The sequence below is a fragment of the Mytilus edulis genome, chromosome 2 (genome assembly GCF_963676685.1).
Source record: "Mytilus edulis chromosome 2, xbMytEdul2.2, whole genome shotgun sequence".
Taxonomy (NCBI): Eukaryota; Metazoa; Mollusca; class Bivalvia; order Mytilida; family Mytilidae; genus Mytilus; species Mytilus edulis.
In genome coordinates this window covers 26,810,647-27,073,603 of record NC_092345.1, presented here as the reverse complement: position 1 = coordinate 27,073,603, position 262,957 = coordinate 26,810,647, and the positions used below count along the sequence as shown (strand labels likewise).

Sequence of the window (262,957 nt, the reverse complement as noted above, 5' to 3'; positions counted from 1 at the left end):
CTTTAATTTATCGCTTGTTGCTTGTAGAGATAGCAGCAAAAGAAATTATTTATTTTACAAAGAGAAATGAGAGAAAAAAAAGTTTTAACACTATAACAAATCTAAAAAATTGCAAAACATGTTAATATACGATATTTTTAAAAAGAATAAAAAATGATTGAAGAAAAAATTGCGAAAATTCAACATATATGCGTTAGGCTTAACTTTAACCTGATAATTTGACACAAACAGTTATTCATTGACCCATAAAAATATATCATCAAAGAGACATTGTATTTATGCATTACACAACATTTTAAAACTAACGTTAAAATTTGATTCATTACCTGTCGAACAGATTAAGAGCGTTGAACTGTATTAATAAATTGGTATACTTCAGAATCTACATTTAATCAAATGATTGTTTTCATTATTAAGTTTTCGTTTTAGTTTACAATGAATTTGTCAATTTATCTTCGGCTGATGCTGCATAATATTCTTTTTGAAAACTGAAAACAAATGTCTTCACTAAGAACTCCAGAGCTGACACCTTCACTCTTCAGGTCAGCAGGGACAATACTCTGTTTCTATTTTTTTTCTTCATTTTTTGCGCATGTAATCTTAACAGACACGGTCAGTTGTTCAAAGTTTCGCTTGTCAAACACATGTCTAATAATTTAGCGAATGCTGAATTTGAATAGGGACTGCTAGATTCATTTTCGGTAATTTTGCAATTTTTGGACATAGAAAATACCCTTTTCTATTTAAAAAAGATATTTTACATTATAAGGTGTCGACGTTAATAAGCAACGAAGCAGTAAATTTTACTAATTAAAGAAACTTGATTCTCATTTTATCCAGTTTTCGTTTGATATATAGTATTTTTTTTATTTTATTCAAATTTAAGAAACCAAATCGTTTTAAAAGAAAATTGAAAAAAGGGTAGACAAGTGCACAGTTATTTCAAACATATTCTTTTATAGCTCGGATGCTGTCTCGTTGAGGGAATCTGACATATATCTGGTTTGCCGTCAAACCGAGCACATGGTTTTTAGTTATTTCTGTCATTATAGGTTGCTATCTGATTGACGTTTATCCCATATTTTCATATTGAAGCATAATGCACACGTAACAAGAAGTTAAGGTTTTACAGAAAGCATAAAGTGGGAAAAAGCAAAAAAAGAGACTCAAAGAACAAAACATAAAAAGACGAAATGATCTGATTTTCAAAAATGAACTGTTTGGTCGCTCGTAATCTGTTATTTTTTACCAGTATATACAAATATAGTTCCAGTCAAATGTTATAAATGTAAAATTTGATAACTGTGGTTTTTTTCATATAAAAATCAATGGCGACAATTATAAGTTATGTTATTTCTTTTATAGGAACTTTAAGATATGTTTTATTATGCTTTAGAACATAAGGGCAATGTTGGACTATGTGTTCAATGTATATGACGGGCAACTCTGTCTATAAAAGCCATGACTGTTCGCAGTTGTCGTGGGACATCATATCCTGTTTTAGCAGTTCCGAATAAGAAAATTCTTGAGTATGTGCCAAGACGAGCATCAAATTTTCAACATTTGTTTCATTTTGTAGACTGAGTACCTTAAATTTATAACTTATAAAAAACCGTTTTCAATGGTTAATTTTTACGCACGGGATCGTTTAAAACACTGTCAGTGGTTCAAAGTATTGCTTGGCAAAGACATGTCTACTAAGTTAACGAATGACTGATCGATTCATTCTCGGAAATTTTGCAATCTTTGGACATAAAAAAACATCCTTTTCTATTGAAAATAGATATTCTTTATTATAAGGTATCAACTGTTTTTACATTGATAATTTAACATGTTAAAAAGGTTTGTGAAATTACTGATATATTATTTGTGTGTTTTAATTGGTTAAAACGTTTTTTTGATTCTTAAATTTGTTCATTGGCCGATTTGTCTGCCATTTTCACTTGTTAATTTCTATCTTCCCTTTAAGGAAGTTCGCTCCTCATTTTTTTTGAATTTTTGCCAGATATTTGCAATCCTATATATATAGCTATGGTTTTATCAGTGTAGTGCCATAAAGAAAAATTGACCGTCTACCCCTAATTTCAATTCGATTATTTGATTAAACATAATTTAAAATGTCATCTTTGAAAATCTTATATCATCGTTCTTCAAAGAAACAGGTGTGAATGTTAAAAATATAAAAAGTCTAGAGAAAATTATTTCCCGCCAAATTTTCAATGACTTATTATCTCGAAAACAAGCAGACGGACCCTTAATTTTTGTTGTTGCTTTTTTAGGTTCTTTATGTATATACTATCAATATATAATAGTCTTTTTAAAAGCTTGTTATTTTGAAATAGAGTAGCGAACATCGTTACGACACTTTATTACGTACTTATCAATAAAAAACCTATCGAACGACAAGAAAGGGAGATTTCAAAGTACAATATTCACGTTGTTCGGTCTATTGTCGATAATTGCAATGAAAATTATTTGTATAACGTCTTCCTTTTTTAGCAATATTGGCTAATTGCGTGTCTCGGTAATTTGCGCATTTATTGTATTTTTTGTATGTTTTTCTTATGGTTTTGGTTGGATAATCTGTTATGTCTGATCGTTTGTAGTCCAAATAGTTATAAAATTGCCTTTTCATAAAACCGTTAGCATTCATTGTATTCCATACCAAAGTCTGAGTAGGATTCTGCGAATCTTTTGTCCACAAAATGTTTCAAACGAGAACCTTCTTATCAGAGGTAAAAAACAAGATATAACCACAACTATAGTGAGAAGACGTTGGCGGTGGCTTGGACATGTCCTACTGAAAAAACCAGCAGGATCTCACAAAGACAAAACTTCATTGGACCCCAGAAGGTAAAAGAAAGAGAAGAAGACCCAAATTCACACGGAGAAGAACTGTAGAGGCAGAGGCTAGTAAACCCCGACAGACATGGAGCACACTTCACAAACCGCCAACGACCGACAAAAGTAGGAAATCGTCGTTACTGCCCTACACGCCAATAGCGACCAAGGGCAGTAAGTAATGAAAATTGTTTGAACGATTATAGTGAAAATAATTATAAAAGGTGCGCGATTGCTGTTAGTTACGTAAGCGTATCACTGTTTATGATGTAATGTGGTGTTTGTCGTTGATGAAATATGTTCGTTTTTGTTCTGCGGTTTCCATGTTGTGTCGACTTTTATATTATTTTAATATGCGTTTTTCTATTATGAATGTTCTTGCGTGGTTTGTTTTGCTGTATTTCTGTCACGTTTTGGTGTCATTTAAGCGTATTCAAATTGTCATAACGCCAGAGCTTTGGCTAGTCATTAAACCAGGTTCAACACACTTTTGTTTTCTAAAACATGTCCGGTACCAAGGCATGAATATGGCAGTTGTTATCAACTATTGAGTTTCCATGTTGTTGTTGTTTTTTTATATTGCACTTCGGTGTTTCTGATTTCCTTTGTTTTCCTCTTATAGTTGACGTGTTTCCCTGGGTTGTGAATTGTAACCCGGATTTGTTCTCTCTCAATCGATCTATGACTTTTGAACACCGGTATGATACTGTTGCATTTATTCATATTTGAATTAAGGTACATGAAATTAAAGCCAAATCAAAATATGAAGGATTTATCAGGGGGTAACAGGGACGGTGCTGATGTACATTTTCGCGTTTTGGGGCAACAAAGTATACGAAAATTAAATGTCGGTGGTTTTTATTTGCGGATTCTACCCTTTTGCTCTTATACCTGCTCATATGAGCGCCAAACGAATAATTATCTCATGTTTACAGATCTAGAGCGTCTTATGATTTATAAAAGTGATACTAAAGGGGAAGTTTATATTTAAAAATGTAAAGACATTTAAACAAAATATACATATCAAAACTAAGCATTATAGACGAGAAAAACTGACAAGTCCGAATTTCTCTTTTATATAATATTTTCAACGAAATTGATCCAAAAACCCAATTCAAGACAGTTTACTAAATTGCTTTACATTCCGCTGTCTTTCATATATGTCAATGTTTTGGTACTTCGACTACTCTTGAAACCATTCGTATTGTTGGTACTTTTGTTATGACCTTCTTCATTCGGACAACAGGTTGTTTTTTCATCGTTACCACAGCGACCTTTCGTTTCTCTAATACAGTTTTATATCCTATTATCTTTCTTCCTTTCGTATCATGGCCTGAAGGTCGATGACTGTTAGGTCCATTTAACATAGAAGGGTTAAATTCCGCTCCTAAGAACTGCATTGCCTTGTATGGTTGTTGTCCACGTACCATCACAGGACCAATATTGGGCTGATAATTGTTATGTTGACCCATTTGCATCATAGAGTTGCCAAATCCTACATTGGATTGTCCCATCGTTGGTTTAAGATTTCCCAGTGATTGGTAAGGTGTGATATAAGATCCAGCGTTAGATTTAGATTCTGACGTATGTTGTCCAACGACTATTGAATCGACCAAAAAGAAACATACCAGCCATATTTGGAAACCCATGACTAAGGTTCTACACATCACTGCAAAATAAAAAATAGAAAAAAACAGTGAATAATTTATTCTTGGAAACAACTAATAAAGACAGATTTTTCGTGTTTAGCTACAATGGTAATGATAGTATTGCATACAATTAAACCAATATTTTTCTCATCTCAAAGAAAGCATTTTTTGATTTCATTTCATATGCACTTTCGACGATTTTTTTAATCTATATTTGCCAGAATTCTCCTGTATCGTTGTATGATAATAGGGTAGAGTGCTCAATTTCTTTCCAGCTTTAGCATGCATTCAACATGAACGTATGACAGATAATAAGAGTTAATGCTGTAATACAAAGCTTTTTGTATTTATAATCTAAAACCTACACCACGCTGTGGTCTTATCGCAAATGATTTTACTATCTGTCAGAGACTAAATAACATAGAACAAAGCAATAAAGTTTGCCCTTCGTCAATATACAAGTCCAATCCCGCATTATAGGCTACAATAAAATAAGTGTTTAACAGTATTTCAAAGAGAGGACGTAATGCCTGATTTCTGCACAAAACAATACATGAAAAACAATATGACAAAAAACCACTGAATAACCTTTATAATGCGGCAGTTATAAAACAACATCGAGTTCTAAACACTAAAACAACCTTGGACAGTGTTGTAAAAACATGTCAAAGATGCCGAGCTTATTATTTGTTTCGTCAGATAAGCTTTATATAAATTAGTAAAGCTCGAATGGAAATAGTAGCATGACCAATCAAATATGAAGTTGTAGTGTTTAAGGGGACGGAGCAGATCATAGGAACAAAGTTGAGTTTGAATCATCAAACAAAAGCGCGTCTTATGTATAGATTGCAATCCTCGTTTCTATGATGAGTTTATTCACTGTAACATAAAATGTCACAATAGACACGACTTATCGTGTAATGTTAATCATGATCCTTTACACATATGTAAAATATAACCAAAAGAACGATTGTAGATCATTATTATTTATAATAATAAGGATTACAAAGTACAGACATTGACATTTTATATTTCAAAACAATTCTCATCGTTATGAAGTTGGATATTCGACGTGAAAATCTATGAAAACTAAATCGAGCAAACATCAAGTGTAAATTATAGATTCATAATCCTTTACATTCTATTCTGAAAATTATGTTTGTGGGAATACAATGTTTTTATGTGTATTGAATTTTGAAACATATCAAGAGAAGTAACTGTATTCTATTGCTTTTTACGTGTTAAAAGGGTTAAGGTCACAATATTATGCTCTACTTTATACATTATGTGACCATGTATAAGGTTTTTTCATGGGATAAATTGATAGAAAAGTATAAAACAAATCAAAAATCCAGAATACGCACAAATATTATAATTACAATTCGCGTTTTTTTATTGACCTTTATATAAAAAAAGGGGATGAAGGATGTACAAGATCTATAGATGCGAAAAATAAAGGCAACAGTAGTATACCGCTGTTCAAACTCATAAATCCATGGACAAAAAACAAAATCGGGGTAACAAACTAAAACTGAGGGAAACGCATTAAATATAAGAGGAGAACAACGACACAACACTACAATGTAACACACACAGAAACGGACCAAGCATCAGCCAAAATCCCACGAGAATAACAAATATAACAAATATAACGTCAAAACCAAATACATGAATTTGGGATAGAAAAGTACCGTGACACGTCTTATCGCAATGTGAATTTACACTAAAAAATAAGAGAAAACAAACGACGCAACGTTAAAATATAACACACTCAGAAACGAACTATAATATAACAATGGCCATATTCCTGACTTGGTACAGGACATTTTTAAAGGAAAATGGTGGGTTGAACCTGGTTTTGTGGCATGCCAAACCTCCCTCTTGTATAGCCATGTGAAATATAACATTAAAATGACAACTCAACACCACAGGACTACTACAATATAAATAAATTGGAGAACACCATTGACAAAGAAACACACGAACAACAGCCAACAAAAGGCAACAAGTTCAAAATTTGAATACGCCAGAAGCGAAAACCTTTATGACCAAAAAGGGACCAAATTAATAATCAAATTAATAGTGAAGGTTAACATTACCTTAAATTACTAACTTAAGGGCATACGTTACAGTAACAGGGCAGGTAAAGAGGTGCTAACGTAAAATGTTATTTTTGCGACTGTGATATATCGGGAAAAGCTGTATTTTTCGACTGATTTTTATCCTTCAAATTGATTTAACTTTAAAACGAGTTCAAGGACCCCTCTTTTTTTAAATGACATTTGGTTTGATTACGTATGAAGATAATTTGGACCAAACTTCATGAAAAAATCAATGATGCAATTTTTTTTAAATTTGATAAATATACAGCATAAAATAACGTTTTTATTTACATTCATGAACCTTTAATACATTTTAGTTATTTCTAAACAAAATATTTCATAAATTTATACGATACTTATATAAAAGTGAACTTATAAATAATTTAACAAAAGACAGCTTGTGTTTATCTTTTGAAACAAGAGTTATGTTTTTCTAGGGAAAATACGTCCACAAATCCGAATTCTGAGCAAATATCTGAAATTTCAACCTCATTTTACTCAAAAAGTAGCACATGATATTTGAATTAAGCAGTTTAAAAATAGCCTATATATCTGAAATGGAAAAATTCTGACCGTCAGAAATAAACTGTTGGATATGCCCTTCAAACAATGTTTTACATGTTAGCAATTTATGTATTCTATAGGTTAATAAATATGATAATAACGTTAGATAATTCAAATAAAAGAATGTAATTTGTTATAGCTCTTTAATGTTATAGATATGTCAACATAGGCATTCATTAATACAGATTTATCTTACATCCTATGCAATGATACATTTCTAGGGATATCATTGGTTAAAAACGACCGCGTCGAGACCATGTATATTTCATATGAGGTTAGTATGTGTTGTCTAATTAAATACACGGTTAATAGTGGTATTATGGCGTTCAGTTAAAGTCTAAAATTTTTCGCTTGGATAACTGATGGAGAAATTGATGACAAACGATTAAAATAAATGTTGAAAACAGATTCAAAGCAAACAATTTTAATTATAAATCTATTCTATAGGTTGATGATTATCTTGATATCGTTAAGTACATTGTATTCTAAGAGAAAAAAAATATTTTATCTTTAAAAAGTTATAAATATGTCAAAAGTGTACATGCTATCAAGTGACCATTAAAAAATCATAAATTTTGTAAGTCTCTGCCACTAAGCGAAGGGACATTAAGTGTTATTCTTTTCCATGCGTACTTCCCAAAATTGGTTTCCGTTCTCCAACTTTTATTTGCCTCTAAATGTAATGAAACTAATCACAATGGGTATAACCATGAAACGTAGATCAAATGCTGCTAGTTTGATTATATTTAATTTAAAGTGCAACTCAAACATAAAGAAGGGTTTTTATAATTACATTCAGTTTAGCAGCTTATTTTGACAACAAACAGGCAACGTAAATAAAAATATTCGCAATCATATGTTTTTCTATTACTATTTACTGGTATTTCTTTTGAATTGTATATGTAAAAAAAATATGTATTTAAAACATGTCTACTATATATCTTTTAAAACTTTAAATTCCTTAATCAGCTAACAGTTGTCAATTTAAGATATTTCATGTTTCCAAAAGCGTGCTTGGATAGTGGGTTTTTCAATCACCAAATGACTTCGTTCGTGTTCGGAAGATTGTAGTTACTTATGGTTGTGTTCTCCTATACATTTTCGTATCACAATTTGTTAGCAAGGTCAAAGTGTTATGAGGCACTTTAAGTAAAGAGATAAACTAATCGTATGCTCATTCTCGAAGGGACCCGCAATATTAAGTAATCCACTAAAATGGACATTACATCGGACAAAGCGCTCAATACGATAGGACTTAACTTATAAGCGATATTGATTTTTTCCAAGATTTGTTACCTTAGTCAAATTTGCTTGGTTCCAATGTTACCACGATTGCAATACAAGAACAAGATTCCAAATAAGTGATTGAACCAAACTACAGTGAGAAGGAATATTTATTTGTCAGATATTGAAAGTTATCTAATTTTATACAAGTTACAACTTCACTTATGCTGTTATCTATTTTCATCTATTTATTATCCAGTTATGCTATTACCAATTTGCATCCATTTATTGACCATCAAACGGCGAAGTAGGTCATTGGCTTCGGGAATCTGTTAGCTAGTAGTTAGTGCGGTCAGATTCTTGTTATTACACAATATTACAATCAGAGTTATCTGTTATATCGACTCTCAATGTAGGGTACTGGTTGGCGGTAACAAGTTCCAAAACATTCTTTATGAAATGAATGTTTTTGAATTTGTTTAGTGGCGGACTTTATAGGCTGCACCAGTACCGATGAACTTGATTTATCACTGTATTATTATTTAATTTAGAACATTAATCCATGTAATCTTCATTTCAACCTCAAACGTAGTTTCTCATGTTGATTTTGGACATCTGTTGCCAGGGTTCAAGTCAGCACCCCATTATTTCAAAATTTTATTTCATTTTAGTTTTTATTTGAATTTTGAATTTTATTTATCTATTTTATTTGCATCTAATTTACGGTTGCCCAAAGACCCTTTGTTTGTGGGTTGGTAACCGACAGAAGCCATGATCTTACTTCGCCAATAAAATATATTTTGATTTTAATAACGTCTTCTCTCTTATAATCAGCTAACAGTATGTCTAGTGTCATGATCAATTTAAAAAAAAAAAGATGTTTCCAGTGCAAAGCGGCATAACTCAAGCCTACTATTCATTCAATTGAAGCTGGAAGAAGTTATTTATATGAACATAAAAAATCATAACTTTGTATGATTAAGTATTTTTTTAAACTTATTTATTTCCATTTCCATATATATAGATGTAGACTGTCATATTTAAAGTAAGTTTTGTTCATTTCCTAAACACTGAAATACTTTGTTAAATTGCTATCTTTGTTCGCACAATTGATCCGTCTATTTAGCCTCCATGTATAGTTTCTTTGCTCGAAACTTTTTAAAGGTAGTTTTAATCATGTTAATGTTCATCCAAAATTGAAAAAAATCTACTTGACTAAGCACACTTTTTTCTGCTACATGTAATATGAAAATCAAGAGAACTTTGTCAACATGTTTGAAATTAACAGAATGAGATATCAAAAACAAATTCAGGCAACAGTAGTATACCGATGTTCGAACCTAGTAAATCGATTAGAAATTGACAAATCAAGACAACGACCAGAAAGAGGGGCGAAAGATACAAGAGGGACAGTCAACTGAAACTGTGAGAATTTCTGGAACTTCAAATGGTTCTAAACCTGGCGCGTAGACATGGTATATATGCATCACTCTTCACTCGAATTCACATTCTGTAATAATGTCGTAATCGGGAATAGAACATAACCGTTAACATTAAAGATGATACCACTATGCTGGCGTCTAAATCTCCACCCAAAAACAACAAAAGAACAGGTATTTAGTAAATTAAAACACAGTCACACCGTATCCATCAACCAATTCGTTATGAATACCATACAACTTATGTAGTGTATGAGATTTACAAAGTGACTTTTTTTAACATATTGTTCTTGCCAACTACACGTACTTAGACTTATCTTTGTCCATTGAACTCTATTGGATAGAGGTCAGCACTCCAAATGAAGTCCGTATATTGTGAACATGCATGCATGAGCGTAACGTTTCAACTGAGATATGTAAAGGCCATCGATCGCGACGGATTTCTGAACATGTTATTGTTCAGAAATAGAAAGGTGACAATTGAAAAGTTGGATTAATCAAGTTTGTCATACTTTTTGGTGTCAAGTCGTACATCTGTGTCAATATCGAGGAAAAGATCAAGATATGAAAATAAAATCGGTCCCACATAATAATAAGATGAAATGTATGATTTCAATAATTGAAGCTACAGCACAACAAAATATGAATTGTTACCAACTTATAAGACAGACATAAACTAAATGAATAGCATGATCTTCAAATGGAGCGAAAACTGGCTCGTCGACACGATGATCGTCACCCGCTATGCATGCAACAACTGCATAATCGTAAAAATTCCTATGCATCTGTTGCAATGAAAACTTTAATTGACCATGATAGTGCTTTTTGGCACCCATGATGTACATTGTATAACTGTAATAAATTCATCACAAATATCAACAATAATAAACACCAGAATCTTTTGTTTTTGTTGATCATAGCAATGCATCTGAGAAATGTTTAGTAGTTTATGTTTACATTTAAAAAATTAATAAACTGACAATTAAACTTCCTTAGGTAATGTGTATCTTTGGTGAAATAGTTTAATGATTTGGCTGTAAAGGCACCAGTTGTATACCAGTGTTATAATACATCGATTAGGGAAAAGAAATCTTGGATACAAACCAAAACGGAGGAAAACACAACTATGAGAGGGAAATAAAAAACAACAGGAACACCAAAGTGCAACAAAATAAAATACCAGCACACATAGAATTGAACTATTTGATAGCAACTGCCATATACCTGACTTGGTACAGAACATGGTAAGAAAATGGTGGGTTGAACCTAGATTAATGGCTAGTCAAACCTCCCGCTTTATGACAATGATGAAAACATAACTACGTGACAGAAATACAGCACAAATACGTGCAAGAACATTTATAATAGAGAAACTCACAAACAAATAATATAATAGTCAACACAACACGCAAACCGCAGAACAACAACGAACATATTCCATCAACGACAAACACCACAGGACATTTAAGAAAGGGACACGCATACGTAGCTTACATACAGTTTAATACAATTATTTTCAAAATATTAATCGTCAAAACAATTCTCATGACAAGGATGGTATGGAAAGCCAATCCTGCATGGAGTAGAACAACAAACGACAAGACATAAAATATTTTCAAACCGAAACCGGAAAACAGAAAAACCAGAAAACCAGAAACACCAAAAACAAATAAATGAATTTTGGATACATAATACACGCTCATTATAACAGTCATATTCTGGAATATGACAATAATGGTATTGGAAGTCAGTTTTATAATTATTTGGACAAACACTTCTCCCTAATGAATATATAAATAAAAAAAACAAGAGGCGGAGAAAGGATGACAATTATCGTCTATTGATATGTCATGCTTGAGAAGCAAGAACGTAAATTTCATGAATTATCTTATTTTTATGACACAATCAATATGTGTGTTTATTCTTCAATAGATCTGTGTATTACTAATCAATAATAAAGTCACAAACATACAGGTTCGATTTGCAGAAAAGAAAAGAAATATCCTAGTTTTGATCTGAACTGTATCGACAAGAATAGAAATACACCGATGATGATTGAATGTTTCTAACTACAGACTACTTTAACATCTATCAATATACAGATATATTAGTGTGATTATGTAGAAAACAATGTAAATTGTACAATAAAATGTTATGTTCAAACATACAACTGAAAACTTGGTCAGAAGGAAAAGATTTATAACATAGTATAAACCGCCAAAAATATCAAGCTAAAAGCAAAATAAAATATATTTAGATGGAGCTTGTGCACACTTTAGTTGATAGACAGTCTTGAGCTCAATAGTTTAATTAATTGATGATCTCAATTTGTGTTTTGATAAATTTGGTCTTGCCGGGGTCAGCTTTCCGACAGTGACATATTTTTTAAGCTGATCTATTCTATTTGATTGTGTACTTAATGACAGTTACTTTCATTGTAATTATATAAAAATAAACTGGGCACATAGGATATTCTTTCCTGTCCGATGGTGTGATTGCCATATAATGACAATTATTAAGTAATATACTCTAGAACTATGTAATAAACAATTGTTTTTTGGTCCACCATAAAGTAAAAATGAAAAAAATCATCAATCTGCAAAGGATAATGGTTATAAAACAGATAAAAAAGTATTAGTCTTTATTATCACCATTACAGAAATGATCTATTGTTGTTGTTATGCAATATTGCAATTTATAATAATTTATAATAATCGGAATTATTCAATCAAAAATATGTATGAATATGGATGAATGAATGGTTATCAAACGTAATAAGTCGAAAGTAATCGTTAAATGCATTTTCAGGACGAAAACAATTAATGTGATATGCACCCTACTTTATACTAGACCAACACGTTGTATCGGTTATTTAAAAGAGGGACGAAAGATAGCAAAGGGACAGTCAAACTCATAAATCGAAAATATACTGACAACGCCATGGCTAAAAATGAAGAAGTCAAACAGACAAACGATAGTACACATGACACAACATAGAAAATTAAAGAATAAACAACACGAACCCCACCAAAAACTAGGGGTGATCTCATGTGCTCCGGAAGGGTAAGCAGATCCTGTTCCAAATGTGGCACCTGTCGTGTTGCTTATGTGATAACAAATCCAGTAAATAGTCTTATTCGGTAGGTCACATTCATGAAAGGGAAGAGGATTGTAGTTACGACGTAACGAACATATCCGATATCATTTGTGAATTGGGTTATTCCATAACGTGCTAATACATAAGTTTACCGTCAGTAAGAAGACAGACATATTACTCTGAGATCTTTGCTCTAACTCCTTAATATAGCGTTGTAGTAGATACTATTGTGAAGTCTTTGGTCTAACTCCTTAATATAGCGTTGTAGTAGATACTATTGTGAAGTCTTTGGTCTAACTCCTTAATATAGCGTTGTAGTAGATACTATTGTGAAGTCTTTGGTCTAACTCCTTAATATAGCGTTGTAGTAGATACTATTGTGAAGTCTTTGGTCTAACTCCTTAATATAGCGTTGTAGTAGATACTATTGTGAAGTCTTTGGTCTAACTCCTTAATATAGCGTTGTAGTAGATACTATTGTGAAGTCTTTGGTTTGACCCTTGATTGAATCAATGACATTCTGAGCTCGAGATTCACGAGACCACCAAATAGTTCCCGATGAAACTTTTGATTTTTCAATAATCTGGAACTTGTCTATATATCCTCCACTTCATTTTTTTTTAATATAAAATCAATTTCCTCCAAATCATTGATTATCGAAGAGACTACAAGGAATGATGCACATACCGAGACACAATATCGGATTCCGAGACCACCGAGGCGATGACAATTTGAAGAATCGATCCAGATAGTGTCTGTCACAATTTGAAAACTAAACCATTACAGGGTATGACGAATGTTACATTTATTTCGTCCGATGAGATTTATGAAATTAAACATATAAGTTAACCAGTGTATACAGTACGGTGACAAAAAGGGTGTATAATAAAAAAAAATGAAGGACCGACATATCTCATGCCTGATTTTGGTCTTATTATGAAGATAAAAATAATTGTCTTTGATGATGCTTGTCGTAGAGTGCTAAATCGGTGCAGATTTGGGAAAGTTGTAAACTTAGGTAACAAAGGGACTATAAAAAATCGCATTTTTCACATTTTTGGAAATTTTAGGGGGAGATTAAACGTGACAACATTATTGGTTGAATAAGAGTTCAATGAAATCATGATCTTGTAATGTTGTTGAAATCCAGCTTGTTATATTTACATCTAATAGCCAGAGATTGGTGACTTATACCTTGCGTCAAATATGTGAGAAAATCATAAAAAGTATCTTCATCCAAGAACACTGACATATATTTTTTTTAATCTTGAAATAAGATATTTATGTAGGAAACATATCCATATATATAGACATAAAAATTTGGTCAATATTCAATGAAAAACAAGTAGAGAAAGGGTACAGTAATAATACTCAATTGAAGGTTGAGTGAGGAAAAACATTGAGTCTCGTTATGATTGGTTATTTAATTAAACCCAAAGTGAAATTGAAACCTAAGGAATAATCTTGATGCGTACATGTACAAGTAAATATTGCATAGTTGCTATTACGTTCGTTCGTTAACTCAAGACATAACACAAATTAAGTTGAGTGTCAACAACTGTACAAATCATGAGTCGGGATTAATAGATGGAAACACAGTATGAATTGTTCATATAGAAAATAAAACATGTAAAGGGGCATTGGTTGTCAAATTCATGGACATCTATTTGAATCACATTCTTATATTTAATTAATAACATACTAAAACGTATATCATATCAAATTATAAAAAGTCGAAAATACAAGGCACGGACTCGATAATATGTATCATCATTTTGTGATTATTATAGTTTCATTTAAAATCGAATTGTCCTCCGAAGACAGGTATATTAGCAATATAAACCTTCGTATAGATATAAATAGATATCAAACTCGTGCAATTGGATTTTATAGGTCTGTCTAATTTCGATTTACCTTTGTTTCACTTTTAATATTGAAATTCTTTTCCTGTTGATAATCGAACACGCATAATTCATACGTAATTAATCTCTAGCTAAGGGGTTAAATTGAAGATCGCATAAATACGACTTCAATGTTATCGCATTATTCACCAACAAGTGAACAATTCATCAGCGATGTTTCTAAGCTTATTTTGAAAAAATTGAACTATAATGGCCACATAAATTTATGACATACAATTTCCTACCTGCCTTAACAAAACACTAAGGTATACAGAAAAAATATTCTAAGACAAGTGCCAGTGATAATGGCTGCTAAAAGCGAATTATCATTTTGCTATTTTACTTCCATCAATGATAAAACAAATAACATCATATTTGGATTTTTAAAATAAATTGTAAGTAGTGCCCCTTTAATGATTAAGGCACGTAAATGATAAACCTTTACCGCTTTGGAATTTTAAAGGATTGGTTGTTCTGTTATTTCATTTTTACTAAGAATGCAGAATGATAGAAATTTAAGACGCGTGAAATTGAAAAAAAAGCGACATGCATTCTAAACCGATTAATCCAATCGTTATATTCTAAAGACTTCGAACACTTAGTCTACATTAACTGCTTGAGGACACGTGCACTGGCCGATGAGCGCTGTAACTGTTAGAGTAAAATGCATTCGAAATTAGTCCAATTGATTTGATATGTACTATTATATGATTTCAAGTTTAATGTGAAATAATAGCCGACACAAAGTCTATCATTTTATAGCAAAATACTGTTAAAATCATTATTAGGGTATTACTTATAACTGGTTCAGTATCATAGAATGAAAAACAAAAACATCGGGCGGCACAATTGGTGGTGAATTTACAAAAATCTGCTCCATAGGAATATATCATACAATAGTATAATGTCTACTCCATCCTTAAGTTAATTTTTCTCCATGGGTCTATAGTCGGTCCATTGAACTCATAAAACAAGCGACTCAACGTATAGAACTTATTTTCAGTTGTTATACTAATTGTTCGCCTCTTTGAAACGATTAACAATCTTAATTTCAAAAATAATTATATCATAAGCATTCTAGTAACATTCAGCTTGTGATTTTCTCACTTTCTTTATAAAACAGTACTCAATTGTTTTTTGTGGTTCTCTCTTTAATTTTCAGTGTCTTTCTTGTTTGACTTTATGTGTTGGCTGTTATCTGTTTTAAAATGACCGTGGCTGCGCGGGACGTTTGCGCTTTTTCATAGGACATTTGTACTTCAATTCATGGGATATTTGCGCTTTTACAAGCGACTGATGTTCAATGGTACTTGTCTCTATAACTTTATACTCCTATTGTTAAGACTGTGTCAATATGAGCTAGTTTACGACAAATACAATACGCAAATATCTGGTCAACTTACTACACGTGTATCAAAATAAAAAACGCAAATGTCCATAGTGTTTGGAGCTCAAATGTCCTATATTGTTACAGTTAAAAGAATTGTAAACGTCCTGTGCCCGACCGTGGCGTTGTCAATATTTCCTTATACAAACACTTTTTAATTGCCTCTAAGTACTACCTCCCCCTTTTTGTTACTGTTTATATTCATTACTTATTGCAATAGTGAGGACCATTGTATAACAGTTCACTGAAGATGGTGGTCAGCTTTTAACCTCACTTTGACATCTTATTGACCACTATTAGAACGTTGAACGACCTTTCTGACAACCTCGCATTATACAACTACTAAATCAAGTCAGAAAGATGAAATAAATATATATAAATTACTTTTTGATATAGGGTTCATGTAATGACCGTCTGTGATTGCTAACTAAGTTCAAAATGACGTCTATTCATTTTACTTAAATTATAAACTGAGATTCAAATTGCGGATGATGCATATATAGGAAGAAACGCATACCATGTCGATACAACAGGTTTCGGGCACAGATATAGTACCAATAATCAGAAAATAACCAATTTCGCTACTGGATTTGCTGGTTCAAATACAAAGATTGTCCTCAGAAAACTAAATAAAGTTCCATATCCGAGACCCCCTAGGATGGCTACACCTGTAGTTAATGCCATTTACTTTAAGTTATATTTTTCTAGGTTTTTATTATTATCATATATACTTTCAAATCCTGAATATCAGGGCATTACCGTTACAATTCTTCATTTATAGGAATCAAATTGTATGTTTAATAATATGTTGGTCAAGGTTTTTATTGGCTATAGAACTGCCTTTATTGTTTTATTTATGCAATATGGATTTCAATATATTTCTCTGAAATGAATATTCCATAGAGCAAAATATAGTTATTTCAAAGAAAATTAGCAATTTTCCGATCTTAAACTTCATGGTGCTTATAGTCCTTATCACTTCAAAACAGAAATGTTATAGGTCTCTTCTTTTTATCAAACAGTCAATTAAATAAAAATTCTGTAAACTTGATATTTTTGATCAGTTATATCTCATTATTTTGTTTATTGAAATATTTCAGCAACAATCAAAAAGTTAAGATAATATTAAGTAAATTTACGTTTAGATAATAAGAATAATAGTTGTTTCACAATTCATTCTTCACTTCTTCACGAAATAAATTATCGGAAAAAAACTATAAACATAAGATAATAAAACTAGCATCAAAATTCGTTTTATAATGTTAAACACTGTTTGACATATTAACGATATTAATTATCAAATCTTACCGAAGTATGATAACCTTCGTATATCCCAGAAAGTGATGTCATGTGCTATACTATTTAGAGAGGGCAATGAAATTAACATATATGTTTACATGGCTATAAATATAAATGTTTAGTTTTTTGTCTGTTGCGTACATACTTAATTATGTGGACATCCGTCATAGTTTTATTAAAGGTTGTATGGGAAGTAGGGCACATGGTGTTGTCGAATCAGTTCATGATTATTCAGATTGACCTTATATATCATATTATTGACCAATGAAAAAAATACAGTATAAATTGTCCATTTATTACAATACATGCATGTTTCTGGTAACTGCAGATTGAAATAAACAATTAATTTCCCCATAGGCGACAATGGTAGCCTTTTTCGAGATATAGACTTTAGAAAGTTGATTTTCTTAACGAAACCTTGCTAGAATCAAAGAAAAGTTATTAGGACAGTATTTTTTGGTCTAAAAAATATAGGGTCGCGTTGCTTTTCTTAGCGTATTTTGTACTTATCTCCCATGCCTATCAATTTTGCCCTTAAAAATACGGGTCTTGTCCTAGCGTTGAAAAGTCATCTCAGTGCTTTTAGGGCTACGGAATAATTTTTATTTTGCCTTTTGTATAAAGCAGAGTGCACGAAGTCTCTAAAAATAAAAAATAACGGGAGCACATATCGACCAATCAGGATTCGCCATACTCTTAATTCTGAATACCATGTTATGCTCATAAAATGGCTGCGCCCATAAAATCTAATGGTGTATTGTAACCTATACGGTATTTAATACTTTCTTGTATCGTGCAATTCATAGTGCGTTAGATGCACAAATATATATGCCACAAATAAATTATCTTCAAACCGTTCTGGCTTTACTTTCTGAATTTTCAGAATTTTTTATCGGAGGTGACCCCAGTCGAAAAATGTGAAGAAAAAAAATCAGTTTTTTTGAGTAAATGCGGTTCTGTTAAAAAGGGACTGAAGATAATGCCCACTTTCTCCAATGATTCTTTATATATCATCAAGTACTGATTATATTGATAACAAAACCAATCCAATATATAACTACTACGGTGAATTTTGAACAACAGTTTTAAATGAAACCGTTTTCGTAAAAAAGTACATTTTTGAAACAGACTATAGCATTTCAAAATATGGAATATGTGTTAATATTTGTGTTTTGACATCGATAACTGTTTGTTAACTACAAAATGGCATGCTTATTTTATTCTTTTAGTTTGATATTCGTGTGAACATTTCAATGTTCGAAGGAGATCATTTCCGTACATTTTCGCTGAATTTGGTAATTTCGATAACAGCACTTGGGTCGAGATTGTTATGTTTAAAAATCGATTTATATTCACAAACTCTATACGTGTACTTGCTCTATTCAAACAAATCAGCAGAACTTCAGAAAATGACATATTCGTTCCACAGTAAGTCAAAAGTCGAGCCCACCCTTGTTTCTAAGGTAAAATGCAATACCAATATGAAACAGACTATAGCTTAAAAACTAGATAATCAATATTTCATTTGTCACCAAAAAATACCGTTTCACATCAAATGTCAAGTAAAATTACTGTTTTTGACACTTTTTGAGTACTATTATAAAGAAATGTCGATGCTGTATACGGTATTTAATACTTTCTTGTATCGTGCAATTCATAGTGCGTTAGATGCACAAATATATATGCCACAAATAAATTATCTTCAAACCGTTCTGGCTTTACTTTCTGAATTTTCAGAATTTTTTATCGGAGGTGACCCCAGTCGAAAAATGTGAAGAAAAAAAATCAGTTTTTTTGAGTAAATGCGGTTCTGTTAAAAAGGGACTGAAGATAATGCCCACTTTCTCCAATGATTCTTTATATATCATCAAGTACTGATTATATTGATAACAAAACCAATCCAATATATAACTACTACGGTGAATTTTGAACAACAGTTTTAAATGAAACCGTTTTCGTAAAAAAGTACATTTTTGAAACAGACTATAGCATTTCAAAATATGGAATATGTGTTAATATTTGTGTTTTGACATCGATAACTGTTTGTTAACTACAAAATGGCATGCTTATTTTATTCTTTTAGTTTGATATTCGTGTGAACATTTCAATGTTCGAAGGAGATCATTTCCGTACATTTTCGCTGAATTTGGTAATTTCGATAACAGCACTTGGGTCGAGATTGTTATGTTTAAAAATCGATTTATATTCACAAACTCTATACGTGTACTTGCTCTATTCAAACAAATCAGCAGAACTTCAGAAAATGACATATTCGTTCCACAGTAAGTCAAAAGTCGAGCCCACCCTTGTTTCTAAGGTAAAATGCAATACCAATATGAAACAGACTATAGCTTAAAAACTAGATAATCAATATTTCATTTGTCACCAAAAAATACCGTTTCACATCAAATGTCAAGTAAAATTACTGTTTTTGACACTTTTTGAGTACTATTATAAAGAAATGTCGATGCTGTATACGGTATTTAATACTTTCTTGTATCGTGCAATTCATAGTGCGTTAGATGCACAAATATATATGCCACAAATAAATTATCTTCAAACCGTTCTGGCTTTACTTTCTGAATTTTCAGAATTTTTTATCGGAGGTGACCCCAGTCGAAAAATGTGAAGAAAAAAAATCAGTTTTTTTGAGTAAATGCGGTTCTGTTAAAAAGGGACTGAAGATAATGCCCACTTTCTCCAATGATTCTTTATATATCATCAAGTACTGATTATATTGATAACAAAACCAATCCAATATATAACTACTACGGTGAATTTTGAACAACAGTTTTAAATGAAACCGTTTTCGTAAAAAAGTACATTTTTGAAACAGACTATAGCATTTCAAAATATGGAATATGTGTTAATATTTGTGTTTTGACATCGATAACTGTTTGTTAACTACAAAATGGCATGCTTATTTTATTCTTTTAGTTTGATATTCGTGTGAACATTTCAATGTTCGAAGGAGATCATTTCCGTACATTTTCGCTGAATTTGGTAATTTCGATAACAGCACTTGGGTCGAGATTGTTATGTTTAAAAATCGATTTATATTCACAAACTCTATACGTGTACTTGCTCTATTCAAACAAATCAGCAGAACTTCAGAAAATGACATATTCGTTCCACAGTAAGTCAAAAGTCGAGCCCACCCTTGTTTCTAAGGTAAAATGCAATACCAATATGAAACAGACTATAGCTTAAAAACTAGATAATCAATATTTCATTTGTCACCAAAAAATACCGTTTCACATCAAATGTCAAGTAAAATTACTGTTTTTGACACTTTTTGAGTACTATTATAAAGAAATGTCGATGCTGTATAGATTGAAATAAACAATTAATTTCCCCATAGGCGACAATGGTAGCCTTTTTCGAGATATAGACTTTAGAAAGTTGATTTTCTTAACGAAACCTTGCTAGAATCAAAGAAAAGTTATTAGGACAGTATTTTTTGGTCTAAAAAATATAGGGTCGCGTTGCTTTTCTTAGCGTATTTTGTACTTATCTCCCATGCCTATCAATTTTGCCCTTAAAAATACGGGTCTTGTCCTAGCGTTGAAAAGTCATCTCAGTGCTTTTAGGGCTACGGAATAATTTTTATTTTGCCTTTTGTATAAAGCAGAGTGCACGAAGTCTCTAAAAATAAAAAATAACGGGAGCACATATCGACCAATCAGGATTCGCCATACTCTTAATTCTGAATACCATGTTATGCTCATAAAATGGCTGCGCCCATAAAATCTAATGGTGTATTGTAACCTATACGGTATTTAATACTTTCTTGTATCGTGCAATTCATAGTGCGTTAGATGCACAAATATATATGCCACAAATAAATTATCTTCAAACCGTTCTGGCTTTACTTTCTGAATTTTCAGAATTTTTTATCGGAGGTGACCCCAGTCGAAAAATGTGAAGAAAAAAAATCAGTTTTTTTGAGTAAATGCGGTTCTGTTAAAAAGGGACTGAAGATAATGCCCACTTTCTCCAATGATTCTTTATATATCATCAAGTACTGATTATATTGATAACAAAACCAATCCAATATATAACTACTACGGTGAATTTTGAACAACAGTTTTAAATGAAACCGTTTTCGTAAAAAAGTACATTTTTGAAACAGACTATAGCATTTCAAAATATGGAATATGTGTTAATATTTGTGTTTTGACATCGATAACTGTTTGTTAACTACAAAATGGCATGCTTATTTTATTCTTTTAGTTTGATATTCGTGTGAACATTTCAATGTTCGAAGGAGATCATTTCCGTACATTTTCGCTGAATTTGGTAATTTCGATAACAGCACTTGGGTCGAGATTGTTATGTTTCAAAATCGATTTATATTCACAAACTCTATACGTGTACTTGCTCTATTCAAACAAATCAGCAGAACTTCAGAAAATGACATATTCGTTCCACAGTAAGTCAAAAGTCGAGCCCACCCTTGTTTCTAAGGTAAAATGCAATACCAATATGAAACAGACTATAGCTTAAAAACTAGATAATCAATATTTCATTTGTCACGAAAAAATACCGTTTCACATCAAATGTCAAGTAAAATTACTGTTTTTGACACTTTTTGAGTACTATTATAAAGAAATGTCGATGCTGTATACGGTATTTAATACTTTCTTGTATCGTGCAATTCATAGTGCGTTAGATGCACAAATATATATGCCACAAATAAATTATCTTCAAACCGTTCTGGCTTTACTTTCTGAATTTTCAGAATTTTTTATCGGAGGTGACCCCAGTCGAAAAATGTGAAGAAAAAAAATCAGTTTTTTTGAGTAAATGCGGTTCTGTTAAAAAGGGACTGAAGATAATGCCCACTTTCTCCAATGATTCTTTATATATCATCAAGTACTGATTATATTGATAACAAAACCAATCCAATATATAACTACTACGGTGAATTTTGAACAACAGTTTTAAATGAAACCGTTTTCGTAAAAAAGTACATTTTTGAAACAGACTATAGCATTTCAAAATATGGAATATGTGTTAATATTTGTGTTTTGACATCGATAACTGTTTGTTAACTACAAAATGGCATGCTTATTTTATTCTTTTAGTTTGATATTCGTGTGAACATTTCAATGTTCGAAGGAGATCATTTCCGTACATTTTCGCTGAATTTGGTAATTTCGATAACAGCACTTGGGTCGAGATTGTTATGTTTAAAAATCGATTTATATTCACAAACTCTATACGTGTACTTGCTCTATTCAAACAAATCAGCAGAACTTCAGAAAATGACATATTCGTTCCACAGTAAGTCAAAAGTCGAGCCCACCCTTGTTTCTAAGGTAAAATGCAATACCAATATGAAACAGACTATAGCTTAAAAACTAGATAATCAATATTTCATTTGTCACGAAAAAATACCGTTTCACATCAAATGTCAAGTAAAATTACTGTTTTTGACACTTTTTGAGTACTATTATAAAGAAATGTCGATGCTGTATACGGTATTTAATACTTTCTTGTATCGTGCAATTCATAGTGCGTTAGATGCACAAATATATATGCCACAAATAAATTATCTTCAAACCGTTCTGGCTTTACTTTCTGAATTTTCAGAATTTTTTATCGGAGGTGACCCCAGTCGAAAAATGTGAAGAAAAAAAATCAGTTTTTTTGAGTAAATGCGGTTCTGTTAAAAAGGGACTGAAGATAATGCCCACTTTCTCCAATGATTCTTTATATATCATCAAGTACTGATTATATTGATAACAAAACCAATCCAATATATAACTACTACGGTGAATTTTGAACAACAGTTTTAAATGAAACCGTTTTCGTAAAAAAGTACATTTTTGAAACAGACTATAGCATTTCAAAATATGGAATATGTGTTAATATTTGTGTTTTGACATCGATAACTGTTTGTTAACTACAAAATGGCATGCTTATTTTATTCTTTTAGTTTGATATTCGTGTGAACATTTCAATGTTCGAAGGAGATCATTTCCGTACATTTTCGCTGAATTTGGTAATTTCGATAACAGCACTTGGGTCGAGATTGTTATGTTTAAAAATCGATTTATATTCACAAACTCTATACGTGTACTTGCTCTATTCAAACAAATCAGCAGAACTTCAGAAAATGACATATTCGTTCCACAGTAAGTCAAAAGTCGAGCCCACCCTTGTTTCTAAGGTAAAATGCAATACCAATATGAAACAGACTATAGCTTAAAAACTAGATAATCAATATTTCATTTGTCACCAAAAAATACCGTTTCACATCAAATGTCAAGTAAAATTACTGTTTTTGACACTTTTTGAGTACTATTATAAAGAAATGTCGATGCTGTATACGGTATTTAATACTTTCTTGTATCGTGCAATTCATAGTGCGTTAGATGCACAAATATATATGCCACAAATAAATTATCTTCAAACCGTTCTGGCTTTACTTTCTGAATTTTCAGAATTTTTTATCGGAGGTGACCCCAGTCGAAAAATGTGAAGAAAAAAAATCAGTTTTTTTGAGTAAATGCGGTTCTGTTAAAAAGGGACTGAAGATAATGCCCACTTTCTCCAATGATTCTTTATATATCATCAAGTACTGATTATATTGATAACAAAACCAATCCAATATATAACTACTACGGTGAATTTTGAACAACAGTTTTAAATGAAACCCGTTTCGTAAAAAAGTACATTTTTGAAACAGACTATAGCATTTCAAAATATGGAATATGTGTTAATATTTGTGTTTTGACATCGATAACTGTTTGTTAACTACAAAATGGCATGCTTATTTTATTCTTTTAGTTTGATATTCGTGTGAACATTTCAATGTTCGAAGGAGATCATTTCCGTACATTTTCGCTGAATTTGGTAATTTCGATAACAGCACTTGGGTCGAGATTGTTATGTTTAAAAATCGATTTATATTCACAAACTCTATACGTGTACTTGCTCTATTCAAACAAATCAGCAGAACTTCAGAAAATGACATATTCGTTCCACAGTAAGTCAAAAGTCGAGCCCACCCTTGTTTCTAAGGTAAAATGCAATACCAATATGAAACAGACTATAGCTTAAAAACTAGATAATCAATATTTCATTTGTCACCAAAAAATACCGTTTCACATCAAATGTCAAGTAAAATTACTGTTTTTGACACTTTTTGAGTACTATTATAAAGAAATGTCGATGCTGTATACGGTATTTAATACTTTCTTGTATCGTGCAATTCATAGTGCGTTAGATGCACAAATATATATGCCACAAATAAATTATCTTCAAACCGTTCTGGCTTTACTTTCTGAATTTTCAGAATTTTTTATCGGAGGTGACCCCAGTCGAAAAATGTGAAGAAAAAAAATCAGTTTTTTTGAGTAAATGCGGTTCTGTTAAAAAGGGACTGAAGATAATGCCCACTTTCTCCAATGATTCTTTATATATCATCAAGTACTGATTATATTGATAACAAAACCAATCCAATATATAACTACTACGGTGAATTTTGAACAACAGTTTTAAATGAAACCGTTTTCGTAAAAAAGTACATTTTTGAAACAGACTATAGCATTTCAAAATATGGAATATGTGTTAATATTTGTGTTTTGACATCGATAACTGTTTGTTAACTACAAAATGGCATGCTTATTTTATTCTTTTAGTTTGATATTCGTGTGAACATTTCAATGTTCGAAGGAGATCATTTCCGTACATTTTCGCTGAATTTGGTAATTTCGATAACAGCACTTGGGTCGAGATTGTTATGTTTAAAAATCGATTTATATTCACAAACTCTATACGTGTACTTGCTCTATTCAAACAAATCAGCAGAACTTCAGAAAATGACATATTCGTTCCACAGTAAGTCAAAAGTCGAGCCCACCCTTGTTTCTAAGGTAAAATGCAATACCAATATGAAACAGACTATAGCTTAAAAACTAGATAATCAATATTTCATTTGTCACCAAAAAATACCGTTTCACATCAAATGTCAAGTAAAATTACTGTTTTTGACACTTTTTGAGTACTATTATAAAGAAATGTCGATGCTGTATACGGTATTTAATACTTTCTTGTATCGTGCAATTCATAGTGCGTTAGATGCACAAATATATATGCCACAAATAAATTATCTTCAAACCGTTCTGGCTTTACTTTCTGAATTTTCAGAATTTTTTATCGGAGGTGACCCCAGTCGAAAAATGTGAAGAAAAAAAATCAGTTTTTTTGAGTAAATGCGGTTCTGTTAAAAAGGGACTGAAGATAATGCCCACTTTCTCCAATGATTCTTTATATATCATCAAGTACTGATTATATTGATAACAAAACCAATCCAATATATAACTACTACGGTGAATTTTGAACAACAGTTTTAAATGAAACCGTTTTCGTAAAAAAGTACATTTTTGAAACAGACTATAGCATTTCAAAATATGGAATATGTGTTAATATTTGTGTTTTGACATCGATAACTGTTTGTTAACTACAAAATGGCATGCTTATTTTATTCTTTTAGTTTGATATTCGTGTGAACATTTCAATGTTCGAAGGAGATCATTTCCGTACATTTTCGCTGAATTTGGTAATTTCGATAACAGCACTTGGGTCGAGATTGTTATGTTTAAAAATCGATTTATATTCACAAACTCTATACGTGTACTTGCTCTATTCAAACAAATCAGCAGAACTTCAGAAAATGACATATTCGTTCCACAGTAAGTCAAAAGTCGAGCCCACCCTTGTTTCTAAGGTAAAATGCAATACCAATATGAAACAGACTATAGCTTAAAAACTAGATAATCAATATTTCATTTGTCACCAAAAAATACCGTTTCACATCAAATGTCAAGTAAAATTACTGTTTTTGACACTTTTTGAGTACTATTATAAAGAAATGTCGATGCTGTATAGATTGAAATAAACAATTAATTTCCCCATAGGCGACAATGGTAGCCTTTTTCGAGATATAGACTTTAGAAAGTTGATTTTCTTAACGAAACCTTGCTAGAATCAAAGAAAAGTTATTAGGACAGTATTTTTTGGTCTAAAAAATATAGGGTCGCGTTGCTTTTCTTAGCGTATTTTGTACTTATCTCCCATGCCTATCAATTTTGCCCTTAAAAATACGGGTCTTGTCCTAGCGTTGAAAAGTCATCTCAGTGCTTTTAGGGCTACGGAATAATTTTTATTTTGCCTTTTGTATAAAGCAGAGTGCACGAAGTCTCTAAAAATAAAAAATAACGGGAGCACATATCGACCAATCAGGATTCGCCATACTCTTAATTCTGAATACCATGTTATGCTCATAAAATGGCTGCGCCCATAAAATCTAATGGTGTATTGTAACCTATACGGTATTTAATACTTTCTTGTATCGTGCAATTCATAGTGCGTTAGATGCACAAATATATATGCCACAAATAAATTATCTTCAAACCGTTCTGGCTTTACTTTCTGAATTTTCAGAATTTTTTATCGGAGGTGACCCCAGTCGAAAAATGTGAAGAAAAAAAATCAGTTTTTTTGAGTAAATGCGGTTCTGTTAAAAAGGGACTGAAGATAATGCCCACTTTCTCCAATGATTCTTTATATATCATCAAGTACTGATTATATTGATAACAAAACCAATCCAATATATAACTACTACGGTGAATTTTGAACAACAGTTTTAAATGAAACCGTTTTCGTAAAAAAGTACATTTTTGAAACAGACTATAGCATTTCAAAATATGGAATATGTGTTAATATTTGTGTTTTGACATCGATAACTGTTTGTTAACTACAAAATGGCATGCTTATTTTATTCTTTTAGTTTGATATTCGTGTGAACATTTCAATGTTCGAAGGAGATCATTTCCGTACATTTTCGCTGAATTTGGTAATTTCGATAACAGCACTTGGGTCGAGATTGTTATGTTTAAAAATCGATTTATATTCACAAACTCTATACGTGTACTTGCTCTATTCAAACAAATCAGCAGAACTTCAGAAAATGACATATTCGTTCCACAGTAAGTCAAAAGTCGAGCCCACCCTTGTTTCTAAGGTAAAATGCAATACCAATATGAAACAGACTATAGCTTAAAAACTAGATAATCAATATTTCATTTGTCACCAAAAAATACCGTTTCACATCAAATGTCAAGTAAAATTACTGTTTTTGACACTTTTTGAGTACTATTATAAAGAAATGTCGATGCTGTATACGGTATTTAATACTTTCTTGTATCGTGCAATTCATAGTGCGTTAGATGCACAAATATATATGCCACAAATAAATTATCTTCAAACCGTTCTGGCTTTACTTTCTGAATTTTCAGAATTTTTTATCGGAGGTGACCCCAGTCGAAAAATGTGAAGAAAAAAAATCAGTTTTTTTGAGTAAATGCGGTTCTGTTAAAAAGGGACTGAAGATAATGCCCACTTTCTCCAATGATTCTTTATATATCATCAAGTACTGATTATATTGATAACAAAACCAATCCAATATATAACTACTACGGTGAATTTTGAACAACAGTTTTAAATGAAACCGTTTTCGTAAAAAAGTACATTTTTGAAACAGACTATAGCATTTCAAAATATGGAATATGTGTTAATATTTGTGTTTTGACATCGATAACTGTTTGTTAACTACAAAATGGCATGCTTATTTTATTCTTTTAGTTTGATATTCGTGTGAACATTTCAATGTTCGAAGGAGATCATTTCCGTACATTTTCGCTGAATTTGGTAATTTCGATAACAGCACTTGGGTCGAGATTGTTATGTTTAAAAATCGATTTATATTCACAAACTCTATACGTGTACTTGCTCTATTCAAACAAATCAGCAGAACTTCAGAAAATGACATATTCGTTCCACAGTAAGTCAAAAGTCGAGCCCACCCTTGTTTCTAAGGTAAAATGCAATACCAATATGAAACAGACTATAGCTTAAAAACTAGATAATCAATATTTCATTTGTCACCAAAAAATACCGTTTCACATCAAATGTCAAGTAAAATTACTGTTTTTGACACTTTTTGAGTACTATTATAAAGAAATGTCGATGCTGTATAGATTGAAATAAACAATTAATTTCCCCATAGGCGACAATGGTAGCCTTTTTCGAGATATAGACTTTAGAAAGTTGATTTTCTTAACGAAACCTTGCTAGAATCAAAGAAAAGTTATTAGGACAGTATTTTTTGGTCTAAAAAATATAGGGTCGCGTTGCTTTTCTTAGCGTATTTTGTACTTATCTCCCATGCCTATCAATTTTGCCCTTAAAAATACGGGTCTTGTCCTAGCGTTGAAAAGTCATCTCAGTGCTTTTAGGGCTACGGAATAATTTTTATTTTGCCTTTTGTATAAAGCAGAGTGCACGAAGTCTCTAAAAATAAAAAATAACGGGAGCACATATCGACCAATCAGGATTCGCCATACTCTTAATTCTGAATACCATGTTATGCTCATAAAATGGCTGCGCCCATAAAATCTAATGGTGTATTGTAACCTATACGGTATTTAATACTTTCTTGTATCGTGCAATTCATAGTGCGTTAGATGCACAAATATATATGCCACAAATAAATTATCTTCAAACCGTTCTGGCTTTACTTTCTGAATTTTCAGAATTTTTTATCGGAGGTGACCCCAGTCGAAAAATGTGAAGAAAAAAAATCAGTTTTTTTGAGTAAATGCGGTTCTGTTAAAAAGGGACTGAAGATAATGCCCACTTTCTCCAATGATTCTTTATATATCATCAAGTACTGATTATATTGATAACAAAACCAATCCAATATATAACTACTACGGTGAATTTTGAACAACAGTTTTAAATGAAACCGTTTTCGTAAAAAAGTACATTTTTGAAACAGACTATAGCATTTCAAAATATGGAATATGTGTTAATATTTGTGTTTTGACATCGATAACTGTTTGTTAACTACAAAATGGCATGCTTATTTTATTCTTTTAGTTTGATATTCGTGTGAACATTTCAATGTTCGAAGGAGATCATTTCCGTACATTTTCGCTGAATTTGGTAATTTCGATAACAGCACTTGGGTCGAGATTGTTATGTTTAAAAATCGATTTATATTCACAAACTCTATACGTGTACTTGCTCTATTCAAACAAATCAGCAGAACTTCAGAAAATGACATATTCGTTCCACAGTAAGTCAAAAGTCGAGCCCACCCTTGTTTCTAAGGTAAAATGCAATACCAATATGAAACAGACTATAGCTTAAAAACTAGATAATCAATATTTCATTTGTCACCAAAAAATACCGTTTCACATCAAATGTCAAGTAAAATTACTGTTTTTGACACTTTTTGAGTACTATTATAAAGAAATGTCGATGCTGTATACGGTATTTAATACTTTCTTGTATCGTGCAATTCATAGTGCGTTAGATGCACAAATATATATGCCACAAATAAATTATCTTCAAACCGTTCTGGCTTTACTTTCTGAATTTTCAGAATTTTTTATCGGAGGTGACCCCAGTCGAAAAATGTGAAGAAAAAAAATCAGTTTTTTTGAGTAAATGCGGTTCTGTTAAAAAGGGACTGAAGATAATGCCCACTTTCTCCAATGATTCTTTATATATCATCAAGTACTGATTATATTGATAACAAAACCAATCCAATATATAACTACTACGGTGAATTTTGAACAACAGTTTTAAATGAAACCGTTTTCGTAAAAAAGTACATTTTTGAAACAGACTATAGCATTTCAAAATATGGAATATGTGTTAATATTTGTGTTTTGACATCGATAACTGTTTGTTAACTACAAAATGGCATGCTTATTTTATTCTTTTAGTTTGATATTCGTGTGAACATTTCAATGTTCGAAGGAGATCATTTCCGTACATTTTCGCTGAATTTGGTAATTTCGATAACAGCACTTGGGTCGAGATTGTTATGTTTAAAAATCGATTTATATTCACAAACTCTATACGTGTACTTGCTCTATTCAAACAAATCAGCAGAACTTCAGAAAATGACATATTCGTTCCACAGTAAGTCAAAAGTCGAGCCCACCCTTGTTTCTAAGGTAAAATGCAATACCAATATGAAACAGACTATAGCTTAAAAACTAGATAATCAATATTTCATTTGTCACGAAAAAATACCGTTTCACATCAAATGTCAAGTAAAATTACTGTTTTTGACACTTTTTGAGTACTATTATAAAGAAATGTCGATGCTGTATACGGTATTTAATACTTTCTTGTATCGTGCAATTCATAGTGCGTTAGATGCACAAATATATATGCCACAAATAAATTATCTTCAAACCGTTCTGGCTTTACTTTCTGAATTTTCAGAATTTTTTATCGGAGGTGACCCCAGTCGAAAAATGTGAAGAAAAAAAATCAGTTTTTTTGAGTAAATGCGGTTCTGTTAAAAAGGGACTGAAGATAATGCCCACTTTCTCCAATGATTCTTTATATATCATCAAGTACTGATTATATTGATAACAAAACCAATCCAATATATAACTACTACGGTGAATTTTGAACAACAGTTTTAAATGAAACCGTTTTCGTAAAAAAGTACATTTTTGAAACAGACTATAGCATTTCAAAATATGGAATATGTGTTAATATTTGTGTTTTGACATCGATAACTGTTTGTTAACTACAAAATGGCATGCTTATTTTATTCTTTTAGTTTGATATTCGTGTGAACATTTCAATGTTCGAAGGAGATCATTTCCGTACATTTTCGCTGAATTTGGTAATTTCGATAACAGCACTTGGGTCGAGATTGTTATGTTTAAAAATCGATTTATATTCACAAACTCTATACGTGTACTTGCTCTATTCAAACAAATCAGCAGAACTTCAGAAAATGACATATTCGTTCCACAGTAAGTCAAAAGTCGAGCCCACCCTTGTTTCTAAGGTAAAATGCAATACCAATATGAAACAGACTATAGCTTAAAAACTAGATAATCAATATTTCATTTGTCACCAAAAAATACCGTTTCACATCAAATGTCAAGTAAAATTACTGTTTTTGACACTTTTTGAGTACTATTATAAAGAAATGTCGATGCTGTATACGGTATTTAATACTTTCTTGTATCGTGCAATTCATAGTGCGTTAGATGCACAAATATATATGCCACAAATAAATTATCTTCAAACCGTTCTGGCTTTACTTTCTGAATTTTCAGAATTTTTTATCGGAGGTGACCCCAGTCGAAAAATGTGAAGAAAAAAAATCAGTTTTTTTGAGTAAATGCGGTTCTGTTAAAAAGGGACTGAAGATAATGCCCACTTTCTCCAATGATTCTTTATATATCATCAAGTACTGATTATATTGATAACAAAACCAATCCAATATATAACTACTACGGTGAATTTTGAACAACAGTTTTAAATGAAACCGTTTTCGTAAAAAAGTACATTTTTGAAACAGACTATAGCATTTCAAAATATGGAATATGTGTTAATATTTGTGTTTTGACATCGATAACTGTTTGTTAACTACAAAATGGCATGCTTATTTTATTCTTTTAGTTTGATATTCGTGTGAACATTTCAATGTTCGAAGGAGATCATTTCCGTACATTTTCGCTGAATTTGGTAATTTCGATAACAGCACTTGGGTCGAGATTGTTATGTTTAAAAATCGATTTATATTCACAAACTCTATACGTGTACTTGCTCTATTCAAACAAATCAGCAGAACTTCAGAAAATGACATATTCGTTCCACAGTAAGTCAAAAGTCGAGCCCACCCTTGTTTCTAAGGTAAAATGCAATACCAATATGAAACAGACTATAGCTTAAAAACTAGATAATCAATATTTCATTTGTCACCAAAAAATACCGTTTCACATCAAATGTCAAGTAAAATTACTGTTTTTGACACTTTTTGAGTACTATTATAAAGAAATGTCGATGCTGTATAGATTGAAATAAACAATTAATTTCCCCATAGGCGACAATGGTAGCCTTTTTCGAGATATAGACTTTAGAAAGTTGATTTTCTTAACGAAACCTTGCTAGAATCAAAGAAAAGTTATTAGGACAGTATTTTTTGGTCTAAAAAATATAGGGTCGCGTTGCTTTTCTTAGCGTATTTTGTACTTATCTCCCATGCCTATCAATTTTGCCCTTAAAAATACGGGTCTTGTCCTAGCGTTGAAAAGTCATCTCAGTGCTTTTAGGGCTACGGAATAATTTTTATTTTGCCTTTTGTATAAAGCAGAGTGCACGAAGTCTCTAAAAATAAAAAATAACGGGAGCACATATCGACCAATCAGGATTCGCCATACTCTTAATTCTGAATACCATGTTATGCTCATAAAATGGCTGCGCCCATAAAATCTAATGGTGTATTGTAACCTATACGGTATTTAATACTTTCTTGTATCGTGCAATTCATAGTGCGTTAGATGCACAAATATATATGCCACAAATAAATTATCTTCAAACCGTTCTGGCTTTACTTTCTGAATTTTCAGAATTTTTTATCGGAGGTGACCCCAGTCGAAAAATGTGAAGAAAAAAAATCAGTTTTTTTGAGTAAATGCGGTTCTGTTAAAAAGGGACTGAAGATAATGCCCACTTTCTCCAATGATTCTTTATATATCATCAAGTACTGATTATATTGATAACAAAACCAATCCAATATATAACTACTACGGTGAATTTTGAACAACAGTTTTAAATGAAACCGTTTTCGTAAAAAAGTACATTTTTGAAACAGACTATAGCATTTCAAAATATGGAATATGTGTTAATATTTGTGTTTTGACATCGATAACTGTTTGTTAACTACAAAATGGCATGCTTATTTTATTCTTTTAGTTTGATATTCGTGTGAACATTTCAATGTTCGAAGGAGATCATTTCCGTACATTTTCGCTGAATTTGGTAATTTCGATAACAGCACTTGGGTCGAGATTGTTATGTTTAAAAATCGATTTATATTCACAAACTCTATACGTGTACTTGCTCTATTCAAACAAATCAGCAGAACTTCAGAAAATGACATATTCGTTCCACAGTAAGTCAAAAGTCGAGCCCACCCTTGTTTCTAAGGTAAAATGCAATACCAATATGAAACAGACTATAGCTTAAAAACTAGATAATCAATATTTCATTTGTCACCAAAAAATACCGTTTCACATCAAATGTCAAGTAAAATTACTGTTTTTGACACTTTTTGAGTACTATTATAAAGAAATGTCGATGCTGTATACGGTATTTAATACTTTCTTGTATCGTGCAATTCATAGTGCGTTAGATGAACAAATATATATGCCACAAATAAATTATCTTCAAACCGTTCTGGCTTTACTTTCTGAATTTTCAGAATTTTTTATCGGAGGTGACCCCAGTCGAAAAATGTGAAGAAAAAAAATCAGTTTTTTTGAGTAAATGCGGTTCTGTTAAAAAGGGACTGAAGATAATGCCCACTTTCTCCAATGATTCTTTATATATCATCAAGTACTGATTATATTGATAACAAAACCAATCCAATATATAACTACTACGGTGAATTTTGAACAACAGTTTTAAATGAAACCGTTTTCGTAAAAAAGTACATTTTTGAAACAGACTATAGCATTTCAAAATATGGAATATGTGTTAATATTTGTGTTTTGACATCGATAACTGTTTGTTAACTACAAAATGGCATGCTTATTTTATTCTTTTAGTTTGATATTCGTGTGAACATTTCAATGTTCGAAGGAGATCATTTCCGTACATTTTCGCTGAATTTGGTAATTTCGATAACAGCACTTGGGTCGAGATTGTTATGTTTAAAAATCGATTTATATTCACAAACTCTATACGTGTACTTGCTCTATTCAAACAAATCAGCAGAACTTCAGAAAATGACATATTCGTTCCACAGTAAGTCAAAAGTCGAGCCCACCCTTGTTTCTAAGGTAAAATGCAATACCAATATGAAACAGACTATAGCTTAAAAACTAGATAATCAATATTTCATTTGTCACGAAAAAATACCGTTTCACATCAAATGTCAAGTAAAATTACTGTTTTTGACACTTTTTGAGTACTATTATAAAGAAATGTCGATGCTGTATAGATTGAAATAAACAATTAATTTCCCCATAGGCGACAATGGTAGCCTTTTTCGAGATATAGACTTTAGAAAGTTGATTTTCTTAACGAAACCTTGCTAGAATCAAAGAAAAGTTATTAGGACAGTATTTTTTGGTCTAAAAAATATAGGGTCGCGTTGCTTTTCTTAGCGTATTTTGTACTTATCTCCCATGCCTATCAATTTTGCCCTTAAAAATACGGGTCTTGTCCTAGCGTTGAAAAGTCATCTCAGTGCTTTTAGGGCTACGGAATAATTTTTATTTTGCCTTTTGTATAAAGCAGAGTGCACGAAGTCTCTAAAAATAAAAAATAACGGGAGCACATATCGACCAATCAGGATTCGCCATACTCTTAATTCTGAATACCATGTTATGCTCATAAAATGGCTGCGCCCATAAAATCTAATGGTGTATTGTAACCTATACGGTATTTAATACTTTCTTGTATCGTGCAATTCATAGTGCGTTAGATGCACAAATATATATGCCACAAATAAATTATCTTCAAACCGTTCTGGCTTTACTTTCTGAATTTTCAGAATTTTTTATCGGAGGTGACCCCAGTCGAAAAATGTGAAGAAAAAAAATCAGTTTTTTTGAGTAAATGCGGTTCTGTTAAAAAGGGACTGAAGATAATGCCCACTTTCTCCAATGATTCTTTATATATCATCAAGTACTGATTATATTGATAACAAAACCAATCCAATATATAACTACTACGGTGAATTTTGAACAACAGTTTTAAATGAAACCGTTTTCGTAAAAAAGTACATTTTTGAAACAGACTATAGCATTTCAAAATATGGAATATGTGTTAATATTTGTGTTTTGACATCGATAACTGTTTGTTAACTACAAAATGGCATGCTTATTTTATTCTTTTAGTTTGATATTCGTGTGAACATTTCAATGTTCGAAGGAGATCATTTCCGTACATTTTCGCTGAATTTGGTAATTTCGATAACAGCACTTGGGTCGAGATTGTTATGTTTAAAAATCGATTTATATTCACAAACTCTATACGTGTACTTGCTCTATTCAAACAAATCAGCAGAACTTCAGAAAATGACATATTCGTTCCACAGTAAGTCAAAAGTCGAGCCCACCCTTGTTTCTAAGGTAAAATGCAATACCAATATGAAACAGACTATAGCTTAAAAACTAGATAATCAATATTTCATTTGTCACCAAAAAATACCGTTTCACATCAAATGTCAAGTAAAATTACTGTTTTTGACACTTTTTGAGTACTATTATAAAGAAATGTCGATGCTGTATACGGTATTTAATACTTTCTTGTATCGTGCAATTCATAGTGCGTTAGATGCACAAATATATATGCCACAAATAAATTATCTTCAAACCGTTCTGGCTTTACTTTCTGAATTTTCAGAATTTTTTATCGGAGGTGACCCCAGTCGAAAAATGTGAAGAAAAAAAATCAGTTTTTTTGAGTAAATGCGGTTCTGTTAAAAAGGGACTGAAGATAATGCCCACTTTCTCCAATGATTCTTTATATATCATCAAGTACTGATTATATTGATAACAAAACCAATCCAATATATAACTACTACGGTGAATTTTGAACAACAGTTTTAAATGAAACCGTTTTCGTAAAAAAGTACATTTTTGAAACAGACTATAGCATTTCAAAATATGGAATATGTGTTAATATTTGTGTTTTGACATCGATAACTGTTTGTTAACTACAAAATGGCATGCTTATTTTATTCTTTTAGTTTGATATTCGTGTGAACATTTCAATGTTCGAAGGAGATCATTTCCGTACATTTTCGCTGAATTTGGTAATTTCGATAACAGCACTTGGGTCGAGATTGTTATGTTTAAAAATCGATTTATATTCACAAACTCTATACGTGTACTTGCTCTATTCAAACAAATCAGCAGAACTTCAGAAAATGACATATTCGTTCCACAGTAAGTCAAAAGTCGAGCCCACCCTTGTTTCTAAGGTAAAATGCAATACCAATATGAAACAGACTATAGCTTAAAAACTAGATAATCAATATTTCATTTGTCACGAAAAAATACCGTTTCACATCAAATGTCAAGTAAAATTACTGTTTTTGACACTTTTTGAGTACTATTATAAAGAAATGTCGATGCTGTATACGGTATTTAATACTTTCTTGTATCGTGCAATTCATAGTGCGTTAGATGCACAAATATATATGCCACAAATAAATTATCTTCAAACCGTTCTGGCTTTACTTTCTGAATTTTCAGAATTTTTTATCGGAGGTGACCCCAGTCGAAAAATGTGAAGAAAAAAAATCAGTTTTTTTGAGTAAATGCGGTTCTGTTAAAAAGGGACTGAAGATAATGCCCACTTTCTCCAATGATTCTTTATATATCATCAAGTACTGATTATATTGATAACAAAACCAATCCAATATATAACTACTACGGTGAATTTTGAACAACAGTTTTAAATGAAACCGTTTTCGTAAAAAAGTACATTTTTGAAACAGACTATAGCATTTCAAAATATGGAATATGTGTTAATATTTGTGTTTTGACATCGATAACTGTTTGTTAACTACAAAATGGCATGCTTATTTTATTCTTTTAGTTTGATATTCGTGTGAACATTTCAATGTTCGAAGGAGATCATTTCCGTACATTTTCGCTGAATTTGGTAATTTCGATAACAGCACTTGGGTCGAGATTGTTATGTTTAAAAATCGATTTATATTCACAAACTCTATACGTGTACTTGCTCTATTCAAACAAATCAGCAGAACTTCAGAAAATGACATATTCGTTCCACAGTAAGTCAAAAGTCGAGCCCACCCTTGTTTCTAAGGTAAAATGCAATACCAATATGAAACAGACTATAGCTTAAAAACTAGATAATCAATATTTCATTTGTCACCAAAAAATACCGTTTCACATCAAATGTCAAGTAAAATTACTGTTTTTGACACTTTTTGAGTACTATTATAAAGAAATGTCGATGCTGTATACGGTATTTAATACTTTCTTGTATCGTGCAATTCATAGTGCGTTAGATGCACAAATATATATGCCACAAATAAATTATCTTCAAACCGTTCTGGCTTTACTTTCTGAATTTTCAGAATTTTTTATCGGAGGTGACCCCAGTCGAAAAATGTGAAGAAAAAAAATCAGTTTTTTTGAGTAAATGCGGTTCTGTTAAAAAGGGACTGAAGATAATGCCCACTTTCTCCAATGATTCTTTATATATCATCAAGTACTGATTATATTGATAACAAAACCAATCCAATATATAACTACTACGGTGAATTTTGAACAACAGTTTTAAATGAAACCGTTTTCGTAAAAAAGTACATTTTTGAAACAGACTATAGCATTTCAAAATATGGAATATGTGTTAATATTTGTGTTTTGACATCGATAACTGTTTGTTAACTACAAAATGGCATGCTTATTTTATTCTTTTAGTTTGATATTCGTGTGAACATTTCAATGTTCGAAGGAGATCATTTCCGTACATTTTCGCTGAATTTGGTAATTTCGATAACAGCACTTGGGTCGAGATTGTTATGTTTAAAAATCGATTTATATTCACAAACTCTATACGTGTACTTGCTCTATTCAAACAAATCAGCAGAACTTCAGAAAATGACATATTCGTTCCACAGTAAGTCAAAAGTCGAGCCCACCCTTGTTTCTAAGGTAAAATGCAATACCAATATGAAACAGACTATAGCTTAAAAACTAGATAATCAATATTTCATTTGTCACCAAAAAATACCGTTTCACATCAAATGTCAAGTAAAATTACTGTTTTTGACACTTTTTGAGTACTATTATAAAGAAATGTCGATGCTGTATAGATTGAAATAAACAATTAATTTCCCCATAGGCGACAATGGTAGCCTTTTTCGAGATATAGACTTTAGAAAGTTGATTTTCTTAACGAAACCTTGCTAGAATCAAAGAAAAGTTATTAGGACAGTATTTTTTGGTCTAAAAAATATAGGGTCGCGTTGCTTTTCTTAGCGTATTTTGTACTTATCTCCCATGCCTATCAATTTTGCCCTTAAAAATACGGGTCTTGTCCTAGCGTTGAAAAGTCATCTCAGTGCTTTTAGGGCTACGGAATAATTTTTATTTTGCCTTTTGTATAAAGCAGAGTGCACGAAGTCTCTAAAAATAAAAAATAACGGGAGCACATATCGACCAATCAGGATTCGCCATACTCTTAATTCTGAATACCATGTTATGCTCATAAAATGGCTGCGCCCATAAAATCTAATGGTGTATTGTAACCTATACGGTATTTAATACTTTCTTGTATCGTGCAATTCATAGTGCGTTAGATGCACAAATATATATGCCACAAATAAATTATCTTCAAACCGTTCTGGCTTTACTTTCTGAATTTTCAGAATTTTTTATCGGAGGTGACCCCAGTCGAAAAATGTGAAGAAAAAAAATCAGTTTTTTTGAGTAAATGCGGTTCTGTTAAAAAGGGACTGAAGATAATGCCCACTTTCTCCAATGATTCTTTATATATCATCAAGTACTGATTATATTGATAACAAAACCAATCCAATATATAACTACTACGGTGAATTTTGAACAACAGTTTTAAATGAAACCGTTTTCGTAAAAAAGTACATTTTTGAAACAGACTATAGCATTTCAAAATATGGAATATGTGTTAATATTTGTGTTTTGACATCGATAACTGTTTGTTAACTACAAAATGGCATGCTTATTTTATTCTTTTAGTTTGATATTCGTGTGAACATTTCAATGTTCGAAGGAGATCATTTCCGTACATTTTCGCTGAATTTGGTAATTTCGATAACAGCACTTGGGTCGAGATTGTTATGTTTAAAAATCGATTTATATTCACAAACTCTATACGTGTACTTGCTCTATTCAAACAAATCAGCAGAACTTCAGAAAATGACATATTCGTTCCACAGTAAGTCAAAAGTCGAGCCCACCCTTGTTTCTAAGGTAAAATGCAATACCAATATGAAACAGACTATAGCTTAAAAACTAGATAATCAATATTTCATTTGTCACCAAAAAATACCGTTTCACATCAAATGTCAAGTAAAATTACTGTTTTTGACACTTTTTGAGTACTATTATAAAGAAATGTCGATGCTGTATATATACGGTATTTAATACTTTCTTGTATCGTGCAATTCATAGTGCGTTAGATGCACAAATATATATGCCACAAATAAATTATCTTCAAACCGTTCTGGCTTTACTTTCTGAATTTTCAGAATTTTTTATCGGAGGTGACCCCAGTCGAAAAATGTGAAGAAAAAAAATCAGTTTTTTTGAGTAAATGCGGTTCTGTTAAAAAGGGACTGAAGATAATGCCCACTTTCTCCAATGATTCTTTATATATCATCAAGTACTGATTATATTGATAACAAAACCAATCCAATATATAACTACTACGGTGAATTTTGAACAACAGTTTTAAATGAAACCGTTTTCGTAAAAAAGTACATTTTTGAAACAGACTATAGCATTTCAAAATATGGAATATGTGTTAATATTTGTGTTTTGACATCGATAACTGTTTGTTAACTACAAAATGGCATGCTTATTTTATTCTTTTAGTTTGATATTCGTGTGAACATTTCAATGTTCGAAGGAGATCATTTCCGTACATTTTCGCTGAATTTGGTAATTTCGATAACAGCACTTGGGTCGAGATTGTTATGTTTAAAAATCGATTTATATTCACAAACTCTATACGTGTACTTGCTCTATTCAAACAAATCAGCAGAACTTCAGAAAATGACATATTCGTTCCACAGTAAGTCAAAAGTCGAGCCCACCCTTGTTTCTAAGGTAAAATGCAATACCAATATGAAACAGACTATAGCTTAAAAACTAGATAATCAATATTTCATTTGTCACCAAAAAATACCGTTTCACATCAAATGTCAAGTAAAATTACTGTTTTTGACACTTTTTGAGTACTATTATAAAGAAATGTCGATGCTGTATACGGTATTTAATACTTTCTTGTATCGTGCAATTCATAGTGCGTTAGATGCACAAATATATATGCCACAAATAAATTATCTTCAAACCGTTCTGGCTTTACTTTCTGAATTTTCAGAATTTTTTATCGGAGGTGACCCCAGTCGAAAAATGTGAAGAAAAAAAATCAGTTTTTTTGAGTAAATGCGGTTCTGTTAAAAAGGGACTGAAGATAATGCCCACTTTCTCCAATGATTCTTTATATATCATCAAGTACTGATTATATTGATAACAAAACCAATCCAATATATAACTACTACGGTGAATTTTGAACAACAGTTTTAAATGAAACCGTTTTCGTAAAAAAGTACATTTTTGAAACAGACTATAGCATTTCAAAATATGGAATATGTGTTAATATTTGTGTTTTGACATCGATAACTGTTTGTTAACTACAAAATGGCATGCTTATTTTATTCTTTTAGTTTGATATTCGTGTGAACATTTCAATGTTCGAAGGAGATCATTTCCGTACATTTTCGCTGAATTTGGTAATTTCGATAACAGCACTTGGGTCGAGATTGTTATGTTTAAAAATCGATTTATATTCACAAACTCTATACGTGTACTTGCTCTATTCAAACAAATCAGCAGAACTTCAGAAAATGACATATTCGTTCCACAGTAAGTCAAAAGTCGAGCCCACCCTTGTTTCTAAGGTAAAATGCAATACCAATATGAAACAGACTATAGCTTAAAAACTAGATAATCAATATTTCATTTGTCACGAAAAAATACCGTTTCACATCAAATGTCAAGTAAAATTACTGTTTTTGACACTTTTTGAGTACTATTATAAAGAAATGTCGATGCTGTATACGGTATTTAATACTTTCTTGTATCGTGCAATTCATAGTGCGTTAGATGCACAAATATATATGCCACAAATAAATTATCTTCAAACCGTTCTGGCTTTACTTTCTGAATTTTCAGAATTTTTTATCGGAGGTGACCCCAGTCGAAAAATGTGAAGAAAAAAAATCAGTTTTTTTGAGTAAATGCGGTTCTGTTAAAAAGGGACTGAAGATAATGCCCACTTTCTCCAATGATTCTTTATATATCATCAAGTACTGATTATATTGATAACAAAACCAATCCAATATATAACTACTACGGTGAATTTTGAACAACAGTTTTAAATGAAACCGTTTTCGTAAAAAAGTACATTTTTGAAACAGACTATAGCATTTCAAAATATGGAATATGTGTTAATATTTGTGTTTTGACATCGATAACTGTTTGTTAACTACAAAATGGCATGCTTATTTTATTCTTTTAGTTTGATATTCGTGTGAACATTTCAATGTTCGAAGGAGATCATTTCCGTACATTTTCGCTGAATTTGGTAATTTCGATAACAGCACTTGGGTCGAGATTGTTATGTTTAAAAATCGATTTATATTCACAAACTCTATACGTGTACTTGCTCTATTCAAACAAATCAGCAGAACTTCAGAAAATGACATATTCGTTCCACAGTAAGTCAAAAGTCGAGCCCACCCTTGTTTCTAAGGTAAAATGCAATACCAATATGAAACAGACTATAGCTTAAAAACTAGATAATCAATATTTCATTTGTCACCAAAAAATACCGTTTCACATCAAATGTCAAGTAAAATTACTGTTTTTGACACTTTTTGAGTACTATTATAAAGAAATGTCGATGCTGTATAGATTGAAATAAACAATTAATTTCCCCATAGGCGACAATGGTAGCCTTTTTCGAGATATAGACTTTAGAAAGTTGATTTTCTTAACGAAACCTTGCTAGAATCAAAGAAAAGTTATTAGGACAGTATTTTTTGGTCTAAAAAATATAGGGTCGCGTTGCTTTTCTTAGCGTATTTTGTACTTATCTCCCATGCCTATCAATTTTGCCCTTAAAAATACGGGTCTTGTCCTAGCGTTGAAAAGTCATCTCAGTGCTTTTAGGGCTACGGAATAATTTTTATTTTGCCTTTTGTATAAAGCAGAGTGCACGAAGTCTCTAAAAATAAAAAATAACGGGAGCACATATCGACCAATCAGGATTCGCCATACTCTTAATTCTGAATACCATGTTATGCTCATAAAATGGCTGCGCCCATAAAATCTAATGGTGTATTGTAACCTATACGGTATTTAATACTTTCTTGTATCGTGCAATTCATAGTGCGTTAGATGCACAAATATATATGCCACAAATAAATTATCTTCAAACCGTTCTGGCTTTACTTTCTGAATTTTCAGAATTTTTTATCGGAGGTGACCCCAGTCGAAAAATGTGAAGAAAAAAAATCAGTTTTTTTGAGTAAATGCGGTTCTGTTAAAAAGGGACTGAAGATAATGCCCACTTTCTCCAATGATTCTTTATATATCATCAAGTACTGATTATATTGATAACAAAACCAATCCAATATATAACTACTACGGTGAATTTTGAACAACAGTTTTAAATGAAACCGTTTTCGTAAAAAAGTACATTTTTGAAACAGACTATAGCATTTCAAAATATGGAATATGTGTTAATATTTGTGTTTTGACATCGATAACTGTTTGTTAACTACAAAATGGCATGCTTATTTTATTCTTTTAGTTTGATATTCGTGTGAACATTTCAATGTTCGAAGGAGATCATTTCCGTACATTTTCGCTGAATTTGGTAATTTCGATAACAGCACTTGGGTCGAGATTGTTATGTTTAAAAATCGATTTATATTCACAAACTCTATACGTGTACTTGCTCTATTCAAACAAATCAGCAGAACTTCAGAAAATGACATATTCGTTCCACAGTAAGTCAAAAGTCGAGCCCACCCTTGTTTCTAAGGTAAAATGCAATACCAATATGAAACAGACTATAGCTTAAAAACTAGATAATCAATATTTCATTTGTCACCAAAAAATACCGTTTCACATCAAATGTCAAGTAAAATTACTGTTTTTGACACTTTTTGAGTACTATTATAAAGAAATGTCGATGCTGTATACGGTATTTAATACTTTCTTGTATCGTGCAATTCATAGTGCGTTAGATGCACAAATATATATGCCACAAATAAATTATCTTCAAACCGTTCTGGCTTTACTTTCTGAATTTTCAGAATTTTTTATCGGAGGTGACCCCAGTCGAAAAATGTGAAGAAAAAAAATCAGTTTTTTTGAGTAAATGCGGTTCTGTTAAAAAGGGACTGAAGATAATGCCCACTTTCTCCAATGATTCTTTATATATCATCAAGTACTGATTATATTGATAACAAAACCAATCCAATATATAACTACTACGGTGAATTTTGAACAACAGTTTTAAATGAAACCGTTTTCGTAAAAAAGTACATTTTTGAAACAGACTATAGCATTTCAAAATATGGAATATGTGTTAATATTTGTGTTTTGACATCGATAACTGTTTGTTAACTACAAAATGGCATGCTTATTTTATTCTTTTAGTTTGATATTCGTGTGAACATTTCAATGTTCGAAGGAGATCATTTCCGTACATTTTCGCTGAATTTGGTAATTTCGATAACAGCACTTGGGTCGAGATTGTTATGTTTAAAAATCGATTTATATTCACAAACTCTATACGTGTACTTGCTCTATTCAAACAAATCAGCAGAACTTCAGAAAATGACATATTCGTTCCACAGTAAGTCAAAAGTCGAGCCCACCCTTGTTTCTAAGGTAAAATGCAATACCAATATGAAACAGACTATAGCTTAAAAACTAGATAAACAATATTTCATTTGTCACCAAAAAATACCGTTTCACATCAAATGTCAAGTAAAATTACTGTTTTTGACACTTTTTGAGTACTATTATAAAGAAATGTCGATGCTGTATACGGTATTTAATACTTTCTTGTATCGTGCAATTCATAGTGCGTTAGATGCACAAATATATATGCCACAAATAAATTATCTTCAAACCGTTCTGGCTTTACTTTCTGAATTTTCAGAATTTTTTATCGGAGGTGACCCCAGTCGAAAAATGTGAAGAAAAAAAATCAGTTTTTTTGAGTAAATGCGGTTCTGTTAAAAAGGGACTGAAGATAATGCCCACTTTCTCCAATGATTCTTTATATATCATCAAGTACTGATTATATTGATAACAAAACCAATCCAATATATAACTACTACGGTGAATTTTGAACAACAGTTTTAAATGAAACCGTTTTCGTAAAAAAGTACATTTTTGAAACAGACTATAGCATTTCAAAATATGGAATATGTGTTAATATTTGTGTTTTGACATCGATAACTGTTTGTTAACTACAAAATGGCATGCTTATTTTATTCTTTTAGTTTGATATTCGTGTGAACATTTCAATGTTCGAAGGAGATCATTTCCGTACATTTTCGCTGAATTTGGTAATTTCGATAACAGCACTTGGGTCGAGATTGTTATGTTTAAAAATCGATTTATATTCACAAACTCTATACGTGTACTTGCTCTATTCAAACAAATCAGCAGAACTTCAGAAAATGACATATTCGTTCCACAGTAAGTCAAAAGTCGAGCCCACCCTTGTTTCTAAGGTAAAATGCAATACCAATATGAAACAGACTATAGCTTAAAAACTAGATAATCAATATTTCATTTGTCACCAAAAAATACCGTTTCACATCAAATGTCAAGTAAAATTACTGTTTTTGACACTTTTTGAGTACTATTATAAAGAAATGTCGATGCTGTATACGGTATTTAATACTTTCTTGTATCGTGCAATTCATAGTGCGTTAGATGCACAAATATATATGCCACAAATAAATTATCTTCAAACCGTTCTGGCTTTACTTTCTGAATTTTCAGAATTTTTTATCGGAGGTGACCCCAGTCGAAAAATGTGAAGAAAAAAAATCAGTTTTTTTGAGTAAATGCGGTTCTGTTAAAAAGGGACTGAAGATAATGCCCACTTTCTCCAATGATTCTTTATATATCATCAAGTACTGATTATATTGATAACAAAACCAATCCAATATATAACTACTACGGTGAATTTTGAACAACAGTTTTAAATGAAACCGTTTTCGTAAAAAAGTACATTTTTGAAACAGACTATAGCATTTCAAAATATGGAATATGTGTTAATATTTGTGTTTTGACATCGATAACTGTTTGTTAACTACAAAATGGCATGCTTATTTTATTCTTTTAGTTTGATATTCGTGTGAACATTTCAATGTTCGAAGGAGATCATTTCCGTACATTTTCGCTGAATTTGGTAATTTCGATAACAGCACTTGGGTCGAGATTGTTATGTTTAAAAATCGATTTATATTCACAAACTCTATACGTGTACTTGCTCTATTCAAACAAATCAGCAGAACTTCAGAAAATGACATATTCGTTCCACAGTAAGTCAAAAGTCGAGCCCACCCTTGTTTCTAAGGTAAAATGCAATACCAATATGAAACAGACTATAGCTTAAAAACTAGATAATCAATATTTCATTTGTCACCAAAAAATACCGTTTCACATCAAATGTCAAGTAAAATTACTGTTTTTGACACTTTTTGAGTACTATTATAAAGAAATGTCGATGCTGTATAGATTGAAATAAACAATTAATTTCCCCATAGGCGACAATGGTAGCCTTTTTCGAGATATAGACTTTAGAAAGTTGATTTTCTTAACGAAACCTTGCTAGAATCAAAGAAAAGTTATTAGGACAGTATTTTTTGGTCTAAAAAATATAGGGTCGCGTTGCTTTTCTTAGCGTATTTTGTACTTATCTCCCATGCCTATCAATTTTGCCCTTAAAAATACGGGTCTTGTCCTAGCGTTGAAAAGTCATCTCAGTGCTTTTAGGGCTACGGAATAATTTTTATTTTGCCTTTTGTATAAAGCAGAGTGCACGAAGTCTCTAAAAATAAAAAATAACGGGAGCACATATCGACCAATCAGGATTCGCCATACTCTTAATTCTGAATACCATGTTATGCTCATAAAATGGCTGCGCCCATAAAATCTAATGGTGTATTGTAACCTATACGGTATTTAATACTTTCTTGTATCGTGCAATTCATAGTGCGTTAGATGCACAAATATATATGCCACAAATAAATTATCTTCAAACCGTTCTGGCTTTACTTTCTGAATTTTCAGAATTTTTTATCGGAGGTGACCCCAGTCGAAAAATGTGAAGAAAAAAAATCAGTTTTTTTGAGTAAATGCGGTTCTGTTAAAAAGGGACTGAAGATAATGCCCACTTTCTCCAATGATTCTTTATATATCATCAAGTACTGATTATATTGATAACAAAACCAATCCAATATATAACTACTACGGTGAATTTTGAACAACAGTTTTAAATGAAACCGTTTTCGTAAAAAAGTACATTTTTGAAACAGACTATAGCATTTCAAAATATGGAATATGTGTTAATATTTGTGTTTTGACATCGATAACTGTTTGTTAACTACAAAATGGCATGCTTATTTTATTCTTTTAGTTTGATATTCGTGTGAACATTTCAATGTTCGAAGGAGATCATTTCCGTACATTTTCGCTGAATTTGGTAATTTCGATAACAGCACTTGGGTCGAGATTGTTATGTTTAAAAATCGATTTATATTCACAAACTCTATACGTGTACTTGCTCTATTCAAACAAATCAGCAGAACTTCAGAAAATGACATATTCGTTCCACAGTAAGTCAAAAGTCGAGCCCACCCTTGTTTCTAAGGTAAAATGCAATACCAATATGAAACAGACTATAGCTTAAAAACTAGATAATCAATATTTCATTTGTCACCAAAAAATACCGTTTCACATCAAATGTCAAGTAAAATTACTGTTTTTGACACTTTTTGAGTACTATTATAAAGAAATGTCGATGCTGTATACGGTATTTAATACTTTCTTGTATCGTGCAATTCATAGTGCGTTAGATGCACAAATATATATGCCACAAATAAATTATCTTCAAACCGTTCTGGCTTTACTTTCTGAATTTTCAGAATTTTTTATCGGAGGTGACCCCAGTCGAAAAATGTGAAGAAAAAAAATCAGTTTTTTTGAGTAAATGCGGTTCTGTTAAAAAGGGACTGAAGATAATGCCCACTTTCTCCAATGATTCTTTATATATCATCAAGTACTGATTATATTGATAACAAAACCAATCCAATATATAACTACTACGGTGAATTTTGAACAACAGTTTTAAATGAAACCGTTTTCGTAAAAAAGTACATTTTTGAAACAGACTATAGCATTTCAAAATATGGAATATGTGTTAATATTTGTGTTTTGACATCGATAACTGTTTGTTAACTACAAAATGGCATGCTTATTTTATTCTTTTAGTTTGATATTCGTGTGAACATTTCAATGTTCGAAGGAGATCATTTCCGTACATTTTCGCTGAATTTGGTAATTTCGATAACAGCACTTGGGTCGAGATTGTTATGTTTAAAAATCGATTTATATTCACAAACTCTATACGTGTACTTGCTCTATTCAAACAAATCAGCAGAACTTCAGAAAATGACATATTCGTTCCACAGTAAGTCAAAAGTCGAGCCCACCCTTGTTTCTAAGGTAAAATGCAATACCAATATGAAACAGACTATAGCTTAAAAACTAGATAATCAATATTTCATTTGTCACCAAAAAATACCGTTTCACATCAAATGTCAAGTAAAATTACTGTTTTTGACACTTTTTGAGTACTATTATAAAGAAATGTCGATGCTGTATACGGTATTTAATACTTTCTTGTATCGTGCAATTCATAGTGCGTTAGATGCACAAATATATATGCCACAAATAAATTATCTTCAAACCGTTCTGGCTTTACTTTCTGAATTTTCAGAATTTTTTATCGGAGGTGACCCCAGTCGAAAAATGTGAAGAAAAAAAATCAGTTTTTTTGAGTAAATGCGGTTCTGTTAAAAAGGGACTGAAGATAATGCCCACTTTCTCCAATGATTCTTTATATATCATCAAGTACTGATTATATTGATAACAAAACCAATCCAATATATAACTACTACGGTGAATTTTGAACAACAGTTTTAAATGAAACCGTTTTCGTAAAAAAGTACATTTTTGAAACAGACTATAGCATTTCAAAATATGGAATATGTGTTAATATTTGTGTTTTGACATCGATAACTGTTTGTTAACTACAAAATGGCATGCTTATTTTATTCTTTTAGTTTGATATTCGTGTGAACATTTCAATGTTCGAAGGAGATCATTTCCGTACATTTTCGCTGAATTTGGTAATTTCGATAACAGCACTTGGGTCGAGATTGTTATGTTTAAAAATCGATTTATATTCACAAACTCTATACGTGTACTTGCTCTATTCAAACAAATCAGCAGAACTTCAGAAAATGACATATTCGTTCCACAGTAAGTCAAAAGTCGAGCCCACCCTTGTTTCTAAGGTAAAATGCAATACCAATATGAAACAGACTATAGCTTAAAAACTAGATAATCAATATTTCATTTGTCACCAAAAAATACCGTTTCACATCAAATGTCAAGTAAAATTACTGTTTTTGACACTTTTTGAGTACTATTATAAAGAAATGTCGATGCTGTATAGATTGAAATAAACAATTAATTTCCCCATAGGCGACAATGGTAGCCTTTTTCGAGATATAGACTTTAGAAAGTTGATTTTCTTAACGAAACCTTGCTAGAATCAAAGAAAAGTTATTAGGACAGTATTTTTTGGTCTAAAAAATATAGGGTCGCGTTGCTTTTCTTAGCGTATTTTGTACTTATCTCCCATGCCTATCAATTTTGCCCTTAAAAATACGGGTCTTGTCCTAGCGTTGAAAAGTCATCTCAGTGCTTTTAGGGCTACGGAATAATTTTTATTTTGCCTTTTGTATAAAGCAGAGTGCACGAAGTCTCTAAAAATAAAAAATAACGGGAGCACATATCGACCAATCAGGATTCGCCATACTCTTAATTCTGAATACCATGTTATGCTCATAAAATGGCTGCGCCCATAAAATCTAATGGTGTATTGTAACCTATACGGTATTTAATACTTTCTTGTATCGTGCAATTCATAGTGCGTTAGATGCACAAATATATATGCCACAAATAAATTATCTTCAAACCGTTCTGGCTTTACTTTCTGAATTTTCAGAATTTTTTATCGGAGGTGACCCCAGTCGAAAAATGTGAAGAAAAAAAATCAGTTTTTTTGAGTAAATGCGGTTCTGTTAAAAAGGGACTGAAGATAATGCCCACTTTCTCCAATGATTCTTTATATATCATCAAGTACTGATTATATTGATAACAAAACCAATCCAATATATAACTACTACGGTGAATTTTGAACAACAGTTTTAAATGAAACCGTTTTCGTAAAAAAGTACATTTTTGAAACAGACTATAGCATTTCAAAATATGGAATATGTGTTAATATTTGTGTTTTGACATCGATAACTGTTTGTTAACTACAAAATGGCATGCTTATTTTATTCTTTTAGTTTGATATTCGTGTGAACATTTCAATGTTCGAAGGAGATCATTTCCGTACATTTTCGCTGAATTTGGTAATTTCGATAACAGCACTTGGGTCGAGATTGTTATGTTTAAAAATCGATTTATATTCACAAACTCTATACGTGTACTTGCTCTATTCAAACAAATCAGCAGAACTTCAGAAAATGACATATTCGTTCCACAGTAAGTCAAAAGTCGAGCCCACCCTTGTTTCTAAGGTAAAATGCAATACCAATATGAAACAGACTATAGCTTAAAAACTAGATAATCAATATTTCATTTGTCACCAAAAAATACCGTTTCACATCAAATGTCAAGTAAAATTACTGTTTTTGACACTTTTTGAGTACTATTATAAAGAAATGTCGATGCTGTATACGGTATTTAATACTTTCTTGTATCGTGCAATTCATAGTGCGTTAGATGCACAAATATATATGCCACAAATAAATTATCTTCAAACCGTTCTGGCTTTACTTTCTGAATTTTCAGAATTTTTTATCGGAGGTGACCCCAGTCGAAAAATGTGAAGAAAAAAAATCAGTTTTTTTGAGTAAATGCGGTTCTGTTAAAAAGGGACTGAAGATAATGCCCACTTTCTCCAATGATTCTTTATATATCATCAAGTACTGATTATATTGATAACAAAACCAATCCAATATATAACTACTACGGTGAATTTTGAACAACAGTTTTAAATGAAACCGTTTTCGTAAAAAAGTACATTTTTGAAACAGACTATAGCATTTCAAAATATGGAATATGTGTTAATATTTGTGTTTTGACATCGATAACTGTTTGTTAACTACAAAATGGCATGCTTATTTTATTCTTTTAGTTTGATATTCGTGTGAACATTTCAATGTTCGAAGGAGATCATTTCCGTACATTTTCGCTGAATTTGGTAATTTCGATAACAGCACTTGGGTCGAGATTGTTATGTTTAAAAATCGATTTATATTCACAAACTCTATACGTGTACTTGCTCTATTCAAACAAATCAGCAGAACTTCAGAAAATGACATATTCGTTCCACAGTAAGTCAAAAGTCGAGCCCACCCTTGTTTCTAAGGTAAAATGCAATACCAATATGAAACAGACTATAGCTTAAAAACTAGATAATCAATATTTCATTTGTCACCAAAAAATACCGTTTCACATCAAATGTCAAGTAAAATTACTGTTTTTGACACTTTTTGAGTACTATTATAAAGAAATGTCGATGCTGTATAGATTGAAATAAACAATTAATTTCCCCATAGGCGACAATGGTAGCCTTTTTCGAGATATAGACTTTAGAAAGTTGATTTTCTTAACGAAACCTTGCTAGAATCAAAGAAAAGTTATTAGGACAGTATTTTTTGGTCTAAAAAATATAGGGTCGCGTTGCTTTTCTTAGCGTATTTTGTACTTATCTCCCATGCCTATCAATTTTGCCCTTAAAAATACGGGTCTTGTCCTAGCGTTGAAAAGTCATCTCAGTGCTTTTAGGGCTACGGAATAATTTTTATTTTGCCTTTTGTATAAAGCAGAGTGCACGAAGTCTCTAAAAATAAAAAATAACGGGAGCACATATCGACCAATCAGGATTCGCCATACTCTTAATTCTGAATACCATGTTATGCTCATAAAATGGCTGCGCCCATAAAATCTAATGGTGTATTGTAACCTATACGGTATTTAATACTTTCTTGTATCGTGCAATTCATAGTGCGTTAGATGCACAAATATATATGCCACAAATAAATTATCTTCAAACCGTTCTGGCTTTACTTTCTGAATTTTCAGAATTTTTTATCGGAGGTGACCCCAGTCGAAAAATGTGAAGAAAAAAAATCAGTTTTTTTGAGTAAATGCGGTTCTGTTAAAAAGGGACTGAAGATAATGCCCACTTTCTCCAATGATTCTTTATATATCATCAAGTACTGATTATATTGATAACAAAACCAATCCAATATATAACTACTACGGTGAATTTTGAACAACAGTTTTAAATGAAACCGTTTTCGTAAAAAAGTACATTTTTGAAACAGACTATAGCATTTCAAAATATGGAATATGTGTTAATATTTGTGTTTTGACATCGATAACTGTTTGTTAACTACAAAATGGCATGCTTATTTTATTCTTTTAGTTTGATATTCGTGTGAACATTTCAATGTTCGAAGGAGATCATTTCCGTACATTTTCGCTGAATTTGGTAATTTCGATAACAGCACTTGGGTCGAGATTGTTATGTTTAAAAATCGATTTATATTCACAAACTCTATACGTGTACTTGCTCTATTCAAACAAATCAGCAGAACTTCAGAAAATGACATATTCGTTCCACAGTAAGTCAAAAGTCGAGCCCACCCTTGTTTCTAAGGTAAAATGCAATACCAATATGAAACAGACTATAGCTTAAAAACTAGATAATCAATATTTCATTTGTCACCAAAAAATACCGTTTCACATCAAATGTCAAGTAAAATTACTGTTTTTGACACTTTTTGAGTACTATTATAAAGAAATGTCGATGCTGTATACGGTATTTAATACTTTCTTGTATCGTGCAATTCATAGTGCGTTAGATGCACAAATATATATGCCACAAATAAATTATCTTCAAACCGTTCTGGCTTTACTTTCTGAATTTTCAGAATTTTTTATCGGAGGTGACCCCAGTCGAAAAATGTGAAGAAAAAAAATCAGTTTTTTTGAGTAAATGCGGTTCTGTTAAAAAGGGACTGAAGATAATGCCCACTTTCTCCAATGATTCTTTATATATCATCAAGTACTGATTATATTGATAACAAAACCAATCCAATATATAACTACTACGGTGAATTTTGAACAACAGTTTTAAATGAAACCGTTTTCGTAAAAAAGTACATTTTTGAAACAGACTATAGCATTTCAAAATATGGAATATGTGTTAATATTTGTGTTTTGACATCGATAACTGTTTGTTAACTACAAAATGGCATGCTTATTTTATTCTTTTAGTTTGATATTCGTGTGAACATTTCAATGTTCGAAGGAGATCATTTCCGTACATTTTCGCTGAATTTGGTAATTTCGATAACAGCACTTGGGTCGAGATTGTTATGTTTAAAAATCGATTTATATTCACAAACTCTATACGTGTACTTGCTCTATTCAAACAAATCAGCAGAACTTCAGAAAATGACATATTCGTTCCACAGTAAGTCAAAAGTCGAGCCCACCCTTGTTTCTAAGGTAAAATGCAATACCAATATGAAACAGACTATAGCTTAAAAACTAGATAATCAATATTTCATTTGTCACCAAAAAATACCGTTTCACATCAAATGTCAAGTAAAATTACTGTTTTTGACACTTTTTGAGTACTATTATAAAGAAATGTCGATGCTGTATAGATTGAAATAAACAATTAATTTCCCCATAGGCGACAATGGTAGCCTTTTTCGAGATATAGACTTTAGAAAGTTGATTTTCTTAACGAAACCTTGCTAGAATCAAAGAAAAGTTATTAGGACAGTATTTTTTGGTCTAAAAAATATAGGGTCGCGTTGCTTTTCTTAGCGTATTTTGTACTTATCTCCCATGCCTATCAATTTTGCCCTTAAAAATACGGGTCTTGTCCTAGCGTTGAAAAGTCATCTCAGTGCTTTTAGGGCTACGGAATAATTTTTATTTTGCCTTTTGTATAAAGCAGAGTGCACGAAGTCTCTAAAAATAAAAAATAACGGGAGCACATATCGACCAATCAGGATTCGCCATACTCTTAATTCTGAATACCATGTTATGCTCATAAAATGGCTGCGCCCATAAAATCTAATGGTGTATTGTAACCTATACGGTATTTAATACTTTCTTGTATCGTGCAATTCATAGTGCGTTAGATGCACAAATATATATGCCACAAATAAATTATCTTCAAACCGTTCTGGCTTTACTTTCTGAATTTTCAGAATTTTTTATCGGAGGTGACCCCAGTCGAAAAATGTGAAGAAAAAAAATCAGTTTTTTTGAGTAAATGCGGTTCTGTTAAAAAGGGACTGAAGATAATGCCCACTTTCTCCAATGATTCTTTATATATCATCAAGTACTGATTATATTGATAACAAAACCAATCCAATATATAACTACTACGGTGAATTTTGAACAACAGTTTTAAATGAAACCGTTTTCGTAAAAAAGTACATTTTTGAAACAGACTATAGCATTTCAAAATATGGAATATGTGTTAATATTTGTGTTTTGACATCGATAACTGTTTGTTAACTACAAAATGGCATGCTTATTTTATTCTTTTAGTTTGATATTCGTGTGAACATTTCAATGTTCGAAGGAGATCATTTCCGTACATTTTCGCTGAATTTGGTAATTTCGATAACAGCACTTGGGTCGAGATTGTTATGTTTAAAAATCGATTTATATTCACAAACTCTATACGTGTACTTGCTCTATTCAAACAAATCAGCAGAACTTCAGAAAATGACATATTCGTTCCACAGTAAGTCAAAAGTCGAGCCCACCCTTGTTTCTAAGGTAAAATGCAATACCAATATGAAACAGACTATAGCTTAAAAACTAGATAATCAATATTTCATTTGTCACCAAAAAATACCGTTTCACATCAAATGTCAAGTAAAATTACTGTTTTTGACACTTTTTGAGTACTATTATAAAGAAATGTCGATGCTGTATACGGTATTTAATACTTTCTTGTATCGTGCAATTCATAGTGCGTTAGATGCACAAATATATATGCCACAAATAAATTATCTTCAAACCGTTCTGGCTTTACTTTCTGAATTTTCAGAATTTTTTATCGGAGGTGACCCCAGTCGAAAAATGTGAAGAAAAAAAATCAGTTTTTTTGAGTAAATGCGGTTCTGTTAAAAAGGGACTGAAGATAATGCCCACTTTCTCCAATGATTCTTTATATATCATCAAGTACTGATTATATTGATAACAAAACCAATCCAATATATAACTACTACGGTGAATTTTGAACAACAGTTTTAAATGAAACCGTTTTCGTAAAAAAGTACATTTTTGAAACAGACTATAGCATTTCAAAATATGGAATATGTGTTAATATTTGTGTTTTGACATCGATAACTGTTTGTTAACTACAAAATGGCATGCTTATTTTATTCTTTTAGTTTGATATTCGTGTGAACATTTCAATGTTCGAAGGAGATCATTTCCGTACATTTTCGCTGAATTTGGTAATTTCGATAACAGCACTTGGGTCGAGATTGTTATGTTTAAAAATCGATTTATATTCACAAACTCTATACGTGTACTTGCTCTATTCAAACAAATCAGCAGAACTTCAGAAAATGACATATTCGTTCCACAGTAAGTCAAAAGTCGAGCCCACCCTTGTTTCTAAGGTAAAATGCAATACCAATATGAAACAGACTATAGCTTAAAAACTAGATAATCAATATTTCATTTGTCACCAAAAAATACCGTTTCACATCAAATGTCAAGTAAAATTACTGTTTTTGACACTTTTTGAGTACTATTATAAAGAAATGTCGATGCTGTATACGGTATTTAATACTTTCTTGTATCGTGCAATTCATAGTGCGTTAGATGCACAAATATATATGCCACAAATAAATTATCTTCAAACCGTTCTGGCTTTACTTTCTGAATTTTCAGAATTTTTTATCGGAGGTGACCCCAGTCGAAAAATGTGAAGAAAAAAAATCAGTTTTTTTGAGTAAATGCGGTTCTGTTAAAAAGGGACTGAAGATAATGCCCACTTTCTCCAATGATTCTTTATATATCATCAAGTACTGATTATATTGATAACAAAACCAATCCAATATATAACTACTACGGTGAATTTTGAACAACAGTTTTAAATGAAACCGTTTTCGTAAAAAAGTACATTTTTGAAACAGACTATAGCATTTCAAAATATGGAATATGTGTTAATATTTGTGTTTTGACATCGATAACTGTTTGTTAACTACAAAATGGCATGCTTATTTTATTCTTTTAGTTTGATATTCGTGTGAACATTTCAATGTTCGAAGGAGATCATTTCCGTACATTTTCGCTGAATTTGGTAATTTCGATAACAGCACTTGGGTCGAGATTGTTATGTTTAAAAATCGATTTATATTCACAAACTCTATACGTGTACTTGCTCTATTCAAACAAATCAGCAGAACTTCAGAAAATGACATATTCGTTCCACAGTAAGTCAAAAGTCGAGCCCACCCTTGTTTCTAAGGTAAAATGCAATACCAATATGAAACAGACTATAGCTTAAAAACTAGATAATCAATATTTCATTTGTCACCAAAAAATACCGTTTCACATCAAATGTCAAGTAAAATTACTGTTTTTGACACTTTTTGAGTACTATTATAAAGAAATGTCGATGCTGTATACGGTATTTAATACTTTCTTGTATCGTGCAATTCATAGTGCGTTAGATGCACAAATATATATGCCACAAATAAATTATCTTCAAACCGTTCTGGCTTTACTTTCTGAATTTTCAGAATTTTTTATCGGAGGTGACCCCAGTCGAAAAATGTGAAGAAAAAAAATCAGTTTTTTTGAGTAAATGCGGTTCTGTTAAAAAGGGACTGAAGATAATGCCCACTTTCTCCAATGATTCTTTATATATCATCAAGTACTGATTATATTGATAACAAAACCAATCCAATATATAACTACTACGGTGAATTTTGAACAACAGTTTTAAATGAAACCGTTTTCGTAAAAAAGTACATTTTTGAAACAGACTATAGCATTTCAAAATATGGAATATGTGTTAATATTTGTGTTTTGACATCGATAACTGTTTGTTAACTACAAAATGGCATGCTTATTTTATTCTTTTAGTTTGATATTCGTGTGAACATTTCAATGTTCGAAGGAGATCATTTCCGTACATTTTCGCTGAATTTGGTAATTTCGATAACAGCACTTGGGTCGAGATTGTTATGTTTAAAAATCGATTTATATTCACAAACTCTATACGTGTACTTGCTCTATTCAAACAAATCAGCAGAACTTCAGAAAATGACATATTCGTTCCACAGTAAGTCAAAAGTCGAGCCCACCCTTGTTTCTAAGGTAAAATGCAATACCAATATGAAACAGACTATAGCTTAAAAACTAGATAATCAATATTTCATTTGTCACCAAAAAATACCGTTTCACATCAAATGTCAAGTAAAATTACTGTTTTTGACACTTTTTGAGTACTATTATAAAGAAATGTCGATGCTGTATACGGTATTTAATACTTTCTTGTATCGTGCAATTCATAGTGCGTTAGATGCACAAATATATATGCCACAAATAAATTATCTTCAAACCGTTCTGGCTTTACTTTCTGAATTTTCAGAATTTTTTATCGGAGGTGACCCCAGTCGAAAAATGTGAAGAAAAAAAATCAGTTTTTTTGAGTAAATGCGGTTCTGTTAAAAAGGGACTGAAGATAATGCCCACTTTCTCCAATGATTCTTTATATATCATCAAGTACTGATTATATTGATAACAAAACCAATCCAATATATAACTACTACGGTGAATTTTGAACAACAGTTTTAAATGAAACCGTTTTCGTAAAAAAGTACATTTTTGAAACAGACTATAGCATTTCAAAATATGGAATATGTGTTAATATTTGTGTTTTGACATCGATAACTGTTTGTTAACTACAAAATGGCATGCTTATTTTATTCTTTTAGTTTGATATTCGTGTGAACATTTCAATGTTCGAAGGAGATCATTTCCGTACATTTTCGCTGAATTTGGTAATTTCGATAACAGCACTTGGGTCGAGATTGTTATGTTTAAAAATCGATTTATATTCACAAACTCTATACGTGTACTTGCTCTATTCAAACAAATCAGCAGAACTTCAGAAAATGACATATTCGTTCCACAGTAAGTCAAAAGTCGAGCCCACCCTTGTTTCTAAGGTAAAATGCAATACCAATATGAAACAGACTATAGCTTAAAAACTAGATAATCAATATTTCATTTGTCACCAAAAAATACCGTTTCACATCAAATGTCAAGTAAAATTACTGTTTTTGACACTTTTTGAGTACTATTATAAAGAAATGTCGATGCTGTATAGATTGAAATAAACAATTAATTTCCCCATAGGCGACAATGGTAGCCTTTTTCGAGATATAGACTTTAGAAAGTTGATTTTCTTAACGAAACCTTGCTAGAATCAAAGAAAAGTTATTAGGACAGTATTTTTTGGTCTAAAAAATATAGGGTCGCGTTGCTTTTCTTAGCGTATTTTGTACTTATCTCCCATGCCTATCAATTTTGCCCTTAAAAATACGGGTCTTGTCCTAGCGTTGAAAAGTCATCTCAGTGCTTTTAGGGCTACGGAATAATTTTTATTTTGCCTTTTGTATAAAGCAGAGTGCACGAAGTCTCTAAAAATAAAAAATAACGGGAGCACATATCGACCAATCAGGATTCGCCATACTCTTAATTCTGAATACCATGTTATGCTCATAAAATGGCTGCGCCCATAAAATCTAATGGTGTATTGTAACCTATACGGTATTTAATACTTTCTTGTATCGTGCAATTCATAGTGCGTTAGATGCACAAATATATATGCCACAAATAAATTATCTTCAAACCGTTCTGGCTTTACTTTCTGAATTTTCAGAATTTTTTATCGGAGGTGACCCCAGTCGAAAAATGTGAAGAAAAAAAATCAGTTTTTTTGAGTAAATGCGGTTCTGTTAAAAAGGGACTGAAGATAATGCCCACTTTCTCCAATGATTCTTTATATATCATCAAGTACTGATTATATTGATAACAAAACCAATCCAATATATAACTACTACGGTGAATTTTGAACAACAGTTTTAAATGAAACCGTTTTCGTAAAAAAGTACATTTTTGAAACAGACTATAGCATTTCAAAATATGGAATATGTGTTAATATTTGTGTTTTGACATCGATAACTGTTTGTTAACTACAAAATGGCATGCTTATTTTATTCTTTTAGTTTGATATTCGTGTGAACATTTCAATGTTCGAAGGAGATCATTTCCGTACATTTTCGCTGAATTTGGTAATTTCGATAACAGCACTTGGGTCGAGATTGTTATGTTTAAAAATCGATTTATATTCACAAACTCTATACGTGTACTTGCTCTATTCAAACAAATCAGCAGAACTTCAGAAAATGACATATTCGTTCCACAGTAAGTCAAAAGTCGAGCCCACCCTTGTTTCTAAGGTAAAATGCAATACCAATATGAAACAGACTATAGCTTAAAAACTAGATAATCAATATTTCATTTGTCACCAAAAAATACCGTTTCACATCAAATGTCAAGTAAAATTACTGTTTTTGACACTTTTTGAGTACTATTATAAAGAAATGTCGATGCTGTATAGATTGAAATAAACAATTAATTTCCCCATAGGCGACAATGGTAGCCTTTTTCGAGATATAGACTTTAGAAAGTTGATTTTCTTAACGAAACCTTGCTAGAATCAAAGAAAAGTTATTAGGACAGTATTTTTTGGTCTAAAAAATATAGGGTCGCGTTGCTTTTCTTAGCGTATTTTGTACTTATCTCCCATGCCTATCAATTTTGCCCTTAAAAATACGGGTCTTGTCCTAGCGTTGAAAAGTCATCTCAGTGCTTTTAGGGCTACGGAATAATTTTTATTTTGCCTTTTGTATAAAGCAGAGTGCACGAAGTCTCTAAAAATAAAAAATAACGGGAGCACATATCGACCAATCAGGATTCGCCATACTCTTAATTCTGAATACCATGTTATGCTCATAAAATGGCTGCGCCCATAAAATCTAATGGTGTATTGTAACCTATACGGTATTTAATACTTTCTTGTATCGTGCAATTCATAGTGCGTTAGATGCACAAATATATATGCCACAAATAAATTATCTTCAAACCGTTCTGGCTTTACTTTCTGAATTTTCAGAATTTTTTATCGGAGGTGACCCCAGTCGAAAAATGTGAAGAAAAAAAATCAGTTTTTTTGAGTAAATGCGGTTCTGTTAAAAAGGGACTGAAGATAATGCCCACTTTCTCCAATGATTCTTTATATATCATCAAGTACTGATTATATTGATAACAAAACCAATCCAATATATAACTACTACGGTGAATTTTGAACAACAGTTTTAAATGAAACCGTTTTCGTAAAAAAGTACATTTTTGAAACAGACTATAGCATTTCAAAATATGGAATATGTGTTAATATTTGTGTTTTGACATCGATAACTGTTTGTTAACTACAAAATGGCATGCTTATTTTATTCTTTTAGTTTGATATTCGTGTGAACATTTCAATGTTCGAAGGAGATCATTTCCGTACATTTTCGCTGAATTTGGTAATTTCGATAACAGCACTTGGGTCGAGATTGTTATGTTTAAAAATCGATTTATATTCACAAACTCTATACGTGTACTTGCTCTATTCAAACAAATCAGCAGAACTTCAGAAAATGACATATTCGTTCCACAGTAAGTCAAAAGTCGAGCCCACCCTTGTTTCTAAGGTAAAATGCAATACCAATATGAAACAGACTATAGCTTAAAAACTAGATAATCAATATTTCATTTGTCACCAAAAAATACCGTTTCACATCAAATGTCAAGTAAAATTACTGTTTTTGACACTTTTTGAGTACTATTATAAAGAAATGTCGATGCTGTATACGGTATTTAATACTTTCTTGTATCGTGCAATTCATAGTGCGTTAGATGCACAAATATATATGCCACAAATAAATTATCTTCAAACCGTTCTGGCTTTACTTTCTGAATTTTCAGAATTTTTTATCGGAGGTGACCCCAGTCGAAAAATGTGAAGAAAAAAAATCAGTTTTTTTGAGTAAATGCGGTTCTGTTAAAAAGGGACTGAAGATAATGCCCACTTTCTCCAATGATTCTTTATATATCATCAAGTACTGATTATATTGATAACAAAACCAATCCAATATATAACTACTACGGTGAATTTTGAACAACAGTTTTAAATGAAACCGTTTTCGTAAAAAAGTACATTTTTGAAACAGACTATAGCATTTCAAAATATGGAATATGTGTTAATATTTGTGTTTTGACATCGATAACTGTTTGTTAACTACAAAATGGCATGCTTATTTTATTCTTTTAGTTTGATATTCGTGTGAACATTTCAATGTTCGAAGGAGATCATTTCCGTACATTTTCGCTGAATTTGGTAATTTCGATAACAGCACTTGGGTCGAGATTGTTATGTTTAAAAATCGATTTATATTCACAAACTCTATACGTGTACTTGCTCTATTCAAACAAATCAGCAGAACTTCAGAAAATGACATATTCGTTCCACAGTAAGTCAAAAGTCGAGCCCACCCTTGTTTCTAAGGTAAAATGCAATACCAATATGAAACAGACTATAGCTTAAAAACTAGATAATCAATATTTCATTTGTCACCAAAAAATACCGTTTCACATCAAATGTCAAGTAAAATTACTGTTTTTGACACTTTTTGAGTACTATTATAAAGAAATGTCGATGCTGTATAGATTGAAATAAACAATTAATTTCCCCATAGGCGACAATGGTAGCCTTTTTCGAGATATAGACTTTAGAAAGTTGATTTTCTTAACGAAACCTTGCTAGAATCAAAGAAAAGTTATTAGGACAGTATTTTTTGGTCTAAAAAATATAGGGTCGCGTTGCTTTTCTTAGCGTATTTTGTACTTATCTCCCATGCCTATCAATTTTGCCCTTAAAAATACGGGTCTTGTCCTAGCGTTGAAAAGTCATCTCAGTGCTTTTAGGGCTACGGAATAATTTTTATTTTGCCTTTTGTATAAAGCAGAGTGCACGAAGTCTCTAAAAATAAAAAATAACGGGAGCACATATCGACCAATCAGGATTCGCCATACTCTTAATTCTGAATACCATGTTATGCTCATAAAATGGCTGCGCCCATAAAATCTAATGGTGTATTGTAACCTATACGGTATTTAATACTTTCTTGTATCGTGCAATTCATAGTGCGTTAGATGCACAAATATATATGCCACAAATAAATTATCTTCAAACCGTTCTGGCTTTACTTTCTGAATTTTCAGAATTTTTTATCGGAGGTGACCCCAGTCGAAAAATGTGAAGAAAAAAAATCAGTTTTTTTGAGTAAATGCGGTTCTGTTAAAAAGGGACTGAAGATAATGCCCACTTTCTCCAATGATTCTTTATATATCATCAAGTACTGATTATATTGATAACAAAACCAATCCAATATATAACTACTACGGTGAATTTTGAACAACAGTTTTAAATGAAACCGTTTTCGTAAAAAAGTACATTTTTGAAACAGACTATAGCATTTCAAAATATGGAATATGTGTTAATATTTGTGTTTTGACATCGATAACTGTTTGTTAACTACAAAATGGCATGCTTATTTTATTCTTTTAGTTTGATATTCGTGTGAACATTTCAATGTTCGAAGGAGATCATTTCCGTACATTTTCGCTGAATTTGGTAATTTCGATAACAGCACTTGGGTCGAGATTGTTATGTTTAAAAATCGATTTATATTCACAAACTCTATACGTGTACTTGCTCTATTCAAACAAATCAGCAGAACTTCAGAAAATGACATATTCGTTCCACAGTAAGTCAAAAGTCGAGCCCACCCTTGTTTCTAAGGTAAAATGCAATACCAATATGAAACAGACTATAGCTTAAAAACTAGATAATCAATATTTCATTTGTCACCAAAAAATACCGTTTCACATCAAATGTCAAGTAAAATTACTGTTTTTGACACTTTTTGAGTACTATTATAAAGAAATGTCGATGCTGTATAGATTGAAATAAACAATTAATTTCCCCATAGGCGACAATGGTAGCCTTTTTCGAGATATAGACTTTAGAAAGTTGATTTTCTTAACGAAACCTTGCTAGAATCAAAGAAAAGTTATTAGGACAGTATTTTTTGGTCTAAAAAATATAGGGTCGCGTTGCTTTTCTTAGCGTATTTTGTACTTATCTCCCATGCCTATCAATTTTGCCCTTAAAAATACGGGTCTTGTCCTAGCGTTGAAAAGTCATCTCAGTGCTTTTAGGGCTACGGAATAATTTTTATTTTGCCTTTTGTATAAAGCAGAGTGCACGAAGTCTCTAAAAATAAAAAATAACGGGAGCACATATCGACCAATCAGGATTCGCCATACTCTTAATTCTGAATACCATGTTATGCTCATAAAATGGCTGCGCCCATAAAATCTAATGGTGTATTGTAACCTATACGGTATTTAATACTTTCTTGTATCGTGCAATTCATAGTGCGTTAGATGCACAAATATATATGCCACAAATAAATTATCTTCAAACCGTTCTGGCTTTACTTTCTGAATTTTCAGAATTTTTTATCGGAGGTGACCCCAGTCGAAAAATGTGAAGAAAAAAAATCAGTTTTTTTGAGTAAATGCGGTTCTGTTAAAAAGGGACTGAAGATAATGCCCACTTTCTCCAATGATTCTTTATATATCATCAAGTACTGATTATATTGATAACAAAACCAATCCAATATATAACTACTACGGTGAATTTTGAACAACAGTTTTAAATGAAACCGTTTTCGTAAAAAAGTACATTTTTGAAACAGACTATAGCATTTCAAAATATGGAATATGTGTTAATATTTGTGTTTTGACATCGATAACTGTTTGTTAACTACAAAATGGCATGCTTATTTTATTCTTTTAGTTTGATATTCGTGTGAACATTTCAATGTTCGAAGGAGATCATTTCCGTACATTTTCGCTGAATTTGGTAATTTCGATAACAGCACTTGGGTCGAGATTGTTATGTTTAAAAATCGATTTATATTCACAAACTCTATACGTGTACTTGCTCTATTCAAACAAATCAGCAGAACTTCAGAAAATGACATATTCGTTCCACAGTAAGTCAAAAGTCGAGCCCACCCTTGTTTCTAAGGTAAAATGCAATACCAATATGAAACAGACTATAGCTTAAAAACTAGATAATCAATATTTCATTTGTCACCAAAAAATACCGTTTCACATCAAATGTCAAGTAAAATTACTGTTTTTGACACTTTTTGAGTACTATTATAAAGAAATGTCGATGCTGTATAGATTGAAATAAACAATTAATTTCCCCATAGGCGACAATGGTAGCCTTTTTCGAGATATAGACTTTAGAAAGTTGATTTTCTTAACGAAACCTTGCTAGAATCAAAGAAAAGTTATTAGGACAGTATTTTTTGGTCTAAAAAATATAGGGTCGCGTTGCTTTTCTTAGCGTATTTTGTACTTATCTCCCATGCCTATCAATTTTGCCCTTAAAAATACGGGTCTTGTCCTAGCGTTGAAAAGTCATCTCAGTGCTTTTAGGGCTACGGAATAATTTTTATTTTGCCTTTTGTATAAAGCAGAGTGCACGAAGTCTCTAAAAATAAAAAATAACGGGAGCACATATCGACCAATCAGGATTCGCCATACTCTTAATTCTGAATACCATGTTATGCTCATAAAATGGCTGCGCCCATAAAATCTAATGGTGTATTGTAACCTATACGGTATTTAATACTTTCTTGTATCGTGCAATTCATAGTGCGTTAGATGCACAAATATATATGCCACAAATAAATTATCTTCAAACCGTTCTGGCTTTACTTTCTGAATTTTCAGAATTTTTTATCGGAGGTGACCCCAGTCGAAAAATGTGAAGAAAAAAAATCAGTTTTTTTGAGTAAATGCGGTTCTGTTAAAAAGGGACTGAAGATAATGCCCACTTTCTCCAATGATTCTTTATATATCATCAAGTACTGATTATATTGATAACAAAACCAATCCAATATATAACTACTACGGTGAATTTTGAACAACAGTTTTAAATGAAACCGTTTTTGTAAAAAAGTACATTTTTGAAACAGACTATAGCATTTCAAAATATGGAATATGTGTTAATATTTGTGTTTTGACATCGATAACTGTTTGTTAACTACAAAATGGCATGCTTATTTTATTCTTTTAGTTTGATATTCGTGTGAACATTTCAATGTTCGAAGGAGATCATTTCCGTACATTTTCGCTGAATTTGGTAATTTCGATAACAGCACTTGGGTCGAGATTGTTATGTTTAAAAATCGATTTATATTCACAAACTCTATACGTGTACTTGCTCTATTCAAACAAATCAGCAGAACTTCAGAAAATGACATATTCGTTCCACAGTAAGTCAAAAGTCGAGCCCACCCTTGTTTCTAAGGTAAAATGCAATACCAATATGAAACAGACTATAGCTTAAAAACTAGATAATCAATATTTCATTTGTCACCAAAAAATACCGTTTCACATCAAATGTCAAGTAAAATTACTGTTTTTGACACTTTTTGAGTACTATTATAAAGAAATGTCGATGCTGTATACGGTATTTAATACTTTCTTGTATCGTGCAATTCATAGTGCGTTAGATGCACAAATATATATGCCACAAATAAATTATCTTCAAACCGTTCTGGCTTTACTTTCTGAATTTTCAGAATTTTTTATCGGAGGTGACCCCAGTCGAAAAATGTGAAGAAAAAAAATCAGTTTTTTTGAGTAAATGCGGTTCTGTTAAAAAGGGACTGAAGATAATGCCCACTTTCTCCAATGATTCTTTATATATCATCAAGTACTGATTATATTGATAACAAAACCAATCCAATATATAACTACTACGGTGAATTTTGAACAACAGTTTTAAATGAAACCGTTTTCGTAAAAAAGTACATTTTTGAAACAGACTATAGCATTTCAAAATATGGAATATGTGTTAATATTTGTGTTTTGACATCGATAACTGTTTGTTAACTACAAAATGGCATGCTTATTTTATTCTTTTAGTTTGATATTCGTGTGAACATTTCAATGTTCGAAGGAGATCATTTCCGTACATTTTCGCTGAATTTGGTAATTTCGATAACAGCACTTGGGTCGAGATTGTTATGTTTAAAAATCGATTTATATTCACAAACTCTATACGTGTACTTGCTCTATTCAAACAAATCAGCAGAACTTCAGAAAATGACATATTCGTTCCACAGTAAGTCAAAAGTCGAGCCCACCCTTGTTTCTAAGGTAAAATGCAATACCAATATGAAACAGACTATAGCTTAAAAACTAGATAATCAATATTTCATTTGTCACCAAAAAATACCGTTTCACATCAAATGTCAAGTAAAATTACTGTTTTTGACACTTTTTGAGTACTATTATAAAGAAATGTCGATGCTGTATACGGTATTTAATACTTTCTTGTATCGTGCAATTCATAGTGCGTTAGATGCACAAATATATATGCCACAAATAAATTATCTTCAAACCGTTCTGGCTTTACTTTCTGAATTTTCAGAATTTTTTATCGGAGGTGACCCCAGTCGAAAAATGTGAAGAAAAAAAATCAGTTTTTTTGAGTAAATGCGGTTCTGTTAAAAAGGGACTGAAGATAATGCCCACTTTCTCCAATGATTCTTTATATATCATCAAGTACTGATTATATTGATAACAAAACCAATCCAATATATAACTACTACGGTGAATTTTGAACAACAGTTTTAAATGAAACCGTTTTCGTAAAAAAGTACATTTTTGAAACAGACTATAGCATTTCAAAATATGGAATATGTGTTAATATTTGTGTTTTGACATCGATAACTGTTTGTTAACTACAAAATGGCATGCTTATTTTATTCTTTTAGTTTGATATTCGTGTGAACATTTCAATGTTCGAAGGAGATCATTTCCGTACATTTTCGCTGAATTTGGTAATTTCGATAACAGCACTTGGGTCGAGATTGTTATGTTTAAAAATCGATTTATATTCACAAACTCTATACGTGTACTTGCTCTATTCAAACAAATCAGCAGAACTTCAGAAAATGACATATTCGTTCCACAGTAAGTCAAAAGTCGAGCCCACCCTTGTTTCTAAGGTAAAATGCAATACCAATATGAAACAGACTATAGCTTAAAAACTAGATAATCAATATTTCATTTGTCACCAAAAAATACCGTTTCACATCAAATGTCAAGTAAAATTACTGTTTTTGACACTTTTTGAGTACTATTATAAAGAAATGTCGATGCTGTATAGATTGAAATAAACAATTAATTTCCCCATAGGCGACAATGGTAGCCTTTTTCGAGATATAGACTTTAGAAAGTTGATTTTCTTAACGAAACCTTGCTAGAATCAAAGAAAAGTTATTAGGACAGTATTTTTTGGTCTAAAAAATATAGGGTCGCGTTGCTTTTCTTAGCGTATTTTGTACTTATCTCCCATGCCTATCAATTTTGCCCTTAAAAATACGGGTCTTGTCCTAGCGTTGAAAAGTCATCTCAGTGCTTTTAGGGCTACGGAATAATTTTTATTTTGCCTTTTGTATAAAGCAGAGTGCACGAAGTCTCTAAAAATAAAAAATAACGGGAGCACATATCGACCAATCAGGATTCGCCATACTCTTAATTCTGAATACCATGTTATGCTCATAAAATGGCTGCGCCCATAAAATCTAATGGTGTATTGTAACCTATACGGTATTTAATACTTTCTTGTATCGTGCAATTCATAGTGCGTTAGATGCACAAATATATATGCCACAAATAAATTATCTTCAAACCGTTCTGGCTTTACTTTCTGAATTTTCAGAATTTTTTATCGGAGGTGACCCCAGTCGAAAAATGTGAAGAAAAAAAATCAGTTTTTTTGAGTAAATGCGGTTCTGTTAAAAAGGGACTGAAGATAATGCCCACTTTCTCCAATGATTCTTTATATATCATCAAGTACTGATTATATTGATAACAAAACCAATCCAATATATAACTACTACGGTGAATTTTGAACAACAGTTTTAAATGAAACCGTTTTCGTAAAAAAGTACATTTTTGAAACAGACTATAGCATTTCAAAATATGGAATATGTGTTAATATTTGTGTTTTGACATCGATAACTGTTTGTTAACTACAAAATGGCATGCTTATTTTATTCTTTTAGTTTGATATTCGTGTGAACATTTCAATGTTCGAAGGAGATCATTTCCGTACATTTTCGCTGAATTTGGTAATTTCGATAACAGCACTTGGGTCGAGATTGTTATGTTTAAAAATCGATTTATATTCACAAACTCTATACGTGTACTTGCTCTATTCAAACAAATCAGCAGAACTTCAGAAAATGACATATTCGTTCCACAGTAAGTCAAAAGTCGAGCCCACCCTTGTTTCTAAGGTAAAATGCAATACCAATATGAAACAGACTATAGCTTAAAAACTAGATAATCAATATTTCATTTGTCACCAAAAAATACCGTTTCACATCAAATGTCAAGTAAAATTACTGTTTTTGACACTTTTTGAGTACTATTATAAAGAAATGTCGATGCTGTATACGGTATTTAATACTTTCTTGTATCGTGCAATTCATAGTGCGTTAGATGCACAAATATATATGCCACAAATAAATTATCTTCAAACCGTTCTGGCTTTACTTTCTGAATTTTCAGAATTTTTTATCGGAGGTGACCCCAGTCGAAAAATGTGAAGAAAAAAAATCAGTTTTTTTGAGTAAATGCGGTTCTGTTAAAAAGGGACTGAAGATAATGCCCACTTTCTCCAATGATTCTTTATATATCATCAAGTACTGATTATATTGATAACAAAACCAATCCAATATATAACTACTACGGTGAATTTTGAACAACAGTTTTAAATGAAACCGTTTTCGTAAAAAAGTACATTTTTGAAACAGACTATAGCATTTCAAAATATGGAATATGTGTTAATATTTGTGTTTTGACATCGATAACTGTTTGTTAACTACAAAATGGCATGCTTATTTTATTCTTTTAGTTTGATATTCGTGTGAACATTTCAATGTTCGAAGGAGATCATTTCCGTACATTTTCGCTGAATTTGGTAATTTCGATAACAGCACTTGGGTCGAGATTGTTATGTTTAAAAATCGATTTATATTCACAAACTCTATACGTGTACTTGCTCTATTCAAACAAATCAGCAGAACTTCAGAAAATGACATATTCGTTCCACAGTAAGTCAAAAGTCGAGCCCACCCTTGTTTCTAAGGTAAAATGCAATACCAATATGAAACAGACTATAGCTTAAAAACTAGATAATCAATATTTCATTTGTCACCAAAAAATACCGTTTCACATCAAATGTCAAGTAAAATTACTGTTTTTGACACTTTTTGAGTACTATTATAAAGAAATGTCGATGCTGTATAGATTGAAATAAACAATTAATTTCCCCATAGGCGACAATGGTAGCCTTTTTCGAGATATAGACTTTAGAAAGTTGATTTTCTTAACGAAACCTTGCTAGAATCAAAGAAAAGTTATTAGGACAGTATTTTTTGGTCTAAAAAATATAGGGTCGCGTTGCTTTTCTTAGCGTATTTTGTACTTATCTCCCATGCCTATCAATTTTGCCCTTAAAAATACGGGTCTTGTCCTAGCGTTGAAAAGTCATCTCAGTGCTTTTAGGGCTACGGAATAATTTTTATTTTGCCTTTTGTATAAAGCAGAGTGCACGAAGTCTCTAAAAATAAAAAATAACGGGAGCACATATCGACCAATCAGGATTCGCCATACTCTTAATTCTGAATACCATGTTATGCTCATAAAATGGCTGCGCCCATAAAATCTAATGGTGTATTGTAACCTATACGGTATTTAATACTTTCTTGTATCGTGCAATTCATAGTGCGTTAGATGCACAAATATATATGCCACAAATAAATTATCTTCAAACCGTTCTGGCTTTACTTTCTGAATTTTCAGAATTTTTTATCGGAGGTGACCCCAGTCGAAAAATGTGAAGAAAAAAAATCAGTTTTTTTGAGTAAATGCGGTTCTGTTAAAAAGGGACTGAAGATAATGCCCACTTTCTCCAATGATTCTTTATATATCATCAAGTACTGATTATATTGATAACAAAACCAATCCAATATATAACTACTACGGTGAATTTTGAACAACAGTTTTAAATGAAACCGTTTTCGTAAAAAAGTACATTTTTGAAACAGACTATAGCATTTCAAAATATGGAATATGTGTTAATATTTGTGTTTTGACATCGATAACTGTTTGTTAACTACAAAATGGCATGCTTATTTTATTCTTTTAGTTTGATATTCGTGTGAATAATACATTAAACCATTGAAAATGTACAGAAATAAAATTCAAAAAGAATTCCGCGAAATTTCATGAATAATTTAGCGAATTTCATCAGTGCAAAAAACGACGTCATACTAATGAAAACTTGAAAGCCAAAGATTATTTCGTTAATGGTACGCTTCAAATGAGAATAATGTCTCATTAAAATGAAGTGTTTGGGATAGGTGCTATTTTATTTTAGATGCTGTTGCATGTATCGAACATTTATGGATTTCAGAAAGTCAATATAGCGGCCAACTCCTTAGTTTCGAAATTTCAATTGAGCAATTGATGGTTAATATAGTAGCCATTAAACATAAAAACGGTTAATTAAAAATCGCAAATATTTGGCTAAAGAATTATAAGGATTAAACACATTTTTCTAGAGGTTATTGATGTGTAAACCGGTGCTCTTACTCACAAACTTAACATAAAAGTCCGAATTCAGTTTGTGAGTTAATCAGCCCGGTTAACACATCTATAATCTCTAGAAAAAAAGTAGTTTAATCCTTTAATGCTGATTAATAAAACAAAACACGTACTAACATTGTTGGAAAATTTCAGTGTCTACTCAGAATATTCAGTGTCCATTCTTTTTTAAATAAATTTCAAATTTCAATACACAAGAATTGTATTTGCTATCACCAAATTGTTATGGTATTATTTAGAAAAGAAGGAACAAGAAGTTTTTTAATGAATTTAACAAATATCAGATTTTCAAGTATTAATCCGAAGGACCATAATGTTTTCTTGCAGGATATTTGTCAGGCATATGATGGAGGTTATTTGGCTGAGTTAGAGACAAAAGATGAGTCAGACTACCTAGAAACCTTGGCAAAACAGACGGGTAAAGGTATGTACCTGTATTTATGTTGTCAATATGTACTTTGCAACCAAAAGATGCCTAATAGTTCATAAGTAAAATAATTATGTTTTCTTTAAAACCCCTATAATCAAATGAGTAAAAGAAAGCAAATTATAAGAAAAAAAGGTATTAACTTTTTACCATTTTGCTTCTTCTCCGATCTTTTACTAAATTACGACCATTATGCAATTCACGCTCAAAGAAAAAACATCGATCTACCGGTATATACTAAACTTGATTGACTTTGTTGAAGGTCAATTGATGATTTTGCTTGCTAATAATACATGTGATGGGATACAAAGATAAGGACGAACTGAGGTGACAATTTTATTATAGTAACTTTGTTGCAGAAGATTATCATGTTCTGAGACAAATTAGAAGGATTAGAAAAAAGGTTTATTTTTACTAATTGCATTTATAGGCAAAAGATTCAACTCCTATTGGTACAGGGAAAAATATCGGGTGGGCAATTTTTTTAAGTATTTTTTTTATTTTTTTTATTTTTTTTTTTTCATTTTCGACAGATTTCTGGTTAGGTGGCAAAGATGAAGTTGAAGGACATTGGAAATGGGTAACCAGTGGCAAGAACTTTACCTTCACAGACTGGCATCCGGGTGAACCAAACGATTCACACCATGACGAAGACTGTTTACATTTGTATGGTCCACATGGTTATCACTGGAATGATGGTTCATGTAATCGTCTGCAAAACTACATTTGTGAAGCAGGGTAATTTATATAGATCTGAGAATGATCAAAACTCGAACAAAGACCTACAACAAATATACGTTATGTGTGATGTTGAAAGAAAGCCAAAATAAGAACCCTATTTTTTATACTTTCGGATATTTCAACATTTTTTACACATAGTATATTAAAAAAACACTTTACTTTTTTTTTATTTAAACTGACCATTTAAGGTCGGGAAATCTAATATACTGGAACTTGTCATGCGACATGATGTCTGCTTTTGAAATGTAACGCGAACATAATGTTTTTTTTCTTTCTTTCGCAGGACTGAGATTTAAAAATATGTGTTCTGCATATAAGAAAAGAATTGACAAAAAAAAGGAATAAGAACTATTTATTTTTTTTATTTTCAGGTTTAAAATTGCAGGACCATTGATCCCAGATATTGGTTCAGCTGGAAAAAAATAATTAAAAGATCGTGTTTATAATTAAACTATTATGCGTACGGTTTATTGCCTTTCCTGGTATTAGATTTTGAATCCAAAATAGAAATTGAAATTATCATGTAAAAGATATTTGTGTTGGAAAGCTTGTTTTGTAATGCCTTTCAATAATGAATGATTTCAGCATGTTTAGTACTTTGAGGTTGCATTTGGTAACGTCGGCCATTTTTAATACGGTCACTCTACGTATAATTTATTATGACTTGAATTACTTTTTTTATAATGAATTTTCTTTATTGTTTGTAACAAACAGACTAGCACAACATCTATGAACAAAGATATACAGAATGGCATATTCACACAAAGGAAGTATTAAATAATAAAACAATAGTTGAATATATAATGGTGCAACGATGTGTTTAAAATGAATAATAATCTACTGGTAATAACAATGGAATCTAATTTGTTCCTGCAATGTATATTTGTGGGGTTTCAATCAATATTCGACATTTATTATTTATTCTATAATAAGGGCCAGGTACTCGTAAATGTTATATTCCTCTACAGAGAGGTTTTTAAATAAAATGTAATTTTCGAATTCAAGTGTTTTTGTAAATAGTTTTTTATTAAAGCCTTTAAATTAACAAAACTTCTTGTAATTTTGTAAGGTAAATATAGTATTTTGTAAGCAGAATAATCTTATTTTTAACAAAATTCAATTTAAAATTTTCGTAGATACCAAATAGAATAATCTTAATATTCAAAGGCAGTTCAACATTTTTCATTTCAAAAATCAAGTTGTTTAGTGCATGCCAGAGGCTGGCGACCATCGGACTTGAATTACTTTAACAGTCAACATGGAGTCTTCGTTAATAAAGAGGTTCGTATTCAATAAACTCTTAATTGACCCGAGTCTAAGAAAGTTGCGATCAAATTAAACAGAACATACAAGTATATGAAATATCTACAATGAACCTTTTATTTTTCACAAAAAAATAAACACGCATTCATACAACACCCTTGAAAATAAATAGAAATGTTCGTAATATGAATATATTGATCTGTTAAAACATTTTATCAACTAAATCCTCCATCTTTTTAATCTCGTCAACTGTTGTAACAACGGATACGTAAATGAATGAACCATAAAATTAGTTTGCGGACCTAATAAATAAAGGCACCAGTAATATACCGCTGTTTAATATTCATCATTTGATTAATCGAAATAAAATGCGGGTTTCAAACTAAAACCGAAGGAAGCACGTCAACCATAAGAGGATAATAAATTGTTCACGATGACCCTCGTTAAGAGATAGGCTTCACTGTCTTTGTGGTATCCTTTGTTTGATTCGATGGGATAGATACATTCAGCATAGCATTTACATGATCTCGCCCTGTCAATGCACGAAAACTGTGTTGCTTACAGTTGAACAACCATGTATCTACCCATCGATACCAATGGTGGTATTCAAATTAAATCGTCGTTGATGGAAGATGTACGTTGTTTTCTGTGTTGACTATTATATCATTTATGCGTTTCTCTGTGGTGAGTGTTCTTGCGTGTGTTTCTGTTGTATTCTATCACGTAGTATTATCATATTAGCATATGTTATAACATTTTCATATAAGCGGAAGTTTTGGATCGCCGTAAAACCAGGTTCAACCCACAATGTTTTTCCTAAAATGTCCTGCACCAAGTCAGGAATATGGCAGTAGTTATGAAATAGTTCGTTTCTATGTATGTTGGCGTTTGTTTTTGTTGCACTTCAATGTTCCTGTTGCTCCTTTGTTTTCCTCTTATATATAGTTGATGTGTTTCCATCGGTTTTACTTTGTAAACTGGATTTGTTTTATCTCAATCAATTTATAACGTGTGAACATCGGTATACTTCTGTTGCCATTATTTATCATCTTATCACAAATATTTTCCCCGCTGTTAATAAATATTGAACTAGAATGTATTATCCTCACACTAATTTTTATGTTTTCCGGTCATGAAAGGAATCATTTATAAATCTGTACTGTATGTTGATGTGAGCGTTGAAAGAAAAACAACGTCAGATGGTTTCAATTATTTTTTTAGACTACATGCCTAAGTTCATAATTAATTAACACAAAGTGAGTTATTTCGTTAATTGCAGATACGCATTTAAAGTAATATGTTACATATTACATGAGCTGATGTTAATAAAGAATAATAAAATGCACCAGCATCCTTATATATGAAGATAGCTCAATTTAAGAAATAATCATATAAAATTTTCTACATTAGTCTTTTTATCTTAGTGGTTATCAATTTGTAGCAATGCCAATTTGGAAAATGTTTATAACGTGGATAGCCAAATATTGTAAAACAAATTGAAAACAACACGTTTAATAATTCTATGCGTCCGAAGCGCTTTTCTGGATTTACCTTCATCAGGAACGCTCAAAGGCAAACATTTGAAATCCGAGGATGTATGAATACCGAAAACCATTGAAGAGCAATATGACAAAAATACTTAAAATAAATAGCCAAATCCATCTAAAGTCAACTTTGCCTGAGGGAGTTGAAACCTTGGGTTCTTAATAATTTCTAAATTTCTAAACGGACAATTTTAGTAAAGTTTGTTACATCATGTCAGCACCGAAGTACTGACTACTGAGCTGATGATACCCTCGGGGACTAATAGTCCACCAGCAGAGGTATCGACCCAGTGATGTAAAAAATTGAAAACAACACGTTTAATAATTCTATGCGTCCGAAGCACATTTCTGGATTTACCTTCATCTGGGAACGCTCAAAGCCAAACATTTGAAATCCGAGTAATTAGAACAAAAGAGAAACTGGTGAACACATATCAACGGCATATATAAATGACAAAACCATCCACCTATGTCCTTTTTAGTATACGTTATGTTTTACAAAACTTTGAATTTTTCGAAAAACTAAGGATTTTCTTATCCCAGGCATAGATTTGGCACAACTTTTTTGAATTTTGGATCCTCAATGCTCTTCAACTTCGTACTTGTTTGGCTTTATAAATATTTTGATATGAGCGTCACTGATGAGTCTTGTGTAGACGAAACGCGCGTCTGGCGTACTAAATTATAATCCTGGTACCTTTGATAACTATTATGGACATTAAGAAAAGCAAAATAAAACACAACAAAAACACATACAACATTAAATACAGAAAAACATAAACCACACACAAGGTAAATGAAAAATAGATGTACAAATATGCACGTGATGTAAATAAATGACTATGTTTTTTTCAGTATTAGGACAAATCAGAAAGTTCTCACATGTTTAAATTTCAGGAATTTTAATAATAAAGAGTGTACGTATTATACTTAAACAATAATCAAACAATTTTTCAAGTGCTATTTAGCGCTACATATTCCTGTTGTATACATTATTGAAAAAATGACATGTGTTCGAGAATGTTTGCATTGAATGATTTAGTTGGAAAACTCTGTGTAAAACAATTTTACATACAATAAAGGTTTAATTTGGTTCAAATTTTTTTTGAATTTTTTTTTTTTTGGTACTCAAAGAATGCAAAAAGTTATCAAAATTGAAGTTTTTAATCATCTCCATGCTTGTCTGGTTTATTCATATATTCACAAGTACATCAGAATGGTTTATACCTAAGTAAAAAATATATTAATATAAACATTGTAACATTGTAACACTATAAACTGTATTGAAGACTGAAGGACATTTTGAAAATGGAACAGCTGTACAAATAGTCCTATAATATATTCGTTTTTAAGAAAGTAAGAAAATTTAAGGTAAGAACTAAAATTAGAACAATAAGACAGTGACCAAACGAATTTTTAAAAGTAGGGCAATTTTTCAAAGATAAAGCATGAACGTTGACATTAAAGTATCGGAATTATCTTCAGAAACAGTCTTATTCGATATGATGTATTTAACAATTATTATAGGACTTCTCGCTATTGGTAAGAATAAATTCATGCGAATGTTTACAATGTTTCAGTAAATGAAATTTTAAAAAATGACATACATTTATTTCATTTAAAGATTGCTTTTGTTGAGCTTTTCAATCTTAAAATGAATTTAAAATGCGGTCACGAAACACGTAATACTTTTCGATTTGCTTTCAATGGATCGATTGGTTGTGTTTGATGTTTGTTGCAGAACACGTTCATTTATTTTCTCAACGAATATTTCTGTATCTAAATTTTCTAAATTATGATATCATATCTAACGTTATCTACTAGCTATTTTGACTCAATCTTTTAAAAGATAGATTTTATTGATAATGAAAGTCTGTCTCTTGACTCTCTGCAAAATGTGCTGCCTGATGATTATAGTGAAGATTGTACTATTCTCAGAAATACACGAGATAACATTTTTAATACTCAAGGTCAAGGTCTCATAGACCTCTGCATTGCTTCCCAGCTCCGTGTGTTAAATGGTCGCTTTGTAGGTGATATTTTGGGGAATTTTACTTGCCATAAGTCATATGGATCAAGTGTTGTTGATTATGCTTTGGCGGACATGGACCTCTTAACTTCTATTAATTTTTTTCAAGTTGATAGTGCCACATATTTATCAGATCACTCACAGATTTCTGTTCATATATATTGTAATATTACTCCTGATTTTGAGGAAGATTCTCCTAATTTTATACCTTTACAGTGTACATACAAATGGGAAGCTATTTCTAAAAACAAATTAATCGACACTATTAGTGATTGTGATGTATTACATAAGATAGTCTCTTTTGAAAATAATATTTTTGATGAAAACAGCAATGGCATCAATAAAGCCTCAGAACAACTAACAAATATTTTTGATAATTTGGCAAAAACGTCCTGTAAAATAATAAGACACAAAAAAGTAAAAATAAAAAAGAAGAAATCATGGTCAGACAATGAAGTTAACGATTTGAAAAAAACAGTGGTTGATTTAGGCAATAAAATGCGTTCTAAACCATTTGATTTGCAGCTACGTCATAATTTTTTTTATCAATGTAAGAATCTTAAAAAGATGATAAAAAGGAAGAAATATCTATTTAAGAAAAATATTTATGATAAACTTTTAAATTGGAAAGAAACTGATCCAAAACAGTACTGGCAGCATTTAAATTCACTTAAAAATGATGATAGTAGTTCTTCAAACTTAAGTAAACTTATTAATATGGGAAATTTAAGTCAACATTTTCAGTCCCAGGGGAAACCTGAACATATAAATGTACCTTTATGGATAAAATAGATGCATATGTTAAAGATTATAAAAATATTTTAAAGGAAAATGTATTGACAGATGCACCTTTCACTATAACAGAAGTTAAAAAGTGTATAAACAAATTAAAAATGGGGAAAAGTGCAGGACCAGATAGAATTGCAAATGAAGTCATTAAATATAGCAGTTATGTTACATGTAAATCCATAACTAAACTTTTTAATCTAATTTTAGAAACAGGTAAATATCCGATTCAATGGAGAAAGTCATACACAATATTAATTTTTAAATCTGCACTGTGTCTAAACCACACCGGCAAAATTTGTTCGGACTCGATGGTATCTAACATCCGGCACAATGACGGAACATTAATAGACAGAAGAAAGCTAGGTTTCTCCTTATTTTTTTATTTTTTTTATGATATTGAAGAATATATATACATATACAACTATTTTCTATTGTGAGATGCAATATTTTCTACAACCGTTCTATATTAACGGAGAAATAAGTCAAAATGCATGTCAAAATGACGAATTGAGTGAACCTTGCCTCGAAATTGTTTAATTTCTCGTTAAATTGTTCACATTGTACGGAAAGAAAGGTACGGGAAGATAGATATTGACACGGAGATTGCAAATTTAGTTATTATGAGCATCTCCATAATTGTATCTTTGTGTATGGAACGAAAGAAATGGGTCATGTCAAAATGGAACTGGCCGGTTTCGTCATTGTATACAACCCGGTTTCGTCATAGATTTCAAAATGCATAACCCGGTTTGGTCAAATAAAAAAAATCATAATCGCATTACATTATAATTGATTATTTAACTTCAGCGTTCAAAAGGAGTTTTGTGGGTCGTTGGAAAACAAGTTCGTTCACCGGACAACGTCTTATTATTTATATGAGTCTCAGATTCAAATAAATAATAAGCAAAAACTTGAATTTCCTACTCTTATAGAACACAAATATTTTAATTTACTTTGCATTCCGAAATTTTTTAACAGCATATTGAGATTAAAGCTCTCTAAATATGCGTTTTCTATATGAGTTATGGGAAAATATGTTGAACATGTTTAAACTTGAAATTATAAAGTTTACGGTCTTAAAAATCGAAACACACAATTGATATGTGATTTTCTCGCACAAAAGGATGGACACCTTTATAAGTAATCTAATCATTCTATGTATGTAATCTTTTCTACAATCGTTAAAAATAAATCTTCTTAAGGATAAACGTTGATAATAAGACAACTGTATATGCATGCATAATCGACATAGAAAATGAATGTAGGATTACAACTACCATGCATTAAAATATTTTTTTTTATCCCTTATTGTAACTATACTGCTATGTCCAAATTAGTATAATAGTCTCAGGTCATCGACAAAATTCAATAATAATTATTTTGTTAACATTACTAAAAAAAAAAACGAGTCTGTACTGTCGCCGTTGTGTTATGATGATCGTACACTGACGTTGGTCAACATATTTTGACAATATATACGGACAGACGGATTCAGTTTATTTCAAAGTGGACGTAATTCGAACAACTTTTACATACCGCCGAGCGTAGCGAGTCGAACACTATTATTTTTTGCTTTACAAAATCGTTAAATACAGGAATCAATATAGTTTTGGCAACCAAAGGTGGGGTCGGGGCGTGCAACCTATACGTCATCTGGATTCGCCACTTATCTTATAAAGTGTATACCGAATTAAAATATTGTAAGAAATGAGAAAACAGGGACACCCGGGAAATCGGATTATGTGAGTTGGATTATGTTTATTATAATAAATGCCGAATATCAAGTTCTTTTTATCGATTTCTATACATTTTTTTTCAAATATATATAAAAGTTATATAGCAAAAATGATAAGGCAGACAAATATACAAATAAATCGACTTGACCGATATCCTAATAAAACTTATTGACCTTTAATTACGAGTTTTTTTTTCATTTCTTTGCGTTTTTACACGCCCGTCCCAATTTTGACAGGACGTATTATTGTATACACCCGTCTGTCCGTCCGTCCGTCCTTCCATCCGTCCGTTCCTCCATCTATCAGTCATTCGGTCCGTCCGTCTGTCCGTCTATCTATCCGTCTGTCCAGCATAAACATGTCGCACCGTAACTTCAGGACAGCTTATCTTAATAAAAAAACAACAGATTATTTAAAAATGTCTATCAACATGAAAAGTTCATACAAATTCCAAGCGACAACAACCCGACCATAGAGCAGAAAACAGCCGAAGGCCACAATGGGTCTTCAATGAAGCGAGAAACTCTCGCATTCGGTGGCGTCCTTTAGCTGGCCCCTTAATAAATATTTATACTAGTTCAGTGATAGTGGACTTCATAGTAAACTGCGAATACATCTATATTTATTATATTTAAGGGATAATTTTAACTATGATACAAGTTTTGGCACACATCGCGCATTTACAGTACTATACAGGCTCTGTCATCGGACGAGTTAAGGTTTTTTCATCATTTTTTATTATTTGTACTTTTGTTGTACTGTTTGTGTCAGCGACAACACTTTGACTCAGTCCATTCCCGAATCACACGCTTGTAATACCATGGTTGTCTTTGGTTGCTTTATACCATACGCGTTTTGAACATAAAATAGGCAGGTTGTTTTCTTGTTTGAATTGTTTTACATTTATGATTTAGGGCCCTGTTATAGCCTGCTTTCATGCAGTTTGTGTGTTTTTCTCATTGTTTAAGGCATACGCTGACCTAAACTTGATTAATTCAACATAATTTTTGTGTCTAAAAGAAAGTTGTCTCATTGTCAATGTCTATGGGATAAGTGGTTACCGTCACTTCTTCTTAATAAGACCTAGATATAAATGACGGTCGTGTTTTGCAAACCAACTTTTATTCACATTGAAAATACAAAACTGTCAGATATTGTTTTCGAAAGTTATCTTGAAGTTTCAATTGAATTTGAACTGTACAAAAAATGAATTTGAACTGTAAAAATAATGTGAAAAACATGCCTACCAGAAACGGGGAGAAAGTTACAAATCTCACTGCTATGTTATGGATGCTTAAGTGTGAAAACTCTCTTTAGTGCGCAAGTAACACAGTATATATAGTACCAGAAAATCTGGCAGGACTGAATGCATGATTAATTTGTGCAGAACAGTATAGACTATAGTCGGTTTGGGACTGTTCGTCAATGATTGAATGCATAAATGTATTAATAATTGATAGTAAATATTGTAAACTAAGTGTATTTAATATAGTATAGTAAATTAAAATTATGGCACAATCAAAACACATCCTTTTATTTTTCATCTTTACATACTAATATTATAAACAAAGAAAATATAATAATGTTACAAAATAGTTAGTTACCAGTGTTTGCTATTCAGTATTTATATTCCATTTAAAATTAGTTTGAAGTTAAGTGAAATAAGGGATACGCCTTTCATTAGGAAAATGTGTATTATCATAATTAACTATGTCCAAAAGTGCCCGTTTAAAATAAATTTTAACACGCCAAGTTTACTTTACAATAAATATATATTTAAATTCTCGAAAGACAATGTTCAGATCTGTGCCAAAGTTTCTTTTCATAAATTGTTTGTTAAAAAAAAAAAAAAAAAAAAAAACGGGTGATATATATAGACGAAACCGGGTGACTGTGTAGTAACAACATTGACGAAACCGGTTTATTTTAATTTGACATGACCCATTTCTTTCGTTCCATACACAGAAATACAATTATTGAGATGCTCATAATAACTAAATTTGCAATCTCCGTATCAATATCTATCTTCCCGTACCTTTCTTTCCGTACAATGTGAACAATTTAACGAGAAATTAAACAATTTCGAGGCAAGGTTCACTCAATTCGTCATTTTGACATGCATTTTGACTTATTTCTTCGTTAATATAGAACGGTTGAAGAAAATATTGCATATCACAATAGAAAATAGTTGTATATGTATATATATTCTTCGATATCATAAAACAAATAAGAAAATAAGGAGAAACCTAGCTTTCTTCTGTCTATTAATGTTCCGTCATTGTGCCGGATGTTAGATACCATCGAGTCCGAACAAATTTTGCCGGTGTGGTTTAGACACAGTGATCTGGAGACTGTACTGATCTTAATAATTATAGGGGTATATCTCTCCAAAATTGTATTGCAAAACTCTTTAGCTCTGCATTGAATAATAGACTAACATTACATTATGAAAACATTTTTGCAAATCAACAGTTTGGATTTAGAGTCAATCATAGAACCACAGATAGTTTGTTTATATTAAAATCTTTAATTTCAAAATATGTTAATAAAAAGAAAGAAAAGATATTTGCCTGCTTTGTTGATTTACGCAGAGCATTTGACACTTTGTGGCATAATGGGTTACGATACAAACTCATAAAAAATGGGCTAGGGAAAAAATTTTATGAGGTAATTAGTGATATGTATAACTTAACAGAATCTTCTATTAAAATTGATAATAAAATTTCTAAATCCTTCATATTGGAAAGAGGTGTTAAGCAAGGGGATAGTTTAAGCCCTACTATTTTTAATTGTTTTATTAATGATATACATCAGATTTTTGACAATACTTGTAAACCTTTAGTCCTTCAAAAATCTGAATTGTCCAGCTTGAGTTTTGCAGACGATTTGGTAATAATGTCAAGTTCACATATAGGACTGCAGAATGCAATAAATAAACTAGAGAAGTACTGCTATGACTGGCAATTAACAGTTAATACTAAAAAAACTAAAGTTATGACGTTTCAGAATAAATTTTCTCCCACCCCTGTGGTATGCTATAAAAACAACCAATTAAATGAGACTAAAGAATACAATTTTTTAGGAAACATTATTAACTATAAGGGTAATTTTAAAAATGCTATCCAAGAGTTATCAAAAAAGGGATTGAAGGTCCTATTTGCTTTAAAAAGTAGATTTTCTAACTTTCAATCCATCCCTGTTAATTTATCATGCAAACTTTTTGATGTCTTAATAAGACCTGTTTTATTATATAATAGTGAGGTATGGTTTATGGAAGATTATTTATCCATGTTTAAATCTTTGAAACGTTCAGAACAACATGGTTCTGTTTGTGATACTTTGTCGTTAGAAGATAAATTTTGCTATGAAATGATTCATAATAAATACTGTAAATCTGTCCTAGGACTTAGAAAAACTGCATGTAATATTTCAGCCAAAACAGAACTGGGCAGATTTTCTATGGCTTCATTTATTAAACCACAAGTTATGCTATATTTCTGTAGATTTCATACCAATGATATTAATCCTCTGTTAAAAGAAGCCTATGAATTAAATAAGTCCCTGCATAATGATGGTTTTCATAGTTGGTATACATTTGCTCTAAATATTTTTAAAGAGACTGGATTAAATGCTAAAGATTTTGAAACTTGTGATAAACCATACAATAAAATTAAATATTCCTTAAAGATGAAGTTTAAACAGGTATCACATGAATTTTATACAAAAAAAGTCTTGAATAAACTTTCTTCTATAACAGACAGTTCGAAATTATTTCTATATGGTCAAATAAAAACTGAGATAAAAATTGAAAATTATTTATTAAAAGAATCAAATTTTAAAACCAGACAATTAATTTCTAAATTAAGGGTAAGTGACCATAACCTAGAAGTTGAAATGGGAAGATATAAAAATGTACCCAGAGATCAAAGGTTATGTAAACTTTTACAAATTATCAACCACTTTTAAAGCTAAAACAACTTTTAAATCCTAAATCTGAGCTTTTGACAGAAATTGGTGACTTTATAAAGCAATCATTAGAATTGCGAAAATGAGGTCCATGTTCATCAAAGGCTACATTAATTACCATTTATTACTATGTTTTTTTTTTTATGTTTATATTTGTAATTCTTCACTGTCTGTATTAAATGTTGTATTTGTGTTTGCTTGACCCATAGGGGTGTATTTTTGCAAATAAAATTATTACTATAATATACATTATTAACCTTTACTGTACATGTATGCAAAAACCTTTTTCATCTCGTTATTATTGGCTTAAACGTGTAACATCAATTTCTTCGTTATAGGTGGATCACTTGCTGCTTGTCCAGCAAAATGGCTTCATCATGGATCTTCGTGTTATTTTATCAGTACCGATGAACTCGACTGGTCAACAGCTAGAGTATGTCTAAATGATGTGCAGTTACTGTAGTTTAGTGTGATATTTATAACAGTGTTAATTCTTAACAACCTTAAAAAAGTTAACACTAGATAATGTCGACAGTTCATTTGGTTTTTATTATTTTACTATCGATTTTTGTTTGCAACTGTGCCGGATGCAGATATTTAAAGACGACTACGGAAATCATTTCATTGGGTTATTTTTTTTATAAACAGTCTTGAAAAATGCATTGCTTGTTTTTAAATGGAATGAAAAAGTAGTTCTACTAAAATAGATTTTTAATTCATATAAAGTGTCCCGATATGACGTTCATAATACGGTTGTCGGCCAATTTAAGAAGGTGGGACAAACGGTCATTGATATCCAATGTCCAAAGTGTTGAACAGGGTGATGCTCAAACACATCGAATGACATTGTCATAAATAAATGACATGTTGTATATACGTGTACAGCAAAAGGGGCTCTATAATCACTCAGATCGGTTAATCCTACTTCAAAATAAAGTTGAAATTGACAATTAGCTTTGTAATCACTGTCATGATGTAAGATGTATAATCATTACATATAGATTTTGGGAGATGTGTGTGTATGTCAAAGATATAGCAATTCAACAACAAAAAATGCAAAAACAAATATACAGGAGGCGCTTTCCCTGTCGAAGTACACAACAAGTCTCGCTCCTTTTGGAGTTTATGCCATTCACCGGTTTTTGTTTTTTATCTTCATTTGTCTTCTTTTTTTATCGATTTTTGAAATGTAAACTTCGTTTAAGTTAAATTCGTAAAACTTCTGTCGACTTCATTCAATATTTGACAGGTTCAAAACATATTTTACTTTCTATGAGTAAAAGAGGAGTGAAAGATACCAGAGGGACAGTCAAACTCATAAATCAAAAATAAACTGACAACGCCTCGGCTAAAAATGAAAAAAGACAAACAGACAAACAATAGTACACATGACACAACATAGAAAACTGAAGTATAAGCAACACGAACCCCACCAAAACTGGGGGTGATGTCAGGAAACTGTTTCTACAGTCGAAAATGAATAGAATTTTTAGAGTTAAACTTACGTCATATCTTTATGGAAAACAGGACACTATTTATCATTATACAGAAAAAAAAGTCAATTATTAAAAATAATCTTTTTCAGAGAACATTTTTATTTCGAATATACATTTTTACATTATAGAGAAAATACTCGGCTAATTTTCGTTAAAATGCCAATTCAAGTATCCTTTTTCAAATCCTAATTTTAAAAGTGAAGCACGTGAAAAATTTCAATTTCCAAAGGTCCTTAGTAAGTCAAACTAAGATAAACTCTATAAATTATGATTGTTTATGTTATGAATATATGGTAGAATTGAAAATTGTAAATAACCCATGCAAGGCTTTTGTTTCGGAACTTTTACCCATTAAAATCCTTCACCAATGGATATAACATTTTGTTTGCCCATGATTTATTTCTGCCAAACATCAGGGATATTTTGTTTGTTTTCAGGATATTTGCCAAGAGTTTGAAGGTGGTTACTTATGTGAAATAGAGACTAAAGACGAATCCGATTATTTAGAAACTGTTACCCTACCAACGCATAAAGGTTGTATATTTCGTTAAAATTTATAACTTATCACTTTACTACGAAATTTTGCTTTGATCTTATTGACTGATAATTACCTTTCTAAGTAAAGTAGAGTGATATGAAAAATTATCGCTGGAAACTAAGGGCGCATGTGCCCGTTGTCAATGAAATTAACAACGTCGTCATAGGTAAAACAGCGATAAACATATTATCATTGGTCATCTCAACTCGATTGCTTTTCTCACTTTCGCCTTACCGGCTCAAGCGAGAAAATCAAGATCAACGATAATCTATAAATAGTAAACATTTTATAAATTGAAAACTCTTAGTAATTAGCGAGAGAAATAAATGAACTTATTGCATGCAATTGGAATCAATTATCTCACGATTTGTATTTGGTATCTGTGAGTCTTTATTGTTTTTATACCAAGATTGCATGCTACTTAAAGTCACTCATTTCATCAGTTGCTATTTCTAATGACAGTGTACTTAAAATAAAACCAAATTTGTTATTGTTTACAGCTATTCTCAAATAATCAAAGTCTAATTCGGATTGTTGATTGTTGACTTCTTGTGGCAACTTATTGACAAGAAAAGACATGATAACATATAGCAATTATTAATCAGTAAATTATGTAACGTGGTAGACCGAGATAAAATATCGAAAATGTGTACTGCCACTGAAACTTTGTTGAATATTGGCAGACATTATGCGTGGCAATATGTTACTTACGGGCCCTTGAAACAATTATCCAAGGCATCTTTCCGCGCACAGTGAGCGTGCACCCTCCGAACATTCAAATTCAAAATGTCGTGTTTGGTTATTCATACATCCTGGCAGACGATCTAAACAGACGACCTCTCAACACAGCTACTCTTAAATAATCAAATATTGATCGATTTCCGTTGGCTAAACGACTAACGGTTAGTACTCGACAAGAAAACATATAATTATGATCATTCGTGGGCGACCGGAATCAAAGATGAGTTATGTTATGATGGCTGCCAATGGAAAAAAAAGGGATTGTTGTGAATGGCCAAACATTTTACCGAGCGAAACAGTGTTTATGTTCTGTTCAAAGATATACAGGAGGTCTCTTTTTAAGTGCAGAGAACGTGTACCTTCCGGACTTTTTGTATCGAACCAAACGTCACAGGACGTGGTTCCGTATTCAAAACGTCTGAAAAGACACTTCTTCGGGCATTTACTGATGAAAACATTTTAAATAGTTGCATAATCATTTAGATCAAAATGGTCAAACAATCATAAAAACATACCAGATTCAAGCTGGCAGCCACTTGTAGCAGCCAATCAAGATAGGCACTTTTTTTCAGCAGCCATGAAGCCGTGAAAATGTCGAATTCCGCCGTCTAATTAGATTCTATTTTTTTGTACTAAGGTTTAGATATTTTTGGAACGTTTATGATTGGCTGCTGAAAGTGGCTTCCAGCTAGAGTCTTGTTAAAAACATATAATAGGGCACACAGACGGACAGACTCTTTTGGAATCGTTGGGTTGCTATTGTATTGACGTACTGCAAAATCTGTTAATCTACAAACTTTTTAAGGTTTTAATGGTTTTATTTTATTCATTTGTCTAAATCTCGAAAATTAATTCACATGAACATGTTAATACACTACGAAATTGGAGAACCTATTTTAATTTTTATTTTGAACAGGTTTTTGGTTGGGAGGTAAAGATGAGGTGGAAGGACATTGGAAATGGATGACCAGTGGCAAGGATTTTACTTATACTGACTGGAGTCCTAATGAACCAAATGATTTAAACCATAATGAGGATTGTTTACATTTATTCCAAGTACGAAGTCAACATTGGAATGACATAGATTGTGCGCTCAAACAAAACTATATTTGTGAAACAAGGTAAAATTATTTCTTTCGTTCCAATGTCGAAATTTCATCGTGGTGAAGTTTTAAAATGGTATAAGAACATTATATACACTGACCGGAATTCTAGTAAACCAATGACTTAAACCATAATGGGTATTATATACATTTTGTCTCCTGTAAGTCATCATTGGAAGGGCAAACATAAAAAAGAAAGATGTAATATGATTGCCAATGAGACAACTCTCCACAAGAGACCAAAATAACACAGAAATTAACAACTATAGGTCACCGTACGGACTTGAACAATGAACAAAGCCCATAAAAAGATTGTTTGGTCAACAAAAATATGTTTTTGAAGCAAGATAGATCTGTCACAGGGGAATCTTGGTGACTTGTAGGGTTTTAAACAAGAGCCTGACTGAACGGCCTCTTGTTACTGAAACTCGAATGAATGCTCTGAATACCTGGGTCTGACACTCTGGTGAAAACTAACTCTTAAAACTCTGGAACTAGCGATGAATATTTCAAAAATTCGGCATGGTATACTTTTATTACAGATGGGCAGTGTTCAATGTAATGTCCTAGGTCCAAATCTTTAAAGCAATTCATAACTTTACTATAACAAATATATTTGTTTTGAAGTTCACATCATTGTGGAATTTTAAAATGGTAACAACAGTCAGACGATTTTAAAACACAAAACAAATCTGGTACACGTTTATTAAATCAAAACTATTCACATTTATTTAAAAGTCAAGTTATTTTTAATTACAGGCGATGGAATTTTTCTTTTTTGAAGAGACAACTTCCATCTTTTGTAATAATAACATAATGAAAAACAAATGTCTAACAAAACAATAAATAAGAAGAATCTTTGTTTTCTCTCTTTTCAGATTTAACAATGCAGGACCATTACCAGATTCAGCTAGCAAAAAATTATAAATGTTCTTGCTTATATTTAGATTAAAGTATGTATAAAAAAAGAAGATGTGGTATGATTGTTTATTGACTTGCTTGGTGTTTATTATTATATCACCCCAGATTTTGGTGGTGTTCGTGTAGACTGAAGATGTGGTATGATGTTTATTGACTTGCTTGGTGTTTATTATTATATCACCCAAGTTTTTTGGTGGAGCTCCTGTTGCTCAGTCTATTTGTTTGGTGGTGTTCGTGTTGCTCAGTCTATGGTTTTCTTTGATGTTTTATATTGGTATACTGTTGATTGTCTTTTGATCGTTTTTCGTTTTTTGCCATAACATTGTTAGTTTGTTTTTACTAATGAGTTTGATGTGTATCGTTCCTTCTTCATATACAATGTTCTTATATATATAAGATGATGTGGTATGCGTGTCAATGAGAAAACTCTCGATCCAAGTCACAATTTTTAAAACTAAACCATGATAGGTCAAAGTGAAACCGTACTTAAACTTAATAAAATTGAGAATGGGTATTGGGAATGTGTCAGAGAGACAACAACCCGACCAAAGAGCAGATAACAACCGTAGGCCAGCAATTGGTCTTCAACGCAGCGAGAAAAGCCCGCACCTGGAGGTGGGCCTCAACTAGCCCCTAATTAAAAATGTGTTCTAGTTCGCTGCATGAAAATGGACGTCACACTAAACTCCAAAACATATAAATAAACTAAAATAAAAAAAACCATACAAGACTAACAAAGACCAGAGGCAGGGTTAAACATGTGTTGTAAGATCTCAACCCTCCCCCCATACATCTAGCCAATGTAGAATGAAGAAACACACAGCAAAACGTACAGCAAAACTCAGTATAAAAGAAGTCCGAGACCGATTTCAGAATAGGTAACAAAGGTAACTGAACAAAATGACAATGATACAAAAATTAATAATAATATGAGCAACACGACGGGTGCCGCATATGGAGCACGATGTGCTCACCCTTCCGGAAAACCTGAATTCACACTCAGTTTTTGGCAGGGTTCGTGTTTTCTATGTTGTGTCTTGTGTACTATTATTCGTCTATTTGTCTTTTTCTGTTTTAACCATGGCATTGTCCGTTTGTTTTAAATCTACGAGTTTGAATGTCCCTCTGGTATCTTTCGCCCCTCTTTTAATAAAGGACTAGCTAGCAGTTACTGCCATGCCAGCTCCAGACCTCTGATTGAAAGATTATGTCTTCATCATAAAACGATTACTGATATGGAACCATGTATAATTGTTTGCCTTGCTCTTATTTCTAGTATTAAATGATGTGCTTTGACCTTGCCTTTAGTAAATGATGAAAATTTGACAAGGTCTGAACTGACCGGAGACTGAGACAGTTTTGACCAAATTAACCATAGCTTATGAATTTATGAAATGTCCCCATGAACAATTATTAATATAACAAAATACCAAAAACATTTACTGGTGAGGTTCGTGACTTGAGACAGACCCAAAGATATGTGGCGAAATTAACTTGCTTGGTATATTTCTAATTTTATATTTCAATCCTACATCTTTTCAGTCATGATCACTGGGCTAATGAAGGGATCACAAATCAAAACACAATGAAATTCATTCGACGAGTGAAAGCTAAAAACTGAGAACAAACAACATTAATTCCATACCCAAAAAATGCCCAAAGCTGATTTTAAATCACGTCTTCCTACATTAAGAGATATTTTTTTCCATAGAAACTGGCTGGCTATTTATACGTTTTCACACAGTATTGACATGTGTGAACTGTATGGCCATGTTTCCCCGCAATGGTTTTTTTTCGGTTCGTATATTGCTATGATGTCGTTATCGTCTGCGTCGTCCGAAGACCCATTTGGTATCCGGACAACTTTAATTTAAGTAAATGGATCTATATAGTTTTTAAAGAAGGTTCAATACCACAAAATGAAAGTTGGGATAATGTTGGGGATGATGGTTCCAACCGTTTACGAAAAAGGGGCGTAAAAAAGCATGTTTTTAGTTTAAGGATAATTACTTGTGTATAAGAATTTTGATTGTTCTGAAATTGTACCGCAGTGTTCAATACCACAAGTAGAATGTTAGGATTCATTTTGGGGTAATGGTACTAACAGTTTAGGAATGAAGGAACAAAAAGGGACAAAAAACTATTATGTTTGTAGTTTCCGGATAATTACTATTGTGTACGTTTTTGGACCTTTTTCGCATTGTACAACAAGGAACAATGTCACAAAGGGAAGACTGGGGTTTGGTTCGGGGATAATTGCCCCAAACATGCAGAAATTAGGGGCAAAAGAAATGACAAAACAAACATTTTTCTAGTTTCCAGATAATATTTTGTGTTCAAGTGTATGGACCTCTCTAAAATTGTACTACAAGGTTCATTACCAGAAAGGAAAGACTGGGATTTGGTTTGATGGTTATTTATCCTAGAAGGAAAACAAAATGTTATGGGCGAGAATAAACCTTCAGTTGCACAGTATTGCGCATACGATTTAAGATCTTCGACCACATTTACCTTGTGTCAGAAACCTATATAACGTCATAAATTTGATCACAATCCAAATTCAGATAGTATTAAGCTTTAATATCGTATTCAAATTTGCCCCAACTGTTCAGGGTTCAATCTCTGCGGTCAGCGAAGCATTTTTAATGTTTTACTATAAAACGAGCAAATGTGATTATAGTTCCTGTTGCTTTCTTCATATGGTAAGCTATGCCAGCATAGGCGTATCCAGGGGGGGGGGCTTAGAAAAATTTGGTTGATTATATAGGGAATCACTGAAGCGTGAATTGAGCCCCCCTTTTAGGTCAACCATCGGGCCCGCCTTATAAAAAGTTCTGGATCCGCCACTGCCCAGTTCTGCTTTTGAAGTGTTTGGAACAATGAGTACAAATCAGGCTTTCTCCATGCTATCAGTTGTTATGCTTATTGAGAAGTCTTAAAATTTTAATTCACACTGGTCACATTTGTTTAACCCATTAGTGTGGATCTTCTTATGCCTGGGAAAACTAGATACCCATTTTGTCTTGAAAGGACAATACGTGCATTGGTATGAAGACCCTCCTTAACTTTAGTTCTTTTTTTCTGTGATTCATCTTCACTTGCCTCCCCTATTGTTGAGCCCCCAAATGCTTCAATATCCATATTCTGAAGGAAAGATGGTTTTTAGCTCGATTTTTGCTTCCATGTTCTTTACTGTATAAAATGAAACGTCAATGTGACATATAATTATCCAAAGTCATTAAAGCGTGAAATGCAAGTCAAATTGTGTAGGGCAAACTTTATCTGTCAAATACGTATACTGATAAAGTTGCATTGGAACATGATGTACGTGTTGTAGAGCACCCTTATTACTACCACAGAGGTCGAACCCTGAACAGTTTGGGGTAAGTATGTACACAACATTCAAGCTAGACTTAATTTTGATGAAATAAAACAAATGTTAAATTTCGGACCCTTTGGGCCTCAATGTGGACAATTTCAATAACTTGGCCCAAAATACCAAAATCCCAAATTTAATAACACGGTAAGATTCAGCATTCCAAAGTACCCCAAATATTCAACTGTTGTTGAAATCCAAAAGAATTTATTTTTTGACAGTTTGGACCCCACAAACTTGTTAAATGGGCCAAAAATAAAAATAATAATAATAAACACAATCATGTATGGATTCAGCCTACCAAAGAACCTCAAATTTTATTTTTGACCCTGTGGGCCAATTTAAAACCGAACCCAAAATCAAAAATATAACTTCAAAACCTCATTGAAATTGGTGATGAAATCAGTGATGAAGTTTCAATGCATTGGATAAAGATAACTACACTTTAAATAAAGATTCTGATGAATTATAAAAAATTCTATGACATGCTTCTTCTGATTGGTAAATAGACCCATACTCAAAATTCAATGATAACATTTGTTTGCACATGCGTATAATGACTACTGCAGAAACATGAATTTTATCAAATTGGCATGCATTTGAAAATATTTTGCATTAATCTAAAAACACTTTCAACTCTGAAATGATCCACATATTGTTATATATTAGTCAACAAAAGAAACGATACAAGACTTTTTTTCAAATTTAAGATAAAGTTTTCCATTTATAGGACCAATATAGAAGGTAGTAATACTTATCATTATGGAAATATAAATCCGTTTAAGGTGGTACCCAACACTTTCACTAAAATTAATTTGGCTCGTTTAATTTTCATAACATTTTGTCGAAGTATTTACTTTGACCCTTTAACAAAAATATTATGGGGACGGTAGAAAAATCAAGAAAAAAAAAAAAAAAAAAAAAAAAAATCGGGAAAATTTCCCGAATTTTTCATGCTACTAATGAACTCAAAATCGTTAACTTTTTTTTCAGATCTACTTCCTGTTCCGATTTTCTCCGCTTTTGCGCAGATATCTGTCTTGTTTGCATGAGACTTTGAAAACATTTATATTTATCAGTCTAGTAAAATATAAGATTGGATCTCAATACAAATTCAATTTTAATAATTGTTTGATATGAAAAAACGTTACCTGATGAAAGCGTTTCTTTTGTTTACATCGAATATGACGTCATAACTTAAAGAACGTCACAGCTAATTCCCTAACAACAGAATCAAAATCGGGAACGTTATCTACGGTATTTCGGTTTCTTTTATCAACGTGATTGAATTAAAAAAAATAATACATACAGACTTCGTCCCCATTCACAGGTTATGCCTGCCTCATATTAAAATATAAAAAATTTTGAACCAACCGTTTTGTCAGAAAAATTACACTGGTTATATAGCAATTTGAAAACACCAATTTTGATCATTGAGAAGCTTAATATTCCCTTTACAACACAACGTAATTAAAACGTTTAGCTGACTTTACAGAGTTATCTCCCTGTAGTGTAAGGTACCACCTTAAAAAAAATATTTGGTTGCCTTCGTGATGTTTTTTGAGGATTTTTTTTTGTTTTTTTACAAAATTTACATAAAACGACAATTTGAAAAACAGAAGTTTCAACTAATGATGCCAACCTCTCATTTAATGAGTCACAATGGAAACAAAACGACTCATTAGAAAAAGAGATAGACTTTATAAAAAATCAAAAAAATCTGGGAATGCATCACTTGCTAAAAAATACAAAGAGGTTAAACACCAGGTGCAGAAAAATATACGAAAATCATACTGGGAATACATTGAAAGCATCATATTGCCACCACAAGATGAAACAAATTTTGGCACTATGAAAAATTTTGGAACTACATTAAACATAAAAAAACTGATTACAGTGGAATGACTGAAATCAAACAAGATGGCAAACTTCTAACTGATCCACTGCAAAAAGTTGGGGCACTAAACGCACAATTCCAGTCTGTATTCACACCAGCATTTAATATTTCTCGTACAGAATTTGTCAAACAGTGTAACATGCCACAGAATACTCCTTTTCCACCCATATCAAAATTAATGATAAAAACAGAAGGTATACAAAAACTTTTACATAACTTAAATCCGAACAAAGCAGCAGGACCAGATGAAATTAAACCAAGATTTTTAAAAGAACTTTCACATGAAATTGCACCCATTCTCACTATTATCTTTGAGAAGTCAATCAAAACAGGCGTTGTTCCAGATGACTGGAAAACTGCCCATGTCTCTCCTGTATACAAAAAAGGCCAAAAGCATAACCCTGAAAACTACCGTCCAATATCACTTACATGTATTTGTTGCAAACTTTTAGAACACATCGTAGTTAAACACATCATGAAACATGCAGATAATCACAACATTTTATATCTCCTACAGCATGGATTTCGCAGAGGTCGATCCTGCGAAACACAACTACTAGAATTTATAGACGATGTCTCATTAAACATGGAAAACGGTAAACAAACAGATATTTTGGTCATGGATTTTTCTAAAGCATTCGATAAAGTTTCACATTCTTTTTTTAACTAATAAGCTTCATCATTACGGGATACAGGGGGAATTAAATTACTGGATACAAAATTTTCTTAGCAATCGCAAACAGGCAGTTGAGTCAGGGGTTCCACAGGGGTCAGTTCTTGGACCAAGTCTCTTCTTGTACTATATTAATGACATTCCAACTGGTCTAACATCTACAGTACGTTTATTTGCAGACGACACAATAGTTTATTTGGCAATAAAATCAAACTCCGATGCATTAACACTACAAAAAGATCTCGACAAACTGGCATCATGGGAAACTACCTGGAAAATGGCATTCCACCCAGATAAGTGTAATGTAATTTCAGTCACCAGAAATAAAAAAACCAATCACATTTAACTACACATTACACAATCATTCTTTAGAACATGTAACAACAGCAAAATATCTGGGGGTCACCATCAGTTCCAACCTCAAATGGGATGTGCATATTAACAACATATGCAAGAAAGCAAATAGCACACTAGGCTTTCTAAGGAGGAACCTGAACATAAGTTCAACATCCATTAAAGAGCAAGCATATAAGTTCCTAGCCTAGTAAGACCATCACTAGAGTATGCTTGCTCTGTTTGGGATCCATATTTACAACAAGACATAGATAGCATTGAAAAAGTTCAAAGGAGGGATGCACGTTTTGTTACCAACAAATACAGAAACACCTCAAGCGTTGGTAACATGTTACAACATCTTGAATGGCGCAGTCTCTCTGACAGAAGAAAAGACTCCAGATTGGTAATGCTTTACAAAATTGAACACGAAAAGGTTGCAATTCCTAAAAATAACAAATTAATTCCACAAAAAAAGACAAACAAGACATTCTAATTCGAACAGTTTCCAAATTCACACTGCAAAACACAGTACAGAAAAGAATCATATTTTCCAAGAACTATTATGGCAAGCCGTTCTCGTCAAAACTATGTTTAAACCATTTTTTTCGAAAAATGTACACACTGAGAATTACAACAAAGCACACTGAGATTTAAAAACTTCAAAACGCACACTGAGAATTGAAAATTACACACTGAGAATTGAAAATTACACACTGAGATTTCATAAAGACGCACTGAGATTACAAAAATGAAAAACGCACACTGAGAATTGAAAATTACACACTGAGAATTGACAATTACACACTGAGATTTCAAAAAGACACACTGAGAATAAATAAACTGAAAACACACACTGAGAATTTGAAATTACACACTGAGAATTTAAAATTACACACTGAGAATTTAAAATTACACACTGAGATTTGTGCGCACTTTTTATGCGCACATATCTAATTAGCATACTTAATCTGAATCTATTACAAGCTTAAAACAACAAGGGTACATAACTCGTTAGTCCTTCGATTTGGTTCCAAATTATTAATAAAAAAAACTTTAGAAATACAAGAACAAGAAAAATACCCACTTACTCTTATTACAAAATATAACCAAATGGTGAAAAACTTTATTAAAATTATAAGAAAACATTGGAACAATCTGCCAAAGAATGCAGCGAAATTTTTACTCTCTCCTCTCGTCCAAGGAAAGTGTCTATTATAGCATATAAACGTAACAAAAATATACAAGATTAACTAGCGAAATCAGGAAAACAGTTGGAAGACTTTTGAAAAGGGACCCATGTTTAACTACTGGTAGTAATGATCTGAATTATAGGCAACAAACTAACTTATGAATATAAGCGATGTTAAGTCTTGAAATTTATTACGAATGTTGGTTGAAGGAATCGCATTTCATTATTATAATGACAAGAGTTATTGAGATCAAGATATTAATCTGTGAATTATTCATCTCATGAATATTCATTAGTAATTTGCATATTAATCTCAGTGTGTATTTTTGAAATCTCAGTGTGTAAAATAACAATTCTCAGTGTGTGTTTTTCAATTTATTTCATCTCTGTGTGTCTTTTTAAAATCTCAGTGTGTAATTTTGAATTCTCAGTGTGTGTTTTTTATTTTTTTAAATCTCAGTGTGTTATTTTAGGTTTTTAAATCTCAGTGTGTATTTTTTTTCGAAAAAAGGGTTTAAACATAGTTTTGACGAGAACGGCTTGCCATAAACTATTACCGACTGGAACAAACTACGTGTAAATTGCTCTTCAGTAGACTCTTTCAAATCTTCAATTTCAAAGCATCAATATTAACTCAATTACAACATCTTACTTTATTATACAAAACCATTTATATTTTTAGTATTTTTAAAAAATTGTACATTTTTTCAATCTATGTCTTGTTGTAAGTTTCCTCCTGTGACATAATCTTCAATCTGTTGAAGGCGGTCACTATATGGTAGAATAGAATAGAATAGAATAAAGGTAAAGACAATGTTTGCCATCAATTTGTTTTTAAAAATCATACAATTTCTTCGTTTATTTGTTTACCAAAGTTCGGCCCCACGAGAAATCGTTAAAATGTATACATTATCAACTGATTTACCATAGACAGTATGTGTAAAGTGATATTCAAAAAGCGGTCACAATCTTAAAACTAATCCGAAATGTTCAAAATTTACTGTGTGTTGTTTTCATATCCAAAGCATTGATTTGAGACAAAAATAAAAAATAAATTTTTTTGCATTTTTTGAGATTTCAAAAAAACACTTTTTTTCCCAAAAATTTGAAAAACAATATTTCAACCCATTAGTTACAACATGAAACACAACTTGATTAGCATATTGAATATTTTAAAACAAAGTTGAAATTTTATTTAGTACTTAGAAAATTACGTGTCGATTTTTTATTCAACTTTCCGCAAAACTTATTTGCACCCTATAGTCGTTTACAGGAAATTTAGATACTTTCCGACAAGTTTTGATTTTCATTATCACATGTGCATACATTGCAAATGAAAGCTTATTAAAATAGTGTATTTCATTTTGTTTTATATTTAATACTTTTTGATGAATTTTATTTCAAAGTCGTGTATCGTTTCTTTTGTTGACTAGTATATTATGACAACGATGTGTTTTATTTGAAATAAATATTAATTCTATTGAATTTATTGGAGTGTTCAATCAAACTTTTCATCTCAAAGTCAGCACTATCAAATCCTTTTCTTACTTTAATTATTGTTTAAGCAAATCGGCTGAATTTGGAATTTAATGCATAAAAATTAATAAAATTCATACAGTGAAAATGCACCGCATATACAATACTAATGAATCGCTCTACAGTGAAAATGAAAGTAAAGTATCATTATTCAACAGTAAACATGACTCGCATAAAGATAGAATCATCGTGGAATTCAATACAATATGGACAAACTGAATAACAAAAGCTATTCTACATCATACAACATTAATAATTGTGTTGTAATGAATATGTTTTTGCAACTACATCTTTCCTGCTAGTTTTAATCACTTGCACGATTTGTTCGTAAAACGTCCTAAATATTCATCTATTTCGGTATATATTTCACGTATGGATGGCTCTCGGCGCGATAAAAACCCGTTCCCATCTCTTACTTTGTATAACTTGTATTATGTATTACTGAACATAATACATGTGAACAAATTTCTTTATTTTATTCAAAAATCATAATTTTTTCGTCTGTTTATTTACCATTCTACATCAGAAATGCATGACATATACAGTGAAAATGGTATTTTAGGATCCGCACTTTACATACACTGAATAATGGTCAGCCATATCATGATATTCGAATGGATAACCTCACCTTGACTGCGTTTGGAAGACCGCCTTCAGATGGCTCGATCTTAAACACGATATTTTTGTCTTAATCGTATCTGACGAAGCAAGGAAAGTCTAGTTCGAATTCCAGTATCCGTATCTTACCATCATAAATTCATTTTGTTGGACGTTATTCTACGATATAATTGCAGAAATTGCCGATGCCAACGATAGAAAACTCAGACTAAGCCCCTTACCTGAGAATACTCGCTTTAGTACAATCAGCACTTAACGGATTAACAAAAGAATTTAACAAAAATCTGTTGCTTGTATTTTTATATTATGAATAGGCGCTAATTCTATAGACTTAAGGGTTAATTATTCATTACGTAAGAAAACTTCAGAACTATGTAAAGCTGTGGCTTTGTCTACTAATACCAAAAGCAAATTTTCGACTTTGTGGAAATATACCGACACTTATAGATACTACAAAAAACATAAAGCTTTATAAAAAAAATGTACATCTCAATAAAATTACTTAGACAAGACCAATATTACAAATTAAATGATTTCGATATTATAATAATAAGTTTAACTTCAATTTAAATTCAAATATTTATTGTCATAGTAACTCTGAAAATATGCAAGTTTGTGACAACTTGATATGAATTCATACATACGCAAGACATTTCAAACAATAAAATGACAATTTATGACCGACCAGTGAAAGACTTTAAGTAAAATATAAGAAGAGGCACAGACTGCTGGACCCAATCTCTGAAAATAATGTGTGATATCTTTTCTTGTTGTATAATTATTATAGATTGGTGAAGTAGCTCGTTAGACAATTTGGTTCAGCGTTGAAAATAATACCGCAGGAGGGTCTATATTGACATTGACATGGAAAAATTACATGTTACAAGTTCCGAATGGAAGGAACATTCTGTAACATTTTGTAATAGACGTCGAATTGATGGGTACGGAACCCCGCCGTTAATATCAATACCTTAACAATGGTTACCCATCTATAGGTCTATAGAACATAATTGCAATGACGGAACAGAAACGATGACAAACAATAACTTTCAGAGTGGAATTTTTTTTCACTTTCAAATAACAGAAGGCTTCAGTTTAAAAGGCTGGTTCTGACTGAAGACTGAACTTCATTCAACAATACTTATTTAGAACCCGCAATCGTAAAGACTTGGTATTAGCTTACACTAATAATTACTAGTACATGTATTTTAAAAAGCTGTTATTTAGACAAATAAGTGTGATTTTGTTCCTAAGAAAATTTCTCACATTTCAGTTAAAAGAACACGATATAACCTTCAGCTATGTAACATGGTTTAATAACCTTATATCGATTTTAAACATTCTTTGTTAAAACGTGGTTACGCCTGACTTATTTTAAAATCTCTGAAGTAAATGGTACACATTTAAAGTTTAAAAACAGTGTCGTTCACACAGAAAATCGTGATGAAATATAAGAATACATAAACAAAGGCGAAAAATGACAAATTTTAACATGATGCGTCTTATTTGGAACTGTTACTTAATAGCAATTTTGTCCGTTGGACCATCAATTCAATATCCGAAAGGTATGAATTAATTATTTATTTTGATATTAATTGCACTCTAATCTGCTTTAAAATTTATAAAATGAAGAAATATTCTTCTAAATAAGTACACCATGTACATGTATATAAACTCTCATATTTGAACGAATCAACAACACTTTTGTCATCAACAACCATATGCATGTATGTAGTAATTAAATATTTCGTCATTTGTGTGAATATTTAATGCCCAAGATGTAACCCGGATGTTTATAATTCATACCACATCTTCTTATTTTTAATTAAGAACACTTTTGTATAGCTGATGCGTTTGAATATATTTTTTATACACTGGGGTGTAGGAACGTAATCAGTTTCCATTGCTTGAGATGTATGAGTGTGATTGTGTATAAACTGCTATAGCTTCAGGACAGTTCAAATAAGATTAAAATGTGAATAAATGTTTCGACCTGATGCATTCAGATGGTAAAATTTAACTTAGTTAAATTTTTTACCATCTGAATGCATCAGGTCGAAATAGTTTATTTATTAACTATTCCAAACAAATTTTTTAAAACAATATCTCAATTTGTTAAAACTCTCTAGTAGCATAGTTGGAAATATCTCGATGGAGAAGCCCAATTCGACAAAGGGTCTGGATGCCACTCAGATCCCCAAGTGGGTCCACGGGACAAAGCCCATTGCAGGGGACCAGTTTCTTTCCCGGAGACTCCTGTAATGTATGGTGTTGTTTTATTTAAAAAAAATATTAACTCAGTAGGATAACTGTTTAGGGAACATTTCACGTTGTAGATAGGCAGTTGAAACCTTATGCGTGGTTATAAATTATTAAAAGAGTCAACCTCTCACCAGTGACTTAAAACAAAATTCAAAGCCACCTGTCCTGTTGGTTGCAAAACAGCCAATTACTTTATCAATGTCAATGGGCGTCTCTTTGTATGTGTGAAGGATACACAGACTCGAAAGTAGTTCTGTTGTCATCTAAGAAAGCAGACATGTTTTAATTCGGCGCATGACACTGACACTGAGTTAAGCGTTGACAGTGGTCGCTTGCATTGTCAATGGTATTAACAAACAAGTGTAAATGTTTGGATACAGATCAAATTGGTCAAATCCAAACTTTCTGCAAGAGTACCAGAAATGTGTCCCGCTGCTATAGCCCATCGTGCTTCCCACCTTTCTACCTCGATGTTAAAAGTATTATTACCAGATAGAAGATAACCCAAAACCGGACTTGGTCATGTTTTCTCTGACTGTTTATGAAGTCTTTACACTAAATTCAAATGGATGTTTGATGTTTACTGAATGATAGTTTAGTTTTAGATGTATAATTTTCTTTAAAAGTTGTAATTGGCTTTCAACTAACTGTCAGTAGTGCGAGTGTACTCTCAGACCTGTACTTAGTGTCATTTTCTTGTTGTGATGTGAAAGTACCTGGCTACGTTTACACTGTTTTTCGTTAGATGTATTTCTATTTGTATCCATCTGGTAAGCCTTTCTCAACGGATTTTTATAGTTCGTTCAAATGTTATACTGTAACACCACTGTTCAAGGTTAGGGGAGGGTTGGTATCCCGATAACATGTTTAAACCCGCCACATTCTGTATGCAAGTGCCTGTTTAAAGGAGCTTGTAATTCAGTGGTTGTCGTTTGTTGTTTTGTTACTGTATTGCATACTATGTTTTCGTTCATATATTTATACATAAACTAGGCCGTTAGTTTTCTCGTTTAAATTGTTTTACATTTGTAATTTCTGGTCTTTTTATATATGACTACGCGGTATGTGCTTGGCTCATTGTTGAATGATGTTCGGTGATACAGTTGTCAATTTCTGTGTCATTTGGTCTTCTGTGAAGAGTTGTCTTCTTGGCAATCATACCACATCTTCTGTTTTATAATTGATACTTATAATGATTTACGGTTAATGATTCAAATAGCATTTCCAGGTGGTTTAATAATTTGATCTTTATATAAATACAAAAACACGGAATTTGATTTTTTTTGTTTTGGGAAATTAATACCGCAGCTCAGAGACAATAATAATCCTCATCCCCTTCAAAACTAAACAAAACAAAACAAAACAAAACAAAACAACAAAACAAAACAAAACAAAACAAAACAAAACAAAACAAAACAAAACAGGAAAAGGTAAAAGAAACAAAAACAAACACATTAAAAAAAAAACTTTAATTATGTATAATCACCGAATAGGAGATTTGTCTCGATTTATCACAATCTGTTGGTGCTTACAAACTCCAAAATTCAAAGATTGGTGATAAAACTGTAAAAAGAGAAAAGAAATATCATTTAATGACATTTATAATTTTACATAAAACAAAAAGGTTTTCTGGTGTCACGAAATTACGGTTTAGGTTAATAACATATATATAATGGATATTAACAGCTGTATGTTTTTGATTCTTTTTAGCGGACTGCTTAATAGATGTTGTATTTCTATTTGACGAATCGAGTGCAGTTCCTGATGCAATGTTCAACAAAACTTTGAGGACAGTAGACGCAACATTAAATATTCTCGATGTCAAAGAGATGGGTGTTAATGTTGGTGTCAGCTGTTATGCCGACACTGTCCGACAAATATTCCAGATGGACTACTTTTACAGTAAAACAACTATAAAGAGTAAAATAAACAGTATGAAAAGACAAACAAATGTGGGGTTAGTAAATATCCAAAACGCACTGAACCGAACATGCAGGGTAATGTTTTCCTCTCGTGCAGGCGGTCGTGCAAAAGCTGTTAACTATCTTGTCGTTATATCATCAATGACCTCTGTAAAAGACGCTGAACTTGATGCTGTTGTTGCATATTGTAAATCACGCTCTGTAAGAATTATTAGTATTACAGAAGGGTCTAGTTCTGTGATATCTAATACCATAGCCTACGATTCCACTTACCAATTTGAATTGAAAGACGAAAACACAGTTGCCAAGAGCCTCAGTACACTCATACGGGACAATGCCGGCTGTAAAGAAGGTGCGTATTGCTATAAATGTCATTTCATTTTGCTTCTCTATATATACGTTTATTATCTCCTTGTACTCTTATTTTGTTGCGATCGAAAATTTGTGTTCAATATATTTTTCACAGTTCAATTTATGGTTCTCATTATGGTCATGTCGATTTTATTCAAAAACAAATTGAACGATTAGGATGGAGAGAAAACCAGCAATATTCGTACAGTGTCGGACAAAATAAAATCTGTTTGTATTCCCTACGAAAGAGGAGAAAAATTCGGCAAGCCTCGCTTTACTCTCTGTTTCTATTATAGACCAAACGCAAGAATATTTTATAAACGACAGAGGAGAAAACGATTTTTGTATGTATTACAGTAATACGCCGAGACATGTACTATAATGAATTCCACTACCGTATGTTTATAGTCCAGGAAATAAAAAAAAACATGCCCCACTGACATGACACTTGTATAGTTATAAGGTTATTTTCAGCCCCCCCCCCTTTCGTGAAGCTTAGCTGGAGCGCCCCCCCCCCTTATTAAAAGTTCTGGATCCGCCACTGGCTATTTTAATCTATCCTACACCAACCTCGTACCAGATCACAACCTCAAACTTATGTTCATGTGTTAATTATAAAAAAAAAACAGTATGATTATTTGCATTATTATATTTTTTAACATTGTAGTTATTGACAGACTTGCTAAATGGCTAGAAACAATTATATTTGGTTCTATAGCTCTGATTACCTTTATAATGTGCCTACTCTGCTTTCTACAAAACAGGTTAGTACCTAGTACCTAGTTACTAGCATTATTATAAACTTATTGTGTTATAAGATTGCTGTGTGGCTTGGTGAACCGGCGCATGATTGCTTAGCATTATTTGCGTGGCACAAATCTACTCGCTTTCGCCAAACAACGATTTCTTAAACTGCGCTTCCCATATTTCAAACATATAAGAATAAGAAAATATAGTATGATTACCAATGAGACAACTCTTCACACAAGACCAATTGCAAAGACAAAGAAAATAGCACTCTATAGATCACCGTACACCTTCCACAATGAGTAAAACTCATACCTAATTTTTTAGCTATTATATAGGTCTTCGAATTGACAAATGTAAAACAATTCAAACGAAAACATTAACGGCTAGATCTATGTACAAAATAATGAACGAAAAAAAATGTGATATACAGCAATAAACGACAACCACTGAATTACAAGTTTCTTTTTGTCATGGTTCCGAATACAAAGTCTGACATGCAGTCATTGAAAAACTGCAAAACACATGTACAATACAATAATCCTTATATATAGTTTGTACATAATTATGATAAAAATACAACACATAAAGCTGTTTAGAGTTGTGAAAAGTAAAATAACAAAAATACCGAACTCCAAGCAAAATGCAAATCGAAATGTCCCTTATCAAATGGCAATATCAAAAACTAGAACACATCAAACGAACGGAAAACAAATGTCATATAACTGTCTTGGTACATGCATTTTCTAAAGTAGTAAAAGGTGGATTAAATCTGGTTTTATAGCTAGCTAAACCTCTCACTTGTATAACAGTTGCATAGAATTCCTTTATATTGACATCAATGTGTGAACAAAACAAACAGGTAAAAATGTCAAAATTAGGATTACAACAGTCAACATTGTATGAAATCGACAAGACAGATACAATAAAACATACGATGCATACAAGTACATTCGTGCACGGTGCATTAAAACACACAGCACGTGTAGTTCAATAATATAATCTTAGTAAGCACGAGCAGCAGCTTTGGTCTGAATAAGCACGAACAGCAGCTTTGGTCTAAGTAAGCACGAGCAGCAGCTTTGGTCTAAGTAAGCACGAGCAGCAGCTTTGGTCTAAGTAAGCACGAGCAGCAGCTTTGGTCTAAGTAAGCACGAGCAGCAGCTTTGGTCTAAGTAAGCACGAGCAGCAGCTTTCGTCTAAGTAAGCACGAACAGCAGCTTTGGTCTAAGTAAGCACGAGCAGCAGCTTTGGTAAACAGACCTCCTTACTACATTACTTCACATGCAACACTGCATTTAAAGTTAAGGCAGTAACATAAAATTGATAATTTCATTTTCACATCAAGCTTTGAAACGGCAATTCCTTGAAATTATTAAACTTTTAAGTGGTCAAAAAGACGTAGTCATAAATTAATTTACATAAGGTAAATGCAAAATACAGAGTAATCACAATTTCTTTCAGCAACATCGTATTATACATAATGGTCTTGGGATCTGATACTTTATGTTTAGTAGACAGTGTAATTTATTTCAGAAACGCCAGTCGTCCAGTTCAAACCTCCTCGATAGATGTGTGACATTCTTTGTTTCGAGCTTTACTGATAGGTATTTTGTAGACGAAACGCGCGTCTGGCGTAAATATAAATTTTCAATCCTGGTATCTATGATGAGTTTATTTGCTTTCAACCATCAAGGGGGGAGAGAATACAAAAATAATCAATACCTCAGTCTTCATCTATGTTAATAAAATTGATTTCTTTTATGAAGAGCAACTGGGTTTTTTTCCTGACTGTATATAATCATAGTGGAACATTGTGTATGCTACCTGATTATAAACCTTTTTTATTTATTTTTTTCATTTTTAGATATGTAAACAGAATGAAGGCTGCTCAAGAAAAGTACAATGTACCAGAGAAAAAGACCTAATCTAATTGCTGATTTGAGTTACCATATTACCGTATTCAATGCAAATAATCAGCCAATAAAGTCTTATTTGTTCACTTTGATTTTTAATAGGGAATATTATTACAAGCCCATTAACACCTACAAAGCTTCTGTGTCTTGCACTTTCATCTCAGTAAGCCTTTGATTCTGTTTTCGATTCATTGCGTGTACATAGATATCAGGAGATGTGGCATGAGTGTCAATGAAACCACTCTCCGTCGCAGTCGCAACGTGTAACAAGCAAACAATTAAAGGTCAAAGTACGTCCTTTAACACGGAGCCTTGGCTCGTTCATACTGAACAGCAAACTGTAAAGGGCCCAAAAATGACTAATGTAAAACAATTCAAACAGGAAAACCAATGGTCAAATCTATTATGTATAAAACGAGAAACGAAAAACACATTTGAATCACATCAACAAACGACAACCTCTGAACAATAGGTTCCTGACTTCGGACAGGTGCGAACTAATGCAACGGGTTTGAACATTTTAACAGGGGGAAAAACTTCGCCCTAACCAGAAACAGTAGTGTAACATTACAACACAGAAAGACGAACTGTAAAATATCAATTGAAATGGCATAACTCGATCAAAAAGACAAATAGACAAAAACAAGAAAACATACACTGAACGAATACATCTATGACACAAAATGAGTACAATAATAAAAAAAAAAGAGTTGATGTTAAATATCTCAAAAAGACAACTATAACCTGGGACAAAAATACGTTAAGTAAATTAACGTAAACAGATAAATTTGAACATTTAAATATAATAATTTTGTTGTTATGAGTACGGAAATATTTTTTCACAAAATAAATAAAATATGCTGTTCATAGTACGAGAGCAGAAGTGAAAATTTACCATCATATATACTGAATAAATGTGGTACATGTTAAATAGGTGAGACGAGATATAAAACAAAATAAGTAAACGTTGAATAGCAATAGTACATTAAAAATTGTCAAAATGTCAAGTTAACACGAATGGACATGTACATTTATGTGTATTTCACAATTCCACCCTTATTACTCAAACATGGAGTAAAGAACCCCGATTCTGATCATTATCCTTACTTCGGTGACGGTTTCAGGCGTATGTCATCAAGCTGTAATCAAGCACATGTGCCAGATACAGAAACACAAGTTGAAAATTAAGTTTTCTTCAATTTTGAAAGCAAAAAGAAAATAAATCGCAATGTTTAATGGTTAAATGAACTTAATGTACCCTCCTGAATATAAAAAAAAGAAGATGTGGTATTGTCAATGAGACAACTCACCACAAGAGACCAAATGACACAGAAATTAACAACTATAGGTCACCGTACGGCCTTCCTTCAACAATTAGTAAAGCCCATACCGCATAGTTAGCTATAAAAGACCCCGAAAATACAATGTAAAACAATTCAAACGAGAAAACTAACAGCCTAATTTATGTACAAAAAATGAACGATAAACAAATATGGAATACATACACAAACGACAACCACTGAATAACGGGCACAGGCACATACATAAAGAATGAAACGGGGTTAAACATGTTAGCGGGATCCCAACCCTCCCCCTACCCTGGACAGTGGTATAACAGTACAATATTAGAAAAAACTATGAAAATCAGTTGAAAAGGCGTAACAAATACTACAAATACAAGTGGAATTGGCCGGGTACTTGTACATCCCTCTGTACAGATCTGAGAGTACTCGCAGTGAAGTTTATCTGTGCTGTTATACCTGCGTGTAGATTTCGTGTTTATGTTAAGTTTATTCAGATTGGTCCACTTCATCTATATTGAAAATATGAATAAAGTTTAATTGTGAAATTGTCATAATGGCCCAACAGTGGGTATAAATTGATAAAAATGTTAAACTCATCAGAATTGGGTACTTTCAAGTGGCTGTAGAAAAAAAAGTACACCACCATATGATTTTTGTCATCACCAATTATCTTTTTTAAAGTCTTATAAACGAACAGAAACAGGTTAAGAATAGAAGTTCAATTCTAGCATTGTTTGGCTCCTCAGAGGTGTACATCCTTAATAATATAACAAAGATGTTCTTCTTTCTTGGACCGGAAGTTTACACTGGCGGGTTTGAATCAATTGTAAGTCTGCAAACAAAACCAAAAAAAAATATTTAAAGCCAGACAACGTAGGTGAAATTTATTACTCTTGGCACTAAATTAAAACATGCACACTAAAGAACACACAATTTTCACAGTTCCTGTATTGCTGTTCTTCACACTAGCACCAGTTTGAGTGGAAATCGCTGCAAAATGAGTATGACTAATTGTTGCTGATGTTGCATTAGTCCTGTTCAATTTAATTAAGGAATAAACTAAAGCGGCTTGAAATTGCATGTAACAGTCCCAAGGTACAAACATAGATGAATGCAATGACTAAAAAGGTTGTGAAATGTCTCTTGTACATTATTCATGTTATTGTGCGTTGGTTTATGGATTTACAGACGATACGCATAGTGGGAACAAAACAATTTCATTTCAATTATGGATAGTATATAACCAGCTAAAGAAAGACTTATCTAAGATCTACTGATGAAACCACTTTCTAACATCACTGCCACTTTTCTTGTACTCTTTTGAAAGTCATCCTACGCCATACGCCGGACTCTAGATGAAAATTACAGGCTTGAAAAGTCTTTCACGACTACATTCTTATTTTTTTTTTAACTTGTAAAATTCATTCTGAGATTATGATTTCGACAAAACTCATGAAAAAAAGACAAATAAATGCGGTAAGTCTCCTAGCTTTACAGCATTTCCATTCACAAACTCGTGTGTTGTAAAAATGTTCAAAATCTTATTATGGCCAGCACTTGAAAGGATATTAAATATATTTGTGCGTCTAAATAAGAAGATGAAAGTAAGCTAGTAGTCTGTTGTTATTTATGTATTATTGTCATTTTGTTTATTTTCCTTTGGTTATATCTTCCGACATCAGAATCGGACTTCTCTTAAACTGAATTTTAATGTGCGTATTGTAATGCGTTTACTTTTCTACATTGGCTAGAGGTATAGGAGAGGGTTGAGATGTCATAAACATGTTTAACCCCGCCGCATGTTTGCGCCTGTCCCAAGTCAGGAGCCTCTGGCCTTTGTTAGTCTTGTATTATTTTTAATTTTAATTTCTTGTGTACAATTTGCAGTTTAGTATCGCGTTCGTTATCACTGAACTAGTATATATATTTGTGATGGGGCCAGCTGAGGGATGCATCCGGGTGCGGGAATTTCTCGCTGCATTGAAGACCTGTTGGTTATCTTCTGCTGTTGTCTGTTCTATGGTCGGGTTGTTGTTTCTTTGACACATTCCCCATTCCCATTCTAAATTTTAAGCTTCACAACCACGAATCATTGGAAATTTGGCTTACAGGAATTCCATATGTTTGCAATGTTGATACTTTTGAAAAATAATTGCCGATATTATACAGCTTGAAACTAGCAATTGGCGCAAAAGGGCAGTGCTTATGATTAATTCAGCTGTGGAGAAGCGTCTTTAAAAATTGAAACTGGTCGTTACGAAAGATTAGATTATATAAGATAAAATATTGTGCTTCAATTGATATGATATAGAAGACGAAAAACATGTATTGTTAACATGTCCATAAAATGAAGATTTAAGACAATCTTTATTTATTAATATTCATCAACATATTAATATGTTTTTTTTAACTTTTCAGATGATGTTTGTAGCTCATTTGCAATAATTTGCCCTTATGGCTAATATTTTATTACTACGAAATAATAATCTATATCGTTGAAATTTAAAGACGATATTTTTATGTATATGTATTATTTTTATCCTTGAACGTGCATGGTGATATTGCACTTTTATGTTTTATGTAAATAGCAAAATTATGTTTTATTCTGATGTTTTAAAATTGTATATAGCAGTCTCTCCTAGTTCTTTCAAGAATTACGCATGCATCAAATATTTTATATGGTGTATTAGGTGTCATACTGTGTTAATACTTGTACAGGCATGTATGTCGTGAAACTCTAAATCTAATCTAATAAAATTGAGAATGGAAATTGGAAATATGTCAAAGAGACAACAACCCGACCAATGACTATTTACTTAACCTTGTAATGTTTTTTGCTTATAAAAATGAGTTTCATAACAGTTCATAATAAAGTAAACTCAATTATGCCTTTACTTTTAAATCTTTCATATATCATAATTAACTAAATTGTAATTAACACCTGAAAAAGGTGACAATTTGAGCATTACTAATTAGTTTTGTCATTTGATTGAGTAGTACTTCGACTCAGATTGAAAGGGTTTATAAATACGGGGTGAAACTGTCAAGTAATAGCAAACGACGATTGAAAACCCTGCAAGATGGTCAAGAACATGCAAACATTATGTTTTATTATTTTAGCTGCACTAGCCTGTGATGTTTCAAGTACAACTATGGGAGAAGACAACTGTAAGTGCAGCAATTTATTTAGGATACGGTTGCGACTAATTTTGGTATTCAGGTACATTTAATTTTTCAAATGTACAAATTTAAATTCAAAATGGTGTTAACAGAAAGTTACATGTATTTTATACAAAAAAAAACACAACAAATACTACTGAACAACATATTTTTAAAAAGCTTCCAATACATTTTTTTTGTATCATTACAAATGTAAAACTTTCACTTTTCGTTTTTTTAATCGGAGATGGTGGCGAATATATAGTTTTAACTTTTTGTGACTTGAGTTATGCCGCTTTGTCCAAACTAACGAATTTGGAATAGCACACATTTTTTTTTTTTTAGATTTTCGTCACCTCAATCCGCCTAAACATACAAATATGCCAAACTTAAAAAGATCAATTGTCACACATATGTGTTCGATACATGTAAACAAAACATACTGTTATTGAGTCCAAGATAGAATTATGAAAACTGTCATAAGTCACAAACATTTTAACAATGTAAAATAAAATCTGAACGGAAAAAAGAACGAAACTTGTTTTTTAGATTATTACTTTAAGTACGACAAAAACATATACATGAAGCTTACATCTTTTACTGCCATGGCGGAAACAAACAAACAAAACATTCGAATTTCTCTAACTGTTAAAAATACCAAATAATTAGAGTTGTTAATGGCAGTTGTGGTAGGGGGCCCTTCATACGAATAATAGACGTAAAAAACTGACCTCAAATATAAATAGCATGTTTATTATACATTTGTACTTAATTTTAATTTTTTTTTACAGACAGTCCAAAATTTAGCGATGGACTGCCAGAGTCTGTTGAAATCAGTGGTCATCTTGGAAAACATGTCAAACTTCGGTGTAAAATAGATTCTAATCCGGGTTCTTTTATCATCTGGTATAAAGAAGAAGACGAAATTAAATCATCAAAACGGTAAGAACGTATCAAAACACTTAGTCCAAATATTAACGACACCAACTAACAAACATTCTATATTAAACACAGTCTAGAATAAAACACAATATGTCGTACTTCTACCTTCTCGACATGTCCCCGCTCGCCTAGTTCTTAAACCTTATCAACTTTAGATAGCATCGTACAAAGCCTTGGAATTTCAACAGTTTTGATTAACTGTTCAACAGTTCAAAGATTTGACTTTCGACAAGATTTTGTGCAAATATAATGCGTTTTGTTAAGTAAACGTAATGCGCTTGTTGTGTAAACGTAATTATACATTTTTTTTTGCGCAAACGCAACGTAACAATTAACTCTCTCTTCATCATTATGAAACTTTTTTTGTGATTTCAAGATTATACATTTATTTATCATATATTTCATATATTTAGTAGTAAATATAGTAGTTTTAAATATTTGATAAATAGCCTTGCTGTTTAATCCATATAACGCAACTTTGATGCGCACCCTTTATCATACCCTTTATCACACCCCTACTCAGTTTTTTTTCTTCATTTTTACATAAAGTCTGTTTTAATTTTTGCAAGCTTCTTCAGAATTTTTTTTCCTCAAAATGGGTCCTAAATGAACGGTCATTCGGGAGTGACGCAATTTATTGAATCATGGACGCCATTGTTTGTAATGTGAAATCACAAACGTCCAGTTTTCTGACATATGAACTATAAAATAGAACTTGAAGTGAAATACAATACAAAACGGACAAACAAACAAACAAAAAATAAATAAATAAATAAAATATTTCTAAAAAAAACAACACGCAAATTGTAAGGTAGCCCATGTGCTTCGGATGAGTAATTGAGCAGTTCTTTTAAAGCTTATAAAACAAATCAAAAGAAGAAATGAAGGTAACCCATGTGCTTGGGATCAAAAAGCAGTTCATATATATACTCTCCTGTTAAAATATATGATAAAGCGTATAAAACATGGCAAAATCCGTATCACATTTGCGTATCGCCCTCAACCAATATCATCCCTCGGGACTATAAAAGGCCCTCTGACTGATATTGGTTTCTCGGGATGATACGGCATATGATACGGATTTTGCCATGTATTACTCTCTAGTATGTAATATTTGAAATCTGTCATACTTTACAGACTGTTTGAAGTTTTTTAAAAGTGAAGTTTTGTTTTTCTTACAGGATCCGCATCTATAAAAACTTTTTGTTAATAAAGAACTTCAGAGCCGAGGATGCCAAAGAATATTTCTGCAAAGGCACAAATCCTTTCGGTTCCATTGTCCGAAGATTTTTTGTTTCAATGTCAGAAACTGAACAAGAACATGGTAAGAACTTTTAAGCTGTTAGTTTATTGTAGAACACATACGCTCATATCTATTGTTCTATATATGAATTCATGAATTAATACGATATTTATAGTATGCTTAGCCAAGCAAGCATAATAACCTTTCATTTCAATAGAGTTTTTTATTCGGCGATGTCCCATCACTTATGGTTCATTGACTTTACAGGCGAGACATATCTCTGTGTCAACAGTTTATGTTTTCATCTAGCTGTTGAATCTGTGTTTTACCAGAAGCCATGTGTCAATAACCGGTGTGTGAATAACAGTTTTTTCGAAATACAGTTGAAAAGGAATAACTGCGGAGTCTGTCAAAAATAATGTTTAAGGGGGAGCGAAGAAAAATCAGAAATTTATTACTGAGAAACTAAATTGTATAAAAAAAATCTAGCTGCTCTCAAACCCATCATTCTGAGAATAGTATAACATATTATGTGTTATAGAAGTCTCCGCCTAAATCAACCCCTAAAGCTAAAAATTTAGAAATTTATCTAATGTGTTACTTTTTTAATCTGTTGGTATAATGAAACACGATGATGTTTAATTTCAGACACAACAGAAGAATTGGGTTTAATGAAGAACCAACTATCAACATTAACAAGAAAGTTTGAAGACCTATCTAATAACAATGTACACATACATATAAACAAAGACAACGACGACCAGTCAACCACAATGAAAGGACAACATATTTTTCTAAATCTAATGTTGAACGAGAAACAATCACATCAAGATAAAGCTATAATTGATGAAGGCAAGTATTTTTATTTTATTTATTTATTCTTAAATGTTGAGTTTTAAAGCATAATATAAATTAATCTGTTTTTGTTTTAGTCAACTTCAGAAGTTTTCCTGACTTGTTGTCTTGTATACTTTTAACCGAATATATATAATTGTCTATGTCTTAAATGCCCTTACTTTTTTCAATGAAAACTAATTCAAACTTTAAATTTGTTTAAAAATCAGTCAACATCTGCTTCAGAAACTAAAATCTTTCAATTAATTTTTAAATAGATCAGTATACTTCTGTTACAGGAACTATACATACATATCTTGAATAAAAAGCTGTCGCTGTTTCATTGTCTTATACTGGTTTATTGCATGCATTTACACGTATATATATTTAAATTCCAGAGATCCATGCGAACTGTGAAATGGTAACCAATAGTAACTTTGAAGAATTTGGACAAATCAAGGGGAATGTATACTTAGTACAAAAGGTATGACTTAAACAAATTACGTATATAATCGACAGACCTCGGGTGAAATACGTTGCACTCCTTCTTTGTTGGAGTTACGGAATCGACCGAAGTTGCAATGACTGCAGACGAATCTATGAAAAGCTGTGACGGACAAGTGGTTAAATGTTAAAATAAGTAACTAACTAGTGAAATCTTCCTTTAAAGTTATCAACTTCCTCAAACAAAATTTAAGTTCTCGAAATATGGAAGTCAGAAGGCTTTGATCACCTAAGTTTTGCAAAGGCCGACACAATTTTGATATTTTGGAATCGAAGCAATAGTAAGGTCCAGCATATTTCTTCTAAGATAAGATTTTTTTCGCCGAGAACTCTGTTAAACTGCACAACTGGTGTGTCAATATGTGGATTATGTTGTTTAGACACATGCAGTATCGGAGTTATTTTGCGAATAACTGAGGCCTTTATAATCTTATGTCGTTTGGGATAGCAACAACAAATACAGTTAGATTCATTTAAAGTGTATTATTTACCATCTATACCAGTATCGAAGAATTGCTCATCTTTGCTCGTGAAGGTTTACGACCCAGTCCCCTCCTCTCAACTGTAAGAGGAGGGGACTTTATCGTTCTCCTTGGCTGGTTAAGTTAATAATTGTTAAAATTGACAAAATTCAGTCATATAACTGCTATCCTAGCGAATTCAAAAAGGGAGGACAAAACTTGTCAAAAGGACATGAATCTAATAATTTGAAAAATGGACTTCAACTTTTCCTTAAAAAATGTCATTATATATACTTTTTTGTTAATCATTACAGGAAGGCGGTCCAGTTCATGTTGATGTACATCTGAGCGGATTTGAAATGAGAGAAGGAAAGTCTCACAAACATGGCTTTTCCCTTCACGAATACGGAGACATGAGTAGATCGTGCGATTCCCTTGGTATGGTATATAATCAAAAGAAACCCAGGTCAGTAAAACTTACCTAACCCATCAGTGAATTATAAGTTCTTCATATAATATATGCAATATCATAATTCTTATACATGGTGTTGGACCGAAAGATTACAATAACTTTACAAATGATTCTAAGGTTATATTCTACAGAATTAATATGCTTATTTTAACGCCGCTTCATGGTTTTGTAAGTGTTAGTTTTCAAATAAATAAAAAAAATAAGGTCTGTATGGGTTGATATAACAGATAATAATATGGTAAAAACAGAGATTATAGGTACCAAAATAAAAAAAAGAAGAGAAAAGTAGGCAAAAATGAAAATTGCCCTAAGAATAGAAGAATGTACAGAAATGCACAAGGACCCCTTCCCCAAAACCAGACTTCTATCAGTAATACAATGAGATTAAGAATTGAATGAAAGACTTATTAATCTTAAAGCAAATACATTAATAGCATTTTATAAAATGACAAACATCTTTATAATTTTCAGACACCGAAGCAGTCGAAATAGCATAATGTGTGACGACGAAGGAGAAGTTCACCTGAAGTACATGGATAAGTCATTATCTCTACATGGAAAACATTCTGTGATCGGCCGAAGTTTTGTGGTAAGTATAGAATTTGCTGTTAGTACTATTGTATTAAGTAAACAGCACTGTATAAATGACATTTAGCGTCCGGAACGCTTTCCAGAATTACATTCATCAGAAACTTTTAAAAAAATGAGACTGGAAACGGGAAATGTTTCAAAGAAACAACAACTCGACCAAAGTAGCAGAAAACAGCCTAGCGCCACCAATGGGTATTCATCGCACCAGAGCGGGCATGCTTCAGCTGGCCCGTCCCTTAACAAAATGTGTACTAGCTCAGAGATAATGGAAGTCCCAGGTTAGGCTAACATGTTAAACCCCGCCACATTCTGTATGTATGTGCCTGTCCCAAGTCAGGAGCCTGTACTTCAGTGGTTGTCGTTTGTTTAGTGTTGCCTATTTGTGTTTCGTTCATTTTTTGCACATAAATTAGCCTGCCGATAGTTTTCTCGTTTGAATTGTTTTACATTGTAATTTTGGGGCCACTTTATAGCTGAGTATGCGGTATGGGCTCTGCTTATTGTTGAAGGCCGTACGGTGACCGTAAGTTGTTAATTTCTGTCTCATTTAGTCACTTGTGGATAGTTGTCTTATTGGCAATCATACCACATCTTCTTTTTTGTATCATGCCATAATCGAAAACGTATAAATGAACTATAACATTAAAATCATACAAGACTAACAAAGGCCAGAGGCTCCTTCCTGACTAGGGACAGGCGCAAAAATGCGGCAGTGTTAAACTTGTTTTGTGAGATCTCAACCCTCCCCCTATACCTCTAGCCAATCTATAAAAAACAAATCCAGCAATACGCACAGAAAAAATCTGTTGAAAAGAAGTCCGAGTCTATATAATTTCAGAAAAGGCAACAAAAGAAATAGAGCAAAATGACAATGATACATAAATTAACCAAGGACTACAAGAAGGTATTCGCATGCTAGCGCCAGACCTCAATAAAACTGATTGAAAGATTGTCTTCATCATATGAATAACAAGTACAATCCCTCCTGTTATGTTATAGTATATATAATAGTAGCATACCATCAAATAATATATGAGAAGAACAAAACCCGTATCATGCCAACAACTGGTTTTAGAATAAATTTGTTTATTTACGATGCAAAGACCCTATAGAAGTGAAAAAAGACAACTTTTTAAAGCCAATGATAATATAAGATTTAAAACAGTAAACGAGGTATTATGTTTGACCAGAAAGAACAGAAACTTATTTATATCCAAATCTATCAAAGATCAAATTTCCCTTACTGATTTAAAACAATTATAAAAAATCTATGAATTTATAAACGTTGAAACCGTCTTTAACAAATAAATGTTCACACGTAGAAGTCTTTTTCTTTATACACGGAATGCCAGAAGAATGGGTGATACCATTTCACTTTTACGGCTCTTCGTTTGCGCGTGCACAAATGTTCGAGATCAGAAGCAGTGTCTTGCGGCGAATATAAAAAAGAAGATGTGGTATGAATCCGTATGATTGACTCGTATGAACCAAAAAAATAACCAATAGCTTTTATTTTCAGGTTTATGATGATATCGAAGGGAGGAGAATTGCGTGTTGTGTTATTGGAAGAGCTGAAATTCATGACCACGATGAAATGGACATGGAAAAGATTCATTTTAGTGAAGAACTTATAGAGCATCATGATACACCCACGGGGGAACCAATCCCATTCAGACCTGACCCCATGTTTCCAGGCAGGTATACTACGGACAAACCAATTCCATTCAGACCTGACCCCATTTTTCCAGGCAGGCAGACAACGGATAGACCAATTCCATACAGACCTAACCCCAGGTTTCCAGACAGGGATATCACGGAATAACCAATTCCATTCAGACCTGACCCAAGATATCCAAACAGGGATATAGCACACTTTATTGACGAATAGTAACAGAGACACACAATTTATGTACAGAAATCCTTACGTTGTTTTAAGATCAACTTTTATGTTTAATTGAGAGTTGAAAAATGTGTAAAATGATACAAGTATATTAATGTCTTCAAGCAAACACTTGCTTAATGATTTATATTCAACAACAGACCATAACATTTGTGACCTTGATGTTATTTGCTAGTAAAATCTCATCCACAGTTTAAATAAGACTGATTGTCGTGATTAATCAATCTTTTTACTTTACTGTAAATACTTTTAAAAATTATTTGAGGTTAAAATTCAAGTTTTTATTCTTAGAATTGTACTTCGTTTTACAGATGGATGCCATAATTGATCATCATTAAACAAAATACAGACTTTTTATTCTTTGTAATTGTATTAATATAAATTAAAAACAAGTATTTTAATTTTTAGTGAAAAAAGCGTTTTATAGAATAATAGTTTACTTTGAATGGTCTTTTGGAAATATTTTATGACAATATTTTTATCACCCTGTATTCAGAAGAATGCGTTTTATAGTTGTTTATAATTGATTGCAATTTTGTTTATATTTTTATAATAAAAAAACTCGAAAAGATATTTAGCGTCATCTTTTTGTTTTACATCGGATTACCGTGAGGGCATTTCGGTATGTTGCTGCAGACATGTCTACCCACGTGACTTTCGTTTTTGACTGATAACGGAACGCAAAATAACTTTCGATATCGGTTGTTACAAAAGTCATATCAATTTCATCCATAAATATTCATGAAAATAATTTTCAAGATCTCGGGTGGTCCTGAAGGATAAGCAGATCCTGCTGCTCATGTGGCACCCGTCGTGTTGTTCATGTTTATAGTACGAAACCGGGACTAAGTCTCATTCGGTAGATCACATAATCGCAGTCATCTGTGAAACGGATATTCCTTAACGGTCAACCAACTCGTGATGGCGTCCACAACATTTACGAAGGGTTATTTCAACTTCACCAGTTGGAACTTTTAGTTTACGTTAATAGCTTCCTTGTTAGCAGTAAGCCGCTATCAAGTTAATTATGATAAAGAATACAAGCCGGGGAATATCGTGTTAATTGGGAGATATATTAGACCGTTAGTTTTCTCAATTGAATGTTAACAGTTTCATATTTTCCATGTCGGGGCCTTTTATAGACGACTATATGGTATGTTTTTTTTTCTCATTATTGAAGGCCGTATGGTTGCCCAGAATTGCTTACAACCACTTTACATTAATATTGGGGGATATAAACATGCAGTTGTCTTATTGGCGATAAAACATCATCTTATTTTATATATATACCTATGAATGCCTGTATATGAAAAGTAACAGCAAGAACTGTATGTACCACGATTTGTTTGATTTTTGTCGAGCCTGCAACTTTTGTTGCAGAAAGCTCGACATAGGGATAGTGATCCGGCGGCGGCTACGGCGGCGGCGGCGTTAGCTAACTTCTTAAAAGCTTTATATTTTAGAAGGTGGAAGACCTGGATGCTTCATACTTTGTATATAGATGCCTCATGATACGAAGTTTCTGTCAGTCATATGTCCAATGTCCTTGACCTCATTTTCATGGTTCAGTGACCACTTGAAAAAAAAGTTCAGAATTTTTGTAATGTTGAATTCTCTCTTATTATAAGTAATAGGATAACTATATTTGGTATGTGCGTACCTTGCAAGGTCCTCATGTCTGTCAGACAGTTTTCACTTGACCTCGACCTCATTTCATGGATCAGTGAACAAGGTTAAGTTTTGGTGGTCAAGTCCATATCTCATATACTATAAGCAATAGGGCTAGTATATTCGGTGTATGGAAGGACTGTAAGGTGTACATGTCCAACTGGCAGGTGTCATCTGACCTTGACCTCATTTTCATGGTTCAGTGGTTATAGTTAAATTTTTGTGTTTTGGTCTGTTTTTCTCATACTATATGCAATAGGTCTACTATATTTGTTGTATGGAATGATTGTAAGGTGTACATGTCTAGCGGGCAGATGTCATGTGACCTTGACCTCATTTTCATGGTTCAGTGGTCAATGTTAAGTTTTTGAGTTTTGGTCTTTTTATCTAATATAGACTTGCTACAATTCCCTTTCTAATATTTCTCTCTTACTAATTTATATGTTTACTGATAAGTGCCGGCCTACTGATTGCCCTCCTGCAGATGTCAGTATAATTGTAATCTCCTAGTTATAGCAGTAAAATTATTAAAGGGGCAAAATTGAAAAAAATAATAATAATTAGGAAGGGACATGTAGCAAGTCTATATCTAATACTATATGCTATAGGTCAACTATATTTGGTGTATGGAAATACTTTATGATCTTTATGTCAGTTGCGCAGGTTTTATTTGACTGTGACCTCATTTTCACGGTTCATTGCACAGTGTTAAGTTTTTGTGTTTTGGTCTATTTTTCTTAAACTATAAGTAATAGGTCAACTATATATGTTGTATAGAAGCATTGTTAGCTGTACATGTTTGCCTGGCATGGTTCATCTGACCTTGACCTCATTTCCAAGGTTCATTGGTCTTTGTTTAGTTATCTTGGTTAATGTTAAGTTTATGTGACAGTTGTTATAAATCTTAACTTTATACTTAGGACTATCAACATAATATCAATGATTAGTATAGAAGGCGAGACATTTCAGCGTGTGCACTCTTGTCTATTGAAAATGTGTGAGGTACAGATGTATTATGCTTTACAATAAAAGTACTAGTAGGTGAAATAGCTAAATAAAATCGTTCTAGACAATTCAAATGCATTCTCTTGTATTTGTCATACTACCATCGATTCACGTTCTCAAAACATATTGCTAAGCTTCATTTATAGAGTCTCGTACCGTGAAATACTTTCGTACCAGTCTCTAATTAACTAGTAGCATGGATCTGCAAAACTCATACATCCAATTACTAATATCAATAGGGTTAATTAACAAGTATTACAGTTAGCTTTATTATTGGACACGACTATTAAATCGATAAAATGGCGATATGTAGTTATCTTTGTTTTGACAATTCTTGAGAAGTCTTATGCGCTTTCAACAGACGCTGGGCACCAAAATGACTGTTTTTCTAAGACTCGATTTTTGTTCACTACATACCTGCCAACCCTCCCGTTTTGAGAGGAGACTCCTGGAAGGTAGGTCATATATTCGGTATCATCTGTGAAACGGATATTCCGTAACGGTCAACCAACTCGTGATGGCTATATATATACAATATCTTGATACTCATAACCATTGCGTCCATAACATTTACGAAGGGTTATATATTTTAACTTCACCATTTGGAACTCATAGTTTAATAGCTTCATTGTGAGCAGTAACCCGCTAAAGAACTTGAGGAGACTCTCGCTTAAAAGGCGAAAATCGGGAAATCTAGTGACACTACCCCTTTGCCGGCATCATTGATGGTGAATTTCTAGTCCCCTGTCTTGTCATCTGAATCAATGCATCGACACGGGCATTTTAAAGTTAAATAATTTAAGTTAATTCCTGGTAGCTGTTCTTATTAGTGAAACTTGTTTGTAGTTTTTGTTTCTTTTCACCCTGGTGGTGTGTGTCTTTCTTTTAATTGCCCCGTAATCAGTATGTCTTATTTATCTGTATATAAACTTTGAATGGGCATTTTTGTACTTTTTCAACAGAAACGGATATTCAACTCCCTAAGAAAAGCTTTACTTTCTTCAGAGCATGTTTGGTTATGATAGCGAGTCATATATCTTCCTCTTTTGCATTCTTAGCAGGACTGTTAACCAAATAAAAATTCTTGGCGCAAGGAATTAAGTATTTGTTTTCTTCATTAGAACTTGTTTTCTAGTACTAGTAGACCTTTCGTATATTGCTCATCAAGATTTTCCATAATTTTCCAATGTTTTTGGAGGGGTTCGTGTTGCTTACTTTTTAGTTTTCTATGTTGTGTCTTATGTAGTATTACTTGTTTGTTTGTCTTTTTCTTTTTAGCCATGGCATTGTTAGTTTACTTTCGATCTATGAGTTTAACTGTCCCTCTGATATGTTTCGCCCCTCTTTCATTCCCAAAACTTCACTGTCACGATCGTGTACTTTTAGAGTATATAATAGATTTGAAAGTAACATACATCTTCTTTTACAATAATTTAACTGGTAATCGACACTTTCAGCTGAATGGTTATTGATGGCAAGATAATGTAGTATATTATATTTTTTATTTAGACTTATTACATACGCTGCTATTATCGTATATAACTTCCTGATGAACTGAGTACATGGTTTGCCATTTAATTTTATGTCCCGATATTAATGATTTTAATGAACAACCAAATGGTTCTGGTGTATTGAATGTCATGTCATTCCGGTGAATTTGAAATATTCCCGCAACTTTGGCACAAACACCAGTTATAAAAACATCCTCCAACCAAAAGTATTTTGATGATTTCGTAGCATTATAAAGTTCTGATAAAACGGTATTGGAAATGACGTATGAAGTTCCTGACAAATATGGCGGATAGTAAACTTCCGGGAATGTATTTTTCGGTGTATACCATTTTGAGCTTTTATCTTGCACTGGTTTAGCTCCTGTGATTAAATTGCCCATTAGGAATTTCGTTAAAATCTGTTTCCTAAGTGCTCGAAACAAATTTGGAATGTTTATATACATATCATCGTCTGTTTTCAACAAAAAATTAGCATGGCTGCAATAGGTCTTTACCCAATGCAACATGTATATAGATTTCAAAGTTAAATTTTGATACGAATCGATAAAATCACCTTGTACTATATCTCTATACGTTGAAATTTCTTTTGAAAAGATATTATTTATTTTCGAAAACCGACTCTGTAACCATGTTCCTACTAAAAATACTAATTTGAAACTTTCATTTTTTGCACTTTTTCCCCACGTCTCTCGAATTGCTTTTCTTTGTTTGAAATGATCGAGACTTGAGCAAACAACGATGATTAGCTCCACATTTCGTTGATTACACTTAAATGGTTCGTTAACAATGTATCTTTCATGTTCCTCGCCATCCTCTGTTTCTTTTACGTTTAGTTTAGTCTGTATCCGCCCATCAGAGTGATGTTTTATCTTTATATATTCCGCCCGCAGATTGGTAAAGGCTATGTAGAGCAATAAATTTCCTAAACATACGCATGTTAATATTGTTATGCATACATTATTTTTCTTTCGATGTATTCGCCACATTCTGAAAAGGAAATTTTGAAATAAGTTGCAAGTCAATTTATAAATAAACAATGCTAAATCTGTATCTAAAGATAAAATATATTAACCAGGTGCTCCGCAGGGCGCAGCTTTATACGACCGCAGAGGTCGAACCCTGAACAGTTGGGGCAAGTATGGACAAAACATTCAAGCATGATACAGCTCTGAATTTGGATTGTGATCAAATTTTTGACATTACATGGTTTTTTTTTACACAAAACAAATGCCAAGATTTTACAAATCAATTAAAGATTTCTTCTTCAAACTTTTTAAATCTAAAATTAAATAGTTGACACAGCATAGGTTTCTGACACAGAATGAATGTGGTCTAATGAACTTAAAAGGTTTTTTTTGCCTTTGAGCAAATCACTATGCTGTTGAATATTAATCCTCTCAAAAAAATGTTTGAAGAAATTTTTTTTTATTTATGAAATCTGAAATGAGAAAAATTTAACCCCCCCCCCCTTTTTTTTCACATCCCCGTTTCCCTTTTTCAAAACTGATATCAATTCAAATTTCTAATGGAGTTTGCAACAATAACTACTCATTTAAATACATCATAAAATATTAAGATGTAAAAAAACTGCTTGTTATCACTGAATGGTAAAGATTATTTAAATTTATCAGTTGGTAGTAAAAAGTGTATATACATTGTATATTGTATATAACAAAGATTTAAGTTGATTCTGGACAAAGAAAGATAACTCCAATTAAAAAAAATTCTTGCTATTGCACAAATAGGATATTTCTTGCTTACTATTCTGGACAAAGAAAGATAACTCTAATTAAAAAAAAATTTGCTATTTCACAATATTGTGCAATTAGATATTTCTTGCCATTGCACAATACTGTGCAATTGAAAAGACTTGCTATTGCACAATACTTAATATAATAATTTTAGATCCTGATTTGGACCAACTTGAAAACTGGGCCCATAATCAAAAATCTAAGTACATGTTTAGATTCAGCATATCAAAGAGGCCCAAGAATTCAATTTTTGTTAAAATCAAACTTAGTTTAATTTTGGACCCTTTGGACTTTAATGTAGAATTTGAAATTTGAAAACAGGACCAAAAATGAAGAATCTACATACACAGTTAGATTTGGCATATCAAAGAACCCCAAGGATTCAATTTTTTATGAAATCAAACAAAGTTTAATTTTGGACCCTTTGGACCTTAATGTAGACCAATTTGAAAACTGGACCAAAAAAACTTCAATAATCAAGAATCTAAGTACATTTTTAGATTCAACATATCAAAGAACCCAACCGATTCATTTTTTGTCAAAATCAAACTAAGTTTAATTTTGGACCCTTTGGACCTTAATGTAGACCAATTTGAAAACGGGACCAAAAGTTGAGAATCTACATATACAGTTAGATTCGGCATATCAAAGAACCCCAATTATTCAATTTTGATGAAATCAAACAAAGTTTAATTTTGGACCCTTTGGGCCCCTTTTTCCTAAACTGTTGGGACCAAAACTCCCAAAATCAATACCAACCTTCCTTTTATGGTCATAAGCCTTGTGTTTAAATTTCATAGATTTGTATTTACTTATACTAACATTATAGTGCGAAAACCAAGAAAAATGCTTATTTGGGTCCCTTTTTGGCCCCTAATTCCTAATCTGTTGGGTCCTAAACTCCCAAAATAAATACCAACCTTCCTTTTGTGGTCATAAACATTGTGTTTAAATTTCATAGATTTCCATTTACTTAACCTAAGGTTATTGTGCAAAAACCAAGAAAAATGCTTATTTGGGCCCTTTATTGGCCCCTTATTCCTAAACTATTGAAACCAAAACTCCCAAAATCAATCCCAATCTTTCTTTTGTGGTCATAAACCTTGTGTCAAAATTTCATAGATTTCTATTAACTTAAACTAAAGTTATGGTGCGAAAACCAAGAAAATGCTTATTTGGGCCCTTTTTGGCCCCTTATTCCTAAAATGTTGGGACCAAAACTCCCAAAATCAATACCAACCTTCCTTTTATGGTCATAAACCTTGTGTTAAAATTTCATAGATTTCTATTCACTTTTACTAAAGTTAGAGTGCGAAAACTAAAAGTATTCGGACGCCGGACGACGACGACGACGACGACGACGACGACGACGACGACGCAGACGCCAACGTGATAGCAATATACGACGAAAATTTTTTCAAAATTTGCGGTCGTATAAAAATGATATGATGATAATAAGAGAATATTTTCCCAAAACAAATAAAATTAAAAGGCCTTTGTTAAAATGCCAATTTATAAAAAGGCTAATATTTTTATACTTGAGAAAACTAACGAAACAACTTTAGCCAGGTGATCAAAAAGTTGAAGTAACAAACCCAGTAGTTGCTTGGTTATTATTTTGTCAATATTCAATATACGTACACACTTCCAGAAATATAAAATCTATTTGCAAAAGCTTCTGAAACTATATGATGGGATTGCATTCCGGACATTGTTTTTGGTGTACGTGAAATCTTTGTTGTGTTCCGATATAGAAAGTATCATTTTATTATCTGGTAATCGACCAATTATTATTAATCAAATATTCTAATAGTTTTTGCTTTAATAGTTCGGTATAAACAAACAAAGCCTTCTGCTATCCTGCTTCTGTAATGAAAAGTAACTGCGTATATGTTACAAATCCTTTTGGGTCCTCTTTAAGGTCCGCGTTAAGCGAAGCATTTTAAAATAATAATTATAGATTTTTTTTTGTGCATCAAGGACGCTCATAATGATGTTCAATATCCTCTTCCCATTGAAATGTTTATCAGTTCATTAGTTGATACTTCGTTTCTGACATGATTTGCAACATAATTTTCTTTATTTTGCTCGTTTCTCAATTGATAAATTATTTTGAAACTAAGATTCCAAGTCCTCATGCAAAGTGGACATTTGTCTTATTGGCAATTATACGGATTTTTTTTTTATATTTTGATACTTGGAGATAATATGGCTATTATATTTTTGTGTTTTTTGTCAAATACCTTCTCAACTGTTTAGGCTTTGGGAGTTCTTGCGCATCGGACGCATAAAATCTATAAAGTGTTAGTTTTGTTGATTGTTTCTTTTGGGTATTTTTTTTTCTTTTTTCGTTTATATACGGGCTGGATTTTTTTTTAAATTTGTTTCGTTATTTCTCTTTCATATAATTTTTTAACTATCTTTCACCCCCAATTATTCTCTTCTTTTTTCATGAACAGTCTATTCTATATTCTTTATTTTTTGGGGCATTTTATCTCTAGATCTATTGTGTATTGTGTTTGTCCACTATTAAAATATATACGGTAAACCCCAGGTGTGCGCGAGGTTAACAATTTGGGTACACAATATAACTAGGAGCATCAAAATCAAAAGAGTAAAAAAAAAAACTTGCATTAGGCACTCCAAAACCCAAGTTTGGCTGACATTACTATGAATATTTTAAGTCTTTATCATAGTCAAAGTTCTCAGTTGTGAATTTATCATAAACGTTTATGCCCGCGTCACACTGTCCCGATTTTTACGCCGATGGCAACACGATAATGGAAATTTTCAAAATCGGGACTGATCGTATCCAGATCGGGCTATTCGTAGTGCCATCTTTAACCATCTTTAACCATCGGCCACTTTTTCTAGCCTTCGGGGACAACTTCGGGAAGGGTTCTAAATTTTTTAACATGTTAAAAAATCCCCGAAGGTGCGTCCGATGTTAAGGGTTCGTATTGAGTTCGGTTCACCATCCTCACCATCGTAATGTCACCGGGAATGCATCTTTGCACATCGTATTGCATTCGTGTTTCCATCGTTTCCATCCGGCAGTTTTGACATTACGATGTCTACACGAATGAATCACGAAGATACCCGAAGGTCTTACGATGGCAACACGACTGCGTGAAGACCTCGTAATCCAGTCGTGTTGCCATCGAATAAAAGTACGAAGGCGACAAGATGGAACTACGACGGCAATAAATCCAGCTAAATATAAGTTAATTTTCGCGCTAAAATACATAATGATTCTATGAGAACAAGAAAGGCGACAGCGTTGTTTCTATTAATTCAAATGGAACAAGAAGAGCAGCTATTACAGGCTCAGGATTTACTTTTACAAGAAAAATATTATTTTTTGTCAATTTTTCATATCAAGTAACATAATGAAAATCATAAACGCGCCTCGTACACCAACACTGCAGGTACACGTATATAGGGAAACCAACTTTTTCTTCATTATTCTAATTTTTTAGGTATCGTCTGAGTTGTTGTCACACGAATGTTTACTCCATAACCATTTTGTTTTCTATATGTCATATTTTGCCGCATTTGTTGCTTTCCCCACATCCTTCCTTTTGTCTATATTATTATGATATTCTCCTGGAAAGAGCTCTTTTTGAATAAAAGGGATCAACGAACCCATTACCTTACCTTTAAGATAGATCAGTAAACATGGGCATAATTATGGGTGATTATTCAGACTAGTGCACACATTTTACAGTTCAAACAAGGCAATGCCGAGCGTGGCATCCCCTCGTATGTAACATATTGGGGACAAATATGGACACTATATTTGTATATGATACATGCAGAAAATGGTAAATTGAATATGCATATATACATAAACTATTTTTTTAGAAATCAACCAAAACATTCAGTAACTGGAAATACCTTTAATATTGTCTTTAGAACCATCAGGTAAAAAAATGAGCAACCAATTTCCTGTGTATTATGCTATTTCAAGGAGAAAAAACAAGTCCATCTGCATGACCTTGACCTTTGGCCTTGAACGTAAAAAATGTCAGATCATTACCAAGGAGGAACAATATACCAAATGTGGTTAAAATCTTTTGAAGCATATTGGTTTTAGAGTGTCCACAAGGGTGATATTGCCTTGCATTACAACTGTCACTGTGACCTTAACCTTTGGACTTTAAAGTCAATAGCGCTTAAGATATTCTTAACGAGTAACACCATACAAAGTTTTGATCATTTTGGTTCTAGAGTGCCCATAACAATTTCATCTACACGCAACTTACACGTAGAAGCCGAGAGGATAATAAACTAAGTTTTATAAGAATTAGACAAAAAGATCGATTTCCCGCCATGCATGGCAGACTTGTACAGAAACGATATGTTGTCGAAATTCTGTTCGTATCTTTGAGACATCGTATGGCCATCGCACCATCATCGTAATCCATCTTTTAGCCTTTGTAATCCATCGTTTAGCCTTCGTGATCCATCGTGTAGGCTTCGGCTGAGATATGAAGCTTAAATACCCGTCTTCGGTTAACCTTCGTATGTCCATCTTTTGCTATCGTATATAATTTCGGCACCATCGTATAGACTTCGTTATTTATCGTACTTGCTTCGGTCACTTTTTGGTATTTTAACGAGATCGGGACCAACTTCGAACGAACTTACAATTTTCGCATTCGGGTGTCCATCGTATATAAAAATCGGGACAGTGTGACACGGGCATAAAGAATTTCTCAAAATAGATGTTCTTAAAGATAAGACCAGCCTTATATCTTTACTATGATAAGTATGCCAGTTATATCTAATAGGAATTTTGTATCAGATAAGGAAAAGGTTAATATTGTCTATTTGCCAAATAAATCTTCATAACGAATTAAATAATCTGCCATATGGTCAATCAGTGGTCAGATTTGTTAGAGACATAGAGTGCATTTGTTTCTAACCCGAAATAATACTCTGGTTCTGTGGTCAATAATAAACCAATCTGATTAAAATTCAGATCAACCGTAACACGCGAGCAGAACGAAATCTGAGATATATAATATTTCAATAAGATTGATACAAACAAGATGTTATGATACTATTTAAAAACAAATAACAATTGGTAGTAGTAGCAAACATTTGTAATTGCTTTCCCGTGTTACTTTTACTGCAAACCATGAAATTGTCTTAATGCATTTATATGAAAGCCTGGTTTCGATTTATGTCAACGAAATAACGTCTTTTTCGTTCTCAGATCAATGAACAATTGAGGAATTTTCAAAATTCTCATTTCAATCTCAAAATTTCAATGCCGACAAGAACGCGACTTTTTGTGAAAATACGAAGAATATTTCGCAACATGCGTTATGCAATAAATGTGAATACAAAGTTTCCCATCGAAACAGGAAGATTGAGAAATGTACCACGAAATGAGAGAATTTGTTCTCTTTGTAAAGCTGGTCTTGGGGATGTATACCACTATATATGTAAATGTACCAATTGTGAAGTTAAGGATTTAAGGGGGAAGTTTATACCTCCTTATTATTTAAAATATCCAAATGAAAAAAAGGTACTTGGCATGCTTAAATATTGTAATAGTAATGTGCTGTCTAAGCTGTCAATTTTTATTCAAAAGGTATAAAGATGCTTGTCTAATTTAAAACTGTAATAAACACAAAATTATTTCTGAAGCTGTATAATTTAAAAATGTATCCTGTTTGTATTATGAACTATGTTGTAATTAATATTGTGTATAATATGCTCCTGTTACGCAGTTTTCTGCGGCTGAGTTTTCTTTAATAAACTTTGAAACTTTGAAGTTTCAAGTTGATTGGACTTGAAAAATGCACCTTTATTAACAAATTATCGGCTCTTTTTTAGTTCACTGTAGTCGATTTATTGTAAACACATATTTGACAGGCCATGATTAAAACCGCTACAAGTAAAAGACAGGAAAAACACATACATTCGTTTAGAAGGTTAACAATTAAAAATGCCATTCGGTTGCTTCCGTTCATCTGTTCACAGAAGTTAAACGATTATATTCCTTTAATTTATTTCACAACTGGGTCATTCATCTCACAACTAGGCTATTAAAAACAAATTCTTTTTAATATTTACTATGAATTTCTTAAATGTTTCTTTGGTATATTCCGCCTATTTTTTACTAAAATTCACCGTATAACAAATATGCGCACTTTAAGATCAAAATTGTACATGAGTGTGTATTTTTCCGCAACATGAAACACCGCAGTAAACGTCTAAAAGACCAAACAATTTAGTTTTAATGAAATAAAGAATCAAAATTATAAACGAAGCTAAGGTATGTATTGTCTTTGGAATATTTGTCCTTTGGTAATATGTTTCAGAAAATCACAGTCGATTTAAGCATGGAAGTACATGTATTACTAGTAAAACACTTCCATGTCAGATTTATTCTATGTTAGTATAGTGTCCAAAAATTGTTTGTTCTACATCAATGTTTGGCGCTGAATACTTTGTGATGATTTTATGGAATTATTGAGAAATATGCTGAGTATATTATTCAGACTCTGAAATATTCAGCTTCCGAAACGTTGCAACAAATTTTAATATTTGTTACCTAGGCTCTATCTCAAGCATCATTTAGAATTGTTGCATTACCGTTCACTTGGATCAGCTCAGTACATAAATGACCCATGTCCGAGACGGTTGACCTTTTTATTTCAGTATTTTATGCTTTTTAGATTGTCCAGACTCCTGATACTGGATTATATTAGAAATTTTTGCTCTATGCAATAACAAGAAGATGATGACAAGAATTGTTTTGAATATGTTGAAATAAATAATTCTAAATAAATAGAGTCATCATTTTCTACAACTCTAACTGAATATGCGGTAAAAATAGCTTTCATATATTTTATTTCCAGAAACATGCCATTGATAATTATAAGTATTATAGTATATAATAAAAGATAACCTTAATGATGAAGTAAGATCTTTTTATTACTCCCGGGTGATGTATTCCATTAATATTATCTGATTTTCTTAAGTGGTCTTGAAGCAAGACACCAGTCAGTTAATTAAACAATATAAACAAACACAGTATCTTAACGCTATAATGAAATTTAAAAATATATTCCTGTCTTTTATGTACATTTTTACATTGAAATACTCCACACAAAGAAAAAAAGAATGGAAAAAAGGAAAATGAAACGCCCAAAAAAACAAGAAATAATTACAGAAAAAAATTCACAACACGAACATTATGAAAAAAGAGCCAAAAATGAAATTAACAAAATAATTTAGAATTGAATAAACAAATTAATAAACCAGAAAAAAAGAAAACATTAATTCCTAAACCAAACCAATTTTTTTTTGTTTTTTTTATTCAGTCATAAAAATAATAAGACAAAAGAGAAACCTTAAATAATTAATCATTAAATCAATTCAAGCAAATTAATTTATACTATCAATGTCTTTAGAATTATTTCAAAAAACGAAAATGATGAATACCGTACAAACGTAATTAAGTAACTTACCTTTCAACAAAGATTACAATAAATTTGCAAGTCCATTCATCAAAAGTAATATACTCAGAATATTTAAAGAAAAAAATATAAACTCGTCTAGAGGTGCAGAATTTTATCTAATTTGTGATCTCAGCGTGTAATTCTTCAAATACAAATTACGATTGAAATGTGATATTCCTTGAAATTAGTTTCCATGGTATTTAAGTTTGAAATACTTCAATCTTATTAATCATCACATGGCATTCTAAGCTGGAATAACACTGCATGCTTACTGTAGGATCTTTGTCAAGATTACTGTTATTTTTATTCGTAAAACGATGTTACAAGTTCGTTTAGCAGGCTCCTTGCCTACAAACATCAATTTTCTTTCACGCTTCAGTGTATTTTGAGTGATAACGCCAAGAGGAAATCTCTTTACCATATCTCATCTAATGCATTTCTTTATCTTGTTTTTGTATGCATGAAAATTGACATGTAGCGAATGGTAATTGAATCAGTTGATGCAGTTTCCTGCAGTTATTAAATTTTTCATGTCGCAGTGACACACACTAAATACTCGCATTCATTTACAGTCATATCTGATAAATATTTAAAGTGCTGGAAACGTGGGTTCGATCCCAGGTCGAGTCAAATCAAAAACAGTCTGACCGAGAGTCTGATAGCCGATTTTAGTCAGATTGAAGCCATGATCTCAAAATGGAATAAGCTGACCCATCGTAAAATGCCCGCCATTTATGAAAATGAGCAAAATAGAATGCTTTACCTCATTTTTAGACTTACTACAATTCCCTTTCTTTTATTTCTTTCTTACTCATTTATATGTTTATTGATAACTGCCAGTCTAATGATTGCCCTTGGAGAAACATGTAGCAAGTCTAGCTAGCACGTAAAAAAAATGAGAAAAAAAGTAAGCTGACATGTTAATTTTTTGAAATTAATGTTTTTATCTTACATACATTTCAATTTCTGACACGTGTACGTTTTGGTATCGTATATTTTATCAAATGGTCCCTTATGACAGGAGCTAAAATGTAGCTGGGTTAACATGTTTTGTGATATCTCCCCCTATACTTCTAGCCAGACGAAACTCCAAAATGAAATGACAAGAATATCAAGAATATTATCAGTCAGGCAAAACAACAAAGTAGAATGTTATAAACTATACATTTTTGTAAGTCCAACAACCGATCAACGGCTAAATTATGTCTTTTGGTTGCAAAATAAGTTACGTAAAAAGACATGTATAAGATAGTGCGAATCCAATTAAGATTAATAATAAAGTTTTGCATAGTGCGTGCATTTTAAATATTTGAAGTTTAAACGTTTCAACTTACAAACAGTTTACAGTATATAAGACATTTAAAGTAAGTAACAACAATACGAAGAATGATAACATAAACCAAAGAAAATTATTCATTTGGAATGATGAAAGTGAAGTATATTCGACATGTTCTTTCTTAATCTGGCTTGATATTGCTTTTTTTCGTGGCATCGGAGTAGCAAATTCAGCGGGAAAACAAAGAACAATTTCATTTTAAATACGTCATTTCTTGAATCATGTCTTTCACCGGAAAAGGTCAAAAATATATGAAGACACTCGAATTCCAGACCAAGTTTAGAATGATGTTGTAAGTTAAATGGGTAAGGATGACGTTTAAAAGTTTCACGCTCGTTTAGGTGTCAGACCACCAATTAAAAATCCCAATCTGTTCAACCAAATTTTGCAATTTTCACATCTTTCTAAATGTTTTACCTTAAGTTTAACTTCATAGAAACCTGATATATCATGAATTGTACATGTATCAGCTTTCTACATGCCAATTTTCAACATACCTTTAAAGCGAGTTTATAGCCTTCTAAGCAGAAAAAAACTGACCTTCGAACTGAGGTACTTCAAAAATAACTCCCGTGTCTATGGAAATCTTAAATTAGTATACTATCATGACTATGGAGTGCATTGATCCTCAATTTTAAATGCAAACTCATAGGCAAGTAAAGTTTGGCTCAAAATGGTCTTAATATATTTTTTTTCACCAAAAATTTCATATTTGCAAATTTGATGGTTAGTTTAAGTAAACAAGGACATCAAAATCACTATGTTGTGTCCGAGTAAGGCTACTTTTACATACGTTCTAAATTGGAGGGAAGAAATTGGTTGTCTGGCACCTTAAAAACTAAACAACCATATCCCATATGGTATGATTCTTAGCTTATGATATTAATTTCAAAAATAAAGAAACTTACCTATTTATTGAAATATATTTTTGCAGTAAAACATCTAGTTTCCACTCAAAAGCTATAAATAACAGAAGTTGCATACCTCGTTACAAAATAGCTTCAAATGTTATCATTGGTTTGTGATATTGTAGGAAATAGATAAATCATACTGTTCAGAGATAATAATATTTATACGATAACAATTTCTTCTGGAATGGCAAAGCTAATCATTTTCAGCAAGAAGTGTTTGTGTATAATTACTTAATCAACATGTGTTCTCTGCTGGGTATAAAGTGTGTTGTTTAAAGAGGTTGTCTTTCTATCTGTTTGATAAGACTATGGAAGTACCAGGGGCGGATCCAGCCATTTTAAAAAGGGGGGTTCCCATCCCAGAGTAAAGGGGGGTTCCAGCTATATGCTCCCATTCAAATGCATTCATCGGCCAAAAAAGGGGGGTCAACCCCCGGAAACCCCCCCCCCCCTGGATCCGCCAATGAGTACTATACTTATTTTTTTAGTATTTCCATTGACAGAACTAAATCGAATAATGTATTCGTTATTCCACTGCTCTTCGATATCCTCTCGCAAATAGGCAGAGGGATTTTACAATTATAGATCTCTAGCTTGGAGCGATATTCTACGATTTCTTTATCGAAGATCAAAGTTGACGATATTTCAGTTTTATCTTTTTCGAATTCTAGAATTATTCTATTCTTGTTGTCTCTACTGTTTTGTACCGCTTTGAATATTTCCCTTATCCAATGAAAGCGTACGGTATATATATACATACATGTGTAATATAAAAAAGAAGATGGTGTATGATTGCCAATGAGACAACTATCCACAAAAGACCAAAATGACACAGACATTAACAACTATAGATCACCGTAAGGCCTTCAACAATGAGCAAAGCTCATATCGCATTGTCAGCTATAAAAGGCCCCGATAAGACAATGTAAAACAATTCACAGAACGATAAAACTAGCGGCCTTATTTATGTAAAAAAAAAATGAACGAAAAACAAATATGTAACACATAAACAAACGACAACCACTGAATTACAGGCTCCTGACTTGGGACAGGCACATACATAAATAATGTGGCGGGGTTAAACATGTTAGCGGGATCCAAACCCTCCCCCTAAACTGGGACAGTGGTATAACAGTACAACATAAGAACGAACTATAAAAATCAGTTGAAAAAGGCTTAACTCATCAGATGAACAACAATACAAGTGGACGTGGCCCGGTACTTATTCATCCCGACACAAAAAGACATAATGAACAGATCTGAGAGGACTCGCAGTTATCTGACAGCTAGTTCAAAGCCACTAACAACTAATAAAAAAATCATGCAACTAAGACTAAACTATCCATCCGTACACATCCAACATCCAATGGATTTAGTGTAAAGACACATTAACAGCCAAAGAAAAACATGACCTTGTGCAATGCCAAGTTACAGGTAATCCAATTTGTAATGTCGCGAGAGCCACATGTCTGGAAAGTTATTAATGCTGTTTTATTTGCTATTAAATTTAGAAGAAGACCATTAGAAAACGCAGGAACGGGTTAAACGGTCTTATGCAATGAATATCTGGCCTTAGCACTGAAAGTAAATATTTTTTCTCAAAACAGAATGAAAAGGAACAATTCGTCCAAAAGCGAAGGAGATCAATGTGTTTAAATTCAAAAATAAATGTTACACTATGGTAATGTTATCAGATAATCTACATGTATCATACATTATCATAAAACAAGGTAAAATTCCCGAAAGAAACCCTCCTTAAAACTCATGTTGCATTAACCGTAAGATATAAGATAAATAGTATTTTCAATAGAGAACCCTTAACTGGTCCGCCATTCCATCTGAATCTCCGCACCGAAGGTTAGTGTAGAGATAAGTGAACACAATAGGGGTCCTATTTATAGAGGATCCATTGTGGGCATTATCAGTACAGTGATTTTTTATTGATTTTTTATGCTTTTAACAATTGCAATATAAACAATACACAAAAAAACCAACTCAAAACATGAAATATAAATTAAGTTAATAATATATGTAACTCAATAAGTGTTAATTAACTAGCGGCATAATAAGCTGCATAACATCCATTATAAATATAGCTTTTATCAGTTAAGTCCTTTTTCGTGGCTGATGCATATGAACAAATAGTATTGTTGTCTATATTCAGAAGATGTATATACCTATTCGTGATAATGCCCTCAGTGATGTATCTAACAGTTACAAGCACAGATCATTAAAGAAAAAAAATGGAAGGTGTTGAATATAAAACAGGTGTTCTGATAACATGTAGCCAATTTTAATCTTCTACATTAGACACGATATTAATCTTTCTATGTGTTTACGACGTCTGTATTCGAGAAATCCTAATGCTTGCATGTTCGTTTTTAACTTTATGGTCGTTTTGTAAAGCATTGATATTTAACATAAGAAAACAGACGGTTTCTGGTATGTTTTCAGTGTTGGTGTGTAGTTGTGTTGTTGTCTAATTGAAATATACCCATATGTTTTCTTTGTCATTGAAAACATACTAAATTTTCTCGTTTTTCGATTTTATATAGATTAAACCGTTGGAACTTTTCCGTTTGATGGTTTTACACTAGTCATTAGTTTAAACATATTTATTTATAGTGGATTGGGAAACAAGTTTTGCAACTTATATTAATCCCTTTCCACTTTGCGGGTGCGAGTGCTGCCTTGTAGCGGCATTATCCTACTCTTTTTCGAAATCTACAAGGGTATCTTTAACGTGCAAGAGATATGGCTCTCTCTAATCACGGGTCAGCCATTTATCGTCCCATTCCGACGGACTATCATCGTTTCCTCAAGACCATACTCGCAGATGGTGTCAAGGAAGAGCCGAAAATTGAGTTCCTGAAATTTTCATCCCAAACGGGAATCAAACCAGGAACCTTTGTGTTAGTAGTCCGATGCACTACACCACGGATACCCCACGGCTAGTCATTATTGGGGCCCTTTATAGCTTGCTGTACGGTGTGAGCCAAAGCTCCGTGTTGAAGGCTGTACCTTGACCTATCTTGCCAAGAAATTGCCTCCGTTGAAATTCTGCAAACACCCCATAGAGCAAATTACATGGATGATTAATTTTGACCATTTGGTATATGGCCGTGTTCTAAGCGACACGTACATGAAAGTCATACATTAATTTTTTGAATGAAATCAAATCTTTAGCTACTAATGACTGCCATAGGGGGTCGACCGGAATTTTTAGCGAGGATTTCTTGGCATGAATGGTGTACTTTTATAAATTGTGACTTGGATGGAGAGTTGTCTCATTGACCACATCTTTCTATATCTATAAAATGATAACACAAGACAGAAGTTTACTTTGAATCATTGTTGTTGCGAATATTGAGTCAGACCATGGAAGTAATATTTAAAACCTCTCAATATTACTTCCATGTTCAGACGTAAATGTCATTTGATGTTGTATTTTGAGTTGGTTCCGTATACATCTTGTTTCACTATGTTTGTTTGTTAATATAGAACTGAAGCAAAGCTTACCCACGAAAGCTCATACGACATATTAATGTAATTTTAACATCACACAGCTATCTTGACTTTTTTTTAAAGAACAGACGCTTAAATGTATCCATAAATTATAACATTGGAAAGACGTTTACTTTTCCTCTAATCCAAGATGAAAACACGAATCGTCACTTTTTCAACTTCGTAAGTTTCTATCTACCTCTACGGTTGGACTATCATCAGCTCAATAATCAGTACTTCAGTACTGAAATAATTGATTACAATGTTTACGTACAAATTTTGAACTTATGAAGAAACTAAGGGTTTAACTCTCTCTGGCAAATTTGGCATTAGAAGGATTTTGCTAATTTTTTTGTTCTTTAGTTCATTTTTGATTATAGCTATTCAATTGTTTCGGTTTTATACATCCTTGTCTTCCTGGAGAAAGTAAACCAGACAGGCACTTCCGGGTCTCATTTAAATTATAACGTGTTTTTTTTCCGATTTTCTATGGGCCTCGCCGTGTGATCAGATGATCAAAGTGTCACTAACCTAGCTATATACACAAAGGAAACATCATAAAGATAAAAGAATATTATATACCAATATAATAAATGCATTGGCATAATATTGTAATTTACAACATATAGTTCAACAAAACTTTCAAAAAGATATTCACAGACTATATTGTAACATTTAAATATTGTATCTATACTAAAATTGTTAGAACGATTTCAGTCTACGGAAAGTGCGAAACGAGAAAACCGTTTTTTATGTGGAGTTGAGATATTTTAAATCTAATATGAAATTTTAGATAAATTATGCAGACACTCAATGACAAAACAAATTTTATCACATAAATCGACAATAACCTTCCTTTTATGGTTGTTTTTAAAAAAGTTGAATACCAGGAACACTGTATGCGGACTGTACGAAAGCCACGAATGTATACGAACCGAAGCAATTGAAAACCCATGTGACCACAAAAGGACCTAAAAATAACAGCCAAATTCATCTGCGGTCAACTTTGCCTGAAGGGTTACAACCTTAGTTTCTTATCTATTTCTGAATTTATATAAACAGACAATTTTAGAATGTTTGCAACATGTTAGAAATCATTACAGTACCGAAGTACAAACTACTGAGTACTTCATAATTTTATTGTTTTTTACAAGCTTTCAGTAACTGCGAGTAGCCTTAGATCGGTACTTTGTGGCTATATCTTTATGTTAGTTGTTTATGTGGTTTTATCCGATCTAAGTTGTCAATCTATTCCAACACTAGACAATTTACAGTGCGTTCTCACGTTGTGCAGTTACACGTTTTTCCCATACATATAAAGAGGAGGTTTGTGTCCTCACAAACATTTTAACCCCACCAAATTATGTGTGTGTCTATCCCAAACCCGAAGATAACAATGCAGTGGTTGTAAATGCATGGTTGCTGTTTATTTTATATGTTTATCTTTTATTTTATTTCACGAAACGGAAGGTTGAATTTTTCGTTTGAATTGTTTGACAACATTTTGCCAATTCGGGACCTTTAGCTGACTATATACGGTATGCGTTTTGCTCATTGTTGAAAGTCGTGTATTGACCTCTGAAATCCACCCCATATTGAATAGTTGTCCCATTGACCATCATACCACATCTCCTTTTTTTCTATAAACGCTACGATATTTCACTGTCAGCAATACTTTTCCTAACCGTCGAACCTGTCATGATTAATTGTCGATGTTTCATGTTTGTTTGGAATGAAGTGTGCCATATAATTACATACATGTATGTTTTCATATGAAACAAATATCGTATTGCTATGAGAAAAATATAACGTTTGTGAGTATTTCATTATGAAAAAACATCGTTATTATATTAGAAAAATATCGCACTTATGTAATAAAATATAACAGTAGCATTCTACTACACGCAATTATGGCGTAGAATGTAACCGACTTTGCAACATGATTGTGATAGTGTTCTGTACACTTTTTAAATTAAGATCCTGCAAACAGGCTTTTTTTAAATACAAACATTCGTCTGCGATTTTCCGACAATGTATCTCGTTTAAAATAGAAAATATTGCTAATCACAAAAGAAACTGTTTTTTGTCGATTCGCACCTTCGATCGACTTGGTATTTACTTAAACAATACTTATTCCGACTTCCAATGACATTACACATGTATCCTTTTTCGTGGTTATATATTAAACCTAGATACGAGTGTACTTTGAGGTTGTTTAAATGACAAATAAAAGCGGGATGTAAATTATAACAAATAATTATTTTACCAGACTATTTAGCACTGAGGTAGTTTAGTGAGGACAAAAAGGATAAAATATTTCTGTCTGCTTCAGGTAATTTTTAATAATTTCAGTTATACATCTCAAATTCCTTCATTTTCGAAAAAAAATAAAATGATTAAATCAAGAATTTTCGAAAATTATATATTCTGTTCATTAGAATAACGATCATCCACATGTAATGCTTGTTTATCTATATAAAAGGATTGTTCTATTATTTTTTCACTATTTTTTGCTTTGCTTTTCATGCCAAGATATTTAAGATTTTTAAACATTGGTTCTAAAGTATGGTATAATAATCAGATTAAGGTTACTTACACTTTTCTCCCTTTTTAAACTGTTTCCCTCCAAAATGTTGCTTTTTGTGTTCAGATATCTATTGGTCAAGATTATTAGTGGTAAACCATTTATATGTTTAAAAATGTCCCCATCTTCCAACGTAGGATGAAACCTGGCAGAGGAGAGGTATATCTAACACCAAAATAGTCCGTCACTTTTACTTGCGGGACGTGGAGAGTAAATTTTTCTCGGACTTTTCCATGAAGTGTTTTTCCACGGTAGAAAAACACACTGGAAAAACACTAGGACATACTCAAAAGTCACAAGGATTATAATCGTAGACATTTTGTTCTTTTGTGATTGGTTCTTTTAACTTCCTGATATATGACTTTTATATATTAAAATTGCAGTATCATTTAGTATGTACATAATGTATATATTTTTTTAAAACTTGCCTGACATTGCATATTTTTTTAGATTTATTGTAACATGTGTAATATAACAAGGGGTTTTTTTTTTGCGACAGGTTTTGTTCATTGATTAGTAAGATGAGAAAATATTCTGTAGATATATCATTACATAGATTAAAATTGTGTATATATGTTTTTTTCTCTATTAGTGTCTGAAATTTAAAACAAGAACCTTAAAGCTAATTTAGTACGGAAAAGGTCGGATAAGAATCAATGTTGTGCATCAGGAGCACCCTAAATTTCCCAGCGAAAGAGAGGTGAAGAATATCAAAGGGATATTCAAACTCACAAGTCGAAAGCAACATGCATGAGAATGCCAATGCATTAAACAAAAAACGACGAGAAGACAAACAAAAGTACACAAAACATATCTTAGAAGACAAAACTCTGAGCAACACGAAACCTAAAACAGAGGTGATCTCATGTGCTCCGGAAAGGTGGTCAAATCCTGGTCCACATGAGAATTTATGAATGCTGTAACTACAACTGCATATATAAAAGATAAAAGGGTACATCATAAGATATGGCAAGTACTTTGGAGTATACCGTTATTGTCACGTGCATGAATGAGAAGAAATGCAACAGGTTATATCCACAAAATCTGGAAGATGCCGAAACAATAGGCAGTGATCGAGAACTAATCATATTGCGATATATCTCAAACCCGCTGCCAGAAGTAAATTATATATATATATATAAAAAAAGAAGATGTGGTACGATTGCCCATGAAACAACTCTCCACAAGAGACCAAAATGACACAGAAATTAACAACTATAGGTCACCGTATGGTCTTCAACAATGAGCAAAGCCCATACCGCATAGTCAGCTATAAAATGCCCCGAAATGACAATGTAAAACAGTTCAAACGAGAAAACTAACGGCCTTATTTATTTTTAAAAAATCAACGAAAAACAAATATGTAACACATAAACAAACGAAAAACACTGAAATACAGGCTCCTGGTTTGGGACAGGCACTTACTGGTAGAGCAATCACAAACCCGACTTTCAGTTTGCAAGTTATAAAATGTGGCTGTGTAAGGAGTTGACAACGGAGTTGAAAGGCTCAAGCCAAACTAAGTTAAAACCTTCAATCATCAAAATATAAAAAAAGATAATATATAAAACCGTACCGTGTAAACGAGTTTAATTATACATGTATAATAGAAGAAAAAATGGTCAAAAACTTACAAAAGATTAAAATAGACACTAATGGTTTACGTTTAGAACTAAAGAAATTAAAAAACTTTATTTTAAAGAATCAAAGCTTGTGTGTTACTTTCAAGTATATATACGAAACCTTCTTAAAACATAGAAAATGGACTTTCAATGTCATTATACAACCTTTACCAGGAGTACAGACAGTCTCCATATTGAGTATAAGAATAATTGAAGGCATTCAAGAAACAAAATATAAATTAAGGTATTAAAGATAAAATAAATGTATAATCTGTATTGTGATTAGAATTAAATATCCGGTTTGCAGTTACTGGGAATTGTAATAGAATAAAATATTCAAGTCTTAAAAGGCAAATTCAAATGGTAGCTGTATACCCTAAAATCCAGCAGTGCTATTAATTGATATGTTAAAGAATCTGCACACAATAACATGAGTTCATTAAATGTGCTTTAACAGCACTATTAACTGATTCTACTTAGTCCATTATTTCAATTCAAAAGCAACAACAAACAATCAACATATTTTTCGTGTTCAGTCAGATGTTCCGAGTTCACGTGTTGCTTTAAAAAAAAATGTTTTTCATCATTCTGTGTAGATATAGAGTTTTCTCTCTTTATCCATCAAGCTCGGGTGAAAAAGAAAAAGAGTTGTCTGTTTGAAAGCGTTATAAATGTGCAATGCAAGAAAAGCCTCCGTGATAAGATCAAATGAAGAATTTGAAATTGAATTTATAATGGTAAAATTCCCTTTTTTTTCCCTGTCTTATGGTATGGATGATGTACATGGGCGGATTCAGCCATTTTAAAAAGGGAAGGTCCCAACCCAGGATAAAAGGGTGGGGTATTGAGGTTGGGGGTTCCAACCATACGTCCCCAATCAAATGCATTGATCTTCCAAAAAAGGGGGTTCCAACCCCCGGATCCCACCCCTGGATCCGCCAATAATGTTATACCCATTTCTAGAATAAAAATTAAGACAAAGCATCCATTAATGTAGTGGTGGTGTGACGCATATACTACACGGAAGTTCTCCAAACAAAATTATCAATTCGTCTACATTCAGGTCCGTACGCTGGAGACAAAGAGTCAAATCTTAAACAAGATATGACTGCCACTACCCAGCTCAAAGCATCTTCTAAACATTTGAAAGCCCCGACTATGTACTGGTTTATACCGAAATTACACAAACAACCATTTAAATTATGTTTCATCTCCGCCTCTATAGTACACAGCTACTTTAGTACAAGTAATCTTGATGTACAGTTCTAAAGGTGCATATCAAATGTGCATCTGTAAAGCTGTATATAAACTGTGGCTAGATGTCGTATCACACAAGATGCACTGGTAGAATCTATATTTAGCTTACACAGATTTAAAATGTAGTTATTGTGCATTTTTACAGAGTTGCAGGTTATACATGTTTAAAAATGTACAGTTTATATACAGTTTTACAGATGTACAGTTTATATACAGCTTAACAGATGTACAGTTTATATACAGCTTTACAGCTGTACAGTTTATATACAGCTTCACAGATGTACATTTGATATGCATCTTTAGAACTGTACATCAAGATTTCTTGTACTAAAGTAGCTGTGTAAGTGTTCTACTACTAATCTGTCAGTGCTTCTAACCACCTCCCTTACTTCTATCAAAGAACTTGTTATTGACTTTTGCAATAAAGCTTATGAAAATTATGGTATAAATTAATTTTTTTTAGTGTTAAAAATTCCATAGAGGTTTAAGATCAAATGTGTGCTTTTGGTGGTCCTTTTGTAATTCTGTTGATAGTTATGATTTTTCTACTCTCTACACCACTTTTCCATACAATCTTACTAGTAACAAGTTGAAGTTTTCATATTTGATTAAATGGTATTTGCTGTAAATTTTGAATATAAAAATGAAGATGTGGTATGATTGCCAATGAGAGAACTTTTCACAAGAGACCAATGCAAATGACAAAGAATTTAACAACTATAGGTCATCGTGTGGCCTTCAAAACTAACTAAAGTCCATATATCATAGTCAGCTATAAACGGCCTCGACATGACAAATGTAAAACAATCCAAACAAAAAAAAACTAATTTATGTACAAAATGAAATAAATGAACGAAAAAAAAAATAACACAACAAACGACAACCACTAAATTTCAGGCTCCAGACTTGGGACAGGCATATACATGTGTACAGAATGTGGCGAGGTTAGACATGTTAGCGGGATACCCCTTCACCTGTAAGCGTTAGGTAACAGTACAACATTATAAGAACGAGCTATAAAATCAGTTAAAAAAACTTTTTTTTCTGTTTAGAAAAATGAAAGTATGCTAGACACACTTACTGAAAATGTTCCGAAAAGATATGATTTAAGCTTTAAATTTCTCCTGGAAAGCATATATGTACGTTTCGGTGATAAAGTGTATTGACAGGTAGTATGTATTCCTATTGGCACTAACTGTGCCCCTTTACTAGCAATCTTAGGTTCTTAGGAACAATGTATTCCTGTATTGCTATGCGTCTCAGTTTATGACCCACGTCATTGTTACATTTGGTTGATACGTTCAATGAATGATCTTTATGAATGAAATAATACTTACCGTTATAAATTTTCTTTAAATAATCCAGAGTTCTCTAAATATACTACCGCAATTTACCCTTAGGAACTTGCTTTTAATTAATCTAACATAACTGGAGTAGTTGTCCTTTTCTGGATTAAGACATTTCAATTTCTAAAGGGAAACTCCATACTAAAATTTCACGACAAAATAGACGATTTTTCATTCCCTATTGTTAATTTTCCTTTTTAAGTGGGAGATGATCGGTCACTTGCGGTTCCCCTTTAATGTACAAGTAATAGAGAACAAAGCATGTCGATTATTCTTAGGAAGTGCTTCAAATGCGTCAAATATAGCCATTCAGGGTGATATGGGACTTAGAAGTGCGAAATCAGCAGAAATTTTGGAAACTTTACGACTCAAGTTTTCTTTGAGTGGGCAAAACTTACGATACGAGACTTATATATAAGGTTCATGTGTGGAGTAAGGGTTGTGCTAGGTCATGGGATATTCATAAAAACTCTACAAACAAAGCATAAATTTTAGGTATGGAAAATGCTATTAATGATACTTTTTCCATCAAACATAAGCTTAAAAAAATCAAATTCAAAATCTGTGACATAGATAAAAATGAGTGGGTTGAAAAATTGTTTTTAATGACAGAAAAGAATGATACGGTAATAATTGTGTTTTTATAGGGAGTACTTAAATGTTTCAGAATTTAGTTCTTATTTAAAGATGTTAAAATAATAGGCAACATAGACGTGTTTTGTCAAATTTTAGAAGTGTCTGTTTACCACTAGCAGTTCAACTTGACTGACAGGTAGATACTACACCACGCCAAGAATTCCTTCAAATGAGCGTACTTGTATATATTGTACAGATAATTGTGTTGAGGATGTTTTTTTTTGGGGTAAAAGTGGGATTTTTATGCAGATTTTAGAAATGAATTAATGAAGAAATCTGGTGATATTTGTGAGACTTTTAACAATTTTGATTCACAGGACAAATTTGATTTCTCAGTTTCAAATGATGCAATTCAACTATTTTTAGCACAAACTTTACATCATATGTTTAATCGAAGGAGGATTTGTGTGTAATGATATTTTTAGAGTATGAGTTTAATTGTTTTATGATTTATATTATATATGTCTTATTTTTGACTGATGTGTCTCCACCATTTTCCACCATTTTCTACATTTGAAAATGCCTGTACCAAGTATGACAGTTCTTGTCCATTCGTTTTTGATGCGTTTTGGTTTTTGATTTTGCCATGTGATTATGGACTTTCCGAATTGATTTTCCTCTAAGTTCAGTATTTTTGTGATTTTACTTTTTTCCAGTATGTCTCTAGTGACACTATAATAAATTATTCTCATTCTGATTCTGATTTCATCTAATTATTACAAAAACTCTACTCTAGTTTTAATTGTTGTTTTTATATCACCTTTAAATTCGTTATTTATTTTTAGGTCTGAACAAGGATTCGTATAGTCTCACTATACAAATCCTTGGTCTGAACTAGTATCTTGTTTGATATGAGTAATATCTAAATTTAAGTTCACACAGATTTATTTTTAAGTGGAGTTATCTTTCTTTCACCAAGCTGGTTCTCCTCTCACAAATATTGTATTTTTTTTTTATATAAATCATTTAATGATGTAATTGTATTTAATGAATGTGTATGTCTGCTTTTTTTTTTTTACTCATATGACACTAAGGGCCTTTTAATTTTTTAATAAGGAAAGAAACTGCTTTGATATAATTTGTTATCTCCCTTTATTCTTCTTCAGTCATTGATTGGTGACGTTGTTGTCATATGACGAAAAGACGTGCTTTTTGTAATAAATTATGTAGATAATCGCATAGACTGGCTATATGGAACTATTCAAGGACTGAAAGAATGCAAAAATCATAGGATCATATTTGTAAGTCTTTAGTAAAACTATTTTCCTGGTTGCCACAAGTCCAGTTCTAGGTGGGTTCGGACCTCGGTTTTGATCTGTGAGCTAGTAAAATAACAACCGGTATGATGTTATGCTCATTATGTTAGAAAAGCAGCTGCTTATAGACATCTATGCTTGTAAGATTTCTTTATTACAATCATTATAGTGCAGTGCAACTACTGCAAACACTGTCGTAGAAAGGCCTAACTGACATATTTCCATATGATCAGATCATGCAAAGATGGTTTGTATTATGCAATGACAACATAGCACTCCTAAGATGTATTATGGAGTATGGATCAATTATTTGGGACCAATATGCCCAAAAAGACATTGACCAATTGGTGGAATCCATACAAAAGAGGGGAGCTAGATTTATTACCAAAGACTACATACATGACATACAAATCAAGGGATGAAGGATGTAATCATGTATAACAAAAATGCTTCAGCTTCCGTCACTACAATCAAGATGTTAACATTAACGGCTGATTTTCTTTTTCAAAGTGGTTGAGGGGAAAATGCCTCTGGACATGTTGGACGACCAAATTTAAATTTCATAGACCTAAACAACAAATCGAAGCTACAACCATCATGACCATGACAACATATAATAACTTCGTTTCTAGGAACATTATAGAATAACAACCTGTAACAACAAACGAGCAGTCATCATGGTCATTGTTCCAAATAGTAAGACTGACCAGTTCAAAAACTCTTATCTTTGTGTGCACTGCAGTACATTGGAACCATCTGGAGGACTCGGTAGTGAGCCTCACTTCAACCTAAGAGTTAAAATCAGTACTCCTCATACAGGCTCTTGTCTCGGACCAAGTTATGTTGTTTATTTGAAAAGTCAAATCATGCTCTTGGTTCAAAAACTGGTACCCCCCCCCCCCCAAAAACATAGTTAGAAAATATCTAGCAAGCTGAAGGGAAAAGAGATAAAGATATGGTCCTTATACACTAAAGTTACGACTCTTGAGCTGGGGAAAGTGTATAGGTAGTTCCTCCTACCTACATGTAGTAGATTTATAACAGCTCTGCTATAGCTGTGCTTGTGGAGAACTATTTTTGGTAGTCATGGTAGTGGGATTTATGCCAGGGGTCCTGGGTTTGATCTTACTAGTTAAATCAAATGGTATACGTAGCTACATGTACCTTAGTTTGATGTCCATTATCACTCAAACAAGTACACATTTTTATTTCGGGGCTAGCTGAAGCAGGCCTTCTGGTGTTGGATTTTCTCACTCGGGTTGTTGTCTCTATGACACATTCTTCCATTCTCAACTTTATTAATTTTTAAATCTTAATTTAATTTAGATTCTTTGCCTGAATTCTTTTTATAAAACTGCAGAAGCATTGGCATATTGCCTCTCAGTCAATCCTTGTAGGGCGCTAGGGAAAAAAAATACTGTCAGAACATATTTTTTTCATATATTAAGTATGGAATTTACAAAAATGAATTTTGATTAGTAGCTGTTCTATCAGGTCTAGCAAAAAGACTTAGTCATAAACAGTTAAAAATTGAATATTGGAACATTTCAGTACATACTAATCTGTATATGTATCATCTTTATATTCATGATATTGGTTTGATAATATACATAAACAATAATTTCCTTTTTTCTGTGTTTTTTTTGTAACCAGTTGTATGTCATTTGTATGTGTTGATATATAATTACATTTGTAAATCATGAAGCTATTATATAGAGCCAATTATACAAATATACATGTACCTTTTTGATATTATATACATGTAGATGCAATAAACACGATAAAATAATATCTGAAGTGGTTTTTTTTTATGATATTGTAGTTGTTATTTATTAAGTCATATCATACCACATGTACCATACATTTGTACATACATGACATATTCATGATACTGGCTGCTAAAAGCGAATTATTATTAAAGTGCCCTTTAAAGTGCTTTTCATTTGTAGATATTTATTCGTCCTAAATTAAAAAACACAAATCCGTATATATTACAAATACATAAAAAAAAAATGCCCTTAAACATTGAGAAAAACAGCTTTTCAAACAGTTATATGTAAAGATAGTAGTGTAGACAAAAAAAAAATATAACTTCAACTAGAGGTAAATAGTGTTTCACCATTTGAAAAAATGTTTGAAAATTCAGCTACATATTTCATACAAAAACACAATTTTAATTTAAACACAAAATCTGAAATTTTCACCATTAACATGATTAACATGATTAAATCACAGTTTGATTTTTTTTTATACATTTTGTACCTTAATAATACATGTATGTGCCATGTAGTTCAATATTCTAGGAAACAAGAGCCTATGTATTAAATACAGAAATGTCTGTGGTTTCTTGTTATAATGAATGTATGAAAAGAAAGTATGTTGTCTACTTTTAACTTTTAAGATAGTTTATTCTCATAGAACCATGCACGTATGGAAATCACTGTAAAGACAAATATGAATTCTGCATTAAAAGAATATACAGGATATTTAGGGGAGGAAAAAACCCACTTTATTTCAATAGCAAATAGGAAGATAAATAAATATTTCATGATAACCATAAAAACTATGTACATTTATGAGATTAACGATAAAAATTATATAAAAATCGGACAACAAGTAAGTTTTTGACAACCATATAAAGAAATTGATTAAATATATCATCATCACATGTAAATATAGAGGAATTTCCAAGTGGTGAAATTCTTTTGACCTCATGTGATTTATACAATTAATGTTCAGATGTTACAAAATTCATGTGATTGTTAACTTTGAAGTGATTGATTTATTTTTTTAAGAGTGCACTCTGTTTTTTAGAAAGCTCATATTTTATTCCTTAATTTAAATGTGTGTTTACATTGTTGAAAATATACAACCAACTTACAAAACTCATTTTTTTTCACTTCCAATATAAATCTCAACATACTGTAGTTTATGGGAACTAAATAATTTGTGCAAACTATAAAATCCAATAAGCTTTAAAAGTGAAAGACGCAAACATTCAAATATAAATAAAGGTATCTTTCTAGACCAAATTTCTGCTTGTGTATACTGTTAATATCCACATTATTGGGATTGAGTTATAGCATTGTGATTTTGTATGCATGTTCATGATCACGTGTTTTCTGTGCAAGTAGTAGCATGTAAATTGTAAAAAGCAGTAAATCTATTTAACAGTTATTTATTGTTAGCCAAAATTTCAATTCTGGGATACAGATATATATGATCAAGTTTCAAATATATTCTTGCATTGATAAAAGTTTACATGTATGCATTCTATGAGGATACTATATATCGCTAGTACATATACAATGTACACATGTACATGTAGGTTAAATACTAAGAAACATTGTACATTTAAGTATTTAAGGATCACTTTCAGGTAAGTTTTGCCTTTTCAACGGTTTTGTTTCGAAAAGTCACTGATGTCAAAGTAGACAAAATACACTTTTGACGTACAAAATTTTAATCCCAATAACTTTGACCAGTTATTAATTGGAGGCAGGAAACAGAACGACGTTTACCATACTTCCCCAACAGTGAAACATGGTAAAAGGTGCTCATTGCTGTCTTCTGTGGTGTTCATATTCCAAAAATCAGAAGTTTAGCTGTACCTACAGAAGAGAGGCTTCATGGTTTCTGGGTTGGTCAGACCATCCTTATAAGGTTTAAGTTTTAGTTAAAGGTCTAAAGGTTAAATGTTTTGGTTTAGGTAGCTTTCCAAAAATGTACATGTTTATTTAAAATTCTTGTTTTGACCAAGATTTTGGCCCACTGAATATTGCTAAGCAATACAAAGTCCCCAGTGCCAGGATGCATATGCTTGTGTTGGTTTTTTTCGACGCTAAATGTCAGTGTTAGATCATAGTTATTCGATAATACACATGAATATTTTTTTACATTTATTGACTGTAAACTGAAGATATTGTCCTTGTTTCATTTCAGAGTTAGAAGAATAATATCCATAGTCTTGTGATCAGAGAGAACTCAAAATGGGGGCGTTACTTAGGAGTGAAGAGATGACATTATGTCAGTTATTCCTCCAATCAGAAGCTGCTTACACATGTGTGTCTGAGTTAGGAGAACTTGGACTTGTACAGTTTAGAGATGTAAGTGAAACTAATAAAAGTTGTTTTCTGGTAATGCAGTAAATTATCCAATTTTAACCATTAATCAGTAATTAGATGTACATTAATTTATTGACCCTGTCAAATGTTGTGAGAACCTCTTATTCTTCTTTTTCATGTTTTTATTGAACATTTGTTTGTTTGAAAATGATGTATGAAATAGTTGTTGGAACAATAAGAAGTTGTGTACATATTTACATATTTTTCTCACTATTTAAAACATGTACTTTAAGACCAAACAGCTGATTATAATCAATGATATCAATATCTTGTCCTAACTAGGTTCTTGGGGAAAAAATCATTAATGCATTGAATAAAAGATATAACTAGCAACTAAATGCAAAGTAATAAAGAAAAATAACAAAAAATCAGATGAACATTTTTTTTCATCATGTTCATATATTTACCATCACTCTATAAAATTTATTTATTCTTATTTATAATTCTAAATTTGTTTGGTCTGAAGTAAGGGTCAACATATGATTGTTGATCATGTTGATGTAAAGTCATGGGGACTTTTTCTTCCAATTATGCAATAAAAAAAGAAAATTTGTTTGCAATGGTGGTTTGTGTTTTTACTCTTCATGTATTTATGAAACAGTTGATATGGAAAATTTGTTTGAATTTGATTAATAACATGGGTTGGGTTCTTATTTGTTAAAAATGGTTTAATAACTTACTCAAATAATGAATTTTTAAATATAGGTTAATGCAGCTTATGAATTAATATTACTATGTTATAGTGATTTAAATCTATTTGATTTTAAGATTAGACATTTAATTGTTACATACATTTATATGACATAGATATTATATAAATATATATAGCCTTTGTATGACTATGAGGTCGATACAAGGATATACTTCTTTGGGTTGATATACAAAGGCTATATTTGTTATATTATTAATTTTAGACCATTATGCATATTTGTATCAAAATCGTCATTTGATTTTGTTTGAATTTTATAGATATCATATTGTCTCCTTGACAATAACAACATATTAGTTGTTATTTAATTTACTTTTTTTTTGTTTGTTCGACATCTTATCTATGCAATATGCTTTTTGCTATCTGCCGTTTTCTCTCTACCTTCTAAAATATAGTTTTAACATGTGACTATATAGCAACCCCTAAACGAATCAAATTTGTTAAAAATATACCAATAAATAATTTTATGTTATTTATATGTATAACACACTAAAATATACATGATATAGTTCATTTTAAATTGTTCAAATTTTTATCCTTGTGGGGACATTATTAATACATGCAAATGTAGCAAATTTTTACAGTCATTTGTTGACCATGCAATGCAACTTGCATTAATTTTAATGCAAGCGGAATTCAGGACCAAAAAGGGGGGGGGGGGGGGGGGGTGGGGGGGGGGGTCCAACTATTTGTCCCTATTCAAATGCATTGATTGTCCAAAAAAAAGGGGGGTTTCAACCCCTGGAACCCTCCCTGGATCTGCCACTAGCGTGTCTATTATAAGGACCCTTATAATTATCAGTGGTTGTAGTTATAAACAATCATAATTCTTATGCCCCATTTATGGGCACTATGTTTTTCGATCTGATAAAATTGATTTATTATTGTTTCAGCTGAATCCAGATGTAAATGCATTTCAGCGAAAGTTTGTGAATGAAGTAAGAAGGTGTGATGAGATGGAAAGAAAATTAAGTATGTTCTAAATTTGTAGATTTTCTCTCTAGTTACTGCTGTAAACCAATTATTTTTTCCAAGTGATTTATTTTTTCAAACTTTCACAGTTAGAATTATGAATATAGATCCTGGTACACATGTAAAACTTAGACCTTACCTTATTTAAATAGATTTATAAGTATAATTTTAAAATCTTGGAAGTTGTATAGAAAGGGCTTCAGGAGAAATAAATTATCTGCAAAATAATTAGGTTTACAGTATTTCATGTTATAAACCATTATATACCAATCATGCAGATTTTGCATTGATGAAGTTACAGAATGTGAGATTAATATTTTATTGAACTGTTCATTCTATGCTGGTATAAGAGAACATTTGTTTGGCGAGTTTTTAACAACATCTCTCTTAAATGTATCTATGGACAATAACGAAAATTTCAGTTGTTTATGTTGAATCATACCCAAAAATTGTCCAAATACATTTTCCAGGCATTCTCCAAGAGATGTAATTCTTTTTTTAAAAAAAATATCTAAAATATTGAACTTAGCTAAACAGTAATGAAGATTAATTCTTAAATGATTACCGTAATACATGTAATAAGAAATTAAAAATTTGAATATGTTTTATATTATTTAACATGTTATTGGGTGACTTATGGGTCAATTAGGCCAGGTTTATTCATATGTGTTGTATATTATATTTTATAAGTTGTACATATTTACATATATGTCACTATAATGAATAAATTACTGACTTACTTTCTTTATGTCAATTCAAGAAATGATTCGATTGTTTACATAAGTATACAGTGTTCTCCCCAGGCCGTTTTAGCGTCGCGGTAGCGCGACGCTATATTTTTTTCACCGTGATGCTATGATAATTACCGCGACGCTATAATTATTCCCGCGACGCTATAATTATTTTGAAGATACTATTTTACTTGTCCTCAATTTTGAACTTTCATCTATTATCGATTATGATCATAAAAATTATATCACCTTTAATTGTAATCCCTTTAAGTCGGACACTAAAGGCAATTAAGAGATTAAATAGCTAGGTGTTAATTGCCCTCAGGGTGATAACTGTTTGGATGCTAATATCCCAAGCTGACACTTGAGACACCACTAATACCACGTGTCTGCAATAACCAATTTCGACATGGAAAAATGCAATCACAAAACAATTCGAAATCTACGTTTTGTATAACGAAACTTCAAAGATTGAAATTTTAAAATTTTTTTTTTTAAAAGGGCGTTTATTTGTGCAACTCTCCAAAAATTACTTTCTTCCTCTAGCGAGAATTTTGGTTAAGAGCTAAAATAAGTTTAATACTTCTTTAAAAAGTTATCATAATTGGCTTAAGTTTATGTTTAATCCATTTAATGCATTAAAAGCGTCTTATTCATTCACAATCTCTTGTCAAACAATGTTTATTCTCGGACTCATTTTCGTAAATTTTTCTACGGCCGCCATTGCACATTTTTTTGTAAACTACTGTTCGGAACCGGACCAGATATGACAAAAATCCTCATTTTCACGATAATGACAACAGATGGACAGTAGACAGAAAAAATATACCAAGAGAGAAAACTACGCTTTAACAGACTATTTTTTAGATAACTTTGTTAAAAATACATATCATTTTAATGTAAAAATAAGAAACAACTGGAACCAATTCATTAAGTGCCATGAAACAATGAATTTCATAAACATGATAAAAAAAGTTTTTAAATTGATTTTTTTTTGCTACTTTTGCTACTTTATCTTTACTTGATATACTATAAAAAATAGTTAATTTTGTGTACTAGATATTTAGTTTTGTATATATATACCAGGTTGATCTATAATGAACCATTCATTCATTTGACTTATTGTTGGGTAACTGAAACCACATATTTATTTTTATTTGGCACAAGAGGAAAAAAATAATTCTGTAACTATAAATGAATAAAGAAAACATAATCTGAAACAACTGTTTTTGTGGTTATAGTTTAATTGTATTCTCAGTTATGAATTGAACAATAAACTAAAACATATTAAACGAATAGAGCATCAATGCGACGCGACAAACGAAATTAAAAAAAATACAGTTATTTTTATTTACGCAAAATGTGATGCTATCCAAAAGTTCTGGGGAGAACACTGAGTATAAAAAAGAAGATATGGTATGATTGCCAATGAGACAACTCTCCACAAGAGACCATAATGACACATTAACAACTATAGGTCACCGTACGGCTTTCAACAATGAGCAAAGCCCATACCGCATAGTTAGCTGTAAAAGGCCCCGATATGACAATGTAAAACAATTCAAACAAGAAAACTAAGTGTCTAGTTAATATCACTAAAACTCTACTCTCTAAAAATAAATCCAAAAGTGGAAATGTCTGAAAAAAAATGAAATTTAGGAAATTACAAAGTGACACATAAATAATAAATGTTATAAAATGTGAAGTACATGCATGTACCATTGTGTACGCAAAACACTCAAGATGGTTCTGTTAAATTTGACTGTGGCTGGCATAGAGTGAGTTACAATAGAAAAAAATAAATAAGTTAGATTAAAAAATTTGTACAGGAACAGATTTTGTTGGGGTTAAACTGGTTTTCCTATTCACAAATATTCCACTTAACAATCAAAGTTATATATATATATATATATTGCTTTGTCCTGAACATTCATGTAATATATGTAAATCATATTTTCATTCTATTGTTAGGATTTCTTGAAAAGGAAATAAAGAAAGATGGTATACCAATGTTAGATACTGGTGATAATCCTGATGCTCCTGCTCCTAGAGAAATGATTGACCTAGAGGTAGGCATAAAACCCACTGTTTGGTGTGTATAAAAGTATCAATTATAATTGGATGAAATAAACAAGTACAATGTAGTCAGTTTATAGGGATTAATATGGATTCATTTATTTTCATGGCCATGGGTATCAGTTTTCATGAAATCATAAAAAAAAGTATTTTGTTTTTGGAGACTCTACCTACAAGTCTGATGAAATTTATATTTTGTTTGACATTTGAATAAGTGGTTCACACCCACAAAATTAATGTAAAATGGAACTTCATGAATTTTAGTATTTTGAATTTGCTGCACAAAGCATTGCCCCAAGAAGCAAATATATATGATATATAAAATGGCGTCATTGACCACATCATTTAGATAAATGTTTAAATCTTACATACTTACTTTACTTATCCTCTTCATCCCAAGTGGGACATAAGGCCACAACAAACTGCCTCCACTTCTCTCTGTCCTTAGCCATGTACTGGGCTTGGCCCAGGTGTAGCCCATTGCTTCTAATTCTGCTGTTACAGTTCTTCGCCAGGTGATTCTAGGCCTCCCTGGTTTCCTTTTTCCTGGTGGTGTCCAATATAGAGCTGTTTTAGGTGTGCGGTGTTGTGGCATTCTCAGTACATGACCTAACCATCTAAATCTTCGTTGTTTAATTTCTTCTGTTATGCTCTTAGCATTGCATTTCTTCAAAAGGCTCTTGTTGCTGATCTTATTTGGCCAGAATATTTTGTTGATTTTTCTAAGGCAGCTAGTATGGAAAGCATCTACTTTTTGAAGGTCACTCACTAAAACACGCCATGTTTCCGAACCATACAGTAGGACAGACTTTACATTGCTGTTGTAAATTCGCAGTTTGGTCCTTAAACTGTACTGGTTAGACTTCCAGATTGTGTGAAGTCTAGCAAATGTTACGCGTGCCTTAGATAGTCTTGCCTTTATATCCTTCCCTGTTCCATTTTCTTTGCTTATGATGCTTCCAAGGTAGGTGAAATCGTCAACACTGTCCACTGGCAGATCATTGATTGTTATTGGTGTTGTATTTCTATTGTTTATTGACATTACCTTGGTCTTCTTGGTATTGACATTCAGACCAGTTTGCTTTGCATAGTTGGTAAGTATGTTGGTCTTCTCTTGGAGGTGTTCACTTGTTGTTGATAATATGGCAATGTCATCAGCAAAATCAAGGTCTTCTAGCTGGTTAAACATGGTCCACTGGATACCCCTTTTCTTATCTGATGTTGTATTTCTTTGTATCCAGTCAATGGCCAATAAAAATAGGATTGGTGACATAATACATCCTTGTCTTACACCAGATTTTACTTCAAATGAGTCTGAGATAGAGCTATCAAGGATGACACTGCATTCAAAGCTGTTGTAGAAGGCTTTTATTAGCATCAATATCTTAGGTGGAATTCCATATGATCTTACAATTTTCCAAAGAGTTTCTCTATGGATACTGTCAAAGGCCTTTTTGAAGTCAATGAAATTAATAAAAAGTGGTGTGTTCCATTCAATACATTGCTAGATGATGTTCCTCAGAGTGAAAATTTGGTCAATGCATCCTCTGCCTCTTCTAAAGCCTGCTTGTTCTTCTCTAAGCTTTTCATCTACAATTTTATCAATTCTTTTTAGAAGAATTTTGCAAAAGACCTTACTAGGGACAGAAAGTAATGTAATCCCTCTCCAGTTGTCACAGTTGCGTAGATTGCCTTTCTTTGGTAATTTTACAATCAGGCCTTTGCTCCAGTCTGATGGAATGTTCCCTTCTTCCCAGATGACAAGGAAAAGATTGTGGAGTACTTTGGATGATGTTTCTAAGTCTGCCTTTAACATCTCTGAATGGAATCAATGCCTGGTGCCTTCCCCGTCTTCAATGATTTAATGGCATTTCTTACTTCATCTATAGTTGGTGGTTCTGTGTTGATGTTTAAATCGTCTTCTGATGGTTCAGGGGTAGCTATGAAATCAGGCTCAGGGCAGTTTAATACCTCTTTGAAATGTTGGACCCACCTTTCTGCTTGTTCCCTTTCTGTTTTCAATGCTTTGCCATTTTTGTCGTTTACATGTGCTGTCTGTGCATTTGATGTTCCACAGAGTTGTTTGGTGATTTTGTAAACTGTACTTAACTCTCCAAGAATGGCTGCCTTTTCTGCTTCTTTTGCAAGGTCCTCCAAATATTGTCTTTTATCTTTTCTCGCACTTCTTTTGACCTCTTTGTCCTTTGCTCTGTATGTTACTTGCAGTTGATCTTGTAACCTTTTGGATTTTGCATTTACTGATTTTAGTTTTATAATCTTTCTTTCTTCAATTTTTTGCCATGTTTCCGATGTTAACCAATCTTTGTTCTTTTTTGTCTTATGACCAACTGTCTTTTCTGCCGTCTTTACATATATATCTTTGATGTTATCCCATTTTTCTTGTACACTATCTTCTCCATCATCAGAGTTATCTAGCACACTAAACCGATTTTTCAATTCTAAGCAAAAAGCTTTCTTGACGTTTGATGACTTCAACCTTGCTGTGTCTAGTCTCTTTCTGTTCTGGTTTTCAACAGGTGCCTTTCTTAGTTTTAGTTTGATGGTAGCTTTTAGTAGATAGTGATCGCTGTTTACATCTGCACACCTGAGTACTCGTACATCTCTTAATGATCTACGCCACTTGTTGTTCACCAATATGTGGTCAATCTGGTTAACTGTTCTTCCATCAGGTGATTTCCATGTTAGTTTATGGATGTTTTTATGTGGAAAGATGGTCCCTCCTATCACCAGTTTATTACAAAGACAGAGATCGATAGCACGTTCACCATTCTCATTTTTTACCCCGCAACCATGCCTGCCCATCACATATTCAGCATCAGTGTTGTCGGATCCTACTTTAGCATTTAGGTCTCCCATTATAACTAGCATGTCGTGTTGAGGTACTTTGGAAATGGCAGTCTGTAGCTGTTCATAAAAATCATCCTTAGTCTCATCTTCAGCATCAATTGTTGGTGCGTAACACTGTATGATAGAAAGTTTGCAGTAGTCGGAGTTGAATCTTGCTGTTACTAATCTTTCACTGATTGGTTCCCATTCTAGTAATGATTTTGTCTTCTCTTTGCATATAATTATTGCTACACCATTAATATGTTTGTCAATGTTTCCAGAGTGTAGGATGATGTTTCCACTATTCGTTCTTGTCTTTCCTGAGCCAGTCCAACGACATTCGCTCACACCAAGAATGTCTAACCTGTAGTGCTGCATTTCCTTGATGACCTGTGCAGTCTTTGATGTTTCATACATTGTTTGAACATTCCAGGCTCCTATATGTATTTGTGCTTTAGGTCCTAGAAGACTCGTATTCATTTTCCTAGTTTCCACAATAGGGCTTTCACTAAGAGTCATTCCGCTGTGGTTCGAGTCCCCCATTGAACCTATAACAGAGGGTAATCTAATTTCATTTGTTGTGGTTTCTGTAACTGTAGTTGTTTTTACAGGATGGGAGAGTTGACCCCATGCCCAACACTCCAACCTGGAGGGCCAGGGAATTTGTAGTCAAGGTTTCCATCCTCTAGAAGGGCTGCTGTCCTGAGCTTATGAATCCATTCTATCCAGGTTTGTTTTCGAAGTTTACCATCTCCTAGATGAGTTGCCTTACTGGGCTACGACTCTCATCTAACCGCCTATTTACTCATAGCTGGGACAAGGTTGATGAGTGCTAGGGCATGTCCACACACCGGTGGGCCTACACACTGCATCTCTAGGGCCCTTGCTGCTCCGAGATCTCCTGCAGTTTAGCCTGAGGTGCTAGACCCCAGTTTACGTGCACTGTCGCGGGGAGGCACTGCAGGAGTCTTGATAGTGTAGAGGCTATGTACTGGCAGGAAAGACTTACGCACTCGGCTTTCTTTTCACACAGCAAGTATGCTAGCCAGCGGTAGTTAACAAATCAATGAATTGTAACCACACTTGACGCATATCACTACCCTGTGGCATAAACCACTAGCGCACAAAAAATCTTACATAGATGAGCACTTAATGTACTGTTGCAGTTGTTATTATCTACTGCACCAACAAACAAAAACAAAAAATATATAATGTTTTTATGCCCCTCCACCTATGATAGTAGAGGGGCATTATGTTTTCTGGTCTGTTCGTTCATCCATTCGTCCGTCCATCTGTCTGTCACGTTTTCTAATTTTAATGCAAAATAAGATTTTTGACCCCAATTTCACGGTCCACTGAACATAGAAAATGAAAGTGCAAGTTTCAGGTTAAAGTTTTTGGTCAAGGTAGCTTTTGAGGAAGTTGAAGTCCAATTAACTTGAAACTTATTACACATGTTCCCTATAATATGATCTTTCTAATTAAAATGCCAAATTAGATATTTATCCCACTTTCACAGTCCACTGAACATAGAAAATAATAGTGAGAGTGGGGCATCCGTGTACTGGGGACACATTCTTGTTACTAATGTGATATTTCTTTAAAGGCCACCTTTGAAAAGTTGGAAAATGAGATGAAGGAAGTGAATGCTAACTCAGAAGCATTGAAGAGAAATTTCCTAGAACTGACAGAATTGAAACACATACTCAGGAAGACACAGACTTTTTTTGAAGAGGTTAGTATATACATTTGTATTTAAAACCTTCTAGTAGGCTACTTTATAACTGTCAAATATAGAAACATGAACACAACAAAAGATAGTCACAAATTCTTTTCACTATTGCAATGTCTCTGTAGACTGCACATTACAGTAACATATTTTTTTTTTGGCACAAAGAACATGCTCAGATTATTTTACTGTAATAGACTAATTGTCTTCTAATAGTAATAAGTAACTTTTGACTGGTATTCTGTGGAAAATTAAACTAAAAAAAAGTTGGAAAATATTTTCATTAGGGCAATGGATAAACAAACGTGTTACCTATTATCTTTATGGTGCATAGGATTAAATGCTTAAGTTAATGAATGGACTGTGAGGTAAAGGGAATTTGAGTAGGGCATGCTGGGTGAGGTTACCGCAGATTTTCAACAAGTGTCGCCTTCCGAAGAACTAGAATGAGTTTAAGACATTGAAAGAGAAATTTATAGACCCTTTCAAACCATTAAACCAGCCATGACAAAGAGTTTGACGCCTGATCTGAATGTCAAAACATATAATTTATATGATTTTTTTCAAGTATAAGAATGTTTGAATCTGTTATGCAATATATAGCTTTCATCTGATTGAAATGATATGTTAGGAGTTCAGCATTTAACTCAAAAAATTATAAGCAAATGGTAGAACAGCAGTTCAAGTTTTAAATGCATGTGTAGCTAGCCAATTAGCTTTTAAACTTTAGAGAATAGTCCCACAGCTACAGGTACATGCCTATATAATGTATAAAAAGATTAGCTTTTAACTTGATTTATGACCCTCTTCAAGAAAAAGAAATCAGTTCAGTTTAATAAAAATTAAATCGTTCTGATTTACAATTTGTACATATAAATTCTTTTCTTACGTTTGACATTTGAGCTCTTCTATTCATTATAACTTGAACTGCTGTTCTTAAATGATTGTACACATACTTAGGAAAATAATTTGATTTTAAAATATATATCTTAGAATGGTTATACTGTCTGTTGAGGTATTCGTTTCACATATTTTATGATTGCAAAGCTTTCAGAATTTTCCCCCTTTTCATTAAAATGCAATATTCTTTTATGATAAAAATTTCAGCATTTTTGTCTATGATAATGCTACAAGCTCCTACTCAAACAACCAAACTTGTCCTATAGTATGCACTTATTGGTACAATGCAGATTGAAATATTGACAAAATTGATATTATGGAAAAGCATAACCTCACAGTATCAGCTTAGTACTTAGTGCTTATATGGGGATAATATGTATTTGGGAAGGGAACTTTTCTATACTGCATGCCAAAAAACGTTCAGTTTGCTTTCTGTGTCTCTTGAATGTTAGACAATGGTAGAACTGCTTTAGTAGTGCACTAGTTAAAGCAAGCATGTAATTTAAATTGAGTTACATATCCTGTTAATTTTTACCCGAACACATTTAGAATAAAAGATGGGTGAACTAAGTCCTTTTCTTTCTTTCACTTTGGTATAAAAGTTGGGTGAATTAAGTCCCTTATCTTTCTTTCACTTTGAATAAATTATGTGTAAATTAACATGATTAAGTCAAATGCTTAATGCAGATGTAATTTGATGCAGATTTTTATTTAGATTAAAATTGGAAGCGAGGTGGAAGAAAATAAAAAACAAAACTTCCAAGTCTGAGACAAATATAGAATGTCATTGCAAAAACAAAAAACCCCAAAGACCTACCTTCTACAAAAACAACACAAAAAACCTACCTTCTATAAAAAAACCTACCTTCTACAAAAAAACTACCAAAAAACCTACCTTCTACCAAAAAACCTACCCAAAATAACCTATCTTCTACAAAAAACAACAAAAAAAGTCAACTAAAGACTAAGCAATACACACACACACTGGGGGTAAACTCAGGTGCTCTGAAAGGGTAAGCAGATCCTGCTCCACATTTGGTATCGGTCATGTTTCTCATATAAGTACATTTTTTTCCTATATTTATATTGATTTGGTTACTTATAAATGACTGAAAATTATAAAATATCAAATCTATGATGAATATATCAGCTTCAGCATGTATATTTTTTACTTCAGCTTCAAAGTAACACTTTCAGTATATGACATTGCTTCAATTTACAACTGACCTGTATCATTGGAGTTACCATCTATGGAAACCACTTAATTCCATTCTTTACCAAACTATTGACAAGACAATATTTATTAACATCTGCTTAGTAAAATTAAACTTCAAAATGAATTAAATTTGCATTTGATACAGTTAAGTTAACATATTTGAAGATGGCATGTTGACAATGAAATGTATGCCATTATATCATAAACTTGCCTGAGAAACTATTTTTGTTGTTGTTGTATCATGGCTTATATGTCTCAAATGCAAATATCTTCATTTACTTATGTTTTTAAATACCATTAAAGCCCAAACTTTTGATGTTGAAATATTTATATGATACAATCATTGATCTAAAACAAAAAGAAATTAAATTGTGTGCTTGCTGTTTACTCCAATGATACTGACTGGTTGTAAGATGTGATTGCTATGGCTACCAGGATCTTTAATTTGGTCTGTGGTAATTGAATGTATAGAAAATGATAAATACATGTGATGTTTTTTGTGCATGCAATATCTATTTAATTATGTGTCTCACTTCTGTACATGTTTTAGTGAGAGAGGGAAAAAAAGATACTTCTTCTCTGTAATTATTTGGATAGTAATTTTCATGGATTCATTGCTATAATCTTTAACCTTTTACTGTAAATTGATAAATCTGCAATGTTTTTGTTTTTTATTTATATTGTACAATTAACTTCAGCAAAAATTAACTTTTAAAAATTAACTTTTAGCAAAAATAAAAATTTGCATCTTGCATTAAATAGTATTATCATTATCTGAATTTAACACTTTCTGAAATCTTTAAAATAATTATATCTCATGTTTTTTTTCCAAATTCTTGATCAATTGCAATGATAAACATGATAAATGAAGGCAAAAAGAATTTACATTTGTTTTGAGAATACATTTTTTTCAAGTGATAGAAAGCAAAACTGTGGCTGACTTCATAATTCATTATTCCACAAGATCAAATATTTAGACAAGCTGTAGAACAAAAAAGGTATAAATGCACTGGAATCATAATAAGTGCATGAACACATGAGAATTTGTATCTGAATGTATTTGCAGTTTTGTGTACTACATTGTTTATAAACTTAAGGCATTTTATAGAAATTTAAATAGATGGCTTTAAGAAAAGAAAACATAACAATTCTTTTTTATTGTTTTTAACTTACCATTATAACGATATAATGTATAAATGATGACAAATTATTTACTTGCTGAACTCAACATTGTGAATACTTTTAAGTTCAAATATTTTTAGGTCTATAACTATAACTATAAGATGCCTAAGTTTCTGCACATTATTATTCAGTTTTGCTTTGTTTTTGTTTTCTCCTATAGAGGGGAGGGTTTATTATTTACAATTTTTGTGTATATCATTCACATCAGGCTGAAATTCATCATACTCAGGCAATACATGATCCCTCACTGACAGACGAGACGATGGGACTTCTGGGAGAGGAACCATACAGATCTGGACAAGCCTTGAAGCTCGGGTAAGTCTTATAACCAACTTTTCATTATATATAGGATGAAACCATTGGTTTACTGGAAGAAGAACTAAAGACTACTGGTCTGGCTATAAAAGTAGGGTGAGTTTATAATTGTTGTAACAGGTAAAGACTTATGGAAATACTTCATACATGTATTATTTAGTTTTTGTACTAATTCTATAAAAAATCAATGTATCATTTCTCCTGTTTTATTATTTAACCCTTGACACACTGAAATTTTTGATTGCCGATGGTAAAAATACAGAAGTTTTAACCCCCTAAAACTTCATCTATTACATTGTATTATGTCTACTGCAAATTTTAAGCAAGAAATGTTTTGATCTAGGACCAACACATTATGTTTGGCTTTTTGTGTATGTTATACACAACGTACATGTTTTACAGAATAAAGATAGTACCATGATAATCATCAACACAGAATCATATATTAAGAGTTGAATTTAGAATATGAAATAAGAAGATGTGCTTTACAATGAGACTGGATACTCTCCACCAGAGAACAAATGACATAAAGTATTCCTTTTCATTCTATCCTTTCCAAAGAACAATTCTCCAATTTAACTGATAATATTTTGAGAAAAATAAAATGATAAGTAGACCTTTCCTGTATCAAGATATGTTAATTGAAGCAACATATTTTTTTCCTTAGCCCAAAAGGACTTTTCTTATTTATGTATATATGTTTTACTATTTTTTTAATGGAGAAAAAATAATTGTAGAAATATAATAGATAGAAATATTCTCAATGTTTGCACTATAGGTTTGTTGCGGGAGTTATACTAAGAGAGAAGATACCAGCATTTGAGAAGATGTTGTGGCGAGTTTGTAGAGGCAATGTTTTCCTCCGTCAGACTGAAATAGTTAACCCACTTGAAGATCCTGTTACGGTATGTAGAGGTTGGGAGATTATCTCAAGTGCGTCTCTTACGTCTATAAATGATTTTTGTGAACGTCTATACATTAATGGACATGCACTCAAAGTCAGTAAGTGGTTGTTCTTATAAAAGTATTCACATGCCTTCAAAATTAAAAAAAAAACAACAGCAGCTTGTACATGAATCTTGGCATAATTTATGTTTTTCTTCATCTCCCTAATTTTTAATATAAAAAAAACAACATAATTTTACAAAAAATATTACTTGCATATAAATGTCATTAAAGTGACTAAATACATGCTTTTTAATGTTCTTTAATAATGAAAGGTCCAAATAAAAGTTACATATTTACATATCAGTGGAGTAAAATGAATAAGGAATGAAGCGATGTATAAGTTATATACATGAGAATGGATCTATTACGATTTTAAGATAGAGACTAATGCTGCCCTGTTTTCTATATTGACAGCACTCTGATATCTCACAGCATTAGTTAGTCCTAAAAAAGGCTGTCAGACAATTTAAAAAAATTTTAAAAAAATTATATGACCGCAAAAAATGTCATAGTTATCTAAATAATGCATTCTTTTCCTTTGAATAAACATCATATTTTGTACAATGTATTTATACATTCAGACAAATAAGAAGATCTGTGTTTTTTCAGGGAGATCAAGTGTACAAGTCAGTGTTCATCATATTTTTCCAAGGAGACCAGTTGAAATCAAGAGTGAAGAAAATCTGTGAAGGTTTTAGAGCTACACTGTATCCCTGCCCAGAGACTCCAGCAGAGCGAAGGGAAATGGCTATAGGTGTAATGACAAGGATTGAAGATCTGAATACTGTAAGTTAGTAATGAACCCTTTAAACAAACACTTGATATTGAAACAATTTCAAGGAGAACATGACTAGAAAACTATTGTCTAGAATCTCATGTCCGATAAAAGGAATGTATTTGATGCTTTTAAAATATATCATTTTGACGTAATTAATAACCAAAATTGACAACAACACTTCAAATGGCCTGCACTTTATTTACTATGGTCTGCATGTTTTGCATGCAAGTCAGATGTCATCAGGACAGTTAGTATACACAAATTATTCACTGAAGTACCTAAACTGGTATCTTGAATTTGACAGTTGTGAAAGAAAAGTGAAAGTAGCAATAAAGAGATATAAATGAATAAGATAAATATAGAAAAATAAAGTTTGTTTACAATGTAACAGGTGTTTTCGTTTTACTGTTATATGACAGGCTTTGGTTCACCAAATGGAGTTTAATTGTGATTGTTGTCATTTGAACTTATCACACACTATAGACTGACAAAGAATGATAAATACATATGGTACTAGGGCACATCTACATAGCTTTTGAGAGTGCATGTTATGGCAAAGATATTCCTGTGTAGTTGTTGAAAAGGAACACAGGTGTCTTCTAGACACTTAATTTTGAATTGCTAATTGCATAGGAATTAATGAATGGCAATGTGTACTTAATACTGCCAAAGGTCATCTGATTTCAATGAAACTTTGTAGGTCCTGTTAGAAGTATCCATTACTTAAAAAAGAGTTTTGTTTATATTTTTTTTCTGTTATTAGGTTTTAGGACAGACCCAGGACCATAGACATAGAGTTTTAGTAGCAGCAGCTAGAAACATAAAAGTCTGGTTCATTAAAGTACGAAAGATAAAAGCCATTTACTATACACTGAACCAGTTTAATATAGAATCCTCTCAGAAATGTTTAATAGCAGAATGCTGGTGCCCTGTGGAGGATTTAGATAGGATACAACAAGCTTTAAGAAGGGGAACAGTAAGTCATTAACTTCAAAAATTATGACACAGGATGAAAAACATTGTTAGCAAGTTTTTGCGTTTGGATTTTTATGCCCCAGCTGTATAGCAGAGGGGGCATTAAGTTTTACCCTTGTCCGTCTGTACATGTGTTTCTTTGTATGTACTTCCAAAAGTTGTTTTCTGTTCTCTAACTTTAGTTTGCTTCAACCAAATGTTATGAAATTTATAAAAAATGCTTATCACCATAAAACACAGATCAAGTTTGAATTTTGATGGTGTCACATTTACCTTTCTAGATTTTTAATTGCTTAAATGCATGATTTTTTATTTTTTATTAACTCTCTTTGAAGAAAAACAGTATGCATGAACATTAACATATGTATAATTTTAAACTATTTAATGCCCAAAAAGGCGCAAGCCAGGGCCGACCATGCAAGGGCTGTATAGCCAGTCAAGGTCATTAAAAACTTCCATTTGTTGTTGTATAATTTTGAAAGGGATGAAATGAAAAATTTCCCAACACAAGAAAATATGTTATAATTATTTTAAAACCTTATATAAAGAATTTTATATGAAAAACATTTTGTCAAATTATTTTCTTATTTTGCTAATACAATGTTTAATTTTAGGAAAGAAGTGGAAGTTCTGTACCATCAATTCTGAACAAAATGGGTACCAAACAGACTCCTCCAACTTACAACAGAACAAATAAATTCACTGAAGCATTTCAAGCCATTGTTGACTCCTATGGAGTTTCTACCTACAGAGAGATTAACCCAGGTAAATTTTACCTCCAGGAACATTTCAGGATGTAATTGACTACAAAACTAATAACCATGATAAATGCTACTTAAATGTTTTGTGTCATCTTTGAGCAGTAAAACTTTTAAAAAAAAATCTTTTTCATTATGCATTTTAAGTAAAAGGTTATGCAAGACTCTACTTTTCAATACTTTTGCATCTCACATTGAATGACAAAAAAGGAAATTAGAAACAATTTTCACAAATACTGTAAAGGAACTCTTTAATAACAATGGTAAAACAGGTTTGAAATCACATTTTCTTCAATACATTTATGCCATTCTTACTCTTCTTGATTTAATATTTGACAGCCAATGAATTTATACTGATTTTATCACTGTCATTTACTTATCATCGTACCCTCCCAAGTCCATTTTAATGAAATAGACCATGCTAGTCTTTAGACAATGTCTCAGAATTATTGTATTGCAGTCAAGGACAAATAGACACATTTAACTGATATTTATTTTTATTGCAGCTCCATTTACTATTATTTCATTTCCATTCCTGTTTGCTGTGATGTTTGGGGACATTGGTCATGGTATGATTATGGCAATATTTGGAATATTCCTTATTATAAGGGAGAAATATTTTATGGCCAAGAAGATTGAAGATGAGGTAAGAACAATATAACTTTAATAAAATTAAATATTTTAAAAGCTTACAAATTGGTTGACTGCTAACATTGCCTTCCATTATCAGGATAAAAATAGAAATAAGAATCTGATATGATTGCCATTAAGATAACTGTTGATGAAAGTTCATTTGATTTGAATGTAAGCAATAGAGTAAAAACTGATAATTGCATAAGTTTGAGTTATAAACCTTTTCAGTTAGTATAAAGATGTGCATACAAAAAACAGCTGGAAATCTTAAGCCATATTCAGACAACTATATTTTGATGTGATATCTTGCTTAATACATATAAAAAAATTTTCATTCTGCAGATTTTTATGCCCCATTTATGCGAATTATGTTTTCTGGTCTGTGAGTCAGTTTGTTCATCTATCCGTCTGTTCGTCTGTCCCGCTTCAGGGTAAAGTTTTTGATCAAGATAGTTTTTGATGAAGTTGAAGTCCAATCAACTTTAAACTTAGTAAACAAGTTCCCTATGATATGATCTTTCTAATTTTAATGCCAAATTAGAAATTTTATCCCATTTTCACGGTCCACTGAACATAGAAAATGTTAGTGCCGATGGGGCATCCGTGTACTATGGAGCATTCTTGTTTACATGTAAAATTTTGTGGATGGAGAATGTACTATTCAAAGTTTTACCGTTTATCTTGATGTAGTATTAATTTATTTAGCTTTAAAAACAAATTCAAATTAAGTCAGACTGCAGATTTTTTACATGCCAAACTTTTTGAATGGAGAATACATTACAAATTTATCTACTTTTTTTGGTTGACTCAATGTTATTGTACTTTTGAGATTGAAATTTTGCTTCACTTATTTAAAGTGCCATACATTAATACATATTTCTTTTACAGATTTTTGCCACATTTTTTGGTGGAAGATACATTATTACATTGATGGGATTATTTTCTATCTACACTGGATTTTTGTACAATGATGTGTTTTCAAAGTCACTTAATGTGTTTGGGTCGTCATGGTTTCCCATAGATCCACAAACAAACAAGTAAGTTCATTTGATATGTTGTAAATATTTGATTAATCTTTCAAATGTAGTATTTTTATGCCCCTGTAGTTGCTATAGGGAACATTAAATGTTACCTTTGTCTGTCCATATAAAAGAGGGACGAAAGATACCAAAGGGACAGTCAAACTCATAAATCTAAAACAAACTGGCAACGCCATGACTAAAAATGAAAAAGACAAACAAAAAATAGCACACATGACACAACATGGAAAACTAAAGAATAAACAACACGAACCCCACCAAAAAACTAGGGGTGATCTCAGGTGCTCTGGAAGGGTAAGCAGATCCTGCTCCACATGTGGCACCCGTTGTGTTGCTTATGTGATAACAAATCCAGGTAAATAGTCTAATTTGGTAGGTCACATTCATGAAAGGGAAGGGGATTGTAGTTCCGACGTAAGGAACATATCCGATATCATTTGTGAAACGGTTATTCCATAACGGTCAACCAACTCGTGATGGCGTCCGTAAAATTTACGAAGGGATGACTTCAACTTCACCATTTTGAACTCTTGGTTTAATAGCTTTCTTGTGAGCAGCAACCCTCTATCAAGAAAATCATGATAGGAAATTCAAGCACGGGAATATCGTATCAATTGGGAAAGTGTAATACATTTGTACCACCATTGATTTTCCCCTATTAGTCTTTGTTAAATTTACACTTTTCAAAAAAATGTGCAGAATTTATCTTTGTTTCAAATAAAGAAATACTTGTCATGAGTAAAGTTTTATCCTGTCCAGTTCTATAGAAAAAAATTCACATAACATTTCATTGCATATAAGAAAATAACCATCATTGGAAGTTAACACTGGTAGACCTATTTGGCAAATGACCGCGATTTTTGGCAAATCTACGCGGAACGGAGAATAAATAGAGGTTCATCGTAAATTTTCTGTTTTACAGAATATTTTGCGGTTCTCCGGAGATTTTCCGTGTCTCAGGGAATTATCCGCGTGTCTCAGGGAATTATCCGTTTGTCCGATTAAACTGGTGTGTATTGAGTCAGTGATAGAACCAGTGATGCGTGAGCGACGGTTATTAATAGATCGTTGTATAATCCGTTATCTGTGAGCAACGGATATTAATAGATCGTTGTGATTATATACACTGTTTACAGTCAGATAAAAATAACCGTCTTATTACCCTTTTCAGTCGAGAAATAAAAAGCGGTGGTTTTGATATTAAAGTTACTTGCAATTTAAATATCGAATTTAGTTCAATAAAGAATAATCTATTTAAATGTGACCAATGAACAGGAAAATGCACGTGGTAACTTTGCAATACTACAAATATGTTCACCTTACAAAATTCTTCTTTATTGTCATGTTAAGATAAATCAGTTCCTGTAAAAACAGTAAAAACAGACTCTTAATTACTGCAGATGCCGTAATCCGACATTATGTCATACTGATTTGACACTTGTCTAATGTGAGCAATACCTGCTGTGATATTTTTGCAATACAACATGGACAAGCGGAAGGTCGTAAATCAATCTGTTGATCCGAATTTAACTTTACCTGTTCAGATATTTATTTATGGAGGATATCATAGATACATTTAATAAATTGTATTGTATTCAATGGAGATAATTTAAATACACAATATAATTTATTAAGACATATTGCAGGTATACATTGAACATGTTTTCTCCAACCAAGAAGGTTTGATATTGAATGCTTTTTTTTTTTTTTTTTTTTTTTTTTTTATCAAACTTCGATCTGATCAGTCTCGTAGATTATAAACGAGTAATTCGTTTATAGTTACACATTGTTACTCTTCTAACGTCTTTTTCTTTGTGCTATTAAAAAAAACTCACAATTTTCCACATCAGATCGACATTTATATATATATGAATACTGGAAATCTTTTTTCCGTCCGACACCACGCTCTCCACAAGAGCCCCAAGATATAATCATACCTGTCAATCACTAGCCGCAAGTTGAACATTTTGGCCAGCCTTCCTCGTGCTTTCAATTATGACATCGTTGCGAATTTTTTTTTTAAATTGACATGTGAAAAGAATAAAGTGATGGGAAGTTTATTTTACGACCTATCAAGACTTCTTGTGATTCTAACAAGATTTTTCTTAGGCCGCATTTCTTTCTAACAAGAATTTTGTAAACGTTGTGTTGCGTGTGTTACTGTTTTCTACACGAGTAGAAACAAATACATCGTTTGATAAATCTTTAATGACCCTGTTTGAATTTTCAATAATGCATGCACATGTTGTTGGTAATCAGACTTTTTTACAAACGTAGAAACAAATACTTCGTTTAATCAGGTTGAAGTTAGAAAAAAATGCAGCGTTTGTACTAACAAACGACAAACTGCAGACGCATTTTTAGCGTTTGCATAGTTTGTCAAAGTTTATGTAAACTTTGCAAACGTATGTGTTTGAAAGAAATGATCAAAACATGTGCGAGCATAGCCGTTTGCATCGTTTGCATCTTTAATGAGTCTGAATCCGTAACCGTCAAAATAGCATGCTTTACAAAAAGATCAGCCAATTCAAACGTTTCTTTACACAAAGATGATTTTAAGTACGTCATACATTACATGTAAACATTTATTTAAGTAAATATTTTTCGTATCTATCTTTTTCGTATCTATCAATTTGGTTACAGGGTTTATGCAAGTAAGTTTTACCGTGTGGTGCGTTTTCAGATTCATTTCTCAACAACTTCCTGTGAACCGAAATATTTCGGCGGGGGTATCAACGGCGGCAAGCTTACAGTTTAACTTGCTTAAATTTTATTTAAGTCAGTTTATTGAAATAAAATTGAAAATGGAAATGGGGAATGTGTCAAAGAGATAGCAACCCGACCATAGAAAAACAGCAGCAGAAGGTCACCAACAGGTCTTCAATGTAGCGAGAAACTCCCGCACCCGAAGGCGTCCTTCAGCTGGCCCCCTAAACAAATATATACTAGTTCAGTGATAATGAACGCCATACTAATTTCCAAATTGTACACACGAGACTAAAATTAAAATAATACAAGACTAACAAAGGCCAGATGCTCCTGACTTGGGACAGGCGGGAAAATGTGGCGGGGTTAAACATGTTTATGAGATCTCAACCCTCCCCCTATACCTCTAGTAGCCAATGTAGAAAAGTAAACGCATAACAATACGCACATTTAAAATTCAGTTCTAAAGAAGTCCGAGTCTGATGTCAGAAGATTTAACCAGATAAAATAAACAAAATGACATTGTTTTTGCAGAAGATTAATCCAGACATTAACGTACTTTGGCTTCCCATTTGTTCCACTGTGTAGGATAACTTATTTACGCATTACATCATTAATAATTACCAATATTAAAATGCTGAAATGCTAGTTGTATACTTATTATTTTACTAATTTGCGTTTTGGTTCCGTTTAAATTTGCTGTTATAGCATGTATAGATTCCTTGATTTTCATAACTTATCTAGTTTCAGTTGTTAAATACTAGTCAGTAAAGAGCTAAATATTTTGCCTTCCAGCAGAGCCAACAATTAAGCATCAGACGTATACGTGATACATTAATCATATATATATGTAATATCAGTAATGGACTCCTAGACTTTTTCTCCTTTTATAGCCGACTATGCAGTATGGGCTGTGCTCATTGTTGAAGGCCGTACGGTGACCTACATGTATAGTTGTTAATTTCTGTGGCATATGGTCTCTTAACGAGAGTTTTCTCATTGGCAATCACACCACATCTTTTTTTTTAAACGGACTCATTTAGCATTTGTTATATTCTCAACGGTTGAGAAAAACTCCATGGATGACAAGTCAACTGGGGTTTTGAGTTGAACATTTTGATTGTGTATGTTTATAAGGGTTTGAATAGGATTTATATAGAAGAAGAGAGAATATATATGGACAGAAAGTGCACAACAAAGGGCCAAAAAAGTAAATAAAATAGACACCAAGAAAACAAAGAATATAGAATAATGGGGGAAAATATGAAGACTACAGAAAAATTACTTACAACTATAAGACAATATTCAAGACCCTCGTATGTGTTCAAATACAATCTGTATACACTATAGTATATATCTTGCTATAAAGTTCCGTTCTCAAGGTTTTTTGCTCGAGCCTGACTGTCTGATTCTATTCAATTTTTAAATTGATGTCCAGTGGCAAACATTTCTAGAGTTGTGTCATTCAGGAAGTAAATACAAGAAAAAATGAATCTGTTCATGCGCGGGTTGGTTAAAAATAGAGCTCCCTACATATATCTTGTTTAAAAAAATATTTATTTTACTCAGCTATCTTCAAGGCACTATCTTCTTCTGTTACATGAAATTGTGATACTGTAAAATTGACTGATTAGATTTTATTTTAGATTGCCAAAGTTTGAAGTAGTAGAAACCATTTCCGTGACCTGTGTTTGTTGCACTCTGTGGGTAAAATCCAGTAGTTTGTTTTAGCCTACTGAGATTTTAATAACTTATTTTCGAATGATGGAACCATATCAAAATAATAAATTGAACACGGGTTTGACAGTCAGTAAACTGTCACACAAGAAATAGATTGAATGTTGCATGTACACTAGTCCAATTTGTAATGTTGTCTTTACGTCCTTCCACATTTTTTTTTTTCAAAATCCGGGATCCGCTTTCGAATATATTATGGGAGTCTGTCAATGGAGCTAGAGATACATTTAACGACCTTGACTGGCTGCACAACCCTTGCACGGTAGATAAATACATCATACACAGATACACTGGCTGGTTAAAGGGACAATATTAAAACCAGAAGTGTAAATTGCCCCAGGTATTTTAAGTATATTGTGTGTAATGTGTCAACAGCCACGTGTTCGTGAATTCATAGTCGCTTGAATTTTAGTGATATATGTATGAAAAAAAATTAAAAAAATACTGTTATATGTATAATATATAATATGTATAATATATAGAGAATAATACATGGCAAAATCCGTATCATATGTCGTATCATCCCGAGACATCAATATCAGCCCAAGGGCCTTTAGGCCCGAGGGATGATATTGGTCGAGGGTGATACGGCATATGATACGGATTTTGCCATGTATTATTCTCTATTTATCATATGTTTAGTAGTAAATACAGTAGTTTTGCATATGTGATAAATAGCCTGTTGTTTAATCCATATCGCGCAACTTTGATGCGCACCCTTTATCGCATACCCTTTATCACACCCATATGATAAATATATATTATACATATAACAGTATTTTTTTTCATACATATATCACTCAAATTCAAGCGACTGTGGTGAATTCAAAGATAATCAAAATGATCTAATTCACGTGGTAATCTACCATGCAGCTACGCATCATCGCACATCGCAAACAAATAGCTTTGCATTGTAAGATATTTAATTATACCCCCGCTTTGAAAAAAAGGGGGGTATACTGTTTTACCTCTGTCTGTCCTTCCGTCAGTCCGTCAGTCCATCCGTCCGTCAGTCTGTCAGTCAGTCAGTCCGTCCGTCCCATGAATATTTTTCGTCACATTTTTTGTCAGGAACTACACTACCAGGATTTCTGAAATTTGGTTTCAGGCTTGATATAAGTCAGCTATACTTGGAACTTGATGCGTTTTCAGATTCATCACTCAACAACTTCCTGTTTACCGAACACTTGTTTGATTTTACACATGATAGCCAAGTTGAAAAATTTTCGTCACATTTTTCTCAGGAACTACAATACTAGGATTTCTGAAATTTGGTTTAAGGGTTAATATAAGTCAGCTATACCGTGGTAACCAAGGTCTGTCTACTTAACTGTTTATATGGGAATTGGTGAAAAAGTCATAGTTCAAAGTCATAAATGAGCGTAAATAAGTGTTCCGTGAAAATTGTTTTCGAAAATCTAATTTGTTCATAATTCTTTTATGTAATAAACTTATTTAAATAAATTTGTACCTTCCCTTGTCTGATCACCAGCATGGCTAAAGGTATTACTCCCAAATGTATTGTGAGGTGACACGTTCAGGTATTCAAGCGATTTCCTGTCGGACTTGCAAGTTCATGCATCGCTTCACTTCTAAGGGTATTGATCAGTGTATACGACCGATAACTTGAAACTTTCCATTTTGAACTATCAGGTGTATAGTATAAATCTGTCTTGCGTGTCCGATATACTAGTCATTACTAAACGCATAAGCTTGTTTATAAATTACATTTCTGTTGTAAAGAATATTATTTATAAAAATCTAAATAATTCAAAAAAAAAAGATTTGATAAAATAAAAATCTGTTTTCACATTTTTTCCAAGGGTAAATTTGGGGAAATGTAAGTACTCGTTCTCAAAAGTGAAGGACAGTTTGAAACGTACAAGAAATATTGATTTAACAAAAATATACGCACATATCGACCATTCTTTAATACGCCTTGATAGAAAGTTACGGAACTATAGATAGTTGCAATTCAAAATTATATACATTTTTACATTGAACATAAGAAAGAAACATACATTTTGTTTATTTGGGTTAAAAGTTCTGTAAATAAACTAGTCCTCGTATGACAACAGTATGTTATCATGGGATGTCGATGGACGAAGAAGAAGAAGAGAACTTATTTGAATTAAATACAGGTCGATATTTAACTTGCTTTGGGTTCATCGAAGTTATGGACATAGTAAAATCACAGATTTCTATTTCAACAAGATTGTTCTCGAACAAAGGAAGGAGTTGTCGTCTCAATTGTTGGCTATAATGTATAATGATGTGAACATGGTTCTGAAAGTACATTATGCAAAATTTCCTGTTCCGACATCGTTAAAAAGATGTGCGTCTAAGGTGAACGACACAAGAACCCTGTAATACTAGTACGAGAGCATGTAAACATTCCTTCTCAATAATATGTTTGTATTGGAAATCTTTTCATACAGATTGACAACTCATGGTCCGATATGCATGTAATATTTGCCACACGACGCCCATAGTTCTTTCTACCATCATCATCTTATTCTTTGATATTGCTGTAAACATCGATGGTTCACACCCAAACAAAATGGAAGTAATGTACCTTCTGATAGCTTCTCCGTGTTATACACTTGTGAAACTTAATATATAGACGAAATTTCGGTATTAAAATGAATCTACATCTCACAAACAGGATTTTTAAATCACGATTTTGAGCAATCGTTGTAGGTTCATGAATATTCATATGGTGCTTTTCTTTAGCGCCAATTGGAAAAAACGTATCTTTAAATAAAGTTTACATTATTACACATATTCCTCAGAAATCAGTTATCATAAAACCATACGAGTTATGATAAACCTTGATAAAACAAAGTTCTGTTATCATAAAACATAAAATAATGCACTATGTAAACTGGAGTAAAATTATGAGAGTTCTAAGCACTGTACATGTACTATAGTAAAGTTGTAAGTCTGTTCTGTCACAAAACTTTTAAGCGATGGTCCATGCAGTTATATTCATGTCTGGAAATGTCCTTGGCTGTTTATCCAAAAGATATAGTCTGGTTTTTTCTGTTTCCCATCGTTTTTTGAGAAATGCATTTAAGAGTGAATCGTTAACTGGGTAAAGACCAGTGGCAAATATCTCTCTGTTCGTTCTGTCGATTTGGGAAGATATTTTCTAATTCATTTGAAAATATTTATATGTGTTTGCAATGTTCAATGCTTGGACTTTGAAAAGGCACTAATAAAGCTAACTAAATATTATTTTGATAAAAGAGGTAATACAACAAATTTAATTTTACAAACAAATAATTCTGTAAACATCGCGTGTAAGGGTTTACAAGGAGTTAAAAGAAAAGACAACAGGGCAAATCTGATGAAAAAAAAATCCCGAAAATTCGTAGTAACAGGAAATTAAACAGTAATTGAAACCCCCTCCTCAAACAAATGTACCTCATGACCTGTATTATACTGAGGTACAATTTTTTTGGTGAAAAAAATATAGAATGCTGGAAGTGTTTCGATGTGCTATTGGAAAATCCTTTGAAAAAAATGGGTAGGGTTCACCAGGCCACGGCTTAGGTAGCACTTCACAGAAAATATAGTTACAATTGAGCCACAGAATGTTGAATAACCTTCCAACCCTGGCCTTCTAATACGTTAGGCCAACTGTTAGTGTCATACATGCAAAACTACAGACCTATCTACGGAGTGCTACCATACTCACATGCTCCCGATACTAGTATGTTGAAGAAGTAATGAAATTAATAGAACCAGAGCCGGATTTAGTGGGGAATGGCGTTGATGAGAGTTTTTAATAGTCTTGATTTGATTGATTGATATACATGGAAGTTTTTAACGACACTGACTCAATGACTGGCTATACAACACATAGAAGCTTTTGACGACATAGACTGCCTAAACAGCCCTTTGAGTTTCTCAGTCGGCTATAAAGGGGGAATGACACGGTGTCCGCCCCCTTTTGTTGAAAAATAAATATTGATTATATAGGGAATCACTTGAGAATGACTGGAGCTGGTCCTCTCATGACATTATCAGTTAGTCTCCCCTCTCCTTATATATAAAAAAAATCTGGATCTGCCACTGAGAACAAGTTTAATAAATTAAAAAAAAGAATGTGTCACTAGTATACACGGATGCCCAATCCGCACTATCATTTTCTATGTTTAACAGACCAAGGACTATCTTTAATTAGTATAGAAAGTCCCTGAGTGGACTGAGGAAATGAGGTAATTCTAATTTGGCATTAAATTTAGAAAGATCATATCATTGTGAACATGTGTACTAAGTTTAAAATTGATTGGATATCAACTTCATCAAACACTACCTCGACCAAAAACTTCAACCTGAAGCGGGACAGACGGACGAACGAACAAACGAACAGACAAGACCAGAAACAATGCTGAGAATGGAACATCCAAAATATATATTTTTAATCTTTATTGCAAAATTACACACATAAGGGTCAAGCAATATAAACAAACATTGTAATATAAGGTAATCTTATACACTCCCACTCCTGAAACACAAACAAAATTAAAAGTCATCTGATTGCAATCTTATAACTGTTAATACTGATGAAGTCGCTTTATCATTGATTTATAAGATACAAGTTGTGACCTTCGAAATTGTTTTATATTATTTTATTTGTATATTTTCCTATAGACTTTTAAGGTACCTCCGTTGTCCTTAAAAAAATCCCTTCCATAATATCCAAAACTTCATCGTTGATTTGAAAAAAAAATGATTTTAGATTTTCGATTATCAATTGAAATGAACCTACTAGAGCCTCAACTTTCAAGCGCACAATAATGTCAATCATTACACATCACTTTAACCCTTTAATTGACATTCCTCAATCGGTCAGTAACATCACCTGTGTTTATAGTTACAGGGTATTTCCCGCCGTTGGACAATCCCGTGCAGTCGACACAATTGATTTTTAACATTCTCTATTATGAGCAAGGTCAAGTTTTAGATCAAGTTAATTACATATATTTTTAACGTTAATTATATATATTAATTATTAAAAAAAAACCGTATCATCATTTCTTTTCTTTTCTTGTTTTTTTGCTAGTATAGTAAATAAATCTCAATCCCGGGATTTAGATACACTTAACATTAGACCTGGAAGTGCCTTCTTATAAATGGAGAAACTGTCTTTCACATTAAAATTTAAAAGAATATTATCGCTCAGGCATATTTTAAATTTTGTAATAAGATGATTGATTGTTGGTTGTTTAACTTCCAGTGGCAAATATTCCATAAATGTCAGGACGAACTTAGTTTTAAGATCGAACTCTCAAAAAATAATTGAAAAACAGTAATGATGACAGAAGAACTTTGATACGTGTGAAATAACCATCCAATCTTTTAAATATAACTTATTTATATTTCAAAAAGTAACAGATTAGTTTACAAGACGTGCATTGACGTACTTTCATATCTTTAAAATGGAACTTCTTTGTCTAAAAGACAACCAACGAGTTGTCGAAATCCAGTTGCATGCATACTATATGCATACATATGCATATTATGCATCGACGATCGTTGTATTACGTAACATACTGCTATACCAATTGACCCCTGATATCAACTAAGGTTAGAACTTCCTCCAGGCCGTTCATTTTATTTTTGTTCCAATAAACGGTTCTTGAATCAATTATAATTTCTGAAGTATTTACGATGAAAGCATTATTCTCAAATCGTCTTACACAATGATAAAATTGTATTTATACCACAATTGAAAAGTAATTTTATAAAACAAATGACAGATGAACTGATTAATTATAAAGATGAATGTATGTCCATATGCTCATATATATATACACATTCGGACTAAAATTCGCAACTAGTTATTATCTCATCGTAGTATATTGTTAATTTTGCTAATATATGCCTTCAACCCCAAGAGGTATAAATGTGCATTTCATTCTGAAAGATTAATGGATCAGCAGGTGATCAAGACCGTTTTAAAAATTCCTATTTGCCAATGAAGTTTAAATGATCTGCGGCCTCAGAAATACACATGTATTTTTCCATCATAAAAGTAAACCTTTAACCCCGAGAAATATATAATCTGTTTCTCTCTAAATTTACAAAACATTATCATATGTGATAAATTTTTGAAAATTCCTTATATCTCAATCGATTAATGATACTAGTAGTTCTGTAAACTTCTACATATATCACAATCTGTACCTCAATACAACCGTCCCTCACACTTAACGGATTATACAACGATCAATTAATGATTGAACGTCGCTCACGCATAACGGATTATACAACCGACCTTTTAATAACCGTCGCTCACGCATCACTGGTTCTATCAATGACTCAATACACACCCGTTTTATCGGACAAACGGATAATTCCCTGAGACATGGAAAATCTCCGGAGAACCGCAAAATATTCTGTAAAACGGAAAATTTACGATGAACCTCTATTTATTATCCGTTCCGCGCAGATTGGCCAAAAAACACCGAATTTTTTACAAAAATCACGGTGATTTTCCAAATAGGTCTGCCAGTGTAACCAATCAAATTTCTCCCCTTATTTTATCTTTGTACAAGGTTTAGTCACCATGTAATCTCAAGATTACAAAATTTTCTATAGAATTCCCAAATAAAAAATAATGGTGATTTGAAATACCCAAGACATATGTTTATGACACGGAAATGGTTTTACTGCAACAAAATGTAAGATTAATTACCTACAACTGTCAAATTCAAGGGAATATTGTTTTCGACCTACTTTCCTATACAACTTGATGTGACGTACCATGATTTGGTGGTATTACACCTATATCTCAAAGATTGTAATTCTCCAAATTACTCCCATCTTCCTCCAATAAAATCTTGACCACAATGATACTGTAAATCAGGATATTTCAGTGGTTTCCCCCAAAACAGTAGTGGGTAAATTTGAAGTGTAATATTTTGGCAATTTGAGATCATTTTTATACGACCGCAAAATTTGAAAATTTTTTCGTCGTATATTGCTATCACGTCGTCGTTGTCGTTGTCGTCGTCGTCCGAATACTTTTAGTTTTCGCACTCTAACTTTAGTAAAAGTGAATGGAAATCTATGAAATTTTAACACAAGGTTCATGACCACAAAAGGAAGGTTGGTATAGATTTTGGGAGTTTTGGTCCCAACATTTTAGGAATTAGGGGCCAAAAAGAGCCAAATAAGCATTTTCTTGGTTTTCGCACTATAACTTTAGTTTAAGTTAATAGAAATCTATGAAATTTTGACACAAGGTTTATGACCACAAAAGAACGGTTGGGATTGATTTTGGGAGTTTTGGTTTCAACAGTTTAGGAATTAGGGGCCAAAAAAGGGCCCAAATAAGCATTATTCTTGGTTTTCGCACAATAACTTTAGTTTAAGTAAATAGAAATCAATGAAATTTAAACACAATGTTAATGACTACAAAAGGAAGGTTGGTATTGATTTTGGGAGTTTAGGTCCCAACAGTTTAGGAATTAGGGGCCAAAAAGGGACCCAAATAAGCATTTTTCTTGGTTTTCACACCATAACGTTAGTATAAGTAAATAGAAATCTATGAAATTTAAACACAAGGTTTATGACCATAAAAGGAAGGTTGGTATTGATTTTGGGAGTTTTGGTCCCAACAGAATAAGGGGCCCAAAGGGTCCAAAATTAAACTTTGTTTGATTTCATCAAAATTGAATAATTGGGGTTCTTTGATATGCCGAATCTAACTGTCATGACTGTGTATGTAGATTCTTAACTTTTGGTCCCGTTTTCAAATTGGTCTACATTAAGGTCCAAAGGGTCCAAAATTAAACTTAGTTTGATTTTGACAAAAAATGAATCAGTTAGGTTCTTTGATATGCTGAATCTAAAAATGTACTTAGATTCTTGATTATTGGCCCAGTTTTTAAGTTGGTCCAAATCGGGGTCCAAAATTAAACTTTGTTTGATTTCATCAAAAATTGAATAAATGGGGTTCTTCGATATACCAAATCTAACTGTGTATGTAGATGCTTCATTTTTGGTCCTGTTTTCAAATTGGTCTACACTAAAGTCCAAAGGGTCCAAAATTAAACTTAGTCTGATTTTAACAAAAATTGAAATCTTGGGGTTCTTTGATATGCTGAATCCAAAAATGTACTTTGATTTTTTTATTATGGGCCCAGTTTTCAAGTTGGTCCAAATCAGGATCTAAAATTATTATATTAAGTACTGTGCAATAGCAAGTCTTTTCAATTGCACAGTATTGCGCAATGGCAAGAAATATCTAATTGCACAATATTGTGAAATAGCAAATTTTTTTTTAATTAGAGTTATCTTTCTTTGTCCAGAATAGTAAGCAAGAAATATCTAATTGCAAAATATTGTGCAATAGCAAGATTTTTTTTTAATTGGAGTTATCTTTCTTTGTCCAGAATCAACTTAAATCTTTGTTATATACAATATACAATGTATATTCACTTTTTACTACCAACTGATAAATTAAAATAATCTTTACCATTCAGTTATAACAAGCAGTTTTTTTACATCTTAATATTTTATGATGTATTTAAATGAGTAGTTATTGTTGCAAACTCCATTAGAAATTTTAATTGAGATTAGTTTTGGAATAAGGGAAAGGGGGATGTGATTAAAAAAATTGGGTTCAATTTTTCTCATTTGAAATTTCATAAATAAAAAAGAAAATTTCTTCAATCATTTTTCTGAGAGGATTAATATTCAACAGCATAGTGAATTGCTCTAAGAGAAAACAAAAATTTTAAGTTCATTAGAACACATTCATTCTGTGTCAGAAACCTATGCTGTGTCAACTATTTAATCACAATCCAAATTTAGAGCTGAATCCAGCTTGAATGTTGTGTCCATACTTGCCCCAACCGTTCAGGGTTCAACCTCTGCGGTCGTATAAAGCTACGCCCTGCGGAGCATCTGGTTGAATTATAACATTGCCATTATTTTATTGTTAGAGTAAGTTTATTAAAAAAAAATTACATTGTTTTAAAATTGTGATAATATTTCCATCAATTTAAAAAAAAAACGAGTACATCAATTGCCATAATTTTACATTTAAATTGACGATGGATCAATTGACATTACATTCTCCACAACAAAATCAAATCTTTTAAATATGTTTAAAAAAAAGCATGCCACCTATCTTTATTTTGCAATAATTATGATGTATTATGCATAATCTATCGAAAAAAATGATGTTGATTATTTAAAACATTGATATTTTGAAATCCTGCAGCAAACATCTGTTCCCCTGATTTAATTTTAAATTTAAGCCTAATGGAATTAAATTTATTTGTTTTAGAGGTTATACAAGTGCTACTTTACATGGATCTACCAATTTACAATTGGACCCTAATACTTCATATGTTGGTGGAGGACCCTATCCATTTGGACTAGACCCAGTAAGTATTAAACAATTCATTATACTTACAAATTGAAGAGGGGGTTTGTCAAATTTAGAGAAATTCAGTTGTTGAATCTAATGTATACAACTTTCACAAGTATTATCAGATAGTGTACCAAAATGCTGCAACTTTGCTTGCATGCTTGAGAGATCACGGAATCACTATCATCTTTATTTACTACTTATAGAAACACAATAGGGGGGAATTATTTGTTTTCTGATGATTTTGTCTTGTATATATAGAATACATTAAATTGCTCTTCAAATTGCTACAATTGTGAGCTGGATTTTACTTCTTTTGTTGCTCTTACATTACCATATACTTGAATTTCCTACCACAGAGTAGGTTTGTACTCATGATTCCATAAATGCATGTCTTGAAAATGTTATTTTATCAGACATATATGTAGAACATATATTTAGATGGTACATGGAATAATTAGAATTTGATTCAGTAAAATAGAATCACCATTTTTACAGATACAAAATACATTGAAATTTCTTGTATATATGTGAGTGTTTGAATGACAGGATAAGTTAATGAACTTGTGATCAATAAAATATTTGTATACTAATGTTGTTAATTTTGTATTTTACAGATATGGCAGATGTCTTCTAACAAAATCACAGCAACAAACTCTTTAAAGATGAAGCTGTCAGTCATATTTGGTGTCACACAGATGTTGTTTGGTGTAATTCTTAGTCTCTTAAATCATAGGTATGTATTATCTATAATTGATGTTACTCAGCTATTATCATAAAGTAAATTTTTAAGGTTGGTGAACACACATTCAGGTTCAATCTGTGGTTATTTTATTTTTGACTAACTTTATGAAGGTCAATAAAATTTGGATAGAAGCTTTTGTATGACCAAACGACAATTTCCAGAGCAAAATTTTGAAAATGTTTATTTTCATTTTCATTTTTGTTCTCATAGACTGTTGCAGTTAACACATACAGACTCTCTGGGATTACATTTTTTTGGCATGATAAATTTGTAAATCTTCATTGATGTTATGAAACTTGGACATGTACAGAACCTATAAATCTTCAAGATCAAGATATGACATTTAAAATTTTTTCTTAACTCTGTTAATTTGACTCACTTTTTACAGACATTTTACTTATACTTTACACTATCAGCAAAAAAAGATACAGGGTTCCACAGAACACTTAACAGGTTTTTAAATTCAATTAAGATCATTGGCGTTTTGCTATAAATGTTTTTTAATACACATGTTGAAAATTTGTCATAATTGTTACAACCAGACTTGGCACTCATACCACATCTTCTTTTTATCAAACATTAAATACTATAAAACCAAACGAAAATGAGCATTAGAAATTATAGCATATCATGCTTCCATATATAATAGAATTAGTCTTTCCAGTCATCATGAATGGAAATGTTTATCTTTCAAAACATCGATCTACATATATATAATTAAATTAAAATAAATATTTCAATATCTTTTTCAGACACTTTAAAAACAAATTGAACATTATATGTGAGTTCATCCCTCAAGTGATATTTATGTGCAGTATATTTGGTTACTTGTGTATCCTGGTTTTCTACAAGTGGACACATTTTACAGTTAGTGATTTAGGGAAAGATCCTAATCTTCTTATAGGTAAATTTACAATATTTTATACTGACAACCACATTTGTGTTATCCAACAAGAAAAACTTGTCTATTTAATTAGGAGATAACTGTATTGTATTTTAAGCTCCGACGGCATCAGTTGGGGATTTGATGGTCGCAAATTAAGTTTACTGGCGACGCGTTAGCGGAGACAGTAAACGGGTATTTGCGACCATCAAATCCCAAATTGATGCCGTCGGAGCTTAAAATACAATATTGTTTTCTCCATTCTAATGAAACTGACAGAAAACAACGTTAAAACATGTATTTAAAATCTGTCATATGCCGTCTGCGCTTGCGCGCACGTCCCATAGCATCAATTGTCAATTGATGCCATGTAAGAAAGTGACGTTATCCAATCAAAATGAAAGTTACAAACGTTGTTGCACTAGAATTTCTCTTTGATATTAAAAACTTTTTATGTACAGACTCTATTTGAAAATTTATAACAAACACAAAAAGAGTACACATAGTCATATTGATGAAATACACCTATTATTTTGAGAAGCAAGACACAAGAAATAGACCTCTTCATTTACAATGTAGTGTACTGTAAATTCTGAAATTATTGTGTGTATTTATTATTATAATTCCTGAAGAATGGACAAAAAAGGAAAGATTAATTATTGCAATTTCAGGGAAAATTTGCATACAGATGTATGTATCAAATATCAAAAAGTGAGTTCTAATTATTGCTATTATGTATACTTATCCAGGTGTATCATTGTTTAAATCAAAGTCTAGCAATAATTCTGAATTTACAGTAATAATCTTAGACATTTTATTGTTGTAAGATATTTATGTTCTAGATGTATATGTATACTCCAAATAACAGTTGTTATTATTTACCTTTATAGGGCTTATCAACATGTTTCTGATGCAGAGAAAGAAGACAGACGTTCCAATGTATCCAGGACAGGTAGGTTACATAATTAATGTAGACCCATGCTCAGTGAAGGCTTAGGTATAGTGTTAGAATTTTCATCATCTGTTAGCGTGGTTAGCCACTTGTTAACTGATGAATGGATGTACTAAAATATTCATCTTGTTCATACTTATTTTGTATAATCAACTCCTTTAAAACACTTTAATAGAATTTGATGAATCTTTCTCGAAACCTTATATAATATAATACCCATTTAGCACTTTATTTCCCCTATCACTCAAATTCCTATATTAACGATACTATCATTTGTTTTTCAGTATGGCTTTGAGAAGTTCCTTGTTTTTCTCGCTTTTGTCTGTGTTCCATGGATGTGGCTAGCTAAACCTTTGTGGCTCAGGCATCAACATAGATTTGGACAGGTAATTATTGAATATTAATCAAAGGATAATCTTATTTCTCTGGACTTCCATAAAAACAAATTTAAAAATCAAAACGAGGTTGCTAAATGTTAAAGTTAAAACATTGGTAAAGTTTAAGTTTTTAATTTTTCCATTTTAACGGATACTACAGATTTAATAAGTTTTTTTTTCTCTCAATATTATTAAGGTGGTACCCAACACTTTCACTAAAATTAATTTAGCTCGTTTAATTTTCATAAAATTTTGTCAAAGTATTTACTTTGAGACTTTAATAAAAATATAAAAATTCAAATTTTTTTGAACCAACCGTTTTGTCAGAAAAAATACACTGGTTATATAGAAATTTGACAAACACCAATTTTGATCATTGAGAAACTTAATATTCCTTTTACAACACCACGCAATTAAAATGTTTAGCTGACTTATACAGAGTTATCTCCCTGTAGTGTTAGGTACCACCTTAAATTATTTTGCTACCACAATTTTGTGAATAACATAGCAAAGCTTCTTTGTACTGTTGTTCTAAATATATTGTAACAAGTGATTCATTTTAGCCATAATATAATGAAACTACTGAAGATTTAGGAAGTTTGCTTTTTCATCAAATTACTGTTAATTCAGAATGAATGTATGAATTATTATTGCAATTTTTGAAGAATAGAAAAAACGTGAGATTAATCATTGAAATTTCAGGAAATTCTGAATACAGAGCAATACTTGCAGAGTCACATAATTATTTGCAATGATAAACCTTGCAATAATATCTGAATTTACATAATTAAAAGTAATCTGTACTAATTATAGAGGCCATTAATGTGGTAGCTGGTTAACAATTAATCACATAATTAAATAGATAATCATATAAAAAAGAAGATGTGGTATGATTGCCAATGAGACAACTATCCACAAAAGACCAAAATGACACAGACATTAATAACTATAGGTCACCGTATGGCCTTCAACAATGAGCAAAGCCCATACTGCGTAGTCCGCTATAAAGGCCCAGTAAGACAATGTATAACAATTCAAACGAGAAAACTAACGGCCTTATATATGTAAAAAAAATTAACGAAAAACAAATATGTAACACATAAACAAACGACAACCACTGAATTACAGGCTCCTGACTTGGGACAGGCACATATATAAATTATGTGGCAGGGTTAAACATGTTAGTGGGATCCCAACCCTCCCCTAACCTGGGATAGTGGTATAGCAGTACAACATCAGAATGAACTATAAAAATCAGTTGAAAAAGGCTTAACTCATCAGATGGACAAAATACAAGTGGATGTGGCCCAGTACTTATATACATCCCGACACAAAAAGAAACAATGAACAGATCTGAGAGTACTCCCAGTTATCTGACAGCTAGTTCAAAGCCTCTAACAACTAATAAAAAAATCATGCAACTAAGACTAAACTATCAATCCGTACACATCCAGCATCCAATGGATTTAGTGGAAAGACGTCATAAACAGCCAGAGAAAAACATGACTTTGTGCATACCTGCCAACCTATGAAACCTTCAGAGAGGGAGATCTCCACCTCAGTTATGACAGCTGAGAGGGGGATTTTTCACAAACTACGTTTTCAAAGTTAAATATATGACCTGTTTACCTATTCATCTACAAAACACCAATAAGAGTGAATTACTATACTCTATTTCTTCCAATCATGGTTAAAATCTATTCGAGGTGTTTATTTTTTTAGCCTTTTTCAATACCTCTGTGTTTCATAAAATTTCATATTTTGATTTTCACACTAAGCAACAACCATATTTGAATGAATTCCCATCTTCAAAACTTCAAAGGGAGATGTCAGATCCTAGCTACAGACAAAAAATAACCCTGAACAGTATACATAGAGTTAAATAGCTTGCAAGATCAGAACAGTTTACAAAATAAATTATAAATTGTATATAGTATAAAATTTAACTATTAAAAAAGCAAGAAATTAAAAAAGAAAATTATCTAACAAAATAATTGTAGAATAGTTAGAAATTGTACATGCTTGCATTTTAACACACCCTGTATTACAGCATCACTACCAACCTGTAGCAACACAAAATGGTAACTTAATTGACGATGAGGAATGTATTTACCATGATGAATTTGATTCAAAACACACAGATGACAATGAGGAAGAGGTGATTACATGATTTCATCATGTCTATTTTTAACTTCAGGATTTGGAGGGAAATTTAGAAGATAAGAATTAGTCTAGAAATATCTTCTGGGTTTCCTGAAATTGTGTTGGTAGTTTGTTTCCATGGCAATGTACAGTAGAATAATTTACATAAAATTGTAGAAATTGTGGTAAAAAGTGAAAGGGGAAAATTGAACAAAAGCATGCCATACTATATACTATATACTATGTTGTATGGTGGTTTTTCTTTTTTTATATTAAACAATTCTTGTATAAACCATGGAATCAAACATTATATTTGTAAATTTGCTTGAAACAATCAGCTGATTTCATACAGAATATTTTTTTCTTATTTTCAAACCTCAGTTCAAGCATCATCAGCTTTCAGTAAATAGCGGGGATGTACTGGGTCATGACCCTGAAGTCAATCACCACGGTGACGGTGACCTGTTGACGCCTGCTGAGCCTGAGGAGGTGATTTGATGTTGTATATCTATAGTTTTACAATGTTGCATACCTATAGTTTACAATGTTGCTAGATTGTTTATTTTTCAGCCTGCACAAATTTGTTTCACTCCTTATTTTATCCGTCTTGAAAGATCACATAATTTTTTGACATTTTGACATTTTGTTTTAACTAAGCCAGCCTTTATTTATTTTGCTTACAGCTAATTTAAGCATTTTTAAAGCATGATTTTAATAAAATAATTAAATTGGGGCATGTGGAAAATCAACTATTCATTAACACAATTCTATGATTGAAGAGATTTACTTTTGTCCTTGGATATTTTAGCTTTATGTATGCACATTCACGTAATTTATCGCTTGAATGATTTTACAAAAAATGTGGAATTTCAAAATGCTCTTGGAATGAACCTTTCTTTTATCATGTTTATAAATGATTGATATCTTACCAAAGAGTGTTGATTAAAAACAAAACAGTGTGATATTAAAATATTTTTAAAAATTAAATGACATTACCTTTAATTGACTTGGAAATTCTGTCCTGTCATCAATTTGAAATATGTAGGTAGCTAACTGCTTTTTGTTCTAATTGACAACATTTTGTTTGAATTTCGATCTGTAATCAAATAGAAGTTAGAAGTAGCAAATGCTGATTTTAAAGTCTGGTTTGACCTGGGTGAGTGTCAAACCAATGGCCTCCTGCTGAGTTCACTGAGGAAAAATTTGACATTTTGCTTTTTTCTACAAAATAGGAAAATAACCATCTACTAAATGAACATCTTTCAACAGATGACAAACCCATTATGAACATTTTTGAGAAATAAAATCCTTTTCATTAGTCTTTGCCATTCAGCCATTTTATTTGCCATTCAGCCATTTTACTTACTGAAAACCATTGTTTGATGTTGTTTGTTTTGAATGAGATACATATATTGAGCTTATTATTAATGTTGAAATTAATTCTGCATTGTCTTTGAAAATGATTATGAAATTTTAAACAAACCTTTTCTGATGCATATAATTGCCTTGTTATTAAATGAAAATTTGATGTTATGAAAAATGTATGTGCACTAATTACCCTATAACAAAACCCTGTCAAACACTTAACCCAGCTTCTCACCTCACAGCTTGAGAAGCAGATAAAAGATCATAATTAAAACATACCATATGAAATTGCTGGTAACTAAACAGTTGTTATTCTTGGGTCATTGCTAAAGTTGTTGGAAGATAAAAAGCAAAATATCTTGACAGCAAAAAAGAAACTCAACAAGAGAAGTCAATAAAAATAGACATAAAAAAATTCGGTATGAATTAGGTTGGTTTTATGTTCATAAAGTTGAATTGGTGTTTGATAACTTGTATATTGTGAATTTTCTTCAACTTTTTCTTATATCAAAATGTATGTATGCATAGTGGAGGGGGCATTAAGTTTTACCCTTGTCCCTCTGTGCATCAGTACATCCAAAAATTGGTTTCTGTTCTTTAACCTTAGTTTGCCTTAACCAAATGTTATGCAACTTTAATACAATGCTTAGTACCACAAAACACAGGTCAAGTTTTAATTATGGTGGCGTCACTTTTACCATTCTAGTGTTATGCCCCTTTACACATGGAAAAATTGCTGGAATTTTTCATTTCTGTTCTTTGATTTGTCTCAACCAAATGTTATGAAACTTACACACAATGCTCATTATCACAGATCATGTTTGAATTTTGGTGGTGTGATCTATACCATTCTAGATGCCCCTATACAAATGTAAAAATTGCTTATTTTTTTGTGTCCATTCTTTAACATTTGTTTGCCTGGACTAAAGTTATGAATCTTATACACAATGTTTATTACATGTACTACAAAACACAGATGAAGTTTGATTTTGCTAGTGTCACTTTAATTGTTGTTGAGTAATGTCCCTTTATAATGTTGTATGCAAGTAGGGCATCACATGTGTCCCATGAACACATTCCCCATTTATTTGTCTCTGCTTTGCTGTTGTCCAATTGATGTCTCCTTTTATTAATGTTTTCTTGTGTATAATAATGTATCAATGTATCCTAGTAAAACTTTAATTTAAAATAGATTAATTGTTGTTTGCTTAACATCCAGTATGGCATTGAAAAAAAATTTTCAAATGTGTAGCTAAAAAGTATGTTTTAAAATAATTGAGATGAATTGAATGGTTTTTATCAGCAAGATAGTGAATTTCAAATTCAACTCGGATGTATGTTAAAAATGTTAATAGGTTGATTGTGTGCCCTCCCCCCATCTGTGATCCTATAAGAAGAGAAAACAATTGTTCTATCATATTAATGCAATATGCAAATTTTGAGATAGGGATACCATTCATTTGTGAGATTGTATAACATGTATATGGACTGTATCACAGAAGTTAAAAAATATATGTGGTTTGATGAAAAAAAATTGAACTTATCAATGTAACTCAGATAATTTCAATTTATAAAGGAATGTAGAGGAAATTGACTTTCTGTTTTTTTTTTCCCAAAACAAAATAGTGATGTTGCTTTTCTGAAAGCATATGATAATAGCTATCTTCTTATATTAAGTTCTGTTAATTCTTTTTTCAATCATGAATTCTATTCCCCTGTTCTCTGCTCTTTGGAAGGGTTGTTTGTCTCTTTGACACATTCCTCATTTCCATTCTCAATTTTATCGATTTCATTTGAATGTATCATAAATAGTATGTGAAAATTAAATATCTATTATAACATTTGTCCTGTCTTTCATTTGTAAGTGTGCCTATATATCATCCTTTGTTTGTCAGATATTTAAAGTAAGAAATAATAAAGAAAACTGATTTTTGTTTTTATTTTACATGATTTTTATTGTAGTTATTTTTACATACTTGAAATCTTTGTATTTTTTTACTTCCAGGAGTTTGATTTTGGCGATACTTTTATCCATCAGTCTATACATACCATTGAGTATTGTCTAGGATGTATTTCCCATACAGCATCATATCTACGATTGTGGGCCTTAAGTCTTGCTCATGCCCGTAAGTACATACAGTTAACTCTCGTTGTCTCGAACTCGGTTGACTCGAAATTTCGGATGAGTCGAAGTTTTCACGTGGTCCCGAACTTTATTCCATACAAAAGTATGCAATTCGACTCCTGATGAGTCGAAATTGGATGAGTCGAAATTTCGGTTGAGTCGAACTAAATTTACGGTCCCAAGGTTAACAAAAGCATTCAAAATTAATTTTTTATCTCGAACTAATACACATATGTCAAAACATGACCTCCGGGATTTAAATGGATTGAATAGTTAATCTGACAATACACGTGTAATTAAATTTCCGGTCACTGACCACTGTATTGATTTATGACATGCTATTTTCATGAGTGTTTACCTAAGATTATCTTTTATAGAATTTTGACAAATAATTAGTAATACATTGTTAATGTTCATGAAAAAGTATTTAAAATGTTTACAAAACAATTAATTTGTGATTTACGCTAATGAGCTTGGGTGTGTATAAAGTGAGGATTATGGCTTCCATTGATGATCACCTAAAAACTACTCAAACGGCGTCTTTAATCTTGTTATATTTTCTTTTGAAAAGAAAGACTGTGAATAGAAATCAAAATTTTCTTAAATCTCTTGTAATCGAGAATAAACAATTTTTGTCAGCTATAACCGACCTGAATAAAGAAACTATCAATTGGAAATTACTCTCTTGGAAAAGCCATAGGATTCTTTTTTAATTGAAAGAATTGAATAAATAAAAATAATGTCATCATAACAATAAAAGACTGTGACATACAAATACATCGATCTGATACTAGAATATCAATCCCCTTGCCATATTCACCCGGATTTATTTTAGCTTTACCAAGCTAAGCAAGAGTTGTGTCCCTTAGATTGTCGAACTTCCGGTGTTCGTTTGAGTCGAACTTCGTGTATCTCGAAATATTTCTCTGGTCCGGCTGACTTCGACATAACGAGAGTCGACTGTATATGAATATGCTTATATCTTAATTTGGTTTTAATAGTGGAGTAATAGTTTTTATACACTTTTGGAAATCTGGATGTCAAAAAAAAAAGATGGGAGATTCCAAAAGGGATACTATTGATCCATTTATTTTTGTTGATTGTAGAACTTGCATTTATGTACATATTTGATATCACAGTCTGCATACAAGCCTATAGAAAATTTGAAATTCCTTGAACATTGAAATTTGTGGTTAACCTGAGCCTACTTAAATTTGTATCTAACAAATAACATTTAATACACACTAGCTTACAATTTCTTACAATTGCAATGTCATGACAAACAGTCAACAAAACACACATAAAAAATGAAAACTTTACAACAAGAACCCAACGAAAAATCTTGAGTGATTTCAGATGTTTTAGAAGGATAAGATGATCCTGCTCTACATGTGACACCCATCATGTAGCTCATATAACTACACACATGGTGATAAGTCTTATATTTTCAGTTGTAGCATACACCTTTAACTTGTAGGATCTTGAATTTGAAATACAAGCTCAATTGATAAATGATGGGGAGAAATACAGTCATCATTTTAAATTGTTTTGGGATTATCCTCTGTTAAAGTTTTTCAGTGTATAAAAAATGTGAGATATTAAAACAATGTTGAATTCAATTTCTTTATTCTTATTTTTTTTTTAGAGCTATCAGAAGTGTTATGGTCCATGGTAATGCAAATCGGACTGAAATTTGCATTTCCAATTGGTGTGTTTTTACTGGTACCCTTGTTTGCATTCTGGGCTGGAGCAACAGTAGTAGTCCTGGTACTGATGGAAGGGATGTCTGCTTTCCTGCACACACTGAGATTGCATTGGTAGGTTATCTTGTTCTTTTTTTCCAATAGATACATGTATGGGATCAAACATCCAGGACAAACAGATTCTTTTACAAATTTAAAAATTCTTATTTTTCTTCTTATTTCACTGTGCTTAAACGGCTGTGGGTAACTTACCCACAGCCCAAGAAGGCGGACTCTTAACTTGTTGATATTTAATTCATACAAAATGTACCTTTTGCGACGTTTTTCATGCAGAATGTAAATATTTATAGAATTATTGAATAAAGAAATGACTAACAATTACCATAAATTTGTTAATATAAAGTTCACTAAAGCGCAAGGTCAACTTTAAAAAATGCACAAGATGTCCGTAACTTTTTGATCGAAACCAAGTAGACGGTCTGTAACTTTATTTTTAGATGTGGGTAACTTTTGATTTAAAATTTTAAGAATTATAATTTCAACAATTAGAAGACAATTAACTTCATATTTGTAACATTCGTGGCCGTTTATACTACTCATTCACCACCAAATGTGATTTTATTAACGCATCATACTTACACCACGGAAGTTTTATGTGGGGTTTGTGGTACTCCATCCTGGTTATGGTTTGAACTTGTATTTACTGATGTGCGTCTTATCGATGTTTTTCGCTTGTCAGACCAAGGCTTTTCCATACTCTTTAATGTTTTGAGTTTAATTATATGTTTGCGGTTTACCTTCACCTCTGTTTCTTTCTATGTGTATTTTGATGAATACTCTTTGACGCGGCTCGGTATTTATACATCCCACCAGTTAGTTTTAGTGTTATGATTTTTTGAATATGTTTGCTAGTATGTTTTTTTTTCTCTCTTTGTATGTTATCAGGGGTTGTTAGACTATTAAATTACCCTGTTGTCCTACGTAGTTATTTATATTTTTATATACTGTGTCGAATTGTTATACTATGTTGACTGCTCTTTTCCTTTTAATGTCACTGACTTTTACCTATTGTGTCTTTTAGTTTTATTCAGTTTAATGAGATTTAATGCAACTTGCACACAAATGAAATATGCAGCTAGCTGTAAAACTAAGTTTATTCATTTATACAAAATGTCCTTTTTTTAAGTTTTCCCATTTACTGTAAATCTTGGCCAGGGTGCCGCAATATCACTGTGCGCAACGTCCCAGTGTGTCCAGATTGACACCCCTTTTATTTAACTGTCAATGCAGATGGGATTTGTTTTTGTGGGGATGAGAGAAAAGTGTTTTTGGCTTTCTCAAAAAAGACGGAAAAATTTTCCACTGCATGCCTGGGCAATTTGGGTTCCCCTCCAAAATCCCGCATTCACGCTACCTTTGTCGTTGCTGGCAGAAAATCAGTAAGTGTATACATGCTATATGTATGTGTAAAAAATACTTGTGTAGTCTACTTATTCAAAAATAAAAACGAACAATGATGTTTCAACAGTTTATCTGCTATGATCGGAAACAACCATCCGAACTAGGCGATTCGGGTACCCCGACGTTATACAAAATGAGACCCGAGTTTTGCGGATTTATCATGATTTTTTTCATATTTTTCCCAATTTTGTCTTCCATCGATGCAATGAATTATATCATACTAGACATCTACTTCGTTTTGTGAATATGTATTCGATGCAATCTCTATTATCAGTTTAAACATTACATCCGCGTATGTCGATTCTTTGAAAGTTACGGACATCTCTATTGATATGATGAAAAAAGTTACGGACAAGTTGTTTTGAAGTTACGGACAGCCTAAGTGTTTTTTAAAATCATGCTGTGATCGTTTATTTTGTAGAATTTAATCACCTTTCCAGTTTAGGGGTTTCCCTAAACGATTAATACAACTTTTAAATTCAGTTGTTTAATTGATGCATTCTTGGTATTGTTATTCTATAGAAGAAAAGTATCTAACCGACGCAAGACGGCTCCATCTTGGGCTGTGGGTTACCCACAGCCGTTTAAGCACAGTGTTATTTCATCCAACTTAACAATTGTTCACTATACATAGAGAAGACACTTCTATTAATGAAGAGGGTATAATGGCACTTCATTCATCATTTTTAATAATAGATTTCTTCCCCAAGTCTACTAAACCTATTATATATAGCTAAAGGTAAATGTTACGCTCTATGCATTTTGTCATTCAAAATTGTATGCTTTGTAAAATATCAAAGAGAAACTTTATTATTGGTGATATTGTAATTATAAAAAAAATTGTTGCTCCTTTGCTGTGTATGATTTTTCCAAGTGAATGAAATGCATTTACATTGATATTTTTTTAGTTATGTGAAATTACCTCAAATTAGTTACATATATATAAGATGTCATGATATGGAAAATTTTGTCCAATTCGTTTATATTTAGGAGATAACTGTATTTTAAGCTTGGGCTTGTTATCAGAGCTAGTGATTGGGTAATTGTGTCCATTAAGTTACCAATTGATGCTGTTGAAGCTTCGAATGCAATATTGTTTATTCTCCATTCTAATAAAACTGACAGAACACAACAGAAAATCGTACATTAAAATCTGTCATACATGGTCTACACTTGCCCGTACATTTTCATAGTATCAATTGTTAATTGATGTCATGAAAATTGGTGTCGAACGTTATCTAATTAAAATGAACATTACAAACTATGTTGAATAAAAATCCTTTATGTATATGGATTTCCCTATACTGTCAATGTGCCAAACTTCATTTTCATTGGCCAAATACCTGCCTTATTGTTGATATTTCTCAAACAGCCATTACAATACATGTAAAATATAATATATTTAATTTTTTCAGGGTTGAGTTTCAATCCAAGTTTTACAAAGGAGAAGGGGAGAAGTTCCAACCATTCACATTTGAAGATCTTAGCCAATACAGTGTTGAAGATTAAAAAATCCCACCAAACCATTACAGCTTTACTAGCTTGAATGTATACCAAAAGAATAAGTGGACATGCAATCGTCAGAAAGAAATTGTGTGCAGATATTAAAACGTTGACTTTTGTTCAGCATTTCTTTTTGTTATTTTAAGTTTTTCTCAGTTTCAAGCATCTGGTCTTTCTTTCTAGAAATTTTTATTTATTTGAAATATATATTTTTATTTATTGAGATCAGTTAAAGCATAATAACTCACTGTATTACTTGACACAGAAGAATGCATTAAATATATACTTCTTGGGCAAATTTTGTACTATTAAGAAATCACCAATCAAATTCAGGTATTTTTCATAACAACAAACTGATACAAAAATGCCTCTTATTCCAAAATTTCATTATAAAAGATTATAACCTAACAGATTTTTCAAATTTAACTCTGAATTTCCACTTTGATATTATGTACCTAAGTGTCTTATCTATCAAGAGATAATAAATAGCTGTCTGTAGTCCGTACTTGGATTTTATTTCTTTGAGAGAGCTTTTGGTCAGATTCCACAGTTTTCTTGACTGTGAAGTTTATGTTCATGTAAAAATTTTTGACATGAGGATGCAAAATATTTTCAACATATACATATTTTTTTTAGTAGTTCTTGTAGATTTCAGCTGTCTGTCACTTTCATGTGAATAACATTTGCGTCATGTGACTCAATCAATATCATGTGATTAACATTTGTATCATGTGATTAACACTGAATCTCAATTGTTATTATATCAATAATTTGTTGTTGTAAATAATTATTATCTTTAAATTATTACTGTTTACATATATAGAGTTTGTGGTTGTGTTTAAGTGTTAAAATAATCCTTTATTGAAATATATCATTGAAAAATTGAGTTTGTGAATGAATGAAAAAAAAGAAATGTCATAGTTTGAATTAGTATTTGACAATTGTGTTAATGTATGGTATTTCACAATCATTTTATGAATTAAGTATTTTTTTCACTTGAGATCGAATCACTTTATCACCAAAAAAGTAGCAATGTGTGTTGTTTAATGATATTGTTGTATAGTGTCATTACATGTAGAAATCAAAGTTTATAAGGTTTCCTTGAGTGGTAGTAACCACTGATAAAACAAATTGCCTCTTGAATTTGAAAATTAAAAAGAAATATAAATCTACCCAATAGCATTCTTCAGATTTTCATAAGACAAAAGTATTGGCATAAGGACTTCAAGCTTCTTCTATTCATGGAATAAGATTTTAAAAAAACCTGCTGAAATTCCCCGGTTTTGAGAACTTGTCATTAATATTTAGATATGAGCAACAGCTTTACTTAAATGTATTATACAAGATGTAAATGTGTGTAAATTGGGTAAAGAGTTACTACTATATTTTGACCCCAAAAAAATGTGTAAAATTAGTCAAATTATTAATTGTGACATCTTTCTGACGTCAAAGTGACATGATAACATGGGATCTCTCTGCATTAAAGTGTCCAGATTATATAAATCTGTTCATTTATCCATTAGATTAACATTGTTTTGACAGACTTGAAAAAGTTAATTTTTTTTGCTATTTTCAGGGCCAAGTAATATCTCTTGTCATACTAACTCCTCCTTGAACTCTATTGTATAATCTATATTTATTTGAAATAATTATATAACCAATAACATGTATGTATAAACACTAACATTTTAAATGGATAGTAATCATTATTTTAATGCAACACTATCTGACAGTAGAGGGGCAAGAAACATTGTTAAAAGATGACTTTCTATTTCATAATTGTACCAAAGAATATCTTTGTAGGCATTTTTTTATTGAAAATTAGATATGTTATCAGTGACGGAAAAATCTAGATACTGGGTGATAAAATCTGCCTTAAGAAAGATATGAAGAAATCCGTAGTCTACCTTGAAAATGAGATCTTTCCTGTGTGTGTATGTTTTTTTTATACTTATACATAAAAACACTAATCTTATAAATGTGTAAGTGTCATTTTTCTAACAAATACATACTATGATATGAAAGGATGCCATTAAGTATACATGTATACCATCCAATAGATAATACACCTTACTTCAATAAAATGTTGACCAACTGATATTACATGATTCAGGGACGAAGCCATTTCTAAAAGGGTTTCAATCTAGAATAAAGTGTGGTTCCAACCTAAGTTCCATTCTATTTATAGTTTAAGAATTCTTTATAGATTTGTCATTATTATAAAATCAATTATAAAAAGATACAATACATTTCAGTTTATCAATTAATTTTGTCTGTGAAATTGTATAAATGTTGTCCTGTGTTGATGATCTTACATAGAGATAGTTTAGAAGTAAATATTTGTAGATGTATTGTATGTCATATTAATCATGACGTTCTACTAATTGAAGCTAGAAGTTCAGTCCAAGGTTACAATCGAAGCAAGAAATGAGATTTTAAGAGATACAATCAAATACAGTGAAATCTGTTTAAATTGAACCTAATATACCTGAAATCTGTCTAGACTAAACACAATATACCTGAAATCTGTCTAGACTAAAATCAATATACAGTACCTTAAATCTGTCTAGCCTGATTCTACTTTACCAGAAATCTGTATATACAGATATGATAAATGACCATTTTTACTTTAGCCTAAAGGCCACAATTGACTCTTGATTGTACAGATCATTCCTAACCTCATAGTTAGTACACCTGATAGAAAGAATGTAGTATTTCTGATAGTGAATGATGTTATTTGTTGTTTAAATGTGTTGTTAATGGTGAAATAAATATGCTTGATCTTTATATGTGTTTTATTTATAATTAAACCCCAAGTATTTTAATTACTTTTTATGCCCCTGCCATAGGGGCATTAAGTTTTATCCTTGTCTGTCTGTACATGTGTCCATTTTAGTCTCACATTTGGTTTCTGTTCTCTAACTTTAGTTTTCCTACAACAAATGTTATTAACTCATTCGCCCCCAAGACATTTTTGGAAAATCAGGCATTTTCGAAAATTTGCAAACATATGCAAATTATATGCAAATGAGCAAACTCCTGATGCTGTAACTGATGCTCATCTATTAAACTACTTATTGGGATTTGGGGGCGGATGGCATGGGTGGGAGGTGGGGTGGGAGGTGGAATATTTTCTCGTGGGTTTGAACCCACCCCCAGTGAAAAATGGTGATTTTCCGTCTATTTTCCGATTTCAAAACGACCTTGAGAGGTGAACACTGACACGACTGTGTTTTTTTGTCATTCAAGTATTACCCTATAGTTACAGTAGTCCATTCATGCTAGCTGGGAGTATATTGGACTTCAGTGTCTTGCTTGGGAATTATTATTGTCAAGTCAGGTCTGCCTAAATGTCCGTTTTTATGGATTTTTGACAAAACGGTGACCTAGATTTTACAGACTAGATTCCTATTGGTCATAGTATACCTCGTCGTGTTCCTATACCACCTATGCATGCATATATGATAATAGTTTTTGCCAACAGTCACTTCCAGTCACTTAGTGGCCATCAAAAGATGCCCACCCCCACCGGATTTTGGCTACTTTTCATGTTTTTCCGATTTTGAACTCTTAAACGGCTTTCAAAGTGCCATATTTTCATGAACAGACATCTGAGAAGAGTTGATGGACCATGAACTACTTGGTTGAAGTCCCTGCTATCATGACAGTTCAGCTGGGGCAGTTCAAAAAAAGTATGGAGGGTCATACGGGCCATCAAAGAATGGTTGTCGCCATCACGTCTACAGGCGGGATTGGGGGTTAAAGGGTTAAACTATTTGATCGAATTTTTTTAATTTGGCTTCTGTTGGGTTTGAGGGTCGTTTTGGGGTGTAAAACTGACCAAAACACTCTTTAGAGGTTGAAAATCGTGAAAAAAATATTTTTACTTTAACTCATTCGCCCCCAAGACATTTTTGGAAAATCAGGCATTTTCGAAAATTTGCAAACATATGCAAATTATATGCAAATGAGCAAACTCCTGATGCTGTAACTGATGCTCATCTATTAAACTACTTATTGGGATTTGGGGGCGGATGGCATGGGTGGGGGGTGGGGTGGGAGGTGGAATATTTTCTCGTGGGTTTGAACCCACCCCCAGTGAAAAATGGTGATTTTCCGTCTATTTTCCGATTTCAAAACGACCTTGAGAGGTGAACACTGACACGACTGTGTTTTTTTGTCATTCAAGTATTACCCTATAGTTACAGTAGTCCATTCATGCTAGCTGGGAGTATATTGGACTTCAGTGTCTTGCTTGGGAATTATTATTGTCAAGTCAGGTCTGCCTAAATGTCCGTTTTTATGGATTTTTGACAAAACGGTGACCTAGATTTTACAGACTAGATTCCTATTGGTCATAGTATACCTCGTCGTGTTCCTATACCACCTATGCATGCATATATGATAATAGTTTTTGCCAACAGTCACTTCCAGTCACTTAGTGGCCATCAAAAGATGCCCACCCCCACCGGATTTTGGCTACTTTTCATGTTTTTCCGATTTTGAACTCTTAAACGGCTTTCAAAGTGCCATATTTTCATGAACAGACATCTGAGAAGAGTTGATGGACCATGAACTACTTGGTTGAAGTCCCTGCTATCATGACAGTTCAGCTGGGGCAGTTCAAAAAAAGTATGGAGGGTCATACGGGCCATCAAAGAATGGTTGTCGCCATCACGTCTACAGGCGGGATTGGGGGTTAAAGGGTTAAACTATTTGATCGAATTTTTTTAATTTGGCTTCTGTTGGGTTTGAGGGTCGTTTTGGGGTGTAAAACTGACCAAAACACTCTTTAGAGGTTGAAAATCGTGAAAAAAATATTTTTACTTTAACTCATTCGCCCCCAAGACATTTTTGGAAAATCAGGCATTTTCGAAAATTTGCAAACATATGCAAATTATATGCAAATGAGCAAACTCCTGATGCTGTAACTGATGCTCATCTATTAAACTACTTATTGGGATTTGGGGGCGGATGGCATGGGTGGGGGGTGGGGTGGGAGGTGGAATATTTTCTCGTGGGTTTGAACCCACCCCCAGTGAAAAATGGTGATTTTCCGTCTATTTTCCGATTTCAAAACGACCTTGAGAGGTGAACACTGACACGACTGTGTTTTTTTGTCATTCAAGTATTACCCTATAGTTACAGTAGTCCATTCATGCTAGCTGGGAGTATATTGGACTTCAGTGTCTTGCTTGGGAATTATTATTGTCAAGTCAGGTCTGCCTAAATGTCCGTTTTTATGGATTTTTGACAAAACGGTGACCTAGATTTTACAGACTAGATTCCTATTGGTCATAGTATACCTCGTCGTGTTCCTATACCACCTATGCATGCATATATGATAATAGTTTTTGCCAACAGTCACTTCCAGTCACGTAGTGGCCATCAAAAGATGCCCACCCCCACCGGATTTTGGCTACTTTTCATGTTTTTCCGATTTTGAACTCTTGAACCCACCCCCAGTGAAAAATGGTGATTTTCCGTCTATTTTCCGATTTCAAAACGACCTTGAGAGGTGAACACTGACACGACTGTGTTTTTTTGTCATTCAAGTATTACCCTATAGTTACAGTAGTCCATTCATGCTAGCTGGGAGTATATTGGACTTCAGTGTCTTGCTTGGGAATTATTATTGTCAAGTCAGGTCTGCCTAAATGTCCGTTTTTATGGATTTTTGACAAAACGGTGACCTAGATTTTACAGACTAGATTCCTATTGGTCATAGTATACCTCGTCGTGTTCCTATACCACCTATGCATGCATATATGATAATAGTTTTTGCCAACAGTCACTTCCAGTCACTTAGTGGCCATCAAAAGATGCCCACCCCCACCGGATTTTGGCTACTTTTCATGTTTTTCCGATTTTGAACTCTTAAACGGCTTTCAAAGTGCCATATTTTCATGAACAGACATCTGAGAAGAGTTGATGGACCATGAACTACTTGGTTGAAGTCCCTGCTATCATGACAGTTCAGCTGGGGCAGTTCAAAAAAAGTATGGAGGGTCATACGGGCCATCAAAGAATGGTTGTCGCCATCACGTCTACAGGCGGGATTGGGGGTTAAAGGGTTAAACTATTTGATCGAATTTTTTTAATTTGGCTTCTGTTGGGTTTGAGGGTCGTTTTTGGGTGTAAAACTGACCAAAACACTCTTTAGAGGTTGAAAATCGTGAAAAAAATATTTTTACTTTAACTCATTCGCCCCCAAGACATTTTTGGAAAATCAGGCATTTTCGAAAATTTGCAAACATATGCAAATTATATGCAAATGAGCAAACTCCTGATGCTGTAACTGATGCTCATCTATTAAACTACTTATTGGGATTTGGGGGCGGATGGCATGGGTGGGGGGTGGGGTGGGAGGTGGAATATTTTCTCGTGGGTTTGAACCCACCCCCAGTGAAAAATGGTGATTTTCCGTCTATTTTCCGATTTCAAAACGACCTTGAGAGGTGAACACTGACACGACTGTGTTTTTTTGTCATTCAAGTATTACCCTATAGTTACAGTAGTCCATTCATGCTAGCTGGGAGTATATTGGACTTCAGTGTCTTGCTTGGGAATTATTATTGTCAAGTCAGGTCTGCCTAAATGTCCGTTTTTATGGATTTTTGACAAAACGGTGACCTAGATTTTACAGACTAGATTCCTATTGGTCATAGTATACCTCGTCGTGTTCCTATACCACCTATGCATGCATATATGATAATAGTTTTTGCCAACAGTCACTTCCAGTCACTTAGTGGCCATCAAAAGATGCCCACCCCCACCGGATTTTGGCTACTTTTCATGTTTTTCCGATTTTGAACTCTTAAACGGCTTTCAAAGTGCCATATTTTCATGAACAGACATCTGAGAAGAGTTGATGGACCATGAACTACTTGGTTGAAGTCCCTGCTATCATGACAGTTCAGCTGGGGCAGTTCAAAAAAAGTATGGAGGGTCATACGGGCCATCAAAGAATGGTTGTCGCCATCACGTCTACAGGCGGGATTGGGGGTTAAAGGGTTAAACTATTTGATCGAATTTTTTTAATTTGGCTTCTGTTGGGTTTGAGGGTCGTTTTGGGGTGTAAAACTGACCAAAACACTCTTTAGAGGTTGAAAATCGTGAAAAAAATATTTTTACTTTAACTCATTCGCCCCCAAGACATTTTTGGAAAATCAGGCATTTTCGAAAATTTGCAAACATATGCAAATTATATGCAAATGAGCAAACTCCTGATGCTGTAACTGATGCTCATCTATTAAACTACTTATTGGGATTTGGGGGCGGATGGCATGGGTGGGGGGTGGGGTGGGAGGTGGAATATTTTCTCGTGGGTTTGAACCCACCCCCAGTGAAAAATGGTGATTTTCCGTCTATTTTCCGATTTCAAAACGACCTTGAGAGGTGAACACTGACACGACTGTGTTTTTTTGTCATTCAAGTATTACCCTATAGTTACAGTAGTCCATTCATGCTAGCTGGGAGTATATTGGACTTCAGTGTCTTGCTTGGGAATTATTATTGTCAAGTCAGGTCTGCCTAAATGTCCGTTTTTATGGATTTTTGACAAAACGGTGACCTAGATTTTACAGACTAGATTCCTATTGGTCATAGTATACCTCGTCGTGTTCCTATACCACCTATGCATGCATATATGATAATAGTTTTTGCCAACAGTCACTTCCAGTCACGTAGTGGCCATCAAAAGATGCCCACCCCCACCGGATTTTGGCTACTTTTCATGTTTTTCCGATTTTGAACTCTTGAACCCACCCCCAGTGAAAAATGGTGATTTTCCGTCTATTTTCCGATTTCAAAACGACCTTGAGAGGTGAACACTGACACGACTGTGTTTTTTTGTCATTCAAGTATTACCCTATAGTTACAGTAGTCCATTCATGCTAGCTGGGAGTATATTGGACTTCAGTGTCTTGCTTGGGAATTATTATTGTCAAGTCAGGTCTGCCTAAATGTCCGTTTTTATGGATTTTTGACAAAACGGTGACCTAGATTTTACAGACTAGATTCCTATTGGTCATAGTATACCTCGTCGTGTTCCTATACCACCTATGCATGCATATATGATAATAGTTTTTGCCAACAGTCACTTCCAGTCACTTAGTGGCCATCAAAAGATGCCCACCCCCACCGGATTTTGGCTACTTTTCATGTTTTTCCGATTTTGAACTCTTAAACGGCTTTCAAAGTGCCATATTTTCATGAACAGACATCTGAGAAGAGTTGATGGACCATGAACTACTTGGTTGAAGTCCCTGCTATCATGACAGTTCAGCTGGGGCAGTTCAAAAAAAGTATGGAGGGTCATACGGGCCATCAAAGAATGGTTGTCGCCATCACGTCTACAGGCGGGATTGGGGGTTAAAGGGTTAAACTATTTGATCGAATTTTTTTAATTTGGCTTCTGTTGGGTTTGAGGGTCGTTTTGGGGTGTAAAACTGACCAAAACACTCTTTAGAGGTTGAAAATCGTGAAAAAAATATTTTTACTTTAACTCATTCGCCCCCAAGACATTTTTGGAAAATCAGGCATTTTCGAAAATTTGCAAACATATGCAAATTATATGCAAATGAGCAAACTCCTGATGCTGTAACTGATGCTCATCTATTAAACTACTTATTGGGATTTGGGGGCGGATGGCATGGGTGGGGGGTGGGGTGGGAGGTGGAATATTTTCTCGTGGGTTTGAACCCACCCCCAGTGAAAAATGGTGATTTTCCGTCTATTTTCCGATTTCAAAACGACCTTGAGAGGTGAACACTGACACGACTGTGTTTTTTTGTCATTCAAGTATTACCCTATAGTTACAGTAGTCCATTCATGCTAGCTGGGAGTATATTGGACTTCAGTGTCTTGCTTGGGAATTATTATTGTCAAGTCAGGTCTGCCTAAATGTCCGTTTTTATGGATTTTTGACAAAACGGTGACCTAGATTTTACAGACTAGATTCCTATTGGTCATAGTATACCTCGTCGTGTTCCTATACCACCTATGCATGCATATATGATAATAGTTTTTGCCAACAGTCACTTCCAGTCACTTAGTGGCCATCAAAAGATGCCCACCCCCACCGGATTTTGGCTACTTTTCATGTTTTTCCGATTTTGAACTCTTAAACGGCTTTCAAAGTGCCATATTTTCATGAACAGACATCTGAGAAGAGTTGATGGACCATGAACTACTTGGTTGAAGTCCCTGCTATCATGACAGTTCAGCTGGGGCAGTTCAAAAAAAGTATGGAGGGTCATACGGGCCATCAAAGAATGGTTGTCGCCATCACGTCTACAGGCGGGATTGGGGGTTAAAGGGTTAAACTATTTGATCGAATTTTTTTAATTTGGCTTCTGTTGGGTTTGAGGGTCGTTTTGGGGTGTAAAACTGACCAAAACACTCTTTAGAGGTTGAAAATCGTGAAAAAAATATTTTTACTTTAACTCATTCGCCCCCAAGACATTTTTGGAAAATCAGGCATTTTCGAAAATTTGCAAACATATGCAAATTATATGCAAATGAGCAAACTCCTGATGCTGTAACTGATGCTCATCTATTAAACTACTTATTGGGATTTGGGGGCGGATGGCATGGGTGGGGGGTGGGGTGGGAGGTGGAATATTTTCTCGTGGGTTTGAACCCACCCCCAGTGAAAAATGGTGATTTTCCGTCTATTTTCCGATTTCAAAACGACCTTGAGAGGTGAACACTGACACGACTGTGTTTTTTGTCATTCAAGTATTACCCTATAGTTACAGTAGTCCATTCATGCTAGCTGGGAGTATATTGGACTTCAGTGTCTTGCTTGGGAATTATTATTGTCAAGTCAGGTCTGCCTAAATGTCCGTTTTTATGGATTTTTGACAAAACGGTGACCTAGATTTTACAGACTAGATTCCTATTGGTCATAGTATACCTCGTCGTGTTCCTATACCACCTATGCATGCATATATGATAATAGTTTTTGCCAACAGTCACTTCCAGTCACTTAGTGGCCATCAAAAGATGCCCACCCCCACCGGATTTTGGCTACTTTTCATGTTTTTCCGATTTTGAACTCTTAAACGGCTTTCAAAGTGCCATATTTTCATGAACAGACATCTGAGAAGAGTTGATGGACCATGAACTACTTGGTTGAAGTCCCTGCTATCATGACAGTTCAGCTGGGGCAGTTCAAAAAAAGTATGGAGGGTCATACGGGCCATCAAAGAATGGTTGTCGCCATCACGTCTACAGGCGGGATTGGGGGTTAAAGGGTTAAACTATTTGATCGAATTTTTTTAATTTGGCTTCTGTTGGGTTTGAGGGTCGTTTTGGGGTGTAAAACTGACCAAAACACTCTTTAGAGGTTGAAAATCGTGAAAAAAATATTTTTACTTTAACTCATTCGCCCCCAAGACATTTTTGGAAAATCAGGCATTTTCGAAAATTTGCAAACATATGCAAATTATATGCAAATGAGCAAACTCCTGATGCTGTAACTGATGCTCATCTATTAAACTACTTATTGGGATTTGGGGGCGGATGGCATGGGTGGGGGGTGGGGTGGGAGGTGGAATATTTTCTCGTGGGTTTGAACCCACCCCCAGTGAAAAATGGTGATTTTCCGTCTATTTTCCGATTTCAAAACGACCTTGAGAGGTGAACACTGACACGACTGTGTTTTTTTGTCATTCAAGTATTACCCTATAGTTACAGTAGTCCATTCATGCTAGCTGGGAGTATATTGGACTTCAGTGTCTTGCTTGGGAATTATTATTGTCAAGTCAGGTCTGCCTAAATGTCCGTTTTTATGGATTTTTGACAAAACGGTGACCTAGATTTTACAGACTAGATTCCTATTGGTCATAGTATACCTCGTCGTGTTCCTATACCACCTATGCATGCATATATGATAATAGTTTTTGCCAACAGTCACTTCCAGTCACGTAGTGGCCATCAAAAGATGCCCACCCCCACCGGATTTTGGCTACTTTTCATGTTTTTCCGATTTTGAACTCTTGAACCCACCCCCAGTGAAAAATGGTGATTTTCCGTCTATTTTCCGATTTCAAAACGACCTTGAGAGGTGAACACTGACACGACTGTGTTTTTTTGTCATTCAAGTATTACCCTATAGTTACAGTAGTCCATTCATGCTAGCTGGGAGTATATTGGACTTCAGTGTCTTGCTTGGGAATTATTATTGTCAAGTCAGGTCTGCCTAAATGTCCGTTTTTATGGATTTTTGACAAAACGGTGACCTAGATTTTACAGACTAGATTCCTATTGGTCATAGTATACCTCGTCGTGTTCCTATACCACCTATGCATGCATATATGATAATAGTTTTTGCCAACAGTCACTTCCAGTCACGTAGTGGCCATCAAAAGATGCCCACCCCCACCGGATTTTGGCTACTTTTCATGTTTTTCCGATTTTGAACTCTTGAACCCACCCCCAGTGAAAAATGGTGATTTTCCGTCTATTTTCCGATTTCAAAACGACCTTGAGAGGTGAACACTGACACGACTGTGTTTTTTTGTCATTCAAGTATTACCCTATAGTTACAGTAGTCCATTCATGCTAGCTGGGAGTATATTGGACTTCAGTGTCTTGCTTGGGAATTATTATTGTCAAGTCAGGTCTGCCTAAATGTCCGTTTTTATGGATTTTTGACAAAACGGTGACCTAGATTTTACAGACTAGATTCCTATTGGTCATAGTATACCTCGTCGTGTTCCTATACCACCTATGCATGCATATATGATAATAGTTTTTGCCAACAGTCACTTCCAGTCACTTAGTGGCCATCAAAAGATGCCCACCCCCACCGGATTTTGGCTACTTTTCATGTTTTTCCGATTTTGAACTCTTAAACGGCTTTCAAAGTGCCATATTTTCATGAACAGACATCTGAGAAGAGTTGATGGACCATGAACTACTTGGTTGAAGTCCCTGCTATCATGACAGTTCAGCTGGGGCAGTTCAAAAAAAGTATGGAGGGTCATACGGGCCATCAAAGAATGGTTGTCGCCATCACGTCTACAGGCGGGATTGGGGGTTAAAGGGTTAAACTATTTGATCGAATTTTTTTAATTTGGCTTCTGTTGGGTTTGAGGGTCGTTTTGGGGTGTAAAACTGACCAAAACACTCTTTAGAGGTTGAAAATCGTGAAAAAAATATTTTTACTTTAACTCATTCGCCCCCAAGACATTTTTGGAAAATCAGGCATTTTCGAAAATTTGCAAACATATGCAAATTATATGCAAATGAGCAAACTCCTGATGCTGTAACTGATGCTCATCTATTAAACTACTTATTGGGATTTGGGGGCGGATGGCATGGGTGGGGGGTGGGGTGGGAGGTGGAATATTTTCTCGTGGGTTTGAACCCACCCCCAGTGAAAAATGGTGATTTTCCGTCTATTTTCCGATTTCAAAACGACCTTGAGAGGTGAACACTGACACGACTGTGTTTTTTTGTCATTCAAGTATTACCCTATAGTTACAGTAGTCCATTCATGCTAGCTGGGAGTATATTGGACTTCAGTGTCTTGCTTGGGAATTATTATTGTCAAGTCAGGTCTGCCTAAATGTCCGTTTTTATGGATTTTTGACAAAACGGTGACCTAGATTTTACAGACTAGATTCCTATTGGTCATAGTATACCTCGTCGTGTTCCTATACCACCTATGCATGCATATATGATAATAGTTTTTGCCAACAGTCACTTCCAGTCACTTAGTGGCCATCAAAAGATGCCCACCCCCACCGGATTTTGGCTACTTTTCATGTTTTTCCGATTTTGAACTCTTAAACGGCTTTCAAAGTGCCATATTTTCATGAACAGACATCTGAGAAGAGTTGATGGACCATGAACTACTTGGTTGAAGTCCCTGCTATCATGACAGTTCAGCTGGGGCAGTTCAAAAAAAGTATGGAGGGTCATACGGGCCATCAAAGAATGGTTGTCGCCATCACGTCTACAGGCGGGATTGGGGGTTAAAGGGTTAAACTATTTGATCGAATTTTTTTAATTTGGCTTCTGTTGGGTTTGAGGGTCGTTTTGGGGTGTAAAACTGACCAAAACACTCTTTAGAGGTTGAAAATCGTGAAAAAAATATTTTTACTTTAACTCATTCGCCCCCAAGACATTTTTGGAAAATCAGGCATTTTCGAAAATTTGCAAACATATGCAAATTATATGCAAATGAGCAAACTCCTGATGCTGTAACTGATGCTCATCTATTAAACTACTTATTGGGATTTGGGGGCGGATGGCATGGGTGGGGGGTGGGGTGGGAGGTGGAATATTTTCTCGTGGGTTTGAACCCACCCCCAGTGAAAAATGGTGATTTTCCGTCTATTTTCCGATTTCAAAACGACCTTGAGAGGTGAACACTGACACGACTGTGTTTTTTTGTCATTCAAGTATTACCCTATAGTTACAGTAGTCCATTCATGCTAGCTGGGAGTATATTGGACTTCAGTGTCTTGCTTGGGAATTATTATTGTCAAGTCAGGTCTGCCTAAATGTCCGTTTTTATGGATTTTTGACAAAACGGTGACCTAGATTTTACAGACTAGATTCCTATTGGTCATAGTATACCTCGTCGTGTTCCTATACCACCTATGCATGCATATATGATAATAGTTTTTGCCAACAGTCACTTCCAGTCACTTAGTGGCCATCAAAAGATGCCCACCCCCACCGGATTTTGGCTACTTTTCATGTTTTTCCGATTTTGAACTCTTAAACGGCTTTCAAAGTGCCATATTTTCATGAACAGACATCTGAGAAGAGTTGATGGACCATGAACTACTTGGTTGAAGTCCCTGCTATCATGACAGTTCAGCTGGGGCAGTTCAAAAAAAGTATGGAGGGTCATACGGGCCATCAAAGAATGGTTGTCGCCATCACGTCTACAGGCGGGATTGGGGGTTAAAGGGTTAAACTATTTGATCGAATTTTTTTAATTTGGCTTCTGTTGGGTTTGAGGGTCGTTTTGGGGTGTAAAACTGACCAAAACACTCTTTAGAGGTTGAAAATCGTGAAAAAAATATTTTTACTTTAACTCATTCGCCCCCAAGACATTTTTGGAAAATCAGGCATTTTCGAAAATTTGCAAACATATGCAAATTATATGCAAATGAGCAAACTCCTGATGCTGTAACTGATGCTCATCTATTAAACTACTTATTGGGATTTGGGGGCGGATGGCATGGGTGGGGGGTGGGGTGGGAGGTGGAATATTTTCTCGTGGGTTTGAACCCACCCCCAGTGAAAAATGGTGATTTTCCGTCTATTTTCCGATTTCAAAACGACCTTGAGAGGTGAACACTGACACGACTGTGTTTTTTGTCATTCAAGTATTACCCTATAGTTACAGTAGTCCATTCATGCTAGCTGGGAGTATATTGGACTTCAGTGTCTTGCTTGGGAATTATTATTGTCAAGTCAGGTCTGCCTAAATGTCCGTTTTTATGGATTTTTGACAAAACGGTGACCTAGATTTTACAGACTAGATTCCTATTGGTCATAGTATACCTCGTCGTGTTCCTATACCACCTATGCATGCATATATGATAATAGTTTTTGCCAACAGTCACTTCCAGTCACTTAGTGGCCATCAAAAGATGCCCACCCCCACCGGATTTTGGCTACTTTTCATGTTTTTCCGATTTTGAACTCTTAAACGGCTTTCAAAGTGCCATATTTTCATGAACAGACATCTGAGAAGAGTTGATGGACCATGAACTACTTGGTTGAAGTCCCTGCTATCATGACAGTTCAGCTGGGGCAGTTCAAAAAAAGTATGGAGGGTCATACGGGCCATCAAAGAATGGTTGTCGCCATCACGTCTACAGGCGGGATTGGGGGTTAAAGGGTTAAACTATTTGATCGAATTTTTTTAATTTGGCTTCTGTTGGGTTTGAGGGTCGTTTTGGGGTGTAAAACTGACCAAAACACTCTTTAGAGGTTGAAAATCGTGAAAAAAATATTTTTACTTTAACTCATTCGCCCCCAAGACATTTTTGGAAAATCAGGCATTTTCGAAAATTTGCAAACATATGCAAATTATATGCAAATGAGCAAACTCCTGATGCTGTAACTGATGCTCATCTATTAAACTACTTATTGGGATTTGGGGGCGGATGGCATGGGTGGGGGGTGGGGTGGGAGGTGGAATATTTTCTCGTGGGTTTGAACCCACCCCCAGTGAAAAATGGTGATTTTCCGTCTATTTTCCGATTTCAAAACGACCTTGAGAGGTGAACACTGACACGACTGTGTTTTTTTGTCATTCAAGTATTACCCTATAGTTACAGTAGTCCATTCATGCTAGCTGGGAGTATATTGGACTTCAGTGTCTTGCTTGGGAATTATTATTGTCAAGTCAGGTCTGCCTAAATGTCCGTTTTTATGGATTTTTGACAAAACGGTGACCTAGATTTTACAGACTAGATTCCTATTGGTCATAGTATACCTCGTCGTGTTCCTATACCACCTATGCATGCATATATGATAATAGTTTTTGCCAACAGTCACTTCCAGTCACGTAGTGGCCATCAAAAGATGCCCACCCCCACCGGATTTTGGCTGTTTTTCCGATTTTGAACTCTTAAACGGCTTTCAAAGTGCCATATTTTCATGAACAGACATCTGAGAAGAGTTGATGGACCATGAACTACTTGGTTGAAGTCCCTGCTATCATGACAGTTCAGCTGGGGCAGTTCAAAAAAAGTATGGAGGGTCATACGGGCCATCAAAGAATGGTTGTCGCCATCACGTCTACAGGCGGGATTGGGGGTTAAAGGGTTAAACTATTTGATCGAATTTTTTTAATTTGGCTTCTGTTGGGTTTGAGGGTCGTTTTGGGGTGTAAAACTGACCAAAACACTCTTTAGAGGTTGAAAATCGTGAAAAAAATATTTTTACTTTAACTCATTCGCCCCCAAGACATTTTTGGAAAATCAGGCATTTTCGAAAATTTGCAAACATATGCAAATTATATGCAAATGAGCAAACTCCTGATGCTGTAACTGATGCTCATCTATTAAACTACTTATTGGGATTTGGGGGCGGATGGCATGGGTGGGGGGTGGGGTGGGAGGTGGAATATTTTCTCGTGGGTTTGAACCCACCCCCAGTGAAAAATGGTGATTTTCCGTCTATTTTCCGATTTCAAAACGACCTTGAGAGGTGAACACTGACACGACTGTGTTTTTTTTGTCATTCAAGTATTACCCTATAGTTACAGTAGTCCATTCATGCTAGCTGGGAGTATATTGGACTTCAGTGTCTTGCTTGGGAATTATTATTGTCAAGTCAGGTCTGCCTAAATGTCCGTTTTTATGGATTTTTGACAAAACGGTGACCTAGATTTTACAGACTAGATTCCTATTGGTCATAGTATACCTCGTCGTGTTCCTATACCACCTATGCATGCATATATGATAATAGTTTTTGCCAACAGTCACTTCCAGTCACGTAGTGGCCATCAAAAGATGCCCACCCCCACCGGATTTTGGCTACTTTTCATGTTTTTCCGATTTTGAACTCTTAAACGGCTTTCAAAGTGCCATATTTTCATGAACAGACATCTGAGAAGAGTTGATGGACCATGAACTACTTGGTTGAAGTCCCTGCTATCATGACAGTTCAGCTGGGGCAGTTCAAAAAAAGTATGGAGGGTCATACGGGCCATCAAAGAATGGTTGTCGCCATCACGTCTACAGGCGGGATTGGGGGTTAAAGGGTTAAACTTTTTGATCGAATTTTTTTAATTTGGCTTCTGTTGGGTTTGAGGGTCGTTTTGGGGTGTAAAACTGACCAAAACACTCTTTAGAGGTTGAAAATCGTGAAAAAAATATTTTTACTTTAAACTATTTGATCGAATTTTTTTAATTTGGCTTCTGTTGGGTTTGAGGGTCGTTTTGGGGTGTAAAACTGACCAAAACACTCTTTAGAGGTTGAAAATCGTGAAAAAAATATTTTTACTTTAACTCATTCGCCCCCAAGACATTTTTGGAAAATCAGGCATTTTCGAAAATTTGCAAACATATGCAAATTATATGCAAATGAGCAAACTCCTGATGCTGTAACTGATGCTCATCTATTAAACTACTTATTGGGATTTGGGGGCGGATGGCATGGGTGGGGGTGGGGTGGGAGGTGGAATATTTTCTCGTGTGTTTGAACCCACCCCCAGTGAAAAATGGTGATTTTCCGTCTATTTTCCGATTTCAAAACGACCTTGAGAGGTGAACACTGACACGACTGTGTTTTTTTGTCATTCAAGTATTACCCTATAGTTACAGTAGTCCATTCATGCTAGCTGGGAGTATATTGGACTTCAGTGTCTTGCTTGGGAATTATTATTGTCAAGTCAGGTCTGCCTAAATGTCCGTTTTTATGGATTTTTGACAAAACGGTGACCTAGATTTTACAGACTAGATTCCTATTGGTCATAGTATACCTCGTCGTGTTCCTATACCACCTATGCATGCATATATGATAATAGTTTTTGCCAACAGTCACTTCCAGTCACGTAGTGGCCATCAAAAGATGCCCACCCCCCACCGGATTTTGGCTACTTTTCATGTTTTTCCGATTTTGAACTCTTAAACGGCTTTCAAAGTGCCATATTTTCATGAACAGACATCTGAGAAGAGTTGATGGACCATGAACTACTTGGTTGAAGTCCCTGCTATCATGACAGTTCAGCTGGGGCAGTTCAAAAAAAGTATGGAGGGTCATACGGGCCATCAAAGAATGGTTGTCGCCATCACGTCTACAGGCGGGATTGGGGGTTAAAGGGTTAAACTATTTGATCGAATTTTTTTAATTTGGCTTCTGTTGGGTTTGAGGGTCGTTTTGGGGTGTAAAACTGACCAAAACACTCTTTAGAGGTTGAAAATCGTGAAAAAAATATTTTTACTTTAACTCATTCGCCCCCAAGACATTTTTGGAAAATCAGGCATTTTCGAAAATTTGCAAACATATGCAAATTATATGCAAATGAGCAAACTCCTGATGCTGTAACTGATGCTCATCTATTAAACTACTTATTGGGATTTGGGGGCGGATGGCATGGGTGGGGGGTGGGGTGGGAGGTGGAATATTTTCTCGTGGGTTTGAACCCACCCCCAGTGAAAAATGGTGATTTTCCGTCTATTTTCCGATTTCAAAACGACCTTGAGAGGTGAACACTGACACGACTGTGTTTTTTTGTCATTCAAGTATTACCCTATAGTTACAGTAGTCCATTCATGCTAGCTGGGAGTATATTGGACTTCAGTGTCTTGCTTGGGAATTATTATTGTCAAGTCAGGTCTGCCTAAATGTCCGTTTTTATGGATTTTTGACAAAACGGTGACCTAGATTTTACAGACTAGATTCCTATTGGTCATAGTATACCTCGTCGTGTTCCTATACCACCTATGCATGCATATATGATAATAGTTTTTGCCAACAGTCACTTCCAGTCACGTAGTGGCCATCAAAAGATGCCCACCCCCACCGGATTTTGGCTACTTTTCATGTTTTTCCGATTTTGAACTCTTAAACGGCTTTCAAAGTGCCATATTTTCATGAACAGACATCTGGGAAGAGTTGATGGACCATGAACTACTTGGTTGAAGTCCCTGCTATCATGACAGTTCAGCTGGGGCAGTTCAAAAAAAGTATGGAGGGTCATACGGGCCATCAAAGAATGGTTGTCGCCATCACGTCTACAGGCGGGATTGGGGGTTAAAGGGTTAAACTTGTACACAATGCTAATTACCACAAAATACAGATCAATTCTTAATTTGGGCATTGTCTTTTTCATTAATCATTAATCAAGGGGTATGTTACAAATGGAAAAAAAATAACTTTTTTATTTCTGTTATCAAACTTTAGTTTGCCTTAACCAATAACAACTGATATGAAACTTTTACAGAATGCTTATTACCACAAAACACAGGTCAAGTTTGAATTTTTGTGGTGTCACTTTTACTGTTCTAGAGTTATGGGCCTTTACAGATTTTTTTGCTTATACACAATGCTTATTACCATAAATAAAGGCAACAGTAGTATACCGCTGTTCAAAACTCGTAAATCCATGGACAAAAAACAAAAAACATAAAATACAGATCAAGTCTTAATTTGGGTTGCGTCACTTTAAGTAGTCGAGAGGTATGTCCCTTTACAAATGGAAAAAAAACAGCTTTTAGGCAAAGATTGCATGAAATGCAATAAAAAACTTATGGGACTGATTTGATATCTAAATCTTTTTTGCTACACAAAATATAGTGAACCTTTTTTGCTACACAAAATATAGTGCATTGATCATAACATTCTTTACATCCTATCCATGAAAATTTCCAGAAATGTATCGATGTAATATATGCTCAGATATTCAAGGCACAAAATGATGTTACACTTGTCAAGAATATCACATAACTTTTGCAAGGTGCAGGAATCTAATATCTGTTCTAAAAATAATGATGTAATTTTTAAAGCCATCTTAAAAAACTGGAGTTATCTCCACTACAACCAATGCAATATTTAATTTCACTTCCCACTGATAACTTCAAGCAATCTTTACCCTCAGTGCTTACAAGCACTTTGATTTGTGATTGTTCTCAAACGTCAGAAAATCAAATGGTTGTGGCCTTAGTGTCACTTTTACTGTTCTTAAGTTATGTCCCTTTATAACACTATGCAAGCGGGGACACCACCTGTATCCGAACATGAAAACCAATGGTGTTATCTATATAAAAACCGAGAAAAACGAGAAACACTTATGAACCACATCAACAAATGACAACTAATGAACATCAGATTCCTTATTTAGGACAGGTACAAACAAATGCAGTGGTTTAAATAGGTACCAACCTTCACCCTTATCAGAAACAATAGTGTAACACCACAATAAAGAAAGACACTATATAGTATCAATTGAAACTGCTTGACTCAACCAAATTACAAGTGAACATGATAAAGTTTAATCTGAACATTTGTATTTGGCTATCAAAAGAGTTTACATGCAAGACAAATTTCTGCTTTAATAGTTTATTATATTTGACATAGTTTCCTTTCAAAACAAAAAAAAACTTCTTGCATTTTATCAATTTTGTGCAAAATGCAAGGTGAGTGACACAGCCTTAAGTATTTTAAATTTCCATGAAAACCCTAGGTGCAATTAAACATAAAATTATATTACTTTACGTGTTCAGTATTATATTGTACATCAAAATATTAAGCCTATATTGATTTTATATTGATTTAATTTCAAAGTATACCTTGTCAAATTTTCTTGTGACAAACGAGTTAGATAAGTTTTAACATATTTTAATGTTTGAATTCCTATTAAAATTTGACATCCATCAAACTAACCACACTATCTTTAATACTTTTTTTTTTTTTAAATCTGACAGTGGATTTATTTATAAGATAAAACAGTTGAAATATGTTCTTTTAAAAATGGGAACGTCTGCTTCAGTCCCAAATAGTCAGGTGTCCATTGGTTGTCAGCTCTGCCAAGGCAAAAATACAATTCAATGGAAATGTGTAAATTGTCAGTTTTTAATGTGCAGTAGTTGTAAAGATAATATTCATCTCAGAATTGCTAAAGACCACATAATTAGAAACCTAAATGATATCGGGGAATTAGATTCAGGAGAAAGTTTTAACTTTAGTGACGTGCATTGTAGTGAACATTCCAATCATGTTTGCTGCTCGTATTGTAGAACTTGTAAAAAAGTTGTCTGTTTGAAATGTGTGATGAAGGTGCACAATGGACATGAGTTTGTAGATGAGGAGGAATTTCTAGGTAAAAAGAAAAAGTTATGGGAGGGACACAAAAATGCAGTGACAAAATTAAGTGAACTGTCTACTGAAGAACAAAAATTGAGAAACATAGACGAATCAGAGGAAGCCATGTATAATAAAGCGAAAGAACATATTCAGAATAGATCAATAACTGATGGGAATCGGTGGTCTGAAAAACTTATTGGTTTAGAAGAGAAAAAGAGATCAATTAATCAGGAAATTGATAGAGAATTAAGAAACATAGACAGAGAAAAAGGGAAATTTCAGGAGGTCATTAATGTTGTAGATCTAATTAAAAGTTCTAAAGATTTTTATAAGTTCTTTGATAGGTTTAAGGAGTTGTTTACTTCATTGAATTATTACATTGTTCCATTCAAGTCAAACATCGAATCTTTATCAGACTTTATTGAAGGAGTAAATTTAGTAGGTGAATCTAGTAAGCTAAAAACAAATAAAGGTGCAACAAACAGTTTAAAAGTAGTCAAACAGTGTACTACAGATATTAGAAAGATTTCTTTATTAACTGAGTTACCGGACCAAACATTATTGATATCTGACAATTCATCAAACGTACTTCAACATGTGACAGTAGTGAGAACAAGTGTCCAAGTGAAATCTAACTTCAGTATCAAGATATTTGGTATGGCAGTCAGTCCTACAGGTGACATTCTCGTATCCACTTCTGGCACAAGGCTTAAAATAATTAACATTAAGACTGGTGCGATAACAGATTCAGTATTCAATGTATATCCTTTAAAGGCACTTTTCATACATGCAACTAAAGATCATAGAGTCATTATAGGGTCCAGATCTCAAGGACATAAATATCCCGATACAGGGAGATGTGTTGTAATAGTTATGAACCAAGAAGGGAAATATCTAAAGGAGTATGAACATGATGGTGAAAACAAATCATTATTTACCTACCCTCGTTCTATATCCAGTACAAGTGATGGCAGTATCTTTGTAGTGGACAGGGTCCATGATGATGCTAAGGGTAGAGTGGTTGTTTTAGCACGCGGAGAAGAAATCATACAGATATACTCGGGTCATCCTCATATCAACACTGAAAGGAAACCATTTAAACCTGTTTATGTATCTATAATATCATCAGGACGAACCATTGTTACAGAACTGGAAACTAATACCGTACATATTTTAAATAACTATGGACACTTTATTACATTCCATAATCTCTTGGACATAGGAATTGAGCGTTCATACTCTCTTGCATATTCTTCATCAGGACATTTATATCTAGGATGTACCTGTAAACAAGGAAGTCCAGACACCCACAAGTCAAAACTTTATGAATTAGAATACAGTGGAATCTAATGAATTAAAAATTATAAAAACAAACCATATATATTGAAATATTTTATGCTATGATGTTTTTTGCACAATGAAAGAAGTACATTTAGCACATGAAATTGGAATTTTTCATTATCATTTGATACTTTTTTGTTAAGCCTGCAGCTTGTTTGTTTCGAAAGTGAGATATATAGGTTTTTGTTTTCATTTCTATTGGCTTGTTTTTAGTTGGTGTCAACATTTAGATTCAGTCAGGGTTTAAATATTTTGACACATCGATATCTTTGACAATTTTTATAGAGTTTTTATGGAAAAGGAATTTTATTTCCAGAATGCAGTATCGAGAGTAAGGATTTTGGAATAATTTGTTTTCCCTTTTCTGTACCCACTGTGATTGGTCTCCTAATGATTGAGATCATGTTTCCAACCAATGTAAAAGAACACGCTTTATGAAGGTTTTTATCCCACCACCAGCCATCAGTTTTGAACATCGCTGTTGCAATACTTTGTACCTGTACATATCTTTTAGAGTAATATGTAGACGAAAACTTCTAAATCACTAAAAAGTGTAATTGTAAATTTATTATATATATGTTCCAAACCGTATGAGTATTTGTACCGTACGCGTACGGTCTGACTAATATTAAGAAGTTGGTCAAGTTTATTAGATACAAATGTATATAATAGTTATCAAAGGTATCAGGATTATAATGTAGTACGCAAGACGCGCGTTTCGTCTACATAAGACTCATCAGTGACAAATTAACATAACTTATATCTCAAATTAACATGATTAATTTTAAAAAGTTCAACACAGTAATTGAAATAAAAACGTAAAAGTTTAACTATTTAAAAAAAAAATCACGCTTTATATTTAATCTGTTGATCTCCTGTATTTAGCATGTCAGTAATTCATTAGTTGCAGCCCAGTAGGCTCATTGAAATTGAATTTATCGGAAATAAACATAATGTGGGAGGACAATTGTTTTAGAATATTTAAGAACTTTACAAAAAAATGCATATGCAGAGGAACATGCATGAACAAAACATGTTAATGTAAAAAAAAATGACGTTCTTTGTAGAAGCAAGACTAGTGCTACCTTGGGCCAGAGTAACAAAATATAATTCACAGAAATACAATTAAACACATATTTAATTTCTATTGTTCACTCATTCACATTATCCATCTAATTGTAATAATAACAATTTGAATAACTAAAAATAAAAAGATTTTAATAAATGTTTGTTTTAATTTAACCCATATGATCCCAAAACATGTATGATCAGCTGGACCTTAAGCGTATACCCATACGGTCCGACCGTAAGAGTATACTTATACGGTCCAGACCGTAGGCGTACGGTCCAATTACTCATATGGTCTGGAACATATACGAATAATAGACAATTCTCAAAAGATATTTTGTTATATCACGGCTAACTTAAAGGGTATATGAGCAATGTTAGCTATTGCTATCTCTTGACATCTGTTGTTGTACATCCATCATGTACATCGTCGTAAACATTTTTAAATTTTTCTCCTCAGAAACCACTGTACCAATTTCATCAAAACCTGAACTGAATTATCCTAAAGGTAGATAGTAAATGTAGTATATAGTTTGCGTTTTTTGTTTGTTTTTTCCTGTCATTCAATTAACATGGTTAAATGGCTGTAAATAGAACATAATTGTAAATTGGCGTATGTCCTTTAAAAATAGATAGATAAATATGATTGGTAAACAATGCTTAAAATATCAATGTCACATATATCCCTTTTCCACCAAAATTATCGAGTTCGAACGCAGCTCACTCAAATCTAAATTAACAAGGATTATCAGTTTTCCTATCGAAGGTCGGTGGGTTTCTCCGGGCACTCCGGCTTCCTCCACATAAACACTGTCCGCCACGAAATAGCCTAAATCTGTAGCTTAAAAGTGAAGTTAAAACACCAAAAAATCAAATCAAACCACAAAAATTATCAGATCTCCTTATATATAGTTCTAACACCAAAATGCTGATTTTTACAATTTTGTGTTCTCTTGATAGGACAAAGAGTTGGTCGTATAATTTTATAACATTGTCAGTGTGTCGTTGTTTTCCTCTTATAGTTGATGTGTTGCCCTCGGTTTTAGATTGTAAACAGGATTTGTTTTTGTCTCAATCGATTTATGACTTTCGCTATACTTTGCTATACAGTTGCCTTTATTTTGCAAAAGACAATACGATTGAGTATCATCAGGACATTTATATCTTGGATGTACCTGTAAACAAGGAAGTCCAGACACTCAAAAGTCAAAAATTCATAAATAATAGTACTCTGGAATCTAATGAAGAACATATTGAGTGCTTGCAGAATTATAAAAATATTAATAACAGCATTTATAAATATTTTATGGCAAATGCAATTAAAATATTTCATCATCAATAAAAGCTTTTTTGTTAAGCCTGGTATATTTCGTTTCCATTGGCTTGTTGTTGGCAGTGTCAACTGTTAGGCTCAGTCTGGGGTAAAATAAATCTACACATCAATATTTTTGACAAAACTGTATGAAATTGTATGAAAATTAGACAATTTTGTTTATGACCAGAAGACAGTATCCAGATAAAAAAAAATGAAAATATTAACTATCCTTTTTCTGTATTCATTTTGCTGCATGAGTCTCTAAATGGTTGAGTCATTTTCAACATATGTAAAAGACCCCTGCTCTATGAAGTTAATTTCATTAATGAACCCCAACCCACCCTATCTAAACAAATGATGTTGCACTAATTTGTACCTGTAGTCATCCGTAGCGAAAAAATATTATAAATCAAAAATCACTCAAAATTGCAATATAACTTGTATCATGTACAAATAACAGTTTAGTAGTATTTTAAGTGGCATCGATAGCCAAGTTGTCTATGAAGTCAAACAACTGTATCACTAGCCTGCCAATACTTATGAGTTCAAATACTGCAAAGGACCCCAAATTTTAATTGACAAGGACTGCAAGTTTCCCAACCGAGGGTCAGTGGTTTTCTGTGGGCATGAGTGGGGTTCGAGTGAGCCAAGCTCAGCCAGCGTTGACTGGCTAGTGATTACAGTAGTAACTACTTAGACCACTCGGCCACCGAGGCCTGGACATACGACAGAATAAACTTCATAATATAAAGCAACTGTCATTTGGTCTCTTGTGACGAGTCTTCTTACTGGCAATCATTCAACATCTTCTATTTTATATATACAATATTCTGACTCAGAGCCTACCAGTCTTTCTGCCGACCCTCAATACCATATGCTTAGATGAGAAGCTGTAAATACCTATTTTAATGTTTAGTTTGACAACGCCAGGAAATCAAACCACAACCACACTTCTGGCTAGCACTCAGCAGTAAGACCAAAGAGACAGTTGACATATGACAGAAAAAACTTCATAACATAAAGCAGATGTATAGTTACAAAGTCTTCTATCCTCTAAGAGATAACCAAACATTGTTGACCTATTGCATATAGTATTAGAAAATAGACCAAAACCCAAAAACTTAACTTTGACCAATGAACCATGAAAACGAGGCCAAGGTCAGATGACACCTGCCAGTTGGACACATACACCTTACAGTCCTTCCATACACTGAATATACTAGACCTATTGCTTATAGTATCTGAAATATGGACTTGACCACCAAAACATAACCTTGTTCACTGATCCATGAAATGAGGTCGAGGTCAAGTGAAAACTGTCTGACGGGTATGAAGACCTTGCAAGGTACTAACATACCAAATATTGTTATCCTATTACTTATAATAGGAGAGAATTTAACATTACAAAAAATCTTAATCTTTTTTCAAGTAGTCACTGAACCATGAAAATGAAGCCAAGGACATTGAACATGTGACTGACGAAAACTTTGTAACCTGAGGCACAACTATATATACAAAGTATGAAGCATCCAGGCCTTCTACCTTCTAAATTATACAGCTTTTAAGAAGTTAGCTAACGCCACCGCCAGATAACTATCCCTATGTCGAGTTTTCTGCTTCAATTTTTAAAGTCACAGACTACCGGTAGACAAAAATGACATATTTTCAATGTGTGAAATATTAAAAAGATTTTCTTATAGAACATAACATTGTGTAAAAGTTTACTAAAAACTTGGCAAAACCAAACTTAGTGTTCATTAATAAAAGAAGGACTTTTGAATAAATCTGAAAGTATACTCTGGTCTTTGATAGGCATTTTATACACTTCACATAGTACAAACAAATTCCTGAAAAACAAAAGGCAGAAATAAATAGTTTTTGAATAACAATTTAATTACATTTTTATTTTTTCATAGCACTTTTTAAACAGAACAATTTCATAACTATATATGTATATACATACGTTTAGATGCCAATCAACTCAATTTTTAAATAATCATCTTTCCCTGAGAAATACACATGCATCATGAATACAAGTTCAGTTGGTTTGTCATCACAGCCCACTCTTACAAACTCAAATTTAACATTAAATTAAAAACAAATATTGAATATAAAAAGATTTTCTCATTTTCAAAGGTAGCATACACCCAATTTTAATGATTGAAAAATAGGGTATTCACTCCATAAAGAGAACAAAGGGGACAATCAATAAATTTTACCAACCCTGTGCTGTCACCCCATTCTTGGTGGGTGAAAACAACATAATTCCCCCTAAGCTGCAGTGTACATTTTCTACTCTTAAAAGTAACAAAAATTAAGATTTTGCATAAGACAACCATTTAAAAATATTGGTTCATTTATAGACCACATTCAAAAATCTTTTGTCCAGCAAAACATGCAATATATTGACAAAACTTCTATACTCAATAGAAGTTAGATATAATGAAAATAACACAAATTATCAAACAGGAATAACTTCCTGGCAGATCTGTACATGGTTTAATACAATATACAACGCAACATTCATGACATTATAAAGTTTACAACTAAAACATAATAAATTCTGAATAAAGAAGCATAGAAAAAATGATCAAAAAATTCTATAATTTATAATAGTTGATATTATACATTGTAAATATTTAATGTACAATGTTTTGTCAATATATTTGGAGTGACTGCCCATCAGATCTTTCAATCAATTACACCAAGAGATGCAAACATGTTTTGGGACTAGGTGAGCTTAAAGACTCATAATTGATTAAATCCAACTGACACTAGCAGAAACCTGATTAAAGTGAAACGGAATAATCCATGCATGTCATACCTGCAAAAACAAGTTCTTCAAGGGAAATTCCCTTTTTCTCCTTTAAAAACATTAACACCTTCCCCTTTAGACCTGCCAACCACATGCTAGGTCAAAATCTTTTATTTTTGACAGAATGATCACTCTTTTTCACCATATTTTATCATTTGAGTTGGTTTCTTTTAAATACAAAATTTATAATGAAAAAAGGTTGTCAAACATCATTTCAAACTTTGTAGCTCGAACAGGTTTGTAGGTATTCTATGCTATTCTACTCATGGTTAATCTTTATGTTAATTGACATCCTAGCACCATTAATTAATAACACTTGGATCCTCATTTTAATTCAATGTTCACAGAACACAAAAATATCTCCTTATTAACCAAAGTAATCGTAGTCGTCCTCTCCATTCAAAACTGCCAGAGCAGCACCAGCCTCTGGGTCCCATGGCATTATTCCCTGGCATGCCAGCTCATTTACATCATCAGCATCCATGCCCCATGGGTTACCATAATTATCTGAGTCTGGAGAGTCATCATCTGAGTCTAAAGATTCATCATCATTCAAGAAATGTGGTCCCCCGTGAAGATGTTTACTCAAAGCCATCAACCTGAAATCATAAAAGTGTAAATGCATTTCTCTCATTCTATGGAAATGTATCCCTTTCCAAACCCATTGTATAAAATAGTTTAATCAACGTGTGGTTGCCGGTGATCTCAAAAGATCATTGGATGATTTTAAGGGTCATAACCTTTTTAGCTAACTGGATGAATCAAAATATGCTAACAGACATGACAGGTAATAATGGAATAGACATTTTCTTGAAATGTGTAAGGCACTCGAAGGGGATTTTCTTCTAAGTAACAAATCGAGAAACAACTTCTTACATAGTTACTTGTGGATTATCAGATTTATTCAATCTTAATAGTTAATTTATAACTTTTAAAGTTCTTGCAGAGGCTCAGAGTTTAAAATTGATAATTTAACTTTCTCAATTGGATTAATCCGATAATCCACTGGTATCAATGTAAGCATCTATATATACAGTATGTAATATATGAAACATGAAACCAAAAAGACCATTTTAAAACTTCCAATTCAGTGGCAGCAACCCAACAGTGGGTTGTTTGATTCATCTGAAAATTTCAGGGTTGATAGATTTTCAGCTATTGAACAATAAAAAAAAAACTCATGTCAAATTTGCTCTTAAACATGTTAAAGCTGTAGTTTTTGAGATATAAGCCAAAACTGCATTTGACCTCTATGTTGATACCTGCCCAAACAGAGCATTCATTCCATTCACATCATGACCAAAACAGCATTCATTCTATTAACAGTTACCTTCTACCCAAACAGAGCATTTGATCCATCAACAGTTTCCAACTAAAACAGAGCATTCATTCCAAAAACAGCTCCCTTCCCAAACAGAGAATTCACTCCATTAACACTGTTTCATACCCAAACAGAGCATTTACGCAATTAACACTATTACATTCCCAAACAGAGCATTAACTCCATTTACAGTTATCTACCATTTAGAGCATTTATTTCATTAACAGTTACCTACTCAAACAGAACATAAATTCCATTAACACTGTTACCTACCCAAATAAAGCATTCACTCCATTAACACTGTTACCTATACAGTCAGGGGACTTACTTAAATAAGTGATTTTCTAAATCACTGATTCAAGTAACATTATTTCCATAAAGGTTGGAAGTTCGAGTTGTCTTTCTTTAATAATCACCTATTTTTAAAGTAGTACAAATTAATCACTAGAAGAAGTGATTTAATTTTATTGTAGCTTTTAATATAGAATACTAATGATTCAGGGAGTAATTATGTTTCTAAACTTATCAGAACCAACATCTGTTTTGTCTAGGATGACCAGGTCATTTCAGGTGATGACCTTGTACTGAATCTAGGATAATGACATAAAAATCACTTGTTTAAGTATCAGACCTCAATTTCCTTCCCAAAAATCACTTCTTTAAGTATCATTCTTTTAATAACCCCCACTAATTTCAACACCCCTGAACAGTGAAATTTTTATCGCGAACAGTAGAATTTTATTACATAATCTGAAAGATGAAACCTTGAATTTCACAGGAAAAATACTCCCACTGCTGTGAAAAATCTTTTAAGAAAGTATCAGTTCATTATGAAAAGCCATTATTATAGCATTTTTTCAACTAAAATAGAATTTTCAGGAAAATGATAGCATCAAAGGCATAAAACTTGCTACTTAAAAGAAGCAAAAAGTTCATATTTTTTAATTTTAATAATTAAAAGATGTTATTTAAACCTATGTGTTTAAAATTTTGAAAAAACTACAAAATCCCAATTTGTGACAAAACCTCGAATTTGCTACTCAAATAAGTGATTTCAAAATCACTTATTTCAGTAAGTCCCCTGACTGCTATACAAACAGAGAATTCACTCCATTAACAATGTTATCTACCCAAACAGAGCATTAATTCCATTAACACTGTTACCTACCCAAACAGAGCATTCATTTCATTAACACTGTAACCTACCCAAACAGGGCATTCACTCCATTAACAATGTTACCTACCCAAACAGAGCATTCACTCCATTAACAATGTTACCTATCAAAAAAGAGCATTCACTCCATTAACACTGTTATCTACCCAAACAGAGCATTCACTCCATTAACACTGTTATCTACCCAAACAGAGCATTCACTCCATTAACACTGTTACCTACCCACACAGAGCATTCACTCGATTAACACTGTTACCTATCCAAACAGAGAATTCACTCCATTAACACTGTTATCTATCCAAACAGAGCATTCATTCCATTAACACTGTTATCTACCCAAACAGAGCAGTCACTCCATTAACACTGTTACCTACCCACACAGAGCATTCACTCCATTAACACTGTTACCTATCCAAACAGAGAATTCACTCCATTAACACTGTTATCTATCCAAACAGCATTCATTCCTTTAACACTGTTATCTACCCAAACAGAGCAGTCACTCCATTAACACTGTTACCTACCCACACAGAGCATTCACTCCATTAACACTGTTACCTATCCAAACAGAGAATTCACTCCATTAACACTGTTACCTATCCAAACAGAGAATTCACTCCATTAACAATGTTATCTACCCAAACAGAGCATTAATTCCATTAACACTGTTACCTACCCAAACAGAGAATTCACTCCATTAACACTGTTACCTATCCAAACAGAGAATTCACTCCATTAACACTGTTATCTATCCAAACAGCATTCATTCCTTTAACACTGTTATCTACCCAAACAGAGCAGTCACTCCATTAACACTGTTACCTACCCACACAGAGCATTCACTCCATTAACACTGTTACCTATCCAAACAGAGAATTCACTCCATTAACACTGTTACCTATCCAAACAGAGAATTCACTCCATTAACAATGTTATCTACCCAAACAGAGCATTAATTCCATTAACACTGTTACCTACCCAAACAGAGAATTCACTCCATTAACAATGTTATCTACCCAAACATAGCATTCCCTCCATTAACAGTTACCTTCCCAAACAGAGCATTCATTCCATTAACACTGGTACCGTCACAAACATAGCATTCATTCCATTAACAGTTACCTACCCAAACAGAGCATTCATACCATTAACACCGTGACCTACCCAAACAGAGCATTCATCCCATCTTCCTCATCAGTATCATCACTGTCTGTATCTTCTCCTTCATAAGATTCTACTAAATGTATCAATAACCAATCCATACATTCTTTATCATCAGTCAAACCAAGGTCTCTTTCTAAAATATATGTTATTTTTTAGAAAATATTTGTAAATATTCTAATGTTTTATTGGAAATGCAGAAATGCTAACACTGATATCCTCTATCAAAAGCATCTAAAAGCTGTAATAAAACGTTGTTCATGCTGCTTTTGACCATTTTTTTCCATGTTCTTTATAAAACTCTTACAAGTATTTTAAAGAAATAAACATGTAAAAGGTAAACAACGAGCTCTCTGAATAGGGAAAGTTGCATACATATATTTCAGATATCATGATGCAATTTCTTATTCTTGCGATACTTACCTAGTAGCATTATTCACATTAATAAACACTTGGTGATAATTTTTAAGACATTGACAAGTAAGTTGACACAAAAATATGTCCCACCCTTTCAAAATTTTGAATCAACAAACTTTCACATATATGAATAATTTAATTTTGGATGTAACGCGTCTTCTGATTGGCTGACGTTATTTTGTTATCAGCCCATAGACATAATTTTGTCATGTGACCGTGACGTCAATGTTTTTTCATGGTTTTCTACGGTTTAAAATGGAATTTTGAATTGAATTATAAGTAATGAATATTATATTTTTTCTGTCTATTCGAAATAACATAAAAAATGTGAAGCACACTGAATAACCCGCTACACCCATTATTCAGTGTGCACCAAATTTTTTATGTTATTTCTTCATAGACAGAAAAAATATTACAGTCATCCATTAAATAAATTGTGGTCAAGGGATGCATGTCAAGATCAACAACTTTTGGTAAAAAGCAATTTTGTCAACGTTCATTTAATTTCAATGTACTGAATGCTGTTGGAACTTGCTGATATACAAGCAAAGAGAGGGATGACATAACAAGAAACCTATTTACATAAAATATATGAGGCATAAACGGTATCAAGTTGAAGATCAAAGAATATTTTTCACAATTAATTTAGTGATGATCCATAAGGCTAACAAAACTAACCCCAAAATCCAGATAAAACTGATTCTAAGAATTCCTCATGTAACTTCCAATCGTTTTTCTTTGATTTGACTTTATCAGTAATGTGCCTCAATAATCCATAAGACTTAGAAAAGTCCTTCGCACAAACACTACAAGAAGTTGAAAACTTGAAACGTTGATCTTTGTCTAGGAACTTTATGTGGTGTTTCTCCATTTTCAGTACATTTTCTTTATAATGTTTCTCAAGTTCATCTAGTTGCTCATTGTCTTCCAGTGGCACATCTTCCAACACAACTCCACACTCTCCTGAAACATTAATGTTCAAGTGTAAACATAGCAGAAATGAAAAGGGCATTGATGATGACACACCAATTATTAAGTTTTTCAAACATGGCAGAGCCAGAAGATCAGATTAAGGGCAAAGTCAAGGTGAAAGTCAAGGAGGAATGTTAATGTCTCCCACATGTCTTAAATATATATATATATAACTGCAAGATATCTTTTATTCAAAGGAGCCTGACACTCTTGCAACAAATTACAATAGGCATCACATTTAAAGGTTCTAGTAATGTTATACACCATACACAACTAAACAAAAGTCCCTCAACATAACAGTGTGTTTTATTTTACTACCAGACATCAGCTCTGAAAAATTGGGGTCAAGGAACATGTTCTTTAAATTTTCTTCAATATCAAATATGCAAATCTACAACACATTTTTTTTTTTACAAGTAGAAAAAAATTGTATCAAAAATAAAATATTCTGTAATTTGCATATTTCACTAAATATCTAGACTGACTGTTTTGAACTTCTATTTTACAATCAAAGATGGTTGAAGACACCTGATCTACACTATATCTACAGTTCAGGTAGATTTTGTCATTTCCATGCTTTCACACTTTGACATGGGCATCGGGTGGACATCTGCTGCTCACTTTCTCCCCATATTTCTGTTTCACCCAAACTTTTGCTATCATTCATGTATTCCTATATTATTATTATTATTTATTTATTTATTTTAGACAGCGGCATAAGACTTCTTTTTATACAAACTCTGCTATGTTCTGCAATGACCATATGAATACAGAAAAATAGCTATGGGGTGTATTCCCTAAATATGAGGTGACTCAGTAACAATGACAAGATGTATCCATCAAATTATTTCATGTTTTTAAAAAAATACTTAAAAAACTTGAAATTCTGTAGAGAAATGTTTTTATATCCAACATTAAACCCATTAAGATGACTAAACTTGAGGATGTTTGCTCCTCTTGTTTCAGAATTTTTGTCAGACATTCAGAATCCTCTTGTATTTATTATCCATGTGGTGCCATGCAAAATTTTGCCGGCATGCCCACACTTTTCTTTCCATAATTTGTTTTCACATATTCTAACTAGAGGCTCTAAAGAGCCTGTGTCGCTCACCTTGGTCTTTATGCATATTAAACAAAGGACACAGTTAAATTCATGACAAAATTGTGTTTTGATGATGCTGATGTGTTTGAAGTTCTGACTTTACTGAACGTTCTTGCTACTTACAATTATCTCTATCTATAATTAACTTGGCAAATTAGTAACAGAGGAAAATATTTGGTAAAAATTTACAAAATTTATGAAATGTAATAAAAATTGAATATAAAGGGCAAAAACTCCTGTTGACCTATTTGTAGATCTTACTTTGTTGAACATTTAGCTGATTACAGTTTATCTCTTACTATAAAAATATTCAAGATAATCATGATTATACCCCAAAACAGTAAAATTTCCTTAAAAAATTACCAATTCAGGGGCAGCAATCCAACAACCAGTTGTCTGATTTGTCTGAAAACTTTTGAGCAGATAGATCTTCACTTGATTAACAATTTAACCAAGTAAGATTTTCTCTAAATGCTTTGGTTTCAGTTATAAGCCAAAATCTACATTTTACCCCTATGTTCTATTTTTAGCCATGGTGGCCATCTTGGTTGGTTGGCTGGGTCACCCCACACATTTTTTAAACTAGATACCCCAATGATGAATGTTGTCAAGTTTGATTTGATTTGGCCCAGTAGTTTCAGAGGAAAAGATTTTTGTAAAAGTTAACGACGACGGACGCCAAGTGATGAGAAAAGCTCACTTGGCCAAAGGGTCAGGTGAGTTAAAAATCCACCTTTGAAATAAAAATCTTGTAAAATCCTTGTTACTCTTTGGAAAGAAAAATGGTACATATGTTAAATTAAGAAAATTGTAGAAAGTATCAGTTCACACAAAATTGGGATAAAAACTATAATTTGGCATTAAAAAATTAGAAAGATCATATCATAGGGAACATGTGTAGTACTACGTAGTTTCAAGTTGATTGGACTTCAACTTCATCAAAAACTACCTTGACCAAAAATTTTAACCTGAAGTGGGACAGACAGCTGATGGATGGACAAACAAATGGAGGAACCAACGGACGCACAACCTAGAAAACATAATGCCCTTCCACTATTGTAGGTGGGGCATAAAAAGCATTCCGACAAATTTTTTCTGCCTTATTACTTCACTTCCGTATATACTATCAATTATGAACGTTCTTTAACTAGAGGCTCTCAAGAGCCTGTATCGCTCACCTGACTCTACTTTGGTTTTTGAAATCATATAAAAACAGATAAAATTTGGCTATAAAGTAACAACACTTGGCCAGCACCTCTTGAGAAAAGGACTATTCATGCCATGTTTGGTTTCATTCCATTCAGTGGTTCTCTAGAAGAAGTCATTTGTATGCATATCCCATAGGGTCCTATGTTAAACTAAGTCCCCCGCTGGCGGCCATCTTGGATGATGGATCGGCTACAAAGTAACAACACTTGGTCAGCAACTCATAAGGAACATTCATGTCATGTTTGGTTTCATTCCATTAAGTGGTTCTCTAGAAGAAGTCATTTGTATGCATTTCCCATAGGGTCCTATGTTAATCTAAGTCCCCTGATGGTGGCCATCTTGGATGATGGATCGGCTACAAAGTAACAACACTTGGTCAGCAACCCATAAGGAACATTCATGCCATGTTTGGTTTCATTCCATTCAGTGGTTCTCTAGAAGAAGTCATTTGTATGCATTTCCCATAGGGTCCTATTTTAAAACAAGTCCCCCGCTGGCAGCCATCTTGGATGACAGATCAGCTACAAAATAACAACACTTGATCAGCAACCCATAAGGAACATTCATGCCATGTTTGGTTTCATTCCATTCAGTGGTTCTCTAGAAGAAGTCATTTGTATGCATTTCCCATAGGGTCCTATGTTAAACTAAGTCCCCCGCTGGCGGCCATCTTGGATGATGGATCGGCTACAAAGTAACAACACTTGGTCAGCCACTCATAAGGAACATTCATGCCATTTTTGATTTCATTCCATTCAGTGGTTCTCTAGAAGAAGTCATTTGTATGCATTTCCCATAGGGTCCTATGTTAAACTAAGTTCCCTGCTGGCGGCCATCTTGGATGATGGATCAGCTACAAAGTAACAACACTTGGTCAGCAACTCATAAGGAACATTCATGTCATGTTTGGTTTCATTCCATTAAGTGGTTCTCTAGAAGAAGTCATTTGTATGCATTTCCCATAGGGTCCTATGTTAAACTAAGTCCCCCGCTGGCGGCCACCTTGGATGATGGATCGGCTACAAAGTAACAACACTTGGTCAGTAACCCATAAGGAACATTCATGCCATGTTTGGTTTCATTCCATTCAGTGGTTCTCTAGAAGAAGTCATTTGTATGCATTTCCTATAGGATCCTATGTTAAACTAAGTCCCCCGCTGGCGGCCATCTTGGATGATTGATCAGCTACAAAGTAACAGCACTTGGTCAGCACCTTATAAGGAACATTCATGCCATGTTTGGTTTCATTCAATTCAGTGGTTCTCTAGAAGAAGTCATTTGTATGCATTTCCCGTAGGGTCCTATGTTAAACTAAGTCCCCCGCTGGCGGCCATCTTGGATGATGGATCGGCTACAAAGTAACAACACTTGGTCAGCACCTTATAAGGAACATTCATGCCATGTTTGGTTTCATTCCATTCAGTGGTTCTCTAGAAGAAGTTCAAAATGTAAAAAGTTAACGATGACGACGATGGACGATGACGGACGCCAAGTGATGAGAAAAGCTCACTTGGCCCTTTGGGCCTGGTGAGCTAAAAAGCTTATTTCGAAACATAGTAGAAAACATCCTTAAATGAGTGTATCCATATGGGTAACAGAAGGAAATCTAACAAAATTAGAGCAATCCACCAGTATGTGCCCAAGTACTTACCACAGGTTAGAGTCTTATTGTCAGTACTCTCATCAGCCTCATCATTGCAGCCAGTAATTGCATTATTATTGCTATCTCCAGTTACTTCATCAACCTTCTGTTTCGCTGATTTGATCGGAGTACTGTCATCTTTAACTTGATTGTTTATCTAAAATATACAAGACATCTATTTAAACTTCATTTCATATTTAAATGAACAAGATTAAATAAACAGCTGCACCATGAGCGCATGATACGCCCGACGTCTTGTGTCGAAGTTTTATGCAATAATCATAAATAGTTTCTGAGAAAGTTTTAAGCAATAACCATATATTGTTTTTGAGACACGGCGGGACCCTGTTTTTTTTTTCTTCGAAAAACTAAATATCACTAAAATAAAATTTTGAATCAAAACCAAAAAGTATACAAATCTTTAGATTAATATAACAAAGAAGTGTGTAAAGTTTTAAGCAATAATCATAAATTATTTTTGAGATACCGCGCGACATGTAAAAAAAAAACCTCCACTGTTTAACAAAATACTCAATAACTCCAAAATAAAGTTTTGAATCATCAACAAAAAGTATACAGATCTTAAGATTAATATAACAAAGAAGTGTGTAAAGTTTTAAGCAATAATCATAAATTGTTTTTGAGATACGGCACAACATGTAAAAAAAACCCTCCCCCTTTTTTACAAAATACTCAATAACTCAAAATGAAATTTTGAATCATCACCAAAAAGTATACAGATCTTTAGATCAATTAAACAAAGACATGTGTTAGGTTTTAAGCAATAATCATAAATCGTTTATGAGATATGGTGCGACATGTAATGTAAAAAACCCCTCCCCCTTTTTTACAAAATACTCAATAACTCAAAAATAAAATTTTGAATCATCACCAAAAAGTATACAGATATTAAGATTAATATAACTAAGAAGTGTTTAAGTTTTAAGCCATAATCAAGAATCGTTTTTGAGATACGGTGCGACATGTGAAAAAAACACACCCCTGTTTTAGTTGCAAAGTGCCGTAACTCAAAATGTTTTATTCTTATTTTCACCAAAAAGTATACAGATCATTTGACCATCATAAGAAACAACCATTTTAAGTTTCATGAAATTTGGATAAGTCGTTCTCAAGTTACGGTGCGACATGTTTACGCCGGACAGACAGACGGACACCGGACATTTATATACCATAATACGTCCCGTCAAAATTTTGACGGGCGTATAAAAACAAAGTCTTTCAAATTATTCCAGTGAATAAGAACAGATAATTTCAACACTGTAAGCTTTGTCAGAAATGGCATTTTTGTGGTTATCAATTACTTGAAACTTCTATTTCATATTTGTTTCTCAAAATGTAGACTGAAATTGATCTACTAAGAAGTAATTCCAATTCTTTATCTGACATTAAAATCATTTCAATTCAAACAGTTGCATGTCATAAATCTTCCTCAAACATTTTTCAAACTGCTGGTAAAGATTAATTTTTGTTGTAACATGATGTAATGGTATAAATTTAAAAGCTAAAAAAAAAACCCAGACTTTCAAGTCCTTGAAACTCTTTGAACTATAATTGTCATGGCCACACACAATAACAAGAGGCTGTCACAACGACAGCAAACCGGATTTATTAATATTTATTTGTGTCCTGGCAATATCACAAGAACCATTACTGATGAATGGTGAAAGTGAAAATCGTCAATATCAAATTCGACCTCCGTTTTGTCATCAGTATCAACATATTAAAATTTGAAAAGCTTAGATTGAATGGTTCATGAGTAAATGCAATAAAGTGAATGGAAACACCATTTTACGATCTTTCAAGAACCATAACTCCTGAACGGTAAAAGTCAAAATCGTCATTATTGAACTTGACCTCTATTTTGTCATCAGTAACATCATATTAAAATTTCAAAAGCTTTGGTTGAATGGTTCATGAGAAAATGCACGGACACGACGGGAAACACCATTTTTCAATCTTTCAAGAACCATAACTCCTGAACGGTAAAAGTCAAAATCGTCATTATTGAACTTGACCTCCACTTTGTCATCAGTAACAGCATATTAAAATTTCGGAAGCTTTGGTAGAACAGTTCATGCATAAATGCACTGACACGACTGGAAACTCCTTTTTTCAATCTTTCAAGAACCACAACTCCTGAACGGTAAAAGTCAAAATCGTCATTATTGAACTTGACCTCCATTCTGTCATCAGTAACAACATATTAAAATTTGGGAGGCTTTGGTAGAACAGTTCATGTGTAAATGCACAAACACGACTGGAAACTCCATTTTTCAATCTTTCAAGAACCATAACTCCTGAACGGTAAAAGTCAAAATCGCCATTATTGAACTTGACCTTCGTATAGTTGTCAGTAATAACATATTAAAATTTTAAAATATTTGGTTGAACGGTTCATGAGTTAATGCACGGACAACATTTGATTGCCGCCCGCCCGCCCGCCTTACATCCCCAAATCAATAACCGACATTTTTGTCACAAAAATCCGGTTAAAAATTGAAAGCATTTGACCACATTTAGCAGTTACCTACCTGAACAGATAGATATTTCTCTTTACTTTTAGGTGACTTTCTATCATGCTTTCCTTTCTTTGCTCTTGTTCCCTTGTCAACAGTGCCAGCAGCTGTATTTTCTTTATCTTCCTCAGAGGAATCTAATGGACCATATACAACAGACCTATTGTCCTGGTCATCCCCATCAACAACATCACCTGGTAATGGACCAGACAACTCTGTCTGCTGCTTCTTTGTTACATGCACTGATTTTTTGTGCCCTGAATCATCATGACGAAAAAAGCACTTGTCCTCATAACGACATGTTCCAGGTCCCCTTCAAAGTATTAAAGGTACATTCAGTTTTCGTAAACCTTTCAACAATACACATGTATAATAAAGAGTAAAATCCTTTAAGTTAAACAACAAACTTGATACCAAATATAGGAAGCTCTAATTTGCAGTTCATACGATATATCATGCATGCTCACATGAACCTTTATACATGTATCCAATTTAACAAAGTTCTGATTTTAAAAATTTTAAGAAAATTTAAATGTCCTTCAAAACTTTCATCTAGGCATTGAAGGGACAAACAGATGGACAGACAGAGATAAAGTAGTATGTACGTATAATTAAGGAATGACTGTAATATTTGTTCTATCTATAGATGAAGAAATAACATAAACAAGAATGTGTCCATAGTACACGGATGACCCACTCCCACTATCATTTTCTATGTTCAGTGGACCGTGAAATTGGGGTCAAAACTTTAATTTGGAATTAAAATCAGAAAGATCATATCATAGGGAACATGTGTACTAAGTTTCAAGTTGATGTAACTTTAACTTCATCAAAAACTACCTTGACCAAAAACTTTAACCTGAACTTTGCACTATCATTTTCTATGTTCAGTGGATCATGAAATTGGGGTTAAAACTATAATTTGGCATTAAAATTAGAAAGATCATATCATGGGGAACATGTGTATTAAGTTTCAAGTTGATTGGACTTCAGCTTCATCAAAAACTACCTCGACCAAAAACTTTAACTGGACGGACGAACAGAGGCACAGACCAGAAAACATAATGCCCCTCTACTATCGTAGGTGGGGCATAAAAATGTGGTGCAAACTGAATAACGTGTGTAGCATGTTATTTTAAAGTGGGCACCACATTTTTATGATATTTCAAATAGACAGAAAAAATATTTGTTATTTCTTATAATTTAATACACCAGTTTCACATTTAACTGTGCATGTCTAATCTAATAAGCAAAACTATGAAATCACACGATAATTCTCGAGAGTTTATCAACTGGGGGCAAACGGTTGTAAGCAGTGACCATTAAGACTTGGAAAAACAAGCATCTGATTGAGTGTTTGCATTTACATTTCTAAGAATATGAGCATCATTTGAATTAACTCGAATAATTCAAGCCCTTTCCGTGTCCGATTTTCTCCCACACGAGGTTAATGTAGCCTTAGTAGATCAGCGGAATATAACGACTGAATTATTCGGGTTACATTTGAATCAAAATATAAAATTTTTATATTGACCAGACAACTTCAGTTATAAACAATTGACACATTAAAAGATTTTAAAATGGACTACTGCTGTGTTGTTGATCCCAGTAATATACGATCTGATATGCCGCCTGGCTTTATATTAATTGTACCTTTAAATGTCACGAATTCACGCTGAGGTCGTTCACCTAACGGGAAGAAAAAATTAGATAAATAAGCGGGTTTTACTTCATATACATAGTATTAGGTCATACATTAAGAAAGCAATTAACACCTTGGCTATTAGGTCATACATTAAGACAGCAATTAACACCTTGGCTATTAGGTCATACATTAAGAAAGCAATTAACACCTTGGCTATTAGGTCATACATTAAGAAAGCAATTAACACCTTGGCTATTAGGTCATACATTAAGAAAGCAATTAACACCTTGGCTATTAGGTCATACATTAAGAAAGCAATTAACACCTTGGCTATTAGGTCATACATTAAGAAAGCAATTAACACCTTGGCCATGTGGAATCCTCGTTTTACCTTGTATAATCTCACCAGGTGAAAATTGATAAAAACGTACCCTATTCTGTATATATAGTTACTGAAAAAGGGCAACCATTTGATAATATATTCAACTTTTGTACGCAATTATTTCCTATATTTTGTGTTGCAGATCATTCTTTTCCATACTGCCTAGGTCATAATTATTTATTAGGAAATTAGTCTTAAGAATATTATTTTTCTACCCCTCCTTCTGAAAATCAAATGGTCATCCCCTAATACAGATGTTTAAAATGTTAACCCTGGTACCTAATTAACACTGAGATATCATGGCCAGTGTGGTTTATGCCACTGGGAATATTTTAACAATTTAGGAGGGGGTCATTCAGCATTTGATCTTAATTTAAGGCTCGTTGTAAATACAGGTTTTAATGGCACGAAAAATGATTAAGTTGACAATATGTAGAAAATTACTCGCCCTGCTGGCACTGAATCTCTGCTTAGACGAAATCGATCATGAACATAGCTTAGATATTAAAATGATATGCATTGTATTATAGTCTGATCTTTGAAAATTGAAGATGAACCTGTATTTCTGATACGAATTTTAAAACTGCTTTATATCTCGCTTCATTTATATCATGGCCGTCTAAAACATCATCGACACAGAAATATTTGAAACAAATGTACATACAAATAAGCAGATGTGGTATGAGTGCCAATTATTCAACTGTCGATCAGTCCATGTCACAATGTATCAAAAATTAACAACTATAGATCAATGTACGGTCTTCAACACGGTACCAGCTGGGCCCTGTCTACTACGTGTTTATTACAGTCAATAGGAAAGTGTTCTATTGATGTTACATGTATATGCCATGTACGCTAAACAGGATAAAACACATGGGGACTTCATTTTTCTGTTGTTTTCTGAACGCATTTTATAAGAGCTATTTTCTCACATTTTATTTTGGAATTCTATCAATTGTTTTTCCTTCAAATATTCATATAATTATACATTTACCTTAAAAATGCAACTGTTTAATCCATACAAAATGCTTCATATTTTCACAGCGTATAGCTTGAAAACAAACTTGGTGAACTATCATTGTGTTTTTCGTATTGTTAGCATATCAAAATAATTATGTACTACATAATCAAGAGTATGTAAGGAAAAATTCTATCAATTTTCATTGAACATTATATATTATACTCCCATTCTACCGTTATTGGAAATTTTGATTATTTAGTAGTGCCGGTATCTTGACCTTGTACCCATAAAATTTCACGCAAAAGTCCCCATAACAGTAACCTGTATTTTTTTTAAAGAAAATTAAAAGTTCGAGTCTATGATACTAAACCTTTATGTAGGCCGTAACCCTTAACATGCATGTGAAGAAGATGCAAAAAATATTTAAGAAAAACTGGAACAGAACTGAAATTAAATGAATTTCTGATGTTAAGGCTGTTTTCTCTTTATCAAAATATTTTTCTCTTTTCAGAAAAAATCAAACTGACATACAGCAATGTACATAGCGCAGTAAGCAAAAGAAAGTAATTACAAGATTAATACTGTGTTAAAACCATTTTACTCATAAACACAACTGTTATGAACTCTTTACAGCAACAAGATGACTTTTTTTCTAGTTTGAATTGTTTTGTGTCGGGACCATTTAGAAAGTACTATTCAGTATCAATTTTCTCATTGTCGTGGGCTGTATGGTGACATATGGTTGCTTTCATGTCATTTGCTTCTGGTGGATAGTTGTCTCATTTGCAATCATACTCGATCTTTTTATTCTAAATTTATGTTATTCTCTGTATAGATGGTAAAACTATTTATCCTGATTTAAAGTAATTTCTCGAAATTTGATTGGCTGATATTGTCCCAATAAATTTCAGTACAATTTTTATCACGTCAATTGGAATTATCTCCCTTATTTATTATGTCAATTGGAATTATCTCCCTTATACCATTGACTTAATAAAAAAAACCAAAAAAACAATTGAGGTGCTTAATATTTTTTTATTTTTCAGTTTTAAATTTAATATCTAAAATATATTTGTTGATATTGTCCTAAAATTGAATTGGAATACAATAATATGTAATATAACAAAATCAGAATAAATTCGTTACACAGTGTTCAATTGTCCTAATACGGAATTTATCGGGTCAATAAAATTCATATCGGGTTTGGCTTCGCCTCACCCGATAATAATCCGGATATGAATTTTATTGACCCGATAAATTCTCGTATTAGGACAATTGCACACTGTGTAACTAATATTATTCTAAATATAGAAACGATCATTAATATCTTAAAAATAAAAAATCTTCAGCATATACCACGAGAGACAGAGATGTTGTCAATCGGTTGATTTATTATTGTTTTGCTACATATCAGTAGCCCTCTGTCACTTATGATATCCTTAATTATCGTGAGATTTAAACTCAAACGCATATAAGATTTCGAGATCAGCGTTGATTAGTACATGTAGCTTATGTGAAACTGGTCTATTCTTAATTCCCTTTTAAGCAAGGTTAAATCGTTTTAAAACTTTGATGATGTCATGGTTAAATGGCAAAATTATGTCTGTGAGCTGATAGAGTGTCGGCCAATCAGAAGACATCTCAAATTAAATTATTATATATTATACCTGTAGTATCTACATCTTGGTACATTTGCTACATTTGCGGCTTTTCTCTTTCTATGAATGAAAGTACAGCTGTCACCATTTCTACATCCAGTCATTGTGTTAAAGTAACGACAAACATTTCTTTCCATTTTTTCTTCTGAAGATATATTTTAAGACATTCATATTGATATGATGAATTCATTTACAGATGTGGCTATTCCAGGCAGTTATACACAAAACATTCACAATTTAATTGTTTAAAAATCAATTTTAATTCACAAATTTGTTTTTAATATTAAAGTCCTTATAAACTTTTATGATATCTAAAATATCTAAACAACTCAAAATAAAGTTTGAGTGTATGCACAATTAAAAGTAATAAGATAACATTCGGATTACATTCCATATGTCTAAAACTAGATGCATAATATTATGCAGCATATATTTATATATATTTATGATAATTTATCACTATTTAATTGAATGTACTTTTTTCGAACAAAAATGTACAGAGGAAAAATGGATATATTCTCCTACTTCATTGTTCTTTGTAAAACATACATGTAATTCAGCTAAATTCTCTAGATTTGAACTTATGTCAAGTACACAAAAAAACAGTCATTAAGAAATTTTATTTTTAAAAAATATCAATACTTTTGTTTGTCCTCCTGCATGCATGGCTAGTGATTTTTGTAACCTATCACCTTGTTTTGTATATATTGTAAATAGTTACTGTTGTTACATGTATCTCTGTACTGATGTCTAGCATACACCTTATCGCTATTTGTTCGCCATTACTGGATATCACACAGGTTCCCGTAAAATTTTGACGTCATAAAACAAAATATCTGACGCCACAATGCAAAAGTGATTGTTGTATGCGTCAAAAGTTCAAGCGGCCAGGTCAGCCGGGATTAGCGATAAGGTGTATTAGCTTTGCATGCTTTATGAGAATAAAGATTATATATATACATTTTTGTATAAAAAAAGAATTTATTAATTTTATAATTTTCTTACTTGTTTGTCATGTTTATCATGTTTATGGGTGGAATCAGAAAAAATGAAGCAAAAGTGTGACATGGGGGGTCCAATTTCAAACTTAATATTTTGTATTTCTTTTTGTCTTGCCCTATTACCAATACTTTAAATTTTATAATTCCAAAGTTTCAGGCCGAACGAAACAGACACATTGAATAATCTTAAATTTTAATAGCATACATCTCAAAAATATTTAACAGAAACCATACTACTTAAAAACAAGTTTGGTAATAAAACAGTCAAGAAAACATTGCTCAGACCTTTTCCAAATGAAAGTCAATATAAAAAGGAAAATTTTAAAACCAAAATTTCCATCTTTTCTGCTAAATCATATAATAACAATCAAATTGAATAGCTTAATTTGAAAAAAATAATAGTAACTAGTGATTGAAGTTTTTGCCAATAAAAAGAATCTTAATATATTTCAGTTACAATAGTAAACTTTGAAAGCCCTGAGATTTTGTGATCATTTGCAAAAAACAAAATGTCATTTCATTGTACCGTTTTAATGTAATTGTATGTAGAAAAAGCCTTCTATTTTCAGTATTTTGTCACACTCCTGACACATTTTATAAAGATTGAAAAATGTTTTAAACTTTCACAAAAAATCACTAAACACATTGCTATATCATTGATTTCAATTTCTGATATCTTTACCCATAGAACAGGACTTTCTTTTTAGGACCATTTAAAAAAAACACAAAGAGAGGCACCCCAAAATGTCAGGAGTGTGACAACTGTCTTTAAACATCTACCAAAGAATACAAAGGACTTAAATGTTTTATTTTTTTTATTTTTCAGAAGTGGCTATTCCAAAGAGAAGACAAAAAAATCATTACCACTGTGATATGTTTATATCATAGATGTGGGAGTGCATTATATATGTCAGGAGTGTGACGCTTTTTTAAGGCATTTTCTGTCAATTCATAATTTCACAAGAACAAGTTCCACAAGTTTCTTTGTGTAAGAAATGTTAAAACCAAGTAATATTCATATCATTTACCTCTTAAATGTGTTATTTATCATGATTGTTTTGGCACAATCAGTTTTAATTAGTCATTTTTCTATTTTTTGTGCACTGAGTAATGCAAATTTATCAAAGGAAATAAGTGTGTACAACTATAATATCATATAGGAAAGTGAGGAAATGAATTTTGTACAAAATAGAACAATTATTTTTATTTAAAATGGTATATTTAAAGATGTTTCAAGGATTAACCATTCAGATGTAATTCGTCACACTCCTGACATGAATTTAACAATTTAAGAAAAATATGAAAATTAGCTTTATTTTTAGGACAGATAATTGAAAGACAGCTAGTAAAATGAAGAAACTTTTGGTAAACCTTCCATTCCTTAAAACATCTACCAGATTTGCTGAAATAAGCAGGGCAAAATTTTCTAGAAGAAATGATTCAAAGAAAGAGACTTCGAATGAGAGAACTCGCAAATACTGGCTGAATCTGAAATTAAAAATTGATCAGCGGAAGTTGGACCATCTTAAAATAAAAACCTATAAAACCAAGCTAACAAAAAAAAGCTTAAAGAAAGAAGAACTTCAAATTCCAATTTTTATAAACAATATAAAGAAAAACAAAGGCAGTGGCAGAGAAACAGTAGAAAAAAAGGAAGAAAGATAAAAAAGAAGTTGGGTTGAATAAGGACTTAGAATCGAACAAAAACAGCTCAAAAATTAAAATGAGAACAGATCTGTGTCTGTGTCAGATTCCAGATCTACAGTGAGAAAACCTGCACAACAAACAAGAAAACAATTGCCACAAAACAAAAATGCTTATAAATGATCCCTTCTAGAAGGCCCTTCTGGGTGTAGCATTTTTTATGATGTGTTTCAAAGAACTCGTCCAAGCATTTGGGTTTTGTGGCAGTTGTTTTCTTGTGTGTTGTGCAGGTTTTCTCACTGTAGATCTGGAATCTGACACAGTTACAGATCTGTTCTCGTTTGAATTTTTGAGCTGTTTTTGTTCGATTCTAAGTCCTTATTCAACCCAACTTCTTTTTTATCTTTCTTCCTTTTTTTCTACTGTTTTTCTGCTACTGCCTTTGTTTTTCTTTATATTGTTTATCAAATTTGGAATTCAAAGTTCTTCTTTCTTTAAGCCTTTTTTTGTTAGCATGGTTTTGTAGTTTTTTATTTTGTTTAAGATTGTCCAACTTCCTCTGATAATTTTTTAATTTTATATTCCGCCAATATTTGCGGGTTTTCTCTTTCCAAGTCTCTTTCTTTGAATCATTTCTTCCAGATAATTTTGCCTGGCTTATGTCAGCAAGTCTAGTGGATGTTTTAAGGAATGGAAGATTTACCAAAAGTTTCTAAATTACTAGCTGTCTTTCAACTATCTGTCCTAAAAATAAAGCTAATTTTCATATTTTTCTTAAATTGTTAAATTCATGTCAGGAGTGTGACGAATTACATCTGAATGGTTAATCCTTGAAACATCTTTAAATATACCATTTAAATTCAAAATGATTGTTCTATTTTGTACAAAATTCATTTCCTCACTTTCCTATATAGATATGATTTTATAGTTGTACACACTTATTTCCTTTGATAAATTTGCATTACTGTGCACAAAAAATAGAAAAATGACTAATTAAAACTGATTGTGTCAAAACAATCATGATAAATAACACATTTAAGAGGTAAATGATATGAATATTACTTTGTTTTAACATTTCTAACACAAAGAAACCTGTTGAACTTGTCCTTGTGAAATTATGAATTGACAGAAAATGCCTTAAAAAAAGCGTCACACTCCTGACATATATAATGCACTCCCACATCTATGATATAAACATATCACAGTTGTAATAATTTTTTTTCTTCTCTTTGGAATAGCCACTACTGAAAAATAAAGAAGAAGAACATATTTAAGTCCTATGTATTCTTTGGTACATGTTTAAAGACAGTTGTCACACTCCTGACATTTTTGGGTGCTTGTATAGAAGTTAATCTAATATGTGAATTATGCACCTCAGGATGTCTGTATAGCCTTTTATGGATAGCTTATACATGTATACAATAAATACTTACCAGCTTTACACACAAATACTCCTTTAAAATACAACCATAACACTTTAATTTAGAAATTATCAAATTTTGCCAATATTAATTTTTGGTACATACCTTTTCACAATGTATATTTATTTACATAATATTTGTGCAATGATAACACCAATCTATAATCTACAAAACCTAGTATTGAAGAATGATTATAAACCATCTTCATATACATGCATTCATCATAATAATTTTTACTCAACATGTAAATTATTAAAAAAAAATCCTGTCACACAAAAAGCGTCACACTCCTGACAAATTTGACATGTTTTTTTAATAAAACTTTTGGCTGGTACAAGATATCTAAATGAAATTTGGCTGCAAGTTAGCTGGTATTGAACTTGTTGGTTTGACATTTAATTTACTTTCCTAAATATAATGGGGGAAACAATATGCCCCAATATGTTAAAATCTTCATTTTTTCTGATTCCACCCTTATAAAGCCTTTTTAATTTGATTATAATCTAAAAAAATATCGCATCATATATATTTATAATTATAATAAATATTGAAAGAAAATTATTGAATAACTAACCATGCAGGGTTGTTTATACACAAGCATATTAGCGACAAAGTAAAAATAAAATTGGTAGTGAAGTTTTTTTTTTAAATCGATATTTTAACCATGTTAACATTTCAAATCTTAAAATCTCTGTGAGCAATCAATTGTTTTCACTAATTGCGATAATTTCCGGATTTTATTTCACATGTTTACTATCCAATGACATTAAATTATAAAACTTGATGTTGGTACACATATATAGCATTGTATAGCCCACAAAGACAAATTTGGTTATGCGTACACGCATGCTGGTATGCGCAGACATTGCCTTTCTAATATGACATAAAAAAATTACGAAAACTTTTGTGATGTCCAGGCCAGCACAATCTGTATCTGTATGACTGACAAACAGCAATTTTTACTTGTGAATTGTGATCGATTAGTGGATTGTTGAGACTCGTTACATATCTATACAGTGTAAAAAATTGTAAATACAAAAAAAATTATACTGTTATTTCACAGGCACTTGTGAGTGCCTATCTCTTTTTTGTGAAGTGGGTCCAACATGTGTGTGTGTGTGTGTGGGGGGGGGGGGGGGGGGGGGGGGGGTCCCAAATACCTGTGATTATGTCGGGGAAACTAATTTAGGGGTTTGAAGAAATACATTTAAAGGCTGGTTGCAGTCAAATCTCCAGTGTAAGTGAACTTGTCTGTTTTTATAAATATTTCGTTTAGAATTCCCAGCAACTACGTCGAACATGATGAAAAATATCCGTCTCTGCTACATTTTGAAAAAAAACTCTGCATATTTGGACTAGTCTCCTTTGACACAATTTGTCAATTTAACACACACGATAAAAACTTAAGGCTTACTTTTTAAGAGCACTCATGCAAGTGACATGAAACGTTCTGAGCGGTTCTCCCCGTTAACTGGTTTCAAAATTCAGTCTTCAAAAAGTTTGTAAAAATGGCGGGTTTTCATGTGATGATAATGGTTTCGCCTAAAACCTGTCCTTTACAAAATCAAAGACTGAAACGGACGTTATTAGAATATTAAATAAACAGCTGCGCCATGAGCGCATGATACGCCCGACGTCTTGTGTCGAAGTTTTATGCAATAATCATAAATAGTTTCTGAGAAAGTTTTCAGCAATTACCATTTATTGCTTTTGAAACACGGCGGGACATGTAAGCCCCCCTGTTTTTTTTACAAATATCACTAAAATTAGATTTTGAATCAAACCAAAAAGTATACAGATCTTTAGATTAATATAACAAAGAAGTGTGTAAAGTTTTAAGCAAAAATCAAAAATCGTTTTTGAGATACGGCACGACATGTAAAAACCCCTCCCCCTTTTTTACAAAATACTCAATAACTCAAAAATGAAATTTTGAATCATCACCAAAAAGTATACAGATCTTTAGATTAATATAACTAAGAAGTGTGTAAAGTTTTAAGCAATAACCATAAATCGTTTTTGAGATACGGCGCGACATGTAAAAAAACCTCCCTTTTTTTTACAAAATACTCAATAACTCAAAAATGAAATTTTGAATCATCACCAAAAAGTATACAGATATTAAGATTAATATAACTAAGAAGTGTGTAAAGTTTTAAGCAATAATCAAGAATCGTTTTTGAGATACAGTGCGACATGTGAAAAAAAACACACCCCTGTTTTAGTTACAAAGTGCCGTAACTCAAAAAGTTTAAATCTTATTTTCATCAAAAAATATACAGATCATTTGACCATCATAAAAAACAACTATATTAAGTTTCATGAAATTTAGATAAGTCGTTCTCAAGTTACGGTGCGACATGTTTACGCCGGACAGACAGACGGACGGACACCGGACATTTGTATACCATAATACTTCCCGTCAAAATTTTGACGGGCGTATAAAAACATTGAACCGCACCCGATTACGGTACCTCGAATGACCGAATAACACTGTTATTATCCGAATAACACATGAAATGACCGAATAACACTTCAAATGTCAATATTAACACATTTGTGTTACCCGGCTGTTGACCACTGTTGGAAATGACCCCATTAATTTAATGTCAAGGTTTTCAATAAGACAATCTTGATAAATCGATGCCTATTTTAATGGTAGATGACGCTAATTCAAAGATATTTAACTGTCAAATTTTTTTTTTTAATTCATTTATTTGTTCAGTTTGACGATCATGGGCTCACCAAATAACAAATCATCATGGAAGGAGAGTTTCATACTCCGGATGTTTGGTATTACGTATTTACTTTATTCTCTATTTTTTATCTTGAATAAAATGCTAAATAATTAAAAAAAAAAAACGGAAAATCCCTGAAAATAATTATATGGATAAAGTTAAGTAAAATTAAACAACAGCCGAATATTTTAATAATCTTGTAAGCAAAATGAAGTTGGTGTTCACCATGTTAACATGTAGAAATACATACTAAAAATACTAGTCGTTTGGATGTGAGCATACGGTCTTAATATTATGTGTACAATATGAAAAGCTTTAAAACAACCACACGGAGTCTAGAACAAGTGTGAAGATTTTACAACAACACAAATTGCCATTAAGAACTTTGAACAGACACATGTACATGAGATGAGACTTTATTTTAAAATCTTAACTTTTGATATGGGACAGCCTAATAAAGAATGAGATGAGTTAATAACAGTGTTTGTGAGTATTCAACTCTAGCTCCCCTTACCTTGGACAGTGGTAGGTATAATTACACAACATAAGTACATGAGATGAGACTTTATTTTAAAATCTCAACTTTTGATATGGGACAGCCTAATAAAGAATGAGATGGGTTAACAGTGTTTGTGAGTATTCAACTCTAGCTCCCCTTACCTTGGACAGTGGTAGGTATAATTACACAACATATACAAATCAGTTACAAATATCTAAATCATAAAAAATCATAAAAAAAAAGATGAGAGGGTATTGCCATCTTCACAATTGTTTAATTCACTGTCCTTTAGGGACGACTGAAGATAAAAAACTTAATTCTTATAGTTTCTTCATTGACCCCCTAGACCCTCTTAACTTAATTTGGGAAACATTGATTGACCAATAAGGATATATGTAAAATCGATGTCAATTGCTTTGCTTCATAAAAAAAGAATGGCCAATGTAGATACAAGTATCTTGTCTTAGGGAGGGATAAATCCTACTTTGTAAAGGATCACTCTGATTTAAACAAAAAATTCTCTGAAACTGATATTATCAAGATGCTTGATTTCTTGATTGACAACATATTTTTTACGTGCGGAGTACGTGTTTTTCAACAGACTGTCGGCATTCCAATGGGAACAAACTGTGCCCCTCTACTTGCCGACTTATTTCTTTATTGTTATGAGGCTGACTTCATGCAGGAACTTCTTAGGAAGAAAGATATAAGAAGTTAGCAATATCCTTTAACTCTACTTTCCGCCATATAGATGATGTTCTTTCACTAAATAATTCAAAATTTGGTGACTATGTGGAACGCATCTATCCCATCGAGCTAGAGATAAAGGATACTACAGATACAGTTAAGTCGGCCTCATATCTTGACTTACATCTAGAAATTGACAATGAGGGTCAGTTGAAAAAAAAATTTTTACGACTTTCTAATTGTGAACTTTCCATTTCTAAGTAGCAATATTCCAGCAGCACCTGCATACGGGATATATATCTCCCAACTGATACGATATTCCCGTGCTTGCATTTCCTATCATGATTTTCTTGATAGAGGGTTGCTGCTCACAAGGAAGCTATTAAACCGAGAGTTCCAAATGGTGAAGTTGAAATCATCCCTTCGTAAATTTTACGGACGCCATCACGAGTTGGTTGACCGTTATGGAATAACCGTTTCACAAATGATATCGGATATGTTCCTTACGTCGTTACTACAATCCCCTTCCCTTTCATGAATGTGACCTACCGAATTAGACTATTTACCGGATTTGATATCATATAAGCAAAACGACGGGTGCCACATGTGGAGCAGGATCTGCGTACCCTTCCGGAGCACCTGAGATCACCCCTAGTTTTTTGGTGGGGTTCGAATTGTTTATTCTTTATTTTTCTATGTTGTGTCATGTGTGCTGTTGTTTGTTTGTCTTTTTCATTTTTAGCCATGGCGTTGTCAGTTTGTTTTAGATTTATGAGTTTGACTGTCTTTCGTCACTCTTTTATACAAAACTTGCAGCAATTTGACCCTCACCCCAAACTATTTTAACTAAGTTTTTTTTATCCTTCATTGATTTTTTGATGTCGTCCCTTAAACAGTTAAAGAAAAATATTGTAGAAAAATATTTAATAAAGAAAATTCCAGAAAAAGAAAGCAACATCTTTTTAAATCATATGAATTTCTAGTTCCTGCAGCAACCCTTTTCAGACTATTTTTAATTAGTAGCCATCTGTGACATTTTCTTTTGAATGTCGATCTGCTTATTTTCATTTATCGGTCTGTACAGTTTTAAAAAAAGTTTACTGTTTTCGTGTTTTCTATATTTGCTATGATATAAAGGTGTACGTTATCAAATAAATATTTAGATTTTGTCCTTCTTTAGCCAAATTGATTCTCCACAAAGTTGCAATTATTCATGTATTAATTGTTGGTTATTTATCATTTTTCTAGTTGTCAACACAGAAAGATTTTTTTTATCTAAAGTATAGGAGCAATTCTCTTTATTGGTTGCACCGTATCAAGTGAAAGAACACATATACATTCGTATGATGCACTATTATTCATTTCGTCAAAGCGTTTTCAATTTATTACTCGGTCACTGTTTGACAGGTGTCCACCCACTGTACACCATCAAATTAGTTACTGATGTTTTCCTTTGGAAATTTGGTTAAAACAAACTAGCCTCAATCTTTTATAATATATATATATAATCCACGAGACCACAAAATGAATACACAATTTGTCTAGTTTATTATTCAATTTGGAATTATTGTGGTGTAAGAATATATACAATGATACAAGAAAGTTTAAAGGTGTGACAAAAACGTCGAACTCCAAGCAGGTTCAATAAGGGGAATGCATTAAATAAAGGCAGAAGTAGTATACCAGTGTTCAAAAGTCATAAATGGAGAGAAAACAAATCCGGGTTACAAACTTAAGCCGATCAAAACAATGGAACAACAGGAACACTTAAGTGCAACAACAACCAAAAAAAAAACGCCTTCAAACATAGAAACAAACTGTTTGATAACAACTGCCATATTCCTGACTTGGTACGGGACATTTCGAGAGTAAATGGGGGGTTGAACCTGGTTTTATGGCTAGTCAAACCTCCCGCTTATATACTTATATGACAATGTTAAAACATAGGACTAAAATGAAATAACTACGTGACATAAATATAACACAAACACACGCAAGAACACTCATCACAGAGAAACGCACAAAAAATATATAATAGTCGATACAACATGCAAATCGCAGAACAACAACGACAATCTATAATTAACGGACACCAAATGCAGGGACGCACTTACGTAATGAACATGCAATCTCGAACAATATACAATACTTTTTACAGATAAAACAGATTTCATGACAATAGTGGTATTGAAAGACAATTTTATAATTATTTGGACTACAAACGATAAACATAACAGTCTCTAACCGAAATCATAACAGAAAATCAAAAATAAATACAAGAATGTTGGATGTACAAAATACAGGTACGCGCTGTAGAGCAAATCAAAGTCACACTCGGTATAAAATCCATAACGTTATTAATAGTTATCAAAGGTACCAGGATTATAATTTAGTACGCCAGACGCGCGTTTCGTCTCCATAAGACTCCTCAGTGACGCTCATATCAAAATATTTATAAAGCCAAACAAGTACGAAGTTGAAGAGCATTGAGGATCCAAAATTCCAAAAAGTTGTGCCAAATACGGCTAAGGTAATCTATTCCTGGGATAAGAAAATCCTTAGGTTTTACAAATATTTAAAGTTTTATATTCAGGAAATTTATAAAAATGACCACATAATTGATATTCATGTCAACACCGAAGTGCTGACTACTGGGCTGGTTAAACCCTCGGGGACGAAACGTCCACCAGCAGTGGCATCGACCCAGTGGTGTAAATAGTTATCAAAGGTACCAGGATTATAATTTAGTACGCCAGACGCGCGTTTCGTCTACATAAGACTCATCAGTGACGCTCATATCAAAATATTTATAAAGCCAAACAAGTACGAAGTTGAAGAGCATTGAGTATCCAAAATTCCAAAAAGTTGTGCCAAATACGGCTAAGGTAATCTATTCCTGGGATAAGAAAAATTGACAAAATTACCAACCAATGGAACAATTGGAAAACAACTGCCATATTCCTGATTATATGACTTTTAGTACATGATGTCTAATCGAAAACAGGACTGATTACCGAAAAATTAACATAAACCAAATGTCCTGAAAACATCTTCTTTTCATTAGAAAACAAATACTTTAAATATACAGACTCCCTTCTGTCTCGATGGTAGGTCACGCATTAATAATATTCAGTGAATATAAAGATAAGGAAATATGATCTGATTGTCAATGAGGCAACCATCTATTAGAGACCTAAGAACGAGGAAATAAACAAGTCTACATGTATATAGGGCATAGTACTACCTGTAATGATAATCACAATCCATACACATCTAGATATAGGGCATTGTACGACATTCATTTATAATCAAAATCCATGAAGTAAGTTATAAGAGGCCTTGGCATGACAAAATGTAAAACAATCCAATGGTCTATTTAAATCTCGGAACTTTATTTCCACTTTAAGGACATGAAATTTCATGCGATGTCATGTATGCATGGTTAACATATCTATATCACGAAGTTTGTCATACAGTGGTGAACTACAGCTCTGTAGATAAGGTCATGACTGGATATTTAAATACGTTTTGTGTCAAGTAAAATAAACTATCTGAAAGTCTGAAAAAAAAACACATTCAAAAAAATAATAAATAAAGGCAACAGTAGTATACCGCTGTTCAAAACTCATAAATCCATGGACAAATAATAAAATCGGGGTAACAAACTAAAACCGAGGGAAAAGCATTAAATATAAGAGGAGAACAACGACATAACACTAAAATGTAACACACATAGACAAAATCCCACGAGAATAACAAATATATATAACTTCTGTACCTTTTTTAATAACACACCTATAAAAAAGGTAAACTCATAAAAATATTGAACTCAAATTCAAAACGGAAAATCTCTAATCAAATGGCAAAATCAAAAGCTCAAACACATCAAATGAATGGATAACATCTGTAGTATTTCTGTCTTGGTACAGACATTTTCATATGTAGAACATATGCATGACCAAAACAAACAGACATAAAAGGTAAAAATGTCACAAATAAGAGGTTACAGAAGTCAACATTGTGTTATAATCTTTATCACAATAAAAACAAACAAATATTTTAAAGACTAGACGTGTCATACAGCTTGGCATCATTTTGAGCATCAACATCTTTTATGTTCAATTATATATTGTAACCAGTATGCTACATATACGCATACAATGCTCATAATTGAGCTTGACATTGCTCAAATTATCTAATGTTTATCAAGAGGGATGTTTCTTTATCAAAGATGTTGATTTAATGCTGAAAATTCGAAAAAAAAATTACAGAATTATTTTATTTCATATTGTTTTCTCACTCTAAATTTAAAAATAAAACAATAGCAATAATATGGTGTGTCATTTTTTTTTTAACTCATTGGAAGGGTTCAAATCGGTTCGTAGACTTTGATGCTTTAATAATTAGGTCAAAACAACAAAACTTTCACATATAACTAGTGTAATTATTATTGATACAAAAAAGCTTCTTTTTTTGCACATTATACGTCGTGTCGAATTTGTAATTACCCTTTAACTATGATTATTTGTGTTGTATCGTCAAAGCTTTCAATAATTCTTAGCATTGTTTTAGCAAAATTTACAATGGCCTCAACCCATGATTTACAACATGCTCGGGTGTAGGGATTCAATATCATCATTAATTATCATTTGAATCTTTTGATTACAGAATATTTCGGATCGTAGTTTGTGTCATAAAATGCACAAAACCATCTCATTTTGAAAATATATCCAAGTGTGCCCAATTTGAAATATAATATGTATTCTCTTGTGAAGATATTTGTTCATTCTAGTAGTAAGGCTAGATTTTAAAACATATTCATTGATGAATCAAACTATGACCTATTTAATATTTTATGATAAAGTTGAAATTCAAGCCCATATTCGACCAAAAGTGAACCTTGTCTTTTGACCATTTCAGTATCTGTTTTGGCATATATTTTAACCATGCCCAAATTGAAATAAAAGCAGATTAATGATTTTGCTATATTTATCACTTATATTCTTTGACAAATAAGAGATTCAAGATTGATCTGAATTTTGATTATTTAGGAACTATGCCCTACATTTTCTCAAATGAAAAATCACGATTTTGCAAGTTTCGAATGAACTGGTTTGACAATGTATAAATATGAACTGATAGATTTCTGAAGGTTTATCTAGCTGATAGTCTCTTCGTCGCACCATGAAGTGGATCATTCTTGCTTGCTGTGGTAGGCTGCGTTATTTAATTTTCTACGTTGAATTCACATTTCCCAAGTGTGTAATATATCTTAAAAATTAAGCACCATATAACCATAGTCATCGAATATTCAAAACTGTTTGAGTTCCATATTATTTTGTTTTAAACGTTTCCAATTTTTTATTTGTAGTTGCTGTCGCATTTGGCGCTGCAAGGTATGCATTAACATTGGATATGTTTTATATGTAAATGAATATTCGAATATGTCTGAATGGCTAAACATAATGATTATTTTAATGTTGACGGACAGCTATATGCGTGTACAAATATTATGTTATTACAATAGTATTACAGTTCTAATTATATTACAAAATCATAAATTGTTAAATAGGGCTATTATGTTAGTAGATATATCAGATGTATAAGAGAGACATTAATAACATTTTTTTTTATTGAAACAAGTTCTTTATATTGTCTTGCAGACACGTATTAAATAATCAATGGTGATTCAATGTTTCTTTCGATTGAGCACACACATGTAAACTTACTATCTTGAGTCAAAATTCTCATCAGCAGCCGTATGAAACAAATTACCTTTTTAAAATGTTGAAATGTTAAAAATGATTGATCTATATAATATAGGCTCAAAATATGCGAATTCCATGAGTTTTAATCACTTTCAGGGTTAAACTCTTAGACTACGAGTCAAACGAAAGGGGAAAATATACCTTACTTTTTTTTTAATTCGACAAACCTTGTTGTAAATGTGTTAAAAATTGCGATGTGTCTGTTGTTAAAAAAGTTTTAAGGACTGTTTGAATGATTTTACACTAGTAATTTTTGGGGCCCTTTATAGCTAGTTGTTCTGTGTGAGCCAATGCTCTGTGACGAAGGCCGTTATTTTACCTATAATGGTTTACTGTTACAAATAGTGACTCGGAAGGAGGGTTGTCTCATTGGCACTAATCTAAAGGAAAAACACCTTCAAAAACATAGCAAAAGCCAAGAGCGACAAATAGAAAAACACGAATTCATTCGCACTACGCAAAAAACTGAACAATCCAAATTCAAGATATGTTAATGAACTAGTGTTCTCCGGACGTTCAGTTCCGGTTCCACTAACAACAACAATCGCGTCACCAAAATTCAAATGCGACGAAAAGTCGTGAACGGGGATAAAATTTTGTACATAAACTCTAAGATGGTTTTTTTTCGCATTATAGATGAAAAATTAACGCCCTGGCAAAAGAAAGTTTTCAATGTTTTGCATGTTCTGTGCAAGGCCCTGTTCGTTATAAATTCACGAAAAACTACTTTGTATTAAAACGTGATAATAAAAACAGATTATAATTCAAATAAAGTTACAATTTCATGCTTTTTTAATTAAATACAAACCAAATACAAACCAACACGAGCACAACAGAGTAAAGAATGAAAAGAGAGAAAAAAAGAAATGGTAAACGGAGAAAAAGAAGTCAGAATGATTCTTTATATTAAAGCATTACATGTATTTCATTCGTAATTTTAATGTTGACTCGCAAATGTTATATCAAGAAAAACACATATATTGAGTTCTGCTGCATTTTTCAAAATAATGAATTGTTATTTTATCTATCTTATTTTGTATCTTGTATAATTTAAGTCGACGTGCTGTTGAATGTAAAGTTGACGCTGACTGCACATGCCCTAACCATGGAGAAATTGCATCGTGTAACCAACATATGTGTCAATGTTCACATGATCATGGAGGTGTTGGGTAAGTTTACATTGTGCACGCCCCCTGTGGACTAGTTTACAAGTTGGACTTGTGTTTTTATATATTTGGTGGGATAATACTATATCATAAAATTGATACATACTTATCAACTGTTGGAATTTTGATATTCGAAATGACACCAAATGGCCTAAACTATACAAAGATTATCACAAATTTAATTTATCAAACACTGCAATTCTTTTTACTTTATGAATAAAAAATAAACAAATCATTACTCCTTTGAATAATAAGAATGCGTCTTTATTTTATAGCAGAATGTTTAAAAACACCAAAATTGCATCTTGTAGCCATCATATGTGTCAAAGTTCACATGATCACGGAGGTGGTGGTTAGGTTAACATTGTGCTTTTCTGAGCTTTGTAATCCATATAGAAAAAGTAACAACAGCCGGTCATGTGGTTTTATAGGCATGTTCGGGTGACATCATATCCAAAAATGTGAACAGAATTTTGAACCATATTAATTTTAATAACATAAACATTATCAAATGGCATGACATTTCTACATAGTTACATTAACTGTTCATGTTATAAGCACTGCCATTTATTTTATTGTATGAATTAAAAACAATATTGGTTCCTTTAAATTTAAGGAAATTAGTCTTATTTTGGAGGAGATTTTTTAAACAGACAAAAATATCTATAAAAACAATTAAAACCAAAATGGTACAGTTAAAGAGCTTGATGATTTGAAGTTTCCCATGTACGACAATTCAAGTTCTATTGTTGATCACTAGTATACAAACTCAAAGTTTCAAAACTTCAACATACTATAGTATTTTTTCAAGAGTAAGTAATATTAAAACATTTTTTTAATTTTTTCAATCTATAAATCTTTTTTGTTTGTAATTTTAGCCGACGTGCTGTTGAATGTCATGTAAACGCTGACTGCACATGCCCTAACCATGGAGAAATTGCATCTTGTAATCAACATATGTGTCAATGTTCACACGATCATGGAGGTGGTGGGTAAGTTTACATTGTGCTTTTCCTCACATTTCATATCCTCTGGAAAACTTTACACTAGCAGTCCTAGTGATTTTATAGGCTTGTTCGAGTAAGACCATATTTGAAAATTGGCACAGACTTACTTATAAACCATGAAGATACCGATAAAAGAAAAGCCGTCAATATGCAACAAGATCGTACATTGAACGAAGAATTGTTAGTATTCACTATCATTCCTTTTACTTTTTTCATCAAAATTGATATAAGAGTCTGACAGTACTTCTGTGTTGACATGAATTAAATTATCTGTATTTGGCAAAAGATTTTAGGAATTTGAGTCTGCACTGCTCTTTAACAGTTACATTTCTTACTTTAGTTGTCTTTTTTTACTTTAATGATTCGAACGTCACTCATGCACTGATAAGTTTTTGGTAGATGAAACACGCTTTCGGCAAACAGAATATCAATCATGTTAACCATGATAGTTTATTGATATAGAAATTATTACGCTTTTGAATTTTAAGAAGGAATTCGAATTTTTGGGCATATTATTTATGAAGAATTGATTATCTATAAAACAATTGAATATCACAGAAAGTTAATTGTATTGACCTTGATAACATGAAGTTTGCCATGTGGGGCAAAATTAATGCGAATTAGTTTGTTGATTTTTACAAAATTAAAAACTATTGTAGCTTTTTAAGTGTGATTAAAAAATGATTTAATTATTCAAATTCATATATCTTTTTTTTCGTGTAATTTTAGTCGACGTGCTGTTGAATGTCATGTAGCCGCTGACTGCACATGCCCTAACCATGGAGAAATTGCATCTTGTAACCAGCATATGTGTCAATGTTCCCACGATCATGGAGGTGGTGGGTAAGTTTACATTGTGCTTTTTCTTAGCTTCTTATACCTTCCGTTAGGTTTTTGCAACATCAGGACTTCTAATTGAATACGCTTGTTTTGGTCTCACAATATTATAATAAGAATATGTTCATTAAGTTTGGACTTTTATTTATTTTGAACTTTTGCATCACTGAAAAGGAATTTATTGTCGAAATAAACATCTAATGCAGTAACATTGGTACTGTTAACGTAACTGAAACAATCTTATAAACTGTAGTAATTTAGATAACAGAAATGGCATCACATCTTTTTAGTATTATGCATTATAAATGTTATAACAACTCCCATTCTTCGTTATTAATATAACGATGCAATTTGCAAGCATGACTACACAAAATAAAGTAGCACTCATATTTTAGGGCGAATTGTTTAAATCGACAAGTACCTTAAAAGTAAATCAAAATGTAAAAAATAGAAAATTTCACTGAGCTTGATTACATGAAGTTTCACATGCAAGCTTATGCATGCTCTATTGTTGATTACACCTCAAAGTTTCAAAACATTTATCTACTAATGGAGCTTTCTAATATGAGTTTTAATATCCCTTTGGTATCATCCGCCTCTCTTTTCTAAGTGTAGGTAATGAATTTTTAAAGATATTTCAATTTATTGATATGATTTATTGTAATTATAGTCGACGTGCTGTTGAATGTCATGTAAACGCTGACTGCACATGTCCTAACCATGGAGAAATTGCATATTGTAATCAACATATGTGTCAATGTTCACATGATCACGGAGGTGGTGGGTAAGTTAACATTATACTATTTTGCAGGTTTATACTGCCTCTTAATAAAGTTAAAACAGACGTACTTGTGATTTTAAAGTTCCATGAATTGTTAAGGTTACAAGCATTGTCATTCCGTTTTCATAATGAATAAAAAAAAATATGAAAAGATTATCAAACATCACAAAATGTTATTTTATTGAGCTTGATAGCATAAAGGCAGAAAGCATGACAATGCAGTTAGATTGCTGATTTGAGGGAACTAAAATATTCGAAACGAATATATACTTTTGTAGATTTCTAAGCGTAGGTGTTAAATGTTTTTAAAAGAGGGGCAAAATATACCAGAGGGACATTTAACTCATAGATCAAAAATTATCAGACAACGACATGGCCAAAAAAGAAAGTCAAACAGACAAATAATAGTACATGTAAAAACGACACAACATAGAAAACCAAAGACTAAGCAACACGAACCCCACAAAAAAACTTGGGGTGATCTAAGGTGCTCCGGAAGATATTTCAATTAATTTATCTTATTTTGTATAATTTTAGTCGGCGTGCTGTTGAATGTAAAGTTGACGCTGACTGCACTTGTCCTAACCATGGAGAAATAGCATCGTGTAATCAACATATGTGTCAATGTACCCACGATCATGGAGGTGTTGGGTAAGTTTACATTGTGCTGTTTTTTTTAGCTTTGTTTTCACGCTGGACAAGTTTACACCAATCGAACGTATGCTTTTAAAGACTTCATTGTCTCGCACAAGATTGAAAAATATTAAACAGATTATTTATAAATTGTTCAAATGGCAAGAAATATCTATAGAGTACCATGAGTTTCATGTAATTAGCTCTTTCATTCCTTTTACTTTATTGATTTAAAATGAAACAAAAGAGGGACGAAAGATACCAAAGGGACAGTCAAACTCAAAAATCTAAAACAAACACAATTTCGCCTTGAATTTGAAGAAAGAAGTGTAATGTGTGTGGCAGATTGCTTAAACAGAAAATAATATCGCTAAAACAATTAAAGATCAAAACAGAAAACTTCAAAGAGCTTAATGGTGTGAAGTGTCTTTTACAATACAATAGACCACTTTCGAGTTCATCCGTCACCGGCAAAAACTCGTCAATTATGCGCGCCTTTATGACGTCTTTTACCAGATAGAGGGGATCGCCTGTATCCCTGCACTATTTACCTTCATCAAGCGTCTTAGTTATCGTCATTGTGCAGGATAAACTAGAAATAATGGTTGTTCTGTAGGTACTTAATGACAATTTCCTAATGACAGCAGCGCTGATTGTCAATTTTGAGATTTAATTTGCTGAATAATTCGTACAATATAGAATTATAGTTTTCCAACCACTCGCTCAACATTGAAACGGAAGTGACGACGCCCCTAAACGCACAAATGACGTTCACTTAAACCAGAGTTTTTGACGGAAATGCATCGAACTCGAAAGTTGTCTATTCAAGTTCTATTGTTTATTATACAAGACACAAAGTTTCAAAACTTTGACATACCATTGTCATTTTTCCAGTGCAGGTTCTAATGGGTTTTTTTTATATTTCAATTAATTTATGTTATTTCCCCAGAAGTATTTATTTGTTAAGTAGTTATGAAAATTGAAAATATTACACTTCTGAAAACGACTACTACATGTTTAGTACAGAGGAACATTCAAATTGATACCCAGATATACATGCAAACTCATAAATAAAAAATAAACTGATTACGCAATGGCTAAAAAAGAAAACGACAAAACGATAACCCATAGGACTTTAACAACAACATAGAAAATGACTGCACAACACGAACCCCAAGAAAAACTGCTCCCCATATGGCACACACCGCGTTGCTAATTTTAGTACACACCAGGTAATGAGTCTGATTCGGTAGGTCACATTCGGGAAAAGGAAATAGGATTGTAGTTGCAAATTAGGAACATATCCGTTTTCATCTGGTATCATCACCTAAAGTAATCCACATTTAACCTGATTCATGATTCACAAAGACACGTGTGATGATTTATTTAGTGAACAATAAAAATCAGTTTTAATGCTCATCCTTGTCACAATCAAAACAATGCACATTTGATATATAACTGACTATGATTTTCAATCGCAGATCTGAACAGTGTACGAGACATTATACACCTTTCAATGTAATAAGTACTCACGTTTTTGTATTAATAGTTCAGAGCCCGCATGAGCTGTCAATCAATTCGTAATTGTTTATAGTTTTTCATCTATTGCAAGATGTTTTTTTAAATAAGTGAGTTAAAAAATAAATCATATGATAAGAAAAAAGGCATAAGCTGAATGGTCCACCATTTCTGAAGGACCCTGGTTTTTCCGTTTTTATTTGTCAGAGGAATATCAATTGATTTTAAACATAGGGAACTTTTCTTTTGCTATTGCTATCGTGTATTAGCCATAATATTTCTCTTTCACTTAGGAAAAGGGAAACTGTTGCCTGCACTAATGTAACAACTTGTACCACTCTTTGTGCCCCAAGCATTGGTGAATGTAAGCATGACAAATGCCACTGTCATCATGAGCCTCCGTAAGTTATAATTTTAAAGATAAAAAATGCATTCACACAACAATTGTGTTATATATGTAAAGATATGTGTTATGATTGCCATTGAGACAACTATCCACCAAAGACATAATGAAAAGTATTTAAACAACAAAATGTCATCATGTTGATCATGTTAATATAATTAAAATCCATACTGTTCCAGGAATGACACAATGTTTAACAATTCAAAACAGAAAAGCAACAACATCTTTCATGCAAACAACAATAAACAAAACAAACAACAATTATGAGAGACAGCAAACAACGACAAAACTGCTCTAGACTTGGACATACAAATGTGGCAGCGTTAAACATGTTTATGAGCGCTTATATTCACTTAACCTGAGCAGAGATTCACTAATAGAAATAAGAAGCAGTCACATCAGTTAAAATACCGAAAACAACTAACCATTTATCTAGGTCTAAATATCAATCGGCACACCACGAATTAGGAGTAAAAACTCTAAATTCAGTTTGGGAAAAGCATGACTTTCTGCGATACCAAATCAAAACTATTGATAGGATCATTAGAGTTGAATTACTTGATAGCAATACATAAGTTAAGTTATGTGTTAATCTAAGATTATCAAATTAATGTTATATTGCCTGGCATCTTATATCAACCAGTTATAAAACTATATACCTAATCTCAAACAAACTTCATTAAAACTTTTATGAAACAGCCATATAACAAACCGCAACCTCAGTTTTAAAATTACATATTAACTAATTTCAACCAGTTATTAAACTATATAGTTCATCTCAACCAGTTATAAAGTACATCACGAAACTCAAAATTGTTTTTTTTTACACGTAGAGCACGCAGAGCTGCTTGTCAGACTGCTGTTGACTGTGTAAACTGTCCTCACGGAACAATAGCAGAATGTGATGCACACCATCAGTGCCAATGTAAACATGACAATGGTAATCCAGTAGGGTAAGTTCAGATATAGATGTAATCCACACATATGAAATTAAAACATTCATTTGAATTTAATTTAACAGTTTCCTGATGATTGCAAAAAGTGTTGACGTTTTTCAAACATTGATTTTATATCACATTTATACTCATAGACTGAAACAAAAACAAAATCATTCTGAATTTCCATCCTTATGGACTGCTAACCCTAATTGCGAGGTAAAGTCATGTGAATTAAAATTTAAATTTGGCAAAATTAGACTTTTATTGCAGTTACAAAATGAATTGTGTCAAGTTCAAACGATGTAGCCAAAATAATTTCTGAAATACGAGAAAATTGATCTATTGTGCAATAATTTAATTTTGGATGTAATGCGTCTTCTGATTGGCTGACGTTATTTTGTTATGCGCCCATAGACATAATTTAGTCAAGTGACCGTGACATCATCAACGTTTTTTCGTGGTTTTCTACAGTTTAAAATGGAATTTAGAATTAAATTATAAGAAATGACTGTAATTTGTTAAGTAGTTATGAAAATTGAAAATATTACACTTCTGAAAACGACTACTACATGTTTAGTACAGAGGAACCTTCAAATTGATACCCAGATATACATGCAAACTCATAAATAAAAAATAAACTGATTACGCAATGGCTAAAAAAGAAAACGACAAAACGATAACCCATAGGACTTTAACAACAACATAGAAAATGACTGCACAACACGAACCCCAAGAAAAACTGCTCCCCATATGGCACACACCGCGTTGCTAATTTTAGTACACACCAGGTAATGAGTCTGATTCGGTAGGTCACATTCGGGAAAAGGAAATAGGATTGTAGTTGCAAATTAGGAACATATCCGTTTTCATCTGGTATCATCACCTAAAGTAATCCACATTTAAGCTGATTCATGATTCACAAAGACACGTGTGATGATTTATTTAGTGAACAATAAAAATCAGTTTTAATGCTCATCCTTGTCACAATCAAAACAATGCACATTTGATATATAACTGACTATGATTTTCAATCGCAGATCTGAACAGTGTACGAGACATTATACATCTTTCAATGTAATAAGTACTCACGTTTTTGTATTAATAGTTCAGAGCCCGCATGAGCTGTCAATCAATTCGTAATTGTTTATAGTTTTTCATCTATTGCAAGATGTTTTTTTAAATAAGTGAGTTAAAAAATAAATCATATGATAAGAAAAAAGGCATAAGCTGAATGGTCTATCATTTCTGAAGGACCCTGGTTTTTCCATTTTTATTTGTCAGAGGAATATCAATTGATTTTAAACATAGGGAACTTTTCTTTTGCTATTGCTATCGTGTATTAGCCATAATATTTCTCTTTCACTTAGGAAAAGGGAAACTGTTGCCTGTACTAATGTAACAACTTGTACCACTCTTTGTGCCCCAAGCATTGGTGAATGTAAGCATGACAAATGCCATTGTCATCATGAGCCTCCGTAAGTTATAATTTTAGAGATAAAAAATGCATTCACACAACAATTGTGTTATATATGTAAAGATATGTGTTATGATTGCCATTGAGACAACTATCCACCAAAGACATAATGAAAAGTATTAAAACAACAAAATGTCATCATGTTGTCATGTTAATATAATTAAAATCCATACTGTTCCAGGAATGACACAATGTTTAACAATTCAAAACAGAAAAGCAACAACATCTTTCATGCAAACAACAATAAACAAAACAAACAACAATTATGACAGACAGCAAACAACGATAAAACTGCTCTAGACTTGGACATACAAATGTGGCAGCGTTAAACATGTTTATGAGCGCTTATATTCACTTAACCTGAGCAGAGATTCACTAATAGAAATAAAAAGCAGTCACATCAGTTAAAATACCGAAAACAACTAACCATTTATCTAGGTCTAAATATCAATCGGCAAACCACGGATTAGGAGTAAAAACTCTAAATTCAGTTTGGGAAAAGCATGACTTTCTGCGATGCCAAATCAAAACTATTGATAGGATCATTAGAGTTGAATTACTTGATAGCAATACATAAGTTAAGTTATGTGTTAATCTAAGATTATCAAATTAATGTTATATTGCCTGGCATCTTATATCAACCAGTTATAAAACTATATACCTAATCTCAAACAAACTTCATTAAAACTTTTATGAAACAGCCATATAACAAACCGCAACCTCAGTTTTAAAATTACATATTAACTAATTTCAACCAGTTATAAAACTATATAATTCATCTCAACCAGTTATAAAGTACATCACGAAACTCAAAATTGTTTTTTTACACGTAGAGCACGCAGAGCTGCTTGTCAGACTGCTGTTGACTGTGTAAACTGTCCTCACGGAACAGTAGCAGAATGTGATGCACACCATCAGTGCCAATGTAAACATGACAATGGTAATCCAGTAGGGTAAGTTCAGATATAGATGTAATCCACACATATGAAATTAAAACATTCATTTGAATTTAATTTAACAGTTTCCTGATGATTGCAAAAAGTGTTGACGTTTTTCAAACATTGATTTTATATCACATTTATACTCATAGACTGAAACAAAAACAAAATCATTCTGAATGTCCATCCTTATGGACTGCTAACCCTTATTGCGAGGTAAAGTCATGTGAATTAAAATTTAAATTTGGCAAAATTAGACTTTTATTGCAGTTACAAAATGAATTGTGTCAAGTTCAAACGATGTAGCCAAAATAATTTCTGAAATACGAGAAAATTGATCTATTGTGCAATAATTTAATTTTGGATGTAATGCGTCTTCTGATTGGCTGACGTTATTTTGTTATGCGCCAATAGACATAATTTAGTCAAGTGACCGTGACATCATCAACGTTTTTTCGTGGTTTTCTACAGTTTAAAATGGAATTTAGAATTAAATTATAAGAAATGACTGTAATATTTTTTCTGTTTATTTGAAATAACATAAAAAAATGTGGTGCACACTGTTAAATAACCCGCTACGCGCGTTATTCAGTGTGCACCAAATTTTTAATGTTATTTCTTCATAGACAGAAAAAAATATCATAGTCATTCCTTAATTATAGTTAATTTATTACACTAATTTTTATGAAATTGATTTGACATGTTTGATATGAGACAGTATTTAGAATTTAATAAAAATATGGTGACACGTTTACGTGGTTTATGTAATACCAAAGTAAATGAAATGAAAAAAATATTTTCCTATACTAAAACAATCGTAAATGCAAATGTCTTAGATGTGTATTACTTTTTTATGCACGTATTATTTTACGTACTTAATTTGTAACTTTTGAGAAAAAAGCCTGAAAAATAATTAATGTTCGTGTATGAATGCGATGATGCCATATGAATTAAAAATTTTGAATTCTGAAATACTAATGAAAAAAAAATTATGCAATATAATTGATCTATAACACATGCATTAAGTTATTGATATGATATAAATCAGATCTCTAGAATTTAATAAGATAGGGTGGTTTGTGCTATCAAAGCAAATTAAAAGGGTATCAATCCCAAAATTAAATCGTAAATACAAATGCCATTAGATATGCATTCAGTGTTTGGCCCATGTTATTTTCAATTTCGAATGTGTTACTTTTAACAAGAGTATTCCTACTTAAACATAAAATTGGACTACAGGTCCTACTGTTGCCTATACTTGCTTACATCCACTTCATTCGAACTTTGGTGGACAGTTGTCTCTTTGGCAATCATTCCACATTTCTTTTTCTTTACTATATAAAAACCAATCAAATATGCAATGTTTGTAATTTGTTACATACACTTTTTTTATTTTGTAGGAAAAGACAAGTTATGTGTCATAACAATGCAGAGTGTGTGGCACATTGCAGTCCTCATATTGGTACATGCAATAATAATAAATGTCATTGTCAACAGCATTAGTGCTGGACAAGTAAGTTTTACGATTCACGTTGTGGTTTATGGTTTTCGCTGGCAACGCTATACTGATTCCGCTTTATCGTTGTTAGTAGGTAGCGTAATTTGTAAAATTATTTTCAAATGACAGTAGATTTTGTTATTTATTTACCTACATCCCATAAATGTCTCAGTATATAAAAACATTACAAGATTTCATGAACGAGCAGAGTATAGACTTTGTTTTTTACTTTTTCCTAGGGTTAAGCGTATTATTTTTAAATTTCCTGTTAAGTTCTTTCGGTGAATTTTTTTTTGCGGGGGAGGGGGGCTTAGTTTTTCACAAAGGAGTTATTTCATGTTCTGCGAAATAATAGTTTAAGTTTGTGTATCATAAATAAGTGTTGCCGTATATCGAGTTTGAAATAATAAAAAATAGAATCAAATATATTGCTGAATATTGAAAATTAATTATCCTTAATATCGATTTAATTTATATTTCAGAATAAAGACAAAGGAGACATTTTCATCTAACAAATAAATATTTTTCTACATTTCGTTATATAGGGTATTTGTATATATGATTTGAACGGGAGTTATTAATTCATGACGCATACACATTTTTGTGTTGGATATCGTTTTAATTTTATTGAAAATACTAAAAACAACTAGAAATATAAAAGGAAACCAAAGGACAAACTCGATTAACATGGGAATTGTATAAAAAAATGATACAAACATATTTAAAATCTTACTTACACACTGATTCTAACAACACATACACCGAAATTTTCAAAATGCTGAACGTTTATATCGACAACATTGTTGTTGAGTATGATGGATTGGTATTCCAACAGACAGTCAGCATTTAAATAGTCATTTATTGTGCATCCTTCTGGTCTGCTTATTTACTCACATGAAGTTGAAAAAACTCCGTGTAAAGTTCGTTATTGTACACTCAGATGTATCGACGATTTCATGTCCTTTAATAATCGTAACTATAATCTATAAAAACATTCAACTTTCCAATCGCGCAAGCTCCTATTTCTCAGAAGTAACGTACTCTCAACCCCTTAGTATAGAGTAGCCACATCTTTATATGTCGCTCGTGCATGTGTACACTATACGGACGACTTCATTTACACCAAAAAATATCCAATAGAGTTGTGAGGAAGATAGACTGAATTTAACAATACCTAAGGGATACAATCACAATCATATATTTTGACTTACAACTGGAAAAATTTAACTGAGAATGAGGAAACACCAAAGAAGCGCCTGCATATGGAGTATATATTTCATAGTTGGTTGTAATATTCAAGGTTATTTTTTGTACTTATGTAATTTCCTTAGTTATGGTTACTGTTCTGGATCAACTATCAAGTCAAGGGTTCCAACAGGG

At 32.6% G+C, this 262,957-nt stretch overlaps 9 protein-coding genes across 16 annotated transcripts; 7 read left to right on the top strand and 2 right to left on the bottom strand.

The window, feature by feature from the left end:
• Positions 1-70,929: 70,929 nt before the first annotated feature.
• Positions 70,930-72,340, top strand: LOC139510782 (perlucin-like protein). The gene is made up of 3 exons (XM_071297312.1): positions 70,930-71,128; positions 71,665-71,869; positions 72,244-72,340. Exons 1-3 carry the CDS (start codon positions 70,930-70,932, stop codon positions 72,296-72,298), a joined length of 459 nt encoding a protein of 152 aa, XP_071153413.1. The 3' UTR covers positions 72,299-72,340.
• A 3,494-nt stretch (positions 72,341-75,834) lies between these two features.
• On the top strand, positions 75,835-88,044 carry LOC139511862 (perlucin-like protein). Its single transcript, XM_071298992.1, has 5 exons — positions 75,835-76,221; positions 83,538-83,632; positions 85,133-85,229; positions 86,891-87,095; positions 87,956-88,044. The coding sequence occupies exons 1-5, from the start codon at positions 76,128-76,130 to the stop codon at positions 88,002-88,004; spliced, it is 540 nt and encodes a 179-aa protein (XP_071155093.1). The 5' UTR covers positions 75,835-76,127; the 3' UTR covers positions 88,005-88,044.
• Positions 88,045-98,995: 10,951 nt separating this feature from the next.
• Positions 98,996-104,907, top strand: LOC139511861 (cartilage matrix protein-like). The gene is made up of 4 exons (XM_071298991.1): positions 98,996-99,188; positions 101,596-102,159; positions 102,826-102,922; positions 104,773-104,907. The coding sequence occupies exons 1-4, from the start codon at positions 99,101-99,103 to the stop codon at positions 104,831-104,833; spliced, it is 810 nt and encodes a 269-aa protein (XP_071155092.1). The 5' UTR covers positions 98,996-99,100; the 3' UTR covers positions 104,834-104,907.
• A 4,224-nt stretch (positions 104,908-109,131) lies between these two features.
• LOC139511860 (uncharacterized) lies at positions 109,132-116,804 on the top strand. Its single transcript, XM_071298990.1, has 8 exons — positions 109,132-109,293; positions 110,076-110,226; positions 111,408-111,550; positions 112,118-112,321; positions 112,702-112,787; positions 113,583-113,734; positions 114,212-114,329; positions 115,851-116,804. Exons 1-8 carry the CDS (start codon positions 109,206-109,208, stop codon positions 116,151-116,153), a joined length of 1,245 nt encoding a protein of 414 aa, XP_071155091.1. The 5' UTR covers positions 109,132-109,205; the 3' UTR covers positions 116,154-116,804.
• A 3,585-nt stretch (positions 116,805-120,389) lies between these two features.
• On the bottom strand, positions 120,390-132,001 carry LOC139511858 (beta-1,3-galactosyltransferase 1-like). Of its 2 annotated transcripts, none has more exons than XM_071298987.1 (2): positions 131,889-132,001; positions 120,390-121,402 (listed from the first exon to the last, which is right to left on the bottom strand). In XM_071298987.1, the coding sequence occupies exons 1-2, from the start codon at positions 131,960-131,962 to the stop codon at positions 120,406-120,408; spliced, it is 1,071 nt and encodes a 356-aa protein (XP_071155088.1). In that variant the 5' UTR covers positions 131,963-132,001; the 3' UTR covers positions 120,390-120,405. The 2 variants fall into 2 exon arrangements, with proteins under 2 accessions (XP_071155088.1, XP_071155090.1); XM_071298989.1 differs by lacking the exon at positions 131,889-132,001 and adding an exon at positions 129,654-130,037.
• Positions 132,002-143,924: 11,923 nt separating this feature from the next.
• LOC139511857 (V-type proton ATPase 116 kDa subunit a 1-like) lies at positions 143,925-195,906 on the top strand. 4 transcript variants are annotated; one of them, XM_071298984.1, is made up of 21 exons: positions 143,925-144,081; positions 148,039-148,202; positions 149,823-149,901; positions 152,604-152,701; positions 157,162-157,290; positions 160,791-160,897; positions 161,676-161,802; positions 162,455-162,631; positions 163,387-163,599; positions 164,213-164,363; positions 164,863-165,002; positions 165,878-166,026; positions 179,780-179,879; positions 180,481-180,599; positions 181,361-181,512; positions 182,382-182,443; positions 182,728-182,829; positions 184,871-184,978; positions 188,333-188,453; positions 190,098-190,269; positions 193,032-195,906. In XM_071298984.1, the coding sequence occupies exons 2-21, from the start codon at positions 148,086-148,088 to the stop codon at positions 193,123-193,125; spliced, it is 2,517 nt and encodes an 838-aa protein (XP_071155085.1). In that variant the 5' UTR covers positions 143,925-144,081; positions 148,039-148,085; the 3' UTR covers positions 193,126-195,906. The 4 variants fall into 4 exon arrangements, with proteins under 4 accessions (XP_071155085.1, XP_071155084.1, XP_071155086.1 ...); XM_071298983.1 differs by lacking the exon at positions 184,871-184,978 and adding an exon at positions 185,344-185,451 and having other exon boundaries at positions 143,926-144,081; XM_071298985.1 differs by lacking the exon at positions 184,871-184,978 and adding an exon at positions 185,344-185,451 and having other exon boundaries at positions 143,931-144,081; positions 160,812-160,897.
• Positions 195,907-213,573: 17,667 nt separating this feature from the next.
• Positions 213,574-215,256, top strand: LOC139510781 (uncharacterized). Its single transcript, XM_071297311.1, has one exon. It carries the CDS (start codon positions 213,574-213,576, stop codon positions 215,254-215,256), a length of 1,683 nt encoding a protein of 560 aa, XP_071153412.1.
• A 4,246-nt stretch (positions 215,257-219,502) lies between these two features.
• On the bottom strand, positions 219,503-242,247 carry LOC139511851 (uncharacterized). Its single transcript, XM_071298968.1, has 7 exons — positions 242,107-242,247; positions 236,636-236,771; positions 231,996-232,293; positions 229,453-229,600; positions 225,197-225,481; positions 224,105-224,237; positions 219,503-221,044 (listed from the first exon to the last, which is right to left on the bottom strand). The coding sequence occupies exons 2-7, from the start codon at positions 236,761-236,763 to the stop codon at positions 220,813-220,815; spliced, it is 1,224 nt and encodes a 407-aa protein (XP_071155069.1). The 5' UTR covers positions 236,764-236,771; positions 242,107-242,247; the 3' UTR covers positions 219,503-220,812.
• Positions 242,248-249,714: 7,467 nt separating this feature from the next.
• LOC139511850 (cell death abnormality protein 1-like) lies at positions 249,715-262,117 on the top strand. Of its 4 annotated transcripts, XM_071298963.1 has the most exons (13): positions 249,715-249,828; positions 249,988-250,012; positions 251,440-251,553; positions 252,429-252,542; positions 253,287-253,400; positions 254,065-254,178; positions 254,713-254,826; positions 256,620-256,727; positions 257,563-257,682; positions 259,035-259,142; positions 259,975-260,094; positions 261,480-261,592; positions 262,060-262,117. In XM_071298963.1, the coding sequence occupies exons 1-12, from the start codon at positions 249,801-249,803 to the stop codon at positions 261,580-261,582; spliced, it is 1,182 nt and encodes a 393-aa protein (XP_071155064.1). In that variant the 5' UTR covers positions 249,715-249,800; the 3' UTR covers positions 261,583-261,592; positions 262,060-262,117. The 4 variants fall into 4 exon arrangements, with proteins under 4 accessions (XP_071155064.1, XP_071155065.1, XP_071155068.1 ...); XM_071298964.1 differs by lacking the exon at positions 253,287-253,400; XM_071298967.1 differs by lacking the exons at positions 256,620-256,727; positions 257,563-257,682.
• Positions 262,118-262,957: the final 840 nt, after the last annotated feature.

Bases quoted from the DNA above. Each gene is read 5' to 3' on its own strand.
- LOC139510782 (XM_071297312.1), top strand. From the start codon at position 70,930: ATGGTATTATTTAGAAAAGAAGGAACAAGAAGTTTTTTAATGAATTTA. The intron at 71,129-71,664 runs GTATGTACCTGT...CATTTTCGACAG, and splicing joins GGCAAAACAGACGGGTAAAG to ATTTCTGGTTAGGTGGCAAA. The intron at 71,870-72,243 runs GTAATTTATATA...TTTTATTTTCAG, and splicing joins AACTACATTTGTGAAGCAGG to GTTTAAAATTGCAGGACCAT.
- LOC139511862 (XM_071298992.1), top strand. From the start codon at position 76,128: ATGAACGTTGACATTAAAGTATCGGAATTATCTTCAGAAACAGTCTTA. The intron at 76,222-83,537 runs GTAAGAATAAAT...TCTTCGTTATAG, and splicing joins TATAGGACTTCTCGCTATTG to GTGGATCACTTGCTGCTTGT. The intron at 83,633-85,132 runs GTATGTCTAAAT...GTTTGTTTTCAG, and splicing joins TCGACTGGTCAACAGCTAGA to GATATTTGCCAAGAGTTTGA.
- LOC139511861 (XM_071298991.1), top strand. From the start codon at position 99,101: ATGACAAATTTTAACATGATGCGTCTTATTTGGAACTGTTACTTAATA. The intron at 102,160-102,825 runs GTGCGTATTGCT...TTAACATTGTAG, and splicing joins CAATGCCGGCTGTAAAGAAG to TTATTGACAGACTTGCTAAA. The intron at 102,923-104,772 runs GTTAGTACCTAG...TTTCATTTTTAG, and splicing joins CTCTGCTTTCTACAAAACAG to ATATGTAAACAGAATGAAGG.
- LOC139511860 (XM_071298990.1), top strand. From the start codon at position 109,206: ATGGTCAAGAACATGCAAACATTATGTTTTATTATTTTAGCTGCACTA. The intron at 112,322-112,701 runs GCAAGTATTTTT...TTTAAATTCCAG, and splicing joins TAAAGCTATAATTGATGAAG to AGATCCATGCGAACTGTGAA. The intron at 114,330-115,850 runs GTAAGTATAGAA...TTTTATTTTCAG, and splicing joins TGATCGGCCGAAGTTTTGTG to GTTTATGATGATATCGAAGG.
- LOC139511858 (XM_071298987.1), bottom strand. From the start codon at position 131,962: ATGCAACTTCTGTTATTTATAGCTTTTGAGTGGAAACTAGATGTTTTA. The intron at 121,403-131,888 runs GTAAGTTTCTTT...TTTCCTTTTCAG, and splicing joins AAATATATTTCAATAAATAG to AATGTGGCGAATACATCGAA.
- LOC139511857 (XM_071298984.1), top strand. From the start codon at position 148,086: ATGGGGGCGTTACTTAGGAGTGAAGAGATGACATTATGTCAGTTATTC. The intron at 149,902-152,603 runs GTATGTTCTAAA...TTCTATTGTTAG, and splicing joins TGAGATGGAAAGAAAATTAA to GATTTCTTGAAAAGGAAATA. The intron at 152,702-157,161 runs GTAGGCATAAAA...ATTTCTTTAAAG, and splicing joins GAGAAATGATTGACCTAGAG to GCCACCTTTGAAAAGTTGGA.
- LOC139510781 (XM_071297311.1), top strand. From the start codon at position 213,574: ATGGGAACGTCTGCTTCAGTCCCAAATAGTCAGGTGTCCATTGGTTGT.
- LOC139511851 (XM_071298968.1), bottom strand. From the start codon at position 236,763: ATGGAAAGAAATGTTTGTCGTTACTTTAACACAATGACTGGATGTAGA. The intron at 232,294-236,635 runs GTATAATATATA...AATACTTTGAAG, and splicing joins CCAAGATGTAGATACTACAG to GGGACCTGGAACATGTCGTT. The intron at 229,601-231,995 runs GTAGGTAACTGC...TGTATATTTTAG, and splicing joins AGAAATATCTATCTGTTCAG to ATAAACAATCAAGTTAAAGA.
- LOC139511850 (XM_071298963.1), top strand. From the start codon at position 249,801: ATGAAGTGGATCATTCTTGCTTGCTGTG. The intron at 253,401-254,064 runs GTAAGTTTACAT...TTGTAATTATAG, and splicing joins CACGATCATGGAGGTGGTGG to TCGACGTGCTGTTGAATGTC. The intron at 256,728-257,562 runs GTAAGTTATAAT...TTTTACACGTAG, and splicing joins CACTGTCATCATGAGCCTCC to AGCACGCAGAGCTGCTTGTC.